Source organism: Pipistrellus hanaki, assembly GCF_964339955.1.
Source record: "Pipistrellus hanaki genome assembly, chromosome: 4".
In the NCBI taxonomy this organism is placed as follows: Eukaryota; Metazoa; Chordata; class Mammalia; order Chiroptera; family Vespertilionidae; genus Pipistrellus; species Pipistrellus hanaki.
This window is the reverse complement of record NC_140506.1, coordinates 92,955,750-93,199,542: the sequence shown is the minus strand read 5'-3', so window position 1 is coordinate 93,199,542 and position 243,793 is coordinate 92,955,750. Positions and strand designations below refer to the sequence as shown.

General features: G+C 57.5%; 21 protein-coding genes across 61 annotated transcripts; 12 read left to right on the top strand and 9 right to left on the bottom strand.

Moving 5' to 3' along the window:
* The first annotated feature begins 2,910 nt into the window (after nucleotides 1-2,910).
* On the top strand, nucleotides 2,911-19,091 carry PIGQ (phosphatidylinositol glycan anchor biosynthesis class Q). Of its 2 annotated transcripts, none has more exons than XM_084881746.1 (12): nucleotides 2,911-2,964; nucleotides 7,524-8,222; nucleotides 10,362-10,493; nucleotides 10,648-10,768; nucleotides 12,774-12,900; nucleotides 13,217-13,370; nucleotides 13,512-13,623; nucleotides 14,391-14,471; nucleotides 15,000-15,114; nucleotides 16,700-16,761; nucleotides 17,652-17,847; nucleotides 18,353-19,091. In XM_084881746.1, the coding sequence occupies exons 2-11, from the start codon at nucleotides 7,534-7,536 to the stop codon at nucleotides 17,802-17,804; spliced, it is 1,746 nt and encodes a 581-aa protein (XP_084737872.1). In that variant the 5' UTR covers nucleotides 2,911-2,964; nucleotides 7,524-7,533; the 3' UTR covers nucleotides 17,805-17,847; nucleotides 18,353-19,091. The 2 variants fall into 2 exon arrangements, with proteins under 2 accessions (XP_084737872.1, XP_084737871.1); XM_084881745.1 differs by lacking the exon at nucleotides 2,911-2,964 and adding an exon at nucleotides 4,072-4,242.
* A 5,186-nt stretch (nucleotides 19,092-24,277) lies between these two features.
* Nucleotides 24,278-54,557, top strand: RAB40C (RAB40C, member RAS oncogene family). Of its 4 annotated transcripts, none has more exons than XM_084881750.1 (7): nucleotides 24,278-24,478; nucleotides 25,232-25,457; nucleotides 45,105-45,165; nucleotides 45,706-45,766; nucleotides 51,398-51,475; nucleotides 51,762-51,984; nucleotides 52,806-54,557. In XM_084881750.1, the coding sequence occupies exons 2-7, from the start codon at nucleotides 25,316-25,318 to the stop codon at nucleotides 53,084-53,086; spliced, it is 846 nt and encodes a 281-aa protein (XP_084737876.1). In that variant the 5' UTR covers nucleotides 24,278-24,478; nucleotides 25,232-25,315; the 3' UTR covers nucleotides 53,087-54,557. The 4 variants fall into 4 exon arrangements, with proteins under 4 accessions (XP_084737876.1, XP_084737877.1, XP_084737874.1 ...); XM_084881748.1 differs by lacking the exon at nucleotides 24,278-24,478 and adding an exon at nucleotides 25,022-25,090; XM_084881749.1 differs by lacking the exon at nucleotides 24,278-24,478 and adding an exon at nucleotides 25,048-25,111.
* A 1,082-nt stretch (nucleotides 54,558-55,639) lies between these two features.
* WFIKKN1 (WAP, follistatin/kazal, immunoglobulin, kunitz and netrin domain containing 1) lies at nucleotides 55,640-58,106 on the top strand. Its single transcript, XM_084881747.1, has 2 exons — nucleotides 55,640-55,938; nucleotides 56,544-58,106. Exons 1-2 carry the CDS (start codon nucleotides 55,768-55,770, stop codon nucleotides 58,014-58,016), a joined length of 1,644 nt encoding a protein of 547 aa, XP_084737873.1. The 5' UTR covers nucleotides 55,640-55,767; the 3' UTR covers nucleotides 58,017-58,106.
* A 432-nt stretch (nucleotides 58,107-58,538) lies between these two features.
* On the bottom strand, nucleotides 58,539-60,156 carry METTL26 (methyltransferase like 26). Of its 2 annotated transcripts, XM_084881752.1 has the most exons (6): nucleotides 59,900-60,154; nucleotides 59,607-59,769; nucleotides 59,341-59,400; nucleotides 58,991-59,058; nucleotides 58,834-58,912; nucleotides 58,539-58,763 (listed from the first exon to the last, which is right to left on the bottom strand). In XM_084881752.1, the coding sequence occupies exons 1-6, from the start codon at nucleotides 60,094-60,096 to the stop codon at nucleotides 58,716-58,718; spliced, it is 615 nt and encodes a 204-aa protein (XP_084737878.1). In that variant the 5' UTR covers nucleotides 60,097-60,154; the 3' UTR covers nucleotides 58,539-58,715. The 2 variants fall into 2 exon arrangements, with proteins under 2 accessions (XP_084737878.1, XP_084737879.1); XM_084881753.1 differs by lacking the exons at nucleotides 58,991-59,058; nucleotides 59,607-59,769 and having other exon boundaries at nucleotides 59,900-60,156.
* Nucleotides 60,157-77,523: 17,367 nt separating this feature from the next.
* On the top strand, nucleotides 77,524-82,558 carry MCRIP2 (MAPK regulated corepressor interacting protein 2). Its single transcript, XM_084882865.1, has 5 exons — nucleotides 77,524-77,692; nucleotides 77,779-77,896; nucleotides 81,452-81,579; nucleotides 81,807-81,920; nucleotides 82,178-82,558. Exons 1-5 carry the CDS (start codon nucleotides 77,641-77,643, stop codon nucleotides 82,246-82,248), a joined length of 483 nt encoding a protein of 160 aa, XP_084738991.1. The 5' UTR covers nucleotides 77,524-77,640; the 3' UTR covers nucleotides 82,249-82,558.
* Nucleotides 82,559-83,419: 861 nt separating this feature from the next.
* On the top strand, nucleotides 83,420-98,807 carry WDR90 (WD repeat domain 90). Its single transcript, XM_084882196.1, has 42 exons — nucleotides 83,420-83,510; nucleotides 83,778-83,869; nucleotides 83,993-84,169; nucleotides 84,259-84,364; nucleotides 84,621-84,791; nucleotides 85,063-85,177; nucleotides 85,260-85,327; nucleotides 85,654-85,739; nucleotides 85,826-86,008; nucleotides 86,882-86,950; nucleotides 87,543-87,653; nucleotides 87,727-87,872; nucleotides 87,943-88,000; nucleotides 88,587-88,705; nucleotides 88,871-89,014; nucleotides 89,096-89,226; nucleotides 89,292-89,408; nucleotides 89,684-89,919; nucleotides 90,132-90,271; nucleotides 90,442-90,572; nucleotides 91,006-91,136; nucleotides 91,424-91,585; nucleotides 91,776-91,904; nucleotides 92,095-92,225; nucleotides 92,305-92,369; nucleotides 92,531-92,662; nucleotides 92,795-92,977; nucleotides 93,227-93,324; nucleotides 93,927-94,029; nucleotides 94,157-94,278; nucleotides 94,440-94,599; nucleotides 94,700-94,890; nucleotides 94,977-95,145; nucleotides 95,308-95,419; nucleotides 95,560-95,731; nucleotides 96,656-96,778; nucleotides 96,962-97,136; nucleotides 97,245-97,375; nucleotides 97,473-97,616; nucleotides 97,696-97,815; nucleotides 97,901-97,985; nucleotides 98,340-98,807. Exons 1-42 carry the CDS (start codon nucleotides 83,501-83,503, stop codon nucleotides 98,495-98,497), a joined length of 5,406 nt encoding a protein of 1,801 aa, XP_084738322.1. The 5' UTR covers nucleotides 83,420-83,500; the 3' UTR covers nucleotides 98,498-98,807.
* A 585-nt stretch (nucleotides 98,808-99,392) lies between these two features.
* RHOT2 (ras homolog family member T2) lies at nucleotides 99,393-105,264 on the top strand. 7 transcript variants are annotated; one of them, XR_014794872.1, is made up of 20 exons: nucleotides 99,393-99,534; nucleotides 99,657-99,715; nucleotides 99,823-99,904; nucleotides 99,999-100,042; nucleotides 100,934-100,987; nucleotides 101,470-101,522; nucleotides 101,600-101,708; nucleotides 101,935-102,036; nucleotides 102,109-102,207; nucleotides 102,325-102,433; nucleotides 102,522-102,642; nucleotides 102,937-103,021; nucleotides 103,109-103,251; nucleotides 103,340-103,440; nucleotides 103,517-103,647; nucleotides 103,769-103,849; nucleotides 103,969-104,091; nucleotides 104,206-104,408; nucleotides 104,719-105,117; nucleotides 105,161-105,264. XR_014794872.1 is itself a non-coding variant. In XM_084882200.1 (19 exons), the coding sequence occupies exons 1-19, from the start codon at nucleotides 99,498-99,500 to the stop codon at nucleotides 104,843-104,845; spliced, it is 1,863 nt and encodes a 620-aa protein (XP_084738326.1). In that variant the 5' UTR covers nucleotides 99,393-99,497; the 3' UTR covers nucleotides 104,846-105,264. The 7 variants fall into 7 exon arrangements, 5 of the variants coding, with proteins under 5 accessions (XP_084738326.1, XP_084738327.1, XP_084738328.1 ...); XM_084882200.1 differs by having other exon boundaries at nucleotides 104,719-105,264; XM_084882201.1 differs by having other exon boundaries at nucleotides 104,206-104,412; nucleotides 104,719-105,264.
* Nucleotides 105,265-105,389: 125 nt separating this feature from the next.
* On the top strand, nucleotides 105,390-109,788 carry RHBDL1 (rhomboid like 1). 7 transcript variants are annotated; one of them, XM_084882207.1, is made up of 8 exons: nucleotides 105,390-107,333; nucleotides 107,769-107,927; nucleotides 108,122-108,361; nucleotides 108,430-108,578; nucleotides 108,682-108,794; nucleotides 108,870-108,970; nucleotides 109,044-109,104; nucleotides 109,326-109,788. In XM_084882207.1, the coding sequence occupies exons 1-8, from the start codon at nucleotides 107,295-107,297 to the stop codon at nucleotides 109,715-109,717; spliced, it is 1,254 nt and encodes a 417-aa protein (XP_084738333.1). In that variant the 5' UTR covers nucleotides 105,390-107,294; the 3' UTR covers nucleotides 109,718-109,788. The 7 variants fall into 7 exon arrangements, with proteins under 7 accessions (XP_084738333.1, XP_084738332.1, XP_084738334.1 ...); XM_084882206.1 differs by having other exon boundaries at nucleotides 107,766-107,927; XM_084882208.1 differs by having other exon boundaries at nucleotides 107,766-107,927; nucleotides 108,137-108,361; nucleotides 109,326-109,785.
* A 1,549-nt stretch (nucleotides 109,789-111,337) lies between these two features.
* STUB1 (STIP1 homology and U-box containing protein 1) lies at nucleotides 111,338-113,790 on the top strand. The gene is made up of 7 exons (XM_084882205.1): nucleotides 111,338-111,680; nucleotides 112,170-112,368; nucleotides 112,456-112,621; nucleotides 112,832-112,919; nucleotides 113,057-113,113; nucleotides 113,197-113,313; nucleotides 113,385-113,790. Exons 1-7 carry the CDS (start codon nucleotides 111,522-111,524, stop codon nucleotides 113,508-113,510), a joined length of 912 nt encoding a protein of 303 aa, XP_084738331.1. The 5' UTR covers nucleotides 111,338-111,521; the 3' UTR covers nucleotides 113,511-113,790.
* On the bottom strand, nucleotides 112,686-115,579 carry JMJD8 (jumonji domain containing 8). 2 transcript variants are annotated; one of them, XM_084882213.1, is made up of 9 exons: nucleotides 115,339-115,579; nucleotides 115,170-115,265; nucleotides 114,931-114,979; nucleotides 114,753-114,849; nucleotides 114,602-114,667; nucleotides 114,390-114,509; nucleotides 114,236-114,303; nucleotides 114,023-114,157; nucleotides 112,686-113,920 (listed from the first exon to the last, which is right to left on the bottom strand). In XM_084882213.1, exons 1-9 carry the CDS (start codon nucleotides 115,431-115,433, stop codon nucleotides 113,840-113,842), a joined length of 807 nt encoding a protein of 268 aa, XP_084738339.1. In that variant the 5' UTR covers nucleotides 115,434-115,579; the 3' UTR covers nucleotides 112,686-113,839. The 2 variants fall into 2 exon arrangements, with proteins under 2 accessions (XP_084738339.1, XP_084738340.1); XM_084882214.1 differs by having other exon boundaries at nucleotides 115,342-115,579.
* Nucleotides 115,580-115,618: 39 nt separating this feature from the next.
* WDR24 (WD repeat domain 24) lies at nucleotides 115,619-121,810 on the bottom strand. Of its 3 annotated transcripts, none has more exons than XM_084882199.1 (9): nucleotides 121,494-121,810; nucleotides 120,611-121,127; nucleotides 118,707-118,884; nucleotides 117,881-118,553; nucleotides 117,033-117,151; nucleotides 116,837-116,958; nucleotides 116,640-116,744; nucleotides 116,219-116,559; nucleotides 115,619-116,093 (listed from the first exon to the last, which is right to left on the bottom strand). In XM_084882199.1, the coding sequence occupies exons 2-9, from the start codon at nucleotides 121,089-121,091 to the stop codon at nucleotides 115,740-115,742; spliced, it is 2,373 nt and encodes a 790-aa protein (XP_084738325.1). In that variant the 5' UTR covers nucleotides 121,092-121,127; nucleotides 121,494-121,810; the 3' UTR covers nucleotides 115,619-115,739. The 3 variants fall into 3 exon arrangements, with proteins under 3 accessions (XP_084738325.1, XP_084738324.1, XP_084738323.1); XM_084882198.1 differs by having other exon boundaries at nucleotides 120,611-121,093; nucleotides 121,494-121,809; XM_084882197.1 differs by having other exon boundaries at nucleotides 120,611-121,808.
* Nucleotides 121,811-124,041: 2,231 nt separating this feature from the next.
* Nucleotides 124,042-136,414, bottom strand: FBXL16 (F-box and leucine rich repeat protein 16). Of its 6 annotated transcripts, none has more exons than XM_084882109.1 (6): nucleotides 136,099-136,414; nucleotides 128,584-129,285; nucleotides 127,188-127,696; nucleotides 126,852-126,936; nucleotides 126,463-126,526; nucleotides 124,042-125,919 (listed from the first exon to the last, which is right to left on the bottom strand). In XM_084882109.1, exons 2-6 carry the CDS (start codon nucleotides 129,226-129,228, stop codon nucleotides 125,771-125,773), a joined length of 1,452 nt encoding a protein of 483 aa, XP_084738235.1. In that variant the 5' UTR covers nucleotides 129,229-129,285; nucleotides 136,099-136,414; the 3' UTR covers nucleotides 124,042-125,770. The 6 variants fall into 6 exon arrangements, with proteins under 6 accessions (XP_084738235.1, XP_084738233.1, XP_084738234.1 ...); XM_084882107.1 differs by having other exon boundaries at nucleotides 128,584-129,242; XM_084882108.1 differs by having other exon boundaries at nucleotides 136,104-136,414.
* A 6,641-nt stretch (nucleotides 136,415-143,055) lies between these two features.
* On the top strand, nucleotides 143,056-144,946 carry METRN (meteorin, glial cell differentiation regulator; the record flags this gene model as incomplete). The annotated part of the gene is given in 8 exon segments (XM_084880831.1): nucleotides 143,056-143,181; nucleotides 143,361-143,550; nucleotides 143,553-143,579; nucleotides 143,582-143,602; nucleotides 143,605-143,630; nucleotides 143,959-144,013; nucleotides 144,670-144,699; nucleotides 144,702-144,946. Coding segments are annotated over 8 exon segments (720 nt in total).
* Nucleotides 144,947-151,793: 6,847 nt separating this feature from the next.
* On the top strand, nucleotides 151,794-153,708 carry ANTKMT (adenine nucleotide translocase lysine methyltransferase). Of its 2 annotated transcripts, XM_084881248.1 has the most exons (5): nucleotides 151,797-152,439; nucleotides 152,743-152,847; nucleotides 152,930-153,070; nucleotides 153,269-153,319; nucleotides 153,447-153,708. In XM_084881248.1, exons 1-5 carry the CDS (start codon nucleotides 152,278-152,280, stop codon nucleotides 153,666-153,668), a joined length of 681 nt encoding a protein of 226 aa, XP_084737374.1. In that variant the 5' UTR covers nucleotides 151,797-152,277; the 3' UTR covers nucleotides 153,669-153,708. The 2 variants fall into 2 exon arrangements, with proteins under 2 accessions (XP_084737375.1, XP_084737374.1); XM_084881249.1 differs by lacking the exon at nucleotides 153,269-153,319 and having other exon boundaries at nucleotides 151,794-152,439.
* On the bottom strand, nucleotides 153,706-160,378 carry CCDC78 (coiled-coil domain containing 78). Of its 7 annotated transcripts, none has more exons than XM_084881209.1 (13): nucleotides 159,409-160,378; nucleotides 157,012-157,131; nucleotides 156,839-156,925; nucleotides 156,480-156,593; nucleotides 156,102-156,169; nucleotides 155,919-155,997; nucleotides 155,689-155,814; nucleotides 155,304-155,491; nucleotides 155,060-155,240; nucleotides 154,852-154,895; nucleotides 154,214-154,280; nucleotides 154,033-154,133; nucleotides 153,706-153,933 (listed from the first exon to the last, which is right to left on the bottom strand). In XM_084881209.1, exons 1-13 carry the CDS (start codon nucleotides 159,886-159,888, stop codon nucleotides 153,822-153,824), a joined length of 1,767 nt encoding a protein of 588 aa, XP_084737335.1. In that variant the 5' UTR covers nucleotides 159,889-160,378; the 3' UTR covers nucleotides 153,706-153,821. The 7 variants fall into 7 exon arrangements, with proteins under 7 accessions (XP_084737335.1, XP_084737337.1, XP_084737340.1 ...); XM_084881211.1 differs by lacking the exon at nucleotides 159,409-160,378 and adding an exon at nucleotides 157,336-157,909; XM_084881214.1 differs by lacking the exon at nucleotides 159,409-160,378 and adding an exon at nucleotides 157,336-157,909 and having other exon boundaries at nucleotides 155,060-155,221.
* Nucleotides 160,379-160,571: 193 nt separating this feature from the next.
* Nucleotides 160,572-169,254, bottom strand: CIAO3 (cytosolic iron-sulfur assembly component 3). Its single transcript, XM_084881223.1, has 11 exons — nucleotides 169,102-169,254; nucleotides 167,813-167,908; nucleotides 165,956-166,099; nucleotides 165,505-165,637; nucleotides 164,583-164,717; nucleotides 164,157-164,275; nucleotides 163,820-163,949; nucleotides 162,641-162,713; nucleotides 162,093-162,230; nucleotides 161,422-161,579; nucleotides 160,572-161,309 (listed from the first exon to the last, which is right to left on the bottom strand). Exons 1-11 carry the CDS (start codon nucleotides 169,174-169,176, stop codon nucleotides 161,071-161,073), a joined length of 1,440 nt encoding a protein of 479 aa, XP_084737349.1. The 5' UTR covers nucleotides 169,177-169,254; the 3' UTR covers nucleotides 160,572-161,070.
* Nucleotides 169,255-169,387: 133 nt separating this feature from the next.
* Nucleotides 169,388-193,990, top strand: LOC311621294 (mesothelin-like). Of its 3 annotated transcripts, XM_084881221.1 has the most exons (12): nucleotides 169,388-170,118; nucleotides 188,191-188,257; nucleotides 190,552-190,636; nucleotides 191,198-191,241; nucleotides 191,343-191,442; nucleotides 191,688-191,866; nucleotides 191,967-192,122; nucleotides 192,229-192,371; nucleotides 192,449-192,576; nucleotides 193,140-193,234; nucleotides 193,515-193,701; nucleotides 193,775-193,990. In XM_084881221.1, the coding sequence occupies exons 1-12, from the start codon at nucleotides 169,970-169,972 to the stop codon at nucleotides 193,861-193,863; spliced, it is 1,422 nt and encodes a 473-aa protein (XP_084737347.1). In that variant the 5' UTR covers nucleotides 169,388-169,969; the 3' UTR covers nucleotides 193,864-193,990. The 3 variants fall into 3 exon arrangements, with proteins under 3 accessions (XP_084737347.1, XP_084737348.1, XP_084737346.1); XM_084881222.1 differs by lacking the exon at nucleotides 188,191-188,257; XM_084881220.1 differs by lacking the exons at nucleotides 169,388-170,118; nucleotides 188,191-188,257 and having other exon boundaries at nucleotides 190,073-190,636.
* An 848-nt stretch (nucleotides 193,991-194,838) lies between these two features.
* On the bottom strand, nucleotides 194,839-204,388 carry LOC311620850 (mesothelin-like protein). Its single transcript, XM_084880543.1, has 16 exons — nucleotides 204,069-204,388; nucleotides 203,188-203,259; nucleotides 202,253-202,373; nucleotides 201,404-201,524; nucleotides 199,383-199,468; nucleotides 199,130-199,256; nucleotides 198,865-199,058; nucleotides 198,450-198,540; nucleotides 198,071-198,218; nucleotides 197,584-197,777; nucleotides 197,347-197,502; nucleotides 197,112-197,239; nucleotides 196,098-196,228; nucleotides 195,930-196,024; nucleotides 195,478-195,718; nucleotides 194,839-195,023 (listed from the first exon to the last, which is right to left on the bottom strand). Exons 1-16 carry the CDS (start codon nucleotides 204,115-204,117, stop codon nucleotides 194,908-194,910), a joined length of 2,070 nt encoding a protein of 689 aa, XP_084736669.1. The 5' UTR covers nucleotides 204,118-204,388; the 3' UTR covers nucleotides 194,839-194,907.
* A 1,852-nt stretch (nucleotides 204,389-206,240) lies between these two features.
* Nucleotides 206,241-209,696, bottom strand: RPUSD1 (RNA pseudouridine synthase domain containing 1). Of its 6 annotated transcripts, none has more exons than XM_084880647.1 (6): nucleotides 209,432-209,696; nucleotides 208,755-208,944; nucleotides 208,534-208,657; nucleotides 208,339-208,441; nucleotides 207,897-207,998; nucleotides 206,241-207,391 (listed from the first exon to the last, which is right to left on the bottom strand). In XM_084880647.1, the coding sequence occupies exons 2-6, from the start codon at nucleotides 208,934-208,936 to the stop codon at nucleotides 206,985-206,987; spliced, it is 918 nt and encodes a 305-aa protein (XP_084736773.1). In that variant the 5' UTR covers nucleotides 208,937-208,944; nucleotides 209,432-209,696; the 3' UTR covers nucleotides 206,241-206,984. The 6 variants fall into 6 exon arrangements, with proteins under 6 accessions (XP_084736773.1, XP_084736772.1, XP_084736774.1 ...); XM_084880646.1 differs by having other exon boundaries at nucleotides 209,580-209,692; XM_084880648.1 differs by having other exon boundaries at nucleotides 209,443-209,668.
* A 167-nt stretch (nucleotides 209,697-209,863) lies between these two features.
* Nucleotides 209,864-218,692, top strand: CHTF18 (chromosome transmission fidelity factor 18). Of its 2 annotated transcripts, none has more exons than XM_084880645.1 (22): nucleotides 209,864-210,045; nucleotides 210,195-210,365; nucleotides 210,453-210,603; nucleotides 210,782-210,950; nucleotides 211,269-211,361; nucleotides 211,458-211,510; nucleotides 211,633-211,762; nucleotides 212,237-212,446; nucleotides 212,959-213,056; nucleotides 213,292-213,415; nucleotides 213,501-213,652; nucleotides 213,837-213,930; nucleotides 214,366-214,464; nucleotides 214,541-214,671; nucleotides 214,929-215,100; nucleotides 215,937-216,161; nucleotides 216,293-216,442; nucleotides 216,537-216,667; nucleotides 217,261-217,405; nucleotides 217,507-217,638; nucleotides 218,023-218,080; nucleotides 218,154-218,692. In XM_084880645.1, exons 1-22 carry the CDS (start codon nucleotides 209,955-209,957, stop codon nucleotides 218,288-218,290), a joined length of 2,916 nt encoding a protein of 971 aa, XP_084736771.1. In that variant the 5' UTR covers nucleotides 209,864-209,954; the 3' UTR covers nucleotides 218,291-218,692. The 2 variants fall into 2 exon arrangements, with proteins under 2 accessions (XP_084736771.1, XP_084736770.1); XM_084880644.1 differs by having other exon boundaries at nucleotides 210,192-210,365.
* GNG13 (G protein subunit gamma 13) lies at nucleotides 218,622-221,122 on the bottom strand. The gene is made up of 3 exons (XM_084880652.1): nucleotides 220,997-221,122; nucleotides 219,262-219,393; nucleotides 218,622-219,087 (listed from the first exon to the last, which is right to left on the bottom strand). Exons 2-3 carry the CDS (start codon nucleotides 219,357-219,359, stop codon nucleotides 218,982-218,984), a joined length of 204 nt encoding a protein of 67 aa, XP_084736778.1. The 5' UTR covers nucleotides 219,360-219,393; nucleotides 220,997-221,122; the 3' UTR covers nucleotides 218,622-218,981.
* Between the last annotated feature and the right edge of the window lie 22,671 nt (nucleotides 221,123-243,793).

The window sequence follows — 243,793 nt, the reverse complement described above, 5'->3', positions numbered from 1 at the left end:
TGGCCTTCACAGCTCGCTGCCTCCCTCCCGGCACGACCAGGCCAGACTCGCCTTTCCCACAGGCTGGGGTGGGGGCGGGTAGGGGGGGGCTCCTCGGGGGACCCTTGGACCCAGCTAATCACTTCTCTCCCTGGGAGTTGGCCCTCTCAGGAATAGCCCCGGGGAAGGCAGTTCCTGCCTGCGCCCGGCTCCCCCGAGCTGGACCAGCCAGGCTGGGGCCAGTCGGAGCAGGACCTGTGGCTGCCCCATTAACCGTACCGGGCAGCAGATAGCATCGGCCGCCCTCCCCACCGGGGGGCGTGAAGCGCCGGTGACCAGAGGGGGGTGCAGGCCAGCCAGGCAGGGAGAGCTGTGAGCTGCAGACAGAGGCTGACCCTCCATCTCCAGGGGCTTCCCAGAGGAGCTGCAGGGGACCGTGGGCTGGGTTAGGAAGTGTCCAGAGAACCCCTGATTTCTCATCACCCACAGGGCAGACAGCCTGTCCCTGTTGGGGGAGATCACCCAGCTTCACCGGCGCAGAAACGGGAACAGAGGGATAGGACCCAACCTGCCCATTCTAGGGGCGGGGGACAAGATGGACCCCTGGAAGCCCTCCACCTGGCCCTGGTCCTGCTGGGGGTCGGGGTGGGACCGCTTCATCTGCAGATACTTGCTCAGAGCCCTCTGAAGAGTGAGCCCTGACATCGCAGAGGGTGTGGGTGTGGACGCTGTGGGGCCTCCCTGGGGAGGGGCTGGGTGCGCTAACCTCGGGTGGCTTCCAGCCAAACAGGGGCAGTGGGAAGAATGGCCCAGGGTTCAGGGCAAAGGAGCTGAGGCAGGAATGTGGCAGCACTGGGAGTCCCTGGGGTTTAGCGGCGGAAGCGGAGTGTCAGGACTCCGTAGGGCCCATGGCTTCTCTGCCCCCTCCTCCTTGCCCATGTGGAGGTGGCCCCTTCCACTCCCTCAGGCTGCTGCTGGAGCAGGAGCCCCTTCCCGCCGGCCTCCCTGGGTAAGGGCGGGTGGGGAGGCGGAGGACAGGACCTTGGCCTCATCCCTCGGCTGTTGGGAGTCTCCAGGGACTGTGTGGTACCAATGGGCAGGGGCTTGGGCTGTCCCCAAGAAGGGTCACTTTCCCTGCCTACAGGAAGGAACGGTTCCATGGGCAAATGAGTTTGAGAAGCACTCCTCATCTGTCACCCTCACCCCCATCTTGGGACATCTGAACGCCCGCAAGCTCATTCAGGTCTCAGAGCAAAGCCCACAGCAACCTTCAGGGTCCATGTCTCCCAGAACTGTATTCCACGCATCATGCTGGGAAAATAGGACCTAAGACAGCTGGCTGCTGGGTTTTCGAGCTGATCCAGGCTCAGGACCTGGTGGAACTGAGTTTGAATCCAGGTCCCTCACCTCCACCCCCACCTTCACTCCTCAGTTGCCTAATCTGGAAAATCAGAACACCAGCACTGCCTGGAAGGGCACAGGGGAACTGAGGCAGCTGCTGCTCGGCACACTGCGGGGCACACTTTCTCTAGCAGCCCCCAACTCGGCCCAACCATGGTAACTTGCTGGCACACCCACCTCTGGCTTCCTGCTCTTTCCTTCTGGGCTTCCTCACCATCTGGCCAGCTGCCCCCCCAGGCCCTTCATTCACTCTGGACCGTCCTGAAGACTTGGCTCGCTCCTGGCTCTCAGGCAGATCCCGGTGCCTGCAGGGCTGAAGCAGGGCCCAGGGTCTGCACTGCTCCCTGCTGGCCTGCTCTTCCTGACAGCTGGAGCTGCTCCTGCATCCACGTGCTCGACCTTGGGGGACTCTGTCTGCCACCTGTCCTGCCGGTGCCAGGGAGGACATCTCTTGGTGCCAGAGGATATGGCTGTGACAGCTGCTGTGCTCATGGTGGTCAGTGAACTTGTCCACCGGCTGTCCACACACTCCAGCACACTTCCCAAGTGCCCAAGGAACTGGTGATGGCGGGCACTTCCTGGCCCCTCCGAGGCTGGCTGTGGATGCCCTTGTTGGCTTTCTGGAGCTGCACAGAGCTCCACAGGGGGACCCACTTTGGAGCTGCTGGTCCCAGCCTCCAGCTGGGTCTGGAGTGCTTTGGTGGGTGGGCCTGGGGTCTACAGGGGCTTCGTTGTGAGTGAGAAGTTTGGGGATGCTTAGCTGTTCTGTTGGGTGTGTCCACTGATCCGGAGGGTAACGTTATTGTGGCAGACAAGCAGCAGTGTCAGGTTAGCACTTTCCCTTGGGCTAGGACACCCATCTGCATGGTGTTTGAGGGGCTGGGGATGCCCTTGGGCGTGGTCTCTGGGCCCCAGAGCCAGCTCATGGTGATGGACGCAGGGGACAGCTACATGTAAGACTCAGGTGGGCTCAGATGGCAGCAGCCCCCTTCCTGTGCATGGGCCCAGCCCTCAGGCCTCCAGACCACCATGAGAGGTAGAGTCCAACAGCCATATCTTTCTGATCCTGCACATTAGCTGAGGACCTAATGGGCCACGCCCTGGGCTGGCCTCCTGTCTTCTCTTGGAGAGAATTCAGACTTTGTCAGCAGCCACAAATCAACGGCCTCCCAGCCTCCAAAGCTGGGTCCTCTCCATGCCCCAGGGACTGTATGGTACCAATGGGCAGGGGCTTGGGCTGTCTGAAGAAGGGTCATTGTACCCCAGAGTTCACTGTGCCCCAGAGCTCACCACTCCCGTGTCCACTCAGGCCCTGGCCCTCTGGCTCGGGGCCCAGAAGGCCTGAGCTTTGGGACCAGCAGCTGAAGCCTGGAGATCTTTGGCGTGTTGGACAAGCTGCTAGCACTTATCCTGGCAGGATCTCCCACCAAATGCCCCAGTCCCGGTCTCCTAATCAGTCACAGGCAGGCAGGGAGGGTGCGGCTGGGCTGGGTGGCCTGGGCAGGGGTGCGGCTCCTCATAATCCCCATCCTCAGAGACGCCCCAGGTTCCGAGCCTCCTGCAGCCTCTCTTGGCCCAGCTGAGGTAAGGGGAGGCGGAGGAGGGGCTACCCTGGGTGTCACATGGCTGGATTGGGAGCCTTTGTGGCCCTGGCCGCTTCTCCCATGGGAGACTCTCTCACAGGCTGGCTGATCATTCCTTTTCTTTTCTGTAAACCAGGAACAAACAGCTCCAAGTTCCTGGGTGGAGGTGCTGGGAAGGTTCCAGGCAGTGGTCAAGTCTAGGAAAACTGGGTCCTGCTACTTAAAAACAGCAGGGAAATGAGGCCCCCAAAGGGTGTGAAAGTGGGGGTGACTGAGTCTGATCCCCAGACAGGCTCCTAGTGCCAACAAGAGGTCTTCAGGGAGAGGGGACAGTGCCTGCTCCTGCTCCTGAAGGCTGATGATGGGGTGCTCCTGTCTATCACCAGGATATTGGGGTCTATAGTTTTTAGGCCATTCACCTCTGATAAAAATTTCCTCCATACATTGAGCCCCTGTGGGTGGCGGCATTAAATGGGTCAATGTAAAATGTGTGCAGAAGGTGCTCACTAGTTGTTGCTACTGGTGTTAGGGTGTTATACCCCAGAGCAGAAGAGGCAAGGAACACTCCTGAGATCAGATCAGATGGCTGATGCCTCTGGCCTCTGGGCTGGTTCTCCCGGGCCCAACAACTTCCTAGCCCACCTGTCTCTGGGGCGGGGGTGGGGGTGGCTGAGATACCAGTGTTCCAAGGGGCCAGCCTGGGGCTGGGGAGGCAGCTCTTTCTGGAATTACACATAGGGCATAGGTGCCCTTTCACCCTGGGAAAAGCCTGGGTCCCTCAGATGAGAAAACCCGCGGAGGTTCAGCAATGTGGGAAGGTGGAGGAATTGGAAGGCAGGGGTGTTGGGGTGCTGCAGATGGATTGGAGGGGGCACAAGGACGCTGGTGGGGGGGCACAAAGGCACTGTGGGGGGGCACAAGGATGCTGCAGGGAGAGAAAAGGACATATCGGGGTGGGGAACAAGGAGGCTGTGTGGGAACAAAGACGCTGCGAGGAAAGAAAAATAAGGAAACTACGCGCGCCTGCTCCGGGCTCCGGGGACAGGAACGTTGCACGCGCGGAACGCTCGGGCAAGGCCCGCGGGCAGCCCGAGCGCCTTTGAGGGCCGGACCGTCGCGCGGCAACGTGAGGAGCCGGCGGAAATGGGGCTCGTGCCCCGAGGCTCCCTACGGCGGGGCTGGGGACTGCGGCTGCTGTCGTCCGCTCTGGCCCCCCCAACGCAACCCCCAACCTCATCCCGAACCCACCGCCCGAGGGCACGGCTCCCGGGGGCCGCCGGTGAGCATTCCCGGGGAGGGCTGACGTCCGTGCGGTGTGACCTTGGGGAGCCCCCCTCCCAGGGCTGTGGGCCCCAACTCCCGGGTCGCGGCGGGACCAGGCGCAGGCGAGGGAGCGAAAGGCGCTCCCGAAGACTTCTCCCGGCCGGCGCCGTTCTCTGGCCACTCGGAGCCTCTGTTTCATCCTCAGTAAAATGGGAACGCCACCGGCCTGGGACTTAGGAGGGCAGGGAGCGGCCCCACGAGCTCCCGGTCCCCGTCCCCCTCCAGGAGGCCGTTTCCGCAGACCCGGTGGATTTGGGACCGGGCCACGGGGGTGCTCTTGGTGGGGAGTCTGGTCCCAGCACCCGGTGGGGTGAAGGGCGCCTGGCCAGTCGTTCCCGCTGCTGACCCACCCCACTTGGGTCTTGCTGAGGACTCCTCGGAAGGGCACTCAGGGCCAGAGAAACTGACTGTCAGCGCTTTATAGTTGTCCCTGAGTGCAGTAAAGGGCAAACAACAGAATCCTAGATTCGTGGCCATTCTTCCGAAACGAGAGGGGGAAATGGCACTGTTCACAAAACACGGGGAAAACATTTTTTTAAAACACAAACAACATGAGGTAAACACTAATTCTTGTGAGCTATTGAGGAGCAGTGCCTGGGGGGTCTCCCAGAGGAAGGTTGTAGCCAGTGAGATGCCCGGGACCTGGGCTTTTTCCCTGAGCCAGTTTGTGCTAAGGATAATGGAGGGGGAAGTGCAGCTCTCCTTCCTCAGGTGGACTGGCCTCTGCTCCTGTGGGGCCCGCGCCCAGAGATCCCGCCTGATCTGGGGATGGGCTGTTTCATAAGGGAACTCGGTGCCATTTCTAACGGGGGAGGCTTTTCTAGGTATGGGCCCTTGTTTTTGTGCTCTGTGGGTGTTTTGTGTGTGTGTGTGTGTGTGTGTGTGTGTGTGTTGTCTTTAAAGGTGTGCATGCTGCCCAAGTTACTGCCCTGCTTTCTCCGAATCTGCACCTCTGCTATCGATCGCCTGCTCTTTCATCTCGTTCTGGCTGTCTGATCTGAGCAGACTTCTTTGTGCTCATCACTCCCAGAGGCTGCGGTGGGAGCAGGGATGGGGATTTGCTCCGTAATCTGTTAAGAGTTCTTTCTCACTGCCCCGCGGGTAAGAACATCAACTTCTGCTCCCTGCTCTTCCTTAGACATGAGGAGCTGCTTCTTTTTTCTTTTTCCTTTGTTTCTTTTCTTTGTGTGTGTGTGTAAACTTTATAGGTAAAGCATAATGTGTACAAGGCGACAGATTTTCCCAAAGTGAGCATACCGTGTGGTCAGTTTCCCTCAGAGGGTCCAGTTGTGCTGCTGCTTCTATAGGGAACTTCCCCCGCCCCCACTTGTCAACAGCTGCCTGTTGGAAGAATACTTCCCAAGTGAGCAGTTTCCTTAGCTCTTGGGAAAGTCGTCCCCACGAGGCTGTTACGGTGTCCTCTGGCTGAGCTGCTGGGCCCTGACAGGCTGGCACTGAGATGTTTGGACTGTGCTGCCTGGTTCCCATGGTGATTGTCAAGCCAGACACATGGGGTCCCTCACAGGCAGAATCCCTCTGTCCCTCTCAGGAGGGCAGTTTCTGCAGAAGGCTCTGGAAGACAAGTTGGCTCTGGATGCCCATGATGATGGCCACAGGGATCTGGCTCCAGGCGGCTACGCTGTTGCCTGCCCTCCCTGGTCACTGGGGGCGGGGCCTTTGGACTCAATGGGGCCCTTTCAGCTGGAACCCATAGCTGTGAGAGGCCCTTTTCACAAGCTGGCTGGGAGAGGCCTCCGGTCCCCAGCTGGGCTGCCTGCAGGGAAGAAGAGCAGCTGCATCAGTAGCCTCTTAAACCCTGGGCATTTGTGTGTGTGAGGCCTCCCAGTGCCCCTGGTCCTCAGAAAAAGGCTCCCTGTGCCTCCCCTGGTGTCACACTGCCCCAACATGTGTGTGTCTCTTTCCCCTTATCCCCAAGGGCCTGGTGAGCCTGGAGGCCCAGGCTCAGTCCAAGGCCTGTGTTTTCTCCCTGCAGTCTGGGCTCCAACTTGGGGGTCTTAGCTCAGGGTGGCTCTCTGCCCTTTATGCTGATGAGGTGGGGGCCACCAGTGTCTGAGAAAGGGCAGACCTCACTATGAATGCCCTCAGTCCATCCTTGCTGAGGTCCCGCTGGGTCAGGCCCCATCTGGGAGGGGCTCAGGTGGAAGAATGAGGGGATTGCTGAGAAACCCTCATCCCCAGTGAGCTTACTTCTGGGCAAGTTAAGGCTCAGGGTCCCACAACATTCAGGAATTTCGGCCACTTGGTGCTGTTCTTGTTGCTCAGAGGCCATGAGGGTAGTGAGAGGCCAGGAAGGCTGGTGTCCCTCCTCCTGAGAGAAGACGGCGGTGCTCTCCATTCCCCGGGCTAGTGAACTTCTCCCACCCGCACTGGGGATAGCCACCTGGTTGGAAGAATATGTCCCAAAGAAGGTGCTCAGCTGTGACAAAGGAGACACTCCCCTGTCGGGAGCCCTTCCCAGAAGTGGCGGGTGGAGGGGGCTCCCAGGGCGGGAGGGGCATGGCTGTAGGCTTGAGGCCAGGGTACAGGCGGGAGCCCTGTGAGAGCTGGGCCTGTGCTCTGAGCACCGAGGCTCCCCCGGGAGGCTCACTGGGCAGGAGGGTTACCGGGTTACCAGGCACACTTCTAGGCATCTTCTGGGGGGTCTGCACCAGCGCCCACAGCACCAGCAGTGTGCGCATGTCTGGTTCCCGTCAGCCCAGCAGCAGTTTGTTTACATTTTCAACTTTATTCTTGCTAGCTCAGTTAGTAAATCAAGGTTGTTTAGAGTTTTTATTTGCATTGCTTTAATTGTTAATGAGACTACATTTTCCCCGAGTGCTACACATAAAAAACTAATCAGTCTTTAAAAACAAGTTAAAACCTTTTGTTTATCTTCAAAACTTCTGTGAGTGGTACTGAGCAGGTCACGTAATAGCCTGCTGTTGTCTCAGAAATGGGGAAAGCATTGACCTGCCTTGGGGTGGGATGAGGGTGATTTGGGGCCTGTCTCACAACAGCCCAGGGCAGAGTGAGGGCAGCGCCCATGGGAGATGGGCAACCGGGGACCCCAAACCAGCCTCCATGGCCAAACCCAAAACCGGTTACTCCAACCAGTGCGCTTCGTGCCACACATTGGCCATGGCCTGTGGCCACAGGGATGCCAGCCATCCGGGGCCATGGAGGCGTAGTGTTGGTGGCAGCAGCAGCTCTGAGGTCAGCCTCTCCCCTCTCTCCCAGTGTCCCCAGCATGGTGCTGAAGGCTTTCTTTCCCACATGCTGCACCTCAGCGGACAGCGGCCTACTGGTTGGACGGTGGGTCCCCGAGCAGAACAGCGCCGTGGTCCTGGCCGTGGTGCACTTCCCCTTCATCCCCATCCAGGTCAAGGAGCTCTTGGCCCAGGTGCAGCAGGCCAGCCGAGTGGGCGTGGCTGTGCTGGGCACCTGGTGCCACTGTCGGCAGGAGCCCGAGGAGAGCCTGGGCCATTTCTTGGAGGGCCTGGGCGCCATCTTCTCCCACGAGCCCTGGCTCCAGCTGTGCCGGGAGAGGGGCAGCAAGCTCTGGACCTGCAAGGTCACCCACCGGCAGGTGCCTACCTCCCCCGATGCCCCCGGCGAAGACCAAGTCATGCTCATCTTCTATGATCAGCGCAAGGTGCTGCTGTCCCAGCTGCACCCGCCCACAGCCCTGCCTGACCACCAGGCTGGGGACGCCACGGCCAGCACGCGGGGCCTGGCCGCTGTCTTCGACACAGTGGCACGAAGCGAGGCGCTCTTCCGAAGTGACCGGTTTGATGAGGGCCTCGTGCGGCTGAGCCACTGGCAGTCGGAGGGTGTGGAGGCCAGCATTATTGTGGAGCTGGCCAAGCAGGCCTCGGGCCCCGTCTGCCTGCTGTTTGCCTACCTGCTGTCACTCATCTCAGCTGCCAGCGCCTGCCGGTAGGTACCCTGGGGCCAGGGTAGGAAGGAGTCAGACTCCTAAGTCCTAGGCCCACCCCCTCGGTGTGAAGGCCCAGACAGGGCTGTTTGGAGGCTCAGAGCTGTCCTCCCCACTTCAGCCTCCCCCTATTTCCTCTCCGGGTATCTCAGAGGGTGTCCTGGTGGTGGCTGCTGTTCTGGTGACCCGCACTCCTGAGGAAGAGCCAGGCTTCCTGGCAACCCTGGCGATTGTGAATGACCCACAGGGCAGGGATACTGGGTGAACCTCAGCTCCAGCCCTTGAGAGGGAGATGAGACAGTGGACAGACTGGATTGTTGCTGGCTGAGGGCTGCTGTTTGCCCTGCCTGGGAGTTGTTCGTCCTCCTAAACACATATAGGCCCGCCCACTTCCCTGTCCCTGGCACCAGCAGGGCAAACACCAGCTGTGGGGGGGTGTCCACTCACTGACCGTCATGGGTGTGGTGTGGCACTCTCCAGCCTTGGCCACTCTAGAATCACCTGGAACACTCCTGGCTGCAGGCCTGGTCACGGGGTTTATAAAAGCCCTAAGGGCCTGGGAAAGGCTGGGGCAGCACCAGGGTGTTCTGCAGGGGCCCCTCTCTCTGTGATAAGCCATCTCTCTGGTGAGGGAATCACCCTCTTCCCATGGGTCTAGGGGTTTCAGTTGTCTGGTTTGGGGACTGACCTTGCCTTCTCATCAGGACAAGGGCCTGTTCTGGCAGAGAGACCTTGGCAGCTGTGTGTGGACACGCCTTAGATTGTGGAGGCTGCAGGGAATGGGTGGGTTTCAGAGCTTCATGATCCCCTTGGAATGAAGTATGTGAAAGTATGTCTGGGCCTAGCTACAATTTTGGGGAGAGAAGGTTCTTAGCTTTTATCAGCTTTCAAAGGACCCAAGAAAGGTTAATAAGTAGTATTAACCCATCCTCGCTGACCCTTCCTGACCAGGCCGCCCTCACCGTCCACTCCTGTTGGACCCCTCCCTCCAGGAAGGCCAACCCAAATTTGGATTGACCATCAGTCAGAGGTTGGTCAGGGACTGGTGGTGGTTATGAATGAGTCATGACCATCACCGTGCAGTAGTGAGCCCCGTGTTTTCCCCAGGACAAGCCCAGGGATTCTGTTGGGTCTAGGCTGTCCGGGGCGAGGCTGAACCTTGGGGAGACTGCTGTGCAGACAGTGCGAGGCCACCTTCCATTTGATTGGAGTTGATGAGGAGGGGGCAGGAAATATGCTGAACTCGTTTCATTTCTTCTTTTATTTAAATTTTTAAAATCTATTTTTATTGATTTCAGAGAGGAAGAGAGAGAGATAGATACATCAGTGTTGAGAGAGAAACATTGATCAGCTGCCTCCTGTATGCCCTCTACTGGGGATTGAGCCCACAACCCGAGCATGTGCCCTTGACCGGGCCCTCAGTCTGCAGGCCAACTCCCTATCCTACTGAGCCAAACCAGCAAGGGCCATTTATTTCTTAATTTATTATTTTTTTCATTTCTTGGATTTGGTTCATAGCTCATCGGTTGGAGATGAAGCCTTTAAACTTTTCAGGGTGGACCTCTTCCTTCTGAAGAGTCCAAGACGGCTGGTAGGGGGCTCTGTGTTTTGCACCAGCCCTTTCTCTTTTCCTTCCGGCAGGAAGTGGAAGAGGCTCTGGTCATGGCTGAGTTGCAATCCAGCGCTTTCTTCATCTTTGCTTGCAAGCATGTCCCTTCAATGTTTGAATGTCTGTGGAAGCACCTGTGCTTCTTCTGCCTGGAGAGAACTCAGTCTCATTGGGAGTCCACGTCAGCCCAGAGACCGTTGACGAGGATCACCCATCCAGCACAGCAAGGCGCTGGGTGACAATGAGTGCTTTCTCTCCACTACCGGGTGCATTTGGCCTGGAACCAGCTCTTTGTGACGCCCTCGGGCACCCAGTTAATGGGTGCTTATCTGGGCCCTCCCACCTGTATTCCTGCCCTGCTGAGTTTGCAAGTGGGGCCATCGATGTTTGGTGCCACCAGGGACTCCGACTGAGCCTGGCTTCCTGTCTGCACAGTGAGGGGGATTGGTAACACTGAGGCAGCCCTTGCTCCCTGGCAGGCAGGAGAGCCCCAGGAGGAGCTGAAGGCCCATCCCTCTCTGCTCCTTCACAGGGTGTTCAAGCTGTGGCCACTGTCCTTCATCTGCAGCAAGCTCTCCACGTGCGAGCAGCTCAGGCACCGGCTGGAGCAGCTCACCTTCATCTTCAGCACCCAGAAGGCCGAGAATGCCTCGCAGCTGATGAGGTTCGGGGCCTTCCCTGGGTCTACTTGGCAGCGGCCAGATGTGCCATCGGCCAAGCCCCTGCCCCACCCCCTTCTCTGCACCAGACCCGTCCTCGCTCACTCTTCCTGACCAGGCCGCCCTCACCGTCCACTCCTGTTGGACCCCTCCTTCCAGGAAGGCCAACATGCTTGTCTCCGTGCTCCTTGACGTGGCCCTAGGCCTCACGCTGTTGTCCTGGCTCCATGGGAAAGACCGCATTGGGCAGCTGGCTGATGCCCTTGTTCCCGTGGCTGATGTGAGTTTGATGGGGTGAAGCCAGGTCTGGACTCCAGTCCCTGTTTCCTGGGGTTGGAGAGGGGCCCTTCCTGGGGGCAGCAGAGGCTCCTCAACCTGCTAGAGCAGCTCCTCCCATCCACGTTTTGTGGCCACAAGAGCAATCCTCTCACTGACCCCAGACCAGTTCCCTAGGAGCCATGGAGACTTGGATCTACCAGGTACCCACCTTCCCACTCAGTCAAATGGCGGCTCCTGGCTTCTAGCTTTTCTTCCTGAAGGTGGCCGTGTCTGGGGGGCCACCTTGTGGTCAAGGCTTTTAGGGGGACCCCACCTCCCTGGGCCTGGCTCAGTGTCATAGTGTTCCTGTTGCTGCTACCTGTGCATGACTTTCTGCTCTCCTGGCTGCCTTTTGGGTTGGGACCTCTGCACGGTCAGCATCACGAAAACCTGTGTGTTCAGGGCTGTCTGTGTGCGGTTGAGCTCTGGCCTCCCATCCATCAGTGGTCACCTCGCTCCCAGCATTGGTTCTCTCGTTCCCATGCTGAGAGCCAGAGGTGCCAGCTCATCTGCTGTGCTCCTGGACTTGCTTCACCTCTGGGCAATGTTTCCAGGGCCTCCTCCCTGCCACATCATCCTTCTAGGGTCCCCCAGCTGTATTCAGCTTCTCTGCCTGCCTTCCTCGGCGCCAAAGACCCTGTCGCTTCTGTTGGGAGCTTGTCTTCCTGGTTTGGGCAATCTCTCTGGTCTCTTAAGCTACCCACCAGCCTCTTCAGGGCCTTCTGTGACTAAGGCCTGAGTGGGTGGCCCTTGTGGGCTCAGCCTCCTTTGGCCATTATCAGCGTCCAGCCATGGTTGCTTACTGGGCCTAATTGTGGCCAGACCGGATGCTGTGGGCAGGAGCCCTCACAGGCTGAGTGTCCGTGGCTTCTCAGAGTGGCCCAGCTTAGAGGAAGGGGAAAGGAGGGGCTGGGGGCTGGGAAAGAGGCTTGGCTACTTTGCCTGCTCCTCTGTGCTCTGCCTGTGGCCAACTTCACCCTAGACCTCCTTTCTGTGAAACTGCTCAGAAATATAAATATTTAATTAAAAAATGAAAGCCTCTTCCTGCTGCCAAGCTCTTATCCTTTAAATATTAAATAAGCTCTATTTATAAAGAATGTTCTGTTCTGTTCCCCTTCTCACTGTTCCTAATACAGCTGAGGCCTTCATACGGGGTTGGGAGAGGCCTGCAATGCAGGTGGGGTTGATGTAGGGATGGTGGTGGTGGCATACCTCTGACTGTGAGGTAGGGATGTCACTACTGTGGCCACAGCATTGGCTGAGTCCTCGGCCTGCCCACTGAGGCCGGCATGGCACACAGACGTTGGCTTTCCTCCTGGGACAGCCAGGACACTTACTGGTCAGCTTCATTGCTTGCTGGTGAGGGTCCCTGTGTTGTCTCTAGCTCTCACTCAACATTGATCTTGACTCTTAAGTCTCCATCTATCCTTCCCTTTAGGGGACCCTCCCGTCCTCCTACCTGCTACCTGAGCCACTGACAGGCTGGACACCTTTTCCCTCACCTGAGGTCATCCACCCAGGGCAGGCCCAGGCCTCTGCTGTGGCTGGTGGTGCGTGGGTCCTTGGTGGAGGAAGACTGGCTGGGCCCACAGGCTTTCCCTACAAGGTTCACAGTGAGCCTAGGACTGTCCCATATCCTAGAGCCTGGGCTGAGGGTTTCTGTGGGTTCAGTGGCCAGAGTGGTGAGATGGGGCAAGGATGCTTTATTCTGAAGTTGATTCCCATTAGGGGCTACCTGTCCAGAAGGCCAGGGACAGACTATTGGCATCATAGGTTGTACCTCTCAACCCCGAATCCCAGAATATCTGTGAAGAGGGGTTCCATGGCCAGGCAAGTGTGGGAAATCCCATGTGCCCATCATGATAGAAGATGGCTGTCCAGACGTCTAAAGAAGGGAGCCTGGGCTGCCTCTGCCCTGCACAGAGGGGCTGGCCCGGTTTGGACAGCACGCCCCTGTGTCCTCACAGTGGGTGGCCGAGGAGCTGCAGCACCTGCTGCAGTGGCTGATGGGCGCACCCGCCGGGCTCAAGATGAACCGGGCACTGGACCAGGTGCTGGGCCGCTTCTTCCTGTACCATATCCACCTGTGGATCAGTGAGTGCTGGGGTGGGTGGGGGCATGGGACTTCCCAGGGGTCCCTGACTTGGCTCCTAAAGCCTGTGCCCTCAGGGACACAGGCCCTGGTTGAGCAGGGCAGTGGGGCCCAGGCCTGGCACCACCCCCTTGGTCCCTGCTTCCTGCCTCCTTGGTGTCCAGTGTTTGTGGAGCCCTGCTGTTCTAGGCTGGCTACTCTACTGAGGGATGGCCAGTGGCATAGTCTGTCACTCAGTTTCCAGAAGACTCAGGCACCATCCTCAGTGGGGGACCAGGACCTTGAGCACCCTCTCAGGGCTGACCCCCCTCCTGCCAGGCTACATCCACCTCATGTCCCCATTCATCGAGCGAATCCTGTGGCACATGGGCCTCTCAGCCTGCCTGGGCCTGACCGTCTCCCTGTCCATCCTGTCGGACATCATCGCCCTCCTCACCTTCCACATCTACTGCTTCTACGTCTATGGTGCCAGGTGGGTGTGTGCACCCGCCCCTGTAGGCTGGCCCAGGGCAGCCCTCCTCACCCTGGGCACCAGAGACAGGCCTCGGGGCTGGGTGGCCACAGGGGTGGTGCAGTGCCCATGCCCAGTCCTGATGGCACCCATGTCCTGCAGGCTGTACTGCCTGAAGATCTGTGGCCTTTCCTCGCTCTGGCGCCTGTTCCGAGGGAAGAAGTGGAATGTTCTGCGCCAGCGGGTGGACTCCTGCTCCTATGACCTGGACCAGGTAGTGGGCAGGATGCTGGGGAGGGTGCACCCTGGCCTCACCTGGCCAGTGTCACCGCCCAGCTCCAGTCCACCAACCCCTGGAAATGAGCCTGGCCAGTGCAGCTGCTTGGGCACCATGAGGAGGCAGCCTGCTCCTGTCCTGCAGCTCACTTAACCACAGGGTTGGCATCAACCCCGGGGACCTGGGCAGTCTGCAAGATGCGTGGTCATGTGAGGCCCTCAGTGCAGAACCTTATCCCACGTGGGAGATGGACCCTGCTTCAAGAGGCTGCTGGCCCTAGGGAATCAGTGGTCAGCAGGCTCTCGAAGTGACTTGGCAGTGGGCCCTGGACATGACCCTAAGCATGGGATCCTGGAGGTGACCCAGGCAGTGGGTTCCTGGTTCTGGCTTATCCCATTAGCTTGCTCAGACCTAACACATGGAACCTGAGTGCTGCCTCCAGGGCATGTCTTTTTCTGCATGATTTTCACAACCCTTTGTCTTTGGTGTATGTGGCTGTGCACCTTACTGGCTGGTCCTCTCTCTGCCTCCATCTCCCATGGGTCGCTGAGTCTGGAGGGCACACATTCATTCATCCCCAGAACTGGAGAGAGCTGTCATCAGCAAGCTTGCATGAGTTGTCTCAGGAAGCCAGTGTCCTACCAGCAGGCATCCCCTTTCTGCCAATTACAGGGTGGGCTTGGTGGGGAGGGAAGCAGGGGTGTGCTGTGCTATGGGGGCTGTCCCCAGTGAGCTCCAGCTGATGGACACTCTTCTCCTGGCAGCTGTTCATTGGGACTTTGCTCTTCACCATCCTGGTCTTCCTGCTGCCCACCACGGCCCTGTACTACCTGGTGTTCACTCTGGTGAGCTATGGGGGACTCTGGGCATGACACCTGGCTGAGGGGCCTTGCCCGCAGTGCTTAGAGTGGTTGCTGCCAGATGTGCCTGCCAGCCTGGCAGTTATGGGCAGGCTATAGGCCATATGGGGTATGACTTTTCTAAACTCTCTGGGCAGTGTGTGCTGGGCCTGGAGTGCATAGGGGTTCCACCCTGGGGGCCATCGCCTACCGCTCTGCGACACTTAGCCAGGTATAAGGAGGGCAGGACCCACGGTGGGCGGGTCATGGAGGGGGGCAGCACCGAGGTGACCTGGGCCGAGGGACCAGTGATTTATTTCCCTGAATCAGAGCATCGACTCTTCTGACGTTGTGGGAGGGCCAACCTCTCCGGCCTTCTGCTCTCCTGCCTCCTGAGCTTGCGTCTCGGGTTTGAAACGGGATTAGTGCCCTCTCAGAGTGGGATACATGCTCTCCCAAGGCTCTTGAGTCCCTGGTCACCCTTCTCTGGCCATGGTCCTGGCTCAGAGGCCCTGAGCACTGTCTGTGCTGCAGCTCCGGCTCCTGGTGGTCACTGTGCAGGGTGTGATTCATCTGCTCGTGGACCTTATCAACTCCCTGCCGCTGTATGCGCTTGGCCTGCGGCTCTGCCGGCCCTACAGACTCTCAGGTAGGTCTGTGCTGGGTGGGCAGACACACACCTGTGGGCCCTGCAGAAACACTAACTGCACCATGTGTGCCTCCTTCCTGGAAGCAGTGGTGTGCATGGGGTGGGTGGGTGGGTGGGAAGGGAAGACAGAGACCCCTGGTCCCAGGCTGTGGGCTGGACCAGTTGCCTGCACTGAACTGGAGGTAGAGGGCCCAGCTGGTGCTCAGGTTTCAGAGGCCACAGGGATGATACTTCCTTTTTTTACCCTTTTCCGTGACACGTGTGAACATCTGCCCTGAGGTCTGTCCCCAATGGTGTAGGTAGTACCTGCATGTGGCTCAGAGAAGATGTGTGTGCCTGCTGGTAACTCTCAGTTTTGGAGTCAGCATGCCAGTATGGAGGATGCTGGGCTGGCCGGATCTGTGTGACAAGATGCACTCCTACCTGAAACCCAGCAGACCATTATCTGCTGAGATGCCTCTCATCCCAGCTGCCCCCGGTCATCCTTGTGCAAGTGCCCGCCCATTTTTATGCTGATACTAACCACTGGGTTGGCCACATGCCCTGAAGGGGAGGCTGTACCCCCAAGTTGGTCACAGGGTTATGGGTTGGTGTAGGGGCTTTGAACACAGGGCACTTGGAGAGTTCTAGCACAGCCCCCGTCCAGCAGTTGTTCAGGTGGCCCCCGAGTTGACCATACCCAGGAGGCCCTGACCCCAGTTTATAGCTTGGGACACCCAAGAGCTCCCTGTGGCTGCTCCCAGCCAGCTCAGAGCCAGACGATGTGAATATGAGTGTTCCACGGGTTTTGGACCTAAAGTCTGTCTGCTGGATGCCCTTAAACCCTCGTTACAAGGCTCTTTCCCTACAGAGGGCCAGGCCAGGGGCCATCTACTGTGCTGCCCAGGTTCACCCAGCCCCAGCCTCCACCTCAGAATGCCAGTGCAACACAAGCGGAGAGACCAAGACCTGGCACCCCCTCCCCCCTCCCCTGGCTCACTGCCAGAGGAGAGCTGTTTTAACTTCACATTAAAGGCCCCAGATGCCGCTGTTTCTTCTCTTCTTCCCTGAATTTGCCTTGGGCCTCTTCATCAAATAATAATTAGCTCCTATTTCTCGTTTCAAAAAACCTTTGGCCTGGGACTCCCCAGGCTTGGGTGTCCAAACTGCAGGCCAGAGGCCTGTAGGTCCCAGTTGGCCACACACATAGAATTTGGAAGACATTTAGATGCCAGTGGGACGGCCGCCACCCAGCAAGTGCCCTTTGGCTCTGTGGGAAAATCCACGTCTCATCTGGAAAACAGCACAGGCTGTGCTCCTCTGCTAGCCAGACACTCAGTTTTCTCCTCTCAGTGGATTTGTGCAGGAAGCCTTGATATTGGCCCAGCAGCCCATCCAAAGAGGCATGTGGGAGGGACAGGCAGTGCAGAAGGGCTCAGGCAGCCCTCTGAGTGCTGCCCAGAGGTTCAGGGGCCTTTACCGCCAGAGCTCCCTGTCCGCGCCTTCCTCTGCTGACAGAGGAGGAGGACTGATGGGGTTGTCTTCCGGGCCCTCGGAGCCCTGGAAGTCCACTCCCCTCCTCAGGAACACCTTGCTCTCCTTCTAGCCGGCGTGAAGTTTCAAGTCCTGGAGCATGAGGCTGGCAGGCCCCTGCGCCTCCTGATGCAGGTAAGGTCTCTGCGTACCCCTAACACTGCTGTCCGAGGACAGATCCCTCTCCTTATCCCATGATGCTGCTCGTGTTCCTGGGCAGCTGGGAGTAGGCCCCTCTTTGCTGCCCTGGGTTTAGAGCATCATGGGCCGGGGTGAGGTACAGGCAGGAGGCCCCAGCAGAGCTAAGGGTACAGCCCAAAGGAGACTTTCCCATCCCCAAGGCCTCTGCACCGTGACCAGCTCTGCCTGGAACCTTCCCCAGTAGGGCCCGTGGACAAGATCTCCTGCACTATCAGGTGCATTTGGCTGTCTAGGGCTCCTGCGCACTTGGCTATGGGTCCCTGAATCCTGCCCTGGGCTCCAAGAGCTCTTGTTTCAGGCAGAACAGCACCAATTTAGTGAAGGCATTGGGACACACATCGGTTCTCTGTTGAGCTCTTTTATCTGAAACAGTCCTGGGGCCCTGGGCCTTCAGGAGGGAACGGGCTACTTGCCAGTTGACCCTCTCCCCCTCCCCCCAGATGATTCACTGGGTACCAGTATTGGGTCCAGGCAAGTGGGGTTGGCCTAAGGATCACTGGAAGAGGTCAGATGCAGAGGCAACTGGTGCCCTGTGTGGTTTTCTCGTGTGGGGTGTGTCCCTGAGAAGGCTCCTAGGAGTTCCATGGGTCCTGGAGTGGAGGGGTCTGCACTCTGCCAGCCCAGCCCACTCTCCTCCCTGTGGCCTGATCAGAACAGGTCATTCCCTCCCGAGCTGCTCATCCTACCACATGCACCACAGGCAAGAGCACAACTGCACAGAGCTGGCCCCAGGGATACCCCTCAGCCCCCTCTGAGGGCTTTTGAGGCCTAGAGAGCTCAATCCCCAGGGAGTTTGGGGATGACTGCTACCCTTGTGCTTCCAGATCAACCCCCTGCCCTACAATCGTGTGGTACACACCTACCGACTCCCCAGCTGTGGCTGCCACCCCAAACACTCCTGGGGTTCCTTGTGTCGCAAGCTGTTCTTCGGGGAGCTCATCTACCCCTGGAGGCAGAGAGGGGAGAAGCAGGACTGAGGTACCCCAGCCACCAGCCTGCCCAGCACCACTGCACGATATGGTCAGTCCTCAACCCCGCCAGGGTGGTGTTGACTGTCAGGTAGCATGTGGCCCTACACTCTACCTTCCCTGCCCCTGTTCATCTGGGACCTCTGCCGGCCCTACCGGGCCTTGCCTGTCACATATCCTCCCAACTGTGAGGCTGAATTTGAGGTCATAGGGGTGGCCAGCCTGGTCAGCTGGCCTGTGCTCCATATGACCTCTGTTTGCCTCAGGACCCACTTCCAATCTGTTGCAATGGCATTGTTAGCCCAATCCCCCCTCCCTAAGTCTACCAAGGAGCCCTACCCTCCTGACTCTGCTCAGACCCAAGCCCTGTCCAGGAGGGATTTACAGAGCCCCACCGCTGCCCACCATATCCTTTCTCAGTGGGGCGAGCTGACAGGTCTGGCTGCTCCATGGTGGTCCAGCTCTGGCATGGGTGGAGGGACTCCTCCCAGGTTGCACTCAACATTTCCTGAGACTTGGACCCCAAAGCATCTCCTTCCTTGGGTTTTTTTCTGCAGATGCACTCCTGGGTCCCTGACACCTCTCAGCTGGAGCAGTGGCCAGTATGGGGGATCCAAGCCATCACTGAACCCTGGCCCAAACCAGCAGCCTCACTGAGGCAGGACCCTCCAGGAAGCTGGGTGGAGTACTCCCCATGCCTTAAATTGCACAGTGTTACTTGTGATGCTCCCTGGGGAGACTGCTTTGCAGGAGGAGCCAACCACATGCCGTTGAGAATCCCTGTGTGAAGCCAGGCCATGTGGGGTGCTCAGAGCTGCCTTGCTAGAAGCTGAGTGCCCACCTACCCAGCTGCCCAGTTCCGGCCACATACCTGCCCTGTATGAATAGTCCCTTTGGCCAAATCTTCCATATCCCCTCACTGGCTTCTTGCAGAAGCAGGCAGCTCCTGGGCAGATGCTCGGTAGCCCCTGGGGAGGGGTCCTGGCACTCAGGCTGCATCTGCCTGCTGGCTGGCTGCAGAATCTGTGTGGGTGTGAGCCACAGAATCCCCAGGGTGAGGAAACCTGAAGATACGATGGCATCACATGTGTGCCATAGTCAGGGGGTGGGGGGAGAGAAGTACTTCCTATTCATTGTGGGCACTCAGAACTGTCCACTTCTGCCGCCCACACTCCTTGGGTGCAGATCACAGTGGGGGCCCATATGGAAGTCCTCACCAGCCCAGCATCTGCTGGGTTAGATCCTGGCTCAGTCTTTCTCAGATGTGACATTAAAGATTCTTGTGTTTGAGTATGATGCACTGCCTTCTCATGTCCTGTGTGCAGTGGGTCTGGGGGCTTTATTCTGGGTGGTAGGCAGCTGGTTCCCATTATTTGTTCTGAGATGACTACCACACCGTTTTTGGTGATGCCAAGATGGGGGCATTGGGCACCCTGTCTCTTGGAGCAGGACTCTGCAGGTCTGGTGAGGGGGTGTATAGGCTCTGGCCCTTAAAGATGTCCTAGTGTGGGTGGGTGGACCCAGGACCACTTGCTTTTTGGTTTTAGCCTTGCCCTTGCATGGGGGTCTCCCACAGGGGTGCAGGCCATCCTGCTCGAGGGGTGAGCTGCTTTTGGCTCTGATGAATTTGTCATCACCTGAAACTTGAGGACCCTGCACAGGCACTCCCTGACTGTCCTGCAGCCTCCAGGAGTCCTCGAGTGGCCTCTTCTGCATCTGTTGTCTTGGCTGTATAGCGAAGGAACCAGCCCAGAAAAGTCACTCAGCAACTCCCAGTCCTGCACCTCCACCCAGAGGTCCGCCATGGGTCCTGGTGGACAGGCAGTGCACCCCCAGTGCCTGCATTTCTGGAAGTTGCTGGATTCTTTCCCCACTCTCCCTGGCCAACCTGCTCATCCTTTGCCTACTTTTGTCCCTTTACTCCTCCTGTCAGGCTCCCATCAGGTGAGGGTCCTGCCATGTGGCCCAGACTACTACAAGATGGTAGCCACATCACAGGTCAGCCTGGCAGCTATCACCTTCTGTGGCAGGTACTAGGCTACCTGCCCATTTCCTGAGTGACAGCTCTGGTGTCAGGCCTGGTTCTTGCTAGATGTACACAAAGAGATACATCGATGGGACTTGAGTGGGGTCTCTCCTTGGCATCAAACCTGGGCCAGGGTTTCTAGAGCAACCAAAGCTTTGTGGGTGCTCCCAGAAAACCTGGGTACAGAGCTTCAGGACCAAGATCTATTTGCCCCATTGGTTAAACCCTAGATATTTCTCAGAGGGGAGAGCTTGGACTATAGCCAAAGGAATGTGGGTTTCTTCCCCCTCTTCCTCCCCTTCCCCCCCCCTTCCCCCTTCACCTCTCTCTTCCCTCCCCTCCCCCTCCTCCTCCTCCTCCCCCTCTCCCTCCACCTCTCTCCCCACCCTCCTTACCTGGACAGAGGCCCCACCCTCCTTACCTGGACAGAGGCTGGGTCTGGAGGCCTAGGTCCATCCTGCCAGAGCCAGCGGGTGTGGGAACCATAGGGGAGACAGTTTCTGGGCCTTCTCAACGCAGTGCCTGATCCAGGACCTGCAAAAAGCCTGCTTTGTCCTTGGCCTGAGGTCCCTCAATGGGATGCTGTCCTGTCCCTTCCTCAGTCCCCTAGGCCAGGCCTGGCACTCAGTGGGCCCCAGATGTCCTTGCACAAAAGTATACTGCTGAGGGGGAAGCCAGCTACTCTGTCCACAAGGCCTCCTGGACACCAGGTAGTGGGACCTCTCTGGCAATCCTTCCTCAACTGGGCCCTGCTGCCCCACACCCTGTGGGTACCTGTTTGCTCTGAGGCCAGGGGTTCTGAGGTGCAGGATCTCAGCAAAGGACCTGAAGCCCCTGACAGGAGGCTGTGTAGGCCTGCTTCCAGAATCATACCGTGTGGAGAGGCTCCAACCTACAAAGCAGGAATGGCTGCACCTACTCCACAGGCCTTGCTGGGGAAGGTCGTCAAAAAATGTGCATGCTGAGCCCACTTCCTCATTTTGTCCTGGTGATGGGAAACCAGGCAGCAGCTTCTGGATCCCCTTCAGGGGAGTTCCTGAGAGGTAAGAAAGGCGCTTTTGATTTAAATTCTCTGGAAAGATGATAATAGCTTCTCATCTACAGAGCATCCAGTCTCTGGAGAGGGGACTGGGTGACTTCAGAGCGGGGAGTGGGCAGAGCAAGGGGGAGGCAGGCTCAAGGCTGGGCACAGTGAATCCTGGCCTGTTGACCCCAAGGGCCCTCCCTGTCCCGCCAGGTGGAGGTCAAGAGTGAACAAGCACTAGCTGCTGGGTCCCCCTGTGCTTTTGCAACAGTCAGTGCTCAGTCCCTGGCCTCTCTGGCAACTCAGTCCCCTACCTCTGACCAGCTCAGGGCCAATAAGACTGCCTGCTGGCTGTTTCTGTAAACATTGTGTGGGGGTGGATGTGCCTTTTTCATAAACATGGGAGGCTGTGTCTGCTGTAATCCAGGGACAGCCATTTCTGGGGGAGGAGACATGGCCTGAAGAAGCGCACAAGCAGTACCATCAGGGTTCCTAGTGGCCCTGCCCATCCCTGGCTAGCCTCTACCATCAAGTGTCCCAGCGTCCTGCTTCCCCAGAGAGCCAGGAGGACGCCTGGAGAGCCTCTCACTGAAGGCAAGTGAGGAATTCCCAGGCACTCGTCAGGCACCCACCAAATAGAGGGACCTGCTCCTCAGGAAGCCTCCCCCGGCACCAGCCACGTGGCTCACAGTCCAGGAAAGGCTGTGCAGCTTTGGGTGCGGGTCACTCAGTGTGGTGCTGCCCGTGAAAGGGTTTGCTCTCTGTGAAGTTCACCTGCCATTGAAGGCATGGCGTGGGTGCAGTGACCCCTTGGGAGGAAAGTTCTTACTGCCCATTCCTCGCCTGCTGGAGGACATGCTAGCCAGGCTCCCTCGGTGCAGCACATCGGGGCCTGGTTGCTGTGTTGCTCCCTCTGCACAGTTCTGCTTCTTAGGAAGCTCTAACTCTCCTGTGGCTTCTCCCTAGCTGACACCACTCTGCCTGATTTGGCTCCGTTTGGACAACCTTTATTATTTTTTTAAACATGTATTAAGGGATATTTTACATATAAAGTTCACCCATTTTGAGTACACAATTGAATTATTTGTAGTAACTTTATAAAGTAGTACAACTATCACCAATTTTATTATTTTTAATGTTTTATTGGTTTCAGAGAAGAAGGAAGAAAGAGAAATAGTAACATCTATGATGAGAGAGAATCCTCAATCAGTTGCCTCCTGCACACCCCTTACTGGGGATCTAGCCGGAAATCTGGGCATGGGCATCTGCCGTGACTGGGAATCAAATCGTGACCTGTTTCATAGGTCGATGCTCTACCACCGAGCCACTCTGCTGGGCCAACTACCACTAATTTCAGGACATTTTTGTCACCCCAGAAAGGAATCCATACCCCTTAAGCAATCGTTTCCCATGTCTCCCTACCTCAGGCTCTGGCAACCACTAATCTACTTTGTCTATGAATTTGCCTATTCTGAAAGTTTCATATAAATGGGATGTAGCATTTAGCAGTACTTTATTCCTTTTGATAAACGAATATCAACATTGTGTAGATAATATCACATGTTGTTTATCCGTTGATCTGTTAATGGATGTTTTGGTTGTTTCCACCTTTTGATGATTATGAATAATGCTGCTGTGAACATTCATATACAAATTTCTGTGGACATGTTTTCATTTCTCTAGAAGTGGAATTGCTATATTGTAATTTATGCTTAACTTTTTGAGTTACTTAAAAAGTACATGTCATATGTGAATATGGTCTCATAAACTGGTCGTCATTTGTAGGCTGGGAGCCTGTGGTGTGGCTCAAAAGGTTGTGGGTTGGTTCCCAATTAGGGCACATATGGAGACCAAATGATATTTCTCTGTCAGATTGATGTTTCTCTCTCCTTTCCTCTCCCTCTAAAAATAAATAAAAACATTATCCAACCCTAGCTGATTTGGCTCAGTGGATAGAGTGTTGACCTGAAGACTGAAGGGTCCAGATTAAGGGTATGTACCTCGGTTGCAGGCTCAATCCCTGACCCTGGTGGGAGCACGTAGTGGGAGGCAACCAATCAATGTATCTCTCACATGGATGTTTCTCTCAGTCTTTCCCTCTCCCTTCCTCTTTCTAAAAACCAATGGAAAAATATCCTCAGGTGAGGATTAACCAAACACACACACACACACACACACACACACACAAATATATCATCTGGTGAGGATTTTATTTTTTTTTATTTTTTTTTATTTTTTTAAATATATTTTATTGATGTTTTACAGAGAGGAAGGGAGAGGAATAGAGAGCCAGAAACGTCGATGAGAGAGAAACATCAACCAGCTGCCTCTTGCACACCCCCCACCGGGGATGTGCCCGCAACCAATGTACATGCCCTTTGACCGGAATCGAACCCGGGACCTTTCCGTCCGCAGACCGACGCTCTACCACTGAGCCAAACCGGCTTCGGCTGGTGAGGATTTTAAAAGTGTCATAAATGAAGAGAAAGTTACCCCAGAGAAAACAATGCTGTCCCTTTGTTGAGTATCCTTCCAGACCTAATCTTACACAAGCATTCCATAGAGTGAAAACGATGTTAGGTTTTATTAAGCACAAATATTGAAATTACACTGGGCATACTGTAGTCATTTGCTTCTCTTCTGCACCTTATGTTGCTCACCTGGTTAATCTAACAGTTCCCTGTCAGTTTCCTGACTTGCATCATCACTTCAATAACTGCAGTGAAATTCTTTGAGCTCCTTTCCGAGGTTTTCTCCATGCTAAATCAGATACAGAATTATTAGTCAGTCCAACCTCCCTCCCTGAGGGCTGTTCACCAAGACTACTTGTTTATTCTCACATCCATATCCTGACCCAAAACACGATGTTGCCAATCTGGTGGGTTAATTTTCACTCTTCATTCTGAAGAGTGAAAATTAACATCTTCACACATGTTCACAGGCTTCTCATACTTCCTTGCCCATTAGGAAAATTACCCATACATCCTGTAAACAACCCCAAAGTCATTTCCTCCTGGAAGCCTCCGTGGTCTGGGCCCTCCTGAAGCCCCTCACCTGGGCTGACCCTAATCAGCAGGGCATCTAGGCTCGGGCACATGGAAGCAGAGTCTTGTCAGTCCGCTGCTGGAGCCTGTGCTGCTATCGCCTCTGACGGCTAAAGAGTCACCCGCCCGCGGAGCCCCAGTATTCTGGAACCTTAGACCTTCACAGCCACGCGCTGTGACCTACGACCTTGAGAAGGACAGACGCCCGGACAGAACCAGCCGTCAGCTCTCTGAACCCACTCGCAAGGGCCGCGCCCACCTCCCGGGCCTGGCCACCGCCCCCGCCTCCGGCCCACCCACTTTGGCAGCGGAAGTCCCACCTCTCTAGAGTCCCCATGCTGATTGGACGCTTTTGCCCAACCAGGCCACGCCCCCGCCGTGGGAGGGCGGCTTCCGCAAGCGCAATTCCAGGGGGCCTCTGTGGGATCTCTGTGGGATCTCTGCGGAAGCACCGGCCGCAGCTTACTAGGGAGTTTAGTCCTCCCGGACCCACCCGCGTCACCTCAGCCCGGGAACCGCCACCATCCAGCTCCGGTCCATTGGAAGAAGGGGCGTATGCAAACAACCTGCTGTTCCAAGCTCCTCATTGGTGAGTGTGTAGTGAAGAGGGCGGGAATCAGGGGGTGGGCTTAGCGGAACGTGATCGACATGCTGTTGGTCCAGTGGCTCTGGGAGGATAGGCGGAGGTGGCCAATGAAGATGTGGAGGGGCAGGACAGATGTGGTGGGGCAGTGGGCGGGATTGCGGGTGGTTCCGTGACGTTCCAGCTCCGTAGTAATGCTGACTGACGTGCAGGTGGACCAGTGGTTCTGGGAAAGAGGGAGGCGAGTGCCCAATGGCGACAGCGAGAAGGCGAGGCGGCTGAAATCTCCGCAACTCTGTGTGTGGAACGGTGGGGGAGGGGGGGGAAAATCGCATCTATGACAGACGTGTACAGAGACCAATGATATCAGGAAAGGGTCGGTGGGCGACCAATGGAGATCGCAGAGAGGTGGGATGGGGCGGTGATGGGGAGGAGTGACCGGAGGCTTTGCTACACTGTGTGGGAAACGGTGGAGGCGGGCATACGTGAAAGACGTGCATGCACACCAATGAATGAGGGCAAGCAGGAGGCGAGTGGCCAATGGCGGCGCGTGGTCTGGGGGCGGGGCGGGGCTGCTCGGCGCGGTGCGGGAAGCGGCGGGGCGGCGGCAGCGCTGAGGTGAGGCGGACCGCGGAGCAGGTGCGGGCGGTGGGTGCGCTTGGGCTCCGCGTCCTGGGCGGTCGGTGAGGCAGCGGGGTGGACGGGCCCTCGCAGACCGTGCCTCGCTTTCTCCCACTCACCCACGCCCGGTCCCCGCAGATCTGTCGAAGGCCTCCTCCCCGCCGTGCTCCCGCGGCCGGCGCCGTGGGCATGCGGGCGCGGCCTGCGCGCGCGTGAGCGAGGATGGGGACGCAGGGCAGTCCGGTCAAAAGCTACGACTACCTCCTCAAGTTCCTGCTGGTGGGCGACAGCGATGTGGGCAAGGGCGAGATCCTGGAAAGCCTACAGGACGGCGCGGCCGAGTCCCCGTACGCCTACAGCAACGGTAAGGAGGCCCCGCCGCCGGCCTGCCCTGGGGAGCCGCTCCTGTCCCCTCCGGGAAGGGCTCAGGGTCCTCGGCCGGGCTCGCCCCGCTGGGCCCAGGTCTGCTCGGAGGCGGCGTGAGCACCGCAGCTGGCCTGGGAGGCGGACTTGATCTGCCACCTCCTGTCACGTAGGGTCTGTAATGAGAACTGCGCCAGCCAGCCATTTGCCCTACCCGGTTGGACTGCAATTAGGAGCCAGGCAGCAGCGCCTTGCCTTTCTTCATCTCTTCACTGTGGTGAAAGCCTAACACGGTCTGGCAAGGAGCAGGCCTGTGGCGATTTGCAATCTGTTTTCTTTCTCACCATTTTCGACTCTAATGGAGGCCCGAGGCTGCAAGAAAGCAGCTGGACCCTGAGCTTACAGCTTGGCACCTCTAAGTACCAGCTCGAGGCCTTTTCAGAGGCTCAGGGCTTCATGGGAGGCTGAGATTTTGCTGTGAGCCTTTGGAGAAGGGCTTTCATGACCGAGTAGCTTTGTGGCTGCTGGGTGACAGCTGACCTAGGAAGTGTGTGTATGTGGGGGGGGGAAATGTGCAGGAGCTGGAGGAAGGATGTAAGGGGGCGAGCATCCAGTGCTGGAGGTCTCATGAGGGCTGGGATTCTATGGCAAGGTGTGCCAGGTATGGCCAGGGTTTTCTCACAGCCCTGTGGCGTGTGCACAGATGGGGCGGGGGTGGGAGGAACATTTGGGACTCAAAGGCAGGCTTTTCAGTGTTTACTCAGTGCTCAGGGAATCAACATCTGGTTGCAGAAGAAAAGGCATGATTCAATTTTCTTTTTAAAATTTCTGGTTGTATAACTAAAATCCACATCACCGGCACTTGTCTGAGCTCCCCCTAATGTACATATTTAACGAAGTTATTTTGGCCAAGAAGCCCAGTAGCCAGTTCCACCTCTGCAATGGGGGCCTTGTCCCAGGCCACACAGGGTGTTTCCTTGGGCGAACCAGGGACTCTGTTTATAGTATGTCATCATCCAGTCCCTTCAAGGACCTTTTGTGCTTCAGGAAGTTCTGTCTTGTCTAACTAATTTTCCTTCAGGTCCTTGCTCTCCACACTCTTTGTTGCTTTATTTCTCGGGTTCTTGTCCGTCCTGTCTGACTGCTCTGAGCATTTGCTCTTTGCTAAATTGCTTGCCTGTGGGCAGCTGAGAGTGTGGACCCAGCTTTTCCCACCCTTTCGATTTAGGACTTGTCAAGATTGGATTACCTGGGCTGGCTGAGTGCCCTTGCTGCTGTAGCAGCTTCAGCGGTGGGCAGCTGTGCCAGATTCATGCTGTGCCACCTCCCGGAGCACATGCTTTCAGCCCTAGAGGAGACATCTGGAAGGGCAAGAAAGGAGGAACTCTGGGTTTGTTTTTAGGTGAGGGAGCAAAAGGGTGAGTCCCAACAGGGATGGGAGAGGGAGGGCCTTCGTTGGGGCTTTAGCAGGTCCCTTCGCCGCCCACTGCCACCTTAATGGACCCTTGGCAGCTACTGCTGAGGTGCTTTTCCGTTGGTAGTGCTGCTCCAGGGCTGCTGCTGGTATATGAGAAGAGTGTGAGAGGGTCTGGGCTTCCTTAGGGGCAGCAGTGTTTTCCTGGGACATACGTTTGCACTTATGAGGGTCAACTTAGCTCTGCCATCGGGTACTCCAGCCGGTAAAGTGAGCATTCGGAGAACACAGGGCCACTAGCTGGAGAGATAGGAACTGCCTTCTGTCCCCTCTGTCAGTTGCAGGGCATTGCCACATTTCCTATGACATGCCGGCTGAGGACAGTGTGGAGACCTGCCTGAGGTAGCGGAGGTGTTTGGTCCAGTGTAGGGCCGTCTGCCAGAAAAGGAGAAGAAAGCCCACTTTTAGGAAGGTTCTGTGTGTGTTAGGGCCAGGGCACACCCCTAGGTTACTGTGGGTCCCCCAGAGCATTAACGAGAAGGCAGAGCACCTGTCCCCAGTATCTAGGGGTCCTCGAGGTGCAGACGTGCACAGTGGGTCTTTGTGGTCAGTGCGTTGGCTCACCGACCCCAAGGCCTGTTCTTTATCAGAGTGAAGTTGGTGACCTGAGCGTACTTCTTTCTGCTCCCCTGAAGGCTTCCTAAGGGAGACTGTTGGGAGTTTTGGAAGCTCTGGAGCTGCTGGTTCTCAGGATTCAGCATCATGGGAATTTTTCCTTTGAAAAAGGTATAATAATCAGGAGTTGTGGGTGTGTTTTTTTAAATTTTATTTCTGGCCATCTTACAAAGGATATACATGTATTTCTTTTCCCCCTTTGTTGTTAAAAGCCCTCCGCATATTTCTAGGCTTGTTGTTTTTAGCCTAAACATTTATGGTTCTTCTGTCTAGGAGCAGGTGACAACATGGCATGTGACAGGTGTGTGACTAAACCCCCTCCCTTGGGCCACCCAGATGATTTACCCACATTGAAGTCCTGTCTAGCTTGTTCCTCAGACATGTATGGGAGCGCACGTCGCTCTCAGCAGCTTCATAAACATCTGAGTCATCAAGACAGTCTTTTCTAGCGCTGGCACCTGAAGGAGTTAGTGATGAGCCCTATGTGCCAACATGCCAAACCTTGCAGGAGCCCTCAGTGGCTCTTAGACTCTGGTGTTGCTGATGTGCACTGTGCTGACAGGTTTCCATAGAATTAGAAACCTTCTTCTCAGGAGGTTTACGTTTTTCTTAATACATAGCAACGGTTTTAGGGGAGAGTCTGTGCTCTCCTTGGACAGAGCAGAACACTTTGCATAGAGGTTCTACCAGGCCATCTGCTGGGGAAATACGCGCCAGAGCATAAGCGACAAGAAGTCTGGGTTGTGGAAGTTGGCAGGAAGAAAGTAGAGTATTCCGTGAGCAGCTTCTGTTCCTGAGTACACTGCCTGATCTGACTCTGCGCAAGGCTGCGGGTCCCCAAGGCAGTGTGCTGGGTGCACCCTGGTGCATAGCCCCCCGTTTTATCTAGAGTGATGAAGGTCCTGGTCAAGACAGTTGTGTCCTCTGTGCCTTCGCTCTCACAGATCTTTATGTTGAGGGTCAATAGGAAGGTGCGATATAGTTGATATGTCTGCATCTTGAAAGACTTGAAATCGAATAACTCCATCTCTCTCTGTCTGCTAATCGGGGGGTCAGTGTTGGTGGGACCTGCTGAGTATATAGGACGCTCGTGTCCTTTGAGCCCAGGGCACGCAGAGAGGAGGTCGATGAAGAAGGAGGTCCGATGAACAGGAGTGAGGCAGTTGTGTCAGGTATGGATAAAGTGGGCAAGCGTTGAGGTCTGCCACTAATACTTGAGTCTTCTGGTTTGATTGTTGGTTCGTCCTTCTTTCTCTCTCTCTCTCTCTCTCTCTCTCTCTCTCAAATATGGGTCTTAATAAGCTTTTAAAGGTTTTCTTTTTTAAAAAATATATTTTTATTGATTTCAGAGAGGAAGGGAGAGGGAGAGGGAGAGAGAGATAGAAACATCAAGGATGAGAGACATTGATTGGCTGCCTCCTGCATGTCCCACTGGATTGAGCCCGCCACCCGGGCATGTGCCCTTGAAGCAAACCGGAGACCCTTCAGTCTGCAAGCTGATGCTCTATCCACTGAGCCAAACTGGCTAGGGCCTGCTGATTATTTCTGTGTTAGTACTGTGCCTGTGGGGAGAGGATGCTGTGTGCCTGCACTCCTAGGTGCCAGAGTGTGGGCTGTGGCCCATGTCAGCACCCAGCAGCTGGGCCTGCGTTGCCCTGTCCCCCACTCCATGGCTTTTCACTGGACAATTCCAAATGTCTCTTTTCACCTGGCTGCAAGTGGGTTTCAGTCCTCAGTTCAAATTTCAGAGTACATGGTGTCTTCAAACACTTCTCCATACCATTCCTGAGTCAGGACGTGCCTCTGGCCTGGACACCCTTGTCCTCAACAGTAGCATGGGACCTGCACACAAGAGGCACTAACTAGCCGAAACCGGTTTGGCTCAATGAATAGAGCGTCGGCTTGGGGACTGAAGGGTCCTGGGTTCAATTCCAGTCTAGGGCATGTACCTTGGTTGCGGGCACATCCCCAGTAGGGGGTGTGCAAGAGGCAGCTGATCGATGACTCTCATCGATGTTTCTAACTCTCTATCTCTCTCTCCCTTTCTCTCTGTACAAAATCAATAAAATATATTAAAAAAAAAAAAAAAAAAAAAGGCACTAACTAGATGTGTGTTCTAAATGAAAGAGCTGCCTGTCTGCAGCATCCCCATTCTGCTGGGCACCTCACAACCCCTCCCAGTGCCTCTCTCCCTCTGTACTTGGCTGTGTTCTCATGTCTGGCTCTTGCCCACTTTCTGGGTGATTTATTGGGGTTTGCCTTCTCTCTGTCTGATGCCGGATTCTGAGGTGGGTGTTGGCCTGAGTGATAGGTGCTAGGCCCAGGGCTGAGCTTCTTGGCGCTGTTCCTCATCTAGTCTTCAGTGCCATCCTGTGATGCAGGTGCCATCACCCTCTCATTTTACAAATGAGGAACTAAGGCTCAGACCGGCTGAGAGCCTGCAGCATGGGGCTGGCGCCACTGTGTGACCCCTTTCTTCAGGAGTCTGGCAGTCAGATTGGTGGGAGTGACCTTCTTCTCACTAGGTATTCTATGCTCTTGCCCTCACCTCCACCCTGAGCCTGGGCCTGACTCCTCTCTCAGATGACCCCCCCCTAGTGCTTCCCTTTGCATTTGACTTACTTATTGTTAGTGCATCCCAACCTGTACGCCTTCCTTCTACTGGTACCTCTGTCCCTGGTCCTGGGGCTGCCTTCTTCCTCTGATTAGAATTAGAAACCTTCTTCCCAGGACCAGTCACTGAGACCCATTTTTTCCTTTCACTGCATTACTCCTGCCCTGCTCCCTCCCTCCTGTCTGCATCCAACAGAGCAGCAGAAGCCCAGAGCTTCCAGTCCCCTGCCAACCACGGGTTTCCAGAGAGGTTTCCAGAAGGCCACAAAGGGCCACACATAGACCCATCTGGACCTGTCTCCCCCTTTGTCAGAGGCACTCGCCTGCTGTGTGTGATGTTCTAGTAAAGATCAGCCCGAGTGGGGAAGGGGAACAGGTAACCTTATCTGCTTCAGATTATGCTAACTTGGCTGATTTGTAACTTGGACTGGTGTGGCCTTTCCTAAATTTTCAGAAAACAGTTGAGTAGGCAGAATATTTTTAGTGTTTAAGTTTTTCTCCAATCTTTAGCACTTTCTGTAAACTAAGCAGTTAACAGAGCAAATGTTCTACTGTGCAGAGCCTGGTCCCTCATTCAAGGTTGTGTGGTAATAGTGACACTGCTGTGTCGTGTTGTGAATATATGTAATGTCATTGTTCCCATTAGCAAGAGTATTTATGTCTTGGGTGATGAACTAAATAGAAATATGTTACAGGAAGTGGGGAAGATGAGAAAGTCTTGTAGGCATTTTCACCTCCTGTTCTGTATGAATTGCAGTTGGCAAAGTGTGAAGTTGTTGGTCCCTGAGAAGCTAGCCACTTACTTGTCTGGGGCGTGGGTGAGGAGGAGAAGGGATGGAGTTGTAGTTAGGCCTGCGTGGTGGACAGCACTATGAAGGGTGGCATGTGTCTTGATGGGTTGTTGTGGGACCTGCGGCCACATTAGTCAGGGCGTCCTTCATTGGGTGTTTGGAGAAAGTTGGGGGAGGTCTTATCAATGGTTGGCACCCAGGCTTGGAGCAAATTACAGGGGGAAAAAATGGGAGAAGAGAGGGGAGATGACTTGTGGGGCAGAATTTAGTGCCCTGGGCCCTAAGGAGCAGGATGTTGAGACTGAGTGCAGACATCAGAGACCACTAGGTGTGTGGAGTCATCATTAGGGCGGGAGGTGAGGGTGAATACAGTTAATAAAGTGAAGAGGGAAGCAAGGGCATGGTATCAGGAGACCAACATCCCAAGAGAGGATACCTTCCACTACAGAGAAGGTGTCCCAGCATCTTTTAGGAAGAACAGAGAATGGAAGAAGGCCCAAGTGCTGGAAAGGCAAGCACTCCACAGATTTTTAAGTGTCAAAGTGTGGACAGCTGGGTGCCAGATCTCTGGGCAAGTGAATAAATGTAAACCCTGGACAGAGATCTAAGCGGGGTGATGAGCAGGTGTTTGTGAGCCCAGGAAGCCACCAGGTGGTTCCTAGCTTGAGTAGCAACACTGTTGCTGAGGTGGGTCTGTGTTCCTTCTGGCAGTTCTTGGGGTCATTAGTTGGTTCGTTACAAGCCTGGATCTTCCCGGCAGCAGTTGTCTGTCAACTGGACCAAGGCAGGGTGAGTGCCTGCTACTCAGGTCTCTGCTGGGAGAGATGGGTGACAGCTTGTTATCAGGACTTAGTTGCTTTGTACAGCCTTGAGTGACCGAAGGAAATGATGATATCTGACAGGGTGCTGAGGTTCTGTGTTTAGGTCCAAGAATCACTGCAGAGGAATTGGGAGCTGTAACTTGGCAGCAGCAGTTACTGTCGTCCGCCCCCCCCTCTTGCCCAGGTACCATTGCTGGTATCCATCCCAAAGCCTCTGGGGATGCACCACTTAGCACTTGTTCAGTGAGTCTCCTCTAGTTACCTAATCATTTCGTGTTGATTTCTGTTTCCTATTTGGTCCCCTCTCTTCCTGGATCCAGTGTTGGCAGGCTTTAGGAGCTGAGCCTGGTTCTCTTAAAGATGCAAGGTGTGCAAGGGAGAGGCCTGTCCCTGGGCACAGATCTCAGGAATTGTGTGGCAGATAGTGCTTGTCAGCCTGCAGAAGCTGCCACGCTGTCTTGTGGCACAGATCTCCCACAATAGTCGACGGTCCTGAGTTCACGCTCACACTCATGCTTGCAAGCACACATGTACATGCACACTGCTCTCTTGGTTACTGGGGCAGGCAGTGACTTGGTTTGGTCCAGAGCAGCAGTGATCAAGCCCCTTGATGGATAAGAACAACTTGATGACAGTGTCATCAGTGGGAGTATTTTTCTTATTTTAAGTCACTTGGCCAGGGCCACAGGAGATTCTAATGAAACAGTGATTTTCAACTTTTTTTCATCTCATGGACACATAAAGTAATTACTAAAATTCTGCAGCACACCAAGAAATATTTTTTTGCTGATCTGACCAAAAAAAAAAAAAAGCATATAGTTTTTATTTATTTGCACTGGACAGCTATTGTGAAATTCTTGCAGCTCACCGGTTGAAAATTGCTGTGATGAAAAATACATGGAAAGATGTTTAACCTTAAAATTAAATAGGATGAAACACTCACCTGTACGTTTATTACAGAGTTGAGTCTGATAGCACTCAGCACTAAGAGTGCTCAGGGGTGTGTGTGGTGCTCTGTAAGGGACTCGGCAACATATCCAGAGCTTTAAAGCAGCCTTCCCTTTTACTTCCCAATTAATTAGAAATGTCTCCTGGAGAATAATAAGGGACATAACTAGAGGAAATCAAGGTTTTGTATTTGTTTATTAAAAAGAAAAATAGCCGAAACCAGTTTGGCTCAATGGATAGAGTGTCAGCTTGTGGACTGAGGGGTCCCAGGTTTGATTCCAGTCTAGGGCATGTACCTTGGTTGCGGGTACATCCCCAGTAGGGGTAAAAACAAACAAAAATAAAAACTGCAGTAGCCTAAGGGTCCAACAGAAGAAATATTCATAGGATGAGATTATTATACAGCCTTTAAAAGTGTTGGTTTGGAGGAATATTTAATGAATATTTAATGATATGGGGTAATCTCTGGTATTTTAAGTGGGGAAAATGTATGCTTAATTATATAGTATATCTATGGGTGTCAAATGAGAGTTATGGAGTGAAATACATGAAAACATTAACAGTGGTTATCTCTGTTTGGGGGTTATGAATAATTTTTTAAATGTCCTGTATTTCTCCTGTTTCTGTGTGTGGATGTGCTTGTTTTTTTTTGTTTTGTTTTTTTGTGTCTGTTTTTTTATGGACAGCAGGAAGCTTTGGTTTGGTTTGGTCTGGTGTGGTTTTTAAGGCAAAGGAAAAGCTCTTCCTTCACAGGAAACCAGTCCACAAACTGCTCTAGTGTTTCTCCCAAAACCCGGCATGCCAGTGTAGACACAAAGGCATTTTGAAATACATTAGGTAACTTCTGCTTTCTTTTCGTCCTTCACCAGGCAGCTCCCCTTTCTGCTCTGTCCTTAGTGACAGGCTTGCTCATGCGCCTGTGGTGGGAAAGTTGGCCATAGAAGGGCAGGCATCAGCGACCTGAAGATCATCCTTGTTCCCAGAATATCTGTGCAGTCAGCACGGTATGGATTGGGAGTTCACACCTGGCTTTGCTCTGTATTCAGCCCTATCTTGTAGGGTAATTCAGGTCCTCGTGGTCACAAAGCCTACTCATCTAACTCAGAGCAGGTCAATATGCTGTGGATTTACTTTAATATATATATATATATATATATATATATATATATATATATATATATATAATTGACATATACTTGATATACAAGAAAATACACCTGTTTTTAAGTATACATTTAAGTTAGATGAGTTTGACAAATTATATTCTATAATAATAAAAGCATAATATGCTAATTAGACTAGACAGCCGAACGACCTTCCAGATGTCCTTCCTGACGAAGTTGCTGTGGTGGGGGCTGAGGCAGAGGCAGTTAAGGGTGATGAGGCAGGCAGACAGAGTGGTTAGGGGTGATGAGGCAGGCAGGCAGAGTGGTTAGGGGTGATCAGGCAGGCAGACAGATGAGCAGTGGTTAGGAGCCAGTAGTCCTGGATTGCGAGAGGGTGCAGGCCAGGCTGAGGGTTTCCCCTCACTGTGCATGAATTTCATTCACTGGGCCTCTAGTATCTGTATAACTATTTCTCTAATTGATACCTAGAACATTTTCACCACTCCTAAAAGTTCTCTCCTGTCCCTTGGAAGTCAGTCCCATAGCCCCAGTCCCCATGGTCTGCTTCCTGTCACTCTAGGGTACTTTTTCCTCTCCAGAACTTCCTGTGAATCATACAGTATGGTCTTCCTTACTTTAGTTTATTTCACTCAGGATAATGTATGTGAAATTTGTTCATACCCCTGGTATTCATTTCTTTTTGTTCCAAAATAGCATTCCTTTGCACAAACATACCTTAATTTGTTTACCTATTGATACAGTTTTGGTTATTTTCTGACTTTGGCTATTGTGAATAATGCTGCTATAAACATTCTTATACAAATCTTTTAAACATTTTTTAAATTTTATTTTTTTGGTAAAATATGCATATTTATCATACATTTTTAAGTGTATGGTTCAAGTGGCATGAAGCACATTCTCAATGCACAAGTCCTTGTGTGTCTGCTTAACTTACAAGAACTTGCCAAACTGTGTCCTAAAGTGACTGTCATTTTGAGTTCCCACCATCAACATGTAAGAATTCCATGCTCTACACCTTGGCCAATGTTTGATGTTGTCAGTCTTTCCTTCTTTTGATCAATTTTATTGAGGTATCATTTATGCACCAAAAGCCTGTATCCATTTTAAAATTTGAAGTTTAATGAGTTTGACAGGCGTGCACACTTGAGAAACCATGGCCACATTCAGTCTTGTGCTCTTGGCATACCAACCCTCTTTGCCCCCAGACCTGGCAGCCACTGACCCTTATGTTATAGACTAGTTTTCATTTCTAGGGTTTTCTATAAATAGAATCACCATATGTACTCTTGTGTCTCTGGTTTCTTTATTTCTCCATTTTTTTTTTAGGTTCAGCCATGCTATTGTGTGCAGTTGTAGTTCACTCCTTTGTGTTGTATATAGATTTCACTGTGAGGACTGCCATGTGTTTATTCTTCTGCAGGAGGGCTTTTGGATAGTTTCTATGTTTGAGTTATTCTGAATAGTATTCCTATGAAAAGGATCATACAGGCACACCTCGGAAATATTGTGGTTCAGTTCCAGATCACCTCAGTAAAGCGAGTTGTAATTTTTTTGCAGGTGGAGAGTCTTGTGAAAAATGCACACTTGTGTAGAGCAATAAAACGAAGTCTGCCTGTACATGTTTTTGGTGCACATATGCATGCATTTCTGTCAGGGATACCATGGAGTAGGATTTCTGGGCTTTGGATATGCATATATTCAGTCTTAGTAAATATCACCAAACAGTTTTCCAAAGCAGCTGAACACTTTCTATCCCATCAGGTATAAAATTTCCATTTGCTCCACATTCTGCTTTCATTTCAGCAGATGCCTGTTTGGTTATTTTTGTTTCTTTTTTTTTTTTTTTAACATATTTTTAAAAATGTATCTTTATTGATTTTAGAGAGGAAGGGAGAGGGAAATAGAGATAGAAACATCAATTATGAGAGAGAATCATTGATTGGATGCCTCCTGCATGTCCCCTACTGGGGGTCAAGCCCGCAACCTAGGCATGTGCCCTTAGCCAGAATCGGACCTGGGACCTTTTAGTCTGTAGGCTGACACTATCCACTGAGCCAAACCAGCTAGGGCAGATGCCTGTTTTTTTATAACAGCCATATAGACTCCATTTTGTGTATCATCTTCTGTTGATTTTAACCATCTACAGTAGATATATATATATATATATATATATATATATATATATATTTGTATCCAGTTTATTTGTAATAAAAAATAAATAGTAGCCTTTAATTATGTTTATACTTGGGTATTCCTTTTTTTGTTACTGCTGTAACATTATCTTAGAGTTTTGCATGTAGGTTATAAGTCAACAGTCAGGTATTGAAGGACTGTGTTTGCTTTCTGCAGGCTCTAAGGGAGGTCTCTTTCCTTCCTCTTTCAGTTGTTGGCAGAATTCAGTTCTTTGCATTATAGTACTAAAGACCCTTTTCTTTGGTAGCTGTAAACTGAGGGCCATGCCAGCTTCTAGAGATTATTCTTCATTTGTGTTCCCCTTCTTCCGTCTTCTAAGTGAGGTTAAGTAAGGTCTCTCCCAGTCTTTGAGTCTCTCTTTTCTCTCTCCTCCTTCCATCTCATCTCACTGAATCAACCAGGAAAGGGTCCCCACCTTAAGGACTCAAGAAATAACATTGAGGCCACCAGAATAACTCAGAATCCTCTTCCTTCTCAAGGCCCATGACCCCCATCATATCTGCAAAGTCCCTGGCCCTGTAGGAAGCATGTTCACAGATTCCAGGAATTAGGATGTGGGCATCTCCGGGCTGTTACTCTGTTACCACACCTTTATAAAAAGTTATCTTGTTGTTTGATAGATTTTTATAGCTACAGAGCTGGTCAGAGGAGTGTACGTTTTCTATAATTGGTATTAGTTACTGCTGTGGGCCGAATGTATCTCCCCACCCCCTAAACTTCATATGTAGAAACCTAATCCTCAGGGCAATGGTATTAGGAGATAGGGGCTCAGGGAAGTGACTAGGTCTTGAGGGTGGAACCTCACGAATTGCATAGTGCCTTATAAACTCCACAGAGTTCCCTTGCCCCTTCTGCCTTGTGAGGACACAGCAAAAGGTCAGCCGTCTGTGAACAAGGAAGTGGGCTTTCACTAGACATCAACTTTGCTAGAACCTTATCTTGGACATCCAGTCTTCAGAACTGTGAGAAATAAATTTCTGTTGTTTATAAGCTCCCCAATCTGTAATATTCTGTTATAGAATCCAAGAAATTACCACAAACTGAGCACCTTAAAGGAGCACCCAGCCCTAACCAATTTGGTTAGTGGACAGAGTAGACTGAAGGGTCCCGGGATTGATTCTGGTCGAGGGCATGTACCTCGGTTATAGGCTTGATCCCTGGCCCTGCTTGGGCCATGTGTGAGAGGCAACCATTTGATGTGTCTCTTTCTTTTTCTTTCCCCCTACCTTTCATTCTCTCTAAAAGTCAGTGGAAAATATCCTTGAATATTTTAACAAACACAAAAAACAGCACCCAGTTATTAGCATATTAGAGGCCCAGTGCACGAAATTCATGCCTGGGTGTGGTCCCTAGGTCTGGCCGGTGATAGAAGCGCCAGCATCTGGTGTAGAAGAGCAGGTCCCAGCTGATCTCTGGGCCCTGGGCAGCACCTGGGTGCTAGGCCCCAAGTGCCCCCTCTGCCTGAGTCATGGTGCCAAGTCCCAAAGCAGAGATGCAGTCATTGTGGCCGGACACGCGGGCTGGGTTGCAGTGGCACCACATGGAAGCTGGATGGCTAGCACGCTCTCTCCAGGTTGGCCTCGCAGACCGGCTCCTGTGTAAACCCACAGGGAGCCTGACCGGCCCCTGAAATCCTGGCAGCTGTGGCCTGGCTCACCTGGAAGAGGCTGCATGGGTACAGATTGGGCACCCGGCACCTGAGCATGGGGGCTTCCCTAGTGTGGAAGCCCTGCACGCCAAGGGAGGTTAGCAGGAGGAGTGAGAGTGAGTTCAGCGGACGCCCTTCATTCTCACTGCACCTCCATCCCCATCACCCCTGCCCCCAGGTAGTAGGTGAGAGGTTGCAGGCCCCCTTTCTGCCTGATGCCACAGGAGGTTGGTCACTGCCACCCACTCCTAGTTCCCTGTCCAGGCCCAAGGCCCAGCCTCGATCTGGCAATCAGGGCCTACTGGCCTGAGGGAGGGACTGGAAGGTTGGCTGGCAGGCCCCATCGGGCAATCAGGGCCTGTGGGCTGGGGGAAGCCTCTGCATTGAGTGTCTTCCCCCTGGTAGTCAGTGCACATCATAGTGACCGTGCATTCTGGTTGTTCCATCATAACGGTTACTTAGGCTTTTATATATATAGATAGGTTTTTGGGAGGGTCAGAAATCTGGGCACAATTTAGCTGGGTCTTCACAGGGCTTTAGGGTTTCTCACAAGGTGTGGGCTGGGGCAGAATCCTTTCTAAACTCAAGTGGTTATTATCTTTCTGGCCATCCTCTTTTCTTGGCCACATGGGCCCCTCCAGAGGGCAGCTTGTTCATGGAGCCAGCAAGGGAGAGAATCTGCCTGCAGGAGTCTCATGTAAGGTGGTCAGAGGGGCCACCCATTACTTGGCCTTACTCAGGGTCAGAAGCAGGTATCAGCACCCACCACCCACAAGCATGAATGCCAGGAGGTGGGATCCTTGATCCACCTGAGAGTGCCTGCCGCACTGCTTAGTGTTGCCTCCTTAGGGCTGTACCCAGTTGCACGGAATTCACTGGGACATGGAATTCCCTTTTCTGTCCCCACTCTGTGGTATAGACATGTACCTTACCCTTGGGAGAGTAAGAGTGAGGCTGGTCAAGTGTCTCAGGCTACATGCATATCCGGAAGGACTGCCCGGACCTGTCTTGGTGGCTGGTGTGTGAATCCAGGGCACCTCCCCGCCTGTGTTATGGAAAGCTTTCTGGTTCCTAGAAGACCTGACATTCCTGTTTGCTATTTGTCTGCCTTTGGGAACTTATTTTCTCTCCCTAAGGAATAACACTAAGAAACAGCAGCTGCCTGTCTTGGGTTTGGGGGTGGCACCCTCATGCTACGAGTTAGATATCATGTTGAAACACAGGCATGCGCTTCATTCAGACATCCTGGCTGGGGCTGTGCTTCCCAGGAAGTGAGATCTGAGAACTGTGTAGAAAGCCAACAAGTTCGCCTTTTGACACAGCAGCATCTCCTGCCAGTGTGGAGGGGCCGAGCTGCACTGGAGCCTTCCCTGAAGTCACTAGGTGACCTCTGTTCAGCTGGGTCACCTGACTCGGCGTGAGGGACATTCACGGTCCACACTGCCCAGAGACGTTTCTAGTTCTATCATGGAGCTGCCGCAATGGGGAGAACCTGTTGGGAATGGTTTTCTTTCCCTCGGACACTAGCCAGCATTCTAGTTTCTGGTGCTCTGTTTAAACACTGCAAAGGAAAACATTGGTTAGCATTTTCTGTTTTCTTCTCTTTTTTTTTTTCTTTCTTTGTAATCCTCACCCGAGAATATTTTTTCCTTTGAGAGAGAGTAGAAGGGCGTGGGGGTGGGAGGGAGGGAGAGAGGAAGAGAGAAGAGAGGGAGAGAGGGAGAGAGGGGGCGGGGAGAGAGGAGATGGAGAGAGGAAGAGAGAGAGAGAGATGTGAGAGAGGTAATATCAATTGGTTACCTACTATGTGCACACTGACCGGGCTAGGGAATGAACTTGCAACCCAGGTATGTGTCCTTGACCGGGAATCAAAACCACGACCCTTTGGTTCACAGGCTGATGCTCTAACCATTGAGAACACCAGCCAAGGCTTCTGTTTCATTCTTTTTAAATATTTTTTTATTTCAGAGAGGAAGGGAGATGGGGAGAGAGAGAGGAAAAAATATCAATATTGAGAAAGAATCATTGATCAGTTGCCTCCTGCACACCCTTTGTGGGAATCAAGCCCACAACCCAGGCATGTGCCCTGACCGGAATTGAACTGTGACCTCCTGGGTCATAGGTCAGTGCTCAACCATTGAGCCACACTAGCTGGGCTTTTAATTATGTTGGATAGTAGCTTGGTGATTACACACATGCTGCCTAGGCAGTTGGCATCCCTCCTTGCCTGCTCCCTCCACTTTGGTCCAGGTGGACTCTGGGCAGGTTTGTGGGAAGTGCCCTCACCTGGAGGACTGCTAAGTTGTAATAGTGGTCCTCATTCTGACCAGTCCCTGCTCTCTCTGAACAGTAGAAAATTGAACTTTAAAATATCCAGCAATCTTGATTTATGCACCCAGAACAAAGCTGAGGGTGGATCTCAGGCAGTTGAGCAGATCTCTGAGAATTTTTTGATTCTTGTTCATGTGTCTTTGTTCCCTTGCCCTGATTACCTTGTAATTTCCTAGGGCTTTAGTGGGGGTGGGTTTACTTGGGGTCTGGTGTCCTGTGTCAGTGCTAACAGATATGCAAGTATTGTGAACATCTAAAGGAAGGGACGTGGAGGAGGAAATTGTGACTTCTAGCCTACTCTGTCTCAAGACTCCTGGAGGAACACTGTGCCTTGGCTTCAGCCAGCAGAGTGGCTGCTGTGCTGTGCAGACTAGCTGGCCGGAGAAGAGTGGATTGTGCAGATTATTCTTTATAGTCTGGCCACATGACCATGGGTGTCCCACTCAGGTGGTCTGTGTCCCAGTCTCGAGTATGGGAGGGCGGGTGAAGACAGAGCTGATGTCCTGTTTGTCAGTGCCACCCAGCCCAAAGCCTTCTTCCCATGCCTCCCCACGACTCTGCTTACAGCTCCTGATGAAGTGGGTCTCAGTGAGCAGGAGGGGTGCCCTGGGGAACTCTCCTAATCACCAGGTCAAGGGTGACTGTCAGAAAATAAAGCGACTTTCTAGAAAATTGAGACTTTAATGATGATTTTCGTACCATTCCTCCTTCCTCCTCCACCTCCTTTCTCTGAATTTGTACTTTGAAATACCTCTTCGAAGGACAGCAGTCAGCAGGCAGATAATTATGATGTTCCTGCAACTTCAGCCTCCGTCAGCATTTTTCTGGAGCCAGTGATCTGCTTCCTGCTCCTCCCTGCCTTGGCTGTTGTCAAGGGACAAATAGGGTCATGAGGGATGTCACTGGGACATGAGGCCAGCGATGCAGGGGCATGGTGTGGGAGGACGCCAGCATGTGCCGTGCTGAGCCCAGGCGTGTCCTTCTGGCCCACGGTGTGGCAGCATCCCCTTTACTGTTCTTAAAAGAAATGAAATTCGTAAATAATGTATTCTGCTTCTATTTAAAACTAAAGTAGACGTGCACATATACATATACCCGAAATATAAAGGGGAAAGAAAGGGTGCAAGGTGTTGTAAGTCATTTGTATTTCAGTAGTTCAGTGCTTGGACACAGTTGTGCTAAATGCTGAGAAGATGACAGTTACAGTGTACCTGGTGTGGGTGTCACTATAGGTGATGAGACTTCTCTTCTCTCGTAAATTTATGAACAAAACCCTGTCTCCTGTGATTTGCAAGGTGGTGGCAGCCCTGAAAAACATGGCACAGGGCAGCTTGGCATCAGGAGTCCATTAGCTCCTGGAACAATGCCTGCCGTATAATAGAAATTCAGAAAGTAATTCATGTCAGGTATTCATTCCCTTCAGAAACCCCATGAAACAATAGAAAATGCATTCTTAAAAACTTGCCATCAGGTGAGAGAAGTTGACAATTTGGGAAGCAGGTGCCATTGTCACAGTTGAGTGCAGAGAGCTAAGGCCTGGGCTGTGAGGGGCCAGCATGGATCCTGTAGCTCTGGACCTTGCACCCCCTGTCTGCAGGCCCCTCTGAACTCAACACAAGGAGGACCGGCTGAAATAAGAGCAGGGGGTGCATGGTTGGGTGGCCCACAGCAAGGACACAGAGGTCTACCCTCAGAGAGTCAGGCACGGTGGCAGCCAAGTGTCTCCATTCCAAACGAGGAGACCTGGCTGCCCCTCATCCTCAGTGCTCAGGTAGGAGCCTTGTGGCAGCAGACATCAGTCAAAGAGACATGAGCGCCATACTCCTCAAGGTTCCTGGCAGCTTTACTAGTATTGTAAGCCCAGGTCACAAGACAGAGTCACTTGGAACTTCCCATGGTTTTTTTTTTTTTTTTTAATATATTTTATTGATTTTGTTCAGAGAGGAAGGGAGAGAGATAGCGAGTTAGAAACATGGATGAGAGAGAGTCATCGATCAGCTGCCTCTTGCACACCCCCTACTGGGAATGTGCCCGCAACCAAGGCACATGCCCCTGACCGGAATCGAACCCGGGACCCTTCAGTCCCCAAGCCGATGCTCTATCCACTGAGCCAAACTGGTTTCGGCTTCCCATGGGTTTTTAATCCTCACCCGAGTATATGTTTTTTATTGATTTCAGAGAGAGAGAAACATCATTGTGAGAGGGAAACATTGATCGGTTGCTTCCAGTACACAGCCCAACCAGGGATTGAACCTGTAACTTGGGCATGTGCCCTGACCAGGAATCAAACCTTCATGGGACGACACTCCAACCAACTGAGCCACACCAGCCAGGGCTCCTACAGGTTTTAGGATCTCTGAGGAGTGAATGGACAGCCAAGGGCCACCGCAGGTGAGGAAGACATTTGAGAACCTTAACCTTATAATTAATATTGTCTGACATAAAGAATTACTGCATCCAAGAACAGGATGCTCTTAGAAAAGAACATTCCAGAAAACCAGAAAGCTTTTAAAATCAAATTTAAAATAACAGAATTTTAAAAAATATCTTAGAAGGGCTGGAAGATTAAATTGAAGGCATTTTCCAGAAAGTTGAACAAAATGATAACGTTGGAGGAATAGAGGAGAAAACTGACCATTAGCCCAGGTGTCACTCTCTGGCTAATGGGAGGCCAGGATGTGGGACAGGACAGAGGAGCATGTAGTTAGAGAGATGAACTGGGGACCTGAATTGCTCCTGGGTTCCCTGCACAGACAGTGAAAAATACCCCAGAACACTGGACAGATTAAGCCCTGAAAGCTTTCATAGTGAGAAGGGCTAGGAATCAGAACCACACTCTTTTCCCCTGAGAACCTCTGGTCACCTGCTGGTGGCCTCCCATATCCATCCAGGGAGCGTCTGCAGTCCTAGGGTCTGAGACCTCGGCATCCCTTGTGTGAGCTGCTTCCGTCCCCTGTGCACCAGCAGTGGTTCTAGTGCCCATAGCTGATTCTGTTCTCAATGGTCATGCCTGAGCTGTACAGGGTATTCAATTTTTTTCAACTATTTTTTTTTTCAACTATGTTTTTATTGATTTTAGACAGAGGAAGGGAGAGGAAGAGAAATAGCATTGGCTGCCTCTTGCATGCCCCCTATTGGGGCATACTGTTTTCTGGGTGACTGCCCTGACTGGGAAATTAACCTGTGATTTCTTGGTGTATGGAATGACATTCAACCCACAGCCATGCCGGCCAGGGCAGGATTAAATGTTTTGAATGAAGCCTCTGGTCATTGTTTTTCAAAATGGGTGATTGAAATTCTTCAGCAACAAATCTTCAGACCAAAGAATTGTCAGAGCTGAAGTTTGGTTGCCACCTATCTTTGTTTACAGCAGGGAGATTCTGTCTTCCTACCTGCCTCTCTCTGTGGACTTGCTATATTTATATTTTCTATTAATTTATAAAGCACACTGTTATTTTTTATCCAGATTTGGGATGTGGCGGGGTGGGAGACAGAATAAGCTTGAAGAATATACTTGAATTTTAATTTTCAATATCCAAGTGAGTGTGTGAGCCGAGGAGTTCTCCATGCATACCATCTCCTTCTCCCCTTCCTCCCCTACCTGCCCCACCACACTTTGCTTCTTGGCTCCCCGGCAGTCCTCAGCTCTCAGCTGGACCATGCTCTCCGCTATGTAGGGACTTGCTGCCCACTTTACTCACACTGGTGCTCAGCCTTCCTGGGAGTGTGCATGCTGGAGCCAGGCATGGAGGCCGCCTTTCCTTAGAGGCCCGGGCTGGCACCAGAGGGCTCCAGAGAGCACAGTCACTCTGAGACCAAAACTGGTGTCGTTGCTCAGCCATCAAACAACTTCAGCTTTTCCTCTGCTGTGCTCCCTGAGAGTCTTGTTCTCTAATGAGCCCTCTGACCCAGTGTAGGTGGGTAGCTCTGCAGCAGAAGGGGTGTTGGGAGGACAGTGGCCCCTCCTTGTACCACTGTGAGCAACTGTCCCCACTGGTCCCGTGTGTGTGTTTGGCAGTGTTGAGCAGAGCTGCTGGAGAGCAGGGATGGGTGTCCTTTCTGACCCAGACCACAATTAATGACCTGATGTCTTGGGTGGAACTCAGGTACATGGGTCTGCAAAGTGCTGGATGTGGGAGGGAGCCCAGAGGCGGGTGGAGTGCGGGAGCCTTCTCCCTGTACCCTGTCCCTCCTGAGTTCTGAGCCTGTGTGGCTGGTTTGCCACGGGGAGGCAGATCTGATATTGCCTAGAAGATGGGCACCCACACCCAGCCTTCCTGGAAATTACCCTCATGGGGTCCCTCTCACAGAAGCTGTGGAGACAGGATTGAGAGGAGGCAAGTCCTGGCCAAATCTGTCTTTCCTGTTTGACAGAATTCCAGGAGCTTCCACCCAGAGAATCTGGTTTTCAGGAGATGAGAGCTGGGGGAAGGGCCAATGCTGAGACGATATGGTGGAGGCAAGCCTGAGTTTTGTTTCTTCCTGATGAATAGTTCTTTCACATGAAAATATGTGCCAGAGAATCTCTCATTTTAAAAACTATTGTGGTAAAATATACATAAATGAAATCAGTTGAAGATCTTACCTGTAATGTAACATGTCCAGCACTGTCCCTGATCTACCAACTTCTCTTGGACTGATTTTTTCCCATAAAAGTAAAAATATTAAAAGCTAACAATATGGCATGCATAGGTTCTGCAGAGAGCTCTCCAGAGAAATGGATTTAGAAATTACTTTACCCTTAATGATATTCTAGACACACTCTGATTGTCAGTACTTAGGGGCTATGGTGAATCCAAGAACTCGGAAATTTCTCTACTTGAGACCACATAAAGTAGGTCAGTTGGAGATGAGCCGTCCTCCTGCAGGCCTGCTGAGCTCTGCTCCTGTGCATCCTCCCTTTGACTGGCGCAGCAGTGCCCAGCACGTCTGGGTCCCTGGGCTGGAGCCACAAGAAGGCTCCAACTGGGGTTAGTCTGTTCCTCCGTGACTGACTCCGCCAGCCTGTAGACTGAGTGCTGGCGAGGCGGATCCTGGCAGGCTCCTCTCCAGGCGTCCCCTTCAGCCGCCCTTTTGCTTTCTTGCAGGGATCGACTACAAGACGACTACCATCCTGCTGGATGGCCGGCGGGTCAAACTGGAGCTCTGGTGAGTCGGGCTGTGTGTGATTGCGGGCTGGGGGACAGCACTTCCGAGTTTTAGCTGGAGCCTCAGAAGCTAAATGAAGTCAGTCAAGAATCCTTAAAGGAGCAGGAAGGAAGGGGTCCTGTTAACATTTTAAGTGGAATAGCTGTTAAAGAGGTCCTGTGTAAACATGGAATGGATTCTGCTAAGTGCTATTTGTTCTGATAGAGCCCGGCTCCCTTTACCCATACTCATTTCCACATTAGCCACAGCCTCCCTTCGCTCCCTCTTACCGGGCTATACATTTTCCAGAGCCTTGAAGTTGAGATGTGAATTCCCATAGGTGTGGGATTCTCCAGCCTGGCACGGTGGTCTCCTAGAGCAGCGGTCTCCAACCGGTAGTCCATGAGATCCGAAAGGCTGGTGACAGCTGTCCTAGAGCACTCAGGCCCACGAGGTTGGCCAGTGTAAGCTGTGGAGGGGGCAGGAGAGCATTTGTAGGGATCACGCTGCGCATGCCAAGGTCCCACAGGACACATCCCACTGACTCCCCCTGTGTTTCAGGGACACGTCGGGCCAAGGCAGGTTCTGCACCATCTTCAGGTCCTACTCCAGGGGCGCACAGGTAAGATCAGCATACTGCCGGCGTTGCTCTCCAGAGGGACCCCATGTGTGTGACTCTTAACAAGTTTTTATGTTGGGACATCAGGCTTCCATTAGGCTGCCCTTTGAGAGAGGAGCCTCAGCTGTCAGAAGGCACCAGGTCCCGTCCCTCCCCTCCCCTCCTTCCTACTCTGAGTTTCCACCCAGTACTGTGGAGACTCCACTTAGTCACCTGGTTCACTAGGAATCAAAAGTGACTTCCCTGTCACCCTGAAGCGAGGAGGCTGCTGGGGCAGCCAGGTCCCTCACAGGGCTAGGGCTCCCAGGCAGGCTGGGCTGTGTTCCTGATCAGGACTGTGGGGACTGAGCTTTGGAGCCACTCTGGGATGCGCTGCTCACAGAGAGAGGGCGTTAGCGAAGAGCAGGAGATGGGGGCTATCCAGGGGCTGCCATGGAAGTATACCCAAGTTTGGGTCAGTGTACGGGGTTGCGAGGGCACCCTGAGAGCTGTACAGGGGCATTCTGGGGGGGAGGGGGATGTGGGGGCTCGTTTATCCTCTGGACTCCCCAACTGTGTTCTAAGGAGAGGGAGAAGCAGTTGCAAGAACCGGCCAATGAAAGGCTGTTGCTGCTGTGACAGTGTGAGGATTCTGATCAGTCTGGTCTGTAATTCAGAACAGGCCATGACCCACCCCCACAGATTTCCGGAATTGGCAAGGAGACCCCCAAGTTCAAACCTGCTCTACACACCAGGCAGGGTCCTCCACTGAGAGCAGCACTCCTGTGAGAGGGGACACTTGGGCGGGTTTTGGGGCATGAACTCCAGGTGGGTCTGCACTCAGCAGAAGCAGGGGCTTCCTGTCACCCCCTCACTCTGGCTTGGGCTCGGGGAGCACCATGGGATGTCTTTTTAGCTTTGTTAGTCAGAATGGATGAAGACTGCCTATTTGGCACTCTGCACTCCTGCTGATCTTGCTGCTGCATGAGACCCGAGGAGGCTGAGAGGGAGAGAAGTCTGTGGCAGGGGTCTGGCCGAATCTGCTTAGGTTTGTTAGGGACCCCCACCTGTGCCTTCCTCCAGGGCCTTCCTCAGTAGGGGCCTTTTAGACATGGTGGGAGGTGGGAGAATCTGGATGTGGCCTTCTTCTCTCCTCAACGGGGGTGCCGAGGACTCCCAGGCTGGGCTTGGCAGCACTTGTCCTGGGAGCATCTGCAGAGGTGTGGGTGATAGCACCTGGAGCCTTAGCTTGATGGCCCCTCAGCGTGTGTGGTGTTGGGGCCTGTACGGGTGGTGCTTCATCTAGCAGTTCCCCCTGGAGCAGCTAATCCAAGGTGTGGATCACAGCGTGGGGACATTAGTCAGCACCAGAGGTGAGGTTGAATGGCTAGAACTGCCTGCGGAACCCAGTGCCCTTCAGATGAATGCATCCCACGGGTCCCTTTCTCTTTTTAAAGAAGTGACTGCATGTGTAATTTTATACAGACAAGAAGAGGAGAAAGCTGTGGTCCAAAGGTGCTATTAGCCTGAATGGCGGGATGGCTGAGTTCTGTTGTCTGCCTTCTGCTTTTGAGCATCTCCTAATTGTCTACAATAAACACATACTACTTTTGAAATAAAAAAGAAAATGAAAGGATACGGGTAGTTCTTGGGCTGTGATAATGAAGGGCAGTTGGGAAACCTTAGAAAGGCACTGAGATTAAGTCTGAGAGGGCTCATTGGATCTGCGCACTCTGACTATGAACGTGGGACAGTCTGAAGACACTTGTTTCGGTTCAGCTAATTGAGGACACCCAACAAGCTCGGGCATTTGCCAGCATGTACAGTGTTTCATGGAAGCAAACACTGAGTCACTTTCGGTTCTCTCCAAAGCATCCAGTCCAGTTGGTTGTGTATTTGTTGTTGCTCTTGCTTTAATTCTGGAGGTTCTTGTCAGTTCTGGGCTGAAGGAGCCAGTTGCACATTTCGGGCCTGAGTGGTGATTGGTGGGTTCTGAGCTCAACTCTGCCCTCTTGTGCTCTTACTGCATGGCCTGTTCTGTCCTGTCCCTTTCCGTCCTGCCTGATGGTGGCAGCGCGGAAGTGAAGGCAGCATCCAGAGTAGACCTCCTGGCTTTGCTGCTGTGTGGCCCCTGATGGTACATTGAGTTGCAGGACCATCTTTCCCAGTCAGGTTTTATATTTCCAGTCACTTTCCCACCCTTGGTTAAGACTGGAGAGACCTTAGGGGCCCCTCAGGGCCCACATTACAAAAGCCACCACCAACCTGACTGCTGTCATCTGTTCTGCAACAGGACTGTCTTGTAGTTCTTACCGTGAGAAGTAAACTTTCTTAAAAGTTTTTATTTATTTATTTATTTATTTTAATTTCAGAGAGGAAGGGAAGGCGGGGGGAGAAAAACATCAATGATGAGAGAGAATCATTGATCAGCTGCCTTCTGAACATCTCCTACTGGGGATCAAGCCTGCAGCCCAGGCTTGTGCCCTGACCAGGAAGGGAATCAAACCGTGACCTCCTGGTTCATTGGCTCAACCACTGAGGAACACCAGCTGGACAAGAAATAACCTTTCTGTCACTGACCTCCTATATGCATGACCCTTGTTTTGTGTTGCCGAGATCTGATGTGGCCACTCATGGCCCTGGGAGGCTAGTGCCTCTGCTGCTGAAGAGAGCAGGTCCCCGGGTGCAGTGTGCTAAGAGCTGGAGATGGGGGTGGGGTGGGAGTCCTGTTTAGTTGAGGGTTTGGGGTCAGCAGGAAGAGCAGGTCTCCTTCTGGAGAGAGATCAGTTTGTCCACACAAAAAGGGGTTTCAAGGTGTGGGGTGTGCACTTAACCATTCAGTGAGTGCAGTTAGGACCGATCAGGTGGGTGGGCATATGGCTCAGGGACCATTGAACAGTTGCTCCTCATTTTCAGTGCGTCACTTACTTCTGGGCAGAGCCTGAGTGCTGTGGGGCTGGGGCAGAGGCTTCCACTTGCAGCCTGAGTTCCTTGGGAGCTCCGCCATAGAAATGCACGACACATGCCAAAATTGGATTGAATTTTTTTGGTTTTTTGTTAAGCCTCACCTGAGGATTTTTTTTGTTTATTTTTTTATTTTTAGAGAGTAGAAGGAAGGGAGAGAGAGACATCAATATGAGAGAGACACATCAATTGGTTGCCTCCTACACGTACCCTGACCAGAGCCAGAGATCAAATCTGCAACTCAAACATGTACCCCTTGAACCTGAGACCCTGCAGTGTGTGAGTAGATGCTCTAACCACTGAACTACCGGCTAAGCTAGTTTAAGCTTTTCAATGTTATATAAATAAGCAAAAGCGCCGAAACCGGTTTGGCCCAGTGGATAGAGCATCAGCCTGCAGACTGAAGGGTCCCAGGTTCAATTCCAGTCAAGGGCATGTACCTTGGCTGAGGGCACATCCCCAGTAGGGGGTGTGCACGAGGCAACTGGTCGATGTTTCTCTCTCATGGACATTTCTAGCTCTCTATCCCTCTTCCTTCCTCTCTGTAAAAATCAATAATATATATATATATATATTTTTTAATATATTTTATTGGTTTTGTACAGAGAGGAAGGGAGAGAGATAGAGAGTCAGAAACATCGATGAGAGAGAGTCATTGACCAGCTGCCTCTTGCATACCCCCTACTGGGGATATGCCCGCAACCAAGATACATGCCCTTGACGGGAATCGAACCTGGGACCTTTCAGTCCCCAAGCCAACACTCTATCCATTGAGCCAAACCGGTCCCGGCTATATATATATATATTTTAAAGAAACTTTAAAAAATAAATAAATAAATAAATAAGCAAAAGCAAGAGGATAAGCCCTCATCCAGCTTTTCAAAATGTGGTTACATCCTAGGAAACATTTTCTTTGTGGTGTGTTCTATGTTTATATTTCTATTTTAAAATACCATACTGCCCTGGCCAGTATGGTTCGTTGGATAGAGCATCAGCCTATGCACTGAAAGGTAGCAGGCTCCAATCTGGTCAGGGGCACATACTTGGGTTGCAGGCCCTTGTTGGGGTCCATGCAAGAGGCAACCAATAGATGTATCTCTCTTACATTGTATCTTTCTCTCTCTCCCCTACCTCCCCTCCCATTCTCTTTAAAAAAGTCAATGGAAAGAACATCCTCAGGGGAGGATTAACAAAAAACAAACACCATATTATACACATTATTTGGGATCCTTGCTTCTCACTGTGCAGTCTGTTGTGCACCTGCCCAGGATCAGCATGTATGCACCTCAACTTATTCAGCAGCCCCCTCTGCATATGCAGTGTGTCATGCTGTGCTGAACATCTGTGAGGCTGATCTTTGGACACGTTCTCCGTCATTTCTTAGGGGATTTGGAGGGTCGATGGCACATCTCCATCCAACCCCAGAGCAGAGGGCTTTGTTCCCTGCTCCCCGAGCAGCAGGACTCCCTCCTGCTACCCCATGGTTCCCTTCCAGTGTTATTCTCTGTCCCATCGAATGGTTTGTTCAGGTGGGCTCCAGGTAGGGGGTCTTTCCTTCTAATCATAGCTCTTCCTCCTGCGGAGATAGGCAGCTCTGTTTGTTCTATATGAAGTTTTCCGTCCAGAGGGCCACTGGGTGGGCATTCAGTAATTTCTACATTCCTCTTAACAGGACCTGGGGGCTACGTTTAAGTCTTCCAAAATTTGAAGAACATTTTTAAGGAGAAAGGCTTTAAAATCACTCGTTTTGAGATGGAAAAGTCCTGTGCCTTCCATCTCAGCTGCACTTTTCCTGTCTCTGTGTTGGGAACATAGGCTCAGTGAAGACACGGTGGGGCGGGGAGGGTTGTGAGCCTGCTCCCGAGCCTGTTCCAGATGGGCAGTGTGCGGGTCTGGGGCACTCTCTGGAGTCACTTTCCTACGGCCTCTGACAGGTCACTGCTGAGACATCCCGAGCAGATGGGGACAGCCTAGAGCTGAGCTCTGAGTAATTAGTCTCTGAGGGATGTGACAGGAAAGTCTGTAGCAAGCCCTCTGCTGGCCAGTGGAGCTGCACATGCAGCTGCTGGAGTAACTGATGTCCTGCTCTGCAGGTTTGGGCTGGAAAACTCAGGAACACCTTTGCTCAGCTCCCCTGGGGCCCCAAGGAAGAGTAGAGTGTCAGGCAAGTCGTCCACATCTGCCTACCAGGATTATCCACAGGGCCTACCCCACACTGTAGATCTGCATGCATCTGCTTTAGCTCCCATGGCTTTCAAATGGTCACAGGATGGTGCCTCCTGTGTACTTGGAGGAAAGGGGTTGAAAAAATGCCACTTCTGCCCTAGCCAAGTCCCCAAGGGGAGGGAGAGGGCAGCATTGAGCCTATGAGATCCTTGACCATGGATGACATTGCTGCCACCCCACATAAGGGTGTCCACGGCCACATGGACCTGGCCAAGGCGAAAAGACACAGTGTCCAACACCAGAGACCCCTCTTAAATATGACAGGGAGTCTCACAGTACATTCTCCACACTGCCATGTGTTCAGTAACCTGTATAATTCCCTGAAAGGTATCTGGCTGTGCCAAGTGTCCCTGCCCTGCCTGTCCTAGGAGGAAGGGTGCATGTCCATTCCGGGGCTCATGCCAAAACAAGAGGCCTTCATCTGGCTGACCCCTCATCCTCGTGACACCCTTGTCTTCTTTACAGGGGATCCTCCTGGTGTATGATATCACCAACCGCTGGTCCTTCGATGGTATTGACCGGTGGATCAAGGAGATTGATGAGGTAGGTGTGCACCTGTGGAAACCCCTTCCATGGTCATCCTCCCTAGGGCACATGTGCTTCCATCCCCACAAGAGCCTTTGTGGCCCCCATTTGCTGCTGCTCTCGTGGCCCCAGCTCTGTGCGTCCTTTCTTGCATCCATGGCACTTGAAGGTTGGGGTCTCCTGCCTCAAGAGGCCATGCTCATGGGTCTGAGCCCCACCTCATCATAGAATTGGGATGGGGACAGCCAAGAGGGGGGCATCCCGGGTTCATACTTGTGCTGAGTCTTCTGCCCCGCCCTCCCAGCATGCACCTGGGGTCCCCCGGATCCTGGTTGGGAACCGGCTGCACCTGGCTTTCAAGCGGCAAGTCCCAACAGAGCAGGCACGCGCCTACGCAGAAAAGAACTGCATGACCTTCTTTGAGGTCAGCCCGTTGTGCAACTTCAATGTCACCGAGTCCTTCACTGAGCTGTCCCGCATCGTGCTCATGCGGCACGGCATGGAGAAGATCTGGAGGCCCAACCGAGGTGAGGTGCAGCTAGTGGGGCCACCAGGGCCTGAGACCTGAGTGTGGATGCAGTGGACAGGCGACCCTTCAGAGGTCGTGGTCCCTCCCAGGTGTCCAGACTCCCCAGTTGTAGAACTTCCACAGCATGCTGCAACTAAACCAACTTGCCTCCTGCGTATGCTTTATTTGGGGGTCCCAGAGCTTTGGGAGAGGACTGTGCCTTACATTCCGATGATGCCCTCATGCTAGGGGTGGTGACGTGTCTCAGAGCAAGCAGGGGAACGACTTCTAATCCTGTGTACTTCCCTGTCCTTCAGCTGCTCAAGCCCTGGCCACCCAGAGCTGCCAGGGATAGCTAGTGTTCCCAGAGGCTTCAGTCTCCTGCGGTGCTGGGGGCAGAGCTGGCTAAGCCCTCAGAAGTGGGGTCCCCAAGGACATTTCTCAGTATGCAGCTGTAGGGAGAAAGCAGGAGCAGAGTGCCATCCAGGGGCTGCACCCAGTGGTGCCTGGCACCAAGTAGGGCAATGGAATACCCAAGGTCCTGGTTTGGAAACCTCCATCCCCCATGAGTGTCACTTGTGCTCATCTGGCCAGATGACAGCTTGTCCCTTCCTGTCCTCCCCCCCTCAGGTCCTTAGGCTCTGAGCATCTCACCGTCTTTCCATTCTGAACGTCCCCATAATCGGACCGCCCTCCCCATGGTCTGACCCTCTCCATGGCCCGCCCCTGCCATATCTGATCCTTTTCCCATCTGACACCTCCCCCACCACTGACCCCTTTCCCCTACGGTTTGTTTTGACCCCAGTCATCTGACTCCCCGTCTCTGACCACTCCCCACAGTGTTCAGCCTGCAGGATCTCTGCTGCCGCGCCATCGTCTCCTGCACTCCCGTGCACCTCATCGACAAGCTCCCACTGCCTGTCACCATCAAGAGCCACCTCAAGTCCTTCTCGATGGCCAACGGCATGAACGCCGTGATGATGCATGGGCGTTCCTACTCGCTGGCCAGTGGGGCGGGGGGTGGCGGCAGCAAGGGCAACAGCCTCAAGAGGTCTAAGTCCATTCGTCCCCCCCAGAGCCCACCCCAGAACTGCTCCAGGAGCAACTGCAAGATCTCCTAGCAGGGGAGGCAGGCACCGCCCATCCGGACACGCTTGGGGAGTCAGGTCTCAGGCTTGGGAAAGCTCCTTGCTGGGCACTCGGGCGGCACCATGTACAGGGAAGACTTTGGCCACATGACCCCTCCTGAGAGCGCGGGGCCCACCTCGTAGGCAGGTGGTCTCAGCCAGAGGAGCCCTGTAGGACAGCAGAGGCTGGGCCTCGAAACAAGCCCGAGTCCCCACGTGCTGTTCCTGGTCCCACCTCGAGGGAACTGTCCTAGGGTCCCGTGGGGCCTGGCTCACTTATTTATATAGAAGACATTTCACCACTTTTATACCTTTTTAAAGGGCCGACAGGGAAGCCTTAATGCAGCCATGGGGCGGGCTCATGTCTGCCTGTGGGGATGAACTTTGGGACATTGGAGGGTGGAACCGGAGGCAAAGATGGGAAGGAATCTGCCGTCACACTTCACATGGGGTGTGGACTGTGCAAGGCCCAGTGGGGCACATGCAGCTCTGGGCAGCACTCTTGGACCCCGCTACCTGTGCCAGCCTCTCTGAGTGTTGTGCCTACCGCACAGTACTGGCCAGTGGTGCGGGGGTGGGCCCGGCAGTCTGCACAGTGGGGTGATGTTCCTGTGTGTCATGGAGCCGTGGACTCCAAGCAGAAGGTCAATGTTTCTGGGAAAAGAGAAGTGGAGACACTTTTACACGTTGCTGTGAGATGGACTCTGCATCCGTGTGTGAAGGTGCAGAGCTGTCTGTGGGCAATGCATACTTGAGGGGTTGCCAGGTGCTCTGCAGCTTTGGACTGAGTCTTGGCCCACTCGCCTCGGCGCCTGGACCCCACTTTTGCCAGCTTCTGTTCCCTGACCTTGGTTATCACCCCATAGCTGCTCCTCACCTGGCATCGCCCCTCTTTGAGGTCACATGTCACCAGAACCCAGTTCTTAGTGACGCCACCTGGAGCAGTCACAGCAGTGGACCTCCTCCATGATCTGGCAGCCAACCCTGGGCTGGAGGCCTTCATTCCTTCCACCTGCCTGGCTGGTGACATGACCACCAGTCACACTGGTGCTCGACTCTACCTCCTGCTGGGCTCCCCTGGGCCTGAGATCCCCTGAGACTCCTCTGTGGAGGAGCCCTGTGCCTGCTGTTCTGGGAGGCAGCTGGGCAGGGGTCTGTGGCCCTTGTGAGCAGCGGTGCCTGGGGGCCCTGCCCAAGGCCTCGCCACCAGCAGGGTCAGGCAGAGGAGGCCCTGCCTGTCCTGTCCTGCCAACGGAGCCCCTTTCTTTGTATTCTGAACCAAATAACATGGACTTTGATGTGAGGGTGTGGACGGTCCCGCGTTCACCACATAAACACTACCCTTTGCTGCTGACACTCGCACCATTCCTGAGCTCATTTTGGACGGTTTTTGTTTCTTTGTACAGTAAATGTAAGCTCTGACCTCCAGGCTACATTTTATGTGAATTAAAGTCTCTGGTTTTAACTGGCTGGTCAGTTGGAAGAGTGGGATGGGTCTGCACACATGATGGGTCCAGGGCTGCTCTGTCAATCCCACCACCCCTATAACTAGTCTTGTTGACTGGTACACATGGTGGCCCCTGGGGCCAAGAGTGGTTGTACCAGCCCTGGACACTGGGATGAGCTATTTCGCTGGTGAGGCAGGCAGCCTCCCAGCCTGTGCTTCCCTGTACGGCAGTAAAGCAGAGGGCTGGCGGGATCACCTGTTCCCTGCTGCCCCCAAAGGCTGGAGTCTGGGATCCTGAACCTGGGAAGCTGAGCCCTCACTGGGGCTTTGGTGGGGCATAACCACTCGGGTTCACTGCTGCCTGGGAGGGCGGTGAGCACGGAGCAGGGATTTGGTGGAGACGGTGGGCCGTCCCCTGACACACACTCCAGCCCAGGACCATCTCACTGCACATTACCCCCACCTCAGGCTGCAGCTTTGTGGGAGGGTTCTGGGCCTTGAGCCCCGTCCAAAGTCTGGCCCACTGGCCCCCATGCCTGAGGCCCCCTCCCAGGGCAGATCAATGGCGTCCTCTGCACCTGGGGTGTCTTTTGGTCTCATTCTGACCAGACCAGGCTCTTATTACCCTGCCTCCTGGGTCAGAAGGTCAGACGCAGGGTCATGGGACGTTTTCCATCCAGTCTTAAAGCAGATGCTCCTGGGGCCCCAGACCCCAGGAAAGGGTTTGGGAGGGCAGATTCTGGCGGTCCCTGTGTTTGATCTCCCTTCCCCCTCCTTCCGGGTCCTGAATCCAAGCTGGGAGGGTCTGTGAGGCTGCTTTGATCCCCTGAGCCCGGAGCCTGGAGGGGGGAGGGCCTCCAGTTACAGTGTTCCCTACCCTCCCCACTCTGACCACAGCCAGCCCTTCTCCGCCCCTCAGTTACCCTGGTGGCCAGTGTCTCCTTGCTCCTGGGCCTCAGCCCCTCCCCCACCACGCCCCCTGCCCTCTTAACCACAGAGAGCCAAGCTGGGAAGGGGTCTTGCCAGAGCTCAGATCTGGAATCACAAGACTGTTAGAGGGAGCATCTGCTGTGGGCTCAGACCTTGGGAGCCAACGAGGACCCAGAGGATCGGTCAGGGGCCCATGGTCAGGGTGCTGACCACAGGCCTGGGAGGGTGGATGCCTGAAGGGATCAGGGCCTGAAGGGCTGGCAGCCACACACCCCCACCCTCTGGGCCGGTGGTCCCCATGTCAGCCCAGAGGCTGCTTCTACTGCTGCTCCTCATGGTTGGGCTGACCTCAGGGGCCAGCCTGCTGCAGGGGCCCGGAAGCCACTCAGGCGTGTGCCCCAACCAGCTCAGCCCAAACCTGTGGGTGGACGCCCAGAGCACCTGTGAGCGCGAGTGCACCGGGGACCAGGTGAGTGTGGGCACCACCCCCACCCACCCCGGTGGGAGTCCCAGGGAATTAGGGTGGCACGGGGGGAGCCCAGATCCTACCCCTGACCCCCAGCCTTTGGCGTCTCCTTACGCTTCTCCCACAGGGGGTTTCAGGCCAGGCTCCCGTGAGGGTCTTAAGGAACATTCCTCTTGGCCCTCATCGCCCATCAGACCCTGGGGCTGGTTGTTCTCAGGACCAGCCAGGGAGAAAGGCAGGGGCCACGTGTGGATGGCCCTTTGCAGCCTGGCCTGGCCATGCATCCCCTGAAGTGGCCTTGAGCATGCTGCCCATCCTCCCTGGGCCTCAGTTTCTTCTTCTGTACTATGGGAATAATGATTAAACCTGCTTTGAGGGGTGGGGATCTGAGGATTCAGTGAGATGACACACAGGACTTATCAGTGAGGCAACTGGAATAGCACTGGATGGAAATTTGTGCAAGCCTGCGGGGCTCTCCAGAGGGAAAATAGGCTCAGGGGGCTGCATTAGGGGCACCCCAACCTAGCAATGCCAGAGCCCCATGTGAGGCCGGGAGTGTTCCGCTGCCTACTGAGCTCCCCCTCACCCCCCCACCCACCCCCTTCCAGGACTGCCTGGCCACTGAGAAGTGCTGCACCAACGTGTGTGGGCTGCAGAGCTGTGTGGCTGCCCGATTTCCTGAGGGTGGCCTGGCCACACCTGCACTGGTGGCGTCGTGCGAGGGCTTCTCATGCCCACAGCAGGGCTCAGACTGCGACATCTGGGACGGGCAGCCTGTGTGCCGCTGCCGTGACCGTTGTGAGAAGGAACCCAGCTTCACTTGTGCCTCAGATGGCCTCACCTACTATAACCGCTGCTACATGGATGCGGAGGCCTGCCTGCGTGGCCTCCACCTGCACGTCGTGCCCTGCAAACACATCCTCACCTGGCCGCCCAGCAGCCCAGGACCACCCGAGACCACTGCCCGCCCGACACCCGGGGACACCCCGGTGCCACCTGCCCTCTACAGCAACCCTTCCCCGCAGGTGGTGTATGTGGGGGGCACCGCCAGCCTCCACTGCGATGTCAGTGGCCGCCCGCCGCCCGCCGTGACCTGGGAGAAGCAGAGTGAGCAGCGGGAGAACCTCATCATGCGGCCAGACCAGATGTACGGCAATGTGGTGGTCACCAGCATCGGGCAGCTGGTGCTCTACAACGCCCGGCCTGAGGATGCCGGCCTCTACACCTGCACCGCCCGCAACACCGCCGGCCTGCTGCGGGCCGACTTCCCCCTCTCTGTGGTCCAGCGGGATCCGGCCAGGGACGGGGCCCCCGGCGCCCCTGCTGAGTGCCTGCCCCAAGCGCAGGCCTGTGCCAGCCCCCTCTCCAGCCATGTCCTCTGGCACTTCGATCCACAGCGGGGGGGTTGCATGACCTTCCAAGTTAGCAGCTGTGACGGAGGCACCCAGGGCTTTGAGACCTATGAGGAGTGCCAGCAAGCCTGTGCCCACGGGCCAGGGGATAACTGTGTGCTGCCAGCCGTGCAGGGCCCCTGCCAAGGCTGGGAGCCACGCTGGGCCTACAGCCCACTGCTACAGCAGTGCCACCCCTTCGTGTACGGTGGCTGTGAAGGCAACAGCAACAACTTTGAGAGCCAAGAGAGCTGTGAGGATGCCTGCCCCGTGCCGCGCATGCCACCCTGCCGGGCCTGCCGCCTCAGGAGCAAGCTGGCGCTGAGCTTGTGCCGCAGTGACTTTGCCATCGTAGGGCGACTCACAGAAGTGCTGGAGGAGTCCGAGGCTGGCGGCGGCAGCATTGCCCGTGTGGCCCTAGATGACGTGCTCAAGGATGACAAGATGGGCCTCAGGTTCTTGGGCACCAAGTACCTGGAGGTGACACTGAGTGGCATGGACTGGGCCTGCCCCTGCCCCAATGTGACAGCAGGTGATGGTCCGCTGGTCATTATGGGGGAAGTGCGAGACGGTGTGGCTGTCCTGGATGCTGGCAGCTACGTCCGTATCGCCAGCGAGAAGCGCATCAAGAAGATCTCAGAGCTGCTGGAGAAGAGGGCCTGCGAGCTGCTCAACCGCTTCCAGGACTAGCCCCACCGACCTAGAGCACTGCCTGCCCTGTCCTCCAGCCCGCCCAGTCCCTGCCTCTCACCCCCCACTCCCCAATAAAAGCATTTCCCAGGAGAGACATCATGGCTGCTGGTGCTGAGCCTCCCAGGGTTACCATCCTTCTCCCATCCAACCTGTAATCCAGCTGGGTCCCGCCTCCACACTGGTGTTCAGGCTCTAGTCCACGGTCATCCTGGAGCACTAGTTCCCTCCTGGGGAGACTCCTGTCTCCCTCTAAGAGCACAAGCCAGGACTAGGTCCAGGGGTGGGTGCCACCTCTGGTGGCAGGAGGGCCATGCAGCCAGTTCGGTCCTGCCTCAGCAGCCCCTGTCTTCTCCCTTCTTTGCTGTGCAAGTGGAACAGCCGGGTCTAGGATGTCCATACGCCCTGACCCCATAGACCAGGCCTCTCCTGCCCCCAGGAATGGAGGGAGCCCTTGGAGACAGCCTGCCCACCCAGCCCCATCTAGGGTGCTCCCAGGAAGAGGCGTAGTGGCACCAGCAATAGGATAGCAGGAAACACTTTATTCCCAGGCTCTCTGCAGCCCCGCGGCCACTGACCGAGAGCCCCCAGAATGGGCAAGGCCAGTCTGCATGGCCTGGTCCAGGAAGGCAGGGGCTGGCTATCTGGGTTTGTCCCAGAAGAGGCCTCACCGAGGACATAGGCATGCAGGAAGAAGGGTTACTCTTTCCGGAAAATCAGGCATTTGTTGTTGGCTGGCATATCCACCTAGGAGAGTTGCTTTGGCTGGAGAAGCTGCCCAGGGAGGCCACCCAGTCCCCCAGGCCTTCCCACCTACCATCTTCTCCAAGAGAAGGCCGTTGGCCCGGCCCAGGCCCTCCAGGAAGGCCGTGTCCCGCAGCCCCCACTCTGGGTTCCTGCGGGGGGAAGAGGTAGTTAGGAGTCGCCCAACTAACCTGCCTTCCCAAGTAAGGCCTCGCACCACCAGCTCTAACCTGCATCTGAGCGACAGGTCGAAGTCCACATTACTCTGGGGAGAGATCTTCCCATTGACAGCGTAGGGCTGTGGAGACAGAGGGACACAGCTCTGCCCACAGCCCCAGGGTCAGCCAGCCACTGGGCAGACTTCCAGGCTGTGCCCAGAGGATGAAAGGACACACTTCCCCTGCTCCCATGAGCCTAGGGGGTGTGGGGAGACGGGGAGGTCTGGGCCTGTTCCAATGGTGGCAGGTAGCAGTGGAGAAAATCCTGAGACAGGAGGGAAGGAGACTAGAAAAGAGGGGACGGCTGAGGCTGGTTGGGATTACAGGGCTAGGGGAATTCCATGCCCTGCAGGAGCACTCACCCCATAGGTGATGAGCAGCGCCTTGGGTTTGAGCAGGTGTCCTGCTGCTCTGAAGAGGCCCTAGGGAGGGAGAGGCAGGAGGGCAGTGAGGAACTTTACCCAGGTCTCCAACAGAGCTCTGGGCTGGGGGGTTGGAGGCTCAACCTGAACTCCCCAGGCCTCAGTGCCTTATGAAATGGGGCAAACCTGGCACCCAATGCAGGGGTGAGGGTGCCCCCTGAGGCAGGTACTGGTCCTGGGGGTGGCTCGCTTCCGCTCCCACAGACCTCGGTGCAGTTCAGGGGGCTGATATGGGCCATGTTGATGCAGAGCAGCAGGTCCAGCGACTGCGGCAGGATCCCGCCCCATTTCTCCCAACCCCAGGTCGCGTCCAGGTACAGCGGAGCCTTCACGTTGGACAATCCCTGGGCTTGAATGGTGGCCGAGATGCTGTCGGAGGGGCAGCCCGTGAGTGGGGGTGGCCTGTGCAACCGCGCTCACAGCAGTCACATTGGCTCGAGAAGCCGGGATGGCAGGGCGAGGCCCACTTTGATCACCCGGGGTCCCGTCTTCCCCGCACCTGTCCAAGCAGCGCTGGTCCACGTCAGACGGCTGCCACTCTGCAAGGGGGAAGGCCCGCCCGAAGTGGGCCGCATGCTGGCCGGAGCCCGAGGCCACTTCAAGCACGCGAATGCCGTGCTGAGCCGGGTCCAAATACTGCCGCAGAACGCGCAAAATTGGTTCCTTGTTCCGCTCGGCGGCCGCAGCCAAAAGCATCGCGACGCCACAGCTGGTCCTCCCAGAGCGGCCGCTGCAAGGCCCGCCGGGAGTTGTAGTCAGGCAGTCGGGAAGCCCGCCCTCCGCGAAGCATTCCCCCACGGACTACAGTTCCCAGGAGGTCCGGTGCAGCAGCTTAAAGGGCCCGCATCATCCGGGAGGCCCTAGGGAGCCGCTGCCCCTGCGGTGACTCAGGCGGAGAGTTTGGGTCGCTGGTGTGTAGGTGCTCCTCAGCTCAGCACTCCGTCGCCGTGGCTGCCCTAACATTTTCATAGCACTTGTGACTCTGAAATGGCCTCGTTCGTGCTTGCACCGGTTTTCTCTCGTCTGGAAATTTCTGCTGTCACCGACAGCTTTTTGAGATGGGGGGAAGAAAAAAAAAAAAAACTAAAAAGACTAAGTGCGCCGCCCGGGAATCGAACCCGGGTCGCAAGAATGGGAATCTTGCATGATACCACTACACCAGCGGCGCTTGTTGGTTCTGCGTGGCTCGCGAGACCTAGGAGTTTATGACGCAACCTCCCCCGGCTCAAAAAATGTCATAATGCGTGCGCCGCGCCGCGCCGCCCCTGCGGCCGCAACCTGGAGGAGGCGGGTCCGGCGGCTGAGCCGGCAGCGAGGGTGGGAATGCCGCTGGACCCGGTCCGCGATGGTGGCAGGTCTCACTATGTCGCTTGGAAGCTGGAACCATTTGCTGTTATTAACAAGCCCCTTCCAGGCTTAGCTGGTTTACACCAATGAGGTGACTCTTGGAGGATGAGAGCTGGTTGCCAGAGGAGTATGTGATTATATATAATGATTATATATTTGATTATATATAATATGTGATTATCTAGAGCTTGGAACTTTCTTCCCTGCTCATGACTTCCTTGGAGGTTGAGGGGCTGGAGACTGAGCTGGTCAACCAATGACCAATGACTTAACCAACCAGCCTGTGTAATGGAACTTCCATAAAAACCCTAAATGAAGGGGTTTGGAGACCCCGGTTGGTGAACACGTGGGGGTGCTGGGAAGGTGGTGCTCCTGGAGAGGGCATGGGAGCCCCAAATCCTCCCCACGGCTCCCCATGCGTCTCTTCTACCTGCTGTTCCCGCCTGTATTCTTTTTTTATAGCAAAGGTGGAGATTTACTGAAGAACAAGTACAGACTCCCGTGTAGGGAGAGCCCCACTGAGTTCCTTTTTCCCTGTGGCTGATAAAGGCTGCAGAGCCTGGTGCCTTGATAGCCCCTCTGATTGGTCAATGTTCCTTCAGGCTGGTTACTACAGTAACTCCTGGGCTCAAAGGTGGAACCTCACATGGGGCAAGTAAACATAATTTAATCCTGGATCAACCAAAAACCCATATAAATTTTAAACTTAAAAAAAAGGGAAAAATGAAGTTATATCTGAGGGGGTTTTTTTGTTTGTTTGTTTTGCAAAAAAAAAAAAAAAAAAAAAAAGGCAGGATGACTTGTGAGCTTCAGCAAGTGGCGAGGTCATGGAGTTTCTTTGTTAGTTTGCTTTTCTCACTTGATGCAGAGGTGAGAGAATCTTCAGGAAAGAATGCTTGATACTTTTTTTTAATATATTTTGTTGATTTTTTACAGAGAGGAAGAAAGAGGGATAGTTAGAAACATCAATGAGAGAGAATCATTGATCAGCTGCCTCTTGCACACCCCCTACTGGGGATGTGCCTGCAACCAAGGTACATGCCCTTGACCGGAATCGAACCTGGGACCTACACTCTAGCCACTGAGCCAAACCCGTTTCAGAAAGAATGCTTGATACTTGCTCTTCCTGCTGATACCAAATTTTTGGACTGGAACCCGGATTCTTTATAATAAAGTGCGATGGAATTGAAGAATGAATCCACGGACAGAAAAGTGGTATAGCAAAGATGGAGATGAATTGAAGAACAAGTACAGACCCCCATGTAGAGAGAGGGAAGAGTCCCACGGAACTGACTCCCACGTGGGGAGGGGGAAGAGACCCCCACTTGTATCCTTTTTAAGAAATATATATTTTATTGATTTTTACAGAGAGGAAGGGAGAGGGATAGAAAGCCAGAAACATGGATGAGAGAGAAACATCGATCAGCTGCCTCCTGCACACCCCTTACCGGGGATGTGCCCACAACCAAGGTACATGCTTTTCACCGGAATCGAACCCAGGACCCTTCAGACCGCAGGCTGATGCTCTATCCACTGAGCCAAACCCAATAAGGCTCCCCTTCCCTTCCCCCCTCCTTTCCCCCCTCCCTCCCCTTCCACCTGTATTCTTTTTGTGTGTTTTTTTTTAATTCCATTGTTTCTGACTTATATTTTATTGATTTTTTACAGAGAGGAAGGGAGAGAGATAGAGAGCTAGAAACATTGATGAGAGAGATACATCGACCAGCTGCCTCCTGCACTCCCCCCACTGCGAATGTGCCCGCAACCAACGTACATGCCCCTGACTGGAATCGAACCCGGGACCCCTCAGTCTGCAGACGGACGCTTCACCACTGAGCCAAACCGGCCTCGGCATACCGCCTGTATTCTTTATAGTAAACCAGTGAACATATATAAAGCATGTCTCTAAGTTCCGTGAGCCTTCCTAATTATGGAATCCAAGGAGGTCAGTCATGGGAACCCCAATCTATAGCTGGCATCCTGGACTTGTGACTTGGGTCTGAAATTGGGCGGTCATGTGGGACTGAGCCCTTAGCCTACGGGTCTGCCCTAAGGCCGGGCAGTTAGTGTCAGAATTAAGTTACAGGACAACCAGTTGGTGTCTGCAGAGAACTGGAGAATTACTTGGTGAGGAAAACCTGTACATTTGGTGTCAGGCATTACAATAAATATAGGAAAGTAAGTTTTCCTCTCGCCCTATGTCCATTCAGAGGGGAGGAGCCGGAGACTGGCCCATCTGCCTGCGTCCCCTGTGTCATATGGGCTGCTGTAAAGCACTGCCCAAATGCCCAGCAGCGATGGCTGTTTAATGGCACTGATCTCAGGTTGGTAACTACCTGCCACATCCGCCCCTTTTGGCTGGAGCTGTGAGCCAACATCCACCCTCAGCAACCGCCAAGCTCTGAACCTGGCACAGAAGCAGTGGCAGCCTTTGCTGCAGTGTGTGAGTGTGTGCATGATCGAGCCTGTGTGAATGCGTGTGAGCGCATGAGAGAACACCGGAGCTTATGTGAGCACACATTTTCTGCAACATCGTGGATGTGAGTCAGACTCTGGGCGGACCCCCAGGAGTGCCCACACTGCATACTTCCCTCTGGTCTTGACCTTAGGTCTCCGTCCAGGGCCTTGCTGCTTCCCTCTTTGATGGAGGCAGATGTAATTTGAGAGTCCGCACCAGTGATGTCGTTTTCTTGTTTTTGTTTTTGTTTTTAATATATTTTATTGATTTTTTTACAGAGAGGAAGAGAGGAAGAGAGAGTGATAGAGAGTTAGAAACATCGATGAGAGAATCACCGATCAGCTGCCTCTTGCACACCCTCTACTTGGGGATGTGCCACAGCCAAGATACATGCCCTTGACTGGAATCTAACTGGGACCCTTCGGTCTGGTCTGCAGGCCGATGCTTTACCACTGAGCCAAACCGGTTTCAGCCAGTGATGTCCCTGAACAGTCTCTCCGCACAGAGGAAGGCCAGGGAGGTGGGGATGGGGCGGCAGACCTTGCAGAGCTGACTGGGGTTCCTGCCGGTTCAAGAGAAAGAAGCTGAGTTTTGGGGGGGCTCTGGCTGGGCCCATCCCATGCCCTTTGGATGCCAACCTTTGTCCCCCAAGCCAGGGAGAGTCTTGTGTTCACAGTTGTGTCCTGGGAGCAGTGAGGCTGGCAGCTGCCCCTACCACCTGGGCTTCATCCCTCCTCAGTTCCCCCTGCTCCCCGGGCTCAGGGTCTCTCACCTCACACCCCTGCAGCCCTGCTTGATCTGTGCCTCCTCCCCTCCCATTGGTCAGGACCATTCCAACTGGGCTGGTATCCTGGGGCCCTTCTCAGGTCTCTGGACCAACCTTTGACCTCAGACTAAGCCTGTGGGCAGGGCCAGGATATGACAGCCTTGGGGCTTGGCCACCAGAGGGCTCAGAGGCTGGGCCTGTCTGCCTGTTAATGGCCCCTCCTTCCCCCTTATCCGGGCTGGCCAGAGGGGGTGCCTGGGGATGAGGAGTCTAGGAAAGCTTGTGCCACACAATAAGCAGAGGGGAGAGGAGAGAGGGGTGTAGCAGGAACAGACCAGCAGGAGGAACCCCTCACCCCACCTGCTCTGTGCTGAGACCCTCCCAGGCCACCCTCTGCACCTGTGTGGGGGTGACAGGCCTGCTGGGACCCTCGAGGAAGCTTGCATCCCAGTGGTGGGTGGGCTGTCTTTCCTCTCACGTGCCTCACTCACGGCCCTTTAGCTCTGCACCCCGTCCTAAGCAAAGTTCAAGGTCAAATGCCTTCCTCCCCGCTACCTCCTCAGGCTGGGCTGGGCCTGTGACCCTGAGAGGCAAGAGGAGGGCTGGGCCCCAGGCAAGAACATGTCCAGGAGTCAAGGATTCTTTCCACCCTGAGGCGCCTTCCCTACCCCCAGCAGCATCAAGGCCAGCGTGTTCCTGCACCAGCTGTCGGGCTGTCCTGGCCTTTCTGGTGGCCTTGAGCATGGCTCACTCACACTGGGGAGACACCACAGGGGGAGGCGTGGGAGGAGGGCCTGTGTCCTGAGAGTCTGTGTCCTGGAGCTAGGTCCCGGAGCTAGGTCCCGGAGGAAGGCATTTGACCTTGAACTTTGCTTAGGACAGGGTGCAGAGCTAAAGGGCCCTGTGTGAGGCACATAACAGGAAAGACAGCCTGGGAGGGACTCGGCACAGTATGCTTTTATTGATTTCAGAGAGAGGAAGGGAGAGAAACATTTATGAGAGAGCTCAAACATCCATCAGCTGGCTGCCTCCTGCACAGCCACAGTGGGGACCGAGTTTACAACCCAGACACTGTGTTGAGCGTCTGCCCCCTGGTGGTCAGTGCACGTCATAGTGACCGGTGGTTCCTCTGTTCAGTCGATTTGCATATTAGCCTTTTATCGTATAGGATCACAAGCTCAAAGGGGCTAACTTGTGATTTTTCTTTAGGTGCAGCTCTCATTTGCATGAGGCCTATGGGTAACATAGATACCCAGGTTCGCAGACACCCTGAAGTTCTTGGCATAGCTTGGCTAGAGTCCCTTTTAGGGTTTGGTTAGCTCTTTGTACCTTATCTGAGGATTAAGGTCGCCATAATTAGTGTAAGTGATAGCTGATTCCTAAAGCTTGAGCTACGAAAGAGGGCCCTTTGTCACTCTGTAAGCTTTTTGGTAGTCCAAACCTGGGTAAGATTTATTTCTTTTAGTAGCTTTTTCTGTTCTCGTAGAAAAGCCTTCAATCCAGAGAATCCAAGATGGCTGCACAGGTAAACACCTAGCCGCAGCCGCACACAACAATTTCAATAAAATACAACTAAAATATAAAATGGACATTACCCAGAACTATAGGAAAGTCGACTGACTGGAAATTCTATAACGAGAAGCAAGGAGAAAACCAGAAGGAAGAGCGGAGGAGCTGTAAAAGCCAAAGGTACAGAGACACGCGGCGCGCGGTGAGGACGGAGCGGAGAGGAAGGGCGGGGCGGCTGATAGTCTGGCTGGCGTTCCCTAGCAGGAAGGAGATAAAAGCTCCGACTGTGCTGGGCCCCAGTTCTGACTGCTCTGAACCCCAGTTCTAGGCCAGACCCCGGGGACCCAGGCTCAAACAGAGGGAGCTGGGCTGTAAGGCAGAACCCCGGGGGAGCGGCGAAAGGAGGTCCCGGAGGCGCGCACATTGCGTGCAGAGAAGGGACGGTCGGCTGTGCCACGGGATTGCCCTGGGGGGGAGGAGACAGGGGCTCCAGACTGCTCTGAACGCCACCTCCAATCCTACTTCCAACTGAACTGAACCCCAGTTCCGGGCTTATTGGGGGAGAGCATAGACTGTTTGGTAGCAGGTGAAAATTGAGGGCACCTTTCTCTCAGAGGTGCTTGCAGTGAGTACTGAAGAACCCTGAGCCTCAGGAGCTGCATAGGGCGGGGCTGAGGGAAGCCAAGGCTGTAGACTCCACCCTGAAACTCCGCCCCATCAGGGAAGCTGCGAAAATTGGACAACGAAATAGATCACAAAGGAAAGAAATGGAGGACAAAAAGCAACTGGATATAGAGTTGAAATCTACGCTTATAAGGTTTTTCAAGAATTTCCTAGAAAAGATCGATAAGACCTATGAGGATATGAAAAGGGATCAATTAGAATTAATAAGGAATCAACGAGAAATGATAAGGGATCAACAAGAAATAAAGAATACATTGTCTGAAATAAAAAATATTATACAGAGTCCTAAAAACAGAATGGAAGATCGCAAGAATCAAGTCAAAGATTTGGAACATAAAGAGCCAGAAGAAGCAAGAAGACAAGAAGACAAGAGAATCCAGAAAATTGAAGATAATGTAAGAAACCTCTGGGACAACTTCAAGCGAACCAACATCAGAATTATGGGGATCCCAGAAGATGAGAGAGAGCAAGATATCAAAAACATACTGAAAGAAATAGTGACAGAAAACTTCCCCCACCTGGTGAAAGAATTAGGCTTACAAGTCCAGGAAGCGCACAGAACTCCAAACAAAAGGAATCCAAAGAGGACCACACCAAGACAAATCATAATTAAAATTCCAAGAGCAAAAGACAAAGAGAGAATATTAAAAGCAGCAAGAGCAAAGAAGGTAGTTACCTATAAAGGAGCACCTAAACGATTGTCAGCTGATTTCTCAACAGAAACCATGCAGGCCAGATGGGAATGGCAAGAAATATTCAAGGTGATGAATAGTAAGAACCTACAGCCAAAGATAATCTATCCAGCAAAGCTATCACTCAGAATTGAAGGTCAGATAAAGAGCTTCACAAATAAAAAAAAGCTAAAGGAGTTCATCACCGCCAAACCAGAATTATATGAATTGCTGAAGGGGATTATTTAGGAAGAGGAAGTAAATAAAGATAAAAATTATGAACAACAAATACGTAACTATCAACAGGTGAATCTAAAAACCAAGGAAATTAAAAAAAAAATCTGATGAACAATATTAACTGTTGAATATAATAGAATCAGAGGTATGGAAGGGGAATGAACTGACAATTCTTGGGGAAAAGGGGAGAGGGGGATGTGGGAAGAGACTGAACATAAACTGTACACCTATGGGTGAGGACAATGGGGGTGGGGAAAGGGCAGAGGGTGGGATGGGAACCTGGTGGAGGAGAGCAATGGGGGGGGGGGGAGAGGAACATTTGTAATAATATGAACAATAAAAATTTATTTAAAAAAAAGAAAAGAAAGAAAAGCCTTCAATCCATCTGGTAAAGGTGTCTACAAACACTCGCAAATATTTAAATGGAGCTTTGGGGGACCTGTGCATGACACCAGCCTGCCAGTCCTCCCAGGGTATTGCCCAGTGTTGTGCTGGGGTCAGGAGGTGAGTCAGGTGATTTTTGGAGGAGAGCACACGCTGTTGGTCACCTCCTTAACAGTCTGATGGAGCCCTTCTCTCACAAACATTGGGAGACAAGGGTGGTGGTAACGTAAAAACATTCAAACCTGTAAAGAACTGTTGTGAGTTTATTTGAGCCCAACTGTTGGTAATTGCTTGGAAGCAGGATCTCAACAGATTGGGATAATGTTCCAGAGAATGGCAGGTTTTCATCTATTTTTATACATTGCCATCAAAGGCGGGGTCATAGGCGGGTTGCATAAAATTCACCGGTGGTAGATTAGAGAGGTGGAAAGAAAAGCGGGGAGACTCCTGGGATTGGATAAAAGCTAAAATGATAGACACCCACGTAGGTGGGCGCAGGACAGCCAACAGTCAACAATTAACATGATAACAACAAAGGAGTTGTGGTGTCAGTTGTGCCCCAATCGTCCTTTGTGGTTCCTTTAGGTCTCTGAGTTTTTTTGTTTGTGTGCGGTTTGTTTTGTTTTGTTTTTTGTTTTTTTGTCTCTAAGTTTGCAAGAGCGCCAGGCAGGCCGCCCCGGAGCTTGTTAGGTTCATCTTCCCCTTAACTGAGCTTATTGTCTTTTTGCATCTGTCATTGAAATGTCAGGGTAACAACTTCCCCTTCTTTTTCTGGACCCCTCAGGGCACAACCCAATGCCCTGGCACCAGGACAGATACCACAAATTTCTTCATTGTTATTACTATCATGTTCATTGTTGACTGTTAGCTATCCTGTACCCACCTGAGAAGAAGTTTGTCTATCATTTCACTCTTTATTCAAGCCCAGAGGTTTTCTCCCGCCTCTCTAGTCTATCACCAATGGAGTCCAGGTAACTCACCTAAGTCCCCTCCTTTGATTGTAATGTATAAAAACAGATGAGCGGAAACTGGTTTGGCTCAGTGGATAGAGCATTGGTCTGCAGACTGAAGGGTCCCGGGTTCGATTCCGGTCAAGGGCATGTACATTGGTTGTGGGCACATCCCCTATAGGGGGTGTGCAGGAGGCAGCTGGTCGATGTTTCTCTCTCATAGATGTTTCTAGTGAAATATAGTGGCAACCATATTTTGGTAAAAACTGCTGTTTGAATTTTAACCCTATTAAGTCTGGCTCCTGCACCTGATTAAACACAGGATATTTACCTCAGCTTCCAGGTGGAGACCTGGAGGCTAAGGCAATTTTCCCTTGCCTGGGACCAGGACCCGAGAGATTGATTCCCACTGACTCAGTAACCTTCAGAGATAGAAACTGTAGATAACCTCTGAGCTGGCTTCTATGTTATTGGCTATTGCAAGATAGGGCCACATTCCAATGTCCAGCAGGATGTGACTAGTGACGACCCTGCGGGCTGACCCCAGTCTTTAGAATGTAGTCTTTAGGATTTAGAATTTAGAACAAAGGAAAATTCCTGTGGTTTGAACCTTTAAAAGGGACTGCCTACCCCTGAAATGGTGCAGTCGTGTGGAGTCCACCCATGTGGTGCTCTTGCGACTGTCTGGCCAGATATTTCAATAAATCCTTGCCTGCTTTTTTAATCAATCTTCAGCCTCCAGTGGTCTTATTTTGAACCCAGGGTTTGACCCCACAACACTAGCTCTCTATCCCTCTCCCTTCCTCTCTGTAAAAAAAAAAAAAAAAAAAAAAAAAAAAAAAAAATCAATAAAATATATTTTTTAAAAATAGATGAAAACCCACCATTCTCGGGAACATTATCCCAATCTGTTCAGATCCTGCTTCCCAGCAATTATTGACAGTTTGGCTCAAATAAACTCACAAAAATTCTTCACAGATTTGAATGTTTTTGCGTTAACAGAAGTTTAGCAATTAGACCCAAATCTGGTGTCTACAGCAGCAGAAGCCAGCTATTCCTAAATATCCCCGAAGCTGTCATTTACTGTGTGGAAAGCCAAGATGGCCTGTTTTGTTTGGGGTGACAGGGTCTAGACTCCTGGGGTAAGTAAATACCCTAAGGTATTGGACCTGCTGAGGTTATTTGGGCCTTTTTGGGAGAAAATTTAAATATATTTTAATTTTTACTTAATTATTTATTAATATATTTTTATTGATTTCAGAGAGGAAGGGAGAGAGAGAGATAGAAACATCGATTGAGCCTGCAACCCTGGCATGTCCCCTTGACCAGAATCAAATCTGGACTCTTCACTCTGCAGGCCAATGCTCTTATCTACTGAGCCAAACTGGCTAGGACCTTTAAAAAAAATTGAAGAAACTTTTTTTAAAAAAATATATTTTATTGATTTTTTACAGAGAGGAAGGAAGAGGGACAGAGAGAAACATCGATGAGAAACATCAGTCAGCTGCCTCCTGCAACTCCCCTGCTGGGGATGTGCCCGCAACCAAGGTACATGCCCTTGACCAGAATCAAACCTGGGACCCTTCAGGCCAACGCTCTATCCACTGAGCCAAACCAGTTAGGTCCCAGAATGGAATTTTTACCTGAGTCATATTAGTACTGGAAATTAATAAGGCAGCATTGTAGGAGGGTTCCACTGGTCAATTAGAGTGCTCTTAATTCCTTGGCTAAAGCATTTCCAAACAAATGGGACCTGACCCTAAAGCCTGAGGGCACATAGTCCATGTGTATTAGCAAATTTTCCTGGTTTGGGGGTTAGTCCATTCACATGCAGACAAGTAGGGGGGCAGGGTGATGGGGAATGCAGAAAAAGGCTTTCTCGAAATCTTATATAGTAAAATATTTGGCTCTTCCTGGGATTTGAGTTAAGATAGTGTAGGGGTAGGGACAATTTGCATATTAACCTTTTATTATATAGGATTATTCTAAAATATAATTAAAAAGAAAAAATATATAGTGTAGGGGGACCAGGCCAGCGGGGCTTAGTAGTTGAGAATCAACCTATTATATGAACCAGGAGGTCAGTGTTGATTCCCAGTCAAGGCACATACCTGGGCTGTGCGCTGGATCCCCAGGGAGGGGGTGTGCAGGAGGCAGCAGATCAATGTTTCCTCTCATCATTGATGTTTCTGCTTTTTTTAAAAAAACTATTTTTTAAAACATATTTTATTAAAAAATAATAAAAATAAATAAAAACATATTTTATTGATTTTGTACAGAGAGGAAGGGAGAGAGATAGAGAGTTAAAAACATCGATGAGAGTCATCAATCAGCTGCCCCCTGCACACCCCCCACCGGGAATATGCCCACAACCAAGGTACATGCTCCTGACCGGAATCGAACCTGGGACCCTTCAGTCCCCAAACTGACGCTCTATCCATTGAGCCAAACCAGTTTCGGCCATCATTGGTGTTTCTATCTCTCTCTCCTTCCTCTATATGAAATCAATAAAGAAGATATATTTTTTAAAAAGATGGCCTAGAATTTTGACTCTATAGGATGTACCAGAATCACAGCCTTAATCCCTGCGCTTAGGTCTTATACAAACCAGGGTTCTCCATTTGGCTTTTGTACTAGGATAGGGGTATTGCTTGGGGACCTGCAGGGCCTGAGACGCCCATGCTTTAAGTATTTTTCAATGAGAGTTTTGAGCCCTTTTAGTGGCCTTAGGTTTTAGGGGCATTGTCTTTGGTCAGGGTATGGTATCCTGGTTTTAGAGATATCTTGACGGGCGGGGGGGTTGGAGGGTGTTGGGGGGAGATAAATTTGTTGCCCTGCCTGGTATTCTAGTTCCCATGCCTTGGGGTTGACTTGGATGAGGACAGATCCTGGAACTTATTAATTCCTGGTTCAGGGTGAGGAGTTAGATTGGCCATCAGGCATAACAATGAGGGCCCGTTGTCTTCCGTGGCTAATGCTTCTGGGGCACATGAGTTCCTAGACTGTACAAGATGTCCCTCCCTAACAAGGGAACGGGGCACCCTGGAACCCCAAGAAAGGCCTGGCTAAAAGCGAGATTCCCGCCCCACGGCTGCCTCTCAGACATGGCTGGAAACTTTTGTGGGAACTTGAGGGTCTGCTGAATCAAGTGGTGAAGGCTTAGATCTGGATGTGTTGAGTTAGTATAGGGCTGGGGTGTTGATCTGTGAGTGCCTTGGGTGGGGCCTGGATGAGGCTGGTTGACCTATTTGGAAATGTCTTTTGTGTGAAATGTATCATTGGGCATGTGGAGGTATTATTGATATGAGAAAATGCTAAGTAACAGATTTACTATCTGAAAAGGGATTTACTATCGGGGAGAGGGAAGGAGGAAGAGACTGAACATAAACTGCACCTATGGATGAGGACAATGGGGGATGGGGAGGGGGCGGAGGGTGGGGTGGGAACCTGGTGGAGAGGGGAAGAAATGAGGAACCTTTGTAATAATATGAACAATAAAGATTGATTTAAAAAAAAAAAAAAAGAAAGAAAGAAAGAGATTCCCGAGGCGGCAGCCGAAGGGTTAAGTGAAATGGAAGCCTCCAGAATGCCCATTTACCCCTGATCAGACAGGTTTTGGGAGAAAGAGGCGGTTGGGGTGAATGAGTCAGAGCAGAGTAAGCGGCCGGCCCGTGTCTAATAAAGATGAACCGGGCTGACCTGTCACAGCGAGGGCTACCCAAGGCTCCCGGCACCATGGGCAGCTGTTTGGTGGGAGCGGGAGGAGGCTCAGACATGTCAGTTCTCAGGAGCTTCGGCCTCACTGGTTTGGAGGCTCTGGGTTCCCTCTGGAGCCCCGACACTCCCTTTCCAAAGGCCTCCCCTCTGGCAACGGCACAGCGTTCTCCAGGCAGGAGAGCCAGTCAGCTGTGGGCTCCTCTTCTTTTTATGTTCTTCTTCTTCTCCTTTTTATTTTTATTTTATTTTTTTAAATATATATTTTATTGATTTTTTTACAGAGAGGAAGAGAGAGGGACAGTGCCCACAACCAAGGTACATGCCCTTGACCAGAATCGAACCTGGGACCCTGCAGTCCAAAGGCCAAGGCGCTATCCATTGAGCCAAACCGGCTAGGGCTGTTTTTTGTTTTAATGCCAGCCTCCCCCCCCCCCCCCCCCATGTCCTTCACACCGAGGTGCTGCAGTTGCTACTGCTGTTCCCACAACCTGCACAGGGCCTGGGGGAGGTGTTAATCCCCTATTGTTCTGAGGACTGAAGCCAAGCCACCCTCCCCAGCCTCCAGGGGGAGGATTAGGGTGTTTATTTTCCTGCAATCACCTTAGTCTTGTGGACATTTCTTTTCTTCCTTTTAATCCTCACCCAATGAGAGGATTTTTTCTTTTTTTCTTTTTTTTTTTTTAGAGAATGTGGAAGGGAGGGGAGAGAGAGAGAGAGAGAGAGAGAGAGAGAGAGAGAGAGAGAGAGAGAGAGAGAGAAAAGCAGTTCTCTAAGAGAGACACATCAGTTGGTGGCCTCCTGCTTGTGCCCCACTGGAGAGAGAGAGAGAGAGAGAGAGAGAGAGAGAGAGAGAGAGAGAGAGAGAGAGAGAGAAGCAGTTCTCTAAGAGAGACACATCAGTTGGTGGCCTCCTGCTTGTGCCCCACTGGAGCTGGTGATTGAACCTGCAACCAAAGTATGTGACCTTGACTGGGAACTGAACCCCCCTCCCCACCCACATACCACTGAGCAAGGCCTTGCTTACATTTCTGATTGCCCAGTAGGAAGACTTGTGGAGACTCAGTGAAATCTGAGTGAGCTGCAGAAACAAAGCCTTGACCCCAAGATAAGGAATTGCATATGCTGAGTCCCAAAGAGTGGTTTAAACAGGAGAAGGAGAAACCAGGTGGCAGAGGGTAAGGTGTGGCATGACAGGAACGAACTTGTTAAAACTGCTCTAATACATGACCAGAATTTATACAATACTAGAGGACCGTGCAGGAATTCAGGGTCCCTTGGCCTGGGCTGTGGAATCGGGCTGAAACTGGCTTGCCAACATTGAGGGACCCCACAAGCACACTATGGGGCGAGGGAGGGATGCGGGAGGTTGGCCACCCTGGGAGGGACCTTGGGAGGGCTCCAGGGCGTGTCTGGCCTGTCTGGCTCAGACCCCAGCAGCAAGCTAACCTACAGGTTGGAGTGTCTGCCCCCTGGTAGTTGGTGCACATCATAGCGAGTGGTTGAGCTGCCTTAGCATATCGTTAGCATATTATGCTTTGATTGGTTGAATGAAAGACCAGATGACCGGACACTTAGCATATTAGGCTTTTATTATATAGGATGAACAGAGAAAAGTGCAGAAAGGGAAATACGAAGAGAAAGCATGTTTACCCTCTGCCCTGAGGGTGGCTTCACCAGCCACCTATACAGTTGCCAGATGCCTCTCGGGATGGATTTACCCCACTCAGACAGGGACTCACTCCATGCCAGCCAAACAGGGGGAGGAAAAGGGTCTTTTTGGACATCAGGGTGATCCAGTCCTGATTCACCAGACCTAGTCACCCAGGTATCACCTGGGGATGGTCGTAGGGGTGGGTGGCTCTGTGTCCAGAGGGCAGGCTTACCTTCCATTTCAGCGTTGATGAGGCAAGTGTTTTAAAAAAATATATTATTGATTTCAGAGAGGAAGGGAGAGATAGAAACATCAATGATGAGAGAATCATTGATTGGCTGTCTCCTGCACACCTCCTACTGGGGATTGAGCCCACAACCCAGGCCTGTGCCCCTGTCCAGAATTGAACCCAGGACCCTTCAGTCCACAGGCAATGCTCTAACCACCGAGCCAAACTGGCTACAGCTGATGAGGCAAGTTTTGATGAAAGATTTACTCCACAGCTGATAGGTAGGCTTCCCACACACCAATGATGAGAAGTGACAAAAAAGATGAATTAGAGCCTGGCCATTATGGCTCAGTGGTTGACCCACGAATCTAGAGGTTGTTGGTTTGATTCCCAGTCAGGGTGCAGGCCTGGGTTTCAGGCTTGATCCCCAGTAGGGGGTGTGCAGGAGGCAGCCGATGGATGCTCTCATCAATATTTCTTTATATATTTATATATATAAAATTGACTTCAGAGAGGAAGGGAGAGGGAGAGATAGAAGCATCAATATTTGGAGAGAATAATTGATCGGCTGCCTCCTGCATGCCCCAACTGGGAATCGAACCTCAACCTCCTGGTTCATAGGTTGATGCTCAACCTCTGAGTCATGCTGGTAGGTCTCTCATCGATGTTACTATCTCTCTATTCCTCTCCCTTTTTCTCTCTCTAAAAAATCAATAAAAACATATTTTGCCGGGACCGGTTTAGCTCAATGGATAGAGCGTCGGCTTGGGGACTGAAGGGACCCGGGTTCGATTCCGGTCAAGGGCATGTACCTTGGTTGCGGGCATGTCCCCAGTAGGGGGTGTGCAAGAGGCAACTGATCGATGACTCTCATCGATGTTTCTAGCTCTCTATCTCTCTCCCTTCCTCTCTGTACAAAATCAATAAAATATATTTAAAAAAAAAAATAAAAAAAAAATAAAAAATCAATAAAAACATATTTTAAAAAACACATATTAAAAAAAAAGAAAAGAAAAGAAAACAATTTTGTTCCCCCTATTGGGCACCAGAATGTACCAGATGGAATCTGGGCATGGAGTGAGTGTGAGCCTCCAGGCAGTGTATGGGTTCTTGACTTTAGGTAGGAAAGATTTCACAATATGAGATGATTTTGAGAGTATGTTTATTAAAGTTGGGGATAGTGAAACAAAGGCTTAAGGTAGAGGAAGCAACAGGAGAAAGTCAGAGAAAAGGGGCCTTGGAGACAGGTAAAGAGTGAGCCCAGCCAAAACCGGTTTGGCTCAGTGGTAGAGCATTGGTCTGTGGACTGAAGGGTCCCGGGTTCGATTCTGGTCAAGGGCATGTACGTTGGTTGCGGGCACATTCCCGGTGGGGGGTGTGCAGGAGGCGGCTGGTCGATGTTTCTCTCTCATTGACGTTTCTGGCTCTCTATCTCTCTTCCTCTCTGTAAAAAAATCAATTTAAAAAAAAAAAAAAAAAAAAAAAGAGTGAGCCCAGGTTGAGCTGCTGCTGCCCACTGCTCCCCTTCCTGCAGGTCTCATGGGGTCCATAGTGTTTAGAAGAAAAAGAGCAAAGATACAAAGTGTGGTGGGCTTGCTCTAGGGAGCGGGCCTTGTATCCTTTGTCTTGAGTCTTTTTAAAATATATATTTTATTGATTTTTTACAGAGAGGAAGGGAGAGGGAGAGAGAGTTGGAAACATGGATGAGAGAGAAACATGGATCAGTTGCCTCCTGTACACCCCCTACTGGGGATGTGCCCACAACCAAGGCACATGCCCTTGGCTGGAATTGAACCTGAGACATTTGAGTCCACAGGCTGATGCTCTATCCACTGAGCCAAACTTATTAGGGCATTGAGGGTTTTTTTTTGTTTTTTTTTTAATGTTTATTTTTTATCTTTCTTGGAATCCTGGGGGAGGTCTCAGGGAAGGGTCTCAATAGAATATTCAGTAGCTTTGTGTCCTTCGATATGTTGATTTACCAAAATGCATGTATATAGAGGCCAGGGTAACTTTAAGTTAGTTTTATTTATTTGTTAAATGTTTTTATTGATTTTTAGGGAGCGGAAGGGAGAAACAAACATTGATGAGAAACATCATTGATCTACTGCCTCCTGCACGCCCCCTACTGGGGATAGAGCCAGCAACCTGGGCATGTGCCCTGACTGGGAGTGAGTCAGGCTCAAACACTGAGCCATACCAGCTGTGCTGGGCTGGTTAGTTTTAATTTTAAAGAACCTTCTTGCAGAGAGGGACAAGGACCCAGGCCGTTCTGTCCTGAGACGGTCTGGACTGTGTAAACCATTTGCTCCTCAGTGTCCTTGGTTAGGAAAAACAAAACCTTGTGACTCATTATTGTTCAAATCCTTGGCCTTGCTTAATTATTTTTTTAAAATATATTTTATTGATTTTATACAGAGAGGAAGGGGGAGAGAGAGAGAGTTAGAAACATCGATGAGAGAGAGTCATCGATCAGCTGCCTCTTGCACACCCCCCACTGGGGATATGCCCGCAACCAAGGCACATGCCCTTGACCGGAATGGAACCCGGGACCTTTCAGTCCCCAAGCCGACGCTCTATCCATTGAGCCAAACCGATCCCGGCTATTTTGTCTGTTTCCCTTATTCCACTTGTCAGGGAATGTCCCTAACTTCGTATTGACCTGCCTCAAGATAACACGGGCAAGCTGGGCCACCTCACCGTCTCCCTCCCCCCATCCCATTGCCCACAGGTCTCCCTCCCAATGCTCGCTCCCTGCCCGGGGGCTGGCTGGCAGAGCGCATGGGCATGGGAGGCTGAGACATGGAGCAGAAGGCGGCTCCTGTCTCCTGGGGTGGAAGGAAGACTCCCAGGGTGTCTGCCAACTACCCAAACCCTGGGGACCTACCCCCTATTCTCTTCTCTGACGCCCTCGGACCCCTCACACTGTCCTAGCCCACCCAAGCCAAGCATCTTGGCTGAGGCCAGCGACAGGCATAGCAGCGCTCTCTTTTCTGGGGTGCACACAGAGCACCCCGGCTGACCCAGCAAAGGTCTTGGGCGAGGGCCTCGCGCCCGGTGTGGGTGCCCCATGACTAAGGTGACCAGACGTCCCGATTTTTAACAGTTTGTCCCGCGGCGTTAATTGTTAGAAATCGGGACGTCTGGTCACTTTACCCAAGGCTCACCTGGCCTCCGGGCAGCGCGGGGGCCAGGGTCTCAGGTCCCACCACACTCCCTCTGCCCTGGCTTGCAGCCTCGTGGGGCGGGACGCTGTTCTCGCCAGATCGGGAGCCAGAGCTCCGCCTCCGCCGCGTGCCCCCAGGCTGGTCCGCGCAGCGCGAGCCCTTTAAGAGCCGGGGGCGTGTAGGAGGCCCGCCCTCTCCCGCCTCCGTTAAAGGGGCCGTGCCCGCGGCACCAGCCCCGCGCGAGCTCGGGTGGAGGGCATCGGACCTGCCCCCGGGCCGGTCCGCTAGTAGCGCGAGCCCTTTAAGAGTCGGGGGCGTGTAGCGGGCCCGCCCCCTCCCGCCGCCCGTTAAAGGGGCTGCACCCGCGGCACCAGCCCGGCGCGAGCTCGGGTGGAGGGCACCGGACCTGCCCGCGGGCCGGGGAGGCGAGGGCGTGCGTCCGAGCGCGGCGCGGAGCGGCCCCCCGCACCATGTACACCATCACCAAGGGGCCCAGCAAGCTGGTGGCGCAGCGCCGCACAGGTGCGCGGGCGGGCGGCGGGCGGGGCTGGGGAGGGGTCCCGAGGTCCCCCCGCCGCGGCGGCTAACGCGCCCCCCTGTGCCCGCAGGGCCCACGCAGCAGCAGGTGGAGAGTCGGCTGGGCGAGCTCCTGAAATGCCGGCAGCCCGCGCCGCCCACCCCGCCGCCCCCGCGGGCGCAGCCCCCCGGACCCTGGCCCCTGCTGAGGTGAGACGCGCCGCCCCTGCCGGAGCCCGGCCCCCTCTTCCCGCGCCGGCCGTCCCGGGGGCCGCAGAGTGACCTTGGGGAAAGGTTAGCGGAGCCGGGGCCACGTGCTCGGGGTGGGCGGGCGCGGAGGGCGGGGCGGGCCTATCCCACCCGCCGCGCCCAGCCCAGCCCTGCCCGCGGGGCAGCTCCGGTTCCCACAGCGCTAATGCCGCACCTGGCACCCAGCTGGGTCGGATAGACACCCCCACGGCGAGCCCTGTGGCACCCCGGAAGAAAGCCGACCGACTCCAAGGTCGGAGGGGCTCCGGGCATCTGAGTCAAATGTCCCGGCGACCTTGAGCTTCAGAGAACAGGGTTTAAGGCCAGCTGCTCTGGACTCCCGCGGGAGCGTGACGGCCCAGGGCGCCCGCCCTCAAGGATCCTGTCGGGCTGCCAACTCCTTGCTTGCAGAGCTCGCTGGGGGAGAGGGTTACGTGGTGCCCTCTGGCCTTGCCATGCCAAATGCCCTCCTCTGCCCTTCACCCCAAACACCCTGGCTGGGCCCCAGAGGCCCCCAAAGATGCTCAGGGCTCTCTGGAGCCTGCGGTTTTCGCCTTTCCTGACCAGCAGCAGTTTTGCTGGTGCCAGGAGCCTGAGACCAGTCAGTCCTGCACACTTTGGCCTCACACTACCATGAACTGGAGGTCAGATTCCCCTCCCACAGAGCTCAGGCCCTGGCCTTGGCTTTGATCTAGGCGCACACAGGCTGAGGGCTCCTGGCTGGGCCGAGGGGAGGGCAGCAGACCCAGGGCCCCCAGAGGCAGTGCTGAGGAGGAGGTGCTGGCGAGGGGGACTTCCCAAGATGAGGACGGACAGTCTCTAAAGTTGGTCAGGAGGTCAGGATGTGTGTGTGTGTGTGTGTGTGTGTGTGTGTGTATGTATGTGTGCGGGGAAGACAGAGAGGGGATCCCTCAGCCTGCCCCTCTCCCTCAGTCACAGGCCTCAAATGCCACATGTGGAGGCATCCTTTGGGGACCCTTCTGAGCTGAGCTGACACTTTGGGGCTCTGTCCTAGTGAGGAGAATGTCCCAGGCCAGTCACAGGGGCCTCCTGGGAGGGAAGTGAGCAGCTTTCAGGGCTGCTCTGGGCCCAAGGCTGCGCTGACACTGCCTGTCGCCTGGACAGTGGTCTTGGCAGCGCCCCTCCCTCCCAGGGGAAGTGAGGCACAGGTGTGCCACCCAGCCAGGTAGCTTGGGGCTGGAATGGCCGGCGGTGCTCCCCACCCTCTCACCTAGAGAAACTTACACCTTCCTCTCCATGTCCCGCCTGCTGGGGAGGGCTGTGGGGAAGACAGTACAGAGCCCTGACAACTCCCAGGAGGCCTCACCTGTCTTCAGCATGCCCTGAGCCCGGGGGCACAGGCAGCCTGCCAAGTCCCGGGTCAGAAGGGTGCTGACAAGCTGGACCCGAGGAGCTGGGCCGTGCACACCACGTGCAGAGGAGTGAGGAGCAGGAAGAGTGTGTGCCCGCTGTGCTGGTTGCCCTTCTCTCCTAGGTCACTCCTCCTCCCCTGAACTTCCCGCTATAGTCCCTGTGACCTTAAAGAGCCCCCACTGGGAGGTCAGCCGGCCAGCTGTCCCCTACCTGGAGGAGCCCTGACCTCTACTGCATCTTCTCAGGGGGCCATTCTCTAAAATGGCTCTACCCTGCCCCCCTGCCTACCTCCCCTGCTTTTTTCCTCTGCCAAGCCTTCTCACTGCTCCCCATCCTGGCCCCAAGTTGTCCAGGAGGGAGGGGGTGTTGCATCTATCCTGCAGGCCTGGTGCCCTGCAGATGCTCACAGTGTCTGACCCTCTAAATGGACAGGCTTGGGTTCTAGCCGGTCCCGGGTCAGGGTGGTGAACAGGCCACATGGGTCTGGACCTCTGACAAGCTCTCCCTCCCCGGCAGGGACAGGCAGGGAGAGGCTATACCAACTGCTGGGGAGAAGATGGAATGGGGGCATGTGACCACAGAGGTCTAGGGGCAGACAGTCAGGCAGGTGGGGAGGGGGCTTGGGACCAGAGCTGTAGGCTGTGGGGTTAGATGTGCAGCTGAGGCCTGATGCTGCTACCCATCAGGGCAGGTGACCTTGGACAGGTCACTTCGTTTGAGCCCAGATTCTGGGCTGAAAACCAGAGGGGGGGTCTACCTTGGGGGCCTTGGAAGGGATTAGGTGAGAAGATGCCCCTGTTGGTGCTACAGGGACGTGGGTGCTGTGGGCTGGAGCTGGCCTGCGGCCAGTGTCCCTGGGAGCAGCACAGGGTGGCCTTCAATCACAGGAGCACATGGGAGCCCGTGCCCTTTCCCCCAGAGGGCCTGTGTGTTGGCTTTATGTAACCACACCAAGTGCCCACAGAGGACAGGGGTGGCCAGGCTGGTGCCAGCCACCACCTTGGTCCCTGTGGTTTGAAGTCCAGGGCTGCAATTCCCTTTATTTGTTCCCTGTTCAGTATCCAGCCTGCCAACTTTTCCTGAAGTCTGCAGTCGTGTGTGTGTGTGTGTGTGTGTGTGTGTGTGCCGCTCCGTGTGTGTGCATGTGTGCATGTATGGGGCAGGTCACATCCTCTGGTTCTGCAGCTCAGAGGGGGAGGAGCCCCATCCCAGTAGATTCCCTGTAGCCCAGAGCCGGTGGCACCGGTGCCCCTCAAGACGCTCCTCTTTATTTTAGTGCTCCTCTCGGCTGAGGAGGAAGTCCGAGCAGCGGTGGGGCACCTGAGCCCAGGATGGCGAGCAGGAGAGTGCCTGGCCGAGTGGCACGTGCAGCCCAGGACTCCCGGCTCCCACTTCCTGCTCTAGGTGCGGCCCTGTTCCCTCCACGGCCCATCACAGCCCTGGGTCCAGCTGGCCAGGACGGGCCCAGCGGCCCCCTGGACAGAGCATGCCCACTATGGCCACCTCCTCATTCAGCATTCCCACCCCTGTGAGCAAGAGCCTTGCCCTTGTGTGGGGCTGGCAGGGATTGGCCAGGGCTGCAGTCACACCTGCCCAAGAACACCCACCCCATCTGGGCTCATCCCTATGGGGCCGGGAGCAGCGGTCACTGGGCACTTGTTTGGGTTCTTCTTCCCACCCTGGGGCATTGATGAGATGGAGAAGCTTCTGTGGAGAGAAATGGCCAAGAACTGTACCTGGTGGGTGGGGTTGGGACAGAGGGATCTGGTCACAACTAGTCAGAACCCGGGCTGTCGGAGGCCTGGCCAGTCCATGGGAGGTGGGAGGCAGGTGGGAGGCGGGGTGGGTGCCTGAGAGGTCCTTAGAGGGGTGCCTGTGTGCCTTGAGCATGGGCCCTGCTGGGGAGCTGGGACAAAGGTATGCCTCAGGGCCAGAGGTTGAGATGTGCTCTGAGCTGCTGCGGAGCTCAGGCCTGCAGGAAAGAGGGCTTGGCCACTGGCTGTAGGAAGGCTGTGGTTCAGGGAAGGGCTGAGGCTGGGCTTGGCCTGGGGGTAGGGGGTGTGGCCTGAGCCTGAGCCTGGAACTTCACCAGGCAGCCCCTAGGCTTGGCAGTCACCAATCACCTCCTCCCTCTTCCCACAGTACAGGGCCAAGGCTTGTGTTCAACCGAGTGAATGGCCGGAGGCCCCCTGCCACGTCCCCATCCATCGAGGCGACCCAGGAGACCTACACACTGGCCCACGAAGAGAACGTCCGCTTTGTGTCCGAAGGTAGTTTGGAGGCTCCAGGGTATGGCCTGGGCCCCTGGCCTCTTCCCCGCTGCAACCTGACTTGCAGCTGTGAGAGCGCTGGGTTCCTCCTGGGCTCTCCGCTTGTTTGTCCTGCGACAGACCAGGAGGCTGCCTACTTCCACGTCTGGGCTGTGGTCCAGAGTGGCCTTGGGGTGGGGGGTGGAGACAGGGAGGCCTGGTTCAGCCTGACTGTCCTCTCCCCACAGCCTGGCAGCAGGTGGAGCAGCAGCTGGAGCAGCAGCTGGGTGGTGGCCCAGCCGGTGAGAGCAGCCCGAGGCCTGTGCAGTACGTCGAGAGGACCCCCAACCCCAGACTGCAAAGTGAGCCCTCCCCCACCCTCAGGGAGACCCTCCACTCCCTGCCACAGTGACCTGGGCCCTGCCAGGTTCTAGTCCTAGGACATAGCAGCGGGGACTTGAACCTGACCCACATCTTCACAGTTGCCTGCCACATTTGGGGTCTGGGTTAGGCGTGCCACATTTGGGTCTGAGTGAGGGGCTTGTGGTCAGCTTGAGGGGGAGAGATGCCGACAGGCTGGGAGGCGACATCACTGACCAGCCTTCTGCTCTGCCCACAGACTTCGTGCCCATCGACCTGGATGAGTGGTGGGCACAGCAGTTCCTGGCCAGAATCACTAACTGCTCCTAGCCGCTGCTTTGGAACGAACGTTGCCTGCACAGGCCTGGCCCTGCCACACGGCAGACCCTCTGCCAGGGGAGGACCATGGCACCCTGTATACCCACTGCAGCAGGTCGTGTTCCCCTCCGAGCCAGGCTGGATGCCAGCCACACCTGAAGTGCCAGCATTTGGACTTTTGTACCTTCTAACCCCTTGGCCCAGCTGTGCCAGGCTGCCAGGGGCTGAACCTGTCTGACCTCAATCCTGCTCACTGTGCCTGGGCACCAGCCCCTGGGGCTGGTATGGCAGAGCTCCAGGTTAATAAAGTCAAGAAACTGCCTTTTCAGAGTGGCCTTTATTTGGTGTGCGCGCGCGCGTGTGTGTGTGTGTGTGTGTGGGGAGGGGGGGTGTCCTCTCAGCTCGGCGTAGCTGCTCTCCTGTGTCCTGACAGCGGTGCTGGGGCCAGCTCATCTTTCTTGGAAGTCTGAATCTCACCCTGCCCCACCTGACACCCACTCCTGCTTCCTCTCCCTGTTGGAGTTGGCAGGTGTCCAAGCCCACCTTGGAGGCCCATAAATGTTCTGTAACGGAATCTGGGATGGGGTCTCAGCCCCAGGATTGAGGCCGGGTCTCAGGATCCCTGGTCCTCTCTCCCAGACATGGAGTGGGACAGTGGAGGAAGATGACCCACAGGTTTTGGGGGAACCCTGGCAGATGACTATGGGAGCTGGAGTTGCTCAACCCTAGGCTCTTGTGGGACACTGTTAGCTTGTGGAGCAGGTGACCTCATGGCTGACAGGATGAAGGGGGAGTACCCGGTGTGCACCCTCCCTTCTGAGGGCTGTCTGGGTTGTCTGTGGGAGTGGACCGCTCCTGGGGGTGCGTGTCATTCTGGAAATGGAGATGGACCCCAGAACGAGTCAGGAACCTCCCCGGATCCCAAAGCTGGTGGTGCTAGAGCCCCCCCTCCCACATTGGGTCCTGGCTTGAGAGTGCCCACAGGAACCTGGGGACAAAGGCTCCTACCCCAGACTGCGACAGCGAAAGAGTGGCCAGAGCAGACTGGGCAGGCAGGGTCTTGGGGACCCGCAAGAGACCATACCACTACGAACTCAGCAACTCAGCGCCGCTAAGGTGGAGGTGGCAGCCCGAGGTCACGTGGTCCGCAAGGCGGAAGTGACGCCGTTGCCAGGCGGCCGTTGCTAGGCGCGCGCTGCGTGCCCTGCGTGGGGCGCGCGGCTGCCGAGGCGGGAAGTGCGAGCGAAGTGCCGGCGGCTGCGCCATGGCGCGAGGTAGGCGCGCGGCCCGCAGACCCGGGGGCGAGCGGTCCGGGATCCTGAGGGGGCGGGCCGGGCCGGTGGCCGGTGCGCACGGAGCCTGCGGCCTGGCTTCGTCAGCGCCCGTCCCAGGCCCCTGGGCGGGCTGGTGCGGATCTCGGGCCGGACCCAGTACTCGCGCTTTGATTGCTGTCACTAGTGGGGAGCGTGCAGACCCAGACTCCAGCCCCGCCCTGGGCCTGGCACCTGGGGCAGGTCCCCCACACCTCCCTGTCCCCCCAGTGTGGCAGCACCCATTCCTCAACGTCTTCAGACAATTCAAGGTGGACGAGTGGAAGCGGTCCACCAAGGAGGGTGACGTGGCCACGGTGATGGTGAGTGAGCCGAAGACCTGGCAGAGGGTGCCTGGGGTCCTCTTCTCTGCCTTGGGACACCTGCGGGCAGCGCCTCTCCTGTGCTCCCAGCTCTGTGGGGCACACACCCATCTCCTTCTCCAGGACAAGACCCTAAAGTGCACCGTGTATCGTATCAGAGGCACTGTCTCCGCCAGCAATTACATCCAGCTCCCCAAAACCAGCTCGCAGTCCCTGGGGCTGACGGGACGCTACCTGTACCTGCTTTTCCGACCCCTGTCCACCAAGCACTTCGTCATCCACCTGGACTTGTCCACTGAGGTGCTGAGCTTGGGAGCGGGGTCCGTGGTGGGGGCTCTGCACCCCTGGTGCCACCTCTGGTCTCCTTACAGCACCCTGTGCCCCTGCAGGAGAGCCAGGTCATCCGTGTATCCCTTTCCAACCTCTTCAAGGAATTTAAATCTACAGCCACGTGGCTTCAATTCCCTTTTGTTTGTGAAGGGACATCCAGAAAAGGTGACACAGAGATGGGGCGTGAACGGGACAGGGATAGTCCAGGAGAAGCAGCCTGAGGGCAGACTGGGACGTGGGGCAGGCCCAGGGGCAGGTGGGACAGACCCAGTCAGGCTCCTTTGTGGCCTGGAGTGGGGCAGCCTGAGGGGGGTGGGCACATGGTTTTGGCCATGGGAATGGGGTCAGGCCAAGGACAGAAGGCACTGTGGGCTGGCTGGTGAGAGGATGGGCACTGCTGACCGTGGCTTGCCTCCTGCAGACCCGGCAGGTGTGCCTCCCCCTGCTGCCCGCTGGACCTGCCTGCAGCTGGACCTGCACAATATCCTCCTCGTGTACCTGAACCGGCGCTACAACCACCTCAAGAGTGTCCGGCTGTGTGCCAGCCTGCTGGTCCGAAGCCTCTACACCAGCGACCTTTGCTTCGACCCAGGTGAGGGCCGTGCCCCGCGCCCTGCACTCAGCCTGCAGGTGGGCTGCTCCAAACCCATCCCTCCCCCCAGATTCTCTGCCCAGGAGAGGCCTTGGCACCTGATGAAGGTGCCCTTGCTGCCCTAGCTCCCAAGACACTGATGGGAGGAGGTGGTGGCTGGGCAGATGCCCAGGTGATACTCTGTAAGCCCCTGGTGTGCGGAGTCTCGCCTGGGCTGGGAGAGGTTGCTGGGCGCACTGCCTTAGACCTGGAGCAACTCTACTCTTTGTAGCTGTCACTGCCGCCGAGGCCCGGCGGGCAAAGCTGCCCGTCACCCCCATGCCTCGAGAAATGGCATTTCCAGTGCCCAAGGGGGAGAACTGGCACGACCACTACATTCACATCCGGTGAGCAGCTCTGCCTGTCCCAGGGCGGCTGGCAGGGGAGGGCAGGTGGCCGCTATGCTGATTCTCCCTCTGCCCCACTGAGGTTTCCAAGCGACAGCCCAGCGGCGCCCCCCAAGCTGGTTCAGAGGAACTGTTCCCCTCCTGAGGCAGGTGGGCCTGTGGGGCACACACAGCTCTGCGGGGGACGGGTCCTGGCATTGTGTCTGGGTGGTGGTGAACTCAGGTGTGGTGCCTGCAGGGGCCTGGGCTAGCCTCGAGGTCATCCTGAGGTCCCAGATGCATTTGGGAGGTGGCTTGTGGGGTGCCCGGGGGCCTCAAGCTCTCCAGCTGGGAGGGGTGCTGGAGCCTGGGTGCAGTGGTGGGCTGCAGCTGACGAGGTGGCTTCTCTCTCTGCTGCCCTGCCCGGTGCCTTCTGCCACATCCTTCTCAGGCCTCTTCACTCTGCTCAGTGGGCTCTGCCCTTTGCTTCATTGCAGACTTCCCGAGGCATATGCCACAGCTTCTCCCTCGCCCAGTGCCCTTCCGCAAGTCCAGACAGGACAGCGTGTCCCCTGTGGTCCAGGTGCGTGGCCCCGCAGCTGTGAGTGCCTGTGCCGTCGGAGGTGGGGAAGGTAGCCCCAGGGTCTGACAGGCACTGTCCCTCCACAGTCTGGGCGGGCCTCCTCGGGGCTCCCTGCAGAGGATGGCCTGTCTGAATGCTCCGAAGTCTCCATCGGGGGTGGCTCCAGGGTCCATAGACGACGGCTGTCGGCCAGCACGAAGGCCACTGACAGGCACGTTCGTAACTTGGCCGTGGAGCCCAAGGCCCCAGAGGACGTGACCAAGCCTGAGGTGAGAGCATGTCTTGAGGAAGGCAGGGGAGTCTAAGCCATGGAGGTGGGTGGGGTCTTGGTGAGGTGTGGGTAGGGGGATCTTGGGCCTTTGCTCACCACAAGCCATGCTTGGGGCAGTTGGGCTTCTGAGGGTCCCTTCTCATCAGCCCCCTGGCAGAACACAGAGTAGGCAGGAGGCAGCTTTGGGCAAAAATCCCTTTCAGCCCTGACTGGTTTGGCTGGGTGGATAGAGCTTCGGCCTGCGGACTCAGGGTTCCCCGGTTTGATTCTGGTCAAGGGCATGTGCCTTGGTTGCAGGCACATCCCAGTAGGGGGTGTGCAGGAGGCGGCTGATTAATGTCTCTCTCTCATCAATGTTTCTGACTCTCTCTCCCTCTCCCTTCCTCTCTGTAAAAAATCAATAAAATATGTTTTCTTAATATATATTTTATTGATTTTTTACAGAGAGGAAGAGAGAGGGATAGAGAGTTAGAAACATCAATGAGAGAATCATCAATCAGCTGCCTCTTGCACACCCTCTACTGGGGATGTGCCCGCAACCAAGATACATGCCCTTGACCAGAATTGAACCCTGGACCTTTCAGTCTGCAGGCCATCGCTCTATCCACTGAGCCAAACCGGTTTCGGCTAAAATATGTTTTTAAAAAATCCCTTTCAATGAAGAGTAAGGAGGGTCTGGTGCCCAGCTCCCAACTCTCAGCCCCAGGTGCCTCGGGGGCAGCACCAGACTTCCTGACTTCCTGCCACAGAGCAGTCCGAAGAAGCCACCCAGTCCTAAGCAGCTTGTTGGGAGGAAGGAAGCCCCATTGGGCAGCCCTGGCTGGACCAGGTCTTGCTTTCTGGGGTCTCACAGTGGGTTTGTCTGTTTCAGAGCCTCCTGCCAGACCCTGTCCTGAGGCTCAAGAGAGTCATTGGCTTCGGGGGCCACAGCACTAAATGGGTGAGGGGTCCCATGCTCTCGGTGGGTTGGACGAGTGTCCGAGGAAAGGCCTTCCATCCCCGGAGGTTGCTGTTGCATTCCCATTCCTGCTCCGTCTGCACTGAGCTCGGCGCTTCCTCAGTGACCGTCACTCACAGGCTCCCTTAGTTCTCATGAGCATCGGCTGGTCAGTGTGGGTCTGAGTGTTTGAGCTTCCAGAGACCAGTGAGCTCTTACCCAAGTTTAAGGCTTTGATGCAGCCGTGTGGGGTGGTGTGGGCGTGACTGGTTGGTCCCTGTGGGGTGCGGTCGGGGACAGGGGGAGAGGAGGCCCTGGCTTGTCAGGCCCTCCTGGACACAAGCTCCAAGTCTTTGTGGGCTCTCCGGCTTTTCATGGCCTGAACTCCAAAGTTTCTTGCATTGCGGACAGGGCTCAGAGGAAACTGTGTGAGTGTGTGTGTGAGTGTGCATGCACGTGTATTCATGTGTCTGTCAGTTTCCCATTTGGTGTGTGCATCCCATTGGCTCCTGTGCACATGACGTGGGAAAGGTATACCAGGGTGGGGAGACGAGGCCTGCCAGCCTGCGACCTCAGCCTCCGACCCCGTGCACAGGCCCTGTGGACCAAGGACGGAGCTGCTGTGGTGTACCCTTGCCATGCGGTCATTGTAGTCCTGTGCGTGGACACCCGGGAGCAGCGCTTCTTCCTCGGCCACACGGACAAGGTGAGAACTGCCGGCCCAGGGGTGGCTTGCACCCAAAGGCTGCACAGCTTCCCTCAACCTGCCGCCTCCCCAGGTCTCTGCCCTGGCATTGGATGGGAGCGACTCTCTGCTGGCCTCAGCCCAGGCACGCCCCCACAGCATGCTGCGCCTCTGGGACTTCCAGACCAGGGGCTGCCTGTCCCTGTTCCGGAGCCCCGTCCACACCGTCTGCTCCCTCAGGTGGGCGAGGGGCCTCTGAGGCGGGCGGGGGCAGCCCTGGTGACACTGACCGTCTCTTCCACGCCCACAGCTTCTCTGACAGCGGGACACTACTCTGCTGCATTGGCAAGGACCGCCACGGGAAGATGGTAACAGGGCGGGCTGAGGAAGTGGGGCCGTGTCCAAGTCACTTAGGAAGCAACCTTCCCCTGCTGGCCTTCCCCGGCCCCACTGGGAGGCCCCCCTCCCACACACTACAGAGTATCTCCTGTTTTACACCCCTTGTGGGTGGAGTCCGTTAATTTCGGAGAGGAAGGGAGAGGGAGAGAGAGAGATAGAAACATCAGTGATGAGAGAGAATCATTGATCAGCTGCCTCCTGCACGCCCCACACTGGGGATCCAGCCTGCAACCCAAGCATATGCCCTGACTGGGAATCAAACTGTGACTTCCTGGTTCATAGTTTGATGCCCAACCACTGAGCCATGCCGGCTGGGTCTAGAGTCAACATTTAAATAACTCGCCTCCCTCTCTTTGGTGGCATCTTCTGGAGTCATAGGGCAGCTGGGTTTTATGTCTGAAGCCGGGTTGGGCAAGTGGAGGTCCCTCGGGGTCGTGGGGCTGCCCTCCCCACACTCCCAGCAGCTGAGGGCCGACTCCCCTAGGAGAGAGGAGCCTAGTGGAGGCCCAGCAGGGCAGGCCAGTGCCGCGGGGTCTCAGCAGGAACTTGTTGCAGGTGGTGGTGGCATGGGGCACTGACCAGGTGGGGCAAGGCGGTGAGGCCGTCATTCTCGCAAAGGCAAACACCGACGTTGACATCCAGGCGTTTGAGATTGCCCTTTTTAATGAAACCAGGTAACCGGGCCTCCTATCCACCTGCAGGGCTGGGTTGGGGGTCTGGCACCCCATGGGCCTGGATGGGGCGGAACCACTGAGCCCGTCTCCCCTTCCTCACTCCGGGCCCTTGTCCGCAGCAGCCTCAGCTCCCTTGGGGACTGGATAACTCATACCCTTTTGCAGGATGGCGTCATGCGGGCGGGGCAATGTGCGGCTGTGGCGGCTTCGAGGCGGCGGCCTGTGCTCCTGCCCCGTGGACCTGGGGGAGCATCATGCACTGGAGTTCACTGACCTGGCCTTCGGGAAGGCCCAGGATGGCTGCATGCTGTGAGTACCACCCTTGTCCTCCGACTAGCCCCGTCCCGTCCGTCTGGCCCTTCGGCCCTCACCTGTTGCCTCCCCTGGCAGATACGTCTGCAGCCGGAGTGGTCACATCCTGGAGATTGACCACCAGCGCATGGCTGTGCGGTGCGCTCGCTGCCTCCTGCCCACGGAGACTCCCAGCAGCCCCCTCCCACAGAAGCAGGCCTTCAGCACGGGTAGGTAGCCCCTGCTGTGTGGGCGGAGCAGCCCTGATGCTCCTGCTGACGCCGCCTGCCCCCAGGTCCCGGCATCGCCATCAGCAGCCTCAGCATCTCCCAGGCGGAGTGTGCGGTGGGCTCGGAGGACGGCTGCCTGCGCCTCTGGCCCCTGGACTTCTCCTCGGTGCTCCTGGAGGCAGGTAGGACAAGATGGCTGCTCGCCATCAGGGTCCATCCCTGGGCTAGATGGCCGTCAGGACTCTGAGAAGCTCCATCCTGGCCCTGGGAACCACCATTGCTGAGCCAGGGGTGGGTGGCCACGGGGGAGCTGCCCGATCTGTCCACAGGAAGGCAGCAAGGAAACGGGTTTGTGTCTTGGGGGGCTGGGAGGGAGGTGCATTCTGGGTGTGGCCAGCCTGCCCCCCGGGTGCCGGCCCACCCTGCCTGGGAGGTCACCCAGCCACCCTGCCTGCAGAGCATGAGGGCCCCATCAGCTCAGTCCGACTCAGCCCCGACGGCTTGCGTGTGCTGTCCACCACCTCCTCGGGCCACCTGGGCTTCCTGGACATCCCCTCCCGGGAGTATAATGTGCTGGTGCGCTCCCACACCGCCCCGGTGCTCGCCCTCGCCACCGAGTGCAACCGAGGACAGCTGGCCACCGTGTCCCAGGACCACACTGTCCGAGTCTGGGACCTGGCGACCCTGCAGCAGGTAGAGTGCGGCCGGGAGGGAAAGACTGGAGAGCCGCGGGCCATGCTGAGGCCTGGGGGGCCGGGCCCAGGCCGGTGGGGGGCTGGGGAGGACCTTTGGTGGCCTGTATTGGGGATCCTTCGGTGCAGGCCACCTGAAGAGGGACTAGCTCTCAGGTGCTGGCCAGCTGGTAGCGGGCACCCTGCCCGCCCTCACACGGCCCCGCCCGCCAGCTCTACGACTTCACGTCGCCCGAGGAAGCGCCCTGTGCGGTCGCCTTCCACCCCACGCAGCCCGTCTTCTTCTGCGGCTTCGGCAGCGGGGCCGTCCGTTCCTTCAGCCTGGAGGCCACCAGGGTCCTGGAGGAGCACAGGTGGGTGCCCCGCTGGCCCCTGGCTCCGCAGAGGCCTCTGGTGGATACCTGTGGGGTCCCCTGGGGTATGTGGGCGGCCAGGAAGAGCAGGGGAGAGCCTCCTGCCCTGCTGCCCCTTGGGGACGTGGTCAGGGATGGTACAAGGCAGCGGGCATCCCCTCTGTGGGCAGGTGTCACCAAGGAGCCATCACTAGCCTGGTCATCAGCCCCGATGGCAGCCTCTTGTTCAGCGCCTGCTCTCAGGGCACCCTGGCCCAGTACCACTGCGCTGCCACTTCCTGCCCCGTCCTGCGTGTTGCAGGTTAGACACCACCCCCGCTGCCTCCCAGCCTTCGCCTCCTCTGGCTCCTGGGGGGTGGGGCTTGCCTAGTGTTCGCTGCTGGCAGGAAACTGCCTTCAGTGGCCTCACTACCAGAGCCCCCAGGGCAAGTGTGGTTTTAGGACACACCAAGCCCTCAAAACAGAAGGCCTATGAGGGTCTGTTTCCGCCCCACCCCAGAAGGGGGTGAGCAGCCTGAGTGCCAGGCTGGCAGAGGGTAGGCCCACCCAAGGGCATCTGTCCCTCCCATGGCTGGTCAGATGGTCACTTGGGGGATCACGTGGCCGAGGAGAAGCCCAGCTGTATTCTGGCAGACCTGGGCCCTGGGCCGGTTTCTGCACTTGCGGGCAGGGTTTGTGCCTGCTCTGGGCACCCCTTCCCACCCCGCTGACACCCGCCCCTGTGATCCCGGCAGCTAACGTAGTGTGCCGGGATGCCCTCCCACGTCCCAGCGCCTTGGCCGTCAGTGCCGACAACCGCTTGCTGGCCTTCATGGGCCCCTTTAAGTACATGGTGACCATCATGGACGCAGCCTCCCTGGATGACGTGAGTTTGCCAGGACCTTCCGTGTGCCCAGTGTGGGCGGGCCTGCGCCAGCCTGGCCGGCAGACCCCAGGGGTGTTTCTGCCGCACGGCTCCCCTGGGCAGGGCATCTCCGTGGCCCTGTGTGGAGTGCCACACATCCAGGCGGCAGGTGGGAGGCCACACTCACTTCCAAGAGGACCCGGCTCTGCTGCCCTCGCTCACGGGCACAGAGGACCTGGTGTGCCCAGGGCGGGCCAGCCAGGGGAGGGTGCGGGGCTTGCAGATGACTAGCTGCTGCTCTCTCCCAGCTGCTGCGGATTGATGTCAGTGCCCTGGACCTGGCCAGCAGCGGCCTGGACTCGGCTGAGGCTGTCTGCTTCAGCCCCGCCCGCTGCAGCCACCTGCTGGTGTCCTTGTCCTCCAACAAGCTGGTGGTGCTGGACGCCACCTCGGGCCGCATGGTTCGGGAGGTGAGTCCCGGCGCGTGGCCGGAGGCTTGGGCTCCCCTGGGCTCCCATCTTGGTGGCCCCCGTGCCTGGGGAGGGGAGGTGCTGGGCTGCCTTCCACTCCTGAGAGCTACGTGCTTTGAGAAGGGAGGTCTCCCAGGTTCAGGGGACTCCTGTGCTCTGATCGTCTCCCCACGAGAATGTTCGCTTGCAGTTTTGTGACATGCACCCCGTGGCCTGTACCGCCCTGGCTCTCAGCGGCGATGCCCGCTTGCTGCTGACAGCTGCCGACCGTGCCATCAAGGTGTGGGACTACCTAACGCAGTCCAGCCCCAGCTGCCAGGTGCGTGCTGCTGAGGACGCGGGTGGGGGCAGGCAGGGGGGTGAGGAGGAGGGTGGACGATGACCCGTAGGGCCTGACACCATGAGGACCCCTTGCCCGGCCACCATTCAGGTCTGGCCTGGCTGTGGGAGGACCGCGGGGTCTCTGGCCGGGCCTCAGAGGTCCCTGTATGTGAAATGTGCTGCCCTAGGTGTACATCGGCCACTCAGAGCCCGTGCAGGCCGTGGCCTTCACCCCGGACCAGCGGCATCTCCTCAGCGTGGGGGATGCCATCTTCCTCTGGGACGTCCTGGCCCCCCCTGAGAGGTCGCCCCCCGAAAGGCAAGCGCCCTTGACCCATCTCTGCCAGGCCTCCTGCCTCATCCTCCCCGCCTGACACCCTCTCTTGTTGCCTCTGCAGCGTCCGAAGCTCCCCTGGGCTCCCCCCAACCAGTGAGGCTGTGAGTGGTCGCACCTCAGTGGAAGGTCTGTGGTGACATCTCGTGTTGGCACTGGAGCCACTGGGAGTGGCATGGTGCTGCTTCGGTCCTGAGGGTCCCAGTGCATGAGGGGTGGGGGACCAGGTATCCCTCCCCCTCTGCTCTCTGTCCTCCTCAGTCCCTAAGCACAGCCTCTCCCATCCCCAGGCCCAAATGCAAGACAGCAGGAGGATGTGTTGTCCGGGACCAACGGGCTCCCTCGGTGTCAGGTGCCCGTGCCATCCCAGGCAGCCCCACCCCAGCTGAGCATCTGTGCTGGGCCCTTAGAGGGCGGTGATGGTAAGGCCAGCAGGCCCGGAGCACCTGGGCAGGCCTGTTTGTCAGCGTGTTTGGGTGCTGCTCCAGGTCTGTGGGGAGAGGGAGGTGTAGGGGGCTCTGTGCCCTCCTTTCACTGGCTCCCAACTCCCCTAGGCACTTCCTCTGCGTCAGATGAAGGACCCTCTGAGGAGAGCCACAGCCCTGAGGGGCTCTGCCAGGCCCCAGGCCCGCCCCTGCTGGTGCAGAAGGAGGCCTGTGGGGCTGGAGACAGGGCCACAGGGGGCCCTTGGGACCTCAGCCTGCTGCCCCACCCCCACGGCAAGCCTAGTAAGCAAGGTAGGGCAGGGTACTCATGACTGGCGTGGGTCAGATGTAGGTGCCCATGGGCCCCAGATTGGGGTTCAGCCCATGAGCTGAGGCTGCTGTGAGGCCGGGCGCCAGGTTGTGGCTGGGATGCAGCCTCTGACCCTGAGTGCTTCCTGGGTTGGGTGCTCTTGTCCAGCCGGGCCCAGTGACTGGGAGGGCGGGGTCTCTGAATGCTGTGGGTGGTTTGCCTTCCTGTGGCCTCTTCCTCCTCTCTGCCAGGTTCCTGGAGCATCAGGGGAGCCAGGACCCAGCCCACTGCCCGCCCGGACGCCTACAGACACTTCACAGCGCGCTACAAAGCCTCCCTTCTGGCCAAGGTTGTACGGGGTGGGAGCCTCTGGCACACGGGGGCACCCCGGAGGGTCAGGGGTGAGGTGGCACAGCCCTGTGGTTTCTGGGAGTGTTCCTTCTTCCTAACACGTGGGTTCCCTGGGTCTCCCTGGGGCTGCTGCCAGCGCTGACGGCAGTCCAGGCCTTGGCAGTAGTCACTTCACAGGTACATTCCCCCCCCCCCCACAGGTACATTTTACCGCGCTCTTGTGCTCTCGCCCCCATGCTGACACTCAGTGTCCAGCTAAGCCCACTATCTCCACTATGGTCCTTCCTCCTGTGTGTCCTGTCCTTGAGAGCCCGTGGGTCTTGCTGTCTCTGTCTGCCCTGTCTGCCCTCCCCGGACTCCAGGGAGCACCCACATCTCCCACTCCTGCCCCCTGTCTGCACCGCCCGCTTCCATCCCCAGTTGGCCTCTCCTGTGTAGGCTTTTGGGCCCACGCTCTCGCCCTTTGTCCCATCCTGGGCGTGTACCTCCATAGCTTCGCCCCAGGCCCAGCCCGATGGGACACAGCCTGAGGTGGCGGGCGGTCGGTGGGGTGGCTGGGGGCTGTGCCATACGTAAGCATCCCGGACCACGTTCTCACAGAAAGTGTCCTCCCCGCCTGCCGGGGCCGAGTGGCTGCACCTGAAGGCTGTTGTGGGCTACAATGGGAATGGGCGTGCCAACGTGATCTGGAGGCCAGACACAGGTAGGGACCACGGGCACCCCCCACCCCCCGACCCCCCCACCCCCCGGCGCCCTGGCTCCCAGCCCAGAGCTACAGGGAGGGTGACAGGGCCTCAGCAGACCCGCTCTGGGGCTCCCTCCCTCCACAGGCTTCTTTGCGTACACCTGCGGCTGCCTGGTGGTGGTGGAGGACCTGCACTCCGGCTCCCAGCAGCACTGGCTCGGCCACTCCGAGGAGATCTCCACGCTGGCTCTCAGCCACAACGCCCAGGTGCTCCCCCCACGCCCAGGTCGTGGTGCACATAATAGTGTGCCTCCTGCAAGGCCTCCAGAGCAGCACGGGGGGCGACCTGGCCTCCCACCCACCCAGAGCCAGTACCCCCCTGGCCTGCCCCACGTCACTAACCACCTCCCCCTCGCCCACCCTGACAGGTCCTGGCCTCTGCCTCTGGGAGTGGTGCTGCTGCCTCTGGCTGCCAGATCCGCATCTGGGATGTGCCCAGGGGTTCCTGCCAGCAGCTCCTTTCTCACCACCGCACCACTGTGCAAGCCCTAGCTTTCTCACTGGACGATCGGCTCCTTGTCACACTAGGTCGGCTGGGGGAGGGGGTGTGCAGAGGGCAGTGGCCTCTGGACTCCCCTGCCTGTCCTGGGACCCCTGGGCAGCCGGTATGACCACATGCATCTCCCAGGGGACTATGGGGACCGAACCCTGGCGCTGTGGAGCATGGCCACCTGTGAGCTCGTTTCGTCTACCCACCTCCCGGAGCCGGTGCACGACATGGCCTTCAGCCCCTGGGGCGCCGGGGAGCTCGCCTGCGCGGGCCAGGGCGCCCTCACCGTGTGGCTCCTGCAGCAGCGCGGGCCCGACCTCAGCCTCCAGGTGCCAGGGCTCAGAGGCGGTTTTGGAGGACGGGTCTAGCCGGGCCCTGGGACATCGCTGACCCGCACGGCCCTGTGTCCCTCCAGGCGCACCGAGAGCCCATCCCCGAGACGGTGGGGGCAGGCGAGCTGACGTCCCTGTGCTACGGGGCCGAGCCCCTGCTGTACTGCGGCTCCAATGCCGGCCAGGTCTGTGTCTGGGACACGAGTGCCAGCCGGTGCTTCCTGGCCTGGGAGGCTGACGACGGTGAGATCGGTGGGTGCCTGAGGAGCCCCTGCGGGGCCCCCTCCCCCCCCCCCCCCCGCAAGCTAGGGGTGTGGCCTCTCCCCGGGAGCCACAATGCTGGGCAGCAGGACCCTGTCGGGTCCTGGGCAGCTGGAGAAGCAGCTCCTGCCACGTCCTGCCCCTGCCCCCTAGGAGTGCTGCTGTGCTCGGGGTCGCGGCTGGTCAGTGGCAGCAACACCAGGCGGCTGCGCCTGTGGGCCGTGGGGGCCGTGCCGGAGCTGCGGCGCAAGGGCTCCGGAGCCAGGTGAGCCTTCGCCAGCTGGGCCTGCCCTCGGGGGGACATGCTGGGGTGAGGCCAGAGCTCAAGGACATGGGCGCACTCCAGAAGCACCAGGCTCCCTGGGCTCTCATTGCCTCCACTCGGGACCCTCTGCTTCCCCCCAGGTCCAGCTCTGTGTTCCTGGAGCGCGAGCTGACGCTGGACGGGGCCATCGTGAGCGCCGTCTTCCACGACAGCATGGACATGGGTGTGGTGGGCACCACGGCAGGCACGCTCTGGTACGTCAGCTGGGCCGAGGGCACCAGCACCCGCCTCATCAGCGGCCACAGAAGCAAGGTGAGGCTGCGGGGCCGCCAGCCGTCTGTCAGAGATGTCCGAGGTGGTTTCCGCCCTGGACACAGGCCGGGCTGTGAGCCCCGCATTCACTCTCTGCTGTCTGTGTTGTGTCCCCAACCCCCAGTTGTTCCGGGTCAGGCCCAGCTGTGGGATTAGTTCACGCGCACATATTTCAGGAAAAGGATTCCACACACATCGTCTTTGTTGACACAGTCCACGTGGTGTCCACTCGTGCCAGCCCCACAGGCCTGGCTCTTCTCCTTCCTTTTCCCTCTGTTGCTTTTCCCCTTGTAATTTATGTGGCAGAGAAACCAGGCCATCCATCCCTGGGCCTCCCACTGACCAGGGTTCGACCTTTAGTTTGCAGTCCTCTATGGATGTGTTGTCCCATCACCATGTTTCATTTATTTTTTTGTTTATTTTTGTTAATCCTCACTCGAGGATATTTTTCCATTGGTTTTTAGAGAGATTGGAAGGGAGGGGAAGAGACGGAAAGTGAAAAACATCAATGTGAGAGAGACATCAGTTGGTTGCCTTCTGCACGAGCCCTGACCCTGGCCGGGGATCGAACCTGCAACCAAGGTACATGACCTTGACCTGAATTGAACCTTCCATCTGTGGGCTGACGCTCTATCCACTGAGCCAAAATGGCCAGGGCCCTCCACCACATTTTAGGTTCTTCCAGAACACTTCTCTGGTGTTCCGGTCAGGTTCAATGGCAGATGGGCCCCTAACAATTTGAATTCCCCCTAGGTCTTGTGTGGGGCACTCAGAGGGAGGTCGGGACAGTCTCTCTGCTCCACGTGGAGGTGACCATGGCCAGGCGGGCTTGGGAAGGACACATGCTCTCACAGGAGTGACCTGGCACCGTTGTGTCCTCTGCCCGAGGGCCAAGTGGCCTCAGGGCTGGCTGGCTACCCACAGGTGAACGAGGTGGCCTTCAGCCCCAGCGAGTCCCACTGTGCCACATGCGGAGACGACGGGAGTGTGAGGGTGTGGTCCTTGTCCAGCATGGAGCTGGTGATCCAGTTCCAGGTGCTGAACCAGGTATTCAGGGCACCAGGGGCTGGGGTGTGCGCACGCGTGTGCTAGGGGTGGGACCCTGCCTCTCCACTGAAGGGCTCTGGGCGCTCCACCTTCCCTTCAGCCTCGGTTCTGTCCTCGGCCTTGGGGTTGGGCCCCATCTTGCTCCCCAGGGGAGTGCTGATGTCTCCCCACTGGGGTCCCCAGAGTTGCCTCTGCTTGGCGTGGAGCCCCCCGTCCTGTGGCCGCCCAGAGCAGCAGCACGTGGCGGCAGGTTACAGTGATGGCACACTGCGTGTGTTCAACATCTCCCGGATCTCCATGGAGCTCAAGATGCACCCACACCGGGCCGCACTGACAGCCATCGCCTTCTCCGCTGACGGTAAGGCGCGGGGGGCTCACAGGGTGGTCCCATGGCCCCTGCCTGGCCCAAGTCACACCTTTGGGCTGGGAGCTCACAAGGTAACAGAGTGGCTCCTGCCTGGCCCAGGTCAGACCATCATCTCTGGAGACAAGGATGGGCTTGTGGCTGTGAGCCAGCCACGCACAGGGCTGACCGTCCGTATGCTGAGTGACCACCGGGGCGCCCCCATCTCTACCATCCAGAGCACAAGCAAGGAGGTGACGTGGCCAGCAGTGCCTCATCTGGGGGGTGCTGGCGGAGAAGGGGCTTGGGCAGAGTGGGGCAGGGGGTACTCACCTGCCCTTACCCGCCCAGAATGGAGCCTTCGGGGTGGAGGGCACAGACCTGTGGTTGGCCGCCAGCGGGGACCAGCGGGTCAGCATCTGGGCCTCCAACTGGCTGCGGGACTGCTGTGAGCTGGTGGACTGGCTGAGCTTCCCGGCACCGATCCTCAGGGAGGTGAGGGTCCTGCTGGCACCTTGGGGTGGGGGGGGCGGTGCCTGCCCATCCTGCCACAGCACGGTGTGCCTCTCCTCAGGCTTCAGACTGCTGTCCACCCTCCCTCGCCGCCTTCTGTCCCTGGGATAGGACGCTGCTGGCGTGTGCAGGCCTCGGCCCACATCCAGAGGTGGTCTTTTACAGCCTCTGCCAGAAGCAGGCATGTGCACGCCCCTGTGACCCTGGGAAGGGAGGGTCCAGGGCATGTGACGCCCTGCTGACCGCCTCATGCTCGACGCCCACAGGTGGTGAAGAAGATCCCACTCCCTTTCTTTGCTGTGTCCCTGAGTCTGTCCCCCAGGGCCCACTCCATGGCCATTGGCTTTGCTGGTGAGTACCGGTGTGTATGGACTTTGCCTATCTCAGTGGGACTTAGTGGACTTACCTGTACCCCCACACTGAGACATGCCCCTGTCTGCACCCTCATCTCTGAAGTGGGGTAATGAGTCAAGCACCAAATAGAGGGCCTCAGCGGCCCAGTTTGGGGCCTTAGAAGCCCCATGTTGTTAGACATCCTGACAATGACAGGCTCTTTCTCAGCCATGGGTGTGGAAGACAGGCCATTTAGCCCAGATTCTCTGGTGTTTCAACATCCAGCTGGAGGCAGCCAGGGTGGGTTGGGAACCCCTGGGTCCCGGAGTTGCAGACATGGGCACAGGACCCACCCATACCATTTGCCCACAGAGCGTGTGCTGAGGCTGGTGGACTGTGTGTCAGGGGCTGCACAAGACTTTGCTGGCCACGACGACTGGGTACAGCTCTGTAGGTTTGCCCCGTCTGCCAGTCTGCTCTTCACGGCGGCCCACAACGAGATCTTGGTGTGGGAGGTCACAGGCTGCTGAGCTGCACTGGGGACCTTGGGGTCGGCTGTGCTGTCCCGGTCACACCGGGCACCTTGGGGTCGGCTGTGCTGTCCGGTCACACCGGGCACCTTGGGGTCGGCTGTGCTGTCCGGTCACAATGGGCACCTGGCCAGGGCAGAGGCTCTCCTGAGAAGCCGGGTGAGTGGAGAGCTTGTGCTGGACAGGATGGCGGGGTAGGCTCAGTCCCTTTACACTGGATGGACTCAGGACCCTCTGTATGTAAATCACCAAGACCCCAAACATGTGTAAAGTGCTTGATGGCGCCTGAGTGCTTTTCTTTCTTTATTTTTCTTTTTTTAAAAATATATTTTTATTGATTTTGTACAGAGAGGAAGGGAGAGAGATAGAGAGCTAGAAACATCGATGAGAGAGAGTCATCGATCAGCTGCCTCTTGCACACCCCTACTGGGGATATGTCCAAAACCAAGGTACATGCCCTTGACCGGAATCGAACCCGGGTCCCTTTAGTCCCCAAGCCGACGCTCTATCCATTGAGCCAAACCGGTCTCGGCCTGAGTGCTTTTCTATGTTTCTACCTGTACAGTTGAAATAAACATGATGTTTGTTGCATTGTCGCATTGTCTGCTGGTCACTCCAGGCTCCTACTGCCCTGGGCCTGGCTCTCCTGCCTGGCCTGAATCAGCCTCTGCCCATATCCCAGACCTCCTGTTCCCTGTCCAGCACTGAGGCCCTGGCCAGTCCACCTGCAAGGGCTATCCTGCCCAGGGTGGGCTGGTCCTGCCCCAGCGGGAAACTGCTGGGGCCTAGTGGCACCCGAAGCCGTAGCCCCGCCCCCTGGCCGGCACGGCGCCAGCAATGCCGGATGCGCCCACGCGGTGGCACTGCCGCGCACCCCGGCCTCTCTGGCCCGCCGGGCTCGCTGGTGCGGCTGCGCGGGCGGGGCCGGAAGTGCGGGCTGGGGGCGGCGGCGTGGGCAGAGGACTCCCGAAGTGCTGCGGCCGGAGTTGCGTCGGCTGCTATGAAGCGGGACGTCCGCATCCTGCTGCTGGGCGAGGGTAGGCGCCCTGGCAGGGGTCGGGCTGGGCGAGGGTAGGCGCCGGGGGCGGGCCGGGCCTGTCCTGTGGGAGGGGGGGCGCCGCGACCTTGGCCGCCGCGCTGACCGCGCCGTCCCGCGCAGCCCAGGTGGGGAAGACGTCTCTCATCTTGTCGCTGGTGGGCGAGGAGTTCCCCGAAGAGGTGAGGATGGCGGTGCTAAGCGGTGCCGGGCGCGCAGAGGAAGGGACTGAGGCCCCGGGGCGGTCCTACCGCCGCCCCGGGCCACCCTCACGGCCAGTGTGCTTCAGGTCCCGCCCCGGGCGGAAGAGATCACCATTCCCGCGGACGTCACCCCGGAGAAGGTGCCCACACACATCGTGGATTCCTCAGGTAGAGCCGCCCCCGCCCCTCCCCGCCCTAAGTCCTGCCCTGGAGCCGCGTTTCGGGCTGGAGGTCTGCAGTGCGGTCTCTCCTTCTCATCCAGAAGCTGAGCAGACGGTGGAGGAGCTCCAGGACGAGATTAACAAGGTGCAGTGTGTTCTGGGGCTCAGGGAGGGTCGCCCCCTCCCTGGGGGGCGAGGCTCAGGCTCTGGGGGTGGGCTGCTGCCTAGTTCTGATCGGCTTCTCTCTCTGAGGGACCAGATTAAGGTGCTCAGAGCGTCTTCAGCCTCGCTAATTCTTCCATGACCTCTCAGGACTAAGTTGTTGGGGTTACTGTGATGCACCCTGCTGGGAGTTGGGGAGACAAGGGATCATCACTTCCTCCTCCTCCCCACACGGCTGGCCAACCCCATGTCTCTCCACCCAGCATTCACTCTTCCAGTGGACACTGGGGGACAGATCTCATTATCTTTCAAAATGACCCCTGAAACAGCCCTGTGCCCCAGCCACCTACCCCCCACCCTGTAGTGCAATCCACTATTCTGGGCCTTTGAGCGCAGTGACCCGGGCTGCAGGCTGCACAGCCCTCTGTTCACCTGTTACCAGGGGGCCATGTGTCTGGGCCAAGCCCCTGGGAGGAAGCTGCCCCTGCAGCCTTGCCCTGTCCCTCTGCGGCTTCTGCTGTGTGCTGGCGTGCTGTTCTCGGCATCTTTTCTGCCCAAAGGGACAGGAGTGAAGGACCAAGGCCAGATCTGGGGTACCAAATGCCTGGGGTGGCTGTGCATGCCCTGAGCCTTCAGGGGACTCACTGACCAGAGTCGCAGTGCTGGCACCTGGAAGTGCACGGGGAAGGGCCGTCTGAGATTTGCACAGCAGATGACCATCCATCCCAGTGACACTGCCGAGGAGCACTGGCTGAGGAGCACCAGTGAAGGATGGCTTCCTGGTCTCTGAGCCATGCCTTGCCTTGCCTGTGAGTGCCGGGTGGTGTAGACAGGAAGCCTGTGGTAATGCTGTGCCACGTGCCCTCCCCCACAGGCAAACGTGGTATGTGTGGTGTACGACGTGTCCGAGGAGGCCACCATTGAGAAGGTGAGCGAGAGAGTGAGTGAGGGTCCTGGGTCCCTGCCGCTGTCACCCAGCTGGTCGTCATTCTGTTCTCTGCTCGGACCCCAGGGGGGTGCCCAGCTGAGGCATGTGCTTGGGTGACTCACCCCCGTGGCCAACCCCATCTCTAATGGGTGCTTGGGGGAGCTTCTTGGCCACAGGCCCCCACAGCTTCCCCAGGGAGCTCCCTGTGACCCCGTCCTGCAGAAAGCATGAGCAGCCATGAGTCTAAGCCACTTGGGCTTGCAGAGGGGCTATCCTGAGCTGCTGACCCAGGTCCCTGGGGGCTGTTTGGAAACGGCTAGCATCAGATAAGGTCACACCTGCAAGGTGCCTTCTCTACTTGTTCCCAGTGACCGTGCCTGTGGCCCTCAACTTGCCCCGTCTCTCTCGGCTCAGGTTTAAGTTCCATCGGAGAGGTGTGGGCTGGGCGGCTCCCTCCCCTCATGCCAGGTCTTGCCTTTCAGATCCGCACCAAATGGATCCCCCTGGTGAATGGAGGGACAGAGGAGGGGCCCAGGTAATGGGCAGTGCCCAAGGGGCTGGGGGGTCTCCTCCAGCTCCCTCATCCCCTGGTGACCGTGGGCCTCTCTCCAGGGTCCCCATCATCCTGGTGGGCAACAAGTCGGACTTGCGGCCAGGGAGCTCCATGGAGGCTGTGCTGCCCATCATGAGCCAGTTCCCTGAGATTGAGACCTGTGTGGAGGTACAGGCGTGCATAGCAGGGCCAGGCAGGGGGCACTGGGGTGAAGAAGAGAAGGGCCAGGCCAGGGCCCTGCAGCAAGCACTCACGTGCTGGTGGCCTGGGACCTAAGACAGACAAGCTTTCTTACTGAGGACTTCCGTGGGACGGGGGCTGCCGACCCCCTGGGCCAGCGCCTTCGAGTCTCCCAGCATCGGGCACTCTCTGAGTCTGTCCCGGTGGTCCCCAGTGCTCGGCCAAGAACCTGAGGAACATCTCAGAGCTGTTCTACTACGCCCAGAAGGCCGTGCTGCACCCCACCGCTCCGCTCTATGACCCCGAGACCAAGCAGGTGAGCGGCTGGCTTGGGTGGGGCAGCCAGCAGGTGGGGCTGGGGAACGTGCTGAGCCGGCTGTCCCCACAGCTGAAGCCTGCGTGCACCCAGGCCCTCACACGCATCTTCAGGCTCTCGGACCAGGACCTGGACCAGGCGCTCAGCGACGAGGAGCTCAATGCTTTCCAGGTGGGGCCCCTCCACCTCTCGGGAGTGTCCCCCCTCCCCCTTTTTGGCTGCAGCCGGGCCCCACGCCGTTAGTGACCAGGCAGCCGCTCACTGGCAGCAACTTTCTCTTGGAGGCAGAAATCCTGTTTCGGGCATCCCCTGGCCCCACAAGCCCTGGAGGACGTGAAGATGGTGGTGCGCAAGAACGTGGCAGGAGGGGTGCGGGATGACCGGCTGACCCTGGACGGTGAGCCCTGGAGCCCTGCCTGTCCTCCTGGTGTGGGGAGGGGCTCAGGTCACACCCAGCGTCACCTTCTCTGCTTCTCTCTGAACAGGCTTCCTCTTCCTGAACACGCTCTTCATCCAGCGCGGCCGCCATGAGACCACGTGGACCATCCTGCGGCGCTTCGGCTATGGCGACACGCTGGAGCTGACCACCGACTACCTCTTCCCTCCGTGAGTGGTGGGTGGGCTCTCAGGGTTGGATGGTGCCCGGGGGGCGGGGGTGGTGGTGTTGGAGTCCTTGCCCAGGCGGAGGGTGGCCTGTGCAGGAGGCACCTTGCTGTGGGCAGGCAGACTGGGATTTAATGCTGGGCATGTGGCCCCTGGCCCCAGCCACATCCCTGCCTGCTTCTCTGCTGTGGTGCTCAGTCGAGGGAGAGAGTTGGAGGAACTCTGGGGTTCAGTCAGACTGGCAGGGAGGGTCGGACTGCACCCTGAGCGTGGTGGAAACGGATGGCAACCCCACAGGCTTCACGTGCCCCCCGGCTGCAGCACGGAGCTCAACCACTTTGGCTACCAGTTTGTGCAGAGGGTGTTTGAGAAGCATGACCAGGTGAGGGCGCTGTCCCCCTGCCGTGCTGCCTGTCTTGGTTTCCAGTCCTGGCCCCCAGCAGTGTCACCACAGCCCCTCTGCCTGCAGGACCGTGACGGAGCCCTCTCACTGGCACAGCTGCAGGACCTGTTCAGCGTGTCCCCAGCACCCCCGTGGGGCCCTCAGTTCCTGCAAGAAGTCCAGACTGAAGCAGGTCGGCTGCCGCTGCACGGGTACCTCTGCCAGTGGACGTGAGTGCAGCCCCGGCCTGCCCCGCTTTGCAGACAGTGTTGCCTTTTCATGATGCTGACCGCGCCCCCTGTGCCCCTCCTGCCCCAGGCTGGTGACCTACCTGGATGTCCGGCGCTGCCTGGAGCACCTCGGCTACCTGGGCTACCCCACCCTCTGCAATCAGGACTCCCAGACTCACGCCATCACAGGTGGGCGCCCACCCTCCCGGGGTCTGGCCAGCTGCTCCCTGGCAGCCGCTTACTCTTGTCTTTTCCATCCTCACAGTCACCCGTGAGAAGAGGCTGGACCAGGAGAAGGGACAGACGCACAGGAATGTCCTTCTGTGCAAGGTGGTGGGAGCGCGTGGCGTGGGCAAGTCTGCCTTCCTGCAGGCCTTCCTTGGCCGAGGCCTAGGGGTGAGCATCACTGTGTGTTGGGGGAGGGGACCCGCTCCCATCTGGGGCCTTGGGGGGTGGGGTAGGGCTTTGGGGAGCATCAGGGCCAGTGAGTTTCAGGTACCTCCCTCCTCAATGTTAGGACACCAGGGAGGTCCACCAGACATCTGCCATCTATGCCATCAACACGGTGCAGGTCAACGGGCAGGAAAAGTACCTGATAGTGAGTGTTTGGGTCGGGGGTCCCTGCAGTAGATCCCGGGTGCATGCTGGGCAGTGCTGTCCCAATGTGGCCTGGGGAATTGAGCTCCCTGCGTCTCCCTGAGGCCACTCTCTGTCCAGCTATGTGAGGTGGATGCAGACAGCCTGTTGTCCACTGCGTCGGATGCTGCCTGTGACGTCGCCTGCTTGATGTTTGATGGCAGTGACCCCCAGTCCTTTGCACTCTGCACCAACGTCTACAAGGCAAGCCGCCACCTCCCCCGCCCTCCTGTGGGCAGCCTGGCTGAGTGGTAGCGCCCCAGCACCCTCTCCTTGCCTGCTCCGGGACCGTGTATCACGTGGCCCCTTCCCCTGCAGCGCCATTACATGGATGGGCAGACCCCCTGCCTCTTCGTATCCTCCAAGGCCGACCTGCCTGAAGGTGTTGCGCTGCCCGGGCTGTCCCCAGCTGAGTTCTGCCGCAGGCACCGGCTGCCCGCCCCTGCTCCGTTCTCCTGCGCTGGCCCAGGAGAGCCAAGCACAGCTGTCTTCACCCGGCTTGCCACCATGGCCGCCTTCCCGTGGGTACCAGCTCCACAGCCCCTGTGGTGGGAGGCCTGTCCCTGTCCCAGGGCACTGATGGTCCCTGTCCCCGGAGAGGGGAACAGCTGGGGTGTCAGACTGGAGTCATTCAGGGTGGCAGGGTGGGCCTTGGTCAGGTGCTGAGGTCCTGACAGGGCCCTCTGGGGCCTGGTCTCACCAGCTGCCCTGTGGTCTGCTAGCAGCTCTGTGACTTTCCAGGAGATTGGGGTGGTGGTGGTGATGGGGGTACAGCTGCAAGCTCTGGACAGCACCCTGAGGGTGCCTCCAACCAGCCCCTTTCTCCTGCAGGTACCTGGCCCACAGGGAGCTGCACACCACCTCCTTCTGGCTCCGGGTGACCCTGGGGGCTTTTGGGGCTGCTGTTGCTGCCATCCTTAGCTTCTCGCTCTACAGAGTCCTGGTGAAGAGCCGATGAGGCCCTGGTGCCCGCAGTCTGATCTCAGGGCCCCAGGGTGCTGTTGTTGGGCCACCCACTGTCTACACTTTGCTTCTGGGGACAGCCTACTCACTGCCCAGCCCCAAAGGTGGGCCCCAGGTCCTGCCAGCCTGTGCCTGCCCAGCACCACCTGCCTGTGTGGGCATCGCGTTGGAGAGACAGGGGCTATAGGTGAGAAGCCAGTGGTCCTAGATCTGAATCCTCAGGGCTCCACCCACTCCTGGTCCCAGGCAGCCAGGGGGATGAGGGGAGTCGGAGGGCAGAGCTTTGGGCCGCGGGCAGGAGGTGGGGCAGGAAGTGCTCCTCCCCGCTCCATCGATGGGGAACTGGCCCAGGGCTGCACCCCTCGTGGAAGGTGTGAGGTTGGGTTTCCTGATTAAACTTCAGTGTCTTTTCCATCTTGGACCCTACTTTTCTGAAGGTGGCTCTTCTTAATCACGTCCTTTGCCTCTGTGGACTGGAAACTTCCCTCCCGACCCCCCACCTCAAACAGGCCCACATGAGGTTCTGGTTGTGGGTCAGCTGCAGCCTGGGAGCCGCCCATTGAGGTCCATGCTTTCCTGACGTGGCCTGCCTCCTTCCCAAACCTCGGCATCCATCCCGGCAGCCCGCCCGAGCTGTGGGGAGGAGCTGGGATTCTGAGGTGGAACTGGGTGCAGGGTGGCTGCTGGTGTCGGGGGAGCTGCCCTGTCCCCACACCCTGACCAGAGGCCTGACACTCACTGGGTGGGCGGCAGGAAGAGATGCCAGCCTGAGGGGAGGGGGCTTCTTGGGAGGCTCTACTTGGGATTATGTTTCGGCACCTGCCCAAATGCTTCCTTGGCCAGTGTTCTGGGACCTGGGGCAGAGGCAGCCCATGGTGGGACTGAAAGGCCCTGGTTACCCAGGCTGGTGCCCCTCCTGCCGTCAATCACTCCATGCAAGACAGCTCCCACACCCAGGTTTCTCCCAGAGCATCAGGTGCTGTCCTGGGAGGTGGGGGGAGTTACCTGTCCTGCTCAGGCCTGACCCAGCAGGGTCTGGGGTCAGACTAAAAATATATATTTAATTGATTCCAGTAAGAAAGGGAGCAGGGGAAGTGAGATAGAAACATCAATGATTGATGAGGGAGTCATTGATCGGCTACCTCCTACACTCCCCATACTGGGTATCAAGCACCCAACCCTGGGTATGTGCCCTGATAGGGAATCAAAACTGGTATCTTAGCCGAAACCGGTTTGGCTCAGTGGATAGAGCGTCAGTCTTTGGACTGGAGGGTCCCAGGTTTGATTCCAGTCAAGGGCATGTACATTGGTTGCGGGCACATTCCCACTGGGGGGGAGCGGTGTGCAGGAGGCAGCTGGTCAATGTTTATCATTGATGTCTCTGGCTCTCTGTCCCTCTCCCTCTCTGTGAAAAATCAATAAAATATATTTTTAAAAAAAACCCCTAAAAACAAAACAAAACTGGTACCTCCTGGTTCATGCTCAACGACTGAGTCACACCAGCCAGGGGAGGGAGGAAGACTCTTGGTCATATGGTCACTGTCCTGCTGTTCTCCCAGCTGCAGCTGCGAAGGTGTCACTCTCACTTGGGCTCTATCCTGAGGCCGGGCTGCTGGGATTGATGGCTCCATGGCATTGGGGTTCTGAGTGGTTCCCTGAGGGGCTGCTGTGGTAACACATTCCTGGTCTGTAACCTCTGCTGCTGGAGGGCTCTACCTGCCTCCCCAGGAAATGGAGCCCTTCCTATCTCAGCTGCAGCCTTGTCCCTCGTGGTCTCCGCCCCGATAGCTGTGACTGCTGGGCTCCCCAATGCCCCCTGGGGTTGTCCTCTCCACTGTCACTGTCCGGCCTGTGGCTGCAGGGCCTCCAGTCAGAGATGTGAGCTGGGGTTGGTCTGCAAAGAGCATGCAGGAGCCTCTGCCCTTCACGAACAGCCCTGGCAGTCTTGGCACCCATCTGGGGGGCCTTGACCAGCACTCTGGCGGGCAGACGCTTTCAAGGAGCCGCCGCCTGGGGAATCGGGTGGTGGGTGGTCCGGGGAGGCTTCCCCAAGGGGGTGGTGTGGATGCCGAGACCCCATCTCGGGAGAAGGGATACCAGGGGCTTGGCTGGCGCCTGTGGCTCAGTTTCCACTCCTGTCCCGTCAGGAGGAGCAGCTGCGGCTCCGTCATGGAGCTCTGCCAGGGCGCGGGGGCGAGGCTGGGGAAGCCCGCATGTGCTGAGCGGGTGGAGGGAGGGACACTGGCCGGGCCATCACCATCCCGGAGCGCGTCCGCGTGCAGGGCACGCGCGTGTCCCGGCCACGCGTGCGGGGGGGGCGGGCGGGCCGCTCGGTGACGCGGCGCCAAGCGGAGTGGGCGGAGCGCACGGGCCGGGGCGGAGCGGAGGCATCCGCAGCGCAGCCCCTCCCGGCCTGGCCGTCGACCCCGGACCGGCCCGGCTCTATGGACAGGAGCTCGCTGCTGCAGCTTATCCAGGAGCAGGTGCGTTGGGGTAGAGGGGCTCGGGCACCGCCCCTGCCGCTGGGTTGGGCGGGGAAATGGAACTGGCAGAGCCTCAGCCCAACCCCCGCTCCTGTCCACTCCTCAAACCCTCTCATGCACGACCTTGGCCCGCCACCTGAGACCCCAGGAGGGGGTGAGCCAGACCAGGGTCCCCGAGGAGGGGCAAGGGGCGGGGGTGACAGTCCTCAGACTTCAGCCTTATCCTTCCAGGATGGACAGAGCCAAAATGAGGTGAGGAGACCCCTAGAGGCTTGGGGACTCAGGAACCGATTCCCTGGCAGCTCCTGAGACCACGTGGGCACAGGGTGCTGGGAGACTGCCTTTTCCAGCTGGTTCGGGGTAGCCTTTGGTCTGTGGGTCTGGTCCGCTCTCAGGCCTTGGCCAGCATCACCTCCTCCACCCCCACCCCAGCAGCTGGACCCTGAGAACACGGGCTTCATCGGTGCAGACACCTTCACGGGCTTGGTGCACAGCCATGAGCTACCCCTGGATCCAGCCAAGCTGGACATGCTGGTGGCCCTGGCCCAGAGCAACGAGCGGGGCCAGGTCTGCTACCAGGAGCTGGTGGACCTGGTCAGTGCTAACGTGGGTGGGCAACAGGAGCGGGGGGCCCGGGCCTTGGCCTGCACAGTGCCTGGCTGGAGTTGGGTGGGCAGGTGGCCCCTCTTCCCTCACCTCCCACTGAGCAGGGCTCCAAACCCTGTGCGGAGCTGGGCAGACCAGGTGGGCACGGAGGCCGTGGGGGTAGTACGATGTCCCATGCTCAGGCCCTGCTCCCTCAGATCAGCAGCAAGCGCTCAAGCAGCTTTAAGCGGGCCATCGCCAACGGACAGCGGGCACTGCCCCGGGATGGGCTGCTCGACGAGCCGGGCCTGGGCGTCTATAAGCGGTTTGTGCGCTACGTGGCCTACGAGATCTTGCCCCGAGAGGTGGACCGCCACTGGTACTTCTACCGGCACCGAAGCTGCCCGCCCCCCGTGTTTATGGCCTCGGTCACTCTGGCCCAGGTGAGCCTACCCCCCGCCTGCCACGCACATCCCCGGCCTGGCCCAGTCTTGACGCCCTCCTCTCCTAGATCATCGTGTTCCTGTGCTACGGGGCCCGCCTCAACAAGTGGGTGCTGCAGACCTACCACCCCGAGTACATGAAGAGCCCTCTGGTGTACCACCCCGGGCACCGAGCGCGGGCCTGGCGCTTCCTCACCTACATGTTCATGCACGTTGGGTGAGTGAGGCCCCCTTCTGGCGCCCCCAAGTTCAGAGTGGCTGGGGCTGGGAGCCTGATGATCGACAACACCCATCACGCCCCTTTGCCTCTCTGTGACCAGGCTGGAGCAGCTGGGGTTCAACGCGCTCCTACAGCTGATGATTGGGGTGCCCCTGGAAATGGTGCACGGCCTGCTCCGCATCAGCCTGCTCTACCTGGCCGGCGTGCTGGCAGGTGAGGCGGGCGCACAGCCCCCGGCCACCTCGCCGGAAGGCCGCCTCCTCACGGCCGTCCCCTTGCTTCACACAGGCTCCCTGACTGTCTCCATCACTGACATGCGGGCCCCGGTGGTGGGGGGCTCTGGCGGAGTCTACGCCCTGTGCTCTGCGCACCTGGCCAATGTCGTCATGGTAATGAAACCACCGGGGTGGGCTGGGGAGGGGCCCCGAGGCCTGCCTCACCGCCTGTCTCGTGTCCCATCAGAACTGGGCTGGGATGAGGTGTCCCTACAAGCTGCTGAGAATGGTGCTGGCCCTGGTGTGCAGTAAGTGGGGACGAAGGGGGCCGGAGGCGGGCGGGGACCCGAGCCCAGGGCCAGGGTGCCTCCCATGTGCCAACTCCCTCCGCAGTGAGCTCGGAGGTGGGCCGGGCCGTGTGGCTGCGCTTCTCCCCGCCACTGCCAGCCTCGGGCCCGCAGCCCAGCTTCATGGCGCACCTGGCCGGCGCGGTGGTGGGCGTCAGCATGGGCCTGACCATCCTGCGCAGTTACGAGGAACGCCTTCGGGACCAGTGTGGCTGGTGGGTGGTGCTGCTCGCCTACGGCACCTTCCTGCTCTTCGCCATCTTCTGGAACATCTTCGCCTATGACCTGCTGGGTGCCCACATCCCTCCACCACCCTGAGGGACTCCTGGAGGCCACGTGGGCCAGGGCGTGGCCTGCATGCCCACCTTCTGTGAAAGTATGTCTTCGGGCTGCTTCTCCCGCGAGGGCAGGTGGCCCCTGTGGCCTACTGAGTCCAAACCAAGCCTTACACCAGCCCTGGCCCCCCTCTGAGGCCCGGGGGGTTAGGACTGCTGGGCCGGGCTGGGTGGTGGAGGTCCCAAGGGTGGTCCCAGAGGAACGCTATCCTGGTCTCCCTCCAACACTTGCAGTCTGAGCCTTTTTGGAGAATAAATAAATATTTTACGCAACACCAGGTAGCTGTAATGGGGCTCTGGGGGCTGGGCTGGCCTCCCCCTCTCCCCCAATGAGCCAACTGTGAGGGCTCTTCCCTCCATGTGGGCAGCCTGGATTCCCCCTTGCTCCTCTGCAGGCGTATGAGGGATGTCTGCATGGGAAGTGGGAGCCCCTGGAGAGGGGCTGTGGACCTCATGGTCTGGAGTGAGTTCAGCAAGCATTTACTGAGCTCCTACAGTCACCTGGCAGGTGAGCAGGCCATAGTCAAGTTCAGTCGGACTGGGTCCTATACTTCCCGGCCGGCCTGGTACCCTCAGAGATGGCTAGGCTAGGGCTGAGGTCAGGACGCAGGTTGGGGCACAGCTTCTACCCCACAGCCCAGGTCCATAGTGCTCTCTTCACAGCCCTAAGGCCCTGCCTGGGAGGCGCGCAGGGAGTCTGGGGCCCAGGGCATCCTGTCCTGCGGAACAGCTCTGTACACTCCATCCTGACCGGAGTCCTGGATGTCCTTCTAGCCTACCAGCCGTCCCCTCACCTCGGCTCAGGGCTGTGGCACGCTTCCACACCTGGTCCAGGTACGGCGGGTAGTACCTTAAGTATATTGCAGGGCTGGCAGGCCAGGTCCTGGGTCCACTGCCTCATTGGGCATGAAGGCTGCCCCCTCAGGAGCTGCAACAGCTAAGACTGGGGTGGGGGCGAGGGTAGGGGTGGGAAGGGGGAGTGAAAGGCCAGCATTCAGACCCGCCAGTGTCCCAACAACCTCGGTGGGGGCGGCCATTATCAATGACCCTCCATGCCATGGACGTGACCCGGGGTTCATCTCGCAAAGTCACTAGCTGGTCCCTCCTGTGACCCGCCCATATAACCAGCTCTCCCACTAACCTTGAGGCCATGGAGGGAGGCGGCGACCCAGGGCTTTACTACCAGCTCTAGGGTCACCAGCTGCTTCAGGCGCGGGTGGCAGCGGCCCTGAGCAGCAGAGTTGGGGGAGGCGGAATGGTCACTGGTGGTGGACCTCGACAGGAGGGCATGCCCCACAACAAGAAGACTCACTACCGGGAGGAAGCCCCGCCCCACGGCGCAAGGGGCGGCCGCCAAAAGGAAGCCCCGACACCAGGAGGCGGGCTCGCCCGCCGAGGTTCTGCCACCCACGTGGAAGCCCTGCACGTGGAAGCCCCTCACCGCCAGCTTCCACGCGCCTCGTGCTCCGCTCCGACCTCGATGCCCACGGGGAAATCCTCTGGATGCCTGGGGAGGGGCGGTGCCGGAGTCTGGGCACCGAGGCCCCCTGCCCTACCATAGGTCCAGGACTTCCAGTCACCCCGCGCGCGGCCGCAGCCCTCTCCACGGTGCGCCAGCAGCCCGGGTCCTCTCGGTCCCCCAGCCCGCGGGCGGCCGCCAATTTCACGCGCCGGGCGGGGCCTCGGTGGGCGTGGGCGGCCTGGGGAGTGGGCGGGGCCGTCTCCTGGAAGGACGACCCCCGCACGCGAGGGGCGGAGCTTCCCGGTGCAAACCCCGGCGCTTCTCCAGACCTGCGACGCCGCGGCTCACGTAGCCCCGCCCCCCGAGCCCATCAGCCCCGCCCCCGACAGAGCGACGCGCGCAGGCGCGGCCCCGCCCACCAGCTCGCACGGTTCCGCCCTGCTCACTCCGCCCCATGCGGCCGGAAGTTCCGGTGGCGAATCGCTGGACCGGGCCCGAGCGGATCTCGGGCTCGGGCTGCGGGCTTGGGCGACCCGGGCACTGAGTCTGGGAGCGGGTCCCGGGCCGTGCCGCGCGGCGCCATGAAGGGCAAGGAGGAGAAGGAGGGCGGCGCGCGGCTGGGCGCAGCCGGCGGAAGCCCGGAGAAGAGCCCGAGCGCGCAGGAGCTCAAGGAGCAGGGCAACCGGCTCTTCGTGGGCCGCAAGTACCCGGAGGCGGCGGCCTGCTACGGCCGCGCCATCGTGAGTGCACCGGCGCCGGGGGAGGGGACCGGCGTCCGGGCCAGAGGAGGGGGTGGGGCCGGGCCTGCTCGGCCGCCCTTTTCGGACTTTAGGAGGGCTTTGGTTCTGACGGGGAAGGAGCACTTAGGCTCTGAGGACTCGATGATCTCGTTGCAAAGGTGCCAAGGCCGAGATTCTTGAACCCAGTGCTGGTTGCTGGAGACCTATGGTCGGGTGGGAGCTTTAGGGCGCTTGGTGCCGGCAGGGCCAGGGATCCCAGTCCAAAGCTGGGGACCTCCCAGTCTGGTAAACTTACCTTTACAAAACCTGCTGAGTTGAGAGGGCTCAGGCAGGCCTCACCACCCTCCACCCATCCTCAGGCCTCAAAGGCTTTGAAGCTGTCTAGTGTCTTGATTTCAACCATGGACCCCAAGGGCAGGACAAGGCCTGGGACAGAGGGAGCAGGCTGAGCTCACTCCCTCCTGCTGATTGGCCTGCCTTGGTCCCCAGACCCGGAATCCCCTGGTGGCAGTGTATTACACCAACCGGGCGCTGTGCTACCTGAAGATGCAGCAGCACGAGCAGGCCCTGGCTGACTGCCGGCGTGCCTTGGAGCTGGATGGGCAGTCTGTTAAGGCACACTTTTTCCTGGGGCAATGCCAGTTGGAGATGGAGAGCTATGATGAAGCCATTGCCAACTTGCAGCGAGGTGGGTCTACAGGCTGGCTGGTTAAGGGGGTCCTTGGGACCGGGTGGGTGGGCTGGCCAAAGGGTGACCAGAAGCCTGTTCCCCCAGCCTACAACCTGGCTAAGGAGCAGCGACTCAACTTTGGGGACGACATCCCCAGTGCTCTGCGCATCGCCAAGAAGAAGCGCTGGAATAGCATTGAGGAGCGGCGCATCCACCAGGAGAATGAGCTGCACTCCTACCTCACGAGACTCATTGTGGCCGAGCGTGAGAGGTGGGCTGTGATGACAGACCCTGGGAACCCCCTTCCCCCCCATTTCCCCCCAACAAGTCACCACTTTGTTATGAACACAAATGTTTATTGAAGGCTAACCCTGGTGACAGAAGACAGAGGGGGACAAGGCCTGAACAAACCTGAGGTTGGGGTGGAGTCTGACCTTTCCTGGCCAGATCTGTCTCTGACCAGCTCCCGGTCAACCCCCAGGGAGCTGGAAGAATGTCAGCGGAACCATGAGGGTGATGAGGAGGATGGCCACGTCCGGGCCCAGCAGGCCTGCATCGAGGCCAAGCACGTGAGGGTGCCCCGGCCCACGTGTGGGTCTTGTGTTTGTGTGCACATTTTGTGAGGGTGCCCTGGCTCCTGAGTGTGTCTGTGTCGGGAAGGGAGAAGGGAAGTCTGGCCCATGCATGGCTGCTTGGTTATTTGCAGGACAAGTACTTAGCAGACATGGATGACCTCTTCTCCCAGGTGGACGAGAAGAGAAAGGTGAGTTGGCTGTTCTCTGGGGCCTGCAGGTAGCAGGAACAGTAGGAGTGTCCCTTTCCTGACCCCTGACCCTTGTGACGCAGAAGCGAGACATCCCGGACTATCTGTGTGGCAAAATCAGCTTCGAGCTGATGCGGGAGCCGTGCATCACGCCCAGCGGCATCACCTATGACCGTAAGGACATTGAGGAGCACCTGCAGGTGAGGGCCCAGGGGTGCTGGGGGCAGGGCCACAGTCCACCAAACACTTTCTGACTCTGTTGTCGCTGCAGCGTGTGGGCCACTTTGACCCTGTGACCCGGAGCCCTCTGACCCAGGAACAGCTCATCCCCAACCTGGCCATGAAAGAGGTCATCGATGCGTTCATCTCTGAGAATGGCTGGGTGGAGGACTACTGAGGCACAGCAAGTGGGAGGGCAACCTGCCCCTCCTTGCCTGGCACCCGGGCCCAGGAGGGCCTTGGGGCAGTACCCCCCTCTGCTCCTGTATATAGTTTGTGTCCCTGGATCCCTACTTTGGTGTCCCCATCCCATCTTCTATCCGTTCTGCTGGTAGGCCATGAGCCCTCCCACTCCCTGTCCCCCATTTCCCTTCTGGGCCTGAAACAGCAGGCTGTGGTGGTTCGGGCAGAGGCTGCTGCCACTACCACTGTCCTTGTAATAAAACCTGTGAGCAGTATAGGGATGTGTGCTGGTGTGAGACTGGGCTCGCCAGCTGCCCGCTCTGGCTAGCTGAGGAAGGTAGAGATGAAAACACTGGTTTCGAGGTTGAGTGTGGCGTGCCACCATCGGTCAGGGAAATACAGAACCTGGATCGGGTGGGGCGGAGAGATTACCAGGGGTGGGGGTGGGAGGGGCCTCAATCCCCCCCCCCCCCCCCCGCCTGACACCCCCCCCCAACAACCACTGACCTCACCAGCCTGGATGGTGCACTCCAAGGGCCGTGCAGATGGTGTCAGGGCTGGGTAGGTGTCCTGGAGCCAGGCCAGAGTGGTCTTATTGGGGTGGAACTCTGGTGTCTTCTCAGGGGGGTATAGGAACCAGCGCTGGGGGTGGGAGCAGCAAGGTCACTCTTTGTATTGTGGTCAATGAGCCAGAAGTCTCAGCCATAACCCTATGCTGACCTTTCGTCCGTAGATCACTTCTGAGAACCCAGGCCCGTGCCAGTGGAAGGGCACCCCAGAGCCAGCTCCTGTGGGGTTAGTTATGAGCAGCAAATGACCAAACCCAATTTGCACTCCCCATCCCCCAAATCCCCTGGTCCCGTAAGGCACCCACCTGCGATCCCAAAGCTGTAGGCAGGGGTGGTGCCTAGCAGACCAAACGGGGGTGGGATGTAATGCTGAAAGAGTGATGCCCATTCAGTGAAGTTGTTGTCCCCAAAGAAGTACAGAGTGTCTGCCAGCAAAAGACAGGAGGAAGCAGGGGTCCTGGCACCTGGGCACTCCCAAGTGCCACCCCAACCCACTGCCTCCAGCCCAAGTGCTCACCATTGCCTAGGGAGGTGGGGTCCTGGGGGTGCAGCTGCTCCACATACTCCTGGAAGGGTAGGTCCACTGCGGGGAAAGGGCCGGGCAGGACTGGTTGATGCTGCCTCCAGGATGCTGTCAAGCAGGCTGGCTGTGCAGTGGGGCAACTCACCTTTCTGGTAGGAGTAGGTGTTGGCAGTGCTCAGCCGAATCACGTTGTTCCCAAATAATGCCAGCAGCCTTTTGCGGGAGCACAGGGCCCGGAACCTCTGGGGATTGGGGGTGGAGAGAGTATTTAAGGGTCCGGCCCCACACGGGGAGAGGTGGCCAGGAGAGGAACCAGTACTCACTGAGTTGTTGGTGAGTCCCTGCAGAATGACAGGTCTGGAGAAGGCGTAGCTAGAAGGAATGGTAGAGTCTAAGTTGGGCCTGACACATCCTTGTTCCCGCCGCCACACACTTGCTCGAGGAGGAGTTCAAGAGGAGGCAGTCTCGGGGGTCCCGGTGCGCAGCAGGCAAATAGGGGGGTGACAGCGCTCCCGGACGGGTTTGGGTGGGAGGTGGGGCGGCATTGGGAGGGCGCACGTACTGCTGAACGAACTCCGCGTAGCTTAGGTCAGCCCTGCGCTCCACGGTGCAGCGCTCCTCTTCCGCCACCGCCGCAGGGGCTGCTCCGCGCCGCCGCCTGTGGGCACAGCCGGTCAGCCACCCGGGCGCCCCGCCGCGCGCCCCCTCCCCAACCGGCCCTCTCCGCTCACCACCCTCCATCGCCTTCTTCTTCGGGGCCGGGCCGGGCGGGAGCCATCTGCGTCCAGAGCACCAGCAGCAGGAGATTGTGCACCCTCGGCGCCATGAGCCCGCCGCCGCGAGGCACGACGGGAACTCCGTAGTCGTGGAAACAGCCTAGCGTCGGGAGGGCTCCCGGAAGCGCCTCCTTTGGCCCGCCCACAAGGGGCGTTACCTCCGGAAAGCAGGGGGAAGACAACTGCTAGGGACTTCTATCAGTTCCTGGGGGCCAGGAGGAGGGGGAGGGGAGCGTTGCCCTCCCGCCCCACAGAGTTGCTCAATGAGAGGACAGGGCAGCCACAGACCGTGATTCCATTTCCTTTATTTGGTTCACAAGCCTGCCCAGGCTCGTCTCCTCCCTCCCCGGACCACATCAGGAGTACTCGCACAGGTGGCCGCAGCCAGCAGGACAGTGGGAGCTGCCCTCCAGCCACTTCATGATGTGCTGCAGGTGGCCCCCGTGGCTGCAGCCCTGGCACCACACGAACAAGCCCTTGACCACGTGGTGGCAGACTGCGCACATGCTGGCGCAGCGGTGGCACCTGTCGCAGACCCAGCCCCTGCTGCTCATGGGCCGCTTGCAGTGGCTGCAGTTGACGTGCAGGGTGGTGGAGGCCTGGTTGAGGCAGCTGATGGCGCGGCTGGTGCTGAGCTTGACCACCTGGTTGGACACGTTCCAGAGGCAGAAGCGCTGCAGCAGGTCGATGTAGGACGCGTACCAGTGCTCCTGATGGTGCGGGGAGGACAGAGGGAGGCGAGAGACCAGGGTCGTGGGCACGGGTTTACCCCAGCATGCTGGGTACCAGCCCAGGCAGGTGTGCAGGGAGGCCCTCCTTCCAGCCGCTCACCAACCTGCGTCTGCTCATCTATGTCCTTGCGCACACGTTCCCCCAGCACGATGAGTACGGACACAGCCATCTGCACATCGCCCTGCTCGGCATAAAAGCGTAGCATGTCGCACACCAGGGCGCTGAAGAAGTCGGGTGGCAGGCGGCTGTCGTAGAGTGCGTGTGAAACAGAGACCAGCGAGAAGGAGGAGTCCATGGGCGCCAGCGAGGCCACATCTGCCTCGCTGCCGCTCACATGTGGCGAGTCTGCCTTGTCCTGCAGGTTCTCCGGGCCCGGGGGCGTGTCCACAATCTCATGGCGCAGCGGGAAGGCCTCCTGGGGCAGCACGTACTCGGGCTCCTCAGCTGTGAGGCAGGGGCCGGAAGGCAAAGGTCTGAGCCTCTGGCCCTGACTCCCAGCCCTGCCCCTCCTAGCCCCCACTCACTGTGGGCGTGATCTGGATCCAGCAGGTATAACTCGTCTTCCTCGCCCTCTACATCGCCCAGCAGGTAGTCAGCAGGCACGTCACTACCCTCCGTCTCCTCGTTATCTGCCCAGAGGAAGGGAGGGATGTACACAGCTGGCTGCTGTGGGATGCCCCGGCCCTACTCCCACAATGCCCCGTGCTGCCCTCTGGCCTACCCTCATTGGTGATGAGTGTAGCCGAAGAGTCGAGCAGCACCGTGTCGCTCCGCGTGTCGCCTTTGCTGCGGTCCAGCCGGGTCTCACTGCCCAGTCCCTGGGCCATATCCTTCAGGTTGAAACTGGGGGCAGGGAGGGCTAATAGGTGGGTAGGCTCCAGCAGTCCCACCCTCTGAGAGCCGCCGCCAGGGATTACCTGTTCATGAGTGGCAGGCCGCAGGAGCTGCCCTTGCCCACGCTGTGATTGAGATTGGTAGTGGGCACCAGGCCAGGGCTACAGTAGATGATCCGTAGCATGGTCCAAGTCTGTGCCACCTAGGAGTGGGCACTGGTCACTCACAGGTCCTGCGTCCCTGTGTCCCATGCAGGCCCTCCTTTTGCCTGGATGGAACTACAAACTCTCTGCATTCATCTGTCCAGGGACCCAGTGTCAAGACCAACCTCAGGTAGGGACACCAAGGCCCATAGGAAAGACAGAAAATCCCAGCTCCCACCCTGCAGGGCACAGAAGCAGCAGCTGAGGGAGGTGGCTGATGGGGAGATAAGCCTCACCCCCCAGGGGATGATGAGAGAGGCAGTATGGACTTATACAGGGCCAGACACCTTAACAGGGGTCCTCAAACTTTTTAAAGTGGGGGCCAGATCACGGTCCCTCAGAGAGCTGGAGGGCCGGACTATATGAACTACTAATTCCTACTGTAACACCTTGGCTGCGCTCACTGCCCAAAAAACCTGGCGGGCTGGATCAGACTCCTCTGTGGGCCGCATGTGGCCCGCGGGCCATAGTTTGAAGACCCCTGCCTTAGGAGGTCTGAGCAAGAATGAGCCAGAATTAGGGGCGTTAAGCCTCATCATGCCCCAAAATTGTACCCCCAGGATGGCACTAGTATTTGCTCTGTTCTGGGGCCCTGAGTACACACAGTTACTGGGGCAGGTGAGGGTTGGTGAGCGGAACTCAGGGCAGGGGCTGGGTGCAGCAGTTAAAGGAGTCCCCTGACCTTGTCCCAAGGGCATGGTCCCTCAGTCCCCCTCAGCCCCACCTACCTGGTTTCGGCCAAGCTCCCGAGCCACTTTGGAATTGTGGTCACAGAGCTCAGCCAGTGGCCGGCCAGCCAGGGCGTATCGCTCAGCAGTGTCCACAAACCAGCTCATGCTGCCACTGCCAGGCTCCATCTCAAAGACGCTGAGGGCACTGGAGGCGAGACCTGCGAAGGGCTCCGCAGGGTCCAGCTTGCGCTTGAAGAAAATGGGGTGGCGCCGGTCACCAGCATAGGGCTTGCGCCCTGACTCAGCGGCCACTAGGCTCTCCTTAGCCGCAAAGGCCAGGTCCCCAAAGAGACCATAGCACAGGCCCTCAGGATTGGCACGCTCTACAGGCTGGCTAGCGTCACGGAACAGGTGCTGGCACAGTGTGCTGTCCTTGGAGCCAGAGAGCAGGAAGGAAGGGTCATGCGGATGGCGCCAGGCGATGCCAGTTGTGACATCGCGGTGCTCCTCAAACATGGCTGCTGGCACAAAGGGCCTGCGCACGTCCCACACGTAGATGTTGTGGTCCACCATCATGGAGCACGTGGCCAGGTGGTGGCGGCACTCGGGCCGCCACTTAACTCTGGCCACTGAGGCAATGGTCTGCACGCAGTGCACCTCCTTGGCACGTTGGGTGGTCATGTCCCAGACCTTCACCATCTTGTCACGCCCACCTGTGGCCAGCCAGCCCCTATGGAAGGCCCAGGAAGCCCTCAGTTTCTTCTCTTGGGGCGGGAGGGTTCCCCACTCTCTGACTTACAGGACTTGAGGCAGTGAGAGAGCGAATGCTTCCATGAGTGCCACCCATCCCGTCCTACTGCCCTGGCCCCAGCCCGCCCTATACCTGTCCTCGGGGTGCCAGTCACAGCAGAAGACAGGCCCATTGTGGGCTGTGAACATCCTCTCACAACGGTCAGGCCGCCGAATGTCCCAGAGCTGCACATTGCCATTCTCAAAGGTGGAGGCGAAAGTGAAGTAGTCCCGGATGCTGAACTGGACGTCCCGCACGCTCTCAGACTGGCCTATGGGAGGATGTCAGTGGGAGAAGGTGAGGGGTGAAGCCCACAGGGGGTTCCAGAAAAGAGAGTGGCCAAGAGGGGAATCCTTGGAGTGGCTGGGACCCTTGGAGTCCTGCCTAGAATAGACAAGAGGCGAGGCCTCACAGACACAACAGCCTGGGCTGGAGAGCAGGACACCAGGCATCAGGTGGTTTCTTTTTAGTTTAGTTTTAAAAAAATACATTTTATTAATTTTTTACAGAGAGGAAGGGAGAGGGAGAGAGAGTTAGAAACACTGATGAGAGAGAAACATCAATCAGCTGCCTTCTGCACCCCCCCCCCAGGGGATGTGTCCACAACCAAGGTACATACCCTTGACAGGAATCGAACCTGGGACCCTTGAGTCTGCAGGTCAATACTCTATCCACTTGAGCCAAACCAGTTAAGGCAGTTTCTTTTGTTTTGTTGATCCTCACCTGAGGACATTTTTTCCACTGATTTCAAAACATACCCCAACTGGGGCTGGGGATGGAACCTGCAATGCACGTGTGTGCCCTTGACCAGGAATTGAACCCGAGACCCTTCAGTGCACAGGCCTATGCTCTAACCACTGATCCACACCATGCAGGGTGGCATCAGGTGGTTTCTGATATAAACTCCTGGACCTTGCTTTTCCCTGGATTCTTCTCTGATGTCAGTCCTTGTACAAAGCTGTGGCCTAGCTTCAGGACTGGGTGAACAGGAGGCTCACTGGACCACCTGTCTACGCTCCCCAACGAGTTCTGAGGCCCAGAAGGAGGCATGGATGCGGGTGCCTCAGCCTCTGCCCAGTCCCTCCACCTTGAGCTGAAGTTCTTGGTCAACTCCAGAGGCCTGGAGGCTTTGCGGGTCCATGTCCATCACCATAAACTGGCACACCAAGAGCCTTTGAGCGGTGTCCAGCTTTTACCCCAGCACAGGTAGCTCAGGGTCTGTCTTAAGGGAACTCCACCCTCAATTCTCCAAGGACTCTGCCCTGTGCTTTACTTGGTTTCACTGAGATGGACACGGGAGAACTGTCTCAAGACCACTGACGGGGCTGGGCCTGTTAGGAAAAGAGCCACAGTGGGACCAGGCAGTGCACCCCACCTCTGCATCCCAGGGCTGAGGACTCTGAAGGTCCCAGTGGATTTCCTGCAATGAGGCAGCCTGGGGCTCTGAGGCAAGGAAAGAGGAGGCAGTGAAACCACCATCTCCACAACCTCCGAGGTTGGCTGTAGGTCTGTTCAGGCTCTGCCCTTCCATCCAATGCCCAGCTGTCCTTTCGGATGCTTCAGAGCTGCAGCCACACTCCAGCTACTCCTCACACTTCAACTAGGCCTGCCTGTCCCTCCCTGCTGACCACCACCTACTCCCTCAGTCCAGCTAAGCTGGCCCCTCCCCCAGGAAGCCCTCTGGGAGCATATATCTGACGGCTTTTTTTTCTTTTTTTAAATCCTCACCTGAGGATGTTTTTATCTATTATAGAAAGAAGGGGGAGAGAGAAAAACCAATCAATTGTCTCCTGGATGTGCCTCTATGGAGGGTCAAACCCACAACCTAGGTCCATGCTCTGACTGGGAATCCAACGGCAACTTTTTGGTGTACGGGACGACTATCTGACCAACTGAGCCACCAGGCCAGGGGTCCATGCAGCACGTCTTAACCTGCCTGGATAGTCCAGCCACCTGTAAAGACGCACACCTGCCCAACCCGCCTCCGAGGGCCTCACCTGAGAAGGTGCTAACAGAGTCCTTCTTGCGGAGGTCGAAGCACTTCATGAAGCCATCCTGGGAGCCACTGAGCAGCACGTGGGCCTCAGAGGGGTGGAAGCAGACTTTATTCACCGTGCGCTTATGCTCTGTGAACAGCTGGTCCTGCTTGTTACGGGATGGACGGCCCAGGTTCCACGTGACCACCACCCCGTTGGTGGCTGCTGTGGCCAGCAGGTTCTCATCCATCTGGTGCCAGACAACATCAGCACAGCTCAGGTTGAGCGAAGGCTTGCGGCCCACACGCAGGTTCAGCTTCTCCACAAACTGCTCCTCCTCAATGGCGTAGATCTTGAAGATGCTACGGCCTGCCACAACCACTTGGGCGGCATCGCGACACACACTGATGGCATTGGCTGGAGCATCCAGGTGGCAGTGCATAGTATGGCCTGTTAGTGCACTGCTACTCAGGGCGGTGGTCACACGGGACATCTTCTCCATGGCTGTACAGGTAGTGGAGACAGGAGGTCAGTGAAGCTGGCTGTACAGGTAGTGGAGACAGGAGGTCAGTCACCATAAGGGAAAGAGATCTGTCAGTTCAAACCCTTCACCCTAGTTGGATCCCCCAAATCTGCGTAGACCTGAGCTAATCAGTCTTGGTGAGCCAGTCCAGAGCAGTCCGTCATTGGTCAGTCAGTCTGATGGACAAGTTCCACCACTCTGGCGGGACGGTCAGAAGGTGCCACAGCTGCCCTGAAGCTGGTCAATCCATGTCTGACTTGTGGGAAAGATCCTACCTGGTCAGTCACAGCCCAGACCACCTTTCCATCCCCTTAACAGTCAGATCTAGGCAGTCACTGGACCTTTAGTCAGTCAATCCCAACAGAAAAGTGAGGTCGTTACCACCATCCACACAGTTGGCTCCCGGGCTTCCGGGGGACTGAGCAGAGAGCTAGAGGGGGCCTTGGAAGGACAGGGGCGCGGGGCACCCAGAGGAACTTCAAGCTGAGATGTTTAAGGAGCCTGAAGGATCTGGCTGGCGGGATGGGAGGCAAGAGGCGCCGGCGGCTCCGAGGTTGCGGTGGCGTGGGGGAGCGAAGGCAGCGGGAACAGAGTCAGAGAAACTGATGAAACCTCTTCCTCCGTGAGTACCCGAACCATTTAGTAAAGCTGGTCGGCTGGACCGGAAGTGACGCACAGGAAAGAGTACGTCTCTTTCTTGCCCCTGTCGGAAGTGAGCTCCCACACCACAATAGTTCCGGGTAAGGAATAGGCGCTGGTGAAGGCGGAGGTTTGGTCCAGGACTGAGGTAGAGGGCTTCCCCCAGTTTCTCCTTGGTGGTTATCTTTTTCTTTCTTTCTTTCTTTCTTTCTTTCTTTCTTTCTTTCTTTCTTTCTTTCTTTCTTTCTTTCTTTCTTTCTTTCTTTCTTTCTTTCTTCCTTCCTTCCTTCCTTCCTTCCTTCCTTCCTTCCTTCCTTCCTTCTCTCTCCCTCCCTCCCTCCCTCCCTCCCTCCCTCCCTCCCTCCCTCCCTCCCTCCCTCCCTCTCTCTCTCTCTCTCTCTCTCTCTCTCTCTCTCTCTCTCTCTCTTTCTGTCTTTCTTTCTGTCTTCCTTCCTTCCTTCCTTCTTTCTTTTTCTTTTTTTAAAATTCAGTATTTGTTACCAGTGCTCATCTTTCCCTCTATGCATCATCCCTAAATGAGTCCCGATTTCCTACAGTGCTCTCCACCTCCTTTCTCATTTCCCTGGAACCCCAGGAACCCTAGGTTTTCTTCCCTCCTCCTCCTCCTCCTCCTCCTCCTCCTCCTCCTCCTCCTCCTTCTTCTTCAAATATATTTTATTGATTTTTTACAGAGGAATAAAGAGGGATAGAGAGTTAGAAACATCAATCAGCTGCCTCCTGCACACCCCCTACTGGGGATGTGCCCACAACCAAGATACATGCCCTTACCCGGAATAGAACCCGGGGCCCTTCAGTCCGCAGGCCAACGCTCTATCCACTGAGCCAAACCAATTTCAAAGGAGTATGTTTTCTTAAAGGCTTCCCGGGCCGCTGTTACCCATGATCTGAACTCCGTACAGCAGTACGTACTATTCTTCGGACTAAGGCACCCCATAGCTCCCCATCACGTGGTGAATAAATCCCAAATCCCTGATCTTTTTCTCTCCAGCATACCTCTATCCACAGAGACTTCCATTCTTTATTCCATCTCACCAAGTTCCTGCCTCTCGGCCACCTGTGCTAGGCTCTCCTCTCCAGAACATGCCTTCTTCCCACCCTTGAGTGCTCAGCTTAAGTTCCCGTTCTCAGAGGCCTTCTCTGACCACCTTATCTAACACCAGAAAGCTCCAGTTCCTGGTGAGGGCACATGCTCTGGTTGCACACATAGTTGGGTTGTGGGCTTGATTCCCAGTGTGAGATGTGCGGAAGGTAGTTCAACCCATTTGTCTGTTTACTGACTATTATCTGTTGCATGTGAATGTGACTCCATCAGGCAGGGATCACATTTGTCTTGGTCTCCACAAACTCCAGTGCCTGAGTGTCTGTTCACACAATCCTGTTAATGACCCTTTATGACCCTCCCTTTCTCTCCTGGGTGGGAGTTCCGGTCTGTCCTTGCTGCATTGTGTGACCTTTTAGGACATTCTGCCCCTCTCTTTAAAAAATAAAAAAATTATTGATTTCAGAGAGGAAGGGAGATATCGAAACATCAATGATGAGAATCATTGATCAGCTGTCTCGTGCACGCCAAACATTGAGGATCAAGCCTGAAACCCAGGCATGTGCCTTTGACTAGAATTGAACCTGGGACCCTTCAGTCCACAGATCAAATCAGCTAAGGCTCTTCTAACATTTTTTAATAGTGTCCTTTGAACCAGTTTTTAATTTTGATGAAACCCAATTTTTTTATTGTTGTTGCTTATGCTTTTGGTGCCACATCTAAGAAACTGGGAGTTTTAGCTCCAGCCCCTCTCTTAACTCATTTACTTTGTGCATAAAACAAGGTTCATTTTTGCCCTGAACCAGAGAGCTTAGGAACCTTCCCTGTTTGGTCAGCACCATAGCACCCAGACTCTATATTTGTTGAAAAAACTAACAAGTTTGCCGAAACCGGTTTGGCTCAGTGGATAGAGCATCGGCCTGCGGACTGAAAGGTCCCAGGTTCGATTCCGGTCAAAGGCATGTACCTTGGTTGTGGGCACATCCCCGGTAGGGGGTGTGCAAGAGGCAGCTGATTGATGATTCTCTCTCATTGATGTTTCTAACTCTCTATCCCTCTCTCTTCCTCTCTGTAAAAAATCAATAAAATATTTAAAAAACAAACAAAACAAAACAAAAAAACAACAAGTTTGAGAAGTTGAGAGGTGCACAAGAATCCAGAGACATAGGCCCCTCAGGCAGATATACCTTCCCCATCATAGCCTGATTACCTAAAAACAACTCAGACACATGTTTTTACAACCTTTTTAATATATATTTTTATAAACAGGTCACATGATAAAATAGCACAAGAAACACTTACCAAATATAAGGTTATATCTTCCGCATATACAGGAGAATGAGGTCATTATGTACAATAAGAAAATGATTTTAGGGGTTGGTTGGTTTTGTTTTCCTCTCTCCCCTTAATCTTTCCTTCTACAGTCGTTGGAAATATCACAGCTTCAGTTGCATTAATACTTTGGACAAATGGACAGCGGCCACCTCTCACGAAGGAGCTGTGGGAGGGGCTGAAGAAACTGGCTCCTCACCACTTCAGCCCCGAAGCCTCTGGGAGCACTCCAGGGGCAGGAAGATCTTTGGGCTGTTGAACTGTTTCTATGCTTCAATAGTATCTCTTGTTCTCTCTCTCTCTCTCTCTAGAACTGGTTACTCTCTTCCAACCAGATTGGGGTGGGTGGGCAGGATGTCCCAAGATTAGGTGTGGGCACTATATCTCCTGGGGTTCAAGGTTGGGATGGAAAGGGGTCCCAGCCCCCCTCCTCAGCAATTGCCATGATGTGCCAGCATCCCCTAGGACTTCCAAGTGTTGGGATCTGACAGATCATGGCCAGAGCCCAATAGGGCAAGCAAAAGTTTGGGCAGCTGGGGAGGGGTGGGGGTGGCTAGAAATGAGCCCTCCCTCCCTCTGGGCGCTAAGGGTGTGCTGGCCGCTGGAAGCTGGCTGCTGCTGACCCTGAGCCTGGACTGGGGCCCACTTTTCCAGTTTCTAACATAGAGAGACCTGCCCAAGGTGAAGTGTGTCACTGAGAGGCCTGGGCCTAGCTAGCTACAGGGGTGCAGTGAAGGGTCCACCCAGGACTGCTCCCAAGGCCTGTGGGCCCTGAGGCTTGCTCCAGCGTGGGGTCTCCCAAGGGAGCTGTACCACCTCTGGGTTGAGATGGACAGAGCTGGCTGGGCTAATGTTGATTGTGCCAAGGTCATTGTCACCCATTCTGCACCGCTCCCAACCTAATTCAGCCCTAGTCTGGCAGGGCCTAGGGATTTGTAGGCCTGGGGGTAGGGATGGGCAAGCAGGGGACTGTCTCACACAGTGCCAAAGAAGAGGGGAGGTGGCTTAGGTCAGGCTGGAATGAAGTGGGGGAAGGGCGGGCGGGACTTGGGCTCCTTGGAGGGCCATGGCTTTGGCGGCGGCCTGTTTCCCCTCGCACCCCCTGGAGGGCTCCACGTGAGGTGCGGTGGAAGATGCAGGCAGCCCATGGGGCTCTTCCGGGCCCCCGTGTCCTGGGAGACCCAGCCCCCCTCAATCCCACTGGGCCCCTTCCCGAGACGGGAAGGACAGCCCGGGGAGGCAGAGGGGAGTGAGGTGGGGAAGGCGATGAGGACGGTGAGAGCTTAGAACGCCTCCCAGGCCCAGGCCCCGCCCCCACCCCCACCCCCAGTGGGCGTGCGATTTGAGGGAAGTGGCTGCGGAGGGTGGGCGTGCAGGGCGGGCACGAGGGGCATGCACAAATCCCCGAGTGTGCGTGCGTGCGTGGGGCGGGCGCCACCCGTTACCCCGCTTCTCCCGGCCTGGGCGGGCCCCTCAGGGCAGCGGAGGGCCGCGGGCAGGGCTTTCCCTTGCTTCGCTGGACCTCCAGCGCCGGACAAGGAAGTGCGGGGAGAGTGGTCCGAGGAGCGCCCTCGGGGCCCCGCCCAGAGCTAGGCGGGTTCCAGCGACGGGGGCGAGGGGACCCTCGCTACTCGATGACGAGGCAGCGGGGCAGGTGCTGCGAGAAGTACTTGAAGAGTTCGGGGGTGGCCCCGGGGCAGTTGGTCAGCTCCAGCTCCTCCAGCTCCTGCAGCTGCACCAGGCCCGACAGCCCGGTGGTGGTCAGCAGCGGGCATCCTGCGGGGACCGGGCGGAGGCTGAGTGGGCGGGGCCGGGGGAGGGCGGCGGGTGGAGGCGGGGCCAGCCTGAGCTGGGCGGGCTAGGGCTGCCCGGGATCTCCCTCTGATGGCCTGGACCTGGATCCGCACAAAGGACCCCGCGGGTTTGGTGGAGGCGGGCAAAGTGTGTGTGTGCGTGTGCGTGTGATCACTGCTCAAGAGGGCGGCGGGGGAGTGTGTGAGTGTGATCACTGTCCAGGAGGGCGGCCGGGGTGTGTGTGTGTGTGTGTGTGTGTGTGATCACTGTCCAGGAGGGCGGCCGGGGAGTGTGAGTGTGATCACTGTCCAGGAGGGCACCCGGGGTGTGTGAGTGAGTGTGATCACTGCCCAAGAGGGCGGCCGGGGAGTGTGAGTGTGATCACTGTCCAGGAGGGCGGCCGGGGTGTGTGTGTGTGTGTGTGTGTGTGTGTGTGTGTGTGAGTGTGATCACTGTCCAGGAGGGCGGCGGGGGTGAGTGTGTGAGTGTGATCACTGCCCAAGAGGGCGCCGGGGGTAGTCTCACCTGCCACAGACAGAAGCCGCAAACTCCTCATGGCCAGGAGGTGCTTCAGCCCGAAGTCCTGCACCTGGGCGGGAGGGCGGAGCGAGTTAACTATTCTGCTCGGCCCTGTAGGAGCCCCACTCCTGGGGTCAGGCCGCTGGCCTGGAACTGCTGGGGGGGGGGCAGGGAGCGGGGTTCAAAACGGGGGTTTCTCAGCGCCCCACGGAGCCAGGAGGCAGCTGGGGAAAGCCGTTGAGGGCCCTGGGGACACCGCACATTCCGCTTACATCGGCCGCTGGGTGCGGAGGGATCCCAGACTTCCTTACAGGATCTGAGTGGGCGGGGCATTCCCTGAGCCCCTCTCCTCCCCCGCCTACTTCCCAACATCCAGAGGCGCAGAGGGCCGGTACCTGGCAGCACCATCGCAGGTAGAGGCTGCGGAGGGACGACATGGTAGATAAGTAGCTGAGGCCAGTGTCCGTGATGCGCACACACCTGTGGGTGCAACAGAGTGGGGCTGTCCACTTCCAGAACACTGCTCTTCCCTCAGCTCCAAGCCCGCACTCCTTTTTCTGGGGTCCCCTGGGGTGAACTCACCCCCTGCCCCACTCATAATGGACTTCCTTCCCATAGCCTCCATGTCACCCACGCCAGGCCCCTCCTCCCCGCTCCCAACCCTGCTGCAGCCCCCCCTATTTACAGCCCCATCCCGCCCCCGTGGCCCGGGGGTGGGAGGACGCACACACCTGTCCAGCACCAGCTCCTCCAGCCGGTGCAGGTCGCAGGCCACGTACTCCAGCGCCATGTCGGTGATGCGCGGGCACCACGAGAGGTCGAGGCTGCGCAGCTTGCGCAGGTTCTCGGCCACGAGCTCGACGCCGTCATCCGTGACCTTCGAGCAGCCGGAGAGGCTCAGCGCCGTGAGGTTGGGCAGGCTGTGCACCACGTTGACCACGCCGTGGTTGGTGATCTCCCAGCAGGAGAGCAGGCGCAGCGTGTGGGTGCTGTGGCCCTGGCGCGCCGTGAAGTAGGCCAGCGCCGTGTCCGTCACATGGTAGGCCTGCAAGCTCAGCTCGGCCAGGTTGGGCAGCAGCTGCGAGATGGCCGCGATGGCGTCGTCCGCCACGTTGATGCAGTCACTCACGCTCAGCGATGTGATGCGGGCGCTCAGGCTGGACCACAGCCCCGCCTCGGTGAAGTCGTTGCAGCCGGACAGCTCCAGGCGGACCACGCCCTGCATCTGCTCCAGCATCACCTGTGGGCGGGCCAGGGGGCATGACCTTCAAACTCACCGCGGTTCCCTGGGTGTGCCCCTCCCCATGGGGCATGGTGAGGAGAACAGGAGATAGGGTAGAAGGAACCCTGTCCTCCGTGTGAACATACATGGAGCTGTACTCTTGGATAAGTGCCCTTTATTGCATTTCTGTCACACCTCAGCCACACTGAAAGAGGAGGCAGGGTACAGGGAACCAGGAGCCCAGGGCCTGGCTAGAGCACGTGCCCAGAGCAGTTGGTGTTAATCAGGGGTCCTCAAACTTTTTAAAGTGGGGGCCAGATCACGGTCCCTCAGAGAGCTGGAGGGCCGGACTATATGAACTACTAATCCCTACTGTAACACCTTGGCTGCGCTCACTGCCCAAAAAACCTGGCGGGCAGGATCAGACTCCCCTGGGGGCTGCATGTGGCCCGCGGGCCGTAGTTTGAAGACCCCTGGAATGATCAGATACTTCGAGTCCAGATCCCAAGAAGGCGCCACCTGCACCTCTGCCTTTTGCCCCGCTCCCCCCACCCCCCAATTACCTCTAGAATCCTCCCCACTGGCATGCAGGGCCGGCGTTCAGAAGGACCTTACACTTACAAACTGCTTTCCTGTCCCTGTTTTGAAATTCTAAATCATCTATGCACAAGGCACTTGCATTTCCATTTTGGACCGGGTTGCTCAGATTATGTAACCAGTCCTGCTTTCACCTCTCCCAGAGCCGTGCTCCCCCTCAGGGCATCGGTGCAGCCCTCAGCTACCTTGCTCCTGTGCTTAGGTGCCTGAGCTTCCTCTGGGTCTACCCCTCCCCCCCCACACCTGCCCCACTGCTGCTGCCCAGCCCTGCCCCATACCCGTCCCTCTGAGCCGGCAGCGGGACACACCTCCAAGCCCGCGTCAGTGATGGTGGAGCGCTTGAGGCTCATGGCCTTGACGCCCTTCTTGGACAGGGCGTAGTTGTCGATGAACTCACAGATATCCAGGTCGGAGACGCCCACCAGGCAGAAGCCTTCGAAGCCACGTGCCGCGAAGCCCTGCAGGTTCACGAACTCCTTCTCACCGCCGGGCAGCACGTTGTAAAGCTCCTTGGCATGCAGCACGGGCGTGAGGCCTGCCCAGAACTTGGGCTGGTAGAGCACGCGCCGCCAGGTCTTGCACACCTGGGCCAGCACGCACTTCTCGCAGGCCGAGAAGTACCAGAAGAGGCCATTGAGGATCTTTTCATCTGTGGCCAGTGGCGGCCGCTCCACGGGGGGCCCAGGTGCAGGGGCTGAGGCCGGTCCACCGAGGGGGATCCCTGCTGGGGGGCACAGGCCCCCCGCCAGGGCAGCCCGGGGCAGCGGGGCAGCCAGGCTGGGCGGTGGGAGACTGGGCGGGGGCAGTGGTTGGCAGGGGCGGTTCCTGGCGGCGGGTGTACCCTTGGTGATACTGGCCGCACCCAGACCGTTGGGCTGGCCCGGCAACTTCACCAGGCCGTTTCGAGGCAGGCATGGGGGCTTGGGGTCGCCGTCGACTCCGGGGCTGGACATCTTCCTCCGTCACTCTGCAGACAGGGCCCGGAGTGAGGAGTGAATCTCATGCTCGCTCTGGGAGGGCAGAAAAGAGCCGGGCCCCTGCCTGTCCCCCGGGTGTCCCCTCCCAGGACACTCCTAGAGTCACCCGACAGAGAGGATCAAAGTGCAAGCCTCCCTCCCCGATGGAGCAGCAACAGGACGGGGCCAGTCTCTGAGCGCCTAGCGTGTGTACTGAGCTCAACCTGCACCCACGCACAGAGCGTTTCCACATCCAGGCACAACGGAGGAGAGAACAGAGGTGGAGAGAGACACGTTGCTCACCCGTTACTGTTCTCTTCACCTTTGCTGCTCTGGTGCCCGCCCTCAGTGCCTGCCAGGCCCAGCCCCACTGCATGGGGGCTGTATGACTAAGGGAAGGATGGAGGGCAGTCGCTGGCCTCTCCACGGTGGGGTGCCGGCGTGGCTCTTTGGAGTAGTCCCGGTACTCTGAGATTCACACACCAGCCCCTGAGAATCTCCGTGGCTACAGGAGGTTCTGTAGCTCAGAATCTACCCAAAGGAAGGGCAGGTGGCTTCCCAGAGATTACTGGGATGCCGGCACAGTGAGCCCTGGACCATACTATCCCTTTTTTGTTGTTGTTGTTCATCCTCACCCAAGGGTATTTTTCCATTGATCTTTTAGAGAGAGCGTGGAAGAGAGAGGGAAAGAGAGAGAAACATTGATATGAGAGAATCACATCGATTGGTTGCCTCCTGGGGAGAAGCCTGCACCCAAGGTATGTGCCCTTGACCAGATCAAACCTGGGACCCTTCGGTCTGCAGGCCAGCACTCTATCAACTGACCCAAACTGGTCAGGGCACATATTATCTCTTTTATCCTCCACCTAGTTCATTGAGGATAATGCTGTGGTGACGGTAACCATTGACCAGACGGGGAAGCCAAGCTGAGGCAGCGTGAATTGCTTGCACAGGGTCACAGTGGCGGAGCAGAGCTGGTTATGGAAGGCTATGTGAAGGGGGCTCTCCCCAGAGGGGGGCTGAGACCACCCTGGCTCCCCTTTTTAGGCCTCCAATTCTCTAAAAGATCAATGGAAAAATACCCTCCGGTGAGGATGAACAAGTCTGTGAGTGGGTGTCGGGGGGCAAGGCCACAGCCGGCCCTTGGGAGATGGGGCAGCGGCACTCTCACAGTGCTACCCTTTCTCTACGTCCCAGATACCCCGCCCCCCAGACACCCAGCGAGGAGGCTGTGCACTGTGTTCCTCCAGACGGTCCCACACTGGACTCAAAACAGGCCCTGCCTTGGCTGTGTGGCCTGGGCAAGGCCTTCTCTTTTCCAAACCTCACTTTCCTCCCTCAGAAGCCAGCGAGGTGACTACTTCCTCCATCGGACAGCATGTGCAGAGGGCTATGCATGGTGCATGGCTTACAACGGGCACTTAGAAAATGACCCGGAAATTGCTTCTAAACCCCGCGGCCTGCTCGAGTGGAAGGGGACAGGAGCCACTGGGAACGAGGGAGGTAAGTGGGCAGTCCCACCCTGCTCTTCCCAGCACCACACCCTCTACTGCTTCCAGCCCTGGACAGGACAACCCTTGCTAGCATTCCATGTCTGGAGGGTGCACAGGCCTGGGACACATGGCTTTCATAACTGCCCACCCAGCTTTGGGCCCCAAAGCCTTCCTGACCTGGCAGCCATGAGCCTCTAGGCTGGAGTCCACCCTGGGCCCTGCCCCCCCCTCCCCCAAAAAAGAGGCTTCAACACCTTGGCTAGCCCCTCACTAGCTCATGACCAGGTAACTCATGGCTTCACACAGGTTGATCCATGACATTTATAATTTCTGCCAATCACCCACTGGAATGATCACAGATTTCAGCCTCAGAGCACCTTGGGGGCAGGGGTCTTAGATCAGGCTCCAGGGAGTTACAGTTTTTCCCAGTGGCAGGGGTGGTGTGACGTGAGGGCTGCCCTTAAAGCCAGTACAGGAGGAGGGGGCCATCGTGGCCAGCAGTGCTTCACGGAGTTACGGATGAAGGCCACAACTGGCTCCTGCTCCTGGGCCCCGGGGGAGAAGATATTCACGTAACTCCCACCCCCGGGCTGCTGGGTGCAGGGAAGCAGCCCCAGCCTGAAAACCTCCCGTGTTCCCGGAGCAGGGCTCCGTTATTTCATCCCTCAGGGCGCGCCGCCCACCCGGCCTTGGCCGCCTCCCACATCGAGGCGGGGCCGGCTGGGCCCTCGGCGTGCAGCACCATGGACAGCGCCCCGCGCAGCCTCTGTGCGCGTGCTCGAAGGTGAGACCCGGCCGCCTCCACCGCGGACAGCGGCTGGCGGTGTGGCGCTGTGTGGGAGCCGGATCCGGCAAACCCAGCTTAGCAGGGAGGGGCTCCGGAGGCGGAGGGGGGTGCAGGGGAGAGGCAAGAAGCCGCCCGGTTCGTCTAAGATCCCGAGGAGGCAGCGGAGGCGGCACTAGGGGAGAAATAACTCAAGAGCAGATTTAGACTGAAAATGCTTCCAGCCATGGGTGTGCACGTGGAGTGCCTGAGTTGGGGGATGCACGTGGATCCCCCCCCCCCCCCCCCGCTCCGAACGGTGAGGCTCCCTTCCTGTCCCCCACTGGAGCTCACATTTGCACACGTCCACAGTCCTATCTCCACCCCCGGGGCCTCAGGGCCAAGCTGGGGAAACAAACTTGCCTCTGGGAGAGAGCCCTCAGAAGGAGTGGCCAGGCCCAGGTTGACACTCAGTGGGGGGTGAGGGAGGGGGGAGGTGCCTGAGGTCTGGCTGCCCTTCTTCCCACCCTCCACCCCCACCCCTGGCCAGAGGGTACTGCCTTGACTGTCAACCAGCCCTCCTGACCCCTACCCCCATGCCCTGGATCAGAACTGCCTCTTTAACAGAGGCAGCCCTGCTGCTCCTCAGCGTGTCCATGGTCCTGCTGTGTTCCAGCTGTTCCTCACACTCCAGCCTCACCGACCCAGCGTGAGAACCCCCCGTTCTGTAGCTCAAAATTGGAAACAGCCACACTTTGGCCCAGGGGGTCAGGGCTTTGTAGAAAGGTGAGCTCAGGGTCAGAGACTGGTCTTCCTGCCAGTTAGGTCCATGCAGGGCTAGGACGAGGGCCTCTTTGCCTGGCCCAAGCCCCATCCACCTAGCCAGGAGGGAGTAGGGACAGCTGCCAGTCTCCTGGAGGGGTTGCAGTGCCCCTACCTTCCTGGTACCCGTGGCTGCACCCAGTGGGGCTTGAAGGTCCTGCTTGGAGTTTCCTGCCAGGAGGGAGTAGGGACAGCTGCCAGTCTCCTGGAGGCTGCCTCTCCATTTAGGGAAAAATACCAGGAGCTAATGCTGGGAAAAGAGGCTTTTCAAAAGGATGGCCACACTTGCACTATCACTAGCCTCAGCGCTGGTGGGTTGCTCCTCGGTGTGGAGTAGAATTACAAGGGAGGTCCCCAGAGCTTGAGGCTCCTGGGGTCACCCCAGGGGAAGGAGGAAGATGGTGGCCATTATTTTAGTTGTCTTGTCCCCCTCAGCCTCAACCAGAGCTGGATCGGGGTGCCCCTTGGGAGAGCCTCTGTGTTTCCCCAGCAGACTTACAGTGAAGCATGGCAGCCGGAGTGGACTTAGGAACAGGGCGAGGTCCCGGGGGCTCCTGGGAGGACTCAGAACTTTATGACTTGCAGGCTGACAGCCTGCAGAGAGCCATGCTGGGCTTCCTAAGGAGCTGCCTCTTCTGAAGATCATCGCTAGGCCCTGAGACCCAGGTCAACACCAGGCCCAAAAGGATCCCGGGCACTGAGGAAGCATCTTCAGGGTCTCAGCTGGGTATCATCACTGTCTACCCACTGGCCTCTTCCCTTGGCTGGGGGCTCCTTGAGGAAAGATGGCACCAGGGCTTAGGGGCCTCTCAGTGTTGCTTGCTTGCTTGCTTGCTGAATGAACGGACGAGGACTGGCAATCAGTTAGCAGGGTCATGCAGAAAGGGTGTGGCTACCTAAAGCCCGTCAGGCTTGATGGAGGGCAGGTTAGATTAAGAGGAGTCAGAGGGGGAGCTACAACTCAATTCATTACTCCCGGTTGTGACAGAGGCCAGTGTCCACCGGGGAGGGAAGCCGCTGGTTGGGTTGGTAGCAGAGTTTCTGAGAAGGCCCCCAAGTCCCTGGGGCTTGAGGTGGGCCTTGCAGTTATTCAGACCCTTGGGAACTGCGGGGTTAAGGAAACTGGCTGTCTGCCCGCCATAATCTGGCCAGACCCAACGAGAAGGGGACAGGCACGATCGGGAGGGAGGGAGGCTACTGGCCCTGCTCTTCCCAGCACCACACCCCTCCCTGCTGCTCCGAGTCCTTCACACACTGCCTAGCCATCCGACAGAGCGACAGAGCGGGGAAAGCAGGGCTCAGAGAGTAAACTTTCAGAAGTTGTACCAATCTGGGATTTGACTTCAAGATCCCCCCTGCCTGAAACCCAGGCCAGGCACAGTGGCCCAGGGGGCAACCCAGGGTCCCCAGCCAGCCTGTCACTGTCCAGGCACACCTCATGTGACCTCTTTTCTCTGCCCTGTTCTGCTTACGTACCTGTGCCCTCCCAGTTGGGTACCCTGGGCTGGTGGTCTCTCCTCCATTGTCCCCGTCACATCCTAATCTCCTTCCAGAGGCTGCAAGCTGCATGTCCACCACTGGGACACTGTTCTTTTGGATTGTTCATTCCTGGGAAACTCCACCCCTCATGAAGGACTCTTCCTCCATCTCTGATACCCTCATCTGACAGAGCCTGCCCTGAATACCAGAAGGCCTGACCCCAGCTACACCTGCCTGGGCAGGGCATGGGTAGCCAGAAAAACTCACATAGACCGATCCGTGGTGGTAACCCCAGGGACCGGGTGACAACCAGGGCAGTTTGGGATTGGGGGTATGGTGCAGGCTGACACATTCCATGACAAACCCCGTGACTCAGGCACATTCGCATCCCTGTCACTTTGCACATGTCCTAGCCGCAGTGCTCCCCTCCCGCCCCCAGCTTAGAGATGCTTCTGGGGTGCAAGCTGCCCCCCCCCCCCATGCACCAGGGGCTCAGAGAAGGGAGCACGTGGCCTCCAGAGGGATTGGAGTTCATGCTCCCACAGTCTTCTGGCCAAGCTCAGGGCAGCTCAGCCAGGTGAGACCAGGTGCCTTGGGGAGTGGGTGTGGGATTTCAGGCCTCATCCAAGCCCCTGTGCTCTGAGGCACCTGAGCACCCAGAGCCTGAGCCTGGGGTTTTCTGTGCCTGCTTCTTGGGGCGGCTGCCTCAATCCCTTCCCCTCTTCCCTGCCCCGAGGAGGGAAAGGTGGCCCGAGCCCACCCTCTGGGCTGTTCTGGCTGAAGTTCCTCCAGTCCACGTGCAGAAAGGATTCTGAGCCACCCCCGGACCCCACAAACCTTCCTTCCCTGCCACCTGCACCCTTCCCGTGCCAGCCTCAGAGACCCATGTCACCCAGGGGGGCCAGCCAAGGAGCTCCGCCCCTGCCTCCGGGCAGATGCCTCCCTGGCTTTCAGTGCAGGCCTTCCTGCCTGGGCCCGGCTGTCTGGAGGGCACCAGGTCCCCCAACCTCAGGTTCACCTGTTTTCTTCTCATCAGTGGGAGACAGGACTCGCTCAAGTGCCCAGGAAGTGGGTGTGAGCTGGAGGGTGGCAGATGTCTCATGACCCTCCCCAGCCTGGGCCAAGGTGAGGGGTGGCTGAAGTGGGGAGCCAGAGAGTGGAGGCGGCGAGCACTGGGGGAGCTATCCTGGGGTCCTGTGGGGCCCGAACAGCCCACCCTGCGTGCCCATGTTTATGACTGGGACATGCCTTTTTCTCCGCTCCAGACAGCTCTGGTCCAGCCCTGTGGCCACTTCCTGCCGAACCCATGGGTCTCCATCTGGCTTCTGACCTGGCCTGTGGGACCCCAGACTTCTCAGGCCTTCTGCACCGAGGCTGCTGTCCAGCAGCCTTCCAAGGAGCCTGGTGGAGGAAGGGGCCCAGGGCCCGCCTGGCACCGGGGAGGCCTGAACTGACTCTGGTCACTGGGCCCTGGGAGGTGGCGGTGTGGGGAGGGGCCTGCTGGAGGGAGCAGGTGAGGTGGCATCCACCATCTGCTCTCTCCGCGGAGGGGAGGCTGCCTGTGCAGGGGAAGGGAGGGGCTGGAGGAGTGGCCGCTGGGTCTTTGGCTCCTTGAGGTTCCAACAGCCAGGACTTCTCTCCTTCTGGGGTGATCAGTGCTCCATTCTCCCCACCTGCTCAAACTCCAGGGGGACAGGCCCCCCTCCCCAGCAAGTCTCAGGGTCCCCATTTCCCCTTCCGAGGCCCTCCAGCTTTGGCTAAGGCCTGATCCCTCCTCCAGAACCAGGCATGTGCTCAGTCCCCTCCTTCTCCCACTGTGCCAGCTCCATACAGGCCCCGGGCCAGAAGCTGTCCAGAGGCAGACAGGCCCTCGGGCTGGGCATCCACACGGCTCCACCTGGAGGGTAACGCATCTAACGCCTCTCTCACAGCCCAAGGGGCTGGTGGTGCCGAGGCCCGGAGCACGGAGCTCAGCTGTGGTCCAGGACCTCACCCAAGCAGGCAAGCTGGGGGCCTTTAATTCCGCTTCCAGGGGACACTGTCAGGTAGCACCGCCCCACAGTCTCGGTCCAGTTGCCATGGGGAGTTGGCCTCCACCAGGCCATCCATTGGGGCAAGGGGCTGTGGGAAGGGCTGACAGGGCCCGATGCCCAGCACCCAAGGCCAGGGGAGGGGATGCAGTTACATAAGCCTTCAGGGGCGGCAGAGGCACCGTCTCAAGCCCCCTCCCCACCCTCGCACTGTGGTCGCCTCCGCTGCGTAGCCGGCCCCCCACCCCACCCCGCAGCCAGTCCGGGAGGGAGCACACACCTTACCTCGGCCCGGGCTCCTGGCTCATGCCACGCTGCTCGCCGGGCTTCCTCCCGTCATTGGGAGCCCGGCAGGAGAGCCGGCGGAGCGGGAAGGCGGCGGCGGTGCTGGCCTGGCCGGCAGGGCCCGGCCGCACCCCGCGCCCGGTGCCCCGGCCCGGCTGGCCACTCCGGCCTCACCCCAGAGGAGCTCCCCGGTGGGCGAGGATCGGCTGCCCCAAGCCCCCCACCGGGGAGGCTGAGGCCGTGCCCAGATAAATAAGGCCGCTTTGCAGGGAGCCGGGCGGGCGCCTTCTCCCTCCCCTCGCCCTCCTCCCAGCGCTCCTCCTCCCCCCTCCTCCCCACGCTCCTCCGCGGCCGCCGGCGGCGCCGCGCGCGCCCTCCCTGCCCCCGCCCGCCGGGCCCTGCGCGCCGTGCCTCCGCGCGCTCCCGGTTCCGGGAGCTGATCCGGGCCGGGGAGCCGATCCGGGCCGGGGAGCCGATCCGGGCCGGGGAGCCGATCCGGGCTGGGGAGCCGATCCCGGCCCGGGAGCCAATCCGGGCCGGGGAGCCCGGCGGGAGGGCCGCGATGCCGAGCCCCGCCCCGCCCGCCGCGCACACCGCGCGCTCCCGCCGCGGAGCCCACGGGCACGCGCCGCTCTGGCGGCTCCCCGCCCCCGCCCTCGCCGCGGGCGCCCGCACAATAACAAACACGGGCGCGCGGCGGCGCGGGGACCGGAGGGAAGGGCAAGAGGAGGGCACCGGGAGGAAGGCGGGGAAGGGAGGCCGGGGTGCGAGGCCGGAGAGCGGCTCTGGAGCTGGCCATGCCTGCGCGGAGCGGCGGGGACCCCAGTTCCTGCGGTGCAAAGAAGTCTCTCGAGCCCTTAGGTGCTAGCGGTTAGCCCAGGGGTGCGCGGTTGGCCCTTCGGGGTTGGGGGCTGGCCCCGTGCGTCCTAACCCTTGGCTGCCACCTGCGGGGGGCTAGGATGGTCCAACCCTTCCCCTTTCCTACCTTGACCCCCCATCTCCTGCGGAGCGGCCAGTCAGCCCCCCTTTAAGGCCCTGACGTCTCCTGCGCACCTGCTGAGTGTCAGGTCCAGAACCCCCTCCGTGGGAGACATCATCTCCCCCTCTTCTTCAGAGCTGAAGAACGACAGATCGTTTCAGAGTGACTATTTTGAGTGCAATGCACGTTGAACGGGGCCACGTGATGGTGAACCCTCCAGGGTGGGGGCTGGGTAGGGCTCCTGAGGACGTGATGCTTGAGCTGAGACCCCAAGAGTGAGATGGTGAAGTGGTCCTGGAGCCACCTTGTGCAAAGGTCCTAAGAGGCTTAAGGAGCCTGGGAGGTTCGCTTTGGAGTGGACTGGAGGCTTTGGTGGTGGCTGCCTCTTAGGGAGCAGGCTGGGGGAGATGGTGGAGGAGAGGGAATGTGGCAGGTAGGTGTGGAGGGCTGTCTGTGCCACCGGAGATGCCAGGGCTCATAGTATCCAGTCCAGCCTGAGGCTTCTGCTCCGGGAGGGACCAAATAGGGTCTTGGCGTCAGGGAAGGAGCCTCAGGGCGGGGATCTGAAGCCGGCTGGTGTTTGGTGTTTGCAGCTTCATGACGGGAAGCAGGACCAGTGAAGATGGGGGCGGCGGGAGGGGGAACCAGGCTGGCTGGCCCTGGCTGGTTTTGGGTGTGAGCGCTGTTCTTGCTGCGTGTGGGACACTGGCTTGGGTGAAGGCAGCTCTCTGGTGTGACAGGGACTGAAGAGTCAGTCTTGCCCCGAATCAAGGAGGAGACTTGGTGTGGGCATGCAGGAGGCGATGCGTGAGGACATTTTGAGTGACGGAGAAAAGAGTTGTCCAACCCATCCAGTCACCTCCGGTGTTGGAGCCTGTCAGGCTGGCCTTCCAGTTCAGCTTCCACCCCACACGCACAGGCACACGCTGGTGTGGACGCTGTCCTGACTGTCTGTCAGGCTTGGCGGGGAGGAGCTCGTGCCCCCCGGCGGGGTGAGGGCCTCAGGGAGAGAGCCAGCTGTGCCCTCTCGGGGACCTGAGAAGCCTGCCTGCCTTGGAGGAATCTGAATGAAGAGCAAAAGGGATCTGAAACACACGGTGGAAGGCCTGTCTCCTGAGCACCTGTGGAGACTTGTCTCTTTACCTTCCTCACCTCTTCCTGTGCCAGGTGTCTCTCTCCTCCATGGCCCACGGCACCTACCGCCTCACTGGTCTAACCCTGCTGCTACCCACCTGTTTCCTGGTGCAGAGGGATCGCTTTATAGTCCAGGGCTCTGTCCTGCAGCCTGCGAAGCCCCCTGACTCCAGCACTGTCAGCCCACAGCCTGGCCCATTATTCTTTTTTAAAATATATATATATATTTTATTGATTTTTTTTTTACAGAGAGGAAGGGAGAAAGGATAGAGAGCTAGAAACGTCGATGAGAGAGAAACATCGACCAGCTGCCTCCTGCACACCCCCCACCGGGAATGTGCCTGCAACCAAGGTACATGCCCTTGACTGGAATCGAACCCAGGACCTTCCAGTCCGCAGGCCGACGCTCTATCCACTGAGCCAAACCAGTTTCGGCCCATTATTCTTTTTAAGAAAATATATATTTGATTGATTTTTTTACAGAGAGGAAGGGAGAAAGGATAGAGAGCTAGAAACATCGATGAGAGAGAAAAACATTGACCAGCTGCCTCTTACACACCCCCCACTGGGGATGTGCCCGCAACCAATGTACATGCCCTTGACCGGAATCAAACCTGGGACCCTTCAGTCTGCAGACCGACGACGCTCTATCCACTGAGCCAAACCAGTTTCGGCTGGCTCATTATTCTTGGAGCTTCTGCTGCACTGGCCTTCTTCTAGGGCCAGGAGGGTACTCAGTCCATCACCTGGAGCATCTCTCACCGGGAGTACCCCTCCCTTGCCTTCACGCCTGGGCACAAAGGAATCTCCCCAGTCCAGGTTGCTGGGGGACTGCGGCTCCAGAGTCAGGGGCAGGGGAGGCTGCTGGTACATCCTGGGGTTAGGAGAGAGGAAGCCACTGTCACATCAGGGAATGGGCATGCCTATCATGGGGTAACTGCTCATGGCTCTCAAGGCCTGAGGCGGTGGCTCTGAGACACCCTGACTCTCCTCACAGGAGGCTATCAGGCCGCTCCTTGGGGGCTCTGGAGTGGCATGTGTGCCCTGGAGCCACCTGCCGAGGCCCAAATACTCCCTCCCTGTGTGGAGCCTCAGGAAGTACCTCCCCTCCTTGGAAACGGGTCTGGGGTCCTGAAGGTCCTAGCAGAGCACAGGTGGTAAGTGCCCCATGCCCGATAGTGATTAGTAGCTCTGAAGCCTCCTGCTGTGGAGCCATGAGATGGACAGGGTGCCCCTCACTGCCTCAGGCCTCACCTAGAGGCAGGGGTCCTTGTGGGAGGAGGGTGGGCCACAGATGTGTTTGGCTGTCCTCAACACTCCACAGCCAGAATAGATGCCCACAGGAAAGAGAACAGCTCAGCCTGGGGTGGCCGTGGTGGCCAACTGCAGGTGGTGGGTCTCTGCTGTATTTAGCTTCTGCTCCCCGCTTTCCCCTCCTCCTGGGGACCCAGGCCCAACCTCCCGGAAGCACTGGGTTGCTGCGAGTGGAGTAGCCAGGGCTGAGGATGACTCAGGGCCTAGCTGTCTCCAAGGCAACCCTGTCGCCTAGCAATGGCAGTCTCCTGGTAACGGTTGTCTCCTAGCAATGGGATATTTTCCCAGTCCTGGCTGGAGCCTGGCAGTTATTTTTAGTTTCAACTGCAAATCAGTCGCAACTGCATTTTTGGCTCCTGGAGAAGATGCAAGGTGTGTATGTGTGTATTTCTTGTCAAGGGAGGACCATGTCCCGGCTACAGGAAACTTGCCCCATATCCCAAGGTGCAGGCTCATCATAGGTGGCCAGCCCAGATTCTGCCTAAGGTGGGGGTGGGGGTGGGAGTGGGGTGCAGGGAAAGGGGAGCCAGAGGTTGTACAGGCTGCCTGGAAGAGTGGCAGATCCCTGATGGGGTCTCTGGGAGGGCCGGTCACTTCAGCACCCTGGGGCTCCCTGGGTCAGGCTGGACAGCGGTGATCCAGGCCCGTGTTCATGGCACCATCGGAGCACATCCCTGGGTGACCCAGTTTCTGGAGAGTTCCTGGAACCCCCTGACCCTCAGTTGTGGAAACTACCTGCTGTCCCTGGCCCTCAGGCCCACCCAGGAGTGCAGGTGGTCCTGGCTTCAGGGGTCTGGGTGACACAGTCTCAGCTGGTGACGTGGATGGGGCTGGCCGCTGCTCTGCCCACATGTCTCCCCCTTCCCTGCTTTTGCTGAAGTGGGAGTCCAGGTGGGAGGTCTTGGGCAAGTGGAAGGCTTGACCTTTCTCCCGGGGCTTCCTCACTGTTTCCACAGGGGCTCTGTTCGCTGTCCCCAAACTCCTCTAGCCCAGCGGCTAATCCGGGAGGCACAGCCACAGAAGGCGGGCTGGGTGGGTGATTGGCAGATATGACCGAGAGACTAGCCAGCCATAAGTGGACCCACAGGGTCTGAAAGGCTGGCGACTGCTGCTCTAGCCAATGGGCTTGGGGCTGGCCCTGCCTGCCTCCCACTGGCCACCTTCCTGGCCTTGGGGCCCTTATCCTTTGTTCCCTGAACTTGGGGTATTCTTCTCTGGCTTTTGTGTTGCTCCCCCAGGCTCCTGTCCAGGCCAGACCCTGTCTGTTCCTCGCCTGTGTCCCCAGCACTGCAGGCTCCTCCCCTGCTGGAGGTCAGTGCCACCTGTCCCAGGCACTGGCCAGGGCAGGGCTCACCTCAGACTCTGCTCTGTCCCAGCATCAGCGCCAGCCACTTACCCAGCCCTGGGTTTTATGTGGGAATGGAGGGAAGTCCTTTTTGAAGAGTCAGGGCTCTGAGGGTCTGGAACTGGGAGATGCAAAGGAGCTTCCAAAGTGAGCAGAGACATCAGGGGATTTGCCTGAGGTTTGGGATATCATTCATTCATTCATTCATTCACTCACTCATTTACTCATTGGCACACACACTCATTCTTCAGATATTTACTGGCACCTGCAGTGAGTCTGTTCTGCACAACACCAATCAAGGCTACACATAGCCTCTGGGCTCCCAGCCCCACAGGCAGCAGAACGCCCATGGCCAACAGCACCAGCGTGAGGACAGGGGGCTCCTGTCTGAGTCTTCTGTAGGCTTCTACAAATCATGGCCTGGCCCTCAAAGAAGAGGCTGGGGTAGGGGTAGGGGAAGCCTGGGGAAGGAAGGTACAGCTCATGGCTAGGCACGGGCCCCTTCTGGAACAGGTTGCCTACCAGGAACCTCTCCTTTGCACCCACAGATTGACCCATAATGGGGGGAGAGAGGATTGAGGTGGGGAGCCAGGGGCCCTCGGCTGGCTGAGCGTGGGTCTGAGGCTGTTTCTTCGTACTGCCACTGGAGGGCGCCTGGAGCCCACGCTCTGCCTCAGAGACTAGGCGGACAGGCTGATGACCCAGCCGTAAATGGACCCACAACCTTGGCAAGGGAAGCTCTGGCAGCTCATCTGGTGCTCTCCCCCTTCCATCGACAGCACCTCATTTACCTTATAGTGTCCAGCCGCAGGCCTTGACTACCCTTTTTTTTTTAATTGGGTAAAATACACGTAACATAAAACTTAACCATCTTAACCATTTTTAGGTGGACAGTTCAGGAGTGTTTCAGTACCGTCTGTCCACCTCCTGAATGTTTCATCTTTCCGAACTGAAGCTCTGTCCCCGTCAAGCAGTTAAGTACTAACTCCCCATCCATATCGTAGTGTATGTCATCATTTTCTTCCTTTTTAAGGCTAAATCAAGTTCTACTGTGTGGAGGGTCACATTTTGTTTATCTGTTCATCCATCGATGGATACTGTGTTGTGTGCACTTTTCGGCTATTTGTAGTGATAGATGGGTCTCATCCCACCGGCTGCGCCCTGTAGGTGTCTGGCCCTTCTTTGGCTGGGAGGGCCCGGGACCAGGGAAAGGGCAGTGTGTGTTCATTTTGGTGGCTGCTCCAACCTCCCCCTTCCCTTGGGCCGTTTGCCCTCATCTCTCAGGCCCAGGGGTGGCAGGAGGGCTGGGGTTTGGGGCTGTGGGGGTGGGAGAGCTCACACCACAGATGACAGAGTCTATGCTGGTTCCCAAAGATCCTGCTAAAGCTCACAGTGACCCCAAGGGATTGGGCATGAGTTTTGAGTTCTGGCTTTGTGGCTGAGGCCTCTCTGAGCTGACCCTGAGGTTTTCCAGGGCTTTTGAAGGCCCTGCCCGTTTGGCCCCCACATCAGGATCTTTGCCAGGTCTGGAACTCCCCAGACCCTCCCTGAGGGGAAATCCTGGCTGTGGTAAATCTGTGCCCCGCCCCCACTCCTCTGGTTTCATTTTAAGAGTGATCCCCATTTCAAGGTCCCACGTCAGGACCCCTGGACCCGATTCTGTGGTTCAGGACTGCCCCTCGGCTCCTGCAACAGGTGCCAGCAGCCCAGGCACCTGGCCACCCCTCCCGTGGGTATCTGTCCCTCCTGGGGATGGTGGGGTCCAGACTGGGGCGGGATGGGGCTGAGAGCCGGGGTCCCAATCCTGGAAAGGGCCACCCGTGATGAAATGACCCCACCCCACCGTTCTAGTGGGCATCGAACCCACCCCCGCCCTGGCCGAGGGCTCAGAGGACAGCAGGCTGACCGGGACGGTGCACGGGGGCGGGGGCACCTCGAGGGGGCGACTCAGAGCAGGCAGAGCAGGTGACCCCTTCCCGGGATTGTGGTCCCCGCTCCCGCGACCGCCTCCTGAGGTTGGCGGAAAGTTCCGGAGGCGCTGCGATTGCCCGCCCTCCCAGCCCGCTTCCTGCAGCTCAGCCGCCCCGCACGGCCCGGCGGCCAGTGGCACGGATTGCGCGGGGCCGGGGCCGGAGCCGGGGCCGGGGATCCCGGAGGCTCCCCCGCTCTGTCCCAGCCTCATGCCGCCCCATGCGCTGCTCTGCGCTCTGCCGATGCCTCTCGGAGGACCGGACGGCTGCAGCCGGAGGGGCAGGCACTGCCCGCGGTCCGCCCTGCGCTGCGCCCTGATCCAGCAGGGCCTGCGGGTGGAATAGCCCGCCCAGTGGGTTTGGGGCGGGGGCTCCTTCCCCGCACTGAGTCCCGGCCCTCCCTGCGGGGTGCGGAGGACCCTGGGCCTCAGTTTCCTGCACGGAGCGCACGCTGATGTGTGGCCGCCGGCGCGGGGACGCCGGACCTCGGCTCCGTCCCGCGCATCCGTCCCCAGCGCCCGACTCAGGAGCCGGCAGCGCGGGCAGCTGGGCCTGGCCTGTGCGGAGGGCGGATCGAGCGGCTCCACCCGGCCGCCGGCGCTGCGCCTGCCCCTGGCGGCTCGGACCCGGTCGCGGGCCTGCAGGTCTTCGCTGAGCCGGCGGGCGGCGCCCTGGAGCTGCTGCTGTCTGAGGGCCCGGGCCGGGCCAAGGCGTGCGCTGGGGTCCTCGCGAGCGTGGGCCCCCTTCCTGCAGGCACCCTGCACCGCGACCTCAGCCGCCGCGTGGCCTCCACCACGGGGAGGAACTAGGCGCTCTTCAGAGGCCACACAGCCGTGCCAGAACCGGTCTTTTCTTAGGGAAAAAGCCCGCAGGTGACAGAATAGGGGAAGGGGAGGCCAGCCTGAGCAACCCAGGTCCCTAGCCCCTAAGGGATTGGGGTTGATGGTGTGTGTGTGTGTGTGTGTGGGGGGGGGGGGGCGCGGTATCAAAACTTCAGGCCAAAGCTGTCCAGGACACTTTGGCCCAGTGGCGACCTCCCTCCCCTCCCCCATCCCAATATAACAAAAGTCCAGTGTGAGCCTGTCACCATGGAGATGCCCCACCTCCCTGCAGGGCAGCAGGCCCAGCTCTTTGCTCTCCTGGAACTTAGAGCCTGACCCCATAGTGGGTGGAGTGTCTCTGTTCTGCCTCCTGGCTCCGTGCCCACCATATCCTACTGCTGCCCTCCCACCCCTACCCCACCTCCCACGCTGGTGACTAGGCCTCGGAGACAGCTCTGGGAGCCCATAGGGGTTACTGCATACAAGATGTGTGAGCCAGAGCAGGCATCAGGACACTGAGCTTCAGGTGGGGTGTGCTAGGCACAACCCTCAGGCCTGTGTCTATGCATGTGTGTGGGTGCATGCATGAGCCTGCAAGCATCACCCTGAATGCAGGGGGTCTTCAGGGTTTGTACACATGTGCTCCCTGGGATCCCAACTGCCTCATGGCCCTGAGTGGGTGTCTGGTCGTTTGCTGTGGCCTCCTGCCTCCGATTGGTGGGAGGAGGCCTTGGGTGGGCCAGAGGAGGGCAGGACCTGCACTGACCATCTTCCCAGGTGCCTGCAGGCCCGGTAGTGACACCCAGCTCCTCCTGGCCTTGGGCACTAGTGACCTTGGTGAGAGGGCCTGCCACGCCAATGGGGCGGAGGGCCTCCCCTCCCCTATATGCGAGCCATGTGTCCCTGCCGTGATCCATGGGACCACCCACAGGATTGCCCACGACAGGAGTCTGTTATCACCGTGGCAGTGTCCCTCTACCAGGCACTGCGTTGTTCCTGGCAGGCGCTTCTGGGGGCCCGGTGCAGGCCTCCGTTCTCACCCACTGCACTATGGTGTCCATGCTGGCCCCGGCACTTTCCTCTTCATGGGCTGGGGCCATTTTGGTGCGGCCTGGCTTGGCTGTGCACCCTGCTTTCAGGAATTCAGCCGGGCCTATGCCACTGCCCATACCACCCCCTCTGCCCCTTTGAAGTGGTACCTGATGGAGGGGCGTGGGAGTGGGGCTCTGGAGAGAGGCCAGGAGGAGGGTGGGTGGGGAGGGGGAGGTCGCCTCTCTTAGTAATGCAGACACCTTTTCCAGCGGAAACCATTGAGCTGGCTGCTCAGGCAGCGCTGAAACCCAATATCTTATGCAGAATTTCTTTTGGCTTAAAGATATTTTGCTGACGATGTCTGTGTTCAAGCACGTTCACCCTTGGATGTTGAACTGTCAAGCAGGTCTTGATATTTCGATTGAACAGGTTCTGGAAGCACAGTCAAGATATCCTACGGGTGATTGAAATCATTGTGAACAGGGCCTGGAAAGCGTGCAGTCACGTTCCTAGGACATCTTCATTTGAGATAACGTTGTCTTCAAATTCTTCTGGAACATACCGGAGGGCCCCGGGGCTGTGATTCATGTTCAGCGCGATCCAAGGTACAAAGCTGTGCCAGTAACGGTCCACACCACTGCCGCGGGCCCCGAGGCGCCGGAGGAGGGCGTGCCCGTGCGGGCACAGCCTAGTCAACAAGCTTTTACCGAGCGCCTTCTGCGGCTGTGGCACCAGGGATAGTGCGAGAAAAGAGACAAGTGCGTGTAAGAGTTCCCCAGCCTGGAGCCTAGGGCACACCCTCCCTTTCAGGGGAGGGCACAGGGACAGCCCCTAGGAGACAGGTTCAGGGCTCAGGTCTTCCGAGCAGGGCCTATCGGTTTCTCACCACACTGGGACTGTCAGCTGTGGGAGGGAGCCCGGAGCGTATCTGGGCAACTGCTCCTAGGCTTGGCTTGCCTTGGGGTGTTCTGATAGACAGAGCCCCCACCAGTCTCGCTGAGACAGCTGTAAAGGGCCTGGCTGTGACCCAGTATGTCCAGGCCTAAAGGCTGCCCACCCCCAGTGAGGCCATTTTCCACTGTCAACCTTAAAAATAAAATAGCTATTTTACCAGCCAAAAAGTAGTCTATTTGAGAATGGCAGAGGAATTGCAATTTGGGGCTTGCAAACTAGCGAATCACAGGCAAGTCTGGAGAACGAAGGTGACTGTTTTTGTATAGAGAAAAAGGAAGTCGAGAGAAATAGTTATAAGCAAAAGTCCATTGGAGTAGAGCTGTGGTCGGCAGACTGCGGCTTGAGAGCTACATTCAGCTCTTTGGCCCCTTGAGTGTGGCTCTTCCACAAAATACCACGGCCTGGGCGAGTCTATGTTGAAGAAGTGGCGTTAGAAGAAGTTTAAGTTTAAAGAAATTGGCTCTCAAAAGAAATTTCAGTCGTTGTCCTGTTGATATTTGGCTCTGTGGACCAATGAGTTTGCCGACCACTGGAGTAGAGCAGGAGTAGAGGGTGGTGGCCGGGCTGGGGCTGGGTAAGGAGAAAATTCCTCCTGCTGGAGTGACAAAGTAGGCTTCCTTGTTGGAGAGTCTGCAAGGCGAATGCAGGAGAGCTTCCCCTTCAGGGTTTCCTGACTCCAGTTTTATAAGGTTTCCTTCATTCTTTTTTTATGTTTCCCCCTTTGCAGAAGACTGGAAGCTAACAGATGCTAGCATGAGCAGGAACATGATTAGAGGAGTAGCTTCCACTTCAGTCTTTAATTTCTTCAGATGACTTCATGTTGGCACCTCAGTCCCTTGCGTAGCTTTCAGTTTTCTTCTCCCACTTTGCTGTCGTCTGGGCAACTCTCAGTCCTTTTGGGTGAAGGGACACAGGAGCTTCTCTGAGTCCATTGTGATGACGGACATAACACATGTTTCCCCCTTTGATCAAGATCTTTCTCTGGGGAGTGGGGGCGGTGGGGTTGGGTGTGGAAAGAAGATCTTTCTCTGAAGGCCTCACTGACCAATGATCCATTTTCTACAGTTAGGAGTTTTGTCCCTCTTGTCAGGAAGGGCCTTTCCTGGTTGTCATGCCCCATGTAGGAGGGAAAGCGAGTAGGAATTGGAAATGGTTAACAAGGAAGGGATGCCCATCTAGAGTCTGTCTTAACAGTGTTATACGCGTTGCAGATCATCTCAGAACCACGAGGCAGCATCATTAGGGCATCGTTTCCACAGAATCTGACAGGTAACAGGTACAAAGTTTGAAAATTATACCAACAGCCCTGGCCGGTGTTCTCAGTGGTTAGAGCATTGCCCTGTGCACCAAAAGGTCACGGGTTTGATTTCCAGTCAGGGCACATACCCAGGTTGCGGGTTCGATCCCCAGTCAGTGTATGTTCATGAGGAACCAATTGATTGATGTTTCCCGCATCCTCTCTCCATAGGATCAATGAAAAAACATATCCTCGGGTGAGGATTAAAAAAAAGAAAGAAAATTGTACAAAACAAAACGAGCAGAATATAATCCAGTTTGTATAATGGTCCTCAATCAGGATTGAGGACCTGAGGTAATCAGCTAAATAGGTCAAAGGACCATGGAGACTCAGGTGAAGTTTACTGTAACCAGTGGACTCATTCCCTAAACTTTGTGTAATTGGGTTCCTGCTTAACCAGAAGAATTAGCCATGTGCAGCAGATGGTGTTTGCTATTGCAAACAAAAACATGTTTGTTTGTTTTAAAATATATTTTATTGATTTTTTTACAGAGAGGAAGAGAGAGGGACAGAGAGTTAGAAACATCGATGAGGGAGAATCATTGATCAGCTGCCTCTTGCACACCTCCTACTGGGGATATGCCTGCAACCAAGGTACATGCCCTTGACCGGAATTGAACCTGGGACCTTTCAGTCCGCAGGCTGACGCTCTATCCACTGAGCCAAACCGGTTTCAGTGAAAAACATGGTGTGTTTTTTTTTGTTTGTTTATCCTCACTTGAGGATATTTTTCCATTGCTTTCAGAGAGAGAGAGAAAGAGAGAGATCTATGTGGGAGAGACATCAATCGGTTTCCTCTTGAACAAGCCCCAACTTGGGGTGAGCAAACCAAAAGCCAGATATGTGCCCTTAACTGGACATTGAACCAGAGACCCTTTGGTGGGTGGACCAGCACTCTGGCCAGTGAGCCATGCTGGCCAGGGCAAACATGGTTCTTTTCTTTCTTTCTTTCTTTCTTTAAAAAAAATATATATTATTGATTTTTTACAGAGAGGAAGGGAGAGGGAGAGAGAGCCAGAAACATCAATGAGAGAGAAATATCGACCAGCTGCCTCCTGCACACCCCCCACCGGGGATGTGCCCACAACCAAGGTACATGCCCCTGACCGGAATCAAACCTGGGACCTTTCAGTCCGCAGGCCGATGCTCTATCCACTGAGCCAAACTGGTTTCAGTTTGGTTCAGTGGATAGCGAGTAAGGGAGAGGAATAGAGAGATAGAAACATCAATGATGAGAGAGAATCATTGATTGTCTGCCTCCTGCACGCCCCCAGGGGATTGAGTCCACAACCTGGGCATGTGCTGTTGGTTGAAATTGAACCTGGGACCCTTCAGTCTGCAGGCCGACGCTCTATCTACTGAGCCAAACTGGCTAGGGCCAAACGTGGTTAATTTCAATGGACATACTAGTAATAGATTTTGGAATATTGAAATGTACTGCTTTTATTAGCTGTAGATCAAAAGAGGCAGGGGCTCGGTGAATCAGGCACCCTATGACTATTTCAAAGGTTGAGAGTTTATGAGTTCTAAAGGGGGTGGATCTGTAATTTAGAAGGACCAATGGCAACGCTTTCAGCCAAGGTATGTGAAGAGTTTCCACAAATTTTGCCCATTGAGAGAGGCCAGGCCGGGAGCAGCCGGGTCGGGTGCAGCCAGGCCCGGAGCAGCAGCAGCCAAGTCCAGAGCAACTAGGTCGGGAGCGACAGTGACCAGACCCGGAGCAGCTGGTTGTGGAACGGACCAGAGCAACAGAGGCCAGGCCCGGAGCAGCCAGGCCCGGAACAGCTTGCTCCTCGCCTGCCCCTACCCCACGGCTGCCTCTCAGACATGGCTGGAAACTTTTGCAGGAACTTGAGGGCCTGCTGAATCAAGTGATAAAGGCTTAGATCTGGATGTGTTGAGTTAGTATAGCGCTGGGGTGTTGATCTGTGAGTGCCTTGGGTGGGGCCTGAATGAGGCTGGTTGACCTATTTGGAAATGTCTTTTGTGTGAAGTGTATCATTGAGCATGTGGAGGTATTTTTGATATGAGAAAATGCTAAGTAACTGATTTACTATCTGAAAAGGGATTTACTATCGGGGAATGGGAGGGAGGAAGAGACTGAAGATAAACTGTGCACCTATGGATGAGGACAATGGGGGATGGGGAGGGGGCGGAGGGTGGGGTGGGAACCTGGTGGAGGGGGGAAAAAATGAGGAACCTTTGTAATAATATGAACAATAAAGATTGATTTAAAAAAAAATTAAAAAAAAAATTTTGCCCATTGAGTTTTGATAATGCCATTGGCTTGTTCAACTAGTCCTGAGTACAGAGGATGACAAGTGAAAATGCTATAGCACTGGCCAACTGGCACAGTCTAGCCATAATATTTGGCCAGTAAATCCGGTTCTCCAGTCACTATGGAGCTCAAGGAGGGTTTCCTAGGTAGAGATGTCCCCCCCTCCCCCATACAATTAGGCACTGGATAGACATGTAGCTTGTGAACATGGAAAGGCTTTGACCCAAAAGGAAACACAAATTTTTACCGAGACATACTTGTATCCATGAGATGGGTGTAGATGAATCAAGTCCATTTGCAAAACCTAGAATGATCCATTAGGCACTTTAAAATGTCTGGGGCTGGAGGGGGGGGGCAATGATAAAATATGTACACAGATAATAATTTAATAAAAATAAAAAAAATGTCTGGGGGTGGTGTGGACAGATTCTCCTGGGCTATTTCTTGGGCAGGTGGGGCAAGAAAAGTAGATGCTTTTTGTGGCCGTAATAACATTTCCAAACCAGTCTTGGTTCATAACGGTTATAATTTTATCACCGACCAACAATTCAATGCACGCACAGTAATGGGGATTTAGACTTTCTGGCAGGAGTGGATTGTTATTTGGCTCAAGCCAGAGTTCTTTCTTTTCATCAAACCAATAATGATTACAGTTCCAGTATTGTTTTTCCTTCAATGAGGCCAATTTTAGAGCATTCCTAGTCAGTTTTTCTAAATTATCATTTGAGGAATATCCCTTTGCACCATGACGGACGTTTGGCTGTTGGTTCCTTTGAGAGCAGTGCTGTTGTTGGAAATATATGAGTGAGGTTGTTTGCTTTAGCTTCCAGGAAGTCAAGCAGGGAGTGGCCAAGTATCTTAATAGCCAAGGTGGCTGGTGGGAGTATGGGATCTATTAGTTTTTGGTCTTAAGAGCCATACTTAGTTGTATCCCATTAGAGGTAAGGAAACCTTGTGATTTGCATAGCATTCCAAGGTCAGAGCTACCCCAGAGGGATAGCAACTGTTGATATAAATGTTTGGTTTTGCCCTTGGCAAGAGCACAAACTGGAGTAAGTGTATGATTCAGTCAGCTGGGCAGAGGTAGCCAGAGGCAAGGTGCTGCCTTGATGACTTCAAAAGTGGCTACAATAGCATACCTTGTGTGGCTCAGTGGCTTGAGCATCAACCCATGCACCAAGAGGTCACTGGTTTGATTCCAGGTCAAGGTACATGCCCGGGTTCCAGTCTCGATCCCCAGTAGAGGGTGTGTAGGAGGCAGTTGATGGATGTTTCTTTCTCTTTATTCCTTTTCCTCTCTCTCTCTCTCTCTAAAAACAATAAAAACATATTTTTAAAAAAGCATACTCAGTGCTGGCTTCGGCAGCACACACACCAAAATTGGAAGGATACAGAGAAGATTGGCATGGCCCTTGCACAAGGATGAAACGCAAATTTGTGAAAAAAATCATAAAAAAATAGCATGCCCAGCACAATATTTACCATTTATATGAGGACAATCAGCTCTAGCCAGTTTGGAGTATCTGGTACACTGAAAGGTCATGGGTTCAATTCCCAGTCAGGGCACATACCTAGGTTGTGGGTTCTGGTCCCCAGTTGGGGTGTATAAGAGGCAACCAATCTTTGTTTCTCTCTCACATCCATGTTTTTCCATTTCCTTTCCCCTCTCTCTAAAAGCAATGAACATACCCTTGGGTGAGGATTGAAAAAAAAAAGAAAATTATTTAAATAAGAACGAGGAATTTCCTGTAAGTTGTCATGGGGAGTCAAAGATGATCTGTCAGCATCAAGCAGTCCTGCGGTTTGTCAGTGAAGGGGGATAATAGCCAGGTCAGTTTCATCGGTGAGACAGCCAGCAGGAAAGTATTGCGTGTGATGAGAATGCAGGACTTTAATGGCTTGGGTACCAGATGATGGGGGTGTGGGAATCCCATGATGATTTCTTCATTTTAACTAAAAGGACAGGGGCTCTGAGGCAAGAGGAGTTACCCTTGTGCCACCAGGTCTAGCTGTTGGCTGTGGAGTCCTTTGTGGTGATGGCGATCTCCATGGTTTAAGCCATCAATTATCAACCTTTTTCACTCATGACACAAACTAATTACTAAAATTCTGGGACTCACCAAAAATATATTTTTCGACGATCTGATGAAAAAGAGGTATAATTTTGATCCATTCACAACAGACGGTTTATTGTTGGGTTGGTTTGTCATTTATTAAAATGCATTTAAAAATATATATTTTATTGATTTTTTACAGAGAGGAAGAGAGAGGGATAGAGAGTTAGAAACGTCCATGAGAGAGAAACATCCATTAGCTGCCTCTTGCACACCCCCCACTGGGGATGTGCCTGCAACCAAGGTACATACCCTTGACCGGAATCGAATCTGGGACCTTTCAGTCCGCAGGCTGACACTCTATCCACTGAGCCAAACCGGTTTTGGCTAAAATGCATTTTTATTGATTTCAGAGAGAGGAATGGAGAGGGAGAGAAATATCAATGATGGAAGAGAATCATTGATCCGCTTCCTCCTGCACGCTTACTCCCCCCACCCCCCTTTTCCCGGGGATCCAGCCGGCAACCTGGGCATGTGCCCTGATTGGGAATCAAAGCCCCATACAACCGAGCCACACAAGGCTGGGCTGGTTTGTCATTCTTTTTTTCTTTTTCTTTCTTTTTTTTTTTTAGAGAGAAAGGGAAGGACCCCGTTTATTAAGACTAGTGGACTCCGGGAATAATTGCCAAATCACAGTGGTTTGTCATTCTTAAAATGTGACAGTCAAGGGAAACGAGGTCAAGGTCCCTGACTAAGACGGTCCTGCCTGTTTTAAACATTCTCGCGGCACACCAGTTGGAAATCGCTGCTTTTAGGGTGAGCGCCACAGAGGGACCCTGGGTCCCGGCAGAGCAGAACGCGAGAGGACAAGCCGCGAGTCCGGTCGGTCCCTTCCGGCGTCACCCTCCGTCCGGCCACTTCCGGCGTCGCCTCGGGCCGGTGCGATGGTGTCGGACCTGCGAAGGGCACCTCTTCTGAGCAGCGAGTCCCACCGCCATGGAGCCGGACGACCCGGCAGAGGCGCTGACGGAGCTGCGGGAGCGGGGGCTGGGCTGGTTTGAGCTGCTGCAGGCGGCGGCGGGCTCGGGCCTGGCGGTCTACGCCGTGTGGGCGCTGCTACTGCAGCCGGGCTTCCGCCGGGTGCCACTGCGGCTGCAGGTGAGGGGCGGGGCCTGCGGAGGGGCGGGGCTATGACCGGGGCGGGGCCAGGGATGAGGGCGGGGCCTGGATCGAGGCGCCGAGCCCAGTTATGGTGAATGAAGCCCAGTGGGTGCTGCATAAGGGCCAGCGGGGCTGTGGTTGGGACCTGTGTCGGGTAAGGCAGGACAGCTCACCCTGAGAAAGAAGCTCAGGAGCAGGCTTGCCCCAGTACCGGTATGATTTCGATTTGGGGACCAGGCGTGTGGAGAGCCTGAGTGGCCAGGGACTCGAGCCCTCCCAGCCACTTGTCTCCTTGCCCAGGTGCCCTATGCTGGAGCGAGTGCGCGGCAGGTGGAGAACGTGTTGTCGCTGCTGCGGGGCCGTTCGGGAAAGCTGGTGGACCTGGGCTCTGGCGATGGCCGGATTGTAAGCAGTGTGGGGGGCGGGACAGGGCCACCCTCACTGCTCTCTCCCAGCCTGCTGGTTCTGAGGCTGTTGGTGCGCACAGGTGCTGGCTGCCCACAGATGCGGTCTCCGCCCAGCTGTGGGCTATGAGCTGAACCCCTGGCTGGTGGGGCTGGCAAGGTTGTATGCCTGGAAGGCAGGCTGTGCCGGTAGTGTCCGCTACCACCGGGAGGATCTCTGGAAGGTAACCTGGGGAGTCCTGGACTCCTTCAGACCCCACACCTGACCTCCACGCTTCCGTTCTGGCTTGGCTACCTTGCTGACAGCCCCAGGCGTCCCTGCCTCCTGGGCATGCTGGGGCTTGCACTCAGAAGTCGAGGTAACCCCACGCCCACTAGACCGCTGGAGTTCCATTCCCTACTGGGGTGACCTCTTCCTGCAGGTGAGCCTGAGGGACTGCTACAATGTGTCTGTGTTCCTGGCGCCCAGCGTGGTAGGTCTAGGGTTTGCTAGCCCCAGGGGAGGCCCAGGCCACCAGTGTATGTGCTGGGCCTGGAGGAGCTGGGCAGGGGCACTTGTGTTCCGCCCTGCCCACCCCACTCTCCCGCTCTCTCCCACAGCTCCCACTGCTGGAGGGAAAGCTGCAGGCAGAACTACCGGAGGGGGCCCGCGTGGTGTCGGGGCGCTTCCCCCTGCCCACCTGGCAGCCTGTGGCTGTGGTGGGTGAGGGCCTGGACCGTGTCTGGGCCTATGACTTCCTCGGTGGTGGGCCAGGTGGGCAGGCTGCCCCAGCACCCAGTTCTGCCTCGGGCCCTAGGGCCCCTGATTCTCAGGCTGGCTGACCGTTGCATTGTGGACACAATAAAGACTCAGTGGGCTCCACTCTGACTCTTGTTGTGTGGAGGGTTGGGTTCAATGACATCCCGAGGCGGGTCTGTGGGGAGGGCGCCCTGCTGGCCGGGAAGAGCTGTGCTCCGAGCTTATCTGACGACTGGTTAGCGGCTGCGGGTCCTTGGGCGCTGAGGCTTGGGTGGAGGTGCGGCCCTCACTTTCTGTGGGTCTCCTGGACCCACCAGCTTCCTCAGCCTCAGGATCTCCTGCTTGTACCTGCTCGGAGGGGCCAGCCTTAGTGATCCGCCAGGCCGTGGACAAGCCCTGCCTCTGGCGTTTGAGATCCCCACCCACCCCGCTTTTCTGAAAGCTCACCGGCCCAAGTGCTGGTCCACGTACTCCTGAAGCTCAGAGAGCTGGGCCTCAGCCTTCGTGGCCCTGACCAGCAGCTCTGCCCGCTCGCGTTCCAGCTTTGCCTGGCATCGGAGGGGCATATGCCATGAGCCAGACAGAGTAGGAGGACGGAATCTCTGGCCACGCCTTGCCCCCTCACTACCTGGGTGTCATGATAGAAGTCCCGGAGTTTCTGCTGGATCTGGGCCCAGGATTCAGCTTCCAGATTTCTGTGAGAGAAGTGGGGTGGACATGAGGGAGCTGACCAGTGGCACTGCTCAAGTCGGGACACCTAAATACTTTAGGTGGTGGCTGGGGGCAAGTTCAGGACAGCAAGGTCCCCCCCACTGTGGGAGCCATCTGTGCATGGGGGAAAGTGACCCCAGTGTCTGTAAGGGTGCTGATGGGGGCCTCCCCCTAGGCTGGGGGTTTGCTTCCCCAAACCCTGCGAGGTGGGCCTGCACAACCCCTGCTCATTGCAGTTGGAAGCATGGGGGCCCAGAGGCAAGGCTGTGCGGGGCACTGGGAACCTGCTCCTGTCCTGCCCCTTGGCTCAGCTGAAGCATCTTCTCCTGGGCTCCCCTAACCTCCCACTGAGGACAGCCCTTCTCCCGTCAGGGCCCTCTTCCCCCGGGCACTGGCTTTTCTGAGATCATTAGTGTCTCCCATGCAGACCTGAGGGAGGGCACAGACCCACCACTTTCCCTGCTGCAACCAGAACCCCGCCCAGCGGTTAGGACTTGTTAGAATAAATGAATGACCCCCTTGCAGGCCCCCCAGCATCCCCATCAGGGCACTCACGGTAGCTCTGAGGCGCTCTCCGGGGAGGCTTCGGCAGGCCTCTTCTGTGGGAAAAGGAACAAGGCGCTGAGCCCTCTGAATCTGGCAGCTGAACAAGGCGGCTGCCCAGACGCCCTGGAGTGGGGCCCAGCAGAGTCTGGGGTGGGCTGCTGGGTGAGTTCGGGGCTCTGTGCCCCCAGGCCAGCGTGGAGCAGCAGTGAGGGGTCACCTGGACTTGCAGCTTCTGCAGCTGTGTCTCCAGCCTCGCCTGGTCCTCCCGAAGGTGGCCACGTTCGGTGACCAGGCGCAGAGGCGGTGGCTCCAGGTTGGAGGTGGCTTCATCAGAGGTGGCCTTGGGTTTCCCAGGTGTCCCTTTGGGCTCCGCCAGCACCTGCTGCACACTGAACCACCTGGGGGGGGGGGTCATGTAGAGCCACCCCACCCCAGATGCCCGTCTCAGGAGAAGGGCCTACCTGTGGGCACCTAGCAGTTCCTCGTGTCTTTGGCTCAGGTCTGCCAGGCGCTTACGGTAGACCCGAGCAGCTCGGGCCAGCTGTTGCTCACGGCTGTGGTGTGCTGCTCGGATGTCCCCCAGGGTGGTCTCCAGGAATGTCCGCAGGGCTTCGGCTGTAGGTGCCTGGCTTGTGCCATCTGCATATTCCTGGAGGAGATGGGTGCAGCCTGAGCTTGGTAGGGCCCACACCCCTCCCCACAACTCCTGTGTAGAGCAGGTTCTGCGGTGCAGTAGGTGAGGCCCAGAGGGTCCCTGCAACAGGTCAGCAAATCCAGGCCAGGCGTGGGCTCCCCAGGACCCGGGGGCCTCTCACCCACAACAGCACCACCCTGCCCAGGGCTCACCACCAGGGCTCGGGAGTAGCGCTGTAGCCGAATGCTGTACTCCTCATTCATCTTCTTGAGTTTCAACTGCAACCTGGCATTCTCAGCCTCAGCCTGGCGGAGCTGGCCCTGGCAGGTGGACAACACCTAGGGGTGGAGGCAGCCTTGAGCCTGTGCCCCATGAGGTGGTCCTTTACAAGGCTTATAGGACCCCTGTCCCCCAGATCTCAAAGTGGGCATAACGGCCTCACCACAGCTTGTGCAGCCAGTTGCTGCCCAGCCATCCTGGCCTCCTCTTGGGCTCCCTGCAGCTGCTGGCCCAGGGCTGCCCTGCAGACATGGGTGTGAGGCTCAGTGAGGCCCGGGATAGGGACTCTCTCCGCCCCTTTGGAACAGCTGCTCCGGGCACTGTGCCAGGTGAGGCAGCCACTCACACACGCATCTCCAGTGCTTGCTGGCCGGCCCTGTGCTGTTCCAGTGTCCACTTCATTTCTCCCTGTAGCTGTGGAGTACACAGGGCTGGTTGGATGAGAACCCAAGCTCTGGCTCCCCTGCACCGCCCCACCTCAACCCTGGGCTGGGAGGAACGCGAGCAGGCGCCGGGCTAGGTGACTGCCCACGAACGCCATTTCCCAGCTTCTGCAGTTCGTTCTCGGGAGTCTGGAGACCTTGGGCTGTGCCTGTGCAGGAGAGTAGGTGCCAGCCTCACTGCACCCCTGCTGCACCCCCTACTTGGCTCCCACCAGTCAGGCCCTTCATGTGCTCATGGTGACCTGAAGAGTGTGATGGTTGCAGGGTTCCTGACCCCTGACCTTTTGCTCAAGCTCCTGTGCAAATGCCTGGAGGTGCCCTGGGTCAGGCTTTGCTGCGGCTGCGCGATCTCCCTGCAGCTCCAGCTCCAGCACCCGGTTCTCCAGCCGCAGGACCTGTGGGGTGAGCAGGGTGGGCAGGTGCACCTGCCTTCTGGGCCAGATCAACACCCAGCTGGGCACACATGGACGGACACACAGCGCGTCCGGGACACTCAGGGACTCTGATACTCTGTGAGAACCCTGTCACCTGTCAGGAGGGGCACACCTACAAACCCCTTTTCCCCCCAGTAGCACTGGTCCTAGGTATGCATTCCGCCAAGGACTCGGGCTGGTATATGTGGGCACACATCAGCGCCCACCTCACTCTTCAGCTCAAAGATTTCAGTCTCATGCTGCTCCCGCAGACGAAGGGTTGTGATCTGCAGGTCGACCAGCTCCTTGGAGATCTGTGGGTGGCCGGGGTGAGAGGTGGTACCTGTGGGATCCTGTGGGTACCCCTCCCCCCCCAGTTCCTCAGAGCCCCTATACTCACTTGCAGCCGTTGCTCCTCACTCAGTTCTAGTTCTGAGGGAAGCTCTGTCTTAAGGCTGGTGACCCAGGCTGGGGCGTCCGTGGGGACTTTTGGTGGCGAATCCTCAGTCAGTGGTAGAACCTGGGGAAGAACCACCACCCATCCCACAGGTGGGTCTCAGGCCTAGTCTGTGGCCCCCCCACACCCACATCTACCCCCACATACCCAGCCTAGCTGATGGGGAAGCCAGGGCCGTGCTAAGGATCAGGCCCAGGACATGCTCCTGAGGGGGCAGGGAGGATCCCAACCCCAAGGTAGAAGCAGCAGCACCCTGGGAAGACTCACATTCTTAATGGCCTGAGATGGGGCCCCTGGCCTGGGGCCTGCGGCTGCTGCTCGCTCCATAGTCAAAAGGAACGCTGGCTGCCCCTAGCCCAGTGCAGCTTCATTTACTGGCCTGCTGTTGACACTAGGCTTGTGTTGCTAAGGCCTCTGTTGGTCCCCGGAGTCTCCCGCCTCCCCGCCCTCTCCCCCACTAAAGGGCGCACAGCAGTTCAGTGGCTGGGGAGGTGCGGAGAACTCAGCTCCTTCATATATTGCGTGCCGTTTTTTTCTCTGGCTTTAGTTGCCTCAGCTGGGAAATGCAGACCTGCACCCCAGCATTTTCCGGGGTGTGGATGGAACCAGGAGTGCTTACAAGCATTGTCTGGACAGGTGTGAGGCAGCGGGCACTGCTGTAGGAGGTGCCCTGCCCTACCCTATGGTTCACTCCCATTAGAAGCCTTCGTTGTGGCTCCCAGTGGTGGCTGAGCGCTGAGACTGCAGATCCCCACACTCCCCAGCCTGAGGGAAGGGGGCGCAGATGTCTTGATTAGGGGCGGGGAGATCATGAAGGCTCTGTCCAGCGCACGCGCGCGCCCGGTGCGGGGGTTTGGGGCCCTCCATACGCAGGTTCTGGGCGGGGGAGGGTGGGGGGGTTGGGAGCCATTGGTGGCGGTCAGGCTGAGCGCCGCCCGAAACCGCCTCTGTCGGGTGCCCTTCAGGCCGCGCCTGGGGATGGGGCGGAGCCTGGGCGAGGGCGGGGCTGAGAAACCGCGCTGGGGGCGTGGCTCAGGGGGGCGCGGCCTGCAGCGAGCGGTGGTTTGGCTGGAACTGGCGTCCGCGGCAGCCGGTCACCTTGAGCCTGAAGCGAGGGATTCCATCCGGGCCCTCCGGGTAGTCCCTGGAGCAGGGAGCAGAGCTCCTTGTGTGGCTCCCAGTGTGTGCGTGGAGCTGACCCCTCCCGTCTACAGCGCGGCATACAGTCCAGAGAGGGAAGCCCTACTGTGAGGAGGGAGCTCAGAACGCTGGGAGCCTGCTTTGCAGGGGGCACGGAGGGACTGAGCTCTGAAATCCCAAAGGTCAGGGGCTGAGGACAACTACGTGATCTAGTCATCGAGGAGCACACGCGGAAGACCGTGGCTGTGGCCCTGCTCAACAGGGTGCGGGCAGAATGCGTGCCCAGGTGTCTTGGGGTGCGACTGACCAGCCCTCCTTCAAAGAGGCGCCCCACCACCCTGGTTGGAGCAGATCCTTCTTCTGCTCTCTCATCCCTGGTGGTTTGGCATTTAAGGTTCCTTAATTGTATCTTGGGTCTCCCCTGGGGTTAGGACCACCCCTGCCTCTTTTCCCTTCTTCTGGTGCCTAACTGTTCCATACACTCCGGGAGCTCAGTAATTGCTGGATCTCCCCCACCCCCACCTGCAAAGGCCTGCCTGGGGGCGGGCACCTGGAGCATTGGCAACTCCCTAACTCCCATCCTTTCACCTGCTGGAGATCAGGGGCCGTGAGGGTGTATCACTGACCACTGTACTGACCATCCTCCACCAATTAGTGTGGTGGGGGCCGGCAGAGGCTTAAGGGCATTGGCCACCACCCCTGTGATCCAGCTCCCGCCTGTCTGCAGGAGCCATGCTGGCATATCAGTGGCCCATGCTGGTGGTACTGAGTGACAATGAGCACCATTTGTGTGCTGACCCACAGACAGGCGCATAGCAAAAAGCTTCTGGTGAGCATGCGCCTGGGCTGCCCATCTCACCCAGCTGGTCCTCTGCAGCAGTTTGGGGCCATCCATGTGTGCTGCCTCTTGAGGCCCAGCTGACCTCCAGCCATCTGACCTACTTCCTGCGGGAAGATGAGTGTCCCAATCTGACTGCGGTGTGCTCCAGTACAGCTGCCCTGCACCCCCACCTTCTCTGACCTGCCTCCACCTCAGGGAACCTGCTGTCTGTGGCTAGCTGCAGGTGGCACCTGGAGAGCACAGCTCAGATGTACTGGAAACTGGTGGAGACCTTGGGCACACACTCCCTGACAGCGAACTGTCCCTTCCCCTTCCTTGGGGTCCAGCCCCCCTGCACAAACCACAGGCTGTGCACATACCTTGTGCCAGGGTGCTGAATGAGTACTTGCTCGCCAGAACAGGACAGGCTGGGTGTGGTGGGTGCTTGGGTCTGGGGAGGGGCCTGGCCAGGCCAGCCAGGCTGAGTGCCTCCCCCTTCTCTGCTTGTGGCAGTGCTGTGTACAAGTGCCTCCTTTCACGGACGTCCTGTGCTCTCCGCAGGGGCTGCACTTCAGAGCAGGCTGACTCAGGGCCAACCCCGTTCGTGGGGCCTCCCTGGTCATTTGGGAGGAGTCCAGGGACCGGTTGTTACCGGGCTGACTGGCACTGGGAGAAGCTGCTGGAGAAGTCTTCTTCCAGCACGTGCCCAGCAGTTCCCCCATGCTACCCCGTTCCTGCCAAGAGGAGCCTTTGCTCACGTTGTCTGGGAAAGTGGTGCTGGAGGCACTCTGCAGGGAGGGGGCAGCTTTGAGTGGGCGGGAAGCTGAGCCATTGTGACCACAGTTCCAGGCGCTTCTCATGCTGCAGTGGGGGTTCCTGATCGTTTTTCTTTTTTTAAATGGAATGCTTCTTGAATTTGTGTGTCATTTGCGCAGGGGCCATGCTGATCTCTGTACTGTTCCAGTTTTAAGGTATGTGCTGCCAAAGAGAGCATTCCCCATCACACTTTAACCAGAGTCCAGCATGGACCTGCTGTGGTCAGGCAGCATGTCCAGGCCCCACCCAACGGGTGCCTAGCCTTGGAGAGTGGGAACTCTGGTGCTTCCTGGTGGTGGACATGTGGGCCCCTCTCTGGGGTGCACTTGAGCCTGAGATCTGAATGTTTGGGAAAAAGTGTACAAGGCTTTGGAAAAAATTTTTGAAAAAATGTTTTCAATGTTGGCAGCTCTTAGAAGCTGTTTTCAGAGGGAAGTCCTTTATTATAGTGGGGACGGCCTGCAGGCAGAGCCCAGTGTTTTCTCCCTCCCTTCCTTCCCCCTGTAAGGGGGGACCCAGCAGTGGAGAACACAGGTTCCCAGGCCCTAGAGGCCACAGCTTCCCCAGCAGGGGTGTCATGGGCTGGGTGCTGCTCTCCTGCCAGTGTACTTTGCTGCCAAGTGCAATAGGGCCCCGTGCTGGGCTGTAAGCTTAACCTGGGCAGGCCTGGCCCATCCCTACCTGAGCTTCAGGACTTAACTCTAGAAATGGGGGAAAGAAACCTCACTTTTAAAAAAAATATATTTTTATTGACTTCAGAGGAGAGAGAGAGAAATATCGATGAGAATCATTGACTGGCTGCCTCCTGAATGCCCCCTGCTGGGGATCGGTCCTGCATCCTGGGCATGTGCCCTGACCGGAATCAAACCATGATCATTGGTTCATAGGTTGATGCTCAACAGCTGAGCCACATGGGTCAGGTGAAACTCCACTTTTACTCTGCCTTAAGCTCCGCATGGGACTGGCTGAAACCCGCCCACACTTGGCTCACCACACCAGGAAGAGGAGGGCACTGCCGTGGACACGGGCCTGTGGAGGGGTCAGGACCCTACGGAAGCTGGCCTGTGCGGGGGAGTCCAGGCGAGTGCAGGCTGGAAGGCATCTTCACTGGCTGTGGTCCTGAGTCCCACCTCTGTGTGGGTTCCAGTACATCCTCGCAGCTCACCCACCACTTTGGGGGCAAAGCCTTGGGTCCTGAGGTCCTGGCACTGGCTATGATGAGGCCTCTACCACCTGATGCTGAGGCCAGAGCTGGCCTTCTCCACTGCGTGGTAGCTTGTGTGCAACAGGCTGCTGGCACGCTCCGAGCCCTCACCTTGCAGCCAGTGCTCGTACAGCTCCCGGACCCCAGGCACATCCTCTGGTGCCTCCGTCCTGACCATGCTGTACAGCTTCTCAACATGCTGCAGGAGCTCCTTGCTGGGCACCTCGGGGGCCTTGAGCTGGCCTCCGCCGTTCAAGCAACCTGTGGCAGAACAGGATGGCAGGGTGAGGGCATGGCATGGGGGGTGCTCGCACCAGGACTACAGGACCCCACAGAGGGCCCCGCACCATCTGAGAGGGCCTGCTGAGCATACCTGAGGGGCAGGCCATGACCTCCACATAATGATACGGGCAGCGCCCTCGCTTGAGCTTCTGCACCAGGTTCTGGATGTTACGGAAGCCGTAGGCCGCAGCGAAGTGCAGCAGGACTCGGCCTTCACTCTCCAGCGTCACCTCCTGGAAATCCTTGTTCCTGGGGGCAGAGACCACCACACTCACCCTCACCCACAGGCATGACTGGCAACCTTACAGCTCCCGGGGAAGGACAGTGACGGAGAGGGAGGGCAGGAAGCTTAATCCCACGAGTCAGCAGGTGACCCCACCCCAGCCTCGGTTTCCTGATCTGTAGAATGGGAACACCGCTTCCCAAGGATGGCCATGTGGTGAAGTGAGGTCAGACACAATGCCCTACCCGCCTTCTGTGAGATGGGACATTCCAATAGGACATCCTGAGCTGGGTCCACCACCCTGCCATCACTAGCCTCTCGGGTCTCTGACTGCCATGGGGTGGGCAGGACACCGACCTTTACAACAGGAAGATCAAGGCCTGGAGAGTTCTGGCCACTCAGGGAGCCAGAGAAGAGGACCAGCTGCTGTCCAGTGACTCGGGGTCTGTGCCAAACCCAGCTCCCTGTCTTCCACCAAGCCCACCTCAGCAAGGGGGCCCAGGGCCGAGGCTGCCCCAACCTTAGCCCTTCCCACTGACCTCAGGGGTTTGTAGGTGACCTCATCTACGTGGATTCCAAAGAGCTCTTGGGCTGCATGCCGGAACACGTGCTCCAGGTAGCCCCCCGAGCCCCCACCTCGATGGCTGGTGGGCTCCTGCACAGACACGCTGCTGAACCTGGGGGGAGAGTCAGGCTCAGGGGGCAGCAGGGCTCCAGGTGACCTCTGTCTCTCATGGCCGAGGGGGTTTGCTTTCTAGGTGGGAATGAGTCACAGACCCCTGGGGGCTCTGTTGGTGTGTCAGGAGGTGGGAGAACACCGGCCCCCTCCACTGAGTCACCTGGACCTGGTGAGCTCAGGCCTGTATCAAGTTGGTGTCATTTCTGATGACAGCTATCTTTGTGGACACCAAGACAGATCACGGGGCAGGCATGGAACCAATCAGAAGGAAGCTACAGTGGGAAGAGGGACACTGCCCCTTACCACGTGCTTCTGCTGCCTGCCAGGACACCTGGGAGGCCCAATGTCGACAGTGCCCCGACACCGAACGCCTGTTCATCCCTGCCACCCCGGCAGGTAGTGACTTACACACTGTCCAGGGGGGCTGGCTCCAGTTCTGATAGTGAGACCCCTTCTTCTTCCAGCAACTTGGAAACCTCTCCTGCAATGGAACCACAGACAGACAGATGCTCATCAGCTGGGATTTCAGTAAAAACAGAGAATGTCAAAGAACACCCACCTGATCTTCACCCCTGGCAACCCGTAATCTGTCACCGAGGCCTGGATGTCCACCTGCTGGCTTGTGGGTAGAGGACAAACCTGGGCACAAGGTGAAGACCCTCAGGAGGGCCCTGGGACTGCACCACCCTCAGTGACTGGGTGGGGCTCAGAATGCCCCGCTCCCAGGTGCTCAACAGTGTGTGCCATCTGGGCATGTGCTTATGCATGGAGACCTTCCCCTGTTTGAGTTCTCCAACATTAATTTTCTTTTTTAAATTTTAAAAAAAGTATTTGGAGACACTGCGAGTTTGCTCAACTCAGAAATGGAATAATCAGCCGAGACCGGTTTGGCTCAGTGGATAGAGCGTCGGCTTGTGGACTGAAAGGTCCCTGGTTCGATTCCGGTCAAAGGCATGTACCTTGGTTGCGGGCACATCCCCAGTAGGGGGTGTGCAAGAGGCGGCTGATCGATGATTCTCTCACATCGATGTTTCTAACTCTCTATCCCTCACCCTTCCTCTCTGTAAAAAATAAATAAAATATATTTTGGAAAAAAAAAAGAAAGAAAAGAAATGGAATAATCAATGTGAGCCAGAAGGCTGACAAAACTCTTCACCCATCTCCTTGTACAGAATATATATATATTATTTCAGAGAGGAAGGAAGAGAGAGAAACATCAATTAATTGCCTCTTATACACCCCACACTGGGAATCAAGCCTGCAACCCAGGTATGTGCCCTGACTGGGAATCAATTGTCAGGTTCATAGGTTGGCGCTCAAGTGCTGACTGGGTGTACAGACTATTTTAGAGCAGACACTGGCGGTGCTGGGAGACCAGTCTGCTTTAGGTACCTGAGACAGGACAGCTGTAAACACCAACCAGGCTCTGAGGGAGGGCCCTGCCGCATGCTAGGCCCTGAGGTGCTCTGCACACGGGACGACAGCTCTAGCCAGAGCCTGGGGGCAGCCCTAGGCAATGCCAGCCTGTGCCCTGGGCGTGGGGAACCACACCTGGAGGTCAGGGGCTCAGGGTGGCAGGACCCACACCTGTCGTGATGACACAATCCACCTCTCGCGTCTGGTGCTCCTGGCTAAAAAAGTCAGGTCTGGACGCTTCCAGCTTTTTGTCATAGCAGGGCATCACTGTCACGTGGTAGATCTTGTCAGGGGTCACATGCTGTACGGAGAGAAGTGGAAACGTGGTCACTGCCTGACCCCAGCAGCAAAGGGGTCCTATTAGGGTGGAACAGGGAGACCCCGCAGGCATGGCCTGAAGCAGCCAGGGAGTGACCACAAGTCTGTGAGTGGGTCCCTGGACACTGCAGGTCTTAGCTCATCTTTCAAGACCATGCCCCCCACTCACTCAGCGCTGGATGTCCGTTACCTGCTGCTGGGCGAAGAAGTCCTTGACCAGGGAGCCCATGACCTGCTGCGGGGACCTGGCGGTGCTGATGTAGGGGATGATGGCGCTCCCATGGGTCTTCTCGGCATAGCAGATCCAGCCTGAGGCCAATGTGGAACAAAGGGGGGTGGCTCATAGCTCACCTCTCACTGTGGGCTGTGACATGACATTCTGGGGGTGGACCTACTTGTACAAGGAGTGCCGTCCCATTAAAGAACACCCCACTCTATTTCCAGCATCCACGTGATTGCTGTCTTGGGGGAACTGAAGTGACTACACGTGACTCTCAGAGCAGAGCAGCTCCTGCCAAAGAGGCCGTTCTAGGTGACAGAACCTCCCCGCCCCGCCCCTCCCCCCAGCATTCCCACTACCCACATCCGGCTGATCTGGTCAGCAGTGTGAGCCCACCTGGGCAGGCAGAAGCCAGCACGGGCAAGGCCTGCTTGGAGTTGGCCTGTTCTCGGAATCGCTTCACAAACTCCCGCTGGCTCTCCAGGAGGCTGAAGTTCCTCGAGAAGGCGGTATCAAACACGTAGTGCGCCCCTGCAAGGGGAGCACCCATGAGCCCATGAAGGATGCCAAGTGTGGGGTGCTGTTGACCATGCCGCCAGGAGCAGAGGGTCTGCCTCCCACAGCGGCCACAGGAAGCACACAGTTCTAGTGTCACAGGACATGCTGTGCTGTGGACAGCCTGTGCTGCTACCTGGGAAGCTTGTGTTTGACAACTGGCTTCCTTCACCTGCACTTAGCATCCGCCTAGGACAGACATCGGCAAACCGCAGCTCGTGAGCCACATGCAGCTCTTTGGCCCCTTGAGTGTGGCTCTTCCACAAAATACCACAGCCTGGGCAAGCCTATTTTGAAGAAGTGGCATTAGAAAAAGTTTAAGTTTAAAAAATCTGGTTCTCAAAAGAAATTTCAATCATTGTACTGTTGATATTTGGCTCTGTTGACTAATGAGTTTGCCGACCACTGGCCTAGGACATCCATATGCATCAGGCTCTCCCCAACCTCCTACCTGCTCTCGGCATACAAAGAGGTCAGCCATTCTATCTGAGCCAGACCCAGAACAGGTCTGGGAAATATGCCTTGATAATAATATTCAGAAATACAAAGAGTGGGCGAATTTCAGATCTGGCAGAGTGTAGTCAGCATTCAGATGGCTCCCTCTTAAATGGCACCGCTTCCAAACATCAAGCAAAAACTTCAAGTTAAAGTCGAACTCATAATAGCTTCTGATATGTTGAGGTTCAGTGATTTGGAGGCATGAAGAGCCTCCTCTCCATGCCTGCGTTCCAAACAGTAGCACTCACACAGGTTCCTCACCTACCTAGTTTTTTAAAGAATGCAGTTAACTTCTTGGCGGTGTCTGTAGGATTCAACTGGAATCTTGCAGCCAGCGATGCGCTGGACTGGGGTGAGACTGAAATGACAACCAGCTTCTGCTGACCAGGAGCCGCTGTCTGCCAACAAAGGACACACCATTCACGTTACGAATTCTGTACTGATTCCCAGTGTGCCAGAGCTGGCGAGAGGGCTCGGCTCCATCAAGGCATGCCGCTTTTATGTACACAGAACCCAGAGTTCAGGGCCTGACATTTCACTGTGGAAATACTGACAAGTAATTCTTTGAGATCCCACTGAGTAGACTTAAACATGTGGGGTCACTGGAGACGCAGGACAAACAGAACCAGGAGAGGAGCTGTCCTGGACAGCATGAATGAAGGATGCTGGGCTGATGTTGGGTTACAGCAGAGTCTCGAAGACTGTCCACCACTTACCTTATTGGCATCTAGAATCTTCCGCAGCTCCTCATGGCTCTGCTGAGTGATGAGCACGGTCTCTGCTGAGGTGACACAGCCACTGCATGCCAGACAGTCGTCCAGTGAGATTTTGGCCCTTTCCAGCTTCCGTGTCCCTCCGTCCTGGAAGCACAAGAACCGGTAAGCAAACGGCCCCTCAGCACGAGGAAAGAGGGCTCTGGGAAACCCTGATTCTCTTGCTCACAACACTGACAACCAACATGACAGTTAGCTGGCTTTATGTGCCACAAGTTTTTAAAAGTTACTTATGACAGGAGTACTTATACACATTCTAGATTTAAAGAGCACCATCGAATTCTGACTGGTACAAACTCAGCTGGAGCTGGCAACTCTCTACAAGGCCCCTGGAGGGGTTGTTGGTCCCCAGGCTGCATTCATGGGACCATGAGGAAAGGGAAATGCCAAAGGCCAGGCTCTGAAAGAGGAAGAGCATGGCAAGGGAGAGGAAAGGAAGAAGGAAAGTGGGCAGAAGGAGGAGATGGTGGAGCCTGTGCAGTGGGCTATATCTGCCCAGTGCCAGCACCTGGAGTTGAGAAAGACACAATGGACAGCAACAAATCAGACTTGGCCAAGCAGAGAACTTGGCATTCGAGTCCAGTATCAGGCTGAAACTCAGTGACTTTTCTTAGATGCAGATTATTCCAGCTGTGCCCGTCACTCCTTTTGCAAAAGCAGGCATGGTCTGAACCACGGCCAGTGAGCCACAGAGGCCAAGACTGGAACCCTCAGCTGAGTTCACTAGGCCCGTGCTTTGCACAAAGCCACAATCTGAGCTCAGTACGTGTTTTTAGAGTCAGATCCGCCTGAAGGCCCGGGATGCAATGTAGGACCAAGCAGGAGGCGGATGAGCTTCCCAACTTACCTCCGTATCAAGCACCGCTGTTCCAGACAGCAGGACACACTGACACCTCCACCTCAACTGGGCCCCCTCATTCATGGGACCCCTCCGGAGGTGTCTTTTCCCTAAAAAGAACCCAGACCCCTGTGCTGCAATAGGTGGGAGCCCTGATGTGTTCACCCTCCTGCACCAAGTTAATAGCCAGCTTTTCCCCTGTAGAGGCTTGATCCAGTGTCCCCCACCAGGAGTCACCCTGGGGCTCCTCCCCCTGTGTGGAAGGGGTTCCTGGGCCCAGTACACTTGGTGCCTATAGTCCACAGGATGGCACAGAGTTCAATGGCAGAGAGGCGGGGTGGAAATTTTGTTGTTATTGTTAATCCCCACCTGAGGATATTTTCCCCATTCATTTTTAAAGAAAGAGTAGAAGGGAGGAAGAGAAACATCAATGTGACACACTTGAATTGGCTGCCTCTCTCATGTGCCCAGACCCAGGCAGGGGATGAAACCTGCAACCCAGGTCCATCATGTGCCATGTGCCCTTCACCATGAATGAACCTGGGACCCTTCTGAGCCGTCACTCTAACCACTGAGCAACACTAGAGCAGCGGGGTGAATTTTAACAACATTAGATCAGGATTTTGTCATTGTTAATTATACAGGAAGTAGGTACTCACTAAGAGCAAGGGGTCTAAGTAGGAAAATCTTATGCAATCAGAACTCAGAGACAGAGGCAGAGAGAGGGGGAGATGGGAACTACCATCTCTGCAAAAAGAAGCCCCTCTGCAGAACAAAGCAAGCTCCATATTCAGCTTCTATGTCCCCGGCCCCTCCCATTCCTGACCTCTCAGGCTCCCTGACAATCGGTGAGTTTGTTGAACTGAAAAAGGACTGGCAGGAGTGGAAGGTCTCATGGTCACTGCGCTTGTGACTGGGTGGAATGGTGAAACGAGTTTCCGGTCATCCGAGCAGGAACTTACCTGACTCACTTGGAAGTAACTCCCATCATCTTCAATGTGGATCTTGGCCACGCCACTTCCCAGCTTCCTATCGATCTTCATGGGCTTGATGCAGTCCTATACCAGGAAGAGACCCCAAACCAGGCCTGAGCGGGCACATGTTCTAACACCTGCTGGCACTGAGGGTCACTCTGCAGGTCAGTCACTGTAAGGCTGGAGCTAACCACTAGGCCTCATGCTAACCTGTCAGCACACACTGCCAACTTTGACCTTTTACTCTTCTCAGTGTGACCGGGAGGCGTGGCCACCCCCCAGAGAGCCAGTGTTACATTGGCCACTAAGAGGAAGCCTAGGAATTGGCAGGAGTGTTCTCTCTGGCTGTCAACTCCCTATTTAGTATTCTAGAAAAAAGTTCATTTCTCTCCTCACCTTCCGATCTGCCACATTACCACTAGGAGAAGCTCGTTGGCCATGGCCTTCCTAAACATGACCAGCCCCAGGAAGACCAGGCAGGAGGCCTGTCACAGCTCACCCCTGCCTTCCCCTCCTCCTCTTGGGGCTCAACTATGCAAACCCTCCCCCCCTCCAAGTCCTGGGCCCGCAGAGCTGGTGGCAGTTGATAGGCAGGTACACCAGATTGGGACAACACCCCTTTCCAAATGTAGTTGCTGGTTTCCTTTAGGGGCAAGTTCTCTCCTCCTGGAGGGCAATGCCAGTGACCACACACCCTGACATTCACGGACCAGCTCCCCTGCTCTGGCCACGGGGGTGGGATGTCTCACCCCTTTACACAGAAGGAACTGTGGCTCAGAGAAGGTTGGCAGGGTCTTCCCAAGCCCAATCCTGAGCCCATCCCTCCCCAGCTGGGTGCCTGGCGGCTGAAATTTCGCCGTATACCCATCTGCGAAGCTCCGAGTGCAGCTTCTATGTCCCCGGCCCCGCCCATCCCTGTTCTCTCAGGCTCCCTGACAGTCAGTGAATGTGGACCGTGGGAAAGGACTGCAGGATGTGGAAGGACTGGCTGGCCCCGCACACCCCTAACACGTCACCCTGAGGGCACCATGATAACGGGCTCCTACTTGTCTCCGGGCGGTGCGGGGCGGCGAGCCCGCGTCCCCCAAGTCCGCGGACCTGGCCCAGGGGGCATAGTAATCCGGTGCGGGCACCGCCCTCCCTGGCTTCGGTTTCCCCCAGGGGTAGGAAGCTGGCCGGAGGCCCGATCCCAGTATTCAGGGGAGAAACCGACGGGAGACAGGCCGTCCCCCCCCCTCCTCGCCGTGTACGGCCTCCGCCCGCCCGGGCCGACCCACCTGAGACGGCCCTATGAAGTCGTCTAAGTCCGTCAGCTGCAGCGCCCCGCTGAAGGGCGACGCCATGGCGGCCATACTGCCGTCCGGCGCTGCGCGCAGGCGTCACCAACGGCGCGAAACGGCGCGAAACGACGGGGTGGTTCCGCCACGCTGCCGGAAATCAATCAACGAGGCGCGTGCGCGTCTGGCCCTGCGCACGGACGCCTGGATGGCGCGCGCCCCCTGCCGGCGGACCAAGGCCCCGGAGGAGCCACCTTCTTACCCTGCACCCTCCCCGCCAACGGGTGACCTCGGCCTCACGCACCCAGCGCTCACCTGCCGCCAGGTGTGCGGCCCGGGCTCCCCGCCCCGGGAGCTCGCGGGGGCAGCCGTCTTGCTTTGCTCGGCCAAGCCTCGCCTGCAGCCCAAGAACTCAGAGGCGCCTGGCACCCATGGCGCCCATGCCCGGAGCAAATGACAGTGACAGCGAGAGGGAGCGGTTCCTCCCGCTCCGCTGCTGGGGCAGAGCCTTGGGTCTGGGAGGGCGCCCACGGGGCTCCCCTGAGGACCTCCACACCCTCTTCTGTTATTGTGGAGACCAGCCCGAGAAGACCGCCTTTGCCTGTATGATTCTAAAACCCGAAACACGACGGCTGCTGTCGGGCTCAATTCTTAAACCACGTATCAAACGTGCCAAGAACAGTTATACATCTAATGATCACTTTTTGTTAGGGCCTTTCAGAAAACTCCAGTGGTCGAGCCGTCCCTTGGGGCCCAGCTGGGCTTGAGCCCTGTAGGTGCCCTGACAGGCTCAGCCCCAGAGTCCTGGTCTTATTTCTGAGGAGCCAGCCCAGGCTGGGCACCTGCTCTTCTTGGAGTTTTTGCCTTGATGTCAACACTGCCTGGTCACCCCTGCACCTGCCTATGGGCTGACTTCATGATCCAGGGAGCCGCGACCACCTGCTGGTGCGACCTCTTCCAGCCCTGCAGCCACTCCCTTCAGCTCCCGGGAGAGGACATTGCCAGCAGCTGCCCCAGGTAGGCTTCCCAGCAACCCCTGTCCCCTGTCCTGGCTGCACTGAGTAAGGTCTGAGGCGTGGTGCCTGAGATCTGAACAGTCCCACTAGTTATTATAACCCGTGGAGCACAACATACACTTAGTTTCGCCGAAATACCCCAGAGCAGGTTTGAAAAAAAAAAATTGTGATGGTAACCAGTGCCAATTGTGATGGTAACCAGGGCCAAAACCGGTTTGGCTCACTGGATAGAGCGTTGGCCTGCGGACTGAAGGGTCCCGGGTTTGATTCTGGTCAAGGGCATGTACCTTGGTTGCGGGCACATCCCCAGTAGGGGGTGTGCAAGAGGCAGCTGACTGATGATTCTCTCTCATTGATGTTTCTAACTCTCTATCCCTCTCTCTTCCTCTCTGTAAAATATCAATAATATATATTTATAAAAACAAACAAAAACAAAAACAAACAAGTGCTGTTGGGATTGGGGTTAGGACATGGATCAGCTGCACTGGTGTGATGGAAAGGGTTTACAGTGGAGGGGGCTTCGGCTTTGACTATGGGCAAAGGGTGGTCTCCACTTGGTGACGGGGTTATAATTCCCCCAACGCTGGAGGGGAGGATTTGACATGTAAATACGCAAGATTGATCTCAGTTTTTATGGGAAATTTTTATAATATGTGAACTGATATTTCAGTAAAACTATTTTGGAAATGAGGGGGCTAGTCCTGGTTGGGGGGCTCAGTTGGTTGAAGTTGTGGGTTTCATCCCCAGTCTGGGTGCATATGGGAGGCAGCTAATGTTTCTCTCTCACATTGATGTTTCTCTCCTTATCTTTTTAAAAAAATGTATTTTATTGATTTTTTACAGAGAGGAAGAGAGAGGGATAGAGAGTTAGAAACATCGATCAGCTGTCTCTTGCACACCCTTTACTGGGGATGTGCCCACAATCAAGGTACATGCCCTTGACTGGAATCGAACCTGAGACCTTTCAGTCCTTAGACTGACGCTCTATCCACCGAGCCAAACTGGTTTCGGCTCTCTCCTTGTCTTTCTCCCTTCCTCGTTCTCCAAGAACCAATAAAAATGTATCTTTGGGGACTAGCAGATTTGGCTCAGTGGATAGAACGGCTGCCTATGGACTGAAGGTTTGATTCTGGTTGTGTGCTTGATCCCCAGTAGGGGGCGTGCAGGAGGCAGCTGATCAATGATGCTCTCTCATCGTTGGTGTTTTTATCTCTCCCTCTCCCTTCTTCTCTGAATTCAATAAAAAATACATTAACACACACACACACACACACACACACACTCATCTTTGGGTGAGGATTTAAAAAAACGAGGGGGCTACAGGCCGCCACTCAACTTGGCTGCCCCAATATGGTCCCAAGAGGCCAGGCAGTCAGCACATTTTGGTCTGTCCAGGCTCGAACCGTTGGTCCGGCCATCCCTGTAGGAGTGCCTACGTGACTGGGTCCCCAAGCTCCGGGGCCCACATTATCCTCGCCTCTTGTGTGCCTGTTGGCACATTTTGCAAATTGTTTCATCATCATCATTAGCGAGTATTTACCGTGCGTTTCCCATGTGCAATACCGGAGTGTGCATGCGTTGGGTGGGGGTCGGTACTTAGGCCCCAGCTGCGGGCCCGTGGAGGGGCACAGCTCCTGTGGCCAGGTCGGCCGGCTGGCCCATGCGGGTGCTGTGACGCTGTGACCGGGTGTGGGCACCCATTTACCTGAGCTGGAACAGGTGCAGAGACCGGCCTCTGCTCGATGTGCCCACAGGTTTGCCCAAACCAACCAGCTGCCATTGCGTGGGAGCAAGTGTGGTTCCTACCAGGCGTATAGAGCTGCACATCCCCTCTAGTGGGCTGGTGTCAGTGACAGATTAAATAGAGAAGGTAGCCCGAGACCGGGATGGCAGGACACAGGCTTTATTAGAGGGGAGAGGACCCCTGCTGGCTGCTTCCAGAGAGAGGGGCGGAAGAGAGCGAGGGCCGGGGTCCAAGCATCTTTAAGGATAGGGGACGGGGCTGAGGGAACTCAGCACACGCTGATTGGTGATTAGGGACCTAGGGATTTAGGAATCCGGGGGGCTTAGGGTATTTGGCAGGTGCTGATTGGTGGTTCAGAGCTCAGGAATGTCTGGCCGCAGGTGGTGTTTACGTCTGTCCATCAACTGGAGAAAGGGAGGATCTATCGTCAGTTTTACCCTCCCAGGCTTGGCCCTGTGTTAGTGTCCTGGAGCTGCTGCCACGAAGGACCGCACACGGGGGTGGAGGGTGGGGTGATAAAACCACAGAGATTCGTTTTCTCCGTGCTGGAGGCCACAGTCTGAAATCACAGCGTGGGCAGGTGTGTGCCCCCTCCAAAGGCTCCAGGAGGGATGCCTCTCCGCGGCCGGCTTCTGGAGGCTCAGGGCGTCCTGGGCTTGGGGCGGCATCGCTCTTGTTTCTGCCTCCGTGGTCATCCGGCTCCCGTGTGTCTTCCCCCATCTCTTACAAGGGCAGTTGGATTCAGGGACCGCCTTAATCCAGATGGCCTCATCTAGAGATTCCTAACTTAATTACATCCACACAAGCTTTCCCCCAAATAACTCGCATTCACAGACCCTGCTGGACATATTTGAGGCCACCATTCAGCCCACCAAAGCCATATGTTTAGGTTTTTATGGGATCCTCAGGGGCTGGAGGACAGCTACATAATGGGGTACATCTCATCAGGCTGTAGCTCACCTCCCACCTGGGCTGGGCTGGCTCTCAGGGGACTGGTGGGATGGAGGGGACACGGTCCAGGCCACCCCCACATGGCTGTGCTGCAGAGCCAGGGCTGGGTGACAGACGCCTTTCTGGGGCAGCTAGCCTGTGTAACATGACCCGGGGTGGGGACAAGTAACGGCTCGTCTGTACTTTCCAAAATAAATGTAAATTTTTCCTAAACGTGGAATTCCAAAAGACTCACTGCATTCTCCAGTGCTGCTGAGTTGTGGGTCTAGGACCCCAAAGAAACTGGACAGAAGTGGGGTTCGCTCCTCCCCTGCTCTGCATGGCTGAACTGGAGGAGGAGGACTGTGCATCCAGGGTGAGGTCCACAAGACCCTCCGAGAAGGCCCTCCCCCCCCCCCCCAGTCAGGCACAGCCAGGGACCATGGGGGAGGGTCTTCCTTCTGCTGCTCCCAGCACTTTGGGATCAGCTGCTGAGAACTGCCCACACTAAGTTTGGGGGCCCAGGAACAGCCCAGGAGCCAGGGGGAGGAGTGGGGAGGGGACTGGGTCCTAGGTGGACATGAGCTCCTGCCTGTGTGGACAGAGGACGGGTGTCCCAGGGGCCTGGCTCAGGCAGCCCTCTGAGTACAGGGTTGGCTGGCCTCCTAGTGGTCCTCACCTTTCAAAACCCACCCCATAAATGTAAGTATAAGTATAAATATAAGTATAAGTATAAATATAAATATAAATATATATTTTTTTGTAAATCAGGGGCTATTTAGTTTGTTAGTGTGCGTGGCCAGCGTGGGGTCTCCTGCTACAAAAGGATCTTCACTCTCAGGTCTTCTGGACCATTTGGCCCTGAGCCTGAGCTAGCATTGTCCCCCCACCTCCCCACGACTACCCCTCACCCCGGTTTGATAAGCAAGATTTGCATCCCAGACACAGTGTGTTATTTGGGGAATTACCGAGGGCAATGAGCACGTCATTAGCACCGTAATCAACACTGGACACCTTCCCACCGGGGCTGCCACATCTTGTCAACAGGTGTGATCTGGCAACGGCCCTGGGAGGCCTGGCACAGAGCACAATTAGCAGCTAATGAGGAGGCTCGCACCGGGCCAGGAGCTGGGAGGGGAGGAAGGTCAGAGAGAGCTCCGTGGCCCTTCAGCGGTCCTCCCTCTGCTCCTGCCCAGGCAGGGCTGCAGGAAGCGGCAGAGAGAGCAGGCCACGGAGCGGGCCTCATGGTGCGTTGGGCATGCTCCCGGTGTTTGGGAGAGCAGGTGCTCTGCACAGCTGTTCCCAGGCACGCCAGATTGGCCCTGCCCCGGCCCCCGAGGCCTAAGCAGGGGACACGGAGACTACACCTCTGTGGGGACAGTGGGCCAAGCAGGACCAGCGGGCAGGCTGAGAGCAAAGCCTCTTTCTTTGCCCAACTATGTGATGGAGGGTCTCTGCCCGATTGCCGCCTGGGCTGCTTGCTGGGGAGAGCAGGCGCAGAGCTGGCCAGGGCTGAGCCCCAGGCACACATCGGCAGGCTTGTGCAGGGCGACCCTCTCCAGGGGACTTGCTCAGCCTGCCTGTCTGGGGTGAGTGGCAGCAGGTTAACTGTTCTGGGGCATTTCCCCAGCCCTTGGTGTTAGCACTCCATGGTCATGGCTGCCCTATCAAAGCATCCAGGCTGGGCTCTCACTCAGTTTTACTCAGCCCCCAGGTCACCGAGGGGGCCATCTGGGCATCTGAGGGAACATGTGTCTTGTGACCGAATCGTGGGGTGGGGCAGGGGGCCCCCAAGGGAGCCTCCAGCTCCAGGGCCTCCACCCAGGTCCGGGAGCCTGGGTGCCACTCGGTTCCTGGAAGCCTGGCTGGTTTTCTCTGTGTGATGCTTTCACTGGTTGTGAAGGTCACGCCTGGCCTGCTGTCCGTGAGAGGGTCCCCCTGGAAATGGTGCCTTCAGGCCCCAGCAGCCCAGCCTCGGGAGCTCCCAGCCTGTGAGATTGAGGGCTCTCCCCCGGGGACCCCTCCCAGGCTTCCTTCTCTTTACCCCACAGTCTCCGTAGGGCTGCCCCGCAACTCACCCCGTCCAGCCGCAGCAGCTGGAGTAGGCGAGGGCCCCCTGTGCCCTGCGGAACAGGAGGTCTTTCTCTGCTGGGCTCTGGGAACTCCAGGGGAGCCAGCCGCCTTGCTGTGGGCAGGGGACAGTCAGGAAGCCACTCTGGGCCCGGGTGGTGTCCTCCCATTGCTTGGGCCCCACGTTTGCTGAGGTCCTGGCTCTCGCTCCGTCTCTGGTCTGTGTTCTCCATGGTGGGGGTTGAGCTGGCGGCCTGGGGCCACCTCCTGTCCTGGCAGTCCTCACACACCTCCGGGTCAGCCCCTGCACTCCAGCCCTGACCTCCCCGGGGACCTACGTGCCGCAGGAGGGGGTCAAGGCAGTGAGGAGGATGGGTTTGTGTGTGTATGGCATGCGTTGTCTCAGAGGCAGCACCATGCCAGGAGCCAGAGGACACTGGGGAAGCAAAGTCACCCTCCGACGACCACAGGGCCAGCCCTGGCGAGGCCCGGTCATGCACCCTCTGAAGCTGGCCTGGAGCTAAGTAAGGTTATCATGGGCATCAAGGGGCCTTAAGAAGGATCAGCCACATGGGGTTGGCAGTGCAAGGGGGGGTACAGGCCAAGCCTGGGGGGCAGGGTGGGCGGAACTGGGGAGCCATCGCAGGTGCCCTGGCCGAAGTGGCATCAGAAGGAACCTGCCAGGGGTCAGCTGGGCAAATGGCAGCCCTCTCTCCCTGTACCCATGCCAAGGCCCACCAGGGGAGCTCCATGGAGAGCCAATCCAGGGCCAGCCATGTCCAGCTCCCCGAGGCTCTGGGGCTGGCGGCCAGCTGGGCTGGCACGAGTCTACCCAGGACCTCGGGCAGGTACTGCCCCATCTGCTTGGCCATATCCCAACGCTAACGCCTGGCATCTGTCCTCCCAGCAGTGAGTGAGCCACCTGCCCCACCCCAGGCACCAACCCTGCCAAGTCCCCTTCCCTTCGCTGTTCCCTCCTTTGGCTCACACCACTGAGCCTCCGGTTCCAGTGCAGCAGAGGGCGGGTTGGTGAACACAGCTTCCCAGGTGCTCACCCAGCACAGTGGGAGGTTCGTGCCCCTGGGCACACGGACATGGGTGAGCGCGAAGGCCCTGGGGGCTCTTCTCAGTCCACTGTGGTTCAGATCCATGGGGAGGGACGGCCTCCAAGCCTGGGGCCTTGGAGCAGGGCCTTCGGGGTCCAGGCCTGATTTCTTTTCTTTCTTTTCTTTTTTCTTTTTCTTTTTTTTAAAAATATATTTTATTGATTTTTTACAGAGAGGAAGGGAGAGAGATAGAGAGCTAGAAACGTCGATGAGAGAGAAACATCGACCAGCTGCCTCTTGCACACCCCCTGCCGGGGATGTGCCCGCAACCAACGTACATGCCCCTGACAGGAATCGAACCCGGGACCCTTCAGTCCGCAGACCGACGCTCTATCACTGAGCCAAACCGGTTTCGGCCCAGGCCTGATTTCTGATCCCATCTGTGCCCCTGAGCCCTGCACATCTGCTGCCGCAGTGACTGTCCCAGGACTCCAGACTGTGGGGGGGGCGGGCACGGTCAGAGGGTTAGGGTGTCCCTACTCATCTGCTTTCACCCCTACGTGCCTCGTAGGCCAGGAAGTTTCTGCGGCCCCTCACTCTGAATGGAGTCATTGGGAAGTCCTGTCCAGGCCCAGCTCCTAGGTCGCCCCTCCCCCCCCCCCCCCCTCACTCCTACAACGGATGGGCGGTGTCACAGGAGCTGGGCCAGGAAGGCACCGCCCACAGGCAGCAGGAAGAGCCCTGTGCAAGCCTGGACCCGGGGCTCGATGCCCTGACTGCACTGCCTGGGAGGCAGGGCCCCGGATGTGAGGGAGAGCGCCACAGGAGGCAGCGGGGGGTGGGAGCTGGGCCTATGAAACAGAGGTCAGCTGGGCAAATGCAGCCCTCTCTCCTGTACCCCAAACTCAGGACAGCCACTCTTCATCAGCATGTCTGAGAGCAGGCCAGGGCACTGAGGAGTGTCTGGGGGGGGGGGGGGGGCGGTGGTGGGCAGCCCCTCCTGGGCCAGCAGGATCAGGGCCAGCAGGGCCCAGCCAGGGACCTGTCAGCCCCAGGATTGTGCCCCCTCCCTGTCACTGCCACACTGGGGGTGTCCTGGGCTCTAGACCCGGCTGTGCATGAGCCTCCTCTGCTCCTTCAAGAAGGCACTGAAGGCTGCATCCAGGACAGTCGTGGTGGGAGATGGTTTGGTGAGAGTCCAGAAGCCTAGAGGGCACGCTAGTCCTGGGGATTCAGTGGCAATTCTCACAGGCTCCTCGGGGCCTCGCAGCCCAGAGTGTGGGCAGCGGTGGAAGCAGGCAGTCAGGCACTCACGCTGGATGGCTGCTTTGCCCAGCCTGTGTCTGTCTCGTGTCCTGGCCCACAACCTCCACCCTGTGTGCCCACCTTGGATGAAGCACCTGTCGGGGGAATGCACATGGTCTTCAGTTGGGAGCAGTTGGTCACGGAGGCCAGGAAGAGGGTCAGCGGCCCTCAGAACCAGCCCCTGAGGTCAGTGGTGGCCACGGTGAGGTGGAATCTGACATAAGGCCGTGGAACATGGCCTCCAGGATGATGGTGCAGGCCCCTGGGAGGAGGGGAGAAGGGCTGACCTCCTAGAGGTGGGAAGACTAGGCTAACCAAGGAAGGCTTCCTGGAAGAGTCAGTTTGGAGCAGAGATCCAATGACAAGTCGACTCTCATCTCCTTTTCTATTTTGCCTACATTGGGGGGCAGATTTTTTTTTTTTTTCCCCAGAAACCAGGGCAGGAGCCCGTCTATTGAGCTCGAGGCACAGCTCCTGCCCTCTGAGAGCGTGGTCCTGCTGGGGAGCTGGCTGCTGGCCTGTGGCCTCATGGGGATTATCACATTAGAGTCAAATTGTATCCACACCAGCAATCAAACTGGCAAAGCCAGATTTCTTAGGCATGAGGTATTCTGATGAGGAACAGACTTAGCCATGTGAAAATAAAAGAAAAAAAGTTTTAAAAAAATGTGCAGTATAAACAGCCTCAAAGTTGTTTTGTTCACACAGAGTGAAAAGGCCAGCCATCGCTTGGGGGCAGGTCCTTGTAGCCACCCTCTGACAGAGAGCAAGGACAAATAGAGATCGCGTATGAGGGATGAAAGCTGTGTAAGAAGCACTGTGCCCAGCTGGTGTGGCTCAGTGGTTGAGCATCGACCTATGAACCTGGTGGTCATGGTTCTATTCCTGGTCAGGACACATAGTGGGTTGAGGGCTCGATCCCTTGTGTGAGGTATGCAGGAGGCAGCTGATCAATAATTCTCTCTCATCGTTGATGTTTCTATCTCTATCTCCCTTCTCTGTAATCAATAATAATCCTACATAATGAAAGGCTAATATGCAAATTGACCAAATGGTTGAAAAACCAGTTGCTATGACACACACTGACCACCAGGAGGAAGACACTCAATGCAGGAGCTACACTCAATGCAGGAGCTGCCCCTGGTGGTCAGTGCGCTTCCACAGGGGGAGCGCCACTCATCCAGAAGCCAGGTTCACTGCTGGCAGTAGCAGAAGCCTTTCAGGGGTCCCGGACTGTGAGAGGGCGCAGGTCAGGCTGAGGGACCATCTGTCCTCCCTGTCCTCCAGTGCACAAATATCTTGCACCAGGCCTCTAGTACTATCTAATAAAAGAGTGATATGCAAATTGACTGTCACTCCAAAACACAAGATGGCTGCCCCCATATGGACACAAGATGACCACCACAGATGGCCAGCAGGGAAGGGCAGTTGGGAGGGAAAAGGCCTGCAAGGGAGGGCAGTTAGGGGTAACCAGGTCTGCAAGGGAGGGTGGTTAGAGGTGACCAAGCCTGCAGGGGAGGGCAGTTAGGGGCAAACAGGCTGGCAGGGGAGCAGTTGGGAGCCAACAGTCCTGGATTGTGAGATGGATGTCCAACTGCCCATTTAGGCCTGATCCTACTGGGATTTGGCCTAAATGGGCAGTGGACATCCCTCAAGAGGTCCCATATTGGAGATGATGCAGGCTGGGCTGAGGGACACACCTCCCATGCACAAATGTCGTGCATCGGGCCTCTAGTAATAATAATAAAAAGCCAGCTGTGTTCCTGAGTGCATCCTGCAAAATGCTAAACCAAGACCAGAAGGAAGCTCACCTCCAGGTTGCAAAGTTGCTGGAGTGGGAGGTGGGAACCAGGGCAACCGTCTTCTTTCCATAGTCCAAAGTTTCACCCCTCCTTTCATGATTATCACTTACGTTTGCTTATTAAACCTATTGTTGGGTCTGTCTCTCCACACAGCCAACACCTGTTATTGCCCACCTTTCTAATTTTGTAAATCTTCTTTGAATCTGAATTTCTGTGGCTACTACCAAGGTTGAGCCTGTCTCCATAAACTACTAGCCATCCAGTCTTCTTATGAGAATTCCTGCTTGTTTCCTTGGCCCCTTTTCTACCAGTTTCCTGGTTTTGTTGTTGTTATTGATTTGCTTGTTTTCTCACTTACCAAGCCATGAGTACTTTTAGTCAATGGAATTCTCTTCTCCCTGTTAGCTGCCAATTTGTCTATCGAATAGAAATCTTAAATTCTGATGAAGTCAAATTTACCCACACTTAGCAGTGTTGTGACTGTATTGGCATCTTTCTTCATCCCACCATGTCTTTTTCTACCCGTAGAGTTCCCTCTATCATACGTAGGCCTTCAATGCATTTGGTATCGACCTATACATGATGTCAGCTAGGGGTCTGCTCTAGTTTCCTTGACACAACGGGTCATATTTTTCAACACCATCTGCCCCACAGATCTGCCCCTCCTGGCACCCCATCATTGTTTCACAGAACCATCCTTCTCATGTATGAGGCATTTTTTTTTTTTTTGAAATCTTTTGTCTGCCCCTTTATCTGTTCCTATGTTAATTACAGTGGCTTTGTCTTAATATTTGAGAGCTTGCTACTTCTTTTTAGATCATAGATATTACTTCTCTTTATTTTTGAATGAATTTATTGTGTTCCTGGAAAAAAAAAACAACCATCTGAAGGTTTTTTATTGGGATTGAATTGAATTTGTAGAATAATTTTAGGAGCACTGTCCTCTTTTTCATGCCGGGTTGTTCCATATAAAGGTATTCTGCATTACTAGTGAAATAGATTTCTAGGAATTTGTGCATTTCATTTGTTATTGGAAATGACATGTTTTTTAAAATTTATTATTTTGTTATTACTGTTGACAGAAAGAAACACTACTGTGTTTTATGGTGGTAAAATATACATATACTAAAATTTATCATTTTAATCATTTTAAAGTGTATAATTTGGTGGCATAAGCACAGTCACAGTGTTGTACCACTGTCACCACCATCCATCTCCAGAACTTTTACACCTTCTCAAACAGGAACTCTGCCTCTTAAACATGGGCTCCCTCTTTCCCCTTGCCTCTCCAGGCCCTGGCGGCCTCTGTTATACTTTCTGTCTGTATGGGTTTCCCTAACTTGGACATTTCATATAAATGGAATCACACAATATTTGTCCTTTTGTGTCTGGCTTTTTCCACTGAGCATAATGTTTTCCAAGGTTCGTCCAGGTAGTAGCAGGTATTGGAATTCTGTTCTTTTTTATGGCTGAATAATAAATATTCCATTGGAGGCATATGCCATATTTTGTTTACCCAGTCAACGTGGGCTGTTTCCCCCTTTATCTATTGTGAATAACACTTCTATGAACGTGGGTGTACAAGTATCTGTTGAGTCCCTGCTTTCAGATATTTCAATCAGCTAAAATTGCTGAGTCATGTGGTAATTCTGTGTTTAAATGTGTGAGGTGCTCTGGCTGGTTTCGTTCAGTGGATAGAGCGTCAGCCTGGGGACTGAAGGGTTCTGGGTTTGATTCTGGTCAAAGGCACATGCCTGGGTTGTGGGTTGGATCCCAGTGGAGGCTGTGCATATTAAAAAAAATAAAAATAAATATTTGAGGAAGCACCAAACTATTTTTAGTGGTTGAAACTTCACATTCCCACCAGCAATGCACAAGAGCTTAACTTTCTCCATATCCTCACCAAGACTTATTATGCTATTGATTTTTAAATCAATTTTATTGTGGTTTAATTTATGTGCAATAAAGACATCCATTTAAAATGAAAAATTCAGGAGCATTTGAGATCTTGTTTCTAGGCATATGTCATCAGTTTGGCTGTAGTAAAAATTCTCTACAGGTTTGGATGTTCCTTTCTTTTAAATTTTATTTTATTGTTTAAAATATTACAAATAGTAGTACATATGTCTCCCCCCCCCCCCCCCATTGACCTTCCCCCGGCTCCCCTACCCCCGGACATGCCCTCCTCCCCACCCCGCCGGTGTCTTGCATCCAGTGGTTATGCTTACAAGTCCTTCGGTTGATCTCTTCCCCCCCCCCCCGCCCCCCCGAACCCTCCCAGCGTTCCCGCTGTAGTTTGACAGTCTGTTTGATGCTTCTCTGCCTCTGTATCTATTTTTGTTCATCAGTTTATAATGTTCTTCGGATGTTTTGAATGTCGCAGCTTACTTGGCGTAGTACAGCAGGGTTTGGAAGGAGTCCACGCAGCACACCCTGTGGACCTGGACCTGGTGCTAGGTACCAGCGAGGGCCCATGGTGCTCCACTGGTTCCGCTTTGCAGCAAGTGAGCTTGGCTGACTTTCTCTTGGAACTGCAGCCTTCTTAGCCTCCAGCAGCAGGCCATGACTTTATGTGAGCTGTTCTTAGAAAACCCTTGAGGTGGATAGGGTTGAAATAACCCAGGGAAAGGGGAAAAAATTGGTAGCTGCTTTTAATGTTGGCGTTTATATATATATTTTTTTTATTGATTCCAGAGAGGAAGGGAGAGGGAAAGAGAGATAGAAACATCAATGATGAGAGAGAATCACTGGTTTGCTGCCTCCTGCACGCCCCCTACTGGGGATAGAGCTCACAACCCATGCATGTGCCCTGACCAGAATCAAACTTGGGACCTTTCAATCCACAGGCCGATGCTCTATCCACTAAGCAGAACCATCCAGGACTTTAATTTTGGCTTTTTAATTGAATTACTCACTAAGAATCTGAACAAAATCTTTACTGGTAAATGAGAGGCTGAACTTTAGCTCAGAAAGAGAAAGGACACTTGGTTCCCCAGTCCAGATAACCAAAAGAGTGATAATATTGTCCAGACCCCCAAGTTCGGGGTGGCAGAGATGGGGGCTAGGAGTTGACCTGCACGGCAGCACAGTCCATCCCAGAGAAGCTGGTGGGAGCTCTGGGGCGAGGGGCAGGGTGCCCTGGAGTGGGTGCATCCTGAGAGAGGGGCCCTGCCTGGGAAAGCATCGCGGTTTGGGGGGGCAGCTGGCAAGCTCTTGCTCGGGTATTCTTAGGTGACTAAGAATCACTGTGAGTTGTTTGAGGAAAAATCTCTGGGGCGCAGAGCAGACCTTGGGGATGTTCCCTGCGTTGGCTCATCCGGAGGAGTGCCCGTAAGGGCTGGTTTTCCCAGTAGTTTATTCAGACTCTGCAGTTCTCATGGGAAGTCGTGCCTCCCAGGCCAACGGGGCCCACAAGCCAGCCTCCTGTTAATATTAAATCGGCCAAGAGGAGGCTCCTTTGATACTTCTCCATTAATCTTTTGTGCACACAGTTAGAAAAAGCCAGCTGTATGATTAGGCACAATGACTGGAAAGCATACTCAATTGGTCTCACAAAGCTTCAGAAAGAGGATGAGATACATGGATCAACTTATGATGTCCTTTAGGTGTCAGCACAATTCTTTGAGGTATTAGAAGGCTGCCTTTATTTATTTATTTATTTATTTATTCCTCACTCAAGGATATTTTTTCCCCAATGATTTTTAAAAGTATGATTTTTATTAATTTGTAGAGAGGGAGAGGAAGGGAGAGAGAGATGGGAATATCCATGAGAGAGGAACATCATTGATGGGCTGCATCCCGCACAACCCCTGACTGGGAATGGAACCATGACCTCCTGGTTCATAGGTCAAAGCTCAACCACTGAGCCACTCTGGTCGGGCCACTGTCCTTATTTTAAAGTTTTTAAAAAATATATTTTATTGATTTTTCACAGAGAAGAAGAGAGAGGGATAGAGAGTTAGAAACATCGATGAGAGAGAATCATTGACCAGCTGCCTCTTGCACACCCCCTACTGGGGATGTGCCCGCAACCAAGGTACATGCCCTTGACCGGAATCGAACCCGGGACCTTTCAGTCCGCAGGCCGATGCTCTATCCACTGAGCCAAACCGGGGCCAGCACATTGTCCTTATTTTAAAAGAGGGAAGGTCATTTGGTACTCGACTTATCAAGGACAAATATAAATTGTATATGCCTACAAAACAAAATTTGGATCCAACTATTCTGTTTCTGTTGGTCTGTGTATGTCTATTGTATGTTGTAGACGTGAGATAATTTTCTACCTGTAGATGGTATTATTAAAATTAATTTAAAGGCAAGCACTCGTAAGAATTGAATATTTTAAAATTCTCAGAAATATAGAAAGTAACTCAGATGCTTTTCAAGTTCACGTGATCTAAGATGAATCCTTAGTAAATAAAAGCTAGCTTAAGTTTGTTGGTTGAAATAAACCAGACTTGTCTTTATTTTGGTTGGGTTTTACAGAAATAACCCATGTTAATATTGACTTTGATGTTATTAACATATTTCTAGAGGTTATAAAATTCCTCTATAAATCCGCCAAGCTAAAGAATGCTAATTGATTATTCCTTAGCTTTCATTAGACATTAAGGTTTTAAGGATTCAAATATCAACATATGTGTGAATAACTGCAGTGTTTCCAGAGGGCCCCTGGAACATTGTAAGATTTGTTTTATAACATTGTAAAATAAGTGATGAAAACGCCTAGGATAGGTGCACAGTGGTGGTAAATTAAACGAATGAGTCATGGTGTTGGTGACTGCTCCTTGGTTCTTCCTGGCTTTCTGGTATTATCATAGTGCACTTAAGCTGGACTTATAAGCTGACATTATTTTTTTACCAGTTTGGTTCAGCGGTTAGAGCGTCGACCTATATACTGAAGGGTCCCGGGTTCAATTCCAGTCAAGGGCTGAACCTGTCACTAAAGCTCTCTTCTCTCTGACTTTCTCTCTTCTGTTGCTTCTTCTACGTTAAGCTCTTCCTTTGTTTCACACCCCTGGCTGTAAACATACTCACAAATCACCTGGACTTGTGTTGTGAAATCTTTCCTACACAATGTCAAAAACGCATATACTACCACCAGACCCTAGACAGACGGCCCCGAGCCCAGACCCCATTTAGTAATAATACAATTCATCTTCCCCCCGCCTTGCAAACAATCCAATTTAAAAAATGGGCAGAGGATATGAATAGATACTTCTCCAAAGAAGACATACAGATGGCCAATAGACATGAAAAGATGCTCAATGTCATTATCATCAGAGAGATGTAAATTATAACCACAATGAGATAGCACCTCACACCTGGTTAGAATGGCTATCATCAATAAGTGTTGGAAAGGATATGGAGAAAAGGGAACTCTGGTGCACTGTTGGTGGGAATGCACATTGATTCAGCCACCATGGAAAACAGTATGGAGGCTCCTAAAATAATTAAAATTGGAAGTACTTTATGACCCAGCAATTCCACTTTTGGGTAATGTTTCTGAAGAAACCCAAAACACTAATTCAAAAGAATATATGCACCCCAGTGTTCATTGCAGTGTTGTTCACAATAGCCAAGAAATGGAAGCACCCGGAGTTCCCATTAATAGACGAGTGGATAAAGAGTCGTGGTTCATAAATACAATGGACTATTACTCGGCCAAGAAAAAAAGAAAAAAGAAATCTTACTGTTTGCAACAGCATGGATGGACCCAGAGGGTATTATGCTAAGTGAAGTAATTCAGAGAAAAATAAATACTATTTGATTTTACTTATATGTGGATACTAAAGAGCAAAATAAATGAACAAACAAAATAGAAATCAACTCATAGACACAGAGATCAGACTGATTGCTGCCAGAGGGGAGGGGAGATGGAGTTGCTGGTGAGAAAGGTAACGGGATTAAGATGCACAAAATAGTCAGGGGTCTGTAAAGTACAGCATAGGAAATCTTGTCAATAATGTAATAAATAGCCGAGACCGGTTTGGCTCAGTGGATAGAGCGTTGGTCTGCGGACTGAAAGGTCCCAGGTTCGATTCCAGTTAAGGGCATGTACATTGGTTGCAGGCACATCCCCGGTAGGGGGTGTGCAAGAGGCAACTGGTCGGTGTTTCTGTCTCATCGACGTTTCTAGCTCTCTATTTCTCTCACTTCCTCTCTGTAAAAAATCAATAAAATATATTTTAAAAAATAATAATGTAATAAATATGTATGGTGCCAGGTGGGTACTTGAAATATTGGGGGGACCACTTTGTAAAGTGTATGATTGTCTAACCAGTATGCTGTACACCGAAACTAATACAAAATAATATTGAATGAAAGCTAATTTAAAAAGAAAAAAAGAAAATGCCATACAAAACTGATCATATTGGTTTGTACTCCCAGCAGCTGTATTTGAGAGTTCCAGTTGTTCCACATTCGTGTCAGCACTTGTCATTGTCAATCCTTTTAAATTTAGCCATTTTGGTGGGGGTGTAGTGGTATTTCGCTGTGGATTTGATTTGCATTTCCCAAAGGAGTGATGATGATGTTGGGCATCTTTTCATGTGCTGATTGGTCATCCAAACGTCGTCTTTTGTGAAGTGTCTGTTCAAACCTTTGGCCTGTTTTTAAAAACAGCTTTACTGAGCCTTATCCATTTTCTTCAATGCTTTACTGAATGGTCCAGGTTCCATTCCAGCCAAGGTCACATGCCCGGGTTGTGGGCTCAATCCCCAGTAGGGGGCAGGCAGGAGGCACCCAATCAATGATTCTCTCTTATCATTGATGTTTCCATCTCTCTCTCCCTCGCCCTCTCCCTTCCTCTCTCAAATCAATAAAAATATATTAAACAAACAAACAGCTTTACTGAGATAGTCACATAATATACAACTCACCCACTTAACGTGTACAGCTCAATGTTTGTCAGTATATTCATAGAGAAGACCCTCTTGTAACCTGACTTATCAAACCCTGATTATCTTTGGGATTTAACCTTTGCTTCAGACTTGGTAATGTTTTTTAATGAAGTCAACCTAAAATTACCAGGGAAAATAGCACTTTATGCAAAACACGTAATGTACTACTGTCATGTTAACAACGGGTGCCCTGTGAGTCACCAGTAACATGCTTTATACACTTCCTGTGCTGTCAGAGTTAAAACAAGTGAACTCTTCATTCCCATGCCCGTCTGCAGAGGCTGTATTTTTTGAGCTCAAACAATTGTTCTTGATGCAAGCACAAAGGAAATTTCCACATTTTAAAATCCATTTAGCTGAGAAGCTCCCACCTAACCCTCAATTAGAAGTGATTAATCCTGCTATTAAGGCCATCCAGTGAATTTTAAAAATTCCAGATTTAAAATTTTTGATTTCTGAAGTTTCCTATTTGGTCCTTTAAGAAAATATTTTCCCTTCCCCCTACCTCTCCATCCACAAACGCTAATTTTCCATGACCTCTGTGGGTGTGGTTGCAACAGGTGTAGTTGCAATAGCTTCTTTAAACTCCTCGCCTGGTAATTCTTTTTTTTTATTTTTTAAATATATTTTATTGATTTTGTACAGAGAGGAAGGGAGAGAGATAGAGAGTTAGAAACATTGATGAGAGAGTGTCATTGATCAGCTGCCTCCTGCACACCCCCTACTGGGGATATGCCTGCAACCAAGGTACATACCCTTGACCGGAATCAAACCCGGGACCTTTCAGTCCCCAGGCCGACGCTCTATCCAATGAGCCAAACCTGTTTTGGCTGGTGGGCCATATCTATAACTGTGAATTCTGCCACTCCCAAGGCTGGCCTCTGCCCATTTTTCATCTCTGCCTGAGCTGTTTCCAGTCCGCCTGCAGGCCCATGACTCAGGGGTCAGGAAGAGGCTCAGGTAAAGTCTGAGCACCCACCCCACGGTGGCCACACCTCTGGCTGTCTTCACGGCAAAGCCACGCCTCACTCAGAGAACCACTCCGTGCTGGCGTCTCTCCCCGGATGTCAGCCCCCCTCAGCATCTGACTTTCCTTCACTCCCGAGGGCCCTGGGAAAACTGTTCTTTCACAGTTTGTCCAGAACCTCTCAGTTGTTGTCCGGGGACAGGACTTGAAGGCACTTACTCCTCTATGGACTTCTAGTTGACTCTACTGGGCAGCCTGGTTGGATTTTGTGCAGACGCACCTTGGAGATAGTGAGGGCTCAGCTCCAGACGACTGCAATAAAGCGAGTCATAATATTTTTGCTGGGGAAGGGTCTTGGTTTCAATTTGTAAAAAATAAAAATAAAATAGCAGCACCTGTGAAGCCAAATAAAACTACACATGCCTGTTTAGTCAGCATGTGGTTTAATTGCATGTGTATTTCTAGCCCATGGAAAAGGTCAGGGATGGGCCAGCTGCACATACTCAGCTCGGCAAGAAGAAACCCCTGCAGGTGTGTAACCCAGAGAAGCCCCGCACAGGGAGTTCCCGTTCACAGAACCATCCGAGGGGTTGGAGGGGAAGCGAGGGAGTCGCCATCAAGGCCGCAGGCCTGAGGCTGTGATCTAACGTCAGGAATCTGTGAGCGGTGACTGGAGTTCCGCCAGCACAGAGGTGCACATGGTCCATCCCCAGAGGCCAGCAGCCACAGCATCAGGAGGGTGCCTTCCTCCCCACATCTGGGGACAGCCCTCCCCCCACAGTGCCGGGCAGGTGGGCTCCCACCGGCCCCGCCCAGAGCAGGCTGTGTGCTCGCTGGAGCTGGTCGGTTGGATTTGTCTCCCCCAACCCCTGGACCCTTGTAGCTCTCCTCCTGCCCCCCCCAACCACCCCACTGCACTACCAAGAGCCCAGAACTCATTAGAAAGAAGCCACAGTGTGGCCAATACTCCGGGAGTCACATCCCGGCTGAGTGGCCACCGCCTCGAATGGCTTGGTGGCTGGCCTGTGGAGACTCTGGCCGTTCGCTGAGCCTCGGTGTCTTCACCTGAGCGGCAGGAGAGTGAGAGCCCGCGGAGCAAGGCCGTGGCTCCCAACACATGCCCGGGACATGAAGGTCAGCCCGGGGCTCCCACCCACACCCACCAAGGGAAGGGCCGAGGCAGCTCCCCACCCCGCACCTCTCCTCCTGGGGCGGCCCCTCCGCAGGGTCCCCACCCACACGTTCCTGGAGCATGAGCAGCGCTGCTCTCTGCTGCTCCGGTAATGCCTCACTCTCTTCCCTGACAGACCCAGAGGCTGCTGGCCCCTGGACCGCCCAATCCCAGCTGAGGAAACCACGGCGAAGGAGGCTCAGGTTTGGTCCATCGCTCTGGAACTCCAGAGTCACTTCAGGCAGGCCCTACCCGGGCCCTGGGGAGGGCATGGGGTTTTGCCAGGGTCACCTGGTACCCAGCCACAGCCTCAGTGTGGGGGTTGGGGTGGATAGCGGCTCGGGCAGGGTGTGGGTGGTGTGTGGGCAGGCCTGTGAGGTGAGAGCCAGGAAACCTATCATCAGCGCCTCCCGGAACTTCCAGCCAAGCTGTTCTGAGTGGGAGCAGGGAGTAAGCAGAGGCTGGTACTGGGGCCCACCCAGGAGGGGAACTTGGCCAGGCCCAAGCAAGCAGGCTGGGGGAGGGGGGCAGCCTTTGCCTCTGCCACCACGAATGCCTCTCCCTAGTCCTCACTGAACTTGGGGGCAGCGCCATGCCCCACCCCACCTCTAATGCTCCCCTCAGAGGTGCTACCCTGAGGGTCAGCTCTGTCCTAGCACCAGCTGCTCCCGACACGCTGTGTGACCTGGGCTGGCTGCACAGCATCTCCGTCTGAGACCTCTCCTAAGCCTGCCCGCTGCTCTCTGCCCACCTCTCCCGGGAATGTGGTCTGACTCCATATTCCGTCGCTTAAGGGGACTGAGGTTGGGCGGATGGGAGATTCTGCAGGTGGGTGGGACAGGTGGGGCAGGAGAGAGCCTCTGCCAGTGCCCTGCAGCCAGGCACCCGCCAGAGGCTCTGAGTGCATGGCCATTCCTCCATCACAGTCCCCTCCACCTCACACTCTACTCTGAGGAGCTGTGGTCCCCTCAGCTTGTGGTCCCCGAGGGCGGTTGCTCTGGTGGCAGGGGCAGGGGCTGGAGGGCGAGGGCAGAGCCAGTCCTCTCTGTGGCTGGTCCTACACCCAGGGTCGTGGACAGGGCCTGTGTCTCCCTTGCTCAGCCTCTGACCAGGGCTCCCAGGCAGGGGGTACCAAGTAAGCATGCAGGAGGCTCTTGAGAAACAGGTGACCAGGAGGAGGCTGGTCTTAGAGGACTCATAGGACCAGGTTTGGTTCTACCCTGTCCTGCCCCCGCTGGGGCCCATGTCACACACAAGTACCCGGGCCTGGGCTGGCTGCAGCACCGTGATGCCTGCTTGTGGCGTCCTGGCCAGTTTGGAAGCTGCAGCCTTAAGACAGCTGAGATGTCTCTGTGGCCCCAACCTGACCTGGGGTGGGGAGGGCAGGATGCTGATTCCAGGGCCCATGGCGGCTGCCAGAGGCTCCCAGGGTGGCCCACCCGGGGTGCCGGGGGCTCCTGGTTACATGGGGTTGGGTGGGGGCTGAGGGGAGAAGCAGGGGAAGGTGCAGCTCTTGCCTGGCCCCACCCACTGCCCATTTTCTGGTCTGCTTTTCTCCTACCTCCTCTGGGGCCTGGTGGGGGAGGCAGAGGGATTCCCTGGGGCCTGGCCACTCCTCAGGACACTCCCTGCAGGCTGGCTTTGCACAGCTGAAAGGGGTTGCTGAAGCATTATTCCCCCCCCCCCCCACCCTATTTATGAGCCAGGGGTGGGGCTGACACTGGACTGGCAAAGGTTTGGGGGAGGGGATGGCTCCCCTCCACTGGGCCCCAGGCAGCCTCCAGCCCTGGGCCCCCCTGGGCAAGAACAGAGGTGGTTTGGTCTCCTTCAGGCCCCACCCTACCCTGGGACCACCCTCCTCACCACCTCCTCACGTGGGTGCAAGGGTGTCTCACCCCCACAGGAAGGCCTACCCACTCACCGCCCCACCCAGGGGCTGGAAGGCGGGAGGTGGCATCGCCCTTTGGCACCCACCCAGGCCTCTGTTTTGAGAGGGACTTTCAGACTGGAAACCACCAGCCCTGTCCACCCGTCTGGGCCCCGGGCTTGCACAAAGCCCAGCACCTGTGGCTGTGGGTGCGGCAGGGTGTGGAGGGGCAGATGGCCGTGCCCCAGGTTGAGGGGGGACTCAGCAGAACCCCCAGTCCCGACCTGCTTAGTTCCCCTGGTGCAAATGGGGAAACTGAGGCCCTGCCCCCTTCTGCCCGCCCTGCGCTGCAGAAGGAGAGATGGGCCAGCTGTTTGCCTGCCCCGGGAGGCAGGGTTCCAGCTGGGGGCAGGGGTGACTCAGAGCTCACACCTCTGTCGGGAGGGGCCGTTTCTCGGAGAGGGGCGGGCCGGCGGGCCAGGTGACTGCTTGGTCTCCAGAGTGGCCCGGAGGCGGCCGGGACACTGCTGCGGGGGCCTGAGAGCTTCCGCCCGAGCCCCAGGAGCTGAGACCCATCACTGGCTGTGGGCGGGTGAGCGGTGGGCACATCAGCGTGGCTGTCCTCCACAGACCATGGCCTTGCAGAGTGCTCGATCCACCTTGGGGCCTCTCAGGACCCCCGCCCACGGCCTCCTGCTCCTGCTTCTCAGCCTCGGTGAGTACGGGGGTGGGCTGCTGCCAAGGGCTGCGATGGGAGAGCGCTGGAGGGCAGCCAAGGGTTCTTAGGGGATCGGGATCTCAGGAAAGGCAGGTGCCTCAGGTCCCAGGCAGATGTCTCAAATCTCAGCCCGTGTTCTGAGTTCAGGCGGCGTCCTGAGTCTCAGCGGGCTGAGTTCCCGGCAGGCTGTCAGCTGTGTCCCTTCCTGTGGTGCCCGCAGGGTTGGAGGCTGAAGCAGGCGGTGATGTTATGGGGACTCAGGCCAAAGTGAGGGGGTTGGGGGACAGGTGTCTGACTGCGCTGAGCATGGTGTCCCAGGAAGAGGCTGTGGGAGGCCTGGGCTCCCTGGTGCGGGGCTGGCCCTGGCCTGGGTGGGGTGGTGGCTGTGACTCCTGGGTACGGGAGCCTGACCTTTCGTTCCCACCCCTGTGGGGTGTATTTGGGGCTGGGGGTAGGGAAGGGATGGCTTTGCCCCCTTCCTCCCCAGGGTAGGGCCTGTAGCAGGCACACCCAGCAGCCCCCGGCCATCCCCTTGAACCTTGTGTCCCTGTCCTGCAGGGTGGGTGCAACTCTCCTGGGCCCAGACTGCAGTCACAGGACAGGTAAGGGCGCTCTGGGGAGGCAGGGCAGGGTGTTCTGGCCCCAGGCGGTGTCCTTAGGTGCTGGGTTGTGTGGCACAGCCAGATCCCTGCTCTGTCCTCAGGGTGTCCTGACCCCACGGCTGCCACGCACCTCCCAGGACCTGTCCCGGCAGCAGTCTGAACCGGCCGTCCTTCTCCCGAGGGCTCTGCAGGGCACAGAGCGTGAGCGCAGGGCCCAGCCCGGCCAGGGTCAGGACACCTGAGGGTGGGGGCTGGCGTGTGGGCTCACCTGCTGGTGCTGGGGCCCCTTCTGGCTGCTCTGCTGGTTCAGTTGTGACAGTTTTGGAGAACGGACAGACTCTCCCCGCGGAGCCAGTGGTTAAACGGAGGCCTGAAAGGGTCATGTGCATGGGTGTGGGAGGAAGCGGAGGTAGACTGGAAAAGCCCGCCCCCTGCCTGCCCCTCAGAGAAGGCCTGTCCCGCGGGGAAAGAGGTCCACGTGGTGGATGAGAACCTCGTCCTGTACACGGAGCGGGAGCTGGAGGCCTGTGTGGACGGGGCCCGGCTGGCGGAGCAGCTGGACCGGGTGAACGAGATTCCCTTCACCTACCAGCAGCTCGCCGTTCTGAAGCACAAACTGGACCAGGTAGCTCCTGACTTGGGTCCCCGCCGCCTGCTTGCAGTGCCACAGCCTTTCCCAGCTCCCTGGGACCGGCCGTGGCCCTCACGGTCAATCTCCCGGGCAGGTCTACCCACAGGGGTACCCCGAGTCCCTGATCCAGCACCTGAGCTACTTCTTCCTTGAGCTCACCCCCGAGGACATCCACAAGTGGAATGTAACGTCCCTGGAGACGGTGAAGTCTCTGCTTAAAATCAGCAAAGGGCGGAAAGTGGATGCGCAGGTGACCACCCATTGGGAGGGGAGCACCGTGAGGGGAAGAGGGGGTGCGGGCCTGAGAGGATGTGTCTCTTCCTGCCCCCGGGCATCTCACTGGGATCCTCCCACAGGTGGCTGCCCTGATTGCCCGCTATGTGGCGGGCGGGGGCCGCCTGGACAAGGCCACCCTGGACCTGCTGGCCAGCTTTCACCCCGCCTACCTCTGCTCCCTCAGCCCCGAGCAGCTGGCCTACGTGCAACAAGATGTGGTTTGGTGAGTGCCCGGGGCCTGCTGGTGGGACGGCATGCTGTGCTCCCAGCTCACCGCTTGGCCCTGCGCTGCCTCCCCAGGGTGGTCAGGCCTCAGGACCTGGACACGTGCCGCCCACGGCAGATGGACGTTCTCTATCACAAGGCCCGCGCCGCTTTCCAGAACATGAGCGGCTCTGAGTATTTTGCAAGGATCAAGCCCTTCCTGGGTGAGCCAGGAGGACGTGGGGTGGAGGTGGGGATGCCCGAGGGCCCCATCTGGGCTGCCAGCTTCTCACCTCCCTGAGCTTCCCGCTAGTGGTGTGACCAGGGGTCAGGGTGTCCTCCATTATCCTCTAAGCCAGTGGTCGGCAAACTCATTAGTCCACAGAGCCAAATATCAACAGGACAACGATTGAAATTTGTTTTGAGAGCCAAAATTTTTAAACTTAAACTTCTTCTAACGCCACTTCTTCAAAATAGACTGGCCCAGGCCATGGTATTTTGTGGAAGAGCCACACTCAAGGGGCCAAAGAGCTGCATTGTGGCTTGCGCGCCGCAGCTTGCCGACCACCGCTCTAAGCGCAGACAGGCTGAGGCCCTGTGCGTTCTGACCCCGGCTCAGGCACCTGGCCAGCTCCAGCCTCCACCCTGACTGGGAGAGTCAGGTGGTCCCCAGGCAAATCAGGGGAGTCCCAGTACAGGAAGGGGGCTCCTCCTGGCTTGTGGTCGGAGGGTGAGGGTGGGGGGAACGTTGTGAGTCTTATGCGTGGGCCCCTCTCCCCGGGCACAGGTGGGGCCTCCACGGAGGACCTGCGGGCTCTCGTTCAGCAGAACGTAAGCATGGACGTGGCCACATTCAAGAAGCTGCGGAAAGAGGCCTTGCTGGTGCGGCCCCCAGGGGGGTGGGGCCCTCGGAGGGGGGAGGGGGGGCCAGGGAAGGGAGGGACCACGGAGAAGGGCTTGTCCTGGAAGGGGGGTCTTGCGAGGGCAGGGCCCTGAGAGGGTGGGGTCCTGGGAGGGGCAGCCATTGAGCCAAGGCCGACTCCGAAGCCTGGAGGTGCCGAGGCGGAGTCTGGGAAGCACGGGGTGGTTTGGGCACAGCAGAGTCCAGCAGCCTCCGGACAGAGGCAGGGAGGCCCTGACGGTCGCCTGGGGCCTCCGGCAGCCGCTGACGGTTTCCGAGGTGCAAAGACTTCTGGGCCCACACCTGGCCGGCCTGAAGGCAGAGGAGGCGAGCAGCCCGGTGCGGGACTGGATCTTGCGGCAGCGGCAGCAGGACCTGGACAGCCTGGGGCTGGGGCTCCGCGGTGGCACCCCCAACGGCTACCTGGTCCTAGACCTCAGCTTCCGAGGTGGGCGGGGCGGCCGGCGGGCGGGGCTGGGGCAGACGAGGTGGAGGGTCTGAGCCGCTCCCTCTCTGCGCAGAGGCCCTCTTAGGGGGCTCCCACCTCCTTGGACCCGGGTCTGCGTTCACCGTGACCCCGGCTCTGCTCCTGGCTTTGCTGCTGAACTGAGCGCGCGGCTCTGGATGCTGAACGGGCCCTGCCGTGGAGATTCCCGCTGGTGGGAGCGGCCTGGGTGGTCCCTGCTCCATCCCAGGGGGTTGGGGCTCAATAAAAGAGAACCCCTTCCCCCTCCAAAGAGGTGACCTGTGGTGCTGGGGATGGGGGGGAGGGTGGGGGAGAGGGAGGCCCTCTGGCTGTGGTGTTCTGAGGGGCAGGGTGGGGCTGACAGCGGTGGTGTCCTGGGCCCTGGTGGTTGTGGTGTTTGCGGAGGAGGGGCTGACTGGCTGTGGTGCTCTCGGGGGTAGGTTTGGGGACATGGCTCCCTGAGTTTCAGCCCTTCTGTTTGTACTTGGAAAGGAGGGGAAGCAGGGCAGGGACTCCAAGCAGGAGGAGGGGAGTGTGAGGTGGGATCTGGGGCTTTCCTGACGCTGTTCCACTGCCCCAGCTCGCCCAGGGCCGACCTGTTCAGGCTGCGGAGCCAGGAGCTGATGGCTGGGTGGCTGCGTGCCTTCTGCAGGTCCCCCACGTTCTGGCCCAGCCGTGTTCTCACATTGTCAATGCTTAGGTTCTTCGAGGGAAGTGGGGGCGAGGGGAGGAGGGACCGAGAGTCATGGAGGGGCCCAGCTTTAGGGCCAAGGGGAGGCCAGCAAACCCAGGCGGCCTTGGTGACTCCCCGGAGACAGCTAAGAGGTCTCTGTGCCGCTCCTCGGGGCCAGAGCAAAGGGACACACGCAGGAAGATCACCTTGTCCTTTATTAGTCAGCAAAGTAAAAAGAGACATAAAGCCAGCAAAGTAAGTGCCATGGAGCCCACTCCCCAGCCCCAGCTCTTTGTCCTGAAGACAGCGGGCGGGGCATGTCTCCCTCAGCCGGCAGGGGGCAGGGGCTGGGACTCAGTCGTCACAGCTCTGCCCAGGCCCCCTGTGCAGCTCAGGTGCTGGGAGTGGGCGGGGCAGGCTCCTGCCCTGCAGGCTCCTAGGCGAGGCTTTCCGTGCCTGGGGCTTGCCCCTTAGCCTGGGCTGGCGGCCAGTCACCTACCAGCACAGCGCCGTCTTCAGAGGACAGTGTGAGAACCAACAGGCCGCAGGGCACCCCGATACAGCAGCCACAGAAGGCTGGAGGGCAGGGCCACAGCAAGTGGCAGGGGCCCCAGGTGGGCTGGTGGGCTGCCTGAAGGTGCAACATGGAGAGAATGCCCATCAGTCCTCGCTGGGAGCCGCACCCAGGGCCATCCTGCGGCTCTTGGGCAGCCCCTCTCCCTGGGCTCCAGGCTCACACTATCCCTGTGGGCAGGCGGGCGGGCGGGGAAGACCATGTGTGGCCACTCTCCTGGGCCCCAGCAGATCTCAACGCTCCCCCCTCCCTGAGCTTTGGCCTCTGCTTTCTGCAGGTCAGTGGGTTTTGGAGGAGGTGATTGCACCCTGCGATAACTCAGTGGGTGACACAGGGTGAAGCCAGTGTCGCATAAATGTCAACTGAGAGGCAAATGGAAGAACTGTTGGCCAACGCAGTGTGAGATCGGGCACAAGGAGCCATTCGGGGTCCACGGAGGCCCTGGGCAGACAAGGCCAAGTAGGGGCAGGGGAAGGCCTGCTGGGGGGGAGGGCTGGATGTGGGGCTGTACCTGAGGTGCGGGTGTCCTCCCCAGGCCCTTCCCCTGTGGAAGTCAGATGGGATGTCCAGGGGGTGTTGTGAGTCCTGGTGGGGCTGGTGGGGCCGGCGGGGCCCCTGTCCAGGCCCAGCTCGTCCAGGGCCGACTTGTTCAGGCTGCGGAGCCAGGAGCTGATGGTTGGGTGGCTGCGTGCCTTCTGCAGGTCCCCCACGTTCTGGCCCAGCAGTGTTCTCACATTGTCAACGCTTAGGTTCTTCGAGGGAAGTGGGGTGAGGGGGGGAGGGACCGAGAGTCACGAAGGGGCCCAGCTTTAGGACCAAGGGGAGACCGGCAGGGCAGTGCTTCCCCAGGAGTGAGCAGGGGCGAGATGTGGCAGAACCAGCCTGGAGGATTGACCTGGGGCCCAGGGCTCCCTGGGTTGGCCAGCCTGCCCACGCCCCCCAGGGACAGCCCCCGGGGCCCACCTGCAGCACGTGGGGGTTCAGGTTGGTGAAGGTGTGGATGTCCATGGAGACGTTGGCCTGGGCCAGGCGCTGCAGCTCCTCGGTGGGGGCACCGCCTGGGGAAGGGAGGAGTGAGGAGGGGGCGGGGCTTCCGGAGGAAGGGGGTCTGTACTCTGGGTGGGGTCTTACCAAGGAAGGGGCGGATGAAGTCGTAGTAGGCGGCTGTGATCCTGGTGCTGCTGAAGGCCTCTCGGGCCTTGACGAAGAGCTCGTTCTTCCTGCTCTGAGGGCAGGAGGAGGTGTCCAGGGCCCCCGCCAGCCTGGGGGTGGGGAGGGGAGATGGACGGGCAGTCTGGGAGCCCCTCCTCCTAGGGATGGCTGGGCCTGGCCCTCTCTCCCTAAACCACAGGTGTCCTTTTGCCCGCTCTACTGGGCTGTCTCCCCAGAACTTATGTCCACCCCAAACCTCAGAATGTGATCTTATTTGGAAAGAGGCTCTTGGCTACGTAGCGATGTAATCAAAGTAAGATGAGGTCCCACTGGGTTAGGGTGGGCCCTAAGACCTAATGGCTGGTGTCATAGAAGAAGGAAATTTAGACACAGACACGGGCGGGAGATAGCCACGTGATGATGACAGAGGCAGAGAGAGGGTGATGAGGTCATAAGCCAAGAAAGGCCAAGGGCTGCCAGCAACACAAGAAGCTGGAGGAGGCGGGGGGGGAGCCTGGCCCTCTTAACTCCAGACTCCTGGCCTCCAGGCTGCGAGAGAATACATCTCTGCTCTCTTCAAACTCAGTTTGAGCTCTGGCGGATATGGCTCAGTGGTTGGAGCACTGGCCTGCGCACCGGAGGGTTTGCTGATTCCATTCCTTGTCAAGGGCACACACCTGGGTTGTGGGGCGAGTGCAGGAGGCAACCAACGGATATGTCTCTCTCACATTAATGTTTCTCTCTCTCTCCCCCTCTCTTCCCTCCTTCCTCCTTGCCTTCCACTCTCTCTGAAAATCAATGGAAAAAGTATCCTTGGGTGAGGAATAACCAGAAATAAATTTTAAAGAACTCAGTTTGGCAGCTGTAGGAAACTAAGACACTTGGGGCAGCCTGGTCCAGACCCCTCCTGAGTCTCAGCCTGCCCCTCAAATTCTGCCTGGTGAGGCGCTGGCTGACCCGGGGTGCAGCGAGCGTGTCGCTGGGCGGGCTCACCGGAACTCCGAGGGCCGGATGGCCTGGATCTGCCGGGGGCTCATCCAGCAGAGGCGGGAGCCCCCAATGGCCACCAGCAGGGTGCTCGTGATGTTGCCTTTGTGGTCCAGGAACTTCTGCAGGATGGCCTGGGGGCAGTGCTGGGGTCAGCGGGATTGGGATTGCTGGCCTCAGGGTCAGTGGTTGCTCCCCAACTCCTAGCCTCCCCACTCTCCCTCTCCCGTCCTGCCCTCACCTCCGTTTGGTTCTCCAGGGCCACGTCCGAGGCCAGCAGGGCCACGACGGTGTCCCTGGAGGTGATGTTCCACTGGCTGATCTCCACGACAGAGTACAGGTAGACCAGCGAGGTGATGAGCCGGAGCTGCTCCTCGGGGACGCCCCTTGGGTAGATCTGAGGCGGGCAAGAGGGTTAGGCCCACCCCTAGCGCCCGCCACCCACCTGCCTCCACTGTGTCCAGTGTCCAGTGTATACCCGAGCCAACTTGGCCTTGACGACCCGCTGGCACTCAGCAGGCAGTGGGTGCTGCAGCAAGGGGTCCAGGTTGGCCCTGAGCACGCGGCTGCCCAGGCAGGACTCGAGCTGGGAGCAGTCGTAGTGCACCAGGAACAGGTCGTCCTGCAGTGTGGCCGCTGTGATGTTGCCTCGGACGCAGGGTCGCCCTGTGGCTGGGGGAGGGGTTGACTGCAGGCTCTACCCTCCCTGCTAACCCTGACCCACCCGTGACGCTCTCCCCAAGCTTGACCCCTCGCCAAGAACTTGGCTCACAGTGGACCAAGTCAAACCTGACCTTGACCTCCAGCCCAGCCCTGGCCCAGAAGCCCAACCTCACTGCCTCTGGCCGGCCTATGCTGGATACAGGCCAGGAGGCTGGGAGGCAGGGGTGGCTGTTTATTGGGTGCCCCCACCCAAGGATCAGGAGTCCAGAGCAGCGTCCCCAGGCCATCGTGGCCACACTGACCTGTGCCCCGCTTGGGTCGTGAGGACATCAACTTGGCCTTGGCCCTGGCCTCAAGGAAGCTGGTAACAAAGCGCCTGGTGTCACGCTGGCTGAGCCGCCCTGCCCGACATGCAGCCACCATGCTGCCAAAGAAGCCCAGGCCCACGGCCTGGCAGGGGGTGCTGAAGACTCCCGGCTCCTGGTTCCTCCTCCCATCCCACAGCTAGGAACTCTATAATGGCAGCAACTGGGGATGCCACTCAGGCACTGGATGGCTGAATGGTCAGCCCTCAGGCCTAGAGGGTCTGCCCGACAGCCCTCTCTGTGTCTGGGGCCAGTTCACATCCCGATCCCCGCTCCCCGCTCCCCGCTTCCCCCCCGCCCCAGGGCACCACCCTACCTCCTGCACCTGCACCCACAGGCTGGAGCTGATGTAGGTGGCCAGTGGTCCCAGAGCCTGCAGCTCCTCCAGGTCCCAGGAGATGGGGGGCCTGGTGTGCAGGAAGGGGGAGCTGGGTCTGGAGCAGCACCCCGGCCCTTGGAGGCTGCCTGAGTGCTCAGTTCCCAGGGTCTGCCCTGCTGGGGACACTTTGCCGGCCAGACACTCCCACCCAGGCTTCAGGGCCGGGGTTTGAGGGGCCCAGTGGGGGTTGGCAGCACCCCCAAATCTGTGTGCCCCAAAGGCTGTGAACGATGTTAGAAGAGGGAAGTCAGCAGGGCTGTGGCATTCAGTGAACTCTTGGGCCCACACCCCAGGCTGCCTCCTGCCTCATCTCCGGGAGGGAGGCCTCGCAGAGGGGATGGGCCCCACCCACCCAAGCACGGTCCTCCCGCTGGTCAGTAGAGTGTTGAGAGCAGCCTGCTGGGCCGGGGTCAGCCGGGGGCAGCACTGCAGATTCTGCAGCACATGGGGGTCTGAGGCCACGATGCTGGATGCCTCCATGTCGCACACCAAGGCCCCGAGGAGCAGCAGGTCCGAGGCGCTGAGCCGCGGTGGGTGGGACACCCCCTGCAGGACGGCAGGTCAGCGAGGGCCCAGCCCACGTCCCTCCCACCTTCCTGCCCCGCCCCGGGGCCTACCAGGCAGGCCAAGGCGGAGTGCTGCAGGGCGGCCCTCTGGTCCGGCAGGTTGGCCAGCAGCTCCGTGTCCCCCTGGGCAGCCCGGCGGGTGAAGGCCTGGCAGTCTGCTTCCCTTACTTGCCCCAGGCTGCAGGCAGGTGGGGTCTGTTGGGGTGGCTCAGGTGCCCCTGGGGAGCTGGGGTCCCCAGGACCCAGAGGAAGCATGCTCAGTCTGCTGGGTGTTGGGAGGGGCTGGGAGTGGGGGGACGCTCACTTGTAGAAGAGCAGCAGGTCAGGCGGGTGCCGCGGGAAGTCACTCTGGAGGCCATGCAGGGCGGCCAGGTTGGCCAGGCAGCTGAGCTGGGTAGGGTGAATGATGCCTCACTCCCTCGCCAGCCCCTTCCTCTCCGCCATGTCACACTCCCCCTCAGTTAGGCCTTTGGGACCATGACCCCTATGCCCGGCCCCATAGCCATCTAGTTCCCTCCTCCCACCTGCCTGCTCTGTGCCACCTGGACTTGATGGCCTCCGCTGCCTGCCTCGACCTCCACATCAGAATGGCCTCAGATGGGTCAAACCCAGCCTGAATATAACTGTCCCCCCGACCCCAGCCCCGGGCTGGCATTCAGGCCCTGTCCACCCCTGCCCACTGCACCATGAGGCTCTTTCCAATGCAACCCTGCCCTGACTCCCTGTATGGCCTGGCCTCCTTTGAGGTCATTTCAAATTTATTGCTAGTTGTTTTTCTTCTTTTATTTTTGTATGTTTCTTCCTTTTATTACTAGACTAGAGGCCCGGTGCACAAAATTCGTACACGGCGGGAGGGGGAGAGTATCCCTCAGCCTGGCCTGCACCCTCTCCAATCTGGAACCCCTCGAAGGATGTCCAACTGTTGGTTTACAGGGATCGGGCCTAAACCAGCAGTTGGATATCCCTCTTGCAATCCAGGACTGCTGGCTCCTAACTGCTCGCCTGCCTGCCTGCCTGCCTGCCTGATTGCCCCTAACCACTCTGCCTGCCGGCCTGCTAGCCCCTAACTGTGCCCTGCCAACCTGATCGCCCTCAACTATTCCCATGTCAGTATGCTCGCCCCCAACTGACCCCTGCTGGCCTGCTCACTCCAAACTGCCCCCCACCCCCATTTCCTGATCACCTCCAACTGACTCCCACTGATAGGGTGAGGAGCTGAGGGCTGTTTTCAGGCTGGCCATGCCCCTAGCAATCCAGGCTCACAGCCCCTCCTTTTTTAAATTTATTATTATTATTATTATTATTATTATTTTTTTTTAAATATATTTTATTGATTTTGTACAGAGAGGAAGGGAGAGAGACAGAGAGTTAGAAACATCGATGAGAGAGAGTCATCGATCAGCTGCCTCCTGCACACCCCGCACTGGAGATATGCCCGCAACCAAGGTACATGCCCCCGACCGGAATCGAACCCGGGACCCTTCAGTCCCCAAGCCGACGCTCTATCCATTGAGCCAAACCGGTTTCGGCTATTATTATTTTTTTTGGTGCCTCCTTGAGTGGAGGCCAGGGCTGGCCAGGGTGGGCGGAAAGCTTAGCTTCCTCCATTGCTAGGGGAAACCCAAGCCTCCTGTTCACTCCAGCTCCGTGGCTGCCACCATCTTAGTTGGGCTAATTTGCATACTCGCTCCTGATCAGCTGTGGGTGTAGCAGAGTGATGGTCAATTTGCACGCTTCTCTTTCATTAGTGTAGATTTATATTAACTTTATAATGAGAATGATGGATATCCTTTCTTCCTTTCTTTCCCCCTTCCTTCCAACTCAGGGCAGGCCATGCTTACGTGAGCTGTGAATTGAGGTGGGCTGAGCTGGCCCCCTCTCATGGCCCAGGTGGGGGAAAGGCCAGCAGGCTGGAAGATATATCCCAAGGGCCAGAGGGAAGATCTACCTCAAGGAGGCAGCACATGCCAGAAGGAGGCAGAAAGAGGCCAGTGCAGCCTGGTGAACAAGCCCTCACCCAGCCACAAACAGGCTGGGGTCTGTGGGCAATTGGCAGAGGAGTCCTGGCAACAACCCAAAGTGGGCCATACTGGAGGTGGGCAGGCTCCTGATACCTTGGAGTCAGCCTAAGAGATGCCTCTTAGTTGGCTGTGAAATTGGCAGGTTGGCATAGAGACCGGCCCGGCCGAACAGTCCTGGCCCTTGTTGGCCTGTGTCCTCTGCCGGGGACACTCTCCTTTTCTACCCATAACCAGGGCCCTTCTCCTGGGAGCCTGTTCTTGCCTTCAACACCCCAGTCCACTCATGCCAACCAGGGCTTCTTACCTGCCAGGCTTTGAGGAGCACCTGCTGCGATGCCATCCTCCTGATCAGAGCTGAAAGCTGGTCCTGGGACAGCTGGCTGGCTGCCTGGCACCGGAAGCCTTGTAGGAGGGAGGTGTTGGCACTGAGCAGAAGGAGGCAGGTGGTGAGGGTGGAGGTGGGGGCGGGAGGAGAAGCCCAGACGGCAGCATGCAGGGTGGAGGTTAGACTCTCAACACCAAAGGAATAAGACACAGGAAGTATGGCAGGCTGGGCTTTAACCTGGGTCTCTGGGTCACAGCTTTAACCCAGGGGTCTCTGGGGCTTTAACCTGGGTCCAGTGGTCCAACTGGGCCTCCAGCCTTGTCTGGTCAGTCAACTGATTGATCAGTTGATGGCTAATCAATGACCTCCAACTCCCCAGGATGGAGAGGACAGCCGAGCCTAAGCACGAACCCCCCGGAAAGTGCATGGAAACAATGTAGGGTCTGTTTGGGGCCTGAGGGGGCAGCAAAGCCTCAGCGTAGAAGGAAGTATTAGGACTCAGGATGAGCAGTGATCACCTGCCAGGCCGAGGGGAGCAGTGGGAGCAGAGGGGGTCTCAGGAGGGACCCTAGCCGCAGCCAGCTTTGATGGCCTGGGCTCCTGACACTGATGTAGGATACTGAACTCTGGCCATTTAAGGGCAAGATGGATGAGTGACCTGGATCTGAGTGGGTGATGGCCAGGCTTCCGGTTCAGAGCCGGAAGTCGGGGGCCACAGCCAGGCCTGGTCATTGTCTGCAGCCCCTGGAGGTGGTCCCTCCTTCTCACCCACCCCCTCCTCCAGGCCTGCCAGGGAGCCAGCTGCAGGCGGGCAGGGAGGGCACTCACCTGGCCCACAGGTCGGCCCTGCTGTGAGCCCGCCCTTCCTGGGAGAAGGCCTCGGCGTGGGGACCAGCGCAGTGAGTGGTGAGCCACATGCAGAGGACCAGGCCCCGGCTCACCAGAGCACCTGGAACAGAACAGGCCGTAAGCGGAGGGCTGAGCCCTGCTGAGGGAGCACGTGTGGGAGGTCCAGCGGGGGGTTGGCCCAGGGACCCTGTGATCCTGTGTCCTGGGTGGACCTGTGACTATCCCAACATGGAGACCTCGGACGCCATGTGGCCCTGATCACCTGTGTGTAGCAGCCTAGGCCTGAGCATGGTGTGTCTGACTATCCATGTGTCTGTCGGACACTGCATGCGTGTGTTCCCAATGGCATGTACATGTGATGTGCACATGTGTATGGTGGCACATACACGCCTGCGGTGGCATGTATGCCCAATATAATGCATATCTGGTGGTGTGGCAGTTTACATGTGTGTGATGATGTGTACCTATGTGCAGCTGGTGGCGTGTGTCCTTTTTTGTGTGTCTGGAAGCATGTGTACACAGATGTGATGGACTGTACATGTGCCCGCCAATGGTCACAGATGTGTGATGAGATATACACGGGTGGACTGTGTGTACACATGCACTGGTACTTTCTATCCTTGTGGCTCTGTCCTCACAGTTTGAGACCCAAGACCCTCAAACACAGGGAATGGGGTCGACCACTTCCTCCTGAGCCCCTTCTAGCCGTGACCTCTCCTTGTCCCCTCTCACCCCCCCAGGCCCAGTGCCCTGCCTGCCTTTCTCCTTCCCTTCCCTGAGCCCCAGCTGGCCATGGGGCATCCTGGGCAGGGCCTCGATCGCAGGCTTGGGAGGACATGGCGGCCGGCAGGTGAATTCGCCCACCTCTGCCGCCATGCCGCCCGGGAGCCCCTTCCCTGAGAGCGTCAGCACACCTGCTCCGGGGCCCATGGCTGTGCACGGTGCACGGCGGGCGCTGGGGTCACAGGCAGCGGGTCCAGGACAAGCTGGAGAGGAGACAGGAAGTGATGAGGCCGCCCCCACCGGCTTCCCTACCAGCCTTGGCTGAGGGGCACAGACAGGAAGGGCTTCTGTCCAGCGTCACACAGGATGGGTGCCCTGCAGGGCAGGCAGCCTGAGCCAGGCTGCTGCTGTGTCTCTGCCTTTAGGGAGGGGTACACCCCAAAAACAAGCATCTTTGGAACAAAAGGGAGCCGCTCTAGGGGGAGCCAGGCCTTTCTTATAGCAAGTTGGGGCTCAGGGGACCCACCGGCTGTGGCTTGGGTTGTGGTGTCTCCAATGAAGAGATCTCTTGACAGCTACAGGGGAGGGGGCAGCAGTCCCGGTGAGTCCCCACAGGTCGCTGGGGGAGACCTGGTGGCTCCCAACCTTCCCCGAAAGGCCATGGCTTCGCTTCCCATCTGGGTGGCCCGGGCAGCTCTCTCCCCTTCTCTGGGCCTAAGTCCTGGTCACAGACACAGCCCACAGTGCAGCCCCCTCCCCCCTCCCTGGGCAGGCCTGTCTGTGGTGGGACCAAAGCTCTGAAGCTTGGGGACTCAGGTCCTGGGAGGTGAGGGACAACTGGGAGGCTGGCCCACACTGCCCACTCCTGGGCACACCCTTGCACAGTCTCACAGTTTGGGGTGCCAGTGGGCCTCCAGATTCCACATGGACCAGGAGCAAGACAGGGAGGTTACCCCCGACGCGGGGGGCATAATGGAGGCTCAGTTACCTGCCCAGGCCTGCAGATACCAGACTAGAAGCCTGGTCCTGGGGTCCAGCTGGTGATGGCCCCACCCCGGCCCCTACCCCTCACCTGAGCACAAAGAACTTCCGGTGGAGGGTGGTGCTCTGGAGCCAGGCATCGGCTGTTGGATGCAGAGGGCTGTAACCAGGTGCCAGACACTAGCTGTCCCAGTCCGCGGAGCATGTCAGCCCTTGCAGCTGAGCCCTGGGGCACGGGGGTGGTGCAGGGTTGGAGCGCCAGGGTCCCCGCTCACCTCCACTCCTCACCAGCACCCTGTCTGTCAGCCACCGGCTCCCGCAGTGACGCTCCCAGGCCGGTGCAGGGGAGGGGCTGGGCTGTGCCAGGTGATGCTCCTCTATTGGCCCCTGGGGCCCCAGCACTGTGGCACCTGCTCCTCAGCCCCAGGAGAGAGAGATGCTGAGCACATGGTTGGCAGCTACCCAGCGTAACCCCTTCCCATGGAGCGGTCCTGCCTCGAGGGTGGTGTGTGCGTTCATACACAGGTATCTCTGCCTTCACCGTGTGTGCCAGTGTCTGCCTGTGCACACAGGTGCCTGTGTGTGTGTGTGCCTGGGAGCATGCACACCTCTGTGCGTGTGTCCCCTCCATGTGGTGCCTCGGTTTGGTGCCGTGTGTGGCAGTGTTTCTGTGCTGTGGATGCTGGAGCAGAGCCAGGCAGGAGTAGACACACAGCTGAGTACCAGGAGCGGGGAGGGCATGTGGGCACCAGGTGGGCAGCCTTGATGATGGAGAGTGTACCACACTTGCTCTGGGGCCAGTCCACCAAGCAGACCTCCAAGGCTGAACAGGAGGGGTGACTTCAGGAGGGACTTCCCGACCTGCCTACAGCCCGGGTTCAGCTGCCGGATGACCACCATCTGCATTACAGGCGGCGTGTGCCCAGCCAGCCAGCGTCATGGCCAAGCAGAGGCACTGACCCCAGCCTGGGGGCTGATAGCTGGAGGGATCGCTCTTGGCTCGTGCACAGCCCCATGGGAGTCCAGGTTCTGGCTGAGGGCTCTACAGTGAGGGATTTGGGGGGACTGGGCTGTCATAGGTGGTGGGGTCTTCTTGCTTCTGGGGAGGGAGACTCCTACAGTTCAGAGTGGGTGGGAGCAGGAAGCAGCCAGTGAGTACAGGAGGCCACCTGCTGGCCTGTCCCCTGCAGGCTAAGCCTCCAGGGCAGCCCCAGGCCCAGGCCAGACAAATAACCATGCAACAGAGCACCTGCCGGGCTGCAGAGCCACGGCCTGCCCGGCTCTTCCCTGCACTCTCTCTCAGTGAGCAGGCCTTGGCTCATGGCACAGCTTCCGTGCACCTTTCAGAGGAAGAAACTCAGGCTCAGAGAGGCTGAGCAACCTGCCTGTGGCCACAGAGCAGCGAGTGGGAAGCATGACCAGACCCGGTGGCCAGGCTGAAAACCAGTGTGTGCTGTCGGGGGCCTGCAGGGGCAGAAGGGGAAAGGTGGGGGGGCAGGGCTCAGCAAGGTGATGTGTCCTGAAGTTGAAGGTTCAGCAAGTGTGAAAACGAGGAAGCAGGTGTGCCGGGATGGGGACTGGGGACGTTATCCCATCGAACCCTGGCCAGTCATGCCGGGCATACCACAGTAGCCACCTGACCGTCTGGGTCACCACTGTGGGCATCCTGTGGGCCCCTCTGGTTTGCTCCAGCCCCTCCTGTTACAGATGAGGGAGCCATCGCAGGGAGCAGGAACTAGCTGGCCTCTGCCGAGACCCTATGGTGGCTGCTTCTGGCTCCATCCCAGCCAAGACCCTGATGTGGTCACAGGTAGGTCCAGCCCATGACAGGACCTGTGTCAACTGGTGAGAGGAGGGGTCTGGCCCAGCTGGGTGCACGGATGTGGCATGTGACCCGATTGGCTGGTGGCCCAGGCAACAGCCCTCCTATGGCATTGACACGTGGAAGGCCCTAAGGCGGTGTGAAGGTGGCCACGGGTAGTGGCTCTATGAGAGGCCCTGGTGAGACTAGTTGGATTCTCCCACGTGTTCAGTCGGGAGGGCCAGGGATCCTCCAGCTTTCCCCCAACCAGGGCAGGAGTGTGCCCGCCGCAGAGGGGTGCAGGTCAGCAGCCAGCACCTCGAGGTCCTGGTTGGGGTCCGGCAGGAGGGCAGGTCCTGGTTGGGGACCGGCAGGAGGGCTTGGGACAGAGGTCTACCTGGTGCAGGAGTCTGGGCTCCTCTGGAACCCCCACATCAGAATTACTCATGGCTGTGCACAGGGTTAGTCACTGAGCCTTTATTCTAAGTCCCGGAGGCCTGTTGCGGCTGGAATGATGGGGCGTGTTGTAGGGGACAGAGGAGGCGGGAGCTGGGCTGCCCTTGCTCCTAGGCTAAGGTCTGATAACCAGGGCTGTGTGGGAGGGCCCCCCCCCCCCCCCCCCCGAGCACTTACATCAGGCCAGAAGGGATGGCCCCAACCCTCCCCACGTGGGATGGCTAGGATGTGGGTGGAGGTGGGAGACCCACGGGCAGAGTTCGGCAGAAGCCAAGGCACAAAGCAGGACCGGCCAGGCGGGGGACCAGTCAGGGTTTGCAGGTGGAGGGGGCTCAGCCAAGCTGGGGTGATGGCAAGAGGGTCTGAACAGAGTAAGGAGCAAGGTGCTCTGGGGTGGACGAGGGGCCCAGCAAGGGCTGGCCCGGGCAACCCCTGGGCATGTCTACAAAACAGGCCCCGGGGGCAAAGCTATGGAGGCAGAAAGGTGCTTGGGGAGGACTGGCAGGTCTTGGTTCCCTTTGGGGGAGGGGGGGTCTGTCCTACCACCCTGAGTTCATCCTCCTTAATTATGGCTGCCTGGCTCCCCCTGCTGGACGTGGGTCCCTCTGCAGGTTTGGCTGCTACAGTTGGGGTGGGGTTTCAGTGCTCTGTGGCTGGGACACCTCGCCTCTGGGTAAGCTTAGGGTTCTGACCCGCAGTCCCCATCCACCTGGCGGTCCCAGTCTTCACCCACACATCAGGCCCACACTCTCAGTTGTCTGGCTCCAGAGTCCACTCTGACAGCCACTGAAGATACGAGGCCCGCTGAGCCTCCGTCTCAGGGGGATGGGGCGGTGGGGGCCGGCCTGGCCTGGGCAGGTGCGTGGAGTGGCCCCCTTCTGCGGGTTCAGGGTCACGGGCAGCCCGCAGCACTTGGATGAGCTGGTTCAGTGGCTGTACCACGGTGTGAGGGCTCCAGCAGGCGTCAAGGGTGGGCACGAACGGGTCTGGCGTGCAGGCCTCCACACACTCCGTCTCCGTGGGAATCCGCAGGTAGAAGGCGTGCAGCATCATGCGGAACGGCTGGTCCTCCTGGCCCGAGGCCTGCCCGTAGGTCAGGTCCCCCACGATGGGGTGGCTGAGGGCGCTGCAGTGCACACGCAGCTGGTGCGTCCGGCCTGTGTGGGGAGGAAGGGCCCGTGAGGCGGGGTGCCATTCCACGATCACCACCCACCGTTCATGCCACTGTCCCCAGCTGCCAACTCAGAGGCACATGCAATAGGCCTTTCTGCTTTCTGCTACAGGTGAGGGCACAAGAACTTAGAAGGGAAGCCCACTTCTGGGGTCACCTCTGGCAAAGGCAGGGCCGGGGTCGCACTCGGTCCCGTGGCGAACTCAGGCCAGCCTTCCCACTGCCATCCAGACCAGCAAGAGCCGCCGGTTGCGGGGTGAAGTGTGTGGGGGAGAATCAGCTTTGTCAGCATTGTTTGGGGTGGCCCCGGACAGGCTACTCTGCCTCTGTACCTCAGTTTCCTTTCCTACCTAAAGGGGACACTGTGGTGCACGGCTTGAGGAGATGCTGACACCAGGCCCACACCATCCCAGGGGGCAGGTCACTGTTTGGGGGGCAGGGGCGGGGCGTGAGGAGCCTGAGGGGCTTCCTGGCCCCGCCCCTGAATGTACCTGTGAGGGGCTGCAGCAGCACTTTGGAGACGGGGTCGCCTGCATAGAGCCCATGTTCTAGAACCACCAGCTCCGTGAGGCTTGGTTTCGGGTTCTCACAGCCTGGGGGGCGAGGGGGGAGGAAAAGAGGCTGTGAGGGTGGACTGGGTCAGCCCCGGGCCTCCGTTCACCTCAGCACAACATCCCCTTAGAGCACATGTGTCAAACACAAGGCCCGCGGGCCAAATCCAGCCCGCCAGGCCTTGCAATGTGGCCCGCACCACGCTGTCATCACTGCACTCCGCTGTCAGTTTATGACATTGTCAGTTTATGACTGTTCAGTAAACCATTCGGCCCGCGATTTAGGCTGGATTTTAGATTTTGGCCCCTTCTCTGATTGAGTTCGACACCCCTACCTTAGAGGAAACAGGTCCCACGGCCCCTGCCTCCTTGCCCACTGTACCCTGGGTGCCCTCGATGCACATGGTGTGGGTCCGACCCTCCGTGCTGTTCCTGCCGATGGCATGGCTGATGGTTATCCGGCTCTCCTGGACGTGCCCCCGGACCTGCGGGTCAGGGGAGCCCACCTGAAACTCAGGGCCTGCCCACGTGGGCTGAGCACCGGCGTCCGCATGCCCCAGGCCTGGCCAGGCCTTACCAGAGCCAGGTAAGCCTTGGTGACCCGCCGCTCCTTGAAGCACCTGTAAGCGCTGCCTGCAGCTGCTTTGTTCAGGGCCACGCAGAGGGCTCCGCTGGTGGAGAAGTCCAGCTGGTGGCAGAACCTGGCTCAGAGCAAAGGGACAGAAGAGGCTGGGAGGGGGGCGGCCCCTTCCCTCCAGTGGAGGCTGCCTCGGGCTCCCTGGCTGCGCCCCCGGGTACCTGAACCCGTAGCAGGTGTCGGGGTCGGCCAGCTCCGGGAAGCGGTGCCGCAGCTGCTTTTGGAGGGTCAGGGTCTCCCTCCACGTCTTGCTATCGATGCGCACGTCCCAGTGCTTGTTCACCACCAGAAAGTCCCGGCTCTGGTACACGATGCACAGGTTCTCCACACTGCCTGGCTCCATGGTGGGGCCTGCAGGGCAAGCATGTGGCTCATAGACAACCCCCCGCTCTCCGGAGCTCTGGGTCTGAAGCCACAAACGCTGAATATCGGGCAAACACATGCACCTACTCTGTGCCTGCATCCACTGGGCTCCTGACTACTCTCACCCCTGAGCCACGTAGGAGAGTGGCAACTGGGATGGAAGTGTGGTCAAGGTGAGGGGAGCCAGTGATGCTTGGACGTGGGGCAGTCCCACAGTCCCGGCCAGACCCAGGCCTTGGGAGAACAGTCTTTCCAGCCCACGCCCACGACCCTTGCCGCCAACACATCCGGAACCTTTTCCTGACAAGGGAGGGGGTCTAGGAGAGGGGCTGCTACGGCCCTCGCATTCGGGGGCGGCACACGTCAGCCGGGTGCAAGGGTGGGGGGGGCGCTGGGTGCAGGGGTGGAATTCACTCTCACCCACCACCCTCCAAGCAGACACCCATTCCCTACCTCCCCTCCGCGAAACCCCTACCTCCTACGTACGATGGCCCAGGGGTTCTGGGTGGATCCCGGCTGTGAGCCCGCCCCCGCTCACTCTGGAACCGACCTGCAGTCGGGCCGCACCGTCCGAATCCCCGATGTCGCTGATCCTCCCCGATCCAGCTCCCGTGTCCCCGCACCTCGCGACCCACCACCCTGGGACTTTTCGTTCGGGCCAAGGAACCACTTCTTTCCAGGTCCGGCCTGCCCGCAGAGCCCCGCCCACGCCCCGGCCACTCCCCGCCCACGCCCCCAGACGGGCAGCCGTGTCGACCAATAGCGAGCTCTTGGAATATGCCTTTCGGCCGCCAAGCCTGGACTCGGCTCCGCCCTGCCTGCGCGCGCAGCCCCGCCCACGCCCGGCTCCGCCTGCCGACCAATGGCTGAGCGCCGCCGGGCACGCCGGCTGTCCATTGGCGGCGCCAGGACGCGGGGGGCGGGAGCGGCGCGCAGCTGGGGCGCGGGAGCTTTGGAACCCACGGCGGCTCCGGCGGGCTCGGCGGGGCCGCGTGGCCATGGAGGACTATGAGCGGGAGCTGCACGGCATCGAGGACGACTTCCACAGCCAGTTTGCGGACGAGCTGGAGGTGCTGGCGGAGCTGGAAGGTGGGCGCGGGCCCGGGCGCGGCCTTGTCACTGGCAGCTGGGCGGGCCCGGCCTGCCCCGGGAGTTGGGGAGGGCTGCTCGGGGATGGGGGCGCGGCGGGGAGGGACGGCTGCCCTGAGGCGGTTGCTGTGCATCTTCCCTCCCAGCAGGGAGAGAGGCTCTGTCACCCTGCAGGGACAGGGTCCGGCCGTCGTTTGAGGAGGCCATTGCTGGAGGGGACGCTGCGGCGCCCTGTTCTCCCGATGGACGCTCAGGGAGCCGCAGGGGTGCCAGGAGGAGGCAGCTGGCCGCCGACGCCGAGAGGGACGGACTCCTCCTCAGTACGTCCATCGTGGAAACCGCAGGGGTGGCAGGCAGGGCGGGGGAAGCACCTTGCTTCTTCCCAGAGTGTGTGTTTGTTTCCCCAGCTCCGAGGGTCAAGCGGCCCAGGCTGGAGGCGGTCAAGAGGCTGAACTTCGGGCAGGATGAGATGGAAGAGCCGCCGCTTCCTGACTCCCCTCCTCGCGACATCACCCCCCCACCCAGTCCGGAGGTCCCCGCTGAGCTGTGGGGCGAGGGGTGTGTGGCTTGCTTGCCTGTCGTAGAGTCTTGGAATCGAAGGGGCTCGTTTTTTCAGACCAGGTCCCAAGGCCTGGGGCTGTGGGCCTGCGGGAGGGTGGGCAGCAGAGGGTGAACCCGGGCTCCTTGCCTCAGGGTGACAGGAAGCAAAGTGCAAGACAGCCTGGTCCTTTCTCAGGACCGCGGACCCTGGTGCTGACCTGGGGCTCAAACTGGCCTCCCCGGCCCCTCGCAACCCGGTCCTGAGGCGACCCCCTGTCCTGGAGGACTACGTCAACGTGACCTCCACGGGCGGAGACCGGGCCTTTCTGGTGCTGCGGGCTGACCCCGTGGGCACTGGGGTGCAGGTGGGTGCTGGTGGCCATGGGGGCGGGGGGGTCTAGGCTGGTCACAGCCTCCCTGAGGGGTTGGCAGGCTTGGCACAGCCCAGGAAATCATATCCATAGCAGGGCTCTTCTCTTTCCCTTCTTCCCCCTCTGCTTTTCTGCTCCCTCCTGGAGCTGCCCCCTTCCTAGTGGCTTTTCCTCTTCCAGTCCTTAGAGAGGGGCTCCTCCATCCCTAGGCCTGCTGGTGCCTGGGGATGCACCCAGGCCTCTGAGCACTGTTGGGAGGGGGTCGTGGGTAACCGGTGTCTGGAGGTGACTGCTGCTCTCTCTCCCCCACAGAGCCCTTCCTTGGACACCCACTGGCGTGGCCGGGGCCGCCTGGACCTGCTGGGCGTGCCTTTCGCTTCTCTGAAGGAGCAGGTTGACAGTGAGGTGGGGTCTGCTGGGGTTGCTGGGAGGAGAGGGGCAGCTCTGGGGCGGGCGGCTGGCTGTCGGAGCCGTCCTGATCCCATCCCCTGTTGTGCACAGCGGCGGCAGCGATTGCTCGAAGAGGCCCAGCGGCTCTCAGACACACTGCACAGGTGCTGTGGTGGCCCTTTTGCTCCTGGAACCTTCTTGAACTGCTGACCCCCAGCCTGCATTCCGGGCGGGGAGCAATCCCTGCTGGGGTGAAGGCCGGCGGCTCAGGCACAATGCTCTTCAGCCTCAGGACGGAGGAGACGGAGGGGGAGGCCCCGGAGGAGGTGCCGGCCGACCGCCAGGAAGACGCGCAGCACAGCCTCTGGGTGGACGAGTTTGCGCCCCGGCACTACACGGAGCTGCTCAGTGACGACGTGAGGCCTCGCACCTGCTCAGTGTGCCTGGCTCTTTTGTTGCCAGGAGGAGGGGGGATTCAGGGCCCAGCAAGTAACGTGTCACCAGCCCACAGCCCTGTTGGAAGGGAAAGCAGGGCTCTGGTGTGCCTTGCTGAGTTGTAGATGGGGAAACTGAGGCAATATCGAACCAGCATGCTGCTGGTCACCTCTGATGTGGGCTGAGGATCCAGAGCACCCCGTGTCTGTAGCCTTTGTGTCCTTTCTTCTCAGCAACTGATGCCCCTGGGTGGGGTGCCCCTGGGGCTCCTGGGGGGTCAGGGCCAGGGCATGGGAATGGAGGCCCCTGTCTGAGCCTCAGTCTGCCGCTCACCAGTAGGATGAGTGGGGGTCACCTGTTCCTCAGCCTCAGCATCCCTGTGTGTCCTCAGACAGCACGAGGGGAGGACTGGGAGTCACTGGTGGTCCTCCCAGGCAATACCTCCCTCCCCACAGTTCACCAACCGCTGCCTCCTCAAGTGGCTGAAGCTGTGGGACCTGGTGGTGTTCGGCCGCGAGAGGCCGGCCCGGAAGCCCAGGCCGGGTGTGGAGCCGGCCCGGGCTGGCAAGGAGGCCCCCGCTTCCGGCAAGTGGAAGAGCCACGAGCAGGTGCTGGAGGAGATGCTGGAGGCCGAGCTGGACCTGAGCCGGCGGCCCCGGCAGAAGGTGAGCCCCCCTCTGTGCCCTGCATGTGTCTCTGAGCCCAGGTTACACTCACTGGCTGTGCCTTGTTCCCCTGGGGACCACAAGGCATGCGCAGTGTGCTCCTCAGCATGGTGAGGGCATGATGCCGTGTTGGTTTGGGGGTCAGTGATGGGAATGGGAGTTGGATGAGCTAATGACTTAGGTAAGGTCGGTGTCCCTTAAAGGGCCCAGTACCTCCCGAAGGATATTGTGGCAGACAGTGAGTGGTTTTGAGGGGTCAGTCATGTCAGTATCGGCCGTGGTGCTGTCAGGTCTCCCCATCACTGTCTTTATTCAGGGTTATCTCTCGTTCCGAAGTGCTCGTTCTGAGCATGGGCATGCTGGGGTTCTCACTGGATGGCCAGGTGGGTGTGGGGTGTTATGGACCTTTCCTGGCACCAAGCCTCATGGCACAGGATTAGCAGCCTTGGTGGTTGGGCCAGATGCTCCCCAACATGGTGCAGGTTGCAGCCTGTCTTATGTCTTGGTTGCAGGTAGCGTTGCTATGCGGACCCCCTGGGCTGGGCAAGACCACTCTGGCCCACGTGATCACAAGGCATGCTGGGTACTGTGTGGTGGAAATGAATGCAAGGTGAGTGGGAGGGAAGGCCTGGCCTCTGGGCCTGCTGTCTGTCCTGATATGTCTGGTGGAATCTGGGACGCTGGGTCCTGGGGGCATTGGGATTTGGAGCAGTCATGTCGCAGGGTAGCCTCGAGGTGGAAGTGTAGCAGCTTGGCCCTGGGAGACCTTCCTGCCGGGACACTGGCTGCTGCCCTGGCCGAGGCCACCGCTGCCCTGACGGCCCCTCCCTGCTTTACGGTTGCAGTGACGACCGCAGTCCCGAGGCCTTCCGCACGCACATCGAGGCGGCCACGCAGATGGAGTCGGTGCTGGGCATTGGCGGGAAGCCCAACTGCCTGGTCATCGATGAGATTGATGGGGCCCCCACGGTGGGCCTCCTGGGTGCCTGGCCAGTGGGTGGGCGGGCGGGCAGTCTGGGCTGTCGCTCACCCCACCCCCTGCATGTCCCCCCAGGCTGCCATCAACGTGCTCCTCAGCATCATTGACCGCAAGGGCCCGAAGGAGGCAGAGCCGGGGGGCCGGGCCGTGTTGGCGGGTGAGGGGCGGCGGCCGCGGGCAGAGGGGGGTCTCCTGATGAGGCCAGTCATCTGCATCTGTAACGACCAGTGAGTAGGGTGGGGCAGGGTTTTGAAGGTGAGGGCCTGAGGGTGCTCCACCGGGCGGGGTCCACAGGAGGGCTGAGGGCCCCGGGCCCCTGAGATGGCACATGCTAGCCCCACCTGGCCACCCAGTGGGTGTGAGGCTGGGATTTGGATGAGGGTTCCCCCCACACCCTGTGCCCACCTGCAGGTTCGCGCCCTCCCTGCGGCAGCTGAAGCAGCAGGCTTTCCTGCTCCACTTTCCACCCACGCTACCCTCCAGACTCGTCCAGCGGCTGCAGGAGGTCAGGGGGGTGTGGAGGAGGAGGAGGAGGAGGTGGAGGTGGAGGTGGAGGTGGAGGAGGAGGTGGAGGAGGAGGTGGAGGAGGAGGTGGAGGAGGAGGAGGCTGGGGCTGCCTGGCTGACGACAGGGTGGGGGGACTCCTGTCACGGTCTCACCTTCCCCTCCTCATCTCTCTACACCCCTCCCCCCTGCCATCCAGGGCCCTACCCCCTCTGCTGTTGCCACTCCCTTCTCCCCATCCCAGGTCCGGGGTGAGGGTGACTGGATCACTTTGCTCTCTGGTGGTGGGTGGTCCCTAGCGGGGACCGACTTGTCTCCAGTACCTATAGTTTTTGTCTCCTGTAGGATGAGAGCAGCTACTCACTTGTTTCTAGGGAGGAGGTGCCTACAGGGTGGAGCTCTGAGGGGGTGGTACCCATGCTCTTGCCTCCTGCAGATCTCCCTGCGGCAGGGCCTGCAGGCTGACCCGGGCGCCCTGGCAGCCCTCTGTGAGAAGACAGACAATGACATCCGAGCCTGCATCAACACCCTGCAGGTGGGCGGGGAGGAAGCTGGCTGTGGGGGGTGGCACAGGGGGCAGCCACCTCTCAACCCCTGCACCCTGTGTCCAGTTCCTGCACGGGCGAGGCCAGCGGGAGCTGAGTGTCCAGGCTGTGCAGACCACACGAGTCGGCCTCAAGGACCAGCGCAGGGGGCTCTTCTCCGTGTGGCAGGAGGTCTTTCAGCTGCCCCGGGCCCAGAGGTAGGTGGGTGGCAGAAAGAGGGCGGGCCAGGCTCAGCCTGGACATCCGTGGTGCCCCAGCCCCGGACAGAAACCCTGTGTGTGCAGCCGGCCCCTCCCTTTGCCAACAGAAACCAAGGCTGCTTGGGCCCTGCTTTCAAGGCTGTGCCTCAGCCTCCCTCAGCGCCGCCTCCTTGGGGCGGCCTCGAGGCAGGAGGGTGCTGCCACCGGGAATAAAGTGGGTGGGGGCTCCATCCAGCTTCAGCAACCCTCCGCAGGCGACGTGTGGGCCAGGACCCAACCCTGCCTGCCCGCACGCTCCTGCTGGGTGATGGGCCCGTGGGGCTGGGGCCCCAGGCCGCCGAGGCGCCCCTGACCATGGCCGCACAGCGCTTCTACCACATCCTGCATGTGGCTGCCTCCTCGGGCGAGCACGAGAAGGTAGTCCAGGTAACTACACTCTACCTGAACCTTTTTTCCAGGGCGCCGGGGTGGGGTGTTCCCTGGTCCCCTGACAACGAACAGGAGACAGTTCGGATAGCGCCAAGCTCTAGAAGCAGCAGGTGGGATGGGAAGGAGGTGGGGCAGACAGGGCATCAGAGAAGCCTCGGGATCTGAGCAGCACCGAGGGCCGGAGGAGAGGCTGGCTGGTGCTGGGAGGGGGGTGGCTGCCAGCATGGCAGTGGGCTGGGTGTCGGGAAGGGGGTCGTTTTGATTGATGGGGTCACCGGCTATCAGGTGGGAACCACTGTGCAGTATGGCAGCAGCTGGGAGCCTGTCCAGGCTGGAGGGGGGCTTGGTTCTGGACATGAGCTGTGGGAATGGGGTGCGATTAGAGAGCAGGTAGGGATTTTGGCCTGAGCAGGTGGCAGAGATGCACCCCCAACCTTGAAAGCCCGGCCTAAGCCTCCTCCCTAACTAAGCCTCTTTGGGTTCATGGTTAGGGATCCACGCAAATCCAGAAGCCCCTGGCTGCAGAGGGCAGAGCAAGTGCAGAGGGGATGGGACGTCTGCATAGGAGGAGGGTGTGGGCTCTGCCCATTCTGGTGGGCAGACTCCCTCCAGGGAGGGGTGGAGGGGGGTTCTTTCCTGCACATCCCAGGATCTTGGTCAGACCAGAGTGGGGACAGCAGATGGGCCTTCCTGGCACCCTGTCAGGGCCATGTGGCCACTCACTGGTGCTCGGTGCTATCCTGAGTCCCCTGACTTGGCAATGAAGGGTCCCTTGTGCTGTGGGGGAGGGGGGCGGGCATGATGCTGGAGGGACTCAAACCCGCTACTCACAGGGCCTGTTTGACAACTTCCTGCGGCTGCGGCTGCGGGACTCCAGCCTGGGCTCCGTGTGTACAGCCCTTGACTGGCTAGCCTTTGAGGACACGCTGGGCCAGGCCGCCTACCACAGCCAGAGCTTCCAGTTGCTGCGCTACCAGCCCTTCCTGCTTGTGGCCTTCCACTTGCTGTTCGCCTCCAGCCATGTGCCTAGGATCGCCTTCCCGAATAGCCAGCAGGAGGTGTGCCCTGCACCCTGCCCCTTGCCCCTTGCCCCTTACCCTTTGCCTCTTACCCTTTGCCCCTGTCTCAGCCGGGCCTGGGATCCTAGGGGGTCCTGGCTGACCTGATTCTGGTTTACCCTCCACCCCAGGCCCAGAACCGGACAAATCAGGTGCAGAACCTGATCCAGACACTGGTATCAGGTATTGCTCCGGCCACTCGCAACCAAACAGCGCCCTCGGCCCTCGTCCTGGACACCCTCTGCCTGCTGCTGGACATCCTCGTGCCGAAGCTCCGCCCTGTGAGTGCCTCCCCCAGAAGGAGGGTGCGGCTTCCGGCTGGACTGGGTTCCTGGCTGTGCTCCGTGTTCCTACCCGTTGCCTGCCTGCCCGCAGGTGAGCACGCAGCTGTACAGCGCCCGTGAGAAGCTGCAGCTGAGCAGCCTTGTGGGCACCATGCTTGCCTACAGCCTGACCTACCGCCAGGAGCGCACGCCCGACGGGCAGTATGTCTACAGGCTGGAGCCGTGAGTCTGCAGCACCTGGAATGAGGGTAGTGGGGGGCTGGGCCGGGAGTGGAAAAGCATGGCCTTGGTGAGGCGTGTGAGCCTCAGTTTCCCCATTTGTCAGAGGTTGGCGGGAGTGTCGGTTCTAGCTCAGCTCCTGCCCACAGTGACTGTGAAGTGGGCCCCAGGTTGGGCAGAGATAGCCCAGGACCTGAGGCTTTTACTGCAGACCCTCTGTCCCAGTGGTCCCCGAACCCCACCAGCGGGTCCTCAGCTCCCTAGGGCTGTCCCCTGTCCTGCGATGGCTGTGGGGATGGAGCGCGGTCCTAGGGTCCTGCTGCCCAGTCAGGGCCTCAGTGTCCGGGAGGCAGGTGTTTCTCTGTGCTGATGGCAAGGAGGCAGTAATGGCGGTTTCTGAGCACAGACCCCACCCTGAGCCCCAGCCCTGCCATGTCTCGTTCCCTCCCTTTGTAGCCCTAGGGAGGCCCCTGTCCTGCAGCTTTCTCGTTCTGGCATCTGGAGTCATTGTGGTCGGGGGGGTGCCCCTGCTGCTGTCACCACTGAGCAGGTGCCTGGCTGTCTTGCACCCTCCCCCCGCCCCCTGCCCCAAGCAGGAACCTGGAGGAGGTCTGCCGCTTCCCTGAGCTGCCTGCCCGAAAGCCCCTCACCTACCAGGCCAAGCAGCTTATTGCCCGTGAGATCGAAGTGGAGAAGATGCGGCGGGCAGAGGCCTTGGCCCGGGATGGGGACAGCTCCCAGGTGAGCCCACCTCTGGCTTGGGGCAGAGCAGGGCCTCAGGATGGATACTGCCCTTGGAACGGCCCTGCCCAGTCCGCTCTCATCGCATCCACGTCCTGCAGGTGGATGGCAGTCCCTCCAAGGCCAAGGGCCCGCAGGGGACTACTGGGGGGAAAGGGGCACAGCCACCCACCCCACGCAGTCACGAGCAGCGGCTGGAGAGCATCCTGAAGAGAGCAGCCCTGGAGGACCAGGTTTGGGGGCTGAAAGGGGGCACGGGGGTCAGCTGTGTTACCTGGTACAGGCTGGTTCTAAGCTCTGAGGGACCCCCCTAAACATCCAGTTCCCTGCTGCTCAGCAGGGTAGGGCTTCACCTGGGCTGTTTCCCACTTGGGCAGGAGGCTGGGTTCTGTTGGCACCTCCTGCCCTGGCCCCGATGGATGGTAAGGGGCAGAGGGGACACTTGCTGAGTAGGTCAGTGCAGGATGAGGGGAGCGGGCTGGGAGAGGTGCCTACTCCTCAGCTGTGGGCCGTGGTTCAGAGGTGCCATGACCCATCCTCCTGGGGAGAGCTTCCCTCATGGCAGGGGGTGTCCTGGATGTGTCTGTCCCCATGAGTCTGACCACCACCCTCTGCAGACCGAGAGGGATTTCTTCGGCCGCGTGGTCATCAGGAGAGCAGCAGCCCCGAGCGCAGGTGTGCGTGGGTGTGGGAGCTGTGGAGGGAGGGGCTGGGGTTGGGCAGAGGATCAACCCTGTGGTCCCCACAGAGGACACGGCCCCTGAGACTGACGCGGTTGAGCAGCGCATGGGCACGGCGGTGGGCAGGAGCGACGTCTGGTTCCGCTTCAAGGAGGGCGTCTCCAACGCTGTGCGACGCAGCCTGCACATCCGGGACCTGCTGTAGCCGGTCACAGACCCCAGGCCATGCCACCTGCTGTAGCTGGTCACAGACCCCAGGCCATGCCAGAGGCTCGCCCCACTCCTCCGCGGTGCCCAGATCCCTGCTGGACGCAACCTGCACATCTGGGACCTGCTGTAGCCAGTCACAGGACACCTGGTTATGCCAGAGGCTCGCCCCACTCCTCCGCGGTGCCCAGGACCCTGCTGGATGCTCTGTTTTACACCGGATGCCCCAGAATCCACACCGGATACCCGTGTTCATGACTGACACCCAGGCCTACACCAGCACCCCAAGGTCATGCTGGATGGCCCCAGGTCCACACTGGACACCATGGTGGTGCTTCCTGTTATTTTTTATTTCCATTTTGAGAGTACATTTATTAAAGCTGGGGACAGTGACAAGGAATGGCTTAGGACTCGCGCAGCAGCAGAAGGGAGGGAGCCCAGGCAGGACTGCTTGGCTCACAGAACTAAGTGACAGAAGTGAGCCAAGGCCCAGCTGCTGCCAGCTCACTGCAAAGTCCGGGAAAAGGGGGCCTTGGGGACAGGTTCAGGGGTCAACCCCTGGCCGTTGTTCCCTGGCTGCGAGTCTCCTGGGGCCCCTTAGATTAGGAGAAGGAGGGGGAGGGGAAGGCTATACAACTCACACCTTCACAGAGCTGTCCTCTCAAAGGCATGAGCCCGGGGCTGTGGGGTCACAGGATGGCACACTTGCCTTTCTCCACCCACGGGTTGTTCTTCATGAGGTCAGGGTTCAGGAAGGGGTCTTTGGGGATCCCATCCTCGATCCACTTGAGTAGCCTGTGGGTGGGGAGAATGGGGTGAGCAGTGGGCACCTTGTCCCTCACGTGCTGCCCAGTGTTACATGTGAGGGTCTGAGCTTAAGTAAATGAGCACAGGGCAGGGAAATGAGGTGCAAATCAATAGCTGGCCCTGGGTGGGGTGAGGCTGAGGCTCAGGGTCCTGGGCACTCACTCAGGGATGCTCTTGGATGACATCTCCCTTTTGAAGGCCAGCTGGTACTTGAGGCTCTCCACCTCCTTCTTCATCTGGGGCACGTCCCACTCCTCCATGCCTTCGGGGGCTTCGGAAGTCGCCAGCCTGGAGCTGGAGGACACGAAGAGGCAATAGAGATTCCAGCCTGCAACGGCCCCCAGATGGTCCCTCCCGCCGATGAGACCCCTACACGAAAGGAGGGACCCTGTCCTTGCACACTGACAACCCACTGCCGGGGGAGGTGCACCACCAGCCCCACATGCTTCCCCAGACCCACAGGGCAGTGCTGGGGTGCAGGGCTGGATCTGAGGCTCCACTAATGAGGTTCCAGGAGATGCCCTGCCCCAGGGGCTAATTAACCGCAGAGAAACTTTCCACCCTTAGCTCTGTCCCCACCCAATCAGCCTCACCACGGCTGGGCCTCTGGGTCGGAGACATGGGGCACTGTCCCTGCTGGGAGATAGCAGGACTGACACACCCCAGACAGGTTCCCAAGAGCCCACACCAACCCTGCCTCCTGTGAGGCCTGCTTCCCACTGCTGGTTGTGGAGGTGTATGCAAAGAGGTGTAACCTTTGCATGGACAAAGCCCCCATCGGGGCCACATGAATCCTGAGGCTGGAGGATTTGACTGCATTTTGCATCTCTGGCTGGGGGTTGGGGTGCCGGGGATCTTGGAGGTCAGAGGCTGTCCAGTAGGTCAGGACTCAGAACAGCTGCCCCCTCCTGCTGCCCAGTGTCTCCCCTGGAACTTCACAAACATCGTGGCCCAGTTTCTGCTTGTGAACCAACTGGCAGCCTCTCAGGAGATCCGGCAGTTGGGGACACATGAGGGCAGGTTGCTCTGTAAGTCCCCCACCCAGTTCACTCCAGGGGCCCAGGGAGTCCCTTGTTGCCCCTACTCCTTCCACTCCCGCCCTCACTGAGGCTAGGAGACAAGGGACTGGCTTTCTTAACTTGGGGCAGGTGGGCAAGTGGTCCGCAGGCTGACAGAAGTATGACCCTGTGGCCTCAGGCTATCTCCCTGGAGACTGTGTGTGTGTGTGTGTGTGTGTGTGTGTGTGTGTGTGTGTGTGTCAGTGGGAGGGGATGGGTTCTGGTCATTGTGGTTGGGGAGTGCACAGACTGGGAGGGGGTTCTGGGGTGGTCAGTCAGGAGTGAGAATGAGAGCCCAGGGGAGCAGGGTATCTGAGAGACAATCAGGGTATCTGAGGGGGTTTGCAGGCTCCTCTCCCAGAGACCCCAAATTCCAGCACCCCTACCCCCCACAGCAGGCTCTCACACAGACAGAAATGGGGGCATCCCCACTGTGGAACTGCAGTGGCCCTGTCCACAGCCCGCTCCAACTGGCCCTCCCTGTGAGAAGCCGCTACTGAGCCCGGCCTCAGTCCCAAACACTGCCCACCCCACAGCCCGCCCCGCCTCCAGCACAGTGCTTGGTGGGCACTGCGGGGCAGCGAGCCTGGTGCACGGAGGGAACTGGCTCCCCTGCCTGTAGGCTGCTCTGCCCCACCCCCTGCAGACAGGGGTCTCCCCCACCAGGCCTGGTCCATTGGGACACTCAGGGCAGCCATCCTCCACTGGAAGACAGGCAGGCAGGGCCATCTCGTCTCTGCCTAGGTCTGTCCAGGTCAGCCCACTGGGACACGGCCAAGTCCCAGAGCCCTGGGCTTCCGTTCCCTGCTCAGCCTCAGGGACCAGTTCGTCAGACTCACCTTGGGTGGTGACGGCGAGGGAGAAGTGATGCGAGGGCTGAGTGATGACAAAGTGACTGAAGACTGAGTGATGGGCGAGTGAGCCTGGCACACGGGCAGGCAGAGCCCAGCAGGTGCCCGCCCACTGCTGCCACCTGGGGCCAGTCCCTGGCCCCGCCCCTATCCACCCGCCCTCCTCAGCTCTGAGCTGGCCCTGGGGACTCGGCCTAGCCTGGCCAGCCTCCAGGGGTGGGGGATGCAGTTCCAGGTCGGCTTTGGTCCTCGGTGATGAAGTTCTGGGCAGACGCCGTCAGGACCGAGGCTGCACCCCTTCTCTGACAACGCCCTGGGTGTGCCCCTGGGCCTGCTGCTCTGCTCCACTCGGGGAGGTTGTGTCCCCAAGGTCATTGGGTGATGCAGGTGCCAGGCTGCATCCTGGGTGGGCCCCCAGGTAGCAGGACCCAGCTCCCTAATCGGTCCTTAAGGAGGCCAGAGCCCACGGCTCCCTGGGCCTTTGCAGGTGCTCCTGTGGCCTCTCCTGGGCCAGAGCCCCTCGGTTGGTCACTACCCACCTGGAAGGTGGACGCGGTGCCCCTGCCCCTTTAGACACTTGGGTCCTTTGTGGTGATTTTGTAAAAGGGGTCAGTGGCACCTCAGCCCCTGGAGCAGGCACATGACAGCTCAGGCGGCACTCTGAAACTGGGGCAAATCAGGGAAATTGGGGATTATTTTTATTATGGATTTGGGCGGGTGGGGAGCTTAGAGCAAAGGCATCCGTGTTCTCGGCAGATGGCTCCAGTGCTGGCCTCTCTCCACCCCCACCCCCACCCCCATCTCATGCCCCAGGGCCTGTGCTCATCTGCCTGCCAGCCACTCAGGTGCCCTGCCTGGGCTGCCTGGGCTCTCTGGGGCGGGGGCCCTGCTCACACTGGTGGGAGGCTCAGGGCAGGAGTCCTGGTCGGCCCCCAAAGACTGGCTCAAGGTTGGGACTGAGACCCAGGCCCCACTACCCAGTCATGCCTTGCCCTCAGGGGGCCTGGGTAGAACTGGCACCCAGGAAAGGCTCTGGCTCAACAGTGCCCCGAGAGAGAAGCCCTGGGGTGACTCGGATAGGTGTGGGCCCGTGGCGGGCTCCAGGCTGCTTGCAGGTGTGTTTGGATTCTCCGCGGTGGGGTCAGAAAGCTCAGCGTGGACACAGCTGAAATCCCCTGAGAGGCACCGCAGGGCTCAGAGGCCCAGACCGAGGTCACCTGGGCGCCCTCCGCACACTGGGCTGGCCTGCAGGCGGGAGCTTGTGGGCAGACCCTGCGCTTCCCGTCTGTGCTGAACAGTCCCTGAGCGGCCATGGGGACACTGGGGTCAGAGGGTCACTGTGCTGCCTCAGCAGGCGCGTGTGCTGCAGGCCACAGCTGCGCGTGGTGGCCGAGCTGAAGGAGCCCGTGAGCCCGCTCCTTGGAGAGAGTTGGGGAACCCGTGACTCCCATTTCCCACCTTCCTGTGTGTCCCAAAGGCGCCCTGGTTCTCAGGAGCCTCCGGGGGGACGGCAGGTCCAGACGCTCAGAGGCCCACGGGCACTCTCTGGGAGGGGGACACTCGAGAGGCAGTGGCGCTTGCCCTCCAGCTGGGCGCCATCTTGCAGGCTCCCAAAGTGGGCCCACGGGGACCAAACAGCTTCTGAAATTAGCTCCACTAACGGCTCTTCCCTGGCCTAGAAACTGCGGCCCGAGCCCCACGCCTGCAGGGGCCCCTCCTGGGACAGGGCGATTGAGGCCAGGCCTCCCAGGGGGCGGCGAGACCCTGGCAGTGCTGCTGTCAGCGTTGGGAAGAATAAAAATGGTGTGTGGGTCCCTCTGACACCTTCCAGGTAGGGTCTCCGAGGAGGGCTCAGAGAAGAAGGGGAGGAATTGCCCAAACAGACAGGACCCACGGATGGGTGCTGTCCCTGCCCGTTCCCGATGTGGCTCCCACCTTCGGCCTGTCCCTCACCAGGTCACCTCTGAGCTACCCAGTGCTACCCCCGGCTGCTGTCAGCTCCAGCTCCATGTTGGGGACAGGGCCACTTGGCTTCTCCGGAGACTGAGGCTCCTCCTCATGGTTCCCCACGGAGAGGGCAGACAGCCCGGGCAGAGGGGGGCAGAGGTGGGGAGAGGTGAGGAGGCCGTCAGCAGGAGAGCAGCTCACCTGGCTACACAGCTCCTGAAAGCCTATAGGCAGTGTTCACATTTGAACGTTTGAAAATGATTTGCAAAAATAACGTAAGCTTCTAGACCCACAAGTGCAGACTCTTGTTCTCTGCCAGGGGACAGGGGTCTCTATGGGATCAAGGACTTTCACCCCCACCCTAGCAGGGCCTGGGCTCAGTGTGGGGCTCCCTCCGCCGGCTTGGACCCTGTCTGCTGCCTTCCTGGTGCAGAACTTGGTCTCAGAGGCAGACACTAGATTTACAGGAATCTGGACATCATTTCCGCCCTCTTAAATCTCCCAGGGGCGGATCTGTCTGACAGGAGGGAATGAAGCTGACCACTGTCCTGATTGGCCAGAAGGGAGCCACTTTCTGGTAGGTGAAGAAGCTGATTGGGTGGGGTGGGGTGGGGGTGGGGAAATATAGCTACACAGCTCTGATGGGGTGGGGAGGGCCTCCATGCTAATGGTTGAAATAGGATTCCGGGAGCTCCTTTGTAAGGCTGGCTCAGAGGCAGAGCTGCAGTGCAGGCGGGCGGTTCGGTGCAGGTTCCCCTGCCTGCAGTGTGCATGAGGGGCTCCCGTGTAGAAATGGCCGCCAGGCTCTATTTAAAACAACCTGAGCCCAGCCAGCACAGGGCGGTAGATATCTTCTCTCTCCAGTTACTGTCAACACCACCCTCTACAAATGTAAAACTGAGCTCAAAGGCCCAACTATGACAGGCCCCGCCCGCTCCAGCTGGAGGGTGTTTAGAAAAGGGGCCAACGCCAGAGAAGCGGGAGGCAAAGGGTCTGTGTGGCTCTGTCCATGCTGCAGATTTTGGCAAATGACCTTTGAGCGGGCCAGACATGTCCACTAGCGGCCTTGGTGGGCAAGTTGGGCTGTGAGACTCCGCATAAAGCAGGGCTGTGCTGGAGAAAGGTGGCAGAGCTGGGCAAGGCCACACCCAGCTCTCCTGCCCAGGCCCTCCCATCCCAGGTTCCCACAGGTCTCCTCAGACCGGGCCTCCTCACCCAGAATCCCTCACCCAGGTCTCCTCACCCAGAATCCCTCACCCCAGGTCTCCTCACTCAGAATCCCTCACCCAGGTCTCTTCACCCAGAATCCCTCACCAAGGTCTCCTCACCCAGAATCCTTCACCCTAGGTCTCCTCACCCAGAATGCCTCACCCCAGGTTCCTCCACCCCACGTTCCCACCACAGGTCTCAGACAGAGCCTCCTCACTCAGAATCCTCACGCCAGGTCTAGCCCAGGTGTCCCCACACCAGGCCTCCTCACCCAGATCTCCTCACTCAGATCCTCTCACACTGCCTCTCCAGTGGCAAAGCCATGAACACTCTGCTCTCCTAAAAGAGTGTTCTAGAAACCTAAGCAAGCTACATAGTTATTGCTCACAATTTCTGGAAGGTCTGCCTCAGAGACAACAGGCACCCAAGTGCAAAATGCCAGGCTGGTCAGGGGGTGGCGGAAGGCAGAGCTTGTCTTCCAACATGATACCACCCAAGGATCCAGGCGATGTCCCTGAGAGTCCGAGGAGGCAGGAGTGGGGGCGGGTGGGGGGCAAGCAGGGAGGGGCGGCTTGGAGACAGAATGGCCTAGTCAGGCATTTGCACCCTGTGAAGCCTGGTCTCCCCAACCCCCATCCCATCCTGCCCCGCCTCCATCTGCCACAGTGTCACTGGGGATCTGGCCCACAGGGGGCCCGGGCAATGTCTGCATGCACCTCTGCTTCTCATAACTGAGGTGCCGCTGCATCTAGGGGTGGGGCTGGGCTGTCCCCACCTCTGCCCCATCCTGGACAGTCCCGAGTCCCTCTGTCCCCACCTGTCAGCACGCCTGCCTTCCCTCCTGGAGCCCCGGCCAGCCCTGTGCGAGGCAGGGATGTGCACATCCCAGCTTCTGGGGGTCCCTGTGTAATGGCAGATGTGCCAACAGCAGTGTGGGGTGGAAAGGCTCCCCAACGTCTGGAGGACCCTGAGCTAGGCCTCGGGCCTAGGGTTGCTGGGCTGGAGGTTAAAGGAGGGTCCCAGAAGCCCCGTCAGGAAGGCATCTGATTTTATGGTTCACCTGAACCCCAAAGGGCTCCTTCTCTTTGTCTTCTTCTTCTTCTTCTTCTTCTTCTTCTTCTTCTTCTTCTTCTTCAAAAAGTGCGTTATTATTTTTCATATATATATTTTATTGATTTTTTTTACAGGAAGGAAGGGAGAGGGATAGTTTGAAACATCAATGAGAGAGAAACATCGATCAGCTGCCTCCTGCACACCCCACACTGGGGATGTGCCCACAACCAAGGTACATGCCCTTGACCAGAATCGAACCTGAAACCCTTGAGTCCACAGGCCGACGCTCTATCCACTGAGCCAAACTGGTCAGGGCGCAAAGGGCGCTTCTTGAGGACTTTCTATGGGCACTCCCTTACCTGGGGAAAACAGAAGCCGGGAGGTGGTGTGATGGATGGTGTCAGCCGTCAGCGGTGCCCCAGGCCTGCTCTGGCCTCTAGGTGGAGCCACAGGCCCGCACGGCACGGCTCTGGCTCCGGGTTGGAAGGGCTGCAGCCATTGGCAGCAAAATTCAGGGCCTTTAACTCCTACACATTCCAAGCTTCGGTTCTGTGCTGACATGTAGGGGTACTCACTGTGCTAGGCATGAAAATGGAGGACCCGGTTTCATTCTGCTTTTCATTTAAAACCGGCCATCAGAAGTCCACTCACTCGAACATTACATTTTAACACAAACAGCCTTCTTTCCCTTAACAAACTGAGAGGCAGCATCTGACGTTTGTGTAGACCTCTTAAAGCAGGGGTCTTCAAACTACAGCCCGCGGGCCACATGGGGCCCGCAGAGGAGTCTGATCTGGCCCGCCAGGTTTTTTGGGCAGTGAGTGCAGCCGAGGTGTTACAGTAGGAATTAGTAGTTCATATAGTCCGGCCCTCCAGCTCTCTGAGGGACCGTGATCTGGCCCCCACTTTAAAAAGTTTGAGGACCCCTGTCTTAAAGGAAGGGCTGCGTTCTGCGCTCTGTTCCGCCTCCAGTCTGTCACCACGTTGCCCGCTGCCCGTCCTGTGGCCTGGGGGCGGGGTGCGCTCTCAGAAGGACGGAGCGCAGCTCTGAGATCCATTGCGGCCGCGCAGACCTTCCTCTCCTAGACCCACCGGGAGGACCAGCGTGGCCGTGGCTGTCCCAAGCCCTTTCTTGTGGTTCTGTCCACACCGATTGGATGCCCTTTGCTGAAGACATGGAGGTCCGATGTAAAGCATGTCATATAATTCTGTGGGAGGAAAGAGCTTTCGGAAACGATTTGTAACTAAGGTTACATTGCAAAGCTGCCCCCGTCAGTCCGCTGAGGCCCAGGCTGTTCGGGGCTCCCAGCGAACACTGGAGAAACAAATCCTGAAGGCACACAGGTGAGTTGGGTTGGCCTGGGAGGTGTCCTTAAGCCCTGCAGGAAGTCTGTGAGAGGGACCTGGAGGACCAGTCGCCAAGGTCTCGGTCCTTTTACCTTTAGGGTCTGTGGGGAGACCTCGCTGGCCTGAGTATGGGGGAATCTTACTGCTTTTTAAAAATGACGACCAGACTTATTTTCTAGAGAAGTTTTAGGCTCGTAGGAAAACCGAACAGCGGGGACAGCTTTTCCAATGCCCTGTCCTGCTAGCCGTGAGCACGCTGCGCGACATTTGTCACAGTAATGGCCTGGCACTGCCAGTGCTGTGACTGAGGCTGGCACTCGCTCAGATTTCTTTAGTTTTTACCCAGAGTCCTCTTCTGCCCAAGGACCCACGTGATGTTTGGCCCTCACGTCTCCTCCGGGCCGGGGGGACCCTTAGCTGGGGTTTGTCAGGTGTTTTTCTCCAGTCAGGTGGGGAGATGGTGGCTGCTCCCTGGGCCATGGCCTTTCTGTAGGAGCTGCCTCCCTCCCCTGAGGCGGCGGGGGCTGGGGAGGGGGCAGTGGTCCTTTCTGTCCTCGGAGGAGAGGGAGGGTGTGGAGGAGGCAGCAGCCCCGGGCTGGGGAGCACGTGGCGTCACAGGAGCAGCGACGACACAGTAAGGCTGAGGGAAACGGGGCCACATCCTAAGCCCCCATGGGAGCCCTGGTGGCCGAGCCCCGTGAGTGAGCCGGCTGAAGCCCCCGTGGGAGCACCTGGCAGGGACCAGCCGGAGGGGAGCTCGTAGCCCCTGCGAGCCGGGGCCTTAGTCCAGGGGGAGCAGAGGCTCTGCTTTGGCAATGGACTGTCCAGGCCCCGGCGGCCAGGGCTCAGCCCACCAGTCCCCCAGGAGCCAGGGGGCACCCAGCCGGCCACCATCTCCCACTGGGCTTGCTCTTCCGGCAAGCTCAAGCCAATGTGCGCCCAGGCCCCTGTCTCCCAGAATCCTTTGGCTTTTCTAGGGGCTTCACCCTGGGCGTTTCTCAGGGCCTCAAGGTGCTGCTTCACCTCTTGGCCTCTCAGGGCCCCGGTGAGGGATGAGGACTCTGATTCTGCTGGTGTGGAGCCAGCGCAGGGGGGCTCTGCTCACAGCCACGGCTGCGCCTGGAGGCTGGCTCCGGTGGGGCTGGCTCCGGTGGGGCTGGCTCAGCAGGAGCGGGAGGAGGAGGGGGGGGGGTGTATGTGCAGGGATGAGGCGACACTCTGGGCTGAGTGGCTTGAGTTGGACTTGGAGGTGGGGAAGGTGCTGGGAGACCTGAAACTTTTGGAACCCTCTTAGCACTTGGTGGTGGGGGTGGGGGCAGCCTGGAACCCCATGGCCGCCTGAGCCTGACATCTCGCTGCTGCAGCAGCTGGTGCGTGAAAAGCTGTTTTATTCCCAGAAACAGTGCGTTGGGTTCCACTGCCGCTGACTCATCTTCAGCCGAAGGACGGCGGAGGTTCTGGCTTTAACAGACGCTCTCCATGAGCCTCCGTTGCCTGTTGTCCCTCAGAGGGCTGAGGGGTGGTCTGCAGCCCCGTCTGCAGGACCGGCAGCCGCGGCGCCTCCGTGGGCCTGGGGGGGCGAGCACGGCGGCTCCTGCTGCGTTCGGTGCGAGCGTGTCTTGACCCTTCATTTCTGTCAAGTCACAGCCTGTCCCAGACCGCCTCCCTGCGCCCCCTGGGCAGAGGTTTCCTACACATCTAAAGCGGAAGCAGAGCCTGCGCCCCAGAAATCGGACTTGCGTGGTTTGTCTTCAGAAAAGCAGACCGGATGCTGAGGGGGTTCTATGGATCGCTCCATCAGTGGGTGAACAGCCAGACCTTCCCATTTCAACCCCCACCCCCTTCCTTCCTCCCGGGGTGTGTGTGTGGGGGGGAGTAAGAGGCAGGAAGCAGGTTGCCCCCTGCTCACCCTGCACCCATGCACCTCCTGTGCCCAGGAGTGGGGCTCACCAATGGTCTGGTGTTTTGGAAGTGGTGTGTGTGTGTGTGTGTGTGTGTATGTGATTTATTGACCTTATTCCAAGTGGAAGAACTCCAGTGTGCCAGGACAGAAATAGTGACTTTTGTTAATGTCACGATAACTTATCAGGTGCCCTAAACACAACCCCGGGATCACTGAGCGAACCAAGCCCTGGCCCGGTGGCTCGGTTGGAGTGATGTCCAGGACACCGAAAGGTTGTGGGTTTGATCCCCAGTTGGGGTGTGTATGGGAGGCAACTGATCCATGTCTCTCTCTCTCTCTCTCTCCCTCCCTTTCTGTAAGAGTCAATCAAACACATCCTCAGGTGAGGATTAGGAAAAGAGCGAAGAAGCAGAGCTTGGGATTGGAGTGTGGGAAAGGCAGCCCACGGGGGGTGGGGAGTGGGATGTTGCGTGTCATTTTGTGGCTGGGGCTCCAGGAGGCCGGCAGCTGAACAGCTTCAATCATGGACGTTCCTGTGACTGTCCCTAAGGGTCTGGTCTTAGAGCAGTGTTTCCCAAAGTGTGGTATGCTACCCCCAGGGGTGCGGGAAGAGTTTGGTGGGGATATGCACTGCACCGTGCTTAGCTGCGCCTAATTCTACGTTCTCATGAGTACCAGGGGTACTCAGCGTTACGAAAATTATAGAAGGGGTACACATATGTCAGAAGTTTGGGAAACACTGTCTTAGAGGAAAGAGCAAGCAGAGGGAGTTGGCCCAGCAGCGACTCCTGGTGGCCAGGAGGAGTTGGTGACAGTGCTGGGCCATGGGGTGAATGTGTCATCAGGATCTGACACCCCAAAACATCACTTTGGCGTGAGGGTTCGTCAGAGGGAAGCGGGAACCTGGGCTTCAGTGCCTGGGACCCAGGAGAGGCCAGGGCTCAGGGAGCAGCCTCCCAGGCCAGGAGGCTGGGGCAGCCCTGCACACAGGCAGCTTCTTGTACCCCCTCCTGGCCGCAGGCTGCCCTGTCCCATGGAGGTGTGCAGACAGGGCTCTGTGGTTAGAAACTGCGTTTTTAAGTAGCTGCTGTGAGGACCCATATGTCCATGTAGATTAAGGTGACCAGATTTTAACATTGGTAAAGCGGGACATCATTGACTGGGGGGAGGGAGGGTTCTTGATGAAAAATTTGGTCTATATGGAGCAACAAAAATTTTCATAGAATGCAAAAATAGTATTGTAATATATTTTTAAAAATTTCAACATAAGTACAATTTACAAATATAATAAATAAAAAAATTATGTATAGTCGTAAGTGTTACTTTCAAGGCCGGCGCTAGACTTTTTGCCCCCACTATAAGATATAAATAATACGAATACTGTCTGCTAAATTCAAGAAAATTTATGTATTTATGAAATAAATAAGTAAATTACTTACCTAAATTATCTGAATAGCTGATTTGTAATGACATCACTTGTTTAACTAGCTTACTAGCACACAGTATAATGTATATCGTCTGAAAACAGTTACAAAATGTTTTTGTCATTGCCAATCCCCAAAAATGCCATTGTTCATTAAGTCCAAACAATGGTGGTTGAATTCTAATAACTGATCAACAATGCGAACTTTGATAAGCGGTTCTCGATAATCAGTTCTCAACAATTATTTATTATTATTAAAGTTTAACATTACAAAATTAACAAAAATAATATAAAACTCATATCCTGGCTAAATGGCCACACGGCCGCCAAAAACCGTATATTCCCTTCCCGTTCTCCCGCCGTTCCCTAGCTTGTTGTGCATTCTTTCCAAAAATTGGGACTTTTTTAAAACGCCGCAGGACGCGGGACAATGGTTAAAAATCGGGACTGTCCCGCCAAAAGCGGGACGTCTGGTCACCTTAATGTAAATGCAGATAACAAGGCTTCGGGACTCGGGGAGGCTGCTCGGGAATCAGGCCGGCTTTCCCGGGAGAGACGCTTTAGACTGAAAATGCGAAGTGTTGGACGTGCCGAGCGGGCATCTGCTGAGAATTACACGGGCCTGCGTTTGTGGAAATGAGTCCAAAATGGCCCGTTTAACCCCGGACAGAAAATTATAGCAGTGGTGAGCCCGCCATGCGAGTAGGAACAGACGGGGTGTCTCACCTCTGAAAGGGTCGAAGGCGTCTTTCGCATTTGCCGTTGCCGCTGTCTGTGTCCTGGTGACATCTGGTGCCACACCAGGACGCCTGGCGGAGGCCGTGACCTTTCGCCCTCCGCCTGGGGGTGCGTGTCGGCTCTCACCAGGAAGCCCACCCCAGGGGGTGAGGGTGTGGGGGGCTGGCCTTCTGATGGGTGGGGAGCACTGGCTGGCGCTGCTTTCCTGGCTCGAGGTCTCGGCCTGGCCCTGGGTCCGACCTTATGCTCTGACATTGGGACCCTTTTCTCAGAAAATGAAACGTGCGGGAAAGTAATGTCCTTTGGTCCAATGGTCTTAACAAGGGGAGGCCCAAGAGAGTGCGAAAAGGCTGAGGCCCCTCCCACCTGTTTTCAAACATCCACCAGAGGGGGTGCCCCTCAGGCAGCTGGCAGGCCTCCCGGGTGGGCCGTGTGGGGGGCCCTGCAACCCCTCACTGAATCCTGGTGGTCTCTCCACATCCAGGCTTTCAGAGGGGCCACCCGCAGCCCATGCTTTTCAAGGAAGACGAGTGGACACAAGAAGACCGGCACCCAGGGAGACACTTCACCCAGGACGTGGACAGACACCTCCCTGAAGAAGACAGACAGACGGCCCACAAGCACGGGAAAGACACTCCCACACACAGGTCAGGACCCTCACAGGATGCGGCTTCACACCCGCTGTGGTGATCACAACACAACAGGCCACATACACGTGCTGGGGGGACCCGGGGCCACGGGCCCGTGTGGGGACGCAGACAGAGCCGCTGCGGTGGGAGACAGCCCGGCGCTTCCTGAGGAAGTTACACGGGGACCCACCACAGGCCCAGCAACTCCGCGGGCAGGTCACGGCCGAGAGGACGAGAACAGGGACTTGAGCGGGTACTGGCGTGCTGCGTTGGTTTCAGCAGAGCTGGCAGTGGCGAAAGGCAGACACAGCCCAATGTCTCTGGATGGATGGATGGATGGATGGATGGGTGGGTGAGTGGGTGTGGTACCCCGTGCTGTGGAATATTACTCCGCGGGGGAAGAAGGAAGTGCTCGCACAGGCTGCAATGTGGACCGGCCTTGACGACATTAAGTGAAATAATCCAGACACAAAGGGCGGTATTTGTCTGAGTCCACGAACACGAAACGTCCAGAACAGGCCGGTGCACAGAGATGACAGTACATTAGTGGTTTCCAGAGGCTGGGGGAGGGGGGCGAGACTGCTCATGGGCACGGCCGTCATTTTGGGGTGGAAGTGTTTGGAACGAGGGAGCAGGGGTGTTAGACAGACGTAGTTACCCATCGGAGAAGCTTTGTCTGAGTGAAGGAGCTGGAAGTGGTGTCGGGGGACAGCGGATGGCTTGGAGGGGCCAAGCCAAGATTTGGCCTCTCTCTGCCCCCCCTTCCCGCCTGCTCCACAGACTGAGTTGTAACCTGAGGTCTGGGAGGAGACCCCACGCCCCCAGCCAGGAGGATGCCGGGAGACAGAGATGTGAGTGCACCGTGGCCGTCTCTCAGGGATGTTTCTCTCGATGACAAGGGGCCCCGAGGCCAGAGCCGTCTCGCAGCCACACGGCCGCACACGCAGCCACAGGGCCGCACACGCAGCCACAGGGCCGCACACGCAGCCACAGGGCCGCACACGCAGCCCTGCTCTCGGCGGCTCGGCTGCTAGACATCTTCCCGGCAGGATCCCCGGAGAATTCTAACTTTCAGTCACACTCCCTGCATTTTCATTAAGAGCTTTCACCCAGAGAAAATGACGGATTTGGCTTTCGTGCTGGAAAGGAGCCAGACAACATTAGCTGCCGCTCAGGCCCCGCCGCCCACCCGCACCCCGGCTCTGCTCCGCGGCCCCCCGGCCCCCGTCCGCGGCTCCGGCCTGTGCACTGAGACCCTGGAGCGCTCCCGCCCCGAGCCTCTGCGCGGACTGCGCATGGGACGCTGCGCCCACTCAAAGGTCAGCACGGCTCCGGGCCTCGGGCTCTGCGTCTGGGGTGTGGCCTTCTGTCCTTCCTAGAGCTTGTTAGAATTGAGGGCTGTGAGCTGGTAGAACAAAAGAAATTAATCTGTCTCTTCTGGTCTCTCCCAGGTTCTCACTCTTCTTGGCAAAGTTAACCGGCTGTCCCTTCCATCTAGATACAAGTTAAGAGTTTATCTCCTACCAGCCACATTTTAGCAAGGCCAGGCTTTGGGCGCTGTCTCCTGCCACTGTGCATGGACGCTCGATTTTAAAACAGTTTTTAAATTTAAATTCTTTATTGTTTAAAGTATTACATATGTCTCTTTGGCCCCCCCCCCCCAACCCCCCGCATTGAGCTCTCCCGGCCACCCCCACCCCCCAGCACATGCCCTACTGTCTGTGTCCATTGGTTATGCTCACGTGTAGGCATACAGTCCTTTGGTGGATCTCGTACCTTCCCTCCCGCCTTCCCTCTGAGGTTGGACCCTCTGGTCAATGATACTTTGTCTCTGGATCTATTTTTGTTCATCAGTTTATGTTGTTCATTATATTCCAGAAATGAGTGAGACCATGTGATATCATATCTATCTTTCTCCGACTGGCTTATTTCGCTTAGCATGATCCTCTCCAGTTCCATCCATGCTGTTGCAAATGGTATGAGTTCCTTTTTTTTTTTTTACAGCAGCATAGTATTCCATTGTGTAGATGTACCGCAATTTTTTAAGACACTCATTTGCTGATGGGCACTTAGGCTGTTTCCAAATCTTAGCTATGGTAAATTGTGCTGCTATGAACATAGGGGTGCATATATCCTCTCTGATCAGTGTTTCTGATTTCATGGGACATAGTCCTAGAAGTGGGATTACTGGGTCAAATGGAAGTTCCATTTTTAATTTTTTGAGGAAACTCCATACTGTTTTCCACAGTGGTTGTACTAGTCTGCATTCCCACCAGCACTACAGGAGGGTTCCTTTTTCTCTGCATCCTCTCCAGCACTTGTCATTTGTTGATTTGTTGATGTTAGCCAGTCTGACATGTGTGAGATGGTATTTCATTATTGTTTTTATTTGCATCTCTCAGATGATTAGTGACTGTGAGTATGTTTTCATGTGTCTCCTGGCCTTCTGTATGTCCTCTTTCAAAAGGTGTCTATTTAGATCCTTTGCCCATTTTTTGATTGGGTTGTTTATCTTCCTTTTGTTAAGCTGTATGAGTTCCCTATACATTTTGGAGATTACACTGTTATCGGAGATAGCACTGGCAACTGTGTTCTCCATGTGGTGGGCTCTCTTGTGGTTTGCTGATGGTTCTCTTGCTGTGCAGACAGTTGTCACTTATTGCCTCACGGCAAGAAAGGAAAGGTCACTGTGTGAAAACGGGCTCAGATCCACCGGCGGAGCCCGCTGAGGCGGTCACCGGCTGCTGTGGGGGCCAGAGCCGTTGATGTCTGCGTCCTTCCCGTGAGGGCCGCCGTGTCTTTAAATTAAATCCCATGTGGAACGCAGCAGAAACCTGGAGCAAATCTCAGACAGCCTCACCCCCACAGGGCGCAGCAGCTTAAGCAAATGCATTTAAACTCAGCATCACGGAGGCCGGAGGAGCCGCTGCTGCAGGGGGTGCTGTGCTGTGGGCAGAGGCCTCTGCAGGCGGTCTGAGCGCTCACTCCCCTGGAGGGGAGAGGAATGTGCGGTCGGGGGCATGCTGTGGTCAGATGACCTGGTCATAGACGGGCTGACTTTCCCAGGGACGGAGACCTCGCCGGTCCTCTCTGAGCCTCCTCCTCCCGTGGCACGGCTGCGGCTGCAGACACAGACGCCCCCTTCCGCCCCCGCCCCGAACTTTACTGTCCCAGCGGGTGTCGCTTGGCAGCGGAAGGAAAGCTTAATGGGCAGTTTCGCTGGTGTCTTGGTGCTGCTGCCCAAATACCATAGACATTTTTGGCGCAGGGGGCCCTGGGGAAGCCCCCGGGCGGAGGCCCTGGACCGAGGACCTTGGCCAGTGACGTGTGGTCGGCCTGGCTGCCCAGGGGCTCTAGGTGAGACCGTGATGGCCTGCCTTCCTTCCTTCCTTCCTTCCTTCCTTCCTTCCTTCCTTCCTTCCTTCCTTCCTTCCTCCTTCCTTCCTTCCTTCCCTCCTCCTCCTCCTCCTCCTCCTCCTCCTCCTCCTCCTCCTCCTCCTCCTCCTCCTCCTCCTTCTTCTTCTTCTTCTTCTTCTTCTTCTTCTTCTTCCTCTTCTTCTCCTTCTCCTCCTCCTCCTCCTCCTCCTCCTCCTCCTCCTCCTCCTCCTCCTCCTCCTCCTCCTCCTCCTCCTTCTTCTTCCTTTAAAGAGAAATCCTTTTATTTCCTTGTTTCACCAATAAAGCTGGCTGACCGGGTTGCTGTCTGGTGGGTAGTCAGAGACCTAGTCCCTTATCTTTGTCCGACTCCTCGACTCCTCTGCCCCAGCCCTGGCTGGGCTGCGGGGCTGCGAGCAGCTGACGGTGCAGCCGGACCCGCCAGGACCCGGCCTCGGCTGAGTGGGAGGTGGGACCCGTCTCCACAGACAGCACCGGGCCGTGTGCCCGCGGATGGTAGGAGGGGCACAGATGCCACACTGGGTAACCCATCGGCAGACACCGCGGCAGCGTGGCGGACCCTCCGGGAAGCGGGGTTCCTCGGAGATGCCAGGCTCTTTGGGCTGTGGGTGCGCCATTGTCAGCACTGGCTGGATGACCCGACCGGGGAGGGGGCTGCTCAGCATGTCCTCAGTGTGGCCTCGTCCCCAGCGCCATCGGCTGCTCTCACCCAGGTCTCAGTGGTGCCCCTGCCCCTGCAGGGAGGAGCCAGCTCGGCCGGCCTAGTGTTCACGGCTGGCGCAGTGGCCCCTGGGCACAGCGGAAACATTATTGGCGGCAGCGTGTTCCTGAGGTCAGGGAGGCCTCTTGGATAAGGTGACCAGACGTCCCGCTTTTGGCAGGACGTCTGGTCACCTTACTTTTGGAGGCCACACAGCCCGCCTTCCCCAGAGCAGGGGCAGTTCCTCCTGAGCCGGCGGCTGCCCCGAGGCCTCGATGGCCTGTGTGTCACCGAGTCCTGCCCGTCAGCACCACCCCTCCCTGGGGCGTGCGGCTCTGCGGCTCCTGCTCGAGCCCGCCTGGCCCTCCACAGGGAAGCATTCGGAGGGTCACCCAGCCGTCGGGGCTCCTAGGTTCTCGGTGGGACTCCCAGGTCGCCGTCTTCCTGCTGCTTCGGGTGGAGGCCACACCGGCTGGAGGGCGGCTCTCACGGGGCCGGTGCAGTGATTGGTCCTTCACGGCCGGCACCTTCGGGGCAGTGCTGGCCGCGCGGACTCGCTGGGTGTTGGCTGCTGGGGAGAGGAGCACTGCCCACACCGTTTCCCGTTCTGCAGGCAGGTTCTCAGGACCCGACGCCCAGGGCAACCCCTCCGCCCCGCGAGGCTCCGCATTGAGCTCCCTGCCCCCCTGGCTGCTGACCGTGCATTTCAGAGGAGCAGGAAGTGCCCGGAGGAAAGCCGCAGCTTTGTTTTTATTTCATTCCAGCCGCTCTGCGGTTTTTTGGAGATGGCCTTCAAAGATTTGCTTTTGATTTTTATCTCAAAGAGAATGCAGAGAAGCCCTGGGTCGGCTCCAGAGAAAATATGGAGGAAGGACAGGAGTGGGTATCTCAGTGGCAGCTGCAGGGGGGCCAGGAGCAGCCCCGGGAGGAGCGGGCTTGGCTGCCCATCTTGCCCAGAGCCCAGCACCTGCTCCCGGAGGCCCGGCCTGGCCGGCAGGGCCGTCCCCACGGGGAGCCAGGCTGTGCGGGGTTAGGGGCAGCCAGGCTGTGCGGGGTTAGGGGCAGGCAGGCTGTGCGGGGTTAGGGGCAGGCAGGCTGTGCGGGGTGAGGGGCAGCCAGGTTGTGCGGGGTCAGGGGCAGCCAGGCTGTGCGGGGTTAGGGGTAGGCAGGCTGTGCGGGGTTAGGGGCAGCCAGGTTGTGCGGGGTCAGGGGCAGGCAGGCTGTGCGGGGTTAGGGGCAGGCAGGCTGTGCGGGGTCAGGGGCAGGCAGGCTGTGCGGGGTCAGGGGCGGCCAGGCTGTGCGGGGTCAGGGGCGGCCAGGCTGTGCGGGGTCAGGGGCCGCCAGGCTGTGCGGGGTGAGGGGCGGCCAGGCTGTGCGGGGTGAGGGGCGGCCAGGCTGTGCGGGGTGAGGGGCAGCCAGGCTGTGCGGGGTTAGGGGCAGCCAGGCTGTGCGGGGTTAGGGGCAGGCAGGCTGTGCGGGGTGAGGGGCGGCCAGGCTGTGCGGGGTGAGGGGCGGCCAGGCTGTGCGGGGTGAGGGGCAGCCAGGCTGTGCGGGGTCAGGGGCAGCCAGGCTGTGCGGGGTTAGGGGTAGGCAGGCTGTGCGGGGTGAGGGGCAGCCAGGCTGTGCGGGGTTAGGGGCAGCCAGGCTGTGCGGGGTTAGGGGCAGCCAGGCTGTGCGGGGTGAGGGGAGCCAGGCTGTGCGGGGTTAGGGTGCAGTCTTTCGGTTGGCACCGTGGGCTGGGAAGCGTGACCGAGTCCGGGCCCTGCTCTGGCTGCGGCGGGGTGATGGGGCCTCCGGGCTCCTGTGCAATGGTGAGTACGGAGAAATCGCTTCCCAGAAAACACCGAGAGGCACCCGCCCGCTGTGGGCAAGTCGGGGGCTGAGGAGAGGGAGAGGATGCCCTCCTGGGCAAGGGAGCAGACAGTCCCCCCAGAACCTGCTCTTCCTCCGGAGAGGGTCAGGGCCGGACCGCAGACCAGCCCTGACCTCGCCCTGACCCCCAACCACCATGCTGTGCGCGGGCCCCTCTGAGAGCAACCCTCCAGCTGAGCACGGAGGCCAGAGGCCATCCTCAGCCAGGACGCCCATGGACATTGAGATGAGTCTGTGCCGAGCGGAGGCGCTAAGTTCCTGGGGGAAGCTGGCTGGCAGGGAGCTAGTCTGCTGCAGGCCCGCCGGGGATGGGGAGGGCCAGCCAGGCCAGCCCCTCCCGCCTCCCAAGAGGGGACTCGGAGGCCTTGGTGGGTGTGTTGTGGGCTCTGGGGCCAGGCCCGTGTATGAGCCCTCCCTCCGGGGACAGCCAGCGTCCGTAGGGCAGGCCCTGGCCTGCGGCGCCCCATGTGGTCTGTGTGACGTGCCGGGATGGGCGGCTCCTCTCGGTGCCTCTGAGCAGGCGCTGCCTGCACGTCCCACCGGAGCGCACACTGTGTGAGGGCTCACGCCCTCGGCCACGTTGGTCACTCCGTTGGCGTGTGTCCACTCTTCCCCGGGGTGACCTTGAAACTCAGCATTCGTCCCGCTCCTCGTCAGGCTGCCTCTCCTTCCCCTCCTTTCCCAGTTTCTTTTCACGCTCTGCTGTCCAGCCTGGTCTGGTGGGGCCCCTGGTTCCCGGGGGCCTCCCAGGACACAAAACTGGGGTCCCCGCCCAGCCTGGAACCCCCAGTTCTCCAGGGAGCCTGGCGCTTTTATTTATTTATTTTTATTTTAAAAATATAGTTTATTGATTTTTACAGAGAGGAATAGAGTTAGAAACATCGACCAGCTGCCTCTTGCACATCCCCTACTGGGGATGTGCCCTCAACCAAGGTACATGCCCTTGACCGGAATCGAACCCGGGACTCTTCAGTCTGCAGGCCGAGGCTCTATCCACTGAGCCAAACCGGTCAGGGCAAGCCTGGTGCTTTTAGTGAATGAAGCTTTGGGGGTGTCACTGCCACTAGGCCCTCTGCCTCCATGCCTGTGACTTGTGATCTCAGCAGTGATAGTCCTGCTCCCACGTGGCTCAGACACGTATGTTCTCCGTTCTCCATTCATCACCGCCCTCGCTCTGCCCCCAGGAGCCCGTCACCAGGAGGACGCTGCCTTGCTTGTCCCTCCGGTGTTCAGGGCTGGGCCCTCAGAAAGGGGCAGAGCTGTGCTGCCCCTGGACTCTGCTCAGAGCGAGTCAGAAGCAGAAGGGACCCCAGAAGATGAAGGTGCTCCCATCGGTGCCGCCACCATTGGCTGTGCTGCCCCCCCTCCCCTCCCCCCCCCCGGCCTCAGCCTCCTCCTTCAGGAACCGGTAACACGTCGCCTTACTGAATAAGGTCACGTATATGAAGGCATAACGCGCTGCCTGGCGAGCCTCAGAGTTGGTGTGCGTGTGTGTGTGTGCGTGTGTGTGTGCGTGTGTGCATGTGTGCGTGCGTGTGTGTGTGTGTCTGTGTCTGTGTGGGCATGCACATAGGTGCCCCCAAGGCTGTGTTACAGAAGCAGGTGGAGCCGTTTGCTGTGGGCGTTGCTCTGTGCCTGCTGCCCAGGCAGAGCCCTGGCTGTTATACACACACACACACACACACGCACGCACACACACACACACGCACACACACACGCACACACACACACACGCACACACACGCACACGCACACACACACGCACACACACGCACGCACACACACGCACACACACACACGCACACACACGCACACACACACACGCACACACGCACACACGCACGCACACACACGCACACACACACGCGCACACACACACGCACGCACACACACACGCGCGCACACACACACACACACGCACGCACACACACACACGCACACACGCACGCACACACGCACGCACACACACACGCACACACACACGCACACACACACGCACACACACACACGCACACACACACGTGCACACACACACACACGCACACACACACACGCACGCACACACACGTCATAAGCCATTTGACACCCCCCGGGACCCTCGGGTGCCAGTGGAGGTGCTCCCGCTGTGGTGCTGGCTGTCCTCGAACCTTTCGCCCTCGTGGCTGAGCTCACCGGCCAGCAAACCCCCCGGTTTGCCCCGTGTGCGCCGTCTGCTGCGGTGCTGGACCCGCGGGCGCGGCACTGCCTGGTAGGCTCCCTGGCAGTCGGCAGCCTCTGAGCCTCCCGTCTCCTTTCCAGTCTCCCTTCCGCGCAGGCACAGGCCTGCGGCCTCTCTTAGTCACATTGTTCTCTGGAGCCTCCGGTGCGCGCTGATCAGCGTTTGACAGGATCCACGTGTGCACTGAGCATGGAGGTGGCTCCGAGCTGCTGGGCTTGGACAGACTCCACATCTGGCGAGGGGACCGACCAGGAAGGAGGTCTGGCCCCATGGCTATGCCCAGTCCTGTGCCCGCGTGGGACTCAGGCGTTTGCTTGCTTTCAGGGTCCGTGTTCCTCTCCCGGGGCCGCTCCAGCACAGAACCCTGCTCCCCTCCCCAAGGTGTCAGGGCCCCACTCAGACCTGTGGGCGGGCGCCTGCCTCCCAGCAGCCCCGTGCTCTGGGCTCTGGCCTCATCACCCCATCCCTGTCTCTGTGGTCACCGGCCGTCTCTTCTGTCCCCTCTTCTTATGGGGACACCAGCCATCGGATTCGGGGCCTCCTGGCTCCGAGATGAACTCATTTTGACTAATTAACCTGCAACGAGCTGACCCTGCTCCCAGGTCAGGCCGCACCTGGTGACACGGGGTTAGGACTCCCATGTCTTTCAGGGTCACCTTTCACCCCACAGCAGGTCCCAACTGTTTGTCCTCGTGTATTTGACAGCAGCAAATGCCATTTACATATTAAAAAATATATGTATATTATTGATTTTCTTACAGAGAAGAAGGGAGAGGGATAGAGAGTTAGAAACATTGATCAGCTGCCTCCTGCACACTCCCCACTGGGGATGTGCCCGCAACCAAGGTACATGCCCTTGACTGGGATCGAACCTGGGACCTTTCAGTCCACAGACTGATGCTCTATCCACCGAGCCAAACCGGTCAGGGTGCCATTTATGTTTTAAAAATTAACTTTTAGAGAGAGGCACTGAAACATGAGTTTCCCCACCTCAACGGTCCCAGCTCCACCGAGAGATGCCACCTTCACGCCTCCTGGTGCCCTGGAGGCTCTGCCAGCCCCTTGCACACACGTCCTCTCTCTCTGCACCTTCTGTTTCCTCCGCCCAGACACGCAGGGTTCGAGGGCAGCGCCTCGGGACCTGCCCAGCTTGCTGAGGGTGCATCCTGCCAGCCGCGGCACGGAGGCAGGTAACAGCCCTGGGCAGACCCTCAGGGACCGGAGTGGCCAAGGCTGGGAGCACGCTGTCTCTGCAGAAGCCACACCCCGGTCCCCGGGAGGAGGTGCCAGCTCACAGGACGTGGGCTCCACGAACCAATTCCTTCATCTTTCATTTTGAAATCATCTCTCATTTAGAGGAAAGTTGCAAAAATAGCACAAGTACCCGTACCCCCTTCTCCCTGATGCCCCCCGCCAGCACTTGGGCGTGTTTGCCCCTTCGGAGGCGAGGGTGCGGGAGGTCTCCTCACCCTAAACACCTCCGGGCGTTTCCGAACCACGAGGCTCTCCTGCAGCCTGTGCTGGACACGGAGGCTCTGGGCAGTCCCGTCAGCACAGGTTTAACAGGAGCCCCGGGAGGCGGCGTGGCCTCTGCACAGGGAGAAAGCCTGTGACCCTCACCGCTGCCTCTGGGACCCTAACCGTGACCCTGACCCTGACCCTGACCCTGACCAGGAGGCATGGTGGTGGGCAGCAGGAGGCCTGGCCCTGGTCTTGATTTTCGGGGAATGACATCAGCGAGTGATGGGCTTAGGAAAAGGCATGTGCATTTTATACCAGGACAGCATCTATCGATTCCTATTTCCCTCACTGGTTATATTTTTACCAGAAGCTGACATTAGAGTTCTGCCAGGGCCTTTTCCTGCAGCGACGAAGGGACCGCAGGCCTTCCTCCTTAGTTTGCTTGTGGGCTGCGTTTCCTGACAGCGAAGCAGCCTTGGATCTCGGAGCAGATCCCTTGTCCGTGGTGCATTGATTTCCTTCTCCAGGGAGGGGTTTGCCGGGAGCCGGAGGGCTGGGGCCGGGGGCTGTGGTCAGGCCTGTGTGTGCGGGGATGGGCTTCGGGGTGTGGGGCAGACCTGCCGGGCAGGAGCACACAGGTGGGGGCTTGCAGCTGGGCCCCAGCTCTGAGTGGGGTTGGGGCTGCTCCTGGGCACCAGGCGTGACCAGGGCTTGGGGGTGGCCCTGAGCTGGGTAGGCACCAGGGGGCGCTGCAGCCCGCAGGTTGGGTGGGGCCTGGGCTGCAATTACAGGGGCTCCTCCTCCCTCCTCTGGAACCCCAGCTCATGCCCACTTCCCACCCGCTGACCCCATTCGAACCAACGACCCCCCTCCCCACACCCCTCCAGCCTGCACAGCTGCCCGATGTTGCCCGGGGGTGGGCCAGTCCTGGCTGAGCACCTGGTGGGAGGCTCACGGGGAGCACCTGTGCGGGGTCGGAGGCTGCTGGCCGTTTCCCACCGATTGGACCCTCCTGTGGTTGTGCCGCCGCCATTTCCAAGCGGCGGACGGGCGCTGTGCTTCAGCCTCCTGAACGGAGGGAAAGCAGGGTGACCCTGGGGGAATCCAGGGGACTCCGCTGGCAGGTGCAGGGCAGTCTCACCCAGAAGCTGACGGGCGTGGTGAGTAGGTGGTCCAGGGCAGCTGGAGCTTCGGGCAGAGGCCCGCGGGGGAACAGGGCGGTGTTTTCGGGGTGCCACAGGAGTGGGGAATGGGGTAGGTGAGGCCGGTGGGCAGGGCGGGTCTCCCTCTAAGCGGCCCCGGAGAGCATGGGGGCCGGTGGGGCTGCTGAAGCTGCGGGTGGGGTGTGACTTGTGGTGGAGTCTGTGGCCGCCCCTGGAGAGTGGCGTGGGGTGAGGAGAGAGCTGGGGGCACTGGGGCGTCAGGCACTTGGAGGTGATGTGCAGGGGTCACTGGGCAGCCGGATGTGTCGGTTGGAGGGGGTCTGCCTGGGGGCGAGGGCTGGCCACTCCTGGCACCACACGGGCTCAGTCAGCGCCCGGGAGCCGGGGTTCAGAGCCCAGGGTGAGGGGAGCCGGGGGACATCTCTTCTGTCCAGAAAGTGGCTGTTGTGACCCCAGGCGTCTGCCGGAGCCGAGGGGCCCTGACTCGGTTGCCAGAGGTGGAGCGTGTGCTCGCCCCCGGGGTGCCTGTGGGGCCCCAGCTGCCATTAGACTGACCCCTGGGGGCCGCCGCTGCCCTTCCCGGGGTGGCTGCACAGCCCTCAGACGGCACTGTGACATTCCGGTCCGGAGCATCCCCGACCGGACAGACACCCGTGGCCGCGAGCAGCAAACAGGCGCCGGAGAGGGGCCCGCGGTCCTCGCTGCACAGCCCCCCCCACCCCCACCCGTTTGGACGCCTCGTCCGGGAGCCGACGTTGGAGTCACAGTCAGAAAGCAGCCAGGGACGAGGCGCTCCCTTCTCTCCGCGCGGGCCCGACCGGGAGCTGCCGCAGGAAGCCCTGCATCCGTGCGGCTTGTTCTTTTTTCCTTCGTCCTTTCTCCCTGCGGAGGCCACTTCAGCCCGAAGAGGCCCTGAGCGGCCCCACCTGTGTAGGCGCCCTCCCGTGTGCTCTCCCTCCCCGCGTGTGCCCTCCCGTGTGCGCCCTCCGTCCGGAACCCCTGGTTCCCGCCTCCTGAGCTCCCTTAGCCTGGGGCAGGGCTGGTCCTTCTTCCCAAAGATGGTGGGGCTCCCCCCCCCCCCCCCCCCGCCCCAAGCTGGAAATGAATGCCGCCACTCTCTCCCAGAAACACCCGTCGCTCTGGGCCCGGCTCAGGTGCATTCCTCTGCGTTTCCTGGGCTCTCCAGCTTCTCCACGCCAGCTCGCGCTGCCTGGATACTTTTTAAAAAGTAGTAAAACACTAGAAAGAAGGAAATGAATAAATAAATTCGAAGCAAGGCCTAGGGCGAGAGGGCAAACGCCCAGGATGTTGCTGCCTTTCTCGGAGTGACAGCCCGGAGGGGGAGACACCAGCTGTGCTGCCTGCAGTGTCTTAAGAACCTGACAAGATGGTACAGCTGGGGCGGCTGCTCAGCTCGTTTGCATGCCCACTCCCCTCCCCCCCGCCTCCGTGGCAGGTTACCATGGGGACAAGGTGAGATGGATGGCAGAGTGGGAATGTCCTTGGGGATTTGAACATGCCCCTCTAAGAAGCTGAGAGAACAGGCAGAGAAAAGAAAGCAAAGATAAGGAAAACCAGAAAGCCATTCTTAATAAACTGAATTTTATTTATGAATATTTATAATTTAGAAATGTGAATTTATAAGTATGCATATCATTATTTGATAAGTTGTTATTTCAGGGATTTAGCAGTGTAGTTTTATTATTATTATTTTTAAATATATTTT

Coding starts and splice junctions, on each gene's coding strand:
- PIGQ (XM_084881746.1), top strand. CDS start 7,534: ATGGTGCTGAAGGCTTTCTTTCCCACATGCTGCACCTCAGCGGACAGC. Junction 13,371..13,511: donor TTCTACGTCTATGGTGCCAG/GTGGGTGTGTGC, acceptor CATGTCCTGCAG/GCTGTACTGCCTGAAGATCT. Junction 13,624..14,390: donor GCTCCTATGACCTGGACCAG/GTAGTGGGCAGG, acceptor TTCTCCTGGCAG/CTGTTCATTGGGACTTTGCT.
- RAB40C (XM_084881750.1), top strand. CDS start 25,316: ATGGGGACGCAGGGCAGTCCGGTCAAAAGCTACGACTACCTCCTCAAG. Junction 25,458..45,104: donor CCCGTACGCCTACAGCAACG/GTAAGGAGGCCC, acceptor GCTTTCTTGCAG/GGATCGACTACAAGACGACT. Junction 45,767..51,397: donor CCTACTCCAGGGGCGCACAG/GTAAGATCAGCA, acceptor TCTTCTTTACAG/GGGATCCTCCTGGTGTATGA.
- WFIKKN1 (XM_084881747.1), top strand. CDS start 55,768: ATGTCAGCCCAGAGGCTGCTTCTACTGCTGCTCCTCATGGTTGGGCTG. Junction 55,939..56,543: donor GCGAGTGCACCGGGGACCAG/GTGAGTGTGGGC, acceptor ACCCCCTTCCAG/GACTGCCTGGCCACTGAGAA.
- METTL26 (XM_084881752.1), bottom strand. CDS start 60,096: ATGCTTTTGGCTGCGGCCGCCGAGCGGAACAAGGAACCAATTTTGCGC. Junction 59,770..59,899: donor GACCAGCGCTGCTTGGACAG/GTGCGGGGAAGA, acceptor CCCCTCCGACAG/CATCTCGGCCACCATTCAAG. Junction 58,913..58,990: donor GACCTGTCGCTCAGATGCAG/GTTAGAGCTGGT, acceptor TTCCCCCCGCAG/GAACCCAGAGTGGGGGCTGC.
- MCRIP2 (XM_084882865.1), top strand. CDS start 77,641: ATGTACACCATCACCAAGGGGCCCAGCAAGCTGGTGGCGCAGCGCCGC. Junction 77,693..77,778: donor GGTGGCGCAGCGCCGCACAG/GTGCGCGGGCGG, acceptor CTGTGCCCGCAG/GGCCCACGCAGCAGCAGGTG. Junction 77,897..81,451: donor GGACCCTGGCCCCTGCTGAG/GTGAGACGCGCC, acceptor CTCTTCCCACAG/TACAGGGCCAAGGCTTGTGT.
- WDR90 (XM_084882196.1), top strand. Junction 84,365..84,620: donor TGAAGGGACATCCAGAAAAG/GTGACACAGAGA, acceptor TGCCTCCTGCAG/ACCCGGCAGGTGTGCCTCCC. Junction 89,920..90,131: donor ACCTGGCGACCCTGCAGCAG/GTAGAGTGCGGC, acceptor CCCGCCCGCCAG/CTCTACGACTTCACGTCGCC.
- RHOT2 (XM_084882200.1), top strand. CDS start 99,498: ATGAAGCGGGACGTCCGCATCCTGCTGCTGGGCGAGG. Junction 99,716..99,822: donor GCGAGGAGTTCCCCGAAGAG/GTGAGGATGGCG, acceptor AGTGTGCTTCAG/GTCCCGCCCCGGGCGGAAGA. Junction 102,037..102,108: donor ATGACCCCGAGACCAAGCAG/GTGAGCGGCTGG, acceptor CTGTCCCCACAG/CTGAAGCCTGCGTGCACCCA.
- RHBDL1 (XM_084882206.1), top strand. CDS start 107,295: ATGGACAGGAGCTCGCTGCTGCAGCTTATCCAGGAGCAG. Junction 107,928..108,121: donor ACCAGGAGCTGGTGGACCTG/GTCAGTGCTAAC, acceptor TCCCATGCTCAG/GCCCTGCTCCCTCAGATCAG. Junction 108,362..108,429: donor CCTCGGTCACTCTGGCCCAG/GTGAGCCTACCC, acceptor CTCCTCTCCTAG/ATCATCGTGTTCCTGTGCTA.
- STUB1 (XM_084882205.1), top strand. CDS start 111,522: ATGAAGGGCAAGGAGGAGAAGGAGGGCGGCGCGCGGCTGGGCGCAGCC. Junction 112,920..113,056: donor CCTGCATCGAGGCCAAGCAC/GTGAGGGTGCCC, acceptor GGTTATTTGCAG/GACAAGTACTTAGCAGACAT. Junction 113,314..113,384: donor ACATTGAGGAGCACCTGCAG/GTGAGGGCCCAG, acceptor TTGTCGCTGCAG/CGTGTGGGCCACTTTGACCC.
- JMJD8 (XM_084882213.1), bottom strand. CDS start 115,433: ATGGCGCCGAGGGTGCACAATCTCCTGCTGCTGGTGCTCTGGACGCAG. Junction 114,850..114,930: donor AGGGACTCACCAACAACTCA/GTGAGTACTGGT, acceptor CCCAATCCCCAG/AGGTTCCGGGCCCTGTGCTC. Junction 114,510..114,601: donor CCCCACCTCCCTAGGCAATG/GTGAGCACTTGG, acceptor TTTTGCTGGCAG/ACACTCTGTACTTCTTTGGG.
- WDR24 (XM_084882199.1), bottom strand. CDS start 121,091: ATGGAGAAGATGTCCCGTGTGACCACCGCCCTGAGTAGCAGTGCACTA. Junction 116,560..116,639: donor GGATCCAGATCACGCCCACA/GTGAGTGGGGGC, acceptor CCTGCCTCACAG/CTGAGGAGCCCGAGTACGTG. Junction 116,094..116,218: donor ACATAGATGAGCAGACGCAG/GTTGGTGAGCGG, acceptor CCGCACCATCAG/GAGCACTGGTACGCGTCCTA.
- FBXL16 (XM_084882109.1), bottom strand. CDS start 129,228: ATGTCCAGCCCCGGAGTCGACGGCGACCCCAAGCCCCCATGCCTGCCT. Junction 126,527..126,851: donor ACCTGCGATGGTGCTGCCAG/GTACCGGCCCTC, acceptor CCTCCCGCCCAG/GTGCAGGACTTCGGGCTGAA. Junction 125,920..126,462: donor GCGGCTTCTGTCTGTGGCAG/GTGAGACTACCC, acceptor CGGTCCCCGCAG/GATGCCCGCTGCTGACCACC.
- ANTKMT (XM_084881248.1), top strand. CDS start 152,278: ATGGAGCCGGACGACCCGGCAGAGGCGCTGACGGAGCTGCGGGAGCGG. Junction 152,440..152,742: donor GGGTGCCACTGCGGCTGCAG/GTGAGGGGCGGG, acceptor CTCCTTGCCCAG/GTGCCCTATGCTGGAGCGAG. Junction 152,848..152,929: donor GCTCTGGCGATGGCCGGATT/GTAAGCAGTGTG, acceptor TGGTGCGCACAG/GTGCTGGCTGCCCACAGATG.
- CCDC78 (XM_084881209.1), bottom strand. CDS start 159,888: ATGAGAAGCGCCTGGAACTGTGGTCACAATGGCTCAGCTTCCCGCCCA. Junction 154,281..154,851: donor GAGAGCGCCTCAGAGCTACC/GTGAGTGCCCTG, acceptor CTTCTCTCACAG/AAATCTGGAAGCTGAATCCT. Junction 153,934..154,032: donor GTGGACCAGCACTTGGGCCG/GTGAGCTTTCAG, acceptor CCCTCCGAGCAG/GTACAAGCAGGAGATCCTGA.
- CIAO3 (XM_084881223.1), bottom strand. CDS start 169,176: ATGGCCGCCATGGCGTCGCCCTTCAGCGGGGCGCTGCAGCTGACGGAC. Junction 164,718..165,504: donor TGCATTCTTTAAAAAACTAG/GTAGGTGAGGAA, acceptor CTCCCCTTGCAG/GGGCGCACTACGTGTTTGAT. Junction 161,310..161,421: donor GGTCATGGCCTGCCCCTCAG/GTATGCTCAGCA, acceptor GTTCTGCCACAG/GTTGCTTGAACGGCGGAGGC.
- LOC311621294 (XM_084881220.1), top strand. CDS start 190,228: ATGGGGAAACTGAGGCCCTGCCCCCTTCTGCCCGCCCTGCGCTGCAGA. Junction 191,242..191,342: donor AGACTGCAGTCACAGGACAG/GTAAGGGCGCTC, acceptor CTCTGTCCTCAG/GGTGTCCTGACCCCACGGCT. Junction 192,372..192,448: donor GTGCAACAAGATGTGGTTTG/GTGAGTGCCCGG, acceptor CTGCCTCCCCAG/GGTGGTCAGGCCTCAGGACC.
- LOC311620850 (XM_084880543.1), bottom strand. CDS start 204,117: ATGCCTGGCTCCAGAGCACCACCCTCCACCGGAAGTTCTTTGTGCTCA. Junction 199,257..199,382: donor GACCTGCTGCTCTTCTACAA/GTGAGCGTCCCC, acceptor ACCTGCCTGCAG/CCTGGGGCAAGTAAGGGAAG. Junction 197,503..197,583: donor TCAAGGCCAAGTTGGCTCGG/GTATACACTGGA, acceptor TGCCCGCCTCAG/ATCTACCCAAGGGGCGTCCC.
- RPUSD1 (XM_084880647.1), bottom strand. CDS start 208,936: ATGGAGCCAGGCAGTGTGGAGAACCTGTGCATCGTGTACCAGAGCCGG. Junction 207,999..208,338: donor GTGCATCGAGGGCACCCAGG/GTACAGTGGGCA, acceptor CTCGCCCCCCAG/GCTGTGAGAACCCGAAACCA. Junction 207,392..207,896: donor GCTGCTGCAGCCCCTCACAG/GTACATTCAGGG, acceptor CTCCCCACACAG/GCCGGACGCACCAGCTGCGT.
- CHTF18 (XM_084880644.1), top strand. CDS start 209,955: ATGGAGGACTATGAGCGGGAGCTGCACGGCATCGAGGACGACTTCCAC. Junction 210,951..211,268: donor CCGTGGGCACTGGGGTGCAG/GTGGGTGCTGGT, acceptor TCTCCCCCACAG/AGCCCTTCCTTGGACACCCA. Junction 213,416..213,500: donor AGATTGATGGGGCCCCCACG/GTGGGCCTCCTG, acceptor ATGTCCCCCCAG/GCTGCCATCAACGTGCTCCT.
- GNG13 (XM_084880652.1), bottom strand. CDS start 219,359: ATGGAGGAGTGGGACGTGCCCCAGATGAAGAAGGAGGTGGAGAGCCTC. Junction 219,088..219,261: donor TCATCCAAGAGCATCCCTGA/GTGAGTGCCCAG, acceptor CCCCACCCACAG/GCTACTCAAGTGGATCGAGG.